Source organism: Lemur catta, chromosome 19 (assembly GCF_020740605.2).
Source record: "Lemur catta isolate mLemCat1 chromosome 19, mLemCat1.pri, whole genome shotgun sequence".
Taxonomy (NCBI): Eukaryota; Metazoa; Chordata; class Mammalia; order Primates; family Lemuridae; genus Lemur; species Lemur catta.
Genome location: NC_059146.1, coordinates 31,849,357 through 32,118,795, shown reverse-complemented (window position 1 = coordinate 32,118,795; position 269,439 = coordinate 31,849,357). Strand labels below are relative to the sequence as shown.

Here is a 269,439-nt window from a genome sequence, read left to right as displayed (position 1 = left end):
ACACATACAATCTGCAAGCCAGCAAATCTCCCACTTAGAATTTTTTCATTTTGAATGTTTTCAACATTCTCTTTATATTGACAGCCCCACGTATGGTGCTAGAAGGTGACCCAGAGCAAAGGAGCAAAGTGACTGTGCTCATCCCCTTGAAGAATTAGGTTGAATAGCTAAAGGGTCCTGTCTGCTGGTGGTTCCTTGCCTAGGAGCTTCCTTGGCTGAGTGTTTCCCTTGGCTTTGACAGACAATCAGAAAAAGGTGAAAGATGATGAGGAAAGTACTCACAATTCTGCACATACTCAGCCAAGCGGCCTCCACTGAAAAATGAATTGGGATAAAGAATAAAATAAATTGCTAAAGCTGAGCCAGAAAGCCAGACTCAGGAACTCTCCAGCAGACTGTTAAAGGCACACGGGAAAGATTAAAAGGCAATAGAGAACTCCAAACACTGAGTGATATGGAGGGTGGATGTAGAAGAGTCCACATAAGTTCACCTCCATTCCAGGGTATTTAGTGATGAAGGGAAAAGATTGCAAAAGATTGCAAGGTTTTAATCTGCAATGTTCAACTAGAAATTGTTACTGAAATTCCAACCTCAAGACTCACCCCAAACCTTTCCCTGCTGCTAACAGCCACTCCAGGCTAGTGCCAGCCCCGCACAGTGGCGAAGCTGCCTGACTCGCTCCATGCTTCAGCTCTGGCCCCCCAATCCCACCCTCCTCCCCTCAGCATCTAGAGTGGATTTTTCAAAAATAGCGACCACATGGTGTCACTCCCTTGTTTAAATCTTCCACTGCTTTTCCTTAACACTTAAAATCCAAGCTCCTTCCTACGACTGACAAGACATTGCAACCTGTGGCCACTGCCCCTTTTCCTGACTCTGTCTCATGCTTACTCATCAGAGCCTCGGTACTTGCCACTCCATCTGCTGGAACTCCCTTCTCTAGATCGGCAATGTGGGGGGCTTCTTTCCATTCTACAAATTTCAGCTTATCCCCACCTTGAGTAGCACCTACCAGCCAATCTCTGTCACATCACTCTCTGTCTTTGTAGTGTTTCTCCCTACCTGAAATTATCTTGTTTACTGATATCTTGTTTACTTCTCTTCTGTGGGATAACATAAGTTCTGTGAGGCAGGAATCTGTTCTGTCTTCTTTAATGAACAGTACCTGACACACAGTAGGTGCTTAATAGACGTTTGTTGACTGAATAAGTGAATCCTGGGGGAACTCACACACAAAGAAAAAGAAGGGTCACCCAGAAAGCAGAAATGTCCTCTACAATTTATTGTTCTCCAAAATACCAGTGGAGGGGAGATTCTGTTCCAGAGACAGAGTCATTGTGAACATTTGAGTCCAAAGGGTCTGTGGGAAGCAAGGAGAACCCACCGTCCCTGGCACTCTGAGGGAGGGAGGGGCCAGGTCATCCTGGGGGTCTCCTGGACTGTGGCGGCATCTGTCACCAGACTAAGTGGATGGAGGATGTGAAGAATATAAACAGCAGTCCCAAGACGACACTCGCAATGCCCATGGCCAAGGCCATGTGGGAATTCCTCTCTGCCCCGATTCTGTCTCCATAGGTGTTGGCATCCCGGGTCTGTGGGGGGGGGGAGGCAGGTTGGTGGGAGTGTCCTCAAGACAGGGTGCAATGGATGGAGCCGGGGCAGAGAGGGGCCCTTGGTTGGGGTAGGCTGCAGGGAAGCCAGAGGGAGTCTCCTTAGGGAGAAACCTGGGGCCAGGGGAAAAATGAGGGTAGGGACAAGGCCCACAGAACAGGGGGAGTGCCTTGGGGAGGAGGCGACAAAGGGCATAGTGAAATAAAAATGAGGTACTGGGGAAGAAGCAGGGTGGTGTAATGTGGGGGTGCAGGGTAGGTTTCTGGGGAGAAGGGCAAACGGAGAGGTGTCCCTCATGGAGTCTCAGAGTGTGATGGAAGGAAGGAGCAAAGTGGCCCCTGGGGAGAAGGCTGGGACTTGGGCAGAAAAGGGAGAAGCGGGGGAAAGAAAGGGGTTAGAGGTGGGAGGAATACCCCTGGGCTGGAGGACAGGACAAAGGCATCCATCCCTTAGAGGGGTGGCGCCTCACCCTGATGGAGAAAACAAGGGCTAGAACCCCAAAGGGGAAACAGCAGAGGAGGGACACGATGGACAGAGGCAGGAAGTCCTCCACAGGAGGGTCCACAGGAAGCTGCACAGACATCATCAGGTGGCCTCAAAAGGCCTGCAGAGCCCGGGGGGCTGCAGCTATGTGCTTCAGGCAGGTAGCGCAGAGGCCAGCAGAGACAGGTCTGCAGACAGCAAGGGGGAGAGGGACAGCTGAGGAGGAATGCCATGGACTGAAGTGACCCCAAGAAGAGACCTGGAAGCAGAGCCTGGCCCATCAGCAGAAGTCACACCGACTCCAGTAATGAAGCTCCCCAGAACCCGTAAACGCCTGCTGTCCCAGCTCCTCCTTTCTGCACCATTTAACTCTCTCCCTAATGTCCTGTAACGCCCACTGCCTTCCTAAGGCCCCTTGCCGCTGCCAGTAACCTCTACACCTTGTACCACATAACTTTCTCCTCGTGCCCCTTAACTCTCTGTCCCCATAACCCCCTTCCTTTCCTGGCAACCTCATCCCTGTCCCAACCCCATCCAGATTGCCCACTAAACCCTCCCAGTCTTCCCACAACCCCCTTGCAATCCTCCCATAATTGTCTTCTCGTGCTGCACAACTCCCTCCGGGTCCCCATAACCCACTCCTTGTCGGGTAACCTCCCTCCCACCCCCCACAATCCACTCCCCATCCCCGTAGTATCCTCCCTGTGCTCCATAACCCCTTCCCCCATATCCCCTTCCAGTCTGCCACGCTCTCCTCCCTGTCGCCTATGAGCCCCATATTTGTGCCCTCATAAGCCTCATCCTATCCTGCTAGAATGCTCTTCTCGGCCTCCCCTGTAACACCCCGCAGTCTCCTGTTAGCCAACCAACTCGTTTGTGGTCGCGAACCATCTCTAGGTTGCCAAGGAATGACGTCACCGAGGCACTGCCTCTCTAGTCGTCCACTCTGCCTTTGACTCCGCTTTCCCTTCGGCATTGTGATTGGCTCCTTTTAGGGGGGGCGGAGTTCCAAGGCTTTTCTTCTACTCTGGGCTTCTGATTGGTTCAATAAAAAAGGAGGTGTTTTCTGGGCATGCCTCCTTCCTCTTGATTGGCTTGATGAATACAGGAGGTAGGAATTCAGATCCTTGCTTTTCCTTTCTCAAAGTGAGCTCTGTATTCCCGTAGGTATAAAGTGGTCAGTCCTCTGAAACTGGCTGGTATTTCCCAGTCTGGCCTACAGAAGAGTTTCTAAGTGCTAATGGTGGAATTTACTAATTCATTCCATGTAGATTTATTTGGCACCTACTTTGTGTCTGGCCTTGTGCTGGGCTCTGGGAACCAAGAAGTGCCCAAGAACAGACAAAGCCATGGCTCTAGTGGAACTCACAGTCCCCGGGGAAGACAGAAGATAAACATTCGTATGAATAAACGAGATAATTTCCAGACGGTAGTGAGTGCTCTGGAAGGAAAGAAATAGAAGAATGCAGTAAAGAAGGCTCTAGGAAGGCCAGTTGCCATGAGTGGAGGGGGAAGAGGGGACATCTGAGCTGAGACCTGAAGGCTAAGAAGGATCCAGCCATGGAAAGATTTGATGGAAAGGGCTCCATGTGGGGAGAACAGCAAGTGCAAAGGTCCCGGGAAGGGAAGGAGGTTGGTGTGGCTGAAAGACAGAAGCAAGGGCAGTGTGGCTGCAGTGTGATAAGGGAGGGGCAGGAGGCAGGAGGTGAGGAAGAAGAGGAGAGCAAGGTCTGCACACCTAGGTGTAGACTTTGGCTTTGATTCTAAGAGTTGCGGGAGTGTTATGAAGGGTTTGAGCCAGGAGAAGTGCAATGATTTAGGCTTTAAAGATGCTCTGAACTGAGGCTTGATGAATAGAGTGGGGACAGTAGGTTCCTACCTTTCCTGAGGGTTCACAGGAAAAAGAACAGGGTCCATGCATGGGCTAGGGATAGCTGGTATACAGAAGTCCCCAGGGAAAATCAACCCAGGGAGGAGCGAAGCAGCATGACCTGGGAACAGAAAAGCCCCTCCCTCCTGGATTCCTGGTTGGCTCCAGTGTCCACAGCCCTGCGATTTTCATTACTCTGGCCAGCTCCCATCCCTTCCCTTGAATGTTAATTCTTATTCATTTAATTCCTATTCATCAAGCCTCAGCTCAGAGCATCTCAACAATAGACTAGATCAAGCAGAAGAAAGAATTTCTGAATTTGAAGACAGGTCTTTAGAAATAACACAGTCACACAACAAAAGAAAAGAGAATGAACATAATCTATGCGACATATGGAGGACCATGAAGAGACTAAGGTTTCTAATTTTCAGTCTCCAGAAGGCAGAGAAAAAATGAAAAGGATAGAAAACTTATTTAACAAAATAATAGCAGGACACTTCCCAAGTCTAGCAACATATGGGAAGCTCAGAGATCCTGAAATAGATACAATTCAAAAGGTATGAATGACAAATTATAGTCAAATTGTCAAAAGTCAAAAGCAAGAGAGAATTCTAAAAACAGCTAGAGAAAAGCGTCTAGTCATTTATTTTAAAAAAGAAAGAAAGAACCCATCAGACCAACAGTGGATTTCTCAGGAGAAACCTCACACCTTACAGGCTAGAAGAGAATGGGATGATATATTCAAAGTGCTAAGATAAAGCAACAACAACAACAAAATTGTCAGTCAACAATACCATACCCAGCAAAGTTATCCTTCATAAATGAAGGAGAAATAAAGTCTTTTCCAGACAAGCAAAAATTGAGCGAATTTATCACCACTAGACCAGCCCTATAAGAAGTGCTTAAGGGAGTCCTACATCTAGAAGCAAAAAGACGATATCTACCACCATGAAAACAAAAAATTATAAAACCCACCGGTAATACAGAAGAGAAAGGAATCAAATGTTCACACTACAGAAAAGCACCAAACCGCAATGATAAACCATAAGAGAGAAAGAAACAAATGTTATACAAAACAATGAGAATTGAATTAATAAAATAACAAGAATAAGCTCTCACATATCAATAATAATCTTGAATGTAAATGGATTAAACTTTCCATTTAATGTATATTTTTTAAATGACCTAATTATATGCTGTCCAGAAAAAATTCATCTCATCTGTAAAGACACATAGACTGAAAGTGAAGGGATGGGAAAAGATATTCCACCAAAAAAACCCAAAAGTGAGCAGGAGTAGCTATATTTATATCAGATAAAACAGACTTTTAAGTAAAAAACTGTAAAAAGAGACAAAGAAGTTCATTATATAATGATAAAAGGATCAATTCAGCAAGAGGATATAACAGTTCTACTTTTTTTTTTCAAAGCAAGAAAGCTTTGAATATAACAATTCTAAATATATGTGCAGGCCGCAGTGGCTCACGCCTGTAATCCTAGCACTCTGGGAGGCGGAGGCAGGAGGATTGCTTGAGGTCAGTTCGAGACCAGCCTGAGCAAGAGCGAGATCCCGTCTCTACTGAAAATAGAAAAAAAGTAGCCAGGCATGGTGTTGTGTGCCTGTAGTCCCAGCTACTCGGGAGGCTGAGACAGGAGGATCGCTTAAGCCCAGGAGTTTGAGGTTGCTGTGAGCTAGGCTGATGCCACAGCACTCTAGCCCCAGGTGGCAAAGCAAGACTCTGTCTAAAAAAAAAAAAAATACATATGCACCCAACACTGCACCATCCAGTGTTAAAATGTTAGATCTAACAGGAGAAATAGACTCCAAAACAATAATATTTGAGGACTTCAACACCCCACGCTCAGCACTGGACAGATCAAACATTCTCCAGAATAGACTATATGTTAGGACACAAAACAAGCCTCAACACATTTTAAAACATCCTATCTTCTCAGATCACAATGGAATAAAACTAGAAATTAGCAACAAGAGGAACTTTGGAAACTGCACTGGGAAAACTGGATATCTACATTTATCAGATGACATTCTACGTTAAGAAAACCTTCCCCTTTTCACCTTCTTTACTCTTTCTTTCTGTCAGTATAGACTAAAGAATCTCTTTTTAATTCAATACTTTATAATCCATTACTCATTTTACCTCCCTCTGTAAATCTCTAGTTTTCCTACTGGGCTGTCTACTTCCTCTCTCCCGCAGCTCTTGGGAGACCATCCTGGTCCTGCCCATCCGCCCTGGCTGCAGATAGGGGTCTGCAAGGAGGAGGAAGAGTCTTTTTTTTTTCTTTTTCGGACACCGTTCTTTCAAGTGAAGTATTGCAAGAATGGAAAACAAACACTGCAAGTACTCAATACTAAATTGGAACTAACTGATCAACACTTGTGTGCACATATGGAACACTTACAATTTTGACTCAAACTGTACAAAAGCAAATTATGTAACCAAAACGTGTGTCCCCCCGTAATATCTTGAAATTTAAAAAATGTAAAATATAAAAAAAGAGGAAGAGCCAAGATCCGACACCTGCGGCTTCCACCCAATCCCTATCAGGGTGGGTGGAGTCAATGTCCAGGCAGAGGGTGGAGCCTGGCCCCAAGCTGAATCCTGGAGTGGCTGAGAGCAGCAGGACCACGCCCCCTTATGAAGACAGCCAATCAGGACTTGAGGTGCTGGTTTCTCCATTGTGAAGAACCAGCCTTTGATGATCTGGGTCTTGGGGTTCTGGTTAGAACAAGGGGAGGCTTAGTGGGTCTGGCTCTCCGTCTGCACTGCACTCTGGGTGTGTCTTTGGTTGAGTAGAAAGATCATGGCCCCGAAACCACCTGCCCCAGCTGCCCCACCTGCCCCAGGAGCCCCAGAACAAGCGCCCAAAGCGCCGGAGCCTACACAGACGCCGGAAGAACTAGCATTTTACGCCCCAAATTACTTATGTTTGACCATCTTTGCTGTAATTTTTTTCCCTCCCTTGGGAATTGCAGCTGTCTACTACAGTGTCCAGGTAAAACAATGCCCATGCCGTACCCCATCCTGTCCTCTACTTGCCCCCTGCGTCTGCTCCTGTCCTGGGACCTGGGTAGGGGCTTTCCTTCAGTGGCAGCGGGTCTCCAACCCTTCTCCCAAGGGTTTCTGGACTCAGAAACTCATATCTGTGCTTCTGCCCCTATAGACCACAAAGGCTAACCAGAACAGCGAGTGGGAAGAGGCTTACAGCAACTCAGCCGTAACTGGTTGGCTGGATGCATTTGCCATAATCATCGGTTTAGGCCTCATTTTCGTTTATGCCCTATTTCTGTGAAGGCCAAGCCCAGCAGCCCAGGGGTCAACTCCCCAACAGAGCCACCCACCAAAACACTGACCAGCCAAGTCAGCCACCGTGCAAGAAACTCCACGGCTGAGACATCCCCTAGCCAAGAAACCCACCAACCAAGGAACTCAACGTTTAAGCAACCAACTAGTCCAGGAACACTCAGACCACCTGCCTGTACTACTTCAGCTCACTCAGCCTCCAGAGCTATCTTCATCCACCTTAGGGGTCTGCGCTTCATGCTTTAGATCCCTTTAGCTCCTTGACACTGGGCTGCTCTTTCAGAGAAATATTTATTTAAACCAATAAAATTGAATGGAATATTCCAGATTCTCATGTGTGTTTGGTATGTGGTGTGTGGGTTCACACATGTGTGTGTTTTCTGGGTATCTGTGTTTCGCTGGGGCTATGTGTTTCCTAGACTGTGTGAAAATCACAATGTCCTCATAGTGAAACTCAGGTACATGGGGATCAGGCAGAGTGGGCTTATATCCATCTTTGACACTTTTAGAACAAAACTTAGGAGAAAATCTTCCTGACCCTGGGTTAAGCAAAGAATTCTTAGACATGATACCAAAAGCACATCCATAAAAGAAAAAACAATTGCCCTGAAAATTACACTGTTAGAAAATAAAAAGATAAGCTACAGACCAGGAGAAAATATTTGCAAGTCACTTATCTTGTGAAGGACTTGTATCCAGAATATATAAAGGACCCTCAAAACTGAACTATAACAAAAACCAATTTTTTTAAATGGGCGAAAGGCTCAAACAGACACTTCACAAATGTCAAATAAGCACCTTGCAAATTCACCCTCCAGTGCTGAAGAACCTGACTCCAGGTTGTTAAATGACTATGCTCAAGGGTGCCTGAGGCAGCTTGTGATACCGTAAAATATATATTTGGTCTTCAACCCGTTTCCTGATGTACCTCTCCCAAAATCCTTGGAATCTCCAAAGTGATATCTTTTTGTATGCTAGTAAGTTGACTGATGGCTAGCAGCCCCTACCCTGAGGTAGCTGATGGAGGCTGGTCACTGGACAAACTAAGTAATGATTAGAAGGTTGGAATTTTCAGTCCCATCCCCAACCTCCAGGGAGGAGAGAAGGGCTGAAGGTTAAGTTGATCACCAATGGCCAATGGTCAATGGTTCAATCAATCATGCTTAGGTAATGAAGCCTCCATAAAAACCCAAAAGGACAAGGTTTGAGGAGCTTCCAGATAGCTGAACACATGGAGGTTCCTGAAAGGTGGCCACCCAAGAAGGGCATGGAAGCTCCGTGTCCCTTCCCCCATACCTAGCCCTGCCTATCTCCTCATCTGTATCCTCTGCAGCATCCTTTATAATAAACCAGTAAGCGTAAGTGTTTCCCTGAGTTTTGTGAACTGCTCTAGCAAATTAACCTAACCTAAAGAGGGAGCTGTGGCAGACCCAACTTGAAGCCAACTGGTCAGAAGCTCCAAAGGCCTGAACTTGCAACTGGTGTCTGAAGGGGGAGGGGCACTCTTGTGTGACTAAGCCCTCAACCTGTGGGATCTCACACTATCTCCAGGCAGCTAGTGTCAGAATTGACTTGAAGGACAGCTAGCAGGTGTCTGCTGCAGAATTAATGACTTGCTTGGGATATGGGGAAAACCCCACACACATTTGGACACAGAAGTCTTCTGTGTTGATTGTCCTGGTGTAAGAGCAGAGGAAAAACACTGCATTTTTCCTCAGACAATACAACACTCCCAGGCCCACATCACTCTTGCCCCAAGTAGTGATTTTCCACCAAGATGCTCAGGGATTCCCAAATGACCAATCAACTTAAAGAATGGGAAGGGTGGGAACCCCATCACACCAATCAGTAGCCAGGTAGTTGTTTCCACCTTATTACACACAATATCCAATCAGCCAATAGAGGGAGAAATTCAGGCTAGGAGGCGGGGCCTGCCTGGCCTCCATGGTAATCCCTGGTGTTTTGTGACCAAGGAAGAGCTTCCATGTAGCACAGGCAGTGCCAGGCCCAGGTACCCTACTGGGAATGTTTGAGGGGGACAGGGAGTAGGAGGAAGAGGGTTAGAGAGGGTAGAGGGGAGGTGATGGGAGCAGAGAGGGTATCATAAGTTGGCAGAGAGGGTGTTATAAGAGGACAGAGAAGTATTTAGAGGGGGCATGGGTTTAGGAGAGCAGGGAGGATATTATAAGTGGATAGCGAGGAGTTCAAAGGGTCAGGAAGCTGGTTTCGGAGGTTGGAAGGAGGATATTACAAAGGACACAAAGGATACAAATGAAGAGATGCATAGGGTGAGGCTTGTGGGAAGGGGCATGAAGCTTCCATGCCCTCTCCGGGTGCGCCACCTTCCAGGCACCTCCACATGTTCAGCTGTCCGGAAGCTCTCCAGGCCCTGTGCATTTATGGAGGCTTCATTGCATAGGCATGATTGACCAAACCACTGGCCATTGGTGATTAACTTAACCTTCAGCCCCTGTCCACTCCCTGGAGGCTGGGGAATGAAGCTGAAGACCCCAACCCTCTAATCATGCCTTGGTCTTTAGCAGACAGAACTTTATAAGGGGACAGAGAAGAGGTTACAGGTGGACGGGGAGAGGAGTTAATAGGTGGTCAAGAAGGTTTGAAAGGAGCTGGGGGTGGGGTTTATGGGAGTAAAGGGATATAGCAGGACCATGAAGGATTAATGGGGCAAAGTGAGAGGTGTTATAAAAGGGACAGTGAGAGAGCTATGAAAAGTTTTATAGAGTAAGAGTTTTATAAGGGGACAATGAATTCATAATGAAGTTTTCACAGATGAAAAGTGAGAATGTTAAAATGAGTACCTTATTAGTAGAGTGTTTTATAGGGGCGAAGAGAAGGCTGCTTTGGGGACGATGATGATGTTACAAGAACAAAGTGTTTCAGAGGGTCCATTGAGTTTTTAGGGAGGCCAAGTGAGAGTCATCGGAGCCAGGGGTTTTGTGGGGGACAGTAGAAGGGGCCAAGTCAGAGATGCTGCCGGGGACCTATGAAGTAGTTGTCAAGGACAGGGAGGAGGTTAGAGGACACGGGAAAAGAGCTACCAGGAAAGAGTTAGAGGGATTATAGGACATGGAGATCAGGGAGTTCTAAGAGACAGGGAGGCATTAAAAGGGATAGAGGGAGGTTAGAGGGCACATGGTGGGAGTTAGAGGGAGTCAGTGAGAATTTTAAAGAGGGTCAATGAAGATTTTATAGCTGCCAAAGGCAGATGCATTAGGGTAAATAGGGAGAGAGTCAGAAGGGATGGTAGAGTTCAGAAGCCATACTGAGTCACAATCCATTTTCTGCCCCCAGGTGTATGAACTGGTGATGTCCGACAAGCCCAAAGACTACCTTTTGCTGTCCATCTTAGGCCTCTTTTGTTGCATTCCCCTAGCCATTCCAGCTGTGATCTTTTCTTTTGAGGTGGGAATGTGCACCATGCCAATCCTCATCCTCCCTCTCCATCCTGGCCCTGACCCTGACTCAACTTCTCCCTTGTTCTCCCTCGTGTGCTAGGAGCCTGAGCAGCGCCAGCACTCACTGTGGGTTCAGACCTCCACCCTGGGTCCTTATAGTCCCACAGACCAGCAGGGGAGGAAGAGGCAGTATGCAATAGCCCTTCTAACCTCTCTTTCCCCATTGTTCCTCTCCCCTGAAACTCAGACAAAGAGCTACAACAGATCACATGACTATGACCTGGCAGCAAAGACCTCCAAACAAGCCTTGTGCTGGGCCATCTTGAGCATTTCTGTGGGACTCTTAAGCCCTCTCATAATTTTCTTCATAATGTACTTACTGATGTTGTAACCTTCTTCCTAGCCCATGAACAAACCACCAAATACACACAACAGTGCAACTGACCCTGGCTCTAAGTATCTATCAGGGCTAAAAGGGACATGTGCTCCTCAGTGTCTGGAGTGCCAAGGTATTTGAAATGAAGAAAAACACACAAAGTGTTCTTCCTACTCTCACACACCACTCAACATAACACTTCCAACACCAGATGTGAAGCGGGGAGAGTTTCCCCACACACCAACCAACTGTGACACCAGAATCTCCCGCAGACACCAGTTGGGTGTCCTATAATTTAATCTACCTGGAGATGGCATCAGATCACACAAGTTGAGAGCTCAGTCCCACAAGACTGCCCTCCACATCAGATGCTAGTCACAAGTAGTAGGTTGTCAACTACATTTCTGACACAGTATCTATCAATCAGGGTTCCCATGACCCCCTCCTCAGGTTCCATTAGTTTGTTAGAGTGGCTCACAGAACTCAGGAAAACAAACACATACTGACCTTTACCCATTTATTATAAAGGATATTACAAAGCTTGCAGATGAACAGCTGGGAAAAGATGCATTGGGTGAGGCTTATGGGAAGGGGCACAGAGCTTCCATGCCCTCCCCAGGTGTGACGCCCTCCAGGTACCTCCACGGGTTCCGCTATCTGTAGCCTCACTGAATCCAGTCCTTTTGGGTTTTTATGAAAGCTTCATTACATAGGCATGATTGATTACGTCATTGGCCACTAGTGATCAACCTACCCTTAAGCCCCTCTCCCCTCCCCAGAGGTTGGGGGGTGGAGCTGAAAGTCCCAACTCTCTATTCATGCCTTGATCTTTCTAGTGACCAGCCCCCATCCTGAAGCTGTCTAGGGGGTAGTCAGCCACCAGTTGTCTCACCAGCATGCAAAAGACACTCTTAACACTCCAGAGATTCCGTGGGTTTTCAAAGCTCTGGGCCATGAAATGAGACCAAGACCAAATATATATTTCACAATATCACACAAGTGTTGCCAGCCTGAGTCAGTAACTTGAGGGAAAGGAAATGGTAGCTCAGCCAGCCCATTGGACCAGAAGTCAAAACCAACTCTAGGACCCTGCCAAGGGGGTGGGGCCATGGGACAGACAGTAGGGCACTGTTTCTTGAGGGCAGTCTGCCCACATTCATGCATCCACACCACAAATCTATTTATGTCTACCGAGGGCCTTGACCCTGCTGCCTGGCTCTGGGAACATAGCAGTGACCAGTGGAAATCCAACCCCACCCCCTGAGAACTTATAAACCGGGGTGAGACACAGACATGCCACCAGAAAGTGACAATCCAGAGTGGTCCAATCTATAACGAGAGAAAACTGGGGAGGGGGTGTTAAAGAAAAAATTCTTCGATGACAGTTGTTAAAGCATGGCAAGGCAGACCTTCATCAGGAAATCTCGGTAAGTGTAGGGACCACTGCAACAGAGGCTCACAGTGGGAGAAGAAATCAGACTCAACTCCAAATATAGGATGAGCAAGTGGGACTTTACAGCCAAGGAGCAGGGTGGGGATCAGTGGATTGAAAATTACTAAGAGGAAACATCAGGGCTAAGGGGGATTCTGGCTGAAATGACCTAAAAGGATTCTAGCTGAAGACAGGCCGGGTGACCAGACATCACCTGGGGGATGGCGGAGGATGAGGAAAAGTAAGTACCATTATTGTCCCCAGTTCGTAAATGAAACTGAGGCCACAGAGATCGATAGACCTGCCCAGGCTCATCCAGCATGTGAGTGGTAAAGTCAGGGTTCAGACCCAGGCGGTCGGGCCGCAGAGGCTTTGGTGGTAACCACTGCCTTCTGAGCTGCTGGATCACACATCACCTGAACCAGCACAGTCTGGACTGGTACACAGTTTGTACTCATGTGAGCCAAGATATTTCTTGTTTGGGAGAAAAAAAAAATACTTTGACATGGGTTTGGGAGGCATTTGTCACCAAAAAGAATCTTAAATGTAAGAGGTCAGAGGAGATGATCCAGCCAACCTAGGGGATCAGAGAAGGCTTTCCTGGGAGGGCACATTTGAGCTGAGCCCTAAAGGAAGAGGTAACCATCAAAGAGGAGGAAGAAGGGTGACCCAGGTAGGGGCACAGCTGGAACAAAAGCCCAGATGGGAGAGGGAGGGAGCTCTGACAGGCACTGCCCCAGTGAGAACGCCGCTTTCATCCCTGTGAAGGTCTCACCTGGGGAGAAGTTCCCCCAACTCAGCCACATTCCCCCAGCTATGGGGCAGCCCTGTCATCACCTGCCCAGGTTCCCTGCCCTGGCCTCAGTCTCCCCCTCTGATCCACCCTCCACAGAACAACCAGAATGTTCAAGCCAGGAACAGAAAGTTAAACACCACATGTTCTCACTCTTATGTGGAAGCTAAAAAAGGTTGATTTCATAGAATTAAAAAGTGGAACAGAGGACACTAGAGGCTGGGAAGAGCAGGGGGAAGCAGACAACAGGGAGAAGTTTGTTAAAGGTTACAAAATTACAGCTAGTTAGAAGGAATAAGTTCTAGTATTCTAGGGCACCGTAGGCTGACTATAGTCAACAATAATATATAGTTTCAAATAGCTAAAAGGAGGATATTGAATGTTTCCAACACAAAGAAATGATAAATGTTCAAGATGATGGATATGCTAATTACCCTAATCTGATCACTATCCATTGTATGTATTGAAACATCACTATGGACCCTGTAAATATGTGCAATCATTATATGTCAATTAAATAAAATAAAAAATATTGCATTTGTTAATGTACTTAAAGAAATGTTCCAAATCTACAGACAGTACAGAAAAGAGATCCAACAAATCCCCAAGTACTATCAAGAATTAAAAGATGTAAATGTTTTCTTATATTTGTATCAGATCTCTTCTTATCAGAAATAAAATTGTATAGATATGTATTATTCTCCTTCCCCTCTCCTTCTCTGTTCTGTCCTTCCCTCTCTCCCTCGTTTCCAGGAAAAAAAACCCTGAACTTCATGTTGCTGTCAATCCACCTGTGTGTTTTTACACTTTTACTAAATACATGTGTGTACAATGACACAAAGTCATTGTTTTAGGGGTGTCGTGGTGCTTAGTGACTTCTAACAAATCTTCTCGGCTCTCCACCTTCCAGGCCTCACCCAGACACCTCCTAACAATACGACTGTGGAATTCAGGCTCCTCCAGACTGAAATACAGGCATGTGCAACATGACAACATTTAGTCAAAGGGAGTCTGCATAAATGACAGTGGTCTCATAAGATTATAGTGCCATATTTTTACTGTATCTTTTCTATGTTTAGATATATAAATAACATCATAGTGTTATAACTGCCTACAGTATTCGGTACAGTAACATGCTGGACAGGTTTGTAGCGTATGAGCAACAGGCCACACCATATCGCTTAGGTATGTAGCAGGCGATGCCGTCTAGGTCTGTGCAAGTACATTCTATGATGTTCGCACAATGATGAAATCACCTAACAGTGCATTTCCCAGAATGTGTCCCCATCATTAAGTGATGCATGACTGCAGATGATGTGAAAGTTGTCAGAAATCAAAATGGAGTCACTTGTGTTAAAAAATAAATAAATAGGCCAGGCGCGGTGGCTCACGCCTGTAATCCTAGCACTCTGGGAGGCCGAGGCAGGTGGATCGTTTGAGCTCAGGAGTTCGAGACCAGCCTGAGCAAAAGCAAGACCCCGTCTCTACTAAAAAAATAAAAAGAAATTATATGGACAACTAAAAATATATACAGAAAAAATTAGCCAGGCATGGTGGCACATGCCTGTAGTCCCAGCTACTCGTGAGGCTGAGGCAGGAGGATCGCTTGAGCCCAGGAGTTTGAGGTTGCTGTGAGCTAGGCTGATGCAACAGAGTGAGACTTTGTCCCAAATAAATAAATAAATAAACCCTAATAAATAGAGCCAGAGAAGCCCATGAAGAGACGGTTCTCACACTTACATGCCTAATAACAAAACTATCACAAAAAACTCTACAAAAACCACAACATTGCCCAAAGGCCATTGCACCCTTACACACCAAAAAAATAGTTCTGTGAGAACATCTGCCCAGCAACTTCCTGTCCACCCTTGGACTGGCATTGTCCTTGTTATTGCTCTCTTTGTAGCCAAGGATAGTTACCTCGAAACAGTTATGTAATCCTCCTCATTTTTCCTTTAAAGACCTTGGTCTTCCTTTACATTCCTGAATACGCACATGGTTTGCTATGGCATACATATTCCCATTGCAATGCCCTTTTCCTGAATAAATATCATTTGCTTTTAGAGAGTCTCTGTTTGTTCTTTGGGTTGACATAAATGGCGTCCAAAGTGGGACCTGGAGCAAGATGACTGTCAGAAGGAATTGGCGATTCTTGGAAACTCTATGCAGTACTCACTTGAACCCTTTGAGCTCTCTGCTTCCACGGGTCACTTTTTCTGCCCTGGGGAGTCTTTTCTCAGGCCATGCCTCCCTCCTTTTGGTAGCAGCTTTTTTATATTATTCAAGATTTGGTATGGTTACAAGGCTACCTTAAATAAGAGTTCACATTCTTCCTGGAAGGCTAAAAGACTTTTTGTCTTTTCTGGAAAGTCTTTTCTGGTATAAAAACAAGTGTCTTTCTGGTTTGAGTGCTGTGGTTTCTACAGAATTTACATTCTGTGTCTGAGGCATGTCTTTTCTGGTGAATTCACTCTTGATCTGTGTGCCTAGTTTAGTATTTTGTTTGATCTGCATGCCTGGGTTAAAATCTTGGTGAACACTCTTATTGTGGTTTCTCTTGATTTGGTTATGTCTGTAAATGATTTGGCTCTTTTCCCTTGCTTGTTTCTGCAAATCAGCCAAGTGCAAAATAAACATTCTAAATGCTGGATGCAGGATGACTAATTAAAAGCCAGTAGGAAAAAGGGCTTCTGTCCTGAGTGGCACATGTAGGGCAACGCGACTGCTCTTCACACAGAAACTTTTCTTTTCTTTTTTTTTTTTTTTGAGACAGAGTCTCACTCTGTTGCCCAGGCTGGAGTGTGGTGGCATCAGCCTAGCTCACAGCAACCTCAAACTCCTGGGCTCAAGCGACCCTCCTGCCTCAGCCCTCCAAGTAGCTGGGACTACAGTCATGCACCACCACACCACGTCCGGCTAATTTTTTCTATTATTAGTAGAGACAGAGTCTCGCTCTTGCTCAGTCTGGTCTTGAACTCCTGGCTCCTGACTTCAAGCGATCCTCCCACCTCGGCCTCCCAGAGTGCTAGGATTACAGGTGTGAGCCACCATGCCTGGCCAATAATTCTTTATATGTTCTGGATACAAATCCTTTACAAGGTATGTGTTTTGCAAATATTTTCTCCTAGTCTGTGACTTGTCTTTTCATTCGCTTAACAGCCAATACATTTTAAAGGTCTCAAACATGTTCAAAGGCTCCTGAAAATCTCATAGACATGGTGTCTAATTGATTTTTTTTTAAATAGCAAAACACTCCACACAGTGTAGAAGGGTGAAGATGTTTGGGGAAAATGGCAGCTGTTGCAAAATCAGACATCAAGGAGTTACAGTTGCCAATCTTTCCTCCAGGAAGCCCACCTAGATTACATCAGCACTTGGCACTGTCTTCTACCTCTCAATCCTTGAGAAGCATTTGAAGCTGGCCTCAGCTTTTACCCCCAAATCTGCTATCTCAGTGGTGATCATGGTCCCTTGTTCTTCCGCCAGAGACCTGAGCCTCCCTTTGGCTGTTGCTCTGGCTCCTTATACCCGTAGAGTCCCACACTGTCCTCAGCATCTCCCTCAAAGCTGCTCTTTCTCTCAGGCCGCCTTTCCAAAGTCTGTCCCATCCAATCACCAGGCCAGAGCCTGAACCCTCCCAAGTCCCTCAACTCCATGACCCATTTACCTAGCCTCTGCTCCCTGCCCCACAGCCTCACCCTGGCCCCGCACTGTCCTCGCTCCGCCCCGCTCATCCTGCTCCAGCCTCCTCCCTGAGTCCCCAGCTTTAGTCTCCCCCCACTACCTTCCCCCGTATTTGTTCATTCAACAACGTTGAGAGAGCCAAGCTCTGTCCTGAACACTGAGGACAGAGTGGTGACCCAGGCACGCACGTTGAAGGAAAGGTCCCTAAATGGTGCCATTTCTCAGGGCCTGTCTCAGACAGTTTTCCTCCCACAGCGCATCCAGATCTCCGGCCTGGCCCCGGAGGCTCCAGAACTCCACCCCTAGTGCTTTCTGGGGCGCCCCACAGACCTCGCAGGCGCCGGGACGGCTGGTAGCGAGCGGGAGAACGAGGGAAGGTGAGCGGGCGCCACCGTCTCTCTACACCTTTTTGTCTTTTACTCAGTGACTCATCCCGGAGGCGCCCGAGCCGCCAGACCCAACCGGACAAGCACTTTGCAGCGCCGGGGCCAGCTGTCTGCCCGGCAACCGGTGACGTCACCGCTGGCGCACTCGTGTCGTCACAGGCAGGCGCCACACTTGAAGTGGGTACGGGAGGCGGCTGCAGCGGCCGCTTTGCTGTCATGGAGCTAGCGCTGGAAGCGCGGGAACTGGGTCGCTGGGCGGCCGAAGAGATGGGGGCAGCCCGGGCCCCGGAATCGGCACTGCGCAGGTGAGGGCCACTCCGGAGTGAGGACTCGGTCCCCCATTCTGAATGACCCGAGTTACTGAGGGCTCCCCCCCTCGGGACACTGGCGAGTTAGCAGTGACCGCCCACTGGGGACTGAGTCTGTAGGAGTGACCCACATCTGGTCATGAGAGAGCACTTCCTGGCAGTACACCCACCACCCCCAACCTCTGGAGCTGACTGGAGATGACGCTGTCGCAGGACAAAGGGAGCACCTCACCAGGGGATGAGACTACCCCCACACCTAGCGAGAAGCTCACCTCTCGGTGACTAAGAACTCCCCAGGAGGGAATATCTAACCCCTAAAAGTATGGGCCTTTCCTCCCAGAGAAGTGAGCCCCTGGTAGACTTTACCTATCACCATCACCCTGGGAGTGAGGATCCTCCGCCCCGTGTGCTGCCCCAGGCACACCCTTACACACTGTCCCCACAGGCTGTGTCTGGGCCAGGGAGCTGACATCTGGGCCTACATCTTGCAGCATGTGCACAGTCAGAGGTGAGCTGGGCTGGGGCAGGGGAGGGGAGGGGACCCAGGTGAGGGCACAGTAACTCCTCTTCCTTCTACTTCTCCACTCTAGGACTGTCAAGAAGATCCGTGGAAACCTGCTGTGGTAATAACCCATCTCCTCCTATCTTCCCTGTTCCAATCTAGCCCTGTTCCCACCCCCAGCTTCCCACTTCCCCCTGGGAGCCCCAGTCACCCCTGACTTTGGCCTCATTTCCTTAGGTATGGCCACCAGGACAGTCCAGAGGTGAGAAGCATGTGCTACAAGATTCTCTTTTATCCAAAAAAGACTTGCAGATCTTCTGCCCTAAGCCCAGCCTAGTGCTAGGTGATGCTGGGGACACTGGGTCACAAGACAGCCCTGATCGCTGCACTCGCAGAGCTTACAGTCCAGGGGGAAACAGACATAAGTTGTGTGGGAGATGGGGGACATGGATACGATAGATATGTGGCATCAAAGCTGGTGAGGAGAGATGGGGGAAAGGACAGGATTGGAAAAGATGCTGAGGCAAGTGTGGGACCCAGTAAGTTTAAGGGGCCCAGATGACATCTAAGGGGAGGCCTTGGGACTCCTAGATGTGGGGCTTGAGGAAGAGATCAGGGCTGGGACAGAGGTGTGGGTATCACTGATGCAGACAGGAATCAGACTGGGAGGGTAAGTGAGGCAATCCCAGGAGGAAGGAGGGGGCCAGGATAGTACCTTAGTGCTTCTGTGTCAGACATAGAAACTGCTTAGGTAAAACCCTCTGCCACCCCCTGGGCAGGTGGGGAGCCTGGTGCCCCATAAAAGGCAGTCAGGCCAGGCTGAGCCCTGATCAGACCACGCATCTTACCCTGTACCTGATCCTACCAGGTCCGTCGGAAGTTGGAGCTGGAAGCCACTGTGGCCCGCCTGCGGGCAGAGATCCAGGAGTTAGACCAGAGCCTGGAGCTGGTGGAGCGAGAGACTGAGGCTCAGGGTGACCCATGGGGCCGGGAAGATGGTCAGTGGAACATGTGGTGGGGAAGGTGCTGACAGCCACCCCTGTTCCTCCCACAGACATGGCCATGGAGCAGGCACTGCAGAGCATGCAAGACACTCAGCGTCGTGCTCTCCTCCTTCGGGCCCAAGCTGGGGCCATGCGAAAACAGCAGCATAGGCTCCGAGATCCCACGCAGCAGCTGCAGAATCAGCTCAGGCGCCTGCAGGACATAGAGAGGTAGGTCTCAGGGACCAGCCCTCACCAGGCTCGGTGGCCAGACATTCTCCTTAGGGACCCTGGTGCTCCGCCTTGATCCCTTCTGGGGTTCCACAATTCTGAGCTCCTACCCATAGGATTTAAAACCAGGAGGTTTTATCATCTCAGCCACCTGTATTTCCAGTGCCTGGAATGGTGCCAAATGTATATCTTGAACACCAGCTCTGGGGAAACAGCAGTAAACAAAGGACAAGTCCGTGCCCTCCTAAAGCTTACATTCTGACGCACAGAAGACAGATCGTAAACTAGGAAACAAACAGACCCTACAATTTCAGGTAGAGATGAGTGCCATGAAGAAAGGTGACGAGATAGAAAGGGTAGTCAAGGAAGGCCCTTGAGGAGGTATCATTTGAGTTGGGGGAGGACTTTCCATGGAGAGGGACTAGCGAGAGCAGAAGCCCTGAGCTCGGTGTGCAGGAAGAACCTGCCAGAAGGCCAGTTCAGCGGATTTTTCACAGGCAAGAGGGAGAACATGAGGAGCTGAGGCTGCAGAAGTGGACAGAGCGCCATGGAGGCATTGGAATTTTACTCTGAGACTGGGTTCCTGCCCTGCCTTGGCCACTTACAACTGTGTGACCTTGGGCAAAATATTGAACTTCACTATGCCTCAGTTTCTAAGATCTATGGAATGGGGACAATACTGATACCAACCTTATAGGGGAGGTGTGATAAGTAGGTGAGTTAAATCATGTAAAGTGCTTACAAGAGTACCTACTAACCACTGCTGTTATTCTAAATGTGATGGGAAAACATCAGTCACATGGTTTTGGAGGGTTTTGAGCAGGGACATGATCTTCCTTAGGTTTTAACAGGATCATTGCCTGCGGAGTAGAGAATAGAATGCAGGGGGCAAAAGCACGGAGACCAGTGAGGAGGCTAATGCAATAGTCCAGCTGGGAGGTGACAGTGGCCTAATCTTGGAGGTGGCCCCCAGAATCCTGGCTCAGTGGTCCCTGTGACTGGCCTTGCTGGCAGTGAGAGGGGATGGGGCACAGACCTCTGTTCTCCCAGTTCCCTCCTCCCAGGGACCCCAGCCCCAACTGCACTGCTCCCTCCAGGAAGGCCAAAGTGGATGTGACCTTTGGACCCCTGACATCAGCAGCCCTGGGCCTGGAGCCTGTGGTCCTGGTAAGAGTCCTGGACCCTGAGAGAAGGGGTAGGAGTCCAGGATCAGGCAGACACTTGGGTCCCCCTCATTCCCCATCCTCTTCTCCCTAGCGTGATATCCGAACAGCCTACACCCTCCGCGCCCAGTTCCTGCAGAACCTCCTGATTCCCCAGGCCAAGACAGGGAGCACCCCGTGAGTGTCCTCCAGCCCCCAAAGACCCTGCAAAGAACCTGAGCTTTAGGGGTGTGGGGGAGCTGCTTGTTTGTTAATTCCTCAGACACTGAGCTTCTGGGCTATGTCAGTCTCAGGCCCTGCTCCGCCAGGGTTTCCAGGCTGGGATGAAGAGGAGACAGACCCGTCACAGACAGTGACAACCAGCTGGACAGGGCTGGTGGGAGGTGGGGAAGCCTAAAAAGCTCTGGACACCCAGAGCAGGTGCCTCTCCCAGCTGAGAAGGCAAGGAGGGGAGGGGCTAAGCTAGGGTGGGGGGTCAAGAGAGTGTCCCAGGTAAACAGCACATGTAAGGGCCCCAAGGCCAGCAAGTTGGTGTAATCAGGGAACTCAAGTCCAGCAGGCATAGAGGAGGTTTCCTCATCTGCAAAGTCGGGACAGTGACAGCCCATACCTTATAGGGCAGGGCGGTGGTGATAATTAGAGGGATAATTGGTGTGTCTTATAACATTCTCTGTTCCCTTACCCAACCCCACAGGATCCCTAGTGATGACCACTTTGGAATTTCCTACCAGCAGTGGCTTAGCTCAGTGGAGGTAAGAGGGCAGGGCCCTCAGCAAAGGCCACACCCTCCAGTCCCACGATCAAACCTCAGGGTGCCAGCACCTAAGTCTTGATCCCCACCCCCTTCCCGTGGGGCCTCAGCTCGCAGCCCTGCCCCAGTCCTGCCCTGACTTCATCCCTGCCCCCATCAGACGCTGCTGACAAACCACCCCCCGGGCCACATCCTGGCTGCCTTGGAGCACCTGGCTGCAGAGCGAGAGGCAGAAATTCGGTCTCTGTGCAATGGGGACGGGCTTGGAGATACAGCGCTACCCAGGTGTGGAGTGGAGTGTTCCTACAGTCTGGGCGGAGCAGTTGGGTGGGTGAGCTGGGCACAGCCACCTGCTGATGGGGCAGAACTGAACCCAGTGCCCATTGTGGTAGGCAGACAGATACTGGCTACCCTCAAGCGCTAAGGCAAGGCACAGGGCTGCTCCCTCACCAGCTTTGCCCCCATCCCAGGCCCCAGGCACTGGACAAGTCGGACTCCGGCCAGGCCCTGCCGTCTATGGTGCATCTCATCCAGGTGACCCCAGGACCCTCCCCAGAGCTCCACTCCCTCCCATTCCGAGACCCAGTCAGTCCCCTCACCCCATGGACCATGCCTACCCTGACTTTGTACACCTGCTCCAGGAGGGCTGGCAGACTGTGGGTGCACTGCTCACCCAACGGGGCACCGTCCTGAAGGAACGGCACGTCCTGGCCCGGCGCCTGGAGGGCCTGCTGGAGGAGGTGGAGAGTTGTACTCTGGGATCCAGCGAGAGGTGAAGGGGCTCCCTCGCCAGGGGCCTTCGGGCCATCCCTCCCCCAGGTGTCTCAGGATGTTGGACTTTTCCTGCCCTGTGGCTTCCGTCTCTGCCCCCCTTTCCTCGAAGTTTGTCTCCCTGGTTTGTGGTCCCCTGTGCATCCCTGCAGATCTCATCTCCCTCCCCGACTGAGTCTCAGTCGCCTTCCTGTCTTTTGCTCTCTTCTGCTTGTCCCCCAGGCAGGTGCTGATGCTGGGGCTTCGGGACTGTGGCCTATGGGCAGAGCTCAAGGCCCTGCGTGCCCAGAGCCTGGAGCTGGAGGACGCAGCTGGGCACCGGCAGCTTCTGCTGAGGGAGCTTCAGGCCAAACAGCAGCGGATCCTGTGCTGGCGCCAGCTGGTGGTGAGAGGCTGGGCCCGGGCAGAAGCGGCAGGGCCTGGTGAAGAGCCACAGTGGAGGCTTTGAACGGCCTCCTTTTGGTGTAAATGATCCAAAGTAAAAAAAGAAAAACAGAAAAATTAAGAACGGCCTCCTGTTGGGAGAGGCCCAGGGTGAATCTCCCAGGAGGAAGCAGGACCCGTGCAAATGGGGTGACCCTGGGTTGGGAGGTGGGAAGGAGCTAGTCTCTCGGTGGCCTCCTGGTTCCTCAGGAGGAGACCCAGGAACAGGTCCGCCTGCTCATCAAGGGGAACTCAGCCAGCAAGACCCGCCTGCGCCGGAGCCCTGGGGAGGTGAGAGGGCGCTGGGGTGAGGTGTGGTTAGGGCAGGATCTGCCGGGCTGGGCTGGGTGGACTAGGCTGCCCCACCCATCCCTCTGCTTCCCCCCGAGGTGCTGGTGCTGGCTCAGCGAAAGGTGGTCCCCACGTCTGAGGCGGTGGCACCACAGATCCAGGAGCTGTGTCGCCGTCGGGAGGAGAAAATCCAGCATCTGCCCCACGTTCTACTGGGCACCCTGCTGCGGCACAGTCCCAGAGAGTGAGCCTGGGGCCGCCCCCATGTTCCCTGCCATGGGTGACTGTCACTCCCTGAACTCCCTCCAAAAACATAACTCAGACCCCCAGTGTTCCCAGGTTGCCAGACCTCACCCTCAGGTCACCAGCCCCAGTCAGGCTTCCTAGTCCCCAGACCCACCTCCGCGTTCCTGGTTCCCCGGAGCCTCTAGAACCCAAGTCCCCCTCTCAGTGCCCCACCCAACCTAGACTGCCCCCCACAGGTTGAAAGCCCTGCCCACGGTCCTGCCGTCCATCCACCAGCTGCACTCCATGTCCCCAAGGGGCTCCAGCTTCATAGCGCTGAGCCACACGCTGGGGCTGCCCCCAGGAAAGGTGAGTACCTGTCCCCTGTGACTTGTCTGTCCACTCCTGCCCAAGGTAACTATCCTTCCCCCTCCCTCCAGGCTCCAGAGCTGCTTCTGCCGGTGGCTGCCTCTCTTCGCCAGGACTTCTTGTTCCTCCAGGACCAGCGGGATCTCCGGTGCTGGGATCTGCTCTACATGAAAGACAGCCTGCCACCAGGCCCTTCCATCCCGGGTAGGCCTGCCCTGCTTCCCCCATCCAGCACCCTTGCCCCTTCCCAGTCCGCCTCCAGAAGGAACACCCAACGGCGCCCTTGGCTTACTCACTGTGCGCGGGTGTTAAACATGCTCACTAGTTTGGTAAGCGTGCTGTGCTCCCCATTGCAGAGAGGGGCACTGAGATTCAGGGGACGTAGTAGGTGTCCCAGATAGCAGAGCTGGGATGTGAACCCAGGCAGTCTGGCTGGTCAGTGCTCCTAACCACTGAGTACACTGCCCGTCGGATTGCCAGGTATTCGTTTCTCACCATCACGTAGTAGCCTTCAGTAGTTAAAAGCTGGGCTGTGGAGTAAACTACCTGGATTCTCCTCTCAGCCTTGTCTCTTCCTGGCTATGTGATCCCCTGTGCCTCAGTTTCCTCCTCAGTAGAGTAAGCATAACATTAGTGTCTTACAGAGTTGCTAGGAAGATTCAGGCAGGTGACCCAAACAGGGGTCAGTAAGCACCCTGGGTTTCCAATGCGATTACAGTAATTGCGCACACACAGTCTCTTTGGGGCCTTACCATGAGGGAAGGGAGTAAGACTCCCGGTTCACAGATGAGGACACGGAAACTCGGAGAAGTCGTGCATTCCAGGATTCACTCAGCAAACACTTGCTGGGTATCTGCCCACCACTGGCCCACATAGCTTAAAGGGAAGTGAGGAGAGAGCTCTCCAGACCCCCAGATTTCCCCACAGCAGAAGCAAAATCAGAGAATAAAGAGATGGAAGAGGTGAATTGAGGGTACCGTCATCAAAGTAGGAAAGACTGTTTTCAGGCCTTTGAGTGTGCGGCTCCCTGCCTTCCACCGGTCCACGAGGGGAGGGCGCAGCGTGCAGGAGTGACAAGACATGGTACAGCATCTCCCCACCCGTGGGGCATCTTCAACTTTAACGTATCTATAATGGAACTCTTGGTTCTGTCTTTACTCCAAAAAGCAATTTTGTTCTTCTTCTTCTTGGTTTCCTTCCTAAATAAATTATCCCACCCTCCTCATTCAGGTGCTGCAGCCAGAAACCCAGGAATCATCCTTAATACCCCCCAGCTCCCTAACCCTCCACCTTCAACCTGTCAGCAAGCCCTGTGGGTCCCTTCTCCAGAGTTCATCGATCTATCTGCCCCCTGCCCCGCTGTCCTACACCTCAAATAATTCCACCTGACAGCAGATGTAGCTAAAGAAAGAGCAAATGTCAGGATCGAGGTCACAGGGCAAGGATGGGATGGAGTCAGGATTCAGGCCCAAGAGGTCTGACCACACTGCTAATCTGCACTTGCTCTGGGCTGGGCCCTGTTCTGGGCACACGAAGAAGGACTAGACCCAGTCCCAGTCCCAGAGGGAAACACTGCTTGAGTGAAGGGCTAGAGCAGACTAAGGAGGAAGCCTTGGCATGAGCAATGCTGGGATGGGCTTCCAGGAGGAAAGATGGTTTCTCGTGCAGGCCCTGGGGATAAGTCAGGTTTTTCCCAAGAGTAGTAAGCAGATGCCACATAATGCAAACTCTCAAATACCAGGCTGAGGGGCCTGGACTCTGCCTTGGGGGCACTAGGGAGCCTTGGAGGGTTCTAAACAGGGGAAGAAGAGGATCAAGTTTAAGCTTCAGGAAGATCGTGGCTGACTGCCATGTAGAGGGTGGACCCAAGTGGGAGACAGGCCTGCAGCCTAGGAGGGAGGGTGAGGGGAGAGTAGGGAAGTGGGGAGGAGCAAACTCAGGAAGCTGGGGGGATGGTCCATGGAGACTGATGGGCTGTCGGGGGAGGGAGGGAGGCATCCAGGATGAGGCCTGGGGGTGGTGGGGTTGCCCTTAGGATGAGGACCTGGGAGAAGGGACAGGTTTGGGAGAGATGCTTAGGTCAAGGCTAGGTGGAGACTTGGTGACGCATTGGCTGCAAGGCCCCAGAGAGCCAGAGGACTCAGTGCTGCCTTCCGGGGTTTCTCACCCTCAGAGCTGCTGCAGAGCCAGGCGTCCCAGGAAGAGGAGCAGAAAGAGAATGTGGGGCAGGCTCTGAAGAAGCTGGAGAACCTGCTGAAACAGGCGCTGGAGCGAATCCCTGAGCTGCACGGGGTTGTGGGGGACTGGTGAGAAGGGGACATGATGGGGTTGGGGAACTGAGCTGGGTGGAAAGTCAGGACTCAGGCCGGGGGCTGGTGAGGAGCAGGCTGTGGTGTGGGGGGAGGCCAGTGAGGGTCTGGAGGGCCAAGCCTTCCCTCTGATGCCATCCCTTCCCCAGGTGGGAGCAGCCAGGCCAAGCTGCCCTCTCTGGGGAGCTCTGCCAGGGCCTGTCCCTGGCCCAGTGGCAGCTGCGCTGGGTTCAGGCCCAGGGGGCCCTGCAGAAGCTGTGCACATGAAGAGGGGGCTCGAATAGGAGTCAAGAACTTCACATTTGTTCACCCGGACACCTTACCTCTCTCAATACGATATTCGGAAGAAGCATCGCCAGGATTTATCAGCCCATTGCCCCCACCCATGCCTGCATCCCCCCTCCCACGCTGTTCTGCTTCTCTCGATTCCCCTGCCCCTGTTCTTACATCCTGCCAAAACCCAGAGTACTCTGGACTGCCCCCAGATACCCCTAAAACTCCATCACATTTACCCTCAGTGAAAAGTAAGGGAGCACCTCTTCTAGGCACTGGGGATTCAGCACTGAACAAAACAGACAGAAGTCCCTGCCTTCAGAAGGGTGATGTTCTAGGGCAGGGAGATAGACAGTTGACAAAATAAGTAAAATATATCGTATGTTGGAAGGTGACAGCTACGGAGAAAGTAAAACAGGGTGTAGGAGGTGTGATTTAAATAGAGGGCTACACTGCAGAGGTCACAGTCCACAGAGGTAGGGAGCAGGAGCCACCCGGGTGTCTGAGGAAGAGCCTGCGGTGGCAGCTACAGCACGTGTAAAGGTCCTGACCTGGAATGTGCTGGCGTGAGGGCCATAGGGGAGGCCAGTGTATTGGGGGCAGGGGGAGTTGGAGGGTGCAGGTGGTGGTAAAAGATGAGATTGTCTTCTAGTTTTTATACGTTTAAATCTGAGCCATTTGGAATTTATCCTAGCAAATAGATCCAATTTTGTCTTATTTTACATATATCCCAACAGCACTTATTAAAATTCCCAGTCCGAGCAGCAGTTGCTGCGATCAGCTGAGGAGGAGACAGGGAAGCTTTCCAGGGTGATGGGAATGTATTATGTGTTGAGAGTGGTAGAGGTTACACAGGTACAGAGATTTGTCCCAACTAATCTAGCAGTATTCTTAAGGCCTGTGCATTTCACTGTGTGGATTATTCTTCAATTTATAAAGTAAAACTTTACCCACCAGTTTGAGATGTCACTTTTTCATTCACTAAATTTCCATGTCTAATTGGGCTATATCTGGGTACTCTTCAGACCTGTTGAGTATCTAACTCTCTGTGTCCCATTCCCATGGTGTTTTGATTACAAAGGCTTTGTAATATGTTATCATATCTGAAATGGCTGGTTGCTTATTTTTCAAGGTTTCCCTGTCTCTTCTTGCTATTTTTTTCTCCCAAATGAAGTGAACTTAACTTGCCTGGTTCCAGAAGAAAAATAAATACAGAGTTAATGTCAACATCAGATAAATCTCAAATGAGAAACATTCCAGATACCTAACCAGTACTCTTTCAAAACTGACAAGGTCATCAAAAACAAGAAAAGTGTGAAAAACCGTCACAGGCAAGAGAAGCCCAAGGAGATGTGACAACCAAATGTAATGTGGTATCCTAGATGAGAAGCTGGAGCAGAAAAGGGATTAGGTAAACACTAAGGAAATCTCAATAAAGTATGGACTTCAGTTAATAATAATGTTTTTTAAAAAAGCTTTTAATTCTCTCTTTATCGCATGTCTAGCACAAGAGCAAACAAAAGCCAGTGGTTTAACAGAGCATTCATTGGTGCAGATTCAAATAGAGACTTCAAAAACCAAGGTAGTCAATAAAATTAAGTTTTGACAGAAAAAAAAAAACCCAACCAGCCAAATGCAATGCATAATTGGATCTTGATTTTACAATACTATTGTATAAAGACATTTTTGAGATGGAAAATTAAACATGGTCTGAGTGTCAGATGTACTAAGAAATTAATTTGATGGTATTAATAATGGCATAATGAATGGCATGTTTTAAAAAATAGTTATCTGTTAGACATACTGATGCATCCGTGAGTAAATTGATGTCTAGAATTTGCTTTAACATATTTCAGCAAAAAATATAAGTATAGATGAAACCAGAAGTGCAGAATATTGGTAGTGTTTCAGAGTATTAATACTATTTCCTCTAATGTTGTGCATGTTTGAAAACATAATAAAACGATTTGAGGGCTACAAAAAAGGGGAGAGGTCAACTGTGTCCCAAGAAAGGACACAGAGTCCAAACCCACACACATGTCCCTCTGAGTAGATGCACTGGACTATTGTCTCTGGGCCTTGGCATAAGCTGTTCTACCCAGAACATCTCTCCTCGTTTTCTTTAGCAAATGTCTTCAGATGTCACATCATCCAGGAAGCCTGGGTCAGGCGCTTCCTCTGAGTTTCCTTCATGACGTCTCTAGTCTTTCTGGGAATCACAGGTAGGGTGTCTGTCTACCCCATAGTAGGACCCCCCCGGGGCCCCGGCCCCCAGCTAGGTCCCTAGACACGCCCAACCCTGGGGTTGACGCGGACTTCAGCGTGTTTAAAAACTTCCGGCGCGGGCTTTGAGGTAGCACGGGAGGGGCCTCCGAACTTTCCTGCGTTCTCAAAGGTCCAGATACCACATTAGGGATGGGACCAACAGACTTTGCTTCGCTCTCATTAGCCCGTGTCCCTCCACGAAGGCGTGGCCGCCCTTCATCGCCGCGCTCTCATAGATCCAGGTTCTTCCCTTAGTTCGTCTATCCGGGGCTCTGATTGGCCAATATTGCTTCTTGAGGGTGTGGCCAAGTCTCATTGGCCCTCATCCCGGGGGGCGTATGGCGTCATGCGGCGGCGCCGTCGCTTTCGCTGTACGTCATCCGCGGGCGCCCACTCTGACGGAGCCAGAGAGTAGACAGCAGCAGAGTCGGCGGAGGCGGCTGAGCTGAGTCTGTAGTAACGGCAACAGCGACGGCGGCAGCGATGGCCGGGGCGGGGCCGGCCCCGGGACTCCCGGGTGCAGGAGGGCCCGTGGTCCCGGGCCCTGGTGCCGGCATCCCGGGGAAAAGCGGCGAGGAACGCTTGAAGGAAATGGAGGCGGAGATGGCCCTGTAAGGCCCTCAGCAAGGCGTAATAAAAGCTATCTCAGAGCCAGACTCAGTGAATCCTGAGCGTCCAGCCCTCGATAGCCCGGAGGCTGTAACATGGGGAAGTGGAACTTTCGGGATTGTGAGGGCGGGGATAGGAAAGGAGTTGTCAGGGTTGAAAGCGCTGTCTCGATATACCCTGCGTTCCAGCATTGCTATGAGGTCCTGAGCTGTGGTATCTGTCCTGCCCCACCAGGTTTGAACAGGAAGTTCTGGGGGCTCCAGTTACCGGAATTCCAACTGCTGTTCCTGCGGTGCCCACGGTTCCCACGGTAGAAGCGATGCAGGTCCCAGCGGCTCCTGTGATCCGCCCGATTATCGCGACCAACACATACCAACAGGTATGGCTGAGCTAAGGCATATAAGTCAGGGAACATAATGCCTCAAACACAGTATGTGTTTGTATACAGAGAGCTATTGACGTTTTGACTGGTTGACCAATTAGCATGACATATTTTATGTGCCGGGCACTGAGAACACAGTAATGACTAAGGCAGATAATATTTCTGCCCTTTGGGAGCTTATATTCTAGAGCATGTTGTACAGTAGCGCTTTCTGCGATGAAGACAAGAATGTTCCATATCTATTTAAAATTTATATTTACACTAAATAGCTTCTCATTCTTCACATTTCAAGTGCTCAATAGCCACCTATGTATGACTAGGAGAGATAGGAGAGAGAGAAACACTATTAAAATGAAAATAAGTAAATGAAACTTGTTCATTCTGTCAACAAGTAGTTATTGGGTACCTTGTATGCACCAGGGACTTACTCTAGGCATTAGGCATGTAACAGAACAAAACAAAGAATCACTGCCTTTTGGGAGTTTACATTTTACTAGGGAGAGACAGGTCAAGGTATGTTAAGAAGGGCAGAGGTTTATTAGTACATTCAGGGCAGGCCTTTCTGAAGAGCTGACATTTAAGCAAAGACATGAAGATATCTGGGGGAAGAACATTCCCAGCAGAGAACTGCCAGGGGTGCATACCTGTCACGTGCAAGGAACAGCAGGGAGATTGGTGGCTGGAGTGGAGTGAGCAAAGAGGAACGTGGGCAGAGATAAGGTCAGAGAGATCCTATAAAGCTGCGGTCCCCAACCCCTGGGCTGCAGACTGGCACCAGTCCATGGCCTGTTGGGAACTGGGCCACACAGCAGGAGGTGAGCAGCGGGCAGGCGAGTGAGTGAAACTTCATCTGTCTTTATAGCCGCTCCCCATTGCTCACCATCCCCCACCCCATGGAAAGATTGTCTTCCGTGAAACCGATCCCTGGTGCCAAAAAACTTGGGACCACTGCTGTAGAGCCTTATGGGCCACCGTAAGGACCTTGGCTTTTACTCTGAGATGGGGAACTATTGGAGGATTTTGAGCAGAAGAGTGCTATGGTCCAACTTAGAGATTAACAGGGTCTCTCTGGCTGTGTTTAGAGAATAGACTGTAAGGGGCAAGGGCAGAATCAAGAGAATTTACTACTGAGAGGCTAAGGAGAGCTTTATCTAGTGTGATCCCAAAAGCTTCCCTGAGAAGTAGCATTTTAGCTGAGACTTAAAGGTTGATAGCCAGCCCCACACCAAGCACAAAGGATAAAACTTTGAGCCTCTTGGAGTGAGCCAGCCACAGCCGATTGGGGACACTGAGTCAGGCCCTTCACCCCCGCCTCTTCTCCAACAGGTCCAGCAGACTTTGGAGGCCCGGGCAGCAGCTGCAGCCACAGTAGTTCCTCCCATGGTGGGTGGCCCTCCTTTTGTGGGCCCAGGTAAGTAAGGAGTGGCAAGGTGAGGGGGTCAAAGCAATCAGACAGGGTGGTAAAAAGGGATGCCTGAGACTCTTCTCCCACCATCCTCGTCTCTCTCTTCCCAACAGTTGGCTTTGGCCCTGGTGATCGGAGTCACCTAGACAGTCCAGAGGCTCGAGAAGCCATGTTCCTGCGGCGAGCAGGTAGGTGTGGGGCCAAGGACCCCTATATTTTACCAGCCACTCTTATTTCAACAACTTAAGCTTCTTGCCTAAATCACTGCTCTAAATCACCTTCTCCATTTCATCCCTACCCTGTTGTCATCTTCCAACAGTACAAAGCTGATCAGTACTTCCCTGACTTTCCTATTCTTTCAAGCCAATTTGGCTTTAACTTGATCACTGGAAACCAACCTCCTACTGTCAGTCCTAATCCTAAACCTTTGCTGTGTTTTCCCACAGCACTTAACACCTTATAACAGGCTATACAATTTACTTATTTAGTATGAGTATCACTTTTTTTTTTTTGAGACAAAGTCTTGCTCTGTTGCCTTGTCTAGAGTGCCTTGGTGTCAGCCTAGCTCACAGCAACCTCAAACTACTGGGCTCAAGTGATCCACCTGCCTTAGCCTCCCAGGAGCTGGGACTACAGGCATGTGCTACCACACCCAGCTAAATTTTTTTATTTTTAGTAGAGACGGGGTGTCACTCTTGCTCAGGCTGGTCCCGAACTCCTGACCTCAAGTGATCCTCCCGCCTCAGCCTCCCAGAATGCTGGGATTACAGGCATGAGCCACCGCACCCGGCCAGTTGTCACCTTTTGCGTCCCCTAAAATAAGAACTCCATGAAGGGCAGAAGTGTTTCTACCTACCACATAGTAAGCGTCACATACTGTCTGTTGATGGGATGGACAGACCATCCAAACAAGCTCCAAACTCCCCACCTGGCACTCCAGACCCTATATGACCTGGCTTGCAGAGAGAGATGCCCACAGCCTCCTCAGGAGCCCCAAACATTGCTGGGATGTGCCAGCAATACTCCTGTTGAGGTTCCTTCTCTTCCCTGCTCATCGTTACCCCACTATAATCTTCCAGCCTATCCTCTCCACAGACCATTCTCCACATTCCACCTTTTGTTGTTCAGGTAACCTTTACACACGCTGTCAATTTTCGTGATGTTACTTTCTTATATGTATGAAATGGATGTGTGTTCTCATTTGGATGTAAATGAGATCCCTATTAAACCCAACTTGTTAATTATGTTACCTAAATCCTGGTACACTTTTTTATCTAAAGATGTCTGAGAAGTTTTAACATCTTTTACTCTTTAGTATGGTTTTGATCAAAATGCAAACCTGACCTACCCTCCGTGCCCAGCTTCCCACCCTGCTGTGGCTCCTCAGTACCTCAGGAAGACATCCACAGCTCAGCCAAGAAGGCTGTGCTTGAATGCCTGCTGACCTCTCAACGCTTCTCGTGATGCTCTCTAACCCCCACTTCCTCTATTACAGTTACCCTAAACTGAAAGGGAAAAAGATTTTGCTTATAAATGTTCTCCCTGCCAGTAATATTTCCACTCACCCTTTGCCTGACTAACTCTTCATTATCCTTCGAGTCTCAGCTCGCAGGTCCCTTTCTCCAGGAAGCCTTCTCTAGTCCTCTGACTAGGTCAGAGGACTCCTCTGGGTTCCAACAGCTCCCTGCACTTCCCCCCCCCCGCCCCCCAGCACTGATCGCTCTGCCTGGGCTTTTCCCCTGTCCAGCCCTGATCGCTCTGGGCTGCCATTCTTTTGTGAGGAGTCTGTTCCCTCCTGCTTGTACCAGGAGTTCCCTAAGAACCGCTGTTCTGTTGGTGTGTCCCCAGTGTTGCTCACCACAGGGCTGGGCCCAGAGGAGTTCCTCAGTGGTAAATTTTTGCTGAATGAACCAGTGGAAAGAGCCCACATCTCCCAGAAGGCTCCCCAAACTCTTCTCCAGGATTTTTTGGATACTGAGAATACACCCACACACACCTTGCCCCAAGTGCACCTGTCCCCCATGACACACACCCCCATCTCTCTCTCCCACAGCTGTGGCCCCCCAGAGGGCCCCTATCCTGCGTCCGGCCTTCGTCCCCCATGTGCTACAGAGAGCAGGTGAGGTGGCCAGGGTCATCATCCCTGCCACATAACTCCCCACCTAAGCCCTCCGACTACCCCACTAACACCCTGACAGATTCTGCTCTCTCTTCTGCAGCAGGTGGTCCCCGCGCTATGGCCCTGCGGCCCCCTCACCAGGCCCTCGTGGGCCCCCCTCTGCCTGGGCCCCCTGGACCACCCATGATGCTGCCACCAATGGCTCGGGCCCCAGGGCCCCCCCTGGGCTCCATGGCTGCTCTGAGGCCTCCCCTGGTGAGTATGGACAGGGAACTAATGGTCAGAGGTGCGGTGGGCGGGGAGGTCCTCAATCCTGGCCCGGAGCGCTGTGTCTCTGTCTGCCCCTGCCCTGGCATTTGTTCCCCTGCCTTCTCAGTCTCTGACTCTTTCTGTGCCCATCTGTCCCTGTTTCTTTCTGTGGCCAAATCTGTTTTTCCTGCCTTTTGTGAAAAGAATATGGAGAGAAACACATGCTGTTGGTGTATTTCTATCTCTGTATCTCTATTTTTCCTTTGATTGTCTCTGTTTTTGTCTTGATGTTATTTGTCCCTGTGTCTGTCTGTCTCTCTTTGCCTGTGTTTCTCTGTGTGTGAGTCTGACTAGAGACTTCTTTCTTTGCCTAGGTGTCCCTTGCCTGCTCCCTGACTCCTAGGCCCTTGCTTTGTTGTACGGGATGGGGATGAAAGTAAGGTGTGAGTCTGTGACCCGGCCCCTCGTGCTCTCCTTACCCACAGGAAGAGCCAGCAGCGCCCCGAGAGCTGGGCCTGGGCCTCGGGTTGGGCCTGAAAGAGAAGGAAGAGGCCGTGGTGGCAGCGGCGGCTGGGCTGGAGGAGGCTAGTGCAGCGGTGGCCGTGGGAGCAGGAGGGGCCCCCACAGGCCCTGCAGTCATTGGGCCCAGCCTGCCACTGGCCCTGGCCATGCCATTGCCTGAGCCTGAGCCACTGCCCCTCCCGTTGGAGGTAGTACGTGGCCTACTGCCCCCACTGCGCATTCCCGAGCTCCTGTCCCTGCGTCCTCGGCCCCGGCCCCCTCGGCCTGAGCCACCCCCTGGCCTCATGGCTCTTGAGGTAAGCAAGGGAGCATGGCACTGAGGGGACAGAAGGGGCTTGGAGGGCAGGCAGGAGCCCATGAGCTTCCACACACAGAAACACATGGGGTCTTTTGTCCAGATGGTGGGAGGACTTGGGGAGTCCACATGCAAAAGCACATCCAGTCCTTACTGTGGAGGCAGGAGGCCTGGGAGCAAAGGAGAGTGGGAAGCTCCAACACCAAGCCCTTTGTACCCCTCCCCTTCCCTCCTCAGGTCCCAGAGCCCCTGGGTGAAGACAAGAAGAAGGGGAAGCCAGAAAAATTGAAACGCTGCATTCGCACTGCAGCTGGGAGCAGCTGGGAGGACCCCAGCCTGCTGGAATGGGATGCTGGTAAGTGGGCTGAAGTGTAAGGTCAGGCGTTGCTCAGCTAAGGCCAGGCCGCCCTCCGTGGGGCTACAGACAGGGAAGGTGAACCAGGTGACTCCACACCTTTCCGCAGGGCAGGCACTGTTGTTAGCCCACGTCATGGAGGAGAGACTACAGCTCTGAGGGGCAGGTCCCTCATCCAGCCATGGGCCAGAACTTGGTGGGGGTGATTAGTACCTAGGGCTTTCTGACTCATCGTACTCATGAGGGGCCTGGCTTGCTGGAGGTCAAGGAGTATTCTTTCTTCTCGAGACTTCTTATGAAAGGTTTTAAACACAGAATGGCATAGTGACCAGTCATTTATCCACACCTAGATGCAGCAATTAACATTTTGCTTGTTTATTCCTCTGTGCGTATATGTATGTAGGTTATTTTGGGTTTTTCAGTCATTTGAAGCAAGTTGTAAAGTGAAGTCATTACTTCTAAATATCTCACTATTCGACTCCTGAGAAAAGAGACATTTCTTTCATATCATGCCATTAAGACATCTAAGAAAATCAACTATAATTCTATGGTATCTTCAGTTTATATTCAAATTTCCCCAGTTGTCCTGAAATTCTACTTTAGCTATTTTTGCCCCAAACTAGACTGTATGCAGTGTTATGTCTCTAGATGTTTTTATTGTTTTTTGTTTTTTTATGAGACAGGGTCTTGCTCTGTCTCCTGGGCTGGAGTGCAGTGACAGAATGGTAGGTCACTGCCACCTCAAACTCCTGGACTTGAGCGATTCTGCTGCTTCAGCTTCCTGAGTAGCAAGGACTACAGGCACATGCCCCATACTCAGCTAATTTTTTTGTCTTTTTGTAAAGATGGGGTCTCACTATGTTGCCCAGGCTGGTCTCAAACTCCTGGTCTCAAGCGATCCTCAGCCTCCACCTCGCAAAGTGCTGGGGTTACAGGCATGGCCTAGATTATCTTTTAAAGTGTCCAGGCCAGTTGTCTTGTAGAAGACAAGGTTCTACCCTCTGAGTTTGTCAGATTGTTTCCTCCTGGGGTAGCCCAGTGTGTTCTCAAAGAGTGTCCGTAATCACCACAGAAGCCATGGGAAGCCACAGCAATATCTGAGAAAGGAAACACACCCACCTCCCACCCCAGTCCTTGACTTCTGCCTCCTCTACTGGGACCTTCTACTGCCCCAAGTGAGGGCCAGACAGGACAGTGCAGGCTTGAGACCCTAGTTCTGTGACCTTGGGCAAGTTACTTAGCCTTTCAAGCCTCATTTTCCTCATTGCCAAACAGGAAATAATAGCATGAGCCTCACGGGGATAGGGCTTCACTGGGACTGAGCATGCTCAGTAGGGGCACGGCCCGACCCAGAGGGTATGGCTGAGAATGGCAGCTGAGCTCAGCGTTGGAGAAGGATCAGGCAGTGTGTCCAGGATTCAAGGGGGAATCAGAGTGGGCTTGGCAAAGGAAGCAAGGCTGAGGGAAGATGAAGCCTGTGTTACTAAGGTGCCATGATGGGAGGCAAGTGGGTGTTAGGGGCCCAAGGGATGTCCATGGGAAAGTGTCCAGGACACCAAGGGGTGCCAGGGGCTCAGTGGAAAGGCCGGGGCTGGAACAGAGTGAGGGGCTGCATCATGGGAATGCATGAGATGGCCCGGGGTGGGGAAGGGCAGTACAGGTAGAGGTTAAAGTAAGGACTCTGGAGGCAGATGCCTGAGCTCTTGTCGCAGCCTTGCCACTTCCTGGTTGGGAACTTCGGATAGATGATTTGACCTCTCTATGCCTTAGTGTAAAAGGGTTGTTGAGCGTGCCAGGTGCATACAGATCTCTCCAGGTGCTTAGCAGAGCCTCCAGAGAAAGTGGGGCATTCACACAAAGTGGACTCTGGCCAGGAATCTGCATCCTCTGACCCTTTCTGTCTCCCATCCCCAGATGACTTCCGGATCTTCTGTGGGGATCTGGGCAATGAAGTGAACGATGACATCCTGGCACGCGCCTTCAGCCGCTTCCCATCCTTCCTTAAGGCTAAGGTGATCCGAGACAAGCGCACAGGCAAGACCAAGGGCTACGGTTTTGTCAGCTTCAAGGACCCCAGCGATTATGTGCGCGCCATGCGTGAGATGAATGGTGGGTGAGGCCTCCCCTAGGGACAGTGGCTGTGGCAGGCATCTGACCTAGGCCTGACCCCAAGCCTGACTAGAACCCTCCGTTTCTGCAGGGAAGTATGTGGGCTCCCGCCCCATCAAGCTCCGCAAGAGCATGTGGAAGGACCGGAATCTGGACGTGGTCCGCAAGAAGCAGAAGGAAAAGAAGAAGCTGGGCCTGAGATAGGGTCTGTGGCTGGGCACCCGCTCCTATCCGGCCGGGCGCTGGCTCCTCCCCCAGCTGTCTTTGCAAAACCCCCACCTATCCACTCACCTGCCTCAAAACCAGTTTCAATAAATTTATGTTCATTTCCATCCTTGGCTGGGCTTGAAAGCATTCTGGGGAGTGGGGGTTGGCATCCCCCACTTGAAAATTGTGGGGAGGCTTGAAAGTTTACCTGGACAGCAGGTGAGCACTCTGGAGCCCCTACTATGCACCCATTACCTCTGCTTCAACTCTGTCAAGTGCACAAGGAGCACAGCCCATTCCGGAGGAGAAGGGCGGGGTCATGGCAGGTCTGACTCCATCCTGTGTTCTCAGCACCAAGTAGGGGGTCTTCTAGGCCCACCCTTCTGGAGCTCACAGCCTTCTAGACTTTCAGCAAACTCGCAAATGCTGGCGACACAATAGAGACTGAAACAGTCCCGGGCCCTGCTCCTCGCAGCTCATGGTCCAGTGGCAGAAGAAAGGCTGACGCCACACACAGCCCAGAGCGATCAGGGTAGGGCTGGGGGAGCCCAGGGTGCAGATCTGTGGATCAGAAAGGGCTTCCTGAAGGAACTGTCATTCTTAGCACTTCTGAGACTTGTTTTCTTCTGGAAATCTTACTCTCTGGGTCTGGTCTCTCAGACTGTTTTCCAGTTTTTTCACTCTGCCAAATCCCAGCTGACTTACGATGTTGCTATATGTCTTTGTATGGCTATCTCTGAGTGTCTCTAAGAGTCTGTATCTCTCTGAGTCTCTCTTTTCTCTGTATCTGTGGGTGTCTCCCCCTCTCTTCCCAGCTCCAGGCTGGCCTCTGCCTGTCCAAAGAGGTGCAGAACCTGGAATGCCAGGCTAAGAGCTTAGACTTTATCCTGAAGGCTGGAGCAAGCAGGGGGCTGGCATCACAGATCTGTGCTTTCGAGAGAGCACTGAGACCACCACTGTGGGCTGGGGGTCTGGAGGGAGGCTAGGGTAGGGACCAGGCCGTGCAGGGCTTGACTGTGGGAAGGAGATGAAGGCCTGCCAGGACACAGCCATCAGAACCTGCATTAGGAGGGGGCACGCTGGGAAGGACTTAGCTGCACAAAAAGGGTGGGAGTGAGAGGAGACAATACCAAGGCCTCAGGGAAGGAGGTCACCCAGGAGAGGTGTCAAATTTCTTCTGTTCCTGTCTTCCATCCTTACTGCCCCCTCTCTGACGTCACATTTTCCAGTCTGGTCAGAGGGGTAAGGGCTTCCTTCCCTGGTAGGAAGTGCCCTTCACCCCCTGCCACCTGGGCTAGACCACCCAGCCCCAGGCCCTCAAACCCCCTTCCCCTCATCACTAGCCCTTCCTACCCGATCCCCTTCTGCTCACTGCAACCATAGGGGCAAGCAGGAAAGGAGGGTTTTAAAAGTACACACAAGTCTTCCTGAGGACAGGAAGAGGCAGACAGGGACACAGAGAAGGGAGACTCAGAGGTGCAGAGATGAGAACTATCAGAGACAGTGCAGTGGGAAGGAAGACGGGGAGAAAACCCACAGAGAGAGACAGATGGAGACAGACAAGAAGAAAGGAACACTCAGAGATGAGAAGGGACAGAGACTTGTTAAAAGAGACTGGGTGACAAGGCCTCACAGAATGAAGCCGGGTGCAACAGAGATCCAGAGCTGGGGACACCAACCTGAACAGGGCAGAGAGACATGGAGAGACAGAGGTCAGCTTCAGGGAAGGCAGGCCTGGACTCCCTTCTGGCCCCAGGGCTGAGTGGATGGAGGGGCCAGTCATGCCCCAGGGCTGGGTGGCTCAACCAACACTGGATCCAATCCTAGCCCCACCCTGGTTCCATGTGACCTTGATAAAGTGACTCTCCCTCTTGAAGCCCAGTTTCCCTTCTGTAAAATGGACAGAAGAGCAGTGCCTCCCCTCCTCTCACCCTCCAGAATGGCAAGTGGTTAATAATCAAGAAGCTAGGTGAATACTGGAAAATGTCCATATTAAAAAGTTATTTTTAATGGTAAATATTTACTTATTAATATAGCAGGATGGGCACAAGCATAGTCTCTGAAGCCAGGTTACCTGGGTTAAGGGTTGCCAGATTTAGCAAACAAAAATATAGGACATCAACTTGTTGAATTTCAGGTAAACAACAAATAATTTTTTAGTTGTATATGTCCAAACATTAGGTATGTCCCAAATGTTGTATGTATGTATTAATGTTACATGCATGAATTTTTTTTTGTTTTTTGCTGAGTTATTTGAAGCAAGTTACAGACATTGTATAACACCTCATCCCTAAATATCTGTGTTCATTTCAGAATAGAGACATCTTTCATATCATAAGACCATTATCACATCTAAGAAAGTAATTATATGGTATCTCATATTCAGTTTATACTCAAATTTCCCCAATTGTTGCGAACTATTATAGCATGCAAGGGCATGGGCTCTGGAGAGGAAGAGCAGTGGGGGGAAGCCTATCTCAATTTCCCCCTTCATAAAATGCGAATGGGAATAGTACCTACCTCCTAAAAGGATTAAAAGAAGGTCTATGGCACAGTTGGCGCAATGATCCCTCATTTAATGTCAGCTGTCATTACTATTGGTATATTGTTGATGTTGTTGTTGTTATGATTGACACCCCTGGGAGGCAGCCCCAGGATGCCCTGAGTTGGGGGTTCTGGTCGGCCTCTCCCACCCCCACACCACCACCCCTACCCCGCAGTCACTCTGCCGATTGTGACGTCGGCTGACGCTAGGCGGGTGGGGGTATCTGGCCGGAAATCCCTCTTCCTGTTACAGATAAGCCTGGTGCAGCCCAGCTGACCCCAGATCCTCCTCCCTCACCACCCTCCATGTCGCAGGACCAAGTCCCCAAGACCGAGAACCTGTTCCCCAAGCCCCCTGCCCCGCCCCATCACCCCGTAAACACCCCCAGCCCCCGCCCCCCCGTCTCGCCCAGCCCGCTGTTCCCCAAGTCCCCATCCGAGCAACCCTAAATCATCCCTGCAGCAGGGCAGCCCCAGAGGCGAGTGTCCGTCCCTGAGGCGGGGGCGCTGCTCGGCCCCGCCCCCGCCCCTGCAACTTGACCCGGGCCGCGACCCCCTGCTCTGACGTCTCGGAAAATTCCCCCCTGCCCAGGCCCTCGAGGGAGGGGGTGCATGGTATGAAATGGGGCTGAGACCCCCGGCTGGGGGCAGAGGAACCCGCCAGAGGTGAGCCGCGAACTGAGGACTGGACGCCTGGGAGACCCGGGGGCTAGACTCCCAAGAAGTGGGGGGGGGGGGAGGCCTGGACTCCCGGGTTTAAGAGAGGAAGAGGGCTGAGGTCCCTCACGCCTGGGCTGAGAGAAAGGGGACTGTAGGCCAAGATGCCTACAAGGTTCCCGGGGAAGGCAGGAACAGAGGCCTGGACTCCTGGGTCTCAGGGAAGCAAGGGCTGGGACCCAGACTCTGGGGTCTCTAAGTGTCACAGCTTCACCCAGTGCCATTTGGACTTTTCCCGACTCAGAACATTCCCAAAGCACATCCATGGACTTGTGGAACTGGGACGAAGCATCACCACAGGAAGTGCCTCGGGGGAGCAAGCTGACAGGGCTGGGTAGGCTGCCTGGGCTGAGACACCGTGTGTGGGGAGGGTGCCCAGGTGGGGACCTCTGCTAAGCCCCCACCGGCCCTAACCTCCTCATTCGTTGCCCGCAGAAGGAGCTGAATTCGGCTTCTATTTCCCTGATCTAGCGCTCCAAGGGGACATGCCAACAGCAGAGACTAGCTGGAAAGGTTGCTGCGGGCTGGGAACCTGGGTGCTGGGGTGGGAGGGGAGGCTGGGCTCCCAGGTCGAAGGGAGGAGTGGGGCGTGCCGGGACCTCTGGGGCTGAGCGGGGAGGGCCCGCCTGCTTGGACTCCAGAGGTTGAAGGAGGGGTCCCCGGGTCCGGAGTGAACAGGGGCTGGGGGTAGTAACTCCCAGTCCCTGACAAATAGACTCCGGGTGGGTGACTGAGGGCGGCCTCTAGGTCATCGCTCGCACTCCTCTCTCGCGCAGGGTTCCCGCAGCTGGACTGGGACTCCGCCTTACTGCACCCAGAAGCTCCATGGGGGGCGGGTGAGTGTGTTGGGAGGCGGTAGGAAGCGTGGACTGGGGTCCTCAGGCACTGGGGCTGGAGGTTTAGATTCCCCAATTTTGCCGCGAAACGGGGCTAGGACTAGGGACACCTGCTTTCTCAAGGTGGCATGGCCTGGATAGCGGAGCCCCGGGCCCCAAGCGCTATGGCTGAGAGCTAAGACCCCTGGAACTCCCGAGGGGCTGGGGAACCTGGGGTCCCCTCACTTGGGTCCGTTCCTCCTCACAGAGCCCGCCCCTCAGGCTCTTCCGTGCTCCGGGGACTGGACAAACCTGGCGTGCGCCGCCTCGGACCCTTGGAGCCGCGTCTGCCAGACCCTGGACCCCGCCCCTCCCTGCCCGGGCCCCGCCCCGCTCGCCGGTTCTGGAGGGACGGCGGGCCAGAACTGTGCCACCTCGCTGGGAGGGGCCACCTCGTGGACGCGCGCCCAGGCGGCCAGGAGCGCCACCCGCTGGGACTGTTCGGTCGGCCCCGACGGCGCCACCTACTGGGGCAATGGCCGGGGCGGAGAACCGCGCGCGGACTACACCATTTCGTGGGGCGGGCCTGCGGGCCCGGACTGCACCGCCTCCTGGAACCCGGGGCTGCGTACGGATTGCACCTCTGAGAAGGCGTACCAGGGTGCAGCTCTCACCAGTTCCTCCGAACCGAGCCAGCAGTCGGACCGTGCCGCTTTGGCTCCTTACCCCAAAACTAACCAGCGAGGTGAGAGGTCAGCGAAGTCTGTGGAGGGAGCAAGGCCGCAGTCCTGACGCCTAGGCACCTAAGGGGGCGGGACCCGGGAAACTGGCAGTGAGGGAAGAGGCTTAGGGATCTAAGCGTTCCAGAGAGGAGGGGACTGTGGCCCTCACGCCTGAGTCCTTGGGAAGGAGAGGAATAGACACTAATAGTCTTCGAGGGACCAAGGGGACAAGGACCCAGGCTCCTGGATTATGTGGGAAGAAAGAGATGAGGGTCTAGACCCTCATCGAGTCACCGAGGTGGGGAGGCTAAATTCCTAAATCTCCAAGGTGGGGGATCTGAGCCCTGAGTCCCCGAGGCTGACTCTTTGGTCCCCTGTACGGGTCCCCGAGGAGGAGGGGATCTGGACTCATGGGTCCCGAGTTGGGAGGACCTGGACCCTTGGGCCTTCGAGGTGACAGAGCCTGGTCATTGATCTGGGGCCGAGAAGACTGGGGATTCACCTGCCTCCACCCTGCAGGTCCCATTCAGCTGTGGCAGTTCCTCCTGGAGCTGCTCCACGACGGGGAGCGTAGCAACTGCATCCGCTGGACAGGCAACAGCCGCGAGTTCCAGCTGTGCGACCCCAAAGAGGTGGGTCAGCTCCCTTGCCCCGCCAAGCCCCGCCCGGTCTCCTCTGGCTCAACCTAGTCCTGCCATTCACCGTGCCTAATTCTTGGCCCCGCCCCAGCCCAGCCCCTATTCTCAAGGCCCCGCCCAGCCTTTCTCCGGCTTAACGCCGGCACCACGCCCGGGTCCCGCCCACCATGGCTAAGCCCCGCCCCTCCCCCCTCTGCCCCAGGTGGCTCGGCTGTGGGGCGAGCGCAAGAGGAAGCCGGGCATGAATTACGAGAAGCTGAGCCGAGGCTTGCGCTACTACTACCGCCGCGACATCGTGCGCAAGAGCGGTGGGCGCAAGTACACGTACCGCTTCGGGGGCCGAGTGCCCGGTCTAGCCCACGCGGACTGCGGGGGAGGCGGACAGGGAGCAGCGACACAATAAAAATATCCGGATAAACCTCGTCGCGCGTGCTTGTCTGCATCCTTCCCACGGACACTGACCAGACCTCTGTGGGGAGCCTAAGTGTGCACCCCCACATTTAGGAGTTGGGCGTCTGGGCCCTCATCTCTTTCCTCGCACATAATCCAGGAGCCTGGGTCTTCGCCCCTTGGTCCCTAGAAAACTAGCAGTATTTTAGTCCTCTCCTCCCCAAGGACCACAGGTGTGAGGGAGGAGTGAGGGCCACAGGACCCTCCTCTCTGGAGCTCTGAGATCCCTAAGCCCCGCCCCCCCTCTGCCAGTTTCCCGGTCCCGGCCCCTTAGGTGCCTAGGCCTCACTACTCTGGCTTTGCTTCCTCCGTATAGTCTTTGCGGACCTCTCAACTCGGTGGTTAGTTTGGGGGTAACGAGCTACCCACCTCCAGTGCTGGGCAATGACCAGACCCCTAAGGAGCCTACTATGTGCCCCCCCTGTGATGAGACATACAAAGAAATCTAACCCAGTGCCCATAGGGTCTACGGTGCGCCCGCCCTGTATCAGGACTTTTAAAGGAATCAGACCCAATCACGAAAGTTTATCTGCTGTGTCCCCCTTGAAGAGAAGACTTGGACTCCGGAAAGATATTACTGTGTGCCCTCCCAGTGCTAGGGATGGATGGTCAAGGAATTAAACCTAGTCCTTGCCCCTCAACACCACCTACTCGGTTTCCTCACTCCAAGCTGGACACAGAAACTTCCTGGAGAAGGAGGCAACTGATTTAAGAAGTTAGGCAGGCGAAGAATGTTTCAGGCAGAAGGAACAGCAAGAGCAAAGGCTGAAGGTGGAAGATCACACAGCACTGTTCAAACATACCGCTGTGGCCAGGGTGGGAACATGGGCCAGTTCACAAAGGATCTGTGGGTCATGGTGAGGAACCTAGACTTTGTCCCCAGAGCACTAGGGAGCCATCGAGGGGTTTAAGCTGGGAAGGGATTTGGATTTTAGGAAGATCTCATCGAAGGGGAAGAATGTAGGCATGTAAACAGGTAATTCCATAAATAGTTACAATGTTGATGGACACAGAATCTGTAAGAAGAAGCTCCTGACCCTGTTAGACCTGGACATCCCACCCAAGACAGTATGTGGGAGGCTTTGGAGGCCAGACTAAGAAAAGGGAGAAAAGCAGTTCTCTCTCACAGCTCCCTCTCCTAGTCCCCAGATGGCACTCTTCATTTACATAAGAAATTCATTCATTCAACAAATATTTACAGAGCACCTCCTATGTGCCAGGCACTGTTTTAGATTCAATGGTGAATGAAACAGACAATTATTCCTTTATGATGCTTCTTGTCTATGGAGGGAGACAAAAAGAGGTAAACATAATTTAAAAGAATGGATATAGTATGTGAGAAGTAAGTGCTATGGAGAAATAAAGTAGGGGTAGGGGAATAGAGTCTGACAAGATGTGAATTTTAAATATTTGGTTGAGAAGGACTCACCCAGAAGGTGACATCTGAGCAAAGACCTGAAGGAAGTGAGAGAGGGAGCTATGCACAGGAAGAGCATTCCCAGCTAAGGGAACAGCAAGCACAAAGCTCTTTAGTGGGAGCCAGCCTCCGTGTTTAAGGAACTGCTAGGGAGTCAGTGTGGCTAGAGCAGTGGGAGTGAAGAGAGGGATCAGAGATGAAGGTATAAAGGGGGCCAAATTGTGTAAGTCATTTGTAAGGACCTTGGCTTTAGACTAGAAGCATCATTTCTAACCAATAGAATACAGCAAAAGAAAGAAAAAGATAAAAATAGAATATAAGAGTCAGACCAGAAGCCAGGAAAGAGTTCTGGGCCGAGGAAGGGATGTGCTGTGATCTGACTGGGGTGTTTACAAGTGTCCTTCTGGCTGAGTGGGCACAGAGGGCACCTGGGAAGCTGGAAGGCCTGGGAATGGAGGACTGCAACAGTCCAGGCTGAAAGCCATGGTGGCTTGATGCAGATGTGGCAGAGGAAGATTCTGGATATATTTTTAAAGCAGAACCAACAGAATTTCTTAATAGATCAGCTATGATGTGTGAGAGAAAGGTAGGAGTCAAGGACAATTTTGTGACCAGAAAGATAGCGTTGTCATTTTCCCAGATGGAACAATTTCTACCAGATCCTTCACAGACCTAAGCTTGAACTCCTAACTCCACGTCCCTGTGATGCGAGACTTTGGTTTTTGAGTACTCAGCCACTCAAAACTTTGTTATTTTGTGCCTTCCGGGCTTTGAGGAAAGATGGTAATGAGCAGGGAGGTGGAGTCTGAGTATTCCTCATATCGTGACGAGTGACACCCGGGACGAGATTGGTTTGTTTTCAATCCCCTAACAATTGACCCCGTAATGATTATAAGAGTGGCGATTTTTGTGTTTTGTGCAGCGATGTATTCTCAGCCCTTGTAGAAGTGCCTGACACAGAATAAAAGCTCAATAAATATTTCTTGCATGAATAAAAGTACTTTCGCTGGGACATTTTCCCCACGCCCATCCTTCAGCCAGTCCCAGGATCTATAACTCTTTCCTCGGGTAAAGATACGGAGGAGACGAGAAGCTGTCACCACAGGCGTCTTGAGCCCCAGCTCAGAGCCATTTGAAGTGCCGCGCCTGCACACGATTGGGCCGGGAGTGATGATGAACAAGCATTCGGCCCAATAGCAGGTCGGAGTCCTGTTGATGGGCGTGCCCTGGATAGCTTCGGTGCCCTCCTCCCCGTGGGCGCTCTAGCCCCGCGGAAGCCTCCCTATTCCCCGCCTCTCCCCGCTTCCGGCCGGCCTGAATTCCGCTTCCTGCCCGACGCTGGCGTCTTTGCCGAGGGTCACATTGAGCTACGAGGTGCGTCGGGGGTGTCTGTAGGTGAGTGTGGAGGGATCTGGAACCTGGGACCTTACCCTAGCGGGCTGTGGAACCCTGTCGTCCCCGAGAACGGGGTGAGGCTTCCGGCCGGCGGTGTCCGGCCGCCCTGGGCCCTGGGCCCCTGTTGTTCTGGTAGTAGGAATAGCTGACGACTATATAGTTCTTCCTTAATGCCACACAACTTGTAAGTGTATTGTACTCATTTAACCCTCCCACCAGCCCTGTGAGGTAGGGCGTGTGGTTATCCCCTTTTGACAGTGAGGAAACTGAGGCTCGGAGATACTAAGCGACTTAACCGAGGCAACACCGCGACCAGAATATGGACCCAGTAGTTTGGGGGACAGTGTTCTTAGTCACCAGTCCACAGGCATGGCCTCCCGCGGCTTGCCTGGGCCGCAGCCTAGCTCCCTGGTGCCTGGTGCATCCTCCCTCTTTCTTGGACGGTGGAGGGGCCGCAGTGTCATCTCCGATCCACCCTTACCCTCAAATGTGGGATCAAAATCTCGCCCATAACTACTCTTCGGACTGCATCTGTGTCCCAGCAACTGGTGCTTTACATTTCCCCTCCCCACTTCTCCCTGCCACCCCCCCCCCAGATTATTCCAGTGCTCCAGACCTCCACCATTACCTCGGACCTCTTGAATTTGACATTGCCCTGTGCACGTCTGTATAACCCCACGACTCCTTGGATTCTCCCGAATACAGGCACTTTCTCCCAGATTCCTTGACGAAAACTGTGTCACCTTTTCAGAGACATTTTATTAGGGGGTTTTAACCCTGGGTCTGCAGAGCTGATAGAATTCAAGGAGTGACAGTATTAATACTTGAACGGGGGTGGAGGAATTAAATCCATATTTTTACAAACCTCTAATTGAAAGGTAGCATTTCGTGCAGTTAGAAATTGATTCAACCATCTCAGTAGCATTAACAACTGTAACTTTGTTAGCAATCAAAATCACACATATTCTTGCATCATATTATAGTTGCAAATGTCAGAAAGTACCATATCACTCATGATTACTTCAAAATTGTGTTACTTAATAAACCCTCAGCTAGATATAACTAATTTTCTTTGTGATCATTGGCAGTTTTTTAATGCATTGAAACATATTCTTACAAAGAGGTTTATGGGATTCTTCAGACCCTTGAGGAGTTTGTAGCACCAAAAAGATTTAGAACCTTTGCAATGTAGGTTATGCCAGTGATCGAGGCAGCCCACCATTTGTATGCTGGATGACCTTGGGAAGTCACTTAGACACCCTGTCCCTTCCTTGTCTGTGCAATGGGGATAGTAATAGTTTTAGAGTGGCTGTAGGAGTGAAGTGTGTATGTAGCACAGCACCTTGGCATGTAGTAAGCACTCAGTGAGTGTGGCTGGTATTATTTTGGAGCCAGGCAACTAAAGAGGTTGCCCCCAACCCTGCTGTGATGCTCACACTCAGGTGTATGGGTTGGCCCTGCCCCTCATCTCTGCATGTATGTTAAGAGGGAGGACATGGTAGTTTGTTCACACCCCGCACTTTCTGCTGTGTCTGGGCTTCCCTCCTTGCGCCTGGGCTGATCTGACATCCCCATTCTCAGGCTCCCTGGAACCCCTGTCAACACCCACTCCTTTTGCCTTCAGGAGTCAGCACCATGGCAGAAGACATCAAGACCAAAATCAAGAACTACAAGACTGCCCCTTTTGACAGCCGTTTCCCCAACCAGAACCAGACCAGGAACTGCTGGCAGAACTACCTAGGTAAGCAGCACATGGTGATGGGGGAATGCACACCCTCCCCGCCCCCACACCTCAAGACACTCACCTTTGCCTCCTCCTAGGGGACCCATCCATCCCAGTCTCCTCCCTTTTAGTCTGGACATCCCACCTCTGGAGGGCCCATGCCCCTCATCACCACCTGTGTTCAGGTCTAGGCCAGGGTCACAAACTTTGGTTCCTACAATGATTTTTTTTAAAAAGATGTATGTGTGCAACGTAACAGACATAAAGGAAGTACATAAAACATATACAGCTCAATAAGTAATTCTAAAGTGAACCCTGCATGCAACCTGTAACTCATACAGAAAAATAGATCTTGGCCGGGCGAGGTGGCTCACGCCTGTAATCCTAGCCCTCTGGGAGGCCGAGGCGGGTGGATCGCTCAAGGTCAGGAGTTCAAGACCAGCCTGAGCAAGACCCCATCTCTACTAAAAATAGAAATAAAAATTATCTGGACAACTAAAAATATATAGAGAAAAAAATTAGCCGGGCATGGTGGCGCATGCCTGTAGTCCCAGCTACTCGGGAGGCTGAGGCAGTAGGATCGCTTAAGCCCAGGAGTTTGAGGTTGCTGTGAGCTAGGCTGACGCCACAACACTCTAGCCTGGGCAACAAAGTGAGACTCTGTCTCAAAAAAAAAAAAAAGAAAAGAAAAATAGATCTTGCCAGCACTCTGATCTCTCCTGCCTGCTTCGTGCCCTGTCTTGAACACAACACCCTGCTGTCTCCACTAGAGATGTGACCCCACCGACTTAGGGTGATCACATTTTTGCCTCACCGAGTTTAGGTTTGCCTCTTTGTGTGAACTTCATAAATACTGTGTGTATTCTTTTGTATTTGGATTTCTTCAACATTTTTTCAGATTCATCTATGCTGTGGCGGATAGTTTGCTCATTTTCATTGTTGTGCAGGTTTCCACAATTTATTCATGGACACTCAGTGCAATTCCCATTTTGGGATTCTTAAGAATGGTGCTGCTATAAATATTCTTATAAATGTAATTTTATGTCCATGTGCATGCTTTTGGCATTCTAAGGAATGTGCCCAGGAGTGGAATACCTGAAGCAATTTTTTTTTAATGGTGTACTTTCTTTTTTTTTTTTTCTGAGACAGGGTCTTACTCTGGCCCTTGGGGCTAGAGTGCAGTGATGTCATTGTAGCTCACCGCAACCTCAAATGCTTGGGCTCAAGCAATCCTCCTGCCTCAGCCTCCCAAGTAGCTGCCACTATAGGCCCTCCACCACACCCGGCTAATTTTGCTATTTTTAGTAGAGACTGGGTCTCGCTCTTGCTCAGGCTGGTCTCGAACTCCTGAGCTCAAGTGATCCTCCCACATCAACCTCCCAGAGTGCTAGGGTTACAGGCGTGAGCCACCGCTCCTGGCATTCACTGTGTACTTTTAAAAACCAGATTATCCCCTTCCTGCCGTCCTCTTTAGGACTCAGCATCTTAGCATCGAGACCATCCTCCCTTCCCCCGGTTCTGAATTTCTGTGACCCCCACATGTGCCCCTTGTGTTTTCCCACCAGTCCTGATGCCAGAATTTTCCAATTGCACAGCAGTTTTCTAGGGGGTTGCAGAATCCATTTAGTGAGGTGTGTTAGCCCTTGTTAGGACACTTGTGAACTTTGGTTTCCTGTGTGTGTACATATTAATATATGAGTATATGTAACTGAACATGAAGTCAAAAGTGTTTCTCACTGAGTTTTGATCAAAAATGTGTTCCAGCCATTGGTCTGGGCTGACCGTGAACCCCTTTATTTACAGACTTTCACCGCTGCGAGAAGGCGATGACCGCTAAAGGGGGTGATGTCTCTGTGTGTGAATGGTACCAGCGTGTGTACAAGTCCCTCTGCCCTGTATCCTGGGTATGTGCACCACTGGGGCCCTTGGGGTGTTGGGGTGGGGTCTTAGCAGAGGGGCACGTGGTGGGAGCTCATCTCTGAGGGGCAGAGGGAGAACAAGGCATCACATTGTCCATGGATTCAGGCCTTTTCTCCTTCCTAGAATTGCCTTTCGTCCTCCTTCCACCGGTACCTCTCAGCCAGGCAGGGCTCTCAGCCCGGGTGACCAGGGTCATCTCATGGACTCTACAAATATATACTCAGTGCCTCGTCCCTGTCCCTGTGGAGCTCACGATCTTGTGCAATCCTGTCCCTTTTTATTCTGAACATTTTCAGGTATACATAAAAGTAGAGAATAATTCAGCGACCCCAAATACATCCATCACCCACATTGAATAGTTATTAAGATTTTTCCACATTTTCTTCATGTGTTCCTTTTCTTTTTCTTCTTTCCTTTGCTAAAGTATTCTAAAGCAAATCCCAGACATATCATTTCACCCCTATCTACTTCAGTAGGCACCTTTAAATAACAAGAGCACAGTAAGGTAGTCCTTTTAGCCCTGTTGGGATCAGACCATTTGTCAGTATTTAATATTCTTGGCTATGCATTCTTTTTTTAATAAAGTATTTATGTTTAGCGTTACCCTATTTCATCAAATCAGTAAGACATATTGAGAGATCTTTGAATATTTTAAAAAATTGTTGACAATGGAATAAACATGCTAATTTCAGAGATACTAGAATGAAAAACCATGTGTCTTAATCAAAGTATGATACTGTTGTGAAAGTAATAGTGCTCATTTACAAAAACTAAACAAACGTGAACTGTACAGTAAAATAGAAAGTGGAAGCCCTCTGTGCTCCCCAGTCCCCTCCCCTGAGATAATTGGTGTTCACTGATTACATTTTTCTCTGTATAAATTTATCATACACAAGCGTGTGGAACTTTCAGTGTAAGAATGGTTTATACTGTGTATTCTGTTCTGTGACTTGCTTTAATTGAGTGTTTCTTGGAGCCTTTTTTTTTTTTTGAGACAGTCTCTCCCTCTGTCACCCCCAGCCAGAGTGCAGTGGTGTGATCATAGCTCACTGTAACCTCAAACTCCTGGGCTCAAGAGATCCTCCTGCCTCAGCCTCTCGAGTAGCTGGGACTACAGGCACATGCCACCTTGCCTGGCTAATTTTTCTATTTTTTGTAGAGATGGGGTCTCACTCTTGCTCAAGTTGTTGTCAAACTCCTGACCTCAAACAATCTTCCTGCCTTGGCCTCCCAAAGTGCTGGGATTACAGGCATGAGCCACTGCCTATAAAAATTGGTCCAGTCACTTTTGAGGTCAAATTTAGCAGGCTTTTTCAAAATGAGAAAAATTATGTTCCTTTGACCTGGCAGTTCCACATCAAGGCATTCTACAAAACTCTTCACGCACAAGGATGCCCACTGCAGAGCTGTTTGTAGTGGGGAACACTCAGAAACAACCCAAGTTAAGAAAATTATGATAAACCTTTATGGAGAATGTGTTGATCTATGTGACAGAATACAGAAAGAACTCTTAAAGACATTTGGGAAAAAGCAAGTTGTAGGACATTTATATAGTATGACTCAATTTGTATTTTTTTTAAACAGTACAAAGTATTTATGGTGTGGGGGTGTGTGTATGTAAATAAAATGGGCATATACGTGGGTGGCACTTACTATCACATAAGGTCAGATATGCTAAAACAGCCATGTGAAGTAGGTATTATTGTCAGTGTCCTCATTTTACAGAATTGTAAACTGAGGCCGAGAAAGTTTGAGTAACTTGCCTGAGGTCACACAGCTAGGAAGTGCTGTGGTTGGGGGTTCAGACTCAGTCTCCATTGCCCATGCTGTTATGTACTGCTTCTAACATATGGCACGTAAATGTTGAGTATGTGTGTGTATAAAAATATTTCATACGGAGCCTTCCCCTCCCACCTTTTTTTTTTTTTTTTTTTTTGAGAGAGGGTCTTGCCCTGTCACCCAGGCTAGAGAGCAGTGATGTCATCATAACTCATTGCAACCTCAAACTCCTGGGTTGAAGCAATTCTCCTGCCTCAGCCTCCAAGTAACTAGGACTAGAGGCATGTGCCACCATGCCTGGATAATTTTTTTAGTTTTTTTTAGAGATGAGGTCACACTCTTGCTCAGGCTGGTCTCAAACTCCTTGCCTCCAGCAGTCTTCCCACTTTGGCCTCTCAAAGTGCTAGGATTACAGGCGTGAGCCACCACGCCCAGCATCCCTTCATTTCTTATACTGTGCATACATGTGCGATCAACAGTGCCATCGAGACTTGTATCCTTTGCCACCTTTTTGCACTTGGCTGTATATAGATCAGTCTCATTGTTTCACAGCTGCTTAGAAGTCCATCTTTCTCCTGTTCTGACAGATGGCGTAGTGTTGACTCTGGGGTTCCTGAGGCAGGGCACAGCTGCACTCTTGAAGCTGTCTGCAGTGAGCCTGGGATTTTTCTGCCCAGTACTGTCCTCCCCAGTGTGTCAGCTCATTCAAGGCAGTGATTTTTGTCTTTCTGAGTCACTGCTGATTTCCTGGCTCCTGGAATAGTGCTTGACACATGGCAGGTACCTGTGGTTATTTGTTGACTGGACAGGTTGGCAAAGCGAGAAAGAGAAATGCATCCGGTCACCCCACAGAGAGGGGAGTAACACTGTCTGTCTTTCCACAGGTCTCAGCTTGGGATGACCGCCGGGCAGAAGGCACGTTTCCTGGGAAGATCTGAACTGCACCCCACCTCTGTCTTTCTCCCAGGGTAGCAAAGGGAGACTTGGGTACATGGTGATTCCCCCCACCTCGGGGACCCTGAATCATGACTTAACTACTAATAAAAACTCGTTGGAACAGTGTAAGACAATGTGTGTGTAAGAGCGGGATGGTTGGGCAAGTAGCTAGGGGTGGAATCAGTACCCTAACCAAAAATGGGGCTCAGAGTGATTATCTTTTCTGTTTTGGTTTTGCTTATTTAATTTAATTTTATTGAACTTTGACCACCTCCTCTGTGCCGGTCAGTAGAGTGGGTGATTATATGAAATAGCCTCAAGTCTCTGTGCCAAAATTGATCTGTTTTCTTGCCCTTATCATCTGTATGTTTTTTTCACTTACGTGTAATTTTTGAACCATATGAAAATAGCATAATTAACAACTCCTGTGTACCCACCACCTAGCTTCAACAGTTATCAACAAAGGACTAATCCGTTTCATTTCTAACTACCACTCTCCCCCACAGATAATTTTAAAGCAAATCCTAGAGATTATATTTTGTCTCTTACAGATACAGATCTTTTCATACATAATTGCACTACCATTATTACACCTAAGAAATTAACAATAAATTCTTAATGCCTAAAAAGCAATCTCCTGCACAATGTGTAATTTCTCCCTGTGTTCTGGGAGAAATTACAAACTTCATGTCAATCGTGATGATGGTTGGAAGTCACTTGAAGAATGCTAGATTAAGAACTGTTCTTTCACGACAAAGGAAATTACAATTTCCTTTGCAATTCCCCAAAGGAATTGCCACACAATAACAGTCTAGAATATCACCCACCAAACTTGTCAGCAGGGGACTGAGAGCACGACCAGCTGAAGCACCATCTTGTGGCTGAATTGGTGTGTTCTCAAGACTTCTCAGATGGTTGTGTGACAGACTGGTGAGCAGAGATGATTACTTTGTTGAGGAAGACGGCCTTAGGGAGGGATCTTCTGAAACAGCTGTCCGTAAGGAGGAGGGCCTGCAAACAGGGGACTCGTGCATGCATGGGGACCGTGAGGGACTGTAGAAGCTTATGGCATGCGTTGCAACACAGTGAAAATTTCAAATGAAAAAGTAGGATGTCCAATGAAAAGTCAAGGTGTAGGACTCCCCTGACTCCAGCTGCCTGGAAGCTGCCACCAGTAGCAGTTTCCTGCATGTTCCTCCAGAGATAGTCCATACATCTGGAAGTATTTATAGATATTTTTATTTGATTTGATAAAGATTTGCTGTGGCTCCCCAATTTCCTCTCTGATCGACCACTTCTGTTTGCTCACTGGCCTCTTCATCATCGCAGGAACTATGTGAGCAGATGAGACTTTCCAACACACCCGGCTGCCTCCAACCTCAAGTCCTTTGCACTTGCTGTTTGCCTGGTCTGAAGGTTTTCCCACCAGCTTTCCACACGCTCAGTCCCTTACCAGGCTCAGGCCTTCACTCAACTGTAACTCAGCAAGGCCTCCCGGACCACATGACCTACGACTTCGACTATCCCCGCCCACCATTACCACTAATTTTAATTCTTTTTTTTTTTTTTATTTTGAGACAGAGTCTCACTCTTGCCCAGGCTAGAGTGCCGTGGCGTCAGCCTAGCTCACAGCAACCTCAAACTTCTGGACTCAAGCCATCTTCCTGCCTCAGCCTCCCGAGTAGCTGGGACTACAGGCATGCACCACCATGCCCGACTAATTTTTCTATATATATATTTTAGCTGTCCATATAATTTCTTTCTATTTTTAGTAGAGATGGGGTCTCTTGCTCAGGCTGGTGTCGAACTCCTGAGCTCAAACAATCCGCCTGCCTCGGCCTCCCAGAGTGCTAGGATTACAGGCGTGAGCCACCACGCCTGGCCACCACTAACTTTTTACTTATCCTCGATCATTGCCGTCTACTGGAATGTAATTTCCATGAGGGCAGGGATTTCTTAACATATATATAACTTCCCATGGAATTTAAGAGGCCAGATGAGCTGTCTTACAGAATGTATCCCAGTCTGGATTTGCCCTTTCGTTTCCTCCTGGTGTCATTTAGCTTCCTCCACCATCCTCTGTAGTTCTTATAAACTGGAAGTTAGTTCTAAAGCTTGATTAGATGCAGGTTAACTAGTTTTTGCAAGAATCCTTCTAGTGTGTGTCCATATTGCTGATGCCAGGTTGCTTCTGTTAGGGGCAGCCAAGTCTAATCCTGGGAAAGTTGGTGGCCAATAGCTATCTCCTCCAGAAAGTTGTTTTCCCTGTTTGCCATTGGCAAACGACCTATGGGGTGATACTGTGGCAAGCAGTTCTGCCACGGCACCCTAACAACCTTGCACGTATCCATGAAAGCCACATAGAAAAGACTTAACTGTGGTCTGACCCAAACCTTGACAGAGTGTCCTGTGATTCCTCCTGATACAAAGGGGGATGAACAGTCTTGTTTCCGCTTCCCTCTTGCAGGAGACTGCACAAGACTGTTTCTCATGTCTCCCTCGTTTCAGTTGAGCACAGGACTTCCCACGCCATTCCTCCTTAGGGTATAGCTGCAGGCTGTACAACTGCCATGCTGAGCACCTTACCTGCATTAGCTCAGGCCCTCCGACAATCTGATGAGCAATGTATTAGTATGACCCCTATTTGACAAGTGACCAAAACTGCATGGTACTGACATAGAAACAGACACATAGACCAGTGGAACAGAGTAGAGAACCCGGAAGTAAATCTACATGTCTATAGTGAACTTATCTTTGACAAAGGTGCCGAGAACATACAGTAGGGAAAAGACAGTCTCTTCAATAAATGGTGCCGGGAAAACTGGATATCCATATTAGAAGAATGAAACTAGATGTTTATCTCTTGCCATATACAAAAATCAAATCAAAATGGATTAAAGACTTAAATCTAAGACATGAAACTGCTAAAAGAAAACATTGGGGAAATGCTTCAGGACATTGGTCTGGGCAAAGACTTCTTGAGTAATATCCCCAAAGCACAGGCAACCAAAGGAAAATTGGACAAATGAAATCACATCAAGCTAAAGAGCTTCTACAATGCAACAGAAACAACAAAGTGAAGAGATAACAAGAAAAAATCAAATGAGCCAATTAAAAAATGGGCAAAGGATCTGAATAGACATTTCTCAAAAGAAGACACACGAATGGCCAACAGGTCTGTGAAAAAAGGCTCAACATCATTAGTCATCAGAGAAATGCAAATCAAAACTACAAGATATCATCTCACCCCAGGAAAACAACCTAGCACATACCTATCCATGACCTAGCAATTCTGCTGAGAGAGAGACATACAGGTCTCTAAGGCACCAGACATTCAGGGCTCACTGCAGCATTATTTACAGTGGTAGTGGAGGTGGGGAGGGTTGGAAGTAGCCTGAGCGTCCTCCTTTGGAAGAGACAGTAAACTATGAAGAAATGTTCTGCAGGGGTGTCCTAAGCAGCTGTCTGAAACCATGAATTCAATGTACCTAGAGCAGCATGGGTGGATCTTAAAATTGTAGTGTTGAGTGAGAAAAGCAAGAATAGCCTGAGGTATTTAACACAAAAATGGATATGTAAATTAGGAAATACATGCACGGGAAACAATGTTAATCACATTCATTCATTCATTCAGAGTCTCACTCTGTTGCCCGGGCTAGAGTGCAGTGGCGTCATAATAGCTCACTGCAACATCCAACTCCTGGGCTCAAGCGATCCTCCTGCCTCAGCTTCCCAAGTAGCTGGGACTACAGGTTTGTGCCACCATGCCCAGCTAATTTTTTCTACTTTTAGTAGAGATGGGGGTCTCGGCCGGGCGCGGTGGCTCACGCCTGTAATCCTAGCCCTCTGGGAGGCCGAGGCGGGTGAATCGCTCGAGGTCAGGAGTTCGAGACCAGCCTGAGCAAGAGCGAGACCCCGTCTCTACTAAAAATAGAAAGAAATTATCTGGCCAACTAAAAATATATATAGAAAAAATTAGCCGGGCATGGTTGCGCATGCCTGTAGTTCCAGCTACTGGGGAAGCTGAGGCAGGAGGATCGCTTAAGCCCAGGAGTTTGAGGTTGCTGTGAGCTAGGCTGACGCCATGGCACTCACTCTAGCCGGGCAACAGAGCGAGACTCTGTCTCAAAAAAAAAAAAAAAAGAGATGGGGGTCTCACTCTTGCTCAGGCTGACCTCAACTCCTGACCTCAAGTGATTCTCCGGCCTCAGCCTCCCAGAGAGCTAAGATTACAGTCGTGAGCCACCACTCCTGGCCGGTACTTATTTTATAAGAACACACACAATAAATTCATTGTGGTCCTCATTTCACAATCAAATGTCCAATCATCACATTGTATGCCTTAAATGTACAAAATTTTTGTTTGTCAATTATACTTCAGTAAAGCTAGGTAAGAGATATATGAACATACTAGAATGTTTGCCAGTAGGGGGCACTGAAAGATAGTGGGATGTGGGTATTTAAGGTATTCAATTACATTTAAAACAAGAGGTGTCTGTGGGGCATAATGAGCCATAAACCGAGTGTGTGGGATTAACCCAACCCGTGACACCTGAGATCTAAAAAGACAGGTGGCATGGAGGATGATGAATCCCGAATTTAGTGGCAAAGTTATCTCTGGGGTGGTATCAGCTGGTTTCAAACACATCTGCAAAGTAGGCTTCTTTAAAAAAAAAGAAAACAATCTGCAGTGAATATAGAAAAAAATACTTAGATTTGACACAGTTGGGTGGTGAGTGTGTGGGTGTTTGTTACAATATTGTCTGTATTTTTCTACAGTTAAGCTATTTTTTATTTTAAAAACTTAAGAAAACTTTCCTTTGATCACTGAACATAGGAAACAAAACAACTTGTCTTAAAAATAAATACAATGAAAATATGTCATTAAAGTCTAGTTAGACACGGAGACCCACTGAGGCCTGCTCTAAGCAAGGCAAGAAAGGTATTAAGGGGCAGGGCACGGTGGCTCATGCCTGTAATCCTAGCACTCTAGGAGGCCGAGGCAGGAGGATTGCTTGAGGCCAGGAGTTTGAGGCCAGGCTGAGCAAGAGTGAGACCCTGTCTCTACTAAAAATAGAAAGAAATTAGCTGGACAACTAAAAATATATAGAAAAAATTAACCAGGCATGGTGGCTCATGCCTGTAGTCCCAGCTACTCGGGAGGCTGAGGCAGGAGGATTGCTTGAGCCCAGGAGTTTGAGGTTGCTGTGAGCTAGGCTGATGCCACAGCACTCTAGCCCAGGCAACAGAGTGAGACTCTGTCTCCAAAAAAAAAAAAGAGAGAGAGAGAGAGAGGTGTTAAGGAAACAGTAGCATCAAACTGAGCCTTTCTCTATGGCACCATCAGAAAGGCTGGATTAGAACTGGATAAGTTGGTTTTTTGTTTGTTTGTTTGTTTGTTTTGAGACAGGGTCTTGTTCTGTCTCCTGGGCTAGAGTGCAGTGGTGTCGTGTTAGCTCACTGCAACCTCAGACTCCTAGGCTCAATTGAGCCTCCTGCCTCAACCTCCCAAGTACCTGGGATTATAGGTGTGCACCACCACACACAGCTAAGTTTTCTATTTTTTGTAGAGACAGGTTTTGCTCTTGCTCAGACTGGTCTCAAACTCCTGCCCTCAAGCAATCCTCTTGCCTCAGTCTCCCTGAGTGCTAGGATCACAGGCATGAGCCACTGAGCCCAGCCAGAACTGGATAGCTTTCTCAGGCAAGGATCTACCCTCGTTAGAAGGCGCTGTCAATTTTGCAAACCACACACACAGAAAAGTACACTTATTATGAGGATACGGCTTGATGAATTTTCACAATCTGAGCACCCCACATAACCAGTATCCAAATCAAGAAAGAGAAGTCCCCTGTATGTCCCCTGCAGTCACAATTCCCCCACGGGTAACCACTACCCTGACTGTTATCACCCCAGATTGGTGTTGCTTGTTCTAGAACGTCATATCTAGAATCATACAATTGTAATCTTTTGAGTGTGGCTTTTTTCCATTTGCATAATGCTTTTGAGATCCATCCTTGCAGTTGTGTATATCAATAGTTCATTTTCTTTTACTGCTGAATATTATCTAGTATGTGCAGGTACCATAATGTACTGATCCACTCCACTGTTGAGGAGCATTTGGGTGGTTTCCAGTTTGGGGCTACCATGAATCTCATTCATAGCATTTGGTAGATGGAAGTGAGGGAATTCCAGGGACAAATGGCTGGGGCACAAGGTGGGCATATGTCCAGCATTAGGAAATACTGCATTGTAATTTTTTAAGGAAGTAATTAGCACTTCAACATTTATTGTTTTGAAGACTGACTTATGTAACAGTAAGAAATAGTGAAAATTAGAGTTTAACATCAAAGCACATGTTTTTATGTTTCAGAACAAAATGGATTCCTTTTATGACTGGTGGCATATTAATGCCACGTTGATTTTTTTGCTTTCATTGGACATTTTATATTTCAATAACTTGCAAATACTAGCAGGTACCAACTGAAAATAACAATGTTTCAATTATTGGCATGTCCCTATTATTTCACGAAATTATTGAAGCTAACACTTATAAAATGTACTTAGTTCATGTACGTTGTTTAAATTTTCTTATTAGTCCTTAATATAAATGTAACTCAAAAGAGAAAAATGATTTTAAATCTAAAGTGAGTTCACTAAAACCAAAGTAACCATTTTTTTTTTTTTTTTTTTTTTTTTTTGAGACAGAGTCTCGCTTTGTTGCCAGGGCTAGAGTGAGTGCCCTGGCGTCAGCCTAGCTCACAGCAACCTCAAACTCCTGGGCTCAAGCCATCCTCCTGACTCAGCCTCCCGAGTAGCTGGGACTACAGGCATGCGCCACCATGCCCGGCTAATTTTTTTTTCTATATATATTTTAGTTGGCCAGATAATTTCTTTCTATTTTTAGTAGAGACGGGGTCTCGCTCTTGCTGGTCTCGAACTCCTGACCCCGAGCTATCCACCCGCCTCGGCCTCCCAGAGGGCTAGGATTAGAGGCGAGAGCCACCGCTCCCGGCCTAAAGTAACCATTTTAATTGCAAAATATTTCATGTGTCTTATTACCAAGCCAGGGTCTTGACAATGGGATTTTAAGTGCCATTTGTTTGCCCAGTTTGCATACAGCGGGAAAGCCACACGCTCGGAGAGAAAACGCTGTAAACACCTCGCCCTTGGGGTGGGGAAGTTCTGGGGGCACCATTTTCGCCTGTAGAATCAGCCCCGTGCCACCAGGGGGCGCCATCGACGAGGCCCTCGCTCAGGTCCCACCGCCCACCGCCGCCGGGGAAAGAGACCGGGTTTTGTAGATGAGCAAGCGCACAAGCCAAGCTGTGTCACGCAGAAGAGGCGGAACTGGGATTTGAACCTAGGTTTCTGTGATTCTGCAGCCTGAAGGAATTTCCAGCCATGGCTTTCTCCGTGTGTGAGGGGTACTTTTCTTCAACCAATCCCACTCCGTGTGCCCCCTCCCATGTTCTAGCACCCTCCTCTCCCGCCTGGGGGTACACTCACCTCCCAAGCTCCCCTTGCACCCCTGTCTCACGTGTCATCCTTTCCCCGTAGCCCACCACCCACGTAATCAGACTGCTGAGCATCCCCTGCACCTGTCCCCTCATCTCCTCCCCAGCGTCCTGTCTGGGCCCAGCCCTGTCCTCGCCTGCCTGCCCAGGTCCCTGCCCGGGCTTCCCCTGGGCTCCCAGCCTTGGAGAGGTAGAGCCACCTGCCCGAGTTCACACACCGCGGAAGAGGCAGTGCTGAGACAGGACTCATATGTGGGTCCAGGTGGGTCTTGCTCCTGCTCCCAGGAAGGCCCACCCACGTTCCAGGGAGAGAGACATCAGACGGTGCACTCACCCCGGCCCCAACCCCACCCTCCACCACCATCGAAGCCTGGGAACCAGATGCCGTGGGCACATCCCCCTGCCCACTTGGCCAGATATTAGCACAATCTGGAATTTCAGGTCTATAAATCACTTCGTGGCAGGGAGCTCATAAAAGCTGCTGTCCCATCCTGGTCTACCTGCTTGGCCTCTTGTCCCCTCCTCTGGACACCGCCCCCTTCCTTGGAGGGGCCGTGCAAATATAGGGAGCCAGTGCGAGTGGGGCTGGCCAGAGAGGCTTCGGGCGGGAAGGTGAGGAGGGGACTATCTGAGTCAGGATGCAGCAGGGAGGCTGGGGGTCCGAGGCTCAGGGAGGGCCAGTGCTGCGTTCTGGCTGGTGACTAGCCTGTCTGAGCCCAGCTTTCCCCTCCTGTAAACGGCTCCCCACCAGGGTGGTGGGCACGCTGGTACCAGCCTGGGCCCAGCAGAGAGCCGGAGGAGCCCCCAGCAGCTGGGGTGTGGAGTGGAGATGGTGGGGGTTCCAGCTGGGGCCTGCCTCCCCCCCTCCCCTGCCCCAGCCTCTGCCTGGCCTCATCCCTGCTGCCGTGTCCCAGGCAGGACTATGGCTCCGGCAACAGCAGAGGCAGAGAAGGGCTCTCCGGTGGTGGTGGGGCTGCTGGTCGTGGGCAACATCGTCATTCTGGTGAGACGTGCCGCAGTGCCGGGGTGTGGGGGACAGTCCGCAGCGCGGGGCGGGGGTGAGGGCCCAGAACTCCCTAGCAGGCCAGTGCCACAGACTCTCAAATCAGCGCAGCCCGGGTTTAAACCCCAGCTCTGCCTCTCCCCGGCTGTGTGATCTTAGCAAGCGACTTGACTTCTCTGAGCCTCATTTTCCTCATCTATAGATTGCGACGTCGTGGTGTGAAATGCCATGTGGATTAATCTATGCATAGCCCTCAGCTCAGACGTGCTTGACAAATGCTATCGTCGTCAACCTCACTGTGGACATAAAGTGCCGGCCAGGCACACAGGAGGCCATAATAATGAATAACAACAATGGCTTTCCATTAGTGTCGGGTTTTGTTTTGTAAATATGTGATTCCTGCACATGGCCTGATTTCCGGCAGTGGAATTGCTGGGTCGATGCATTTGTGATTTTTATGGCCGTGACCGTAAATAAATCCCCCTCCTCAGGGCATAACAGCACCGTCAAGGGCGGGCAGGTAGACCAGGCATCTCCTCTGTGCCAGTCACGCGCTCCAGGCATTGCATGGGGCATCTCCTTTTACCCTTGAAGCAGCTGGGCTGTGGGGGGGGTGGTCTGGCTGGGCCCTCCTTTCCCTCCTGGCCTCTGCCCAGCCTCATCCCTGCTCGTGGAGGGCGAGGTCTTGACCGCTTGTGCCGCTTTACTGAGAGGGCAGGGGAAGCTCAGACGGGGAAGCAACTTGCTCGCGGGGACTAATGGGGCCAGGGCTGCTGGCCCTGAGCAGACCTTCCCACCCGGCTGCTCTGTCCAGCTGTCAGGCCTGGCCCTGTTCGCCGAGACGGTGTGGGTGACAGCCGACCAGTACCGCGTGTACCCGCTGATGGGCGTCTCAGGCAAGGACGACGTCTTCGCTGGCGCCTGGATCGCCATCTTCTGCGGCTTCTCCTTCTTCGTGGTGGCCAGCTTCGGCGTGGGCGCAGCACTCTGCCGCCGCCGGTCCATGATCCTCACGGTGAGGCCCCAGGGGGAGGGTGTATGGGACGGGTGGCCACGGAGATCATTGTCACAGAGTCATAATAACTGTCGTGGATTCCATGTGGCACCACACTCAGGGCCTCGTGGGCGTCATTTCATTTCGTCTTCCTGTAGCCCAATCATCAGGCCCTGCTGATATCCCCATTGTGCAAAAAGACGGGGGCACAGGGAAGGGAGGAAGCTCTGCACAGCAGGACGACTGGAGTAGCGGGGCTGGGATTTGAACCCCAGCTAGTTGGTCTAGAGTCTGTGCTCGTGAGCTCTGCCAATGACAATGATGACAAAAATGATGACAGCACAGCTACCATTTAATGAGTGATCACTACATGCCAGGAGCTATTCTAAGTGATTTACATGGATCAGTTCATTTATTTCTCACAGCCAACCATGAGATACTATCATCATCATCATCATGACCCTGTTTGACAGAGATTGAAACACAGGCTCAGAGAGGTGAAGTAATTTATCTGGGGTCACACAGCAAGTGAATGGTAGAGCCGGTTTAAACCCAAGCAGTTCAGCTCTTGAGCCTGTGCTCTTAATCTCTCTCCACCGCCAACAACCCACGCTTCCCAGGGATCTCTTCCGTGCCTGACACTAGAGTAAGCAGTAGAGAAAATGAGTTCCCTCAGTCCTCCCAGAAGCCCTCTGAAGTCAGGGCTTTTATCTATTTACCAGGTGAGGAAACTGAGGCTCAAAGAGGCCCGCAGCCTCTCCCAGGGGAAGGAGGGGAGAGGGAAGTTGCGCCTTGTGGGACGTTAGCTTTACCCTGAGTAAGATGGAGCCCTGTCTCCTCTATTAGCTTGTCATTAACCAAGATGTAGAATTTTTTTTTTTCACTTTCTTATGGGAAATTTCAAACATCCACTAAAGTGGAGGGAAGGGCTTTCTGAGTCCAGTGAACCTGTCACCTGCCTACATTTTTTCTTCTTGGGGTATTTTGAAGCTCATTCTAGACACCAAGTCATTTGCCTGTAAATACTTGAGCACACACTTCTCGGAGTGATCAGGACGTTGTTTTGAAGCAGGTTGTGCAACATCACCCCTCTCTCAGCGGCGGAGCTGCACACCAGCGCCCGGGGTCCTGCTGCTTTACAGGCGAGGGTCGGGGGTGAAGTCGGGCAAAGAATTTTCATTAAACACCAACTATTGGGCTTTTTCCCCCCTACGCTGTTGGCACACCCCATAAAATTCACCCTAGGTCCTTCCTATCTTCCAATGCCCAATCTGTGCTCAAATGTCCCTGGTGTCTTTGTTTTTAATTTTTATAGTAGACATTAGTTTTGTTGATTCTAAGGCAATAGTTAACTTCAGGAAATACTTTATCTTTTTTTGTTGTTGATTTCATTTTCCCTTAACATTTTATTATAAACCATTGCAAACATACAGAGAAGTTGGAAGACTTGTACAGCGAACACCCGTATCCCACCATGTACACGCCAGTGTTCACACTGTCCTATATTTTTAAAAATCATCGTATTTCTAGGCACAGATCCATCCCTCTCTGGGGGGGGGTGGCATCACAGGCTTTGCCCTGACAGGCTGTCCCTCCTCTCCCCCCAGTACCTGCTGCTCATGCTTGTCGTCTACATCTTTGAGTGCGCCTCCTGCATCACGTCCTACACCCACCGCGACTACGTGAGGCGGGCAGAGAGGCCAGGGGAGGGGCTGGCCTGGGGGCAGTGGTGAGAGTCCTGGTGGGCTGGAGGCCGACCTCCCTCCCCCCCAGCCCTGCTCACCCTGCTCTTCCCGGCCCTACGCAGATGGTGTCCAACCCATCCCTGATCACCAAGCAGATGCTGACCTTCTACAGTGCAGACACCGACCAGGGCCAGGAACTCACCCGCCTCTGGGACCGCATCATGACTGAGGTGGGTGAGAGCTGAGGGGTGCGGGGAGGGCCTGGGGCTCTCTCCATGGAGGGACGTAGGGCTCCCGTAGGCCCACTGTTTGATGAGTGAGTCCTTTAAAGACATCCACTCTGGGACTCCTGTGAGGGCAGGGCTGCAGTCATCACCGCTTTCCAGATGAGTAAACAGGCCCAGAGGGGGAAGGTCTCTGGCCTGGGGCCATGCAATTGCTAAGTGGTAGGGCTGGGACTGGAACCTGCCAGTCCAGCGGAGCTCTTAACTGTTACACCTACTGCTTCTGTAGGAAGAATGACAATAGTAACAGCAACCACTTATTGAGCACTGACTTTTGTTTAGCGTTGTTCAAAGTACTTTTAAAGCTTATTCAATGCTCATGATCACCCCACAAGGGAGATCAGCTTTTTAGCGATGAGAAAACCAAGGCAAGAGATTGGACGGCTCGCGTGAGGTCACACAGCTGGTAGGTCACAGAAAAGGAAGTATTCAAACCCGGGTTCCAGAAGCCACACTCTTAATTAAATCCAACGTAATATTGCATCAGAAGAGGAAGAAATTGAGGGGTCAAGGGAAATTGAGGTCCCAGCTTGGCCCTACTCATGTAGCTGGCCAGGATTTGAACCCATGTTTGAAGGACGCCCGAGTCTATGTTTTCATCATTCGGGAGCCACAAATTAAACGCACACCAGGGCCAAGGAAAGCCAGAAATCTGCCTTTTTGTCATTTTGTCAGCATAGCTGTCGTGAGTGTGGGTTTGATCCAGATCCCCCATCAACCTTCTGGTCCTCGGACAAATAGTGTCTGATCCTTGCACACACACGCACACAGACACGCTCCCTCCCCCACTTGGAGGCCCAGGACTTGGGGACGTTGGGCCCAGCTGTGTCGAAGGCCAACCCTGCTTCTCCTCGCTGTGCCCAAGCCTGCCCGACGCCCACCTTTCTCTCCAGCAACACTGCTGCGGCACCTCTGGCCCCATGGACTGGGTGAACTTCACATCGGCCTTCCGGGCGGCCACTCCGGAGGTGGTGTTCCCCTGGCCCCCACTGTGCTGTCGCCGGACAGGAAACTTCATCCCCCTCAACGAAGAGGGCTGCCGCCTGGGCCACGTGGACTACCTGTTCACCAAGGTGTGTCCCCTTCCCCCTGCTGCGCCTGTCTGTTGATCTCTCTCTGGGCTCTGCCCCCTCTTACTCTGTCTCTGGTTCTTATACCTCCTTCTCCCTCCCACTGTCCTTCTGTCCGTCTCCTTCCCTCCCCTCCTCCCCACTCTGGCTTTCTCTTCTCTCTGTCTCTCTCTCTGTCTCTCTGTCTCTCTCTCTGTCTCTCTCTCTCTCTCTCTCTTTCTCTCTCTCTCTGTCTCTCCCAGCTCTCTCTGCAAGTTCGCAGGATGCATGCGGGATCTGTGCCATCCAACCTGGCACCTGCAACTTTTCTCAGGTTGTCTGGGACTAGGAGCGACAACAATAATAGCAGTCGCACAATGCCAATAACAGCAACGTTTATCACACCTTTACTTCATACCAGGCATTCTTCTCAGTGCTTCACGTTTTTATCTTATTTAATCCTCAGCACAATCTTAGTATGAGGTAAAGATTTTAATGACCCCATTTTGCAGATGATAAAACTGAGAGGTCACTCGCTAGCAAGGGATGGAGGTGGGATTTGATTTTAGGCGGTCGGGCCCCAATGAGGTGCTTTAGCTGCGGCAAGGCAAGCGCAGAGGCAGGGAGGGCAACCGGAAGGAGTCAGACCAAGGAGAGGAGCCTCCCGGTGGTGCCTCCAGGGGCTCTTGGCTTGTGCTAGAGCCAGTGTTAGAGCAGAGAGCGGAGCCCACGTGTCAACCGTAACCGTGATGAGACCAGGACGCCACTTCTCAAGCCCTGCCTCTGCGCACAGTGCTACGAGCGTCACCTCCTGGGATCCCCGCGACTGCTCTCAGAGGGCAGTGCCGTGCTGACCGCCACTTCTCGGCTGGGAAAACTGAAGCTCAGAGCGGGGGATGATACCGAGGCTCTGCAGACAACCAACGGCAGGGCTGCCCCAAGGCGGTCCTGCCTGCCTCCAGGGCCACACCTGCGCCTGTGCTCTGCGCTGCTTCCAGGCTGGGGCGGGGGTCTAGCGAAGCCCACGCTGCGGTGGGGCTTTTGCCCCGTCCAACCTCATCTCTAAAGGAGGAGGAGTCAGAACTGGACTAATCCTAAAGGCGTATTTCAAACCCCTGGGACTCATGGGCTGCGCAGAAAGCTGGCTCCAAACAAAATCACCCTCAGACCGTCCTAGCCACCATCAGGGCAGCACCTGCCTGTGCGGGGCCTGGGTTCCACGTCACCTCCCTGGCTCCCCAAAACCACCCTGGAAGGTAGGCACTGCCACGGCCCCCATTGCACGGGTGAGAAAACCAAGGTTCAGGAAGGAAGTGACTTTCCCGGGGGCGCACAGTGACTCTCGCCTTCAGCTGCCAGCCTCCCTGGGCGTCTTCTCAAACCCCCGCTGTCCCCCTGCCCAGGGCTGCTTTGAGCACATCGGCCATGCCATCGACAGCTACACATGGGGCATATCGTGGTTTGGGTTTGCCATCCTGATGTGGACGGTGAGCGGTGGGGACCCGTGGGCCGGGTGGGTGTGGGTGTGGGGCTGGAGCGCCCCTCATGTCTCTGCGTCCCCCCAGCTTCCAGTGATGCTGTTAGCCATGTATTTCTACACCACGCTCTGAGGAACAAGAAGGGAAGGCCATGTTCACAGCTCAGCCTCCCCCGCCTCCTGCTCAGCCAGGGCCTGGATAGCCACCTCACCTCTCCGCTTCCCTCCTGTCACCCCCAAGATCTTTTTCCAGGTTTCTGAGCCCTACTGGGCCTCCAGTGTGTCCTGAAAGCTGAGGATATTTGTGCATGGATTCTTAGCTCTGCACCTCGTTTCACTTGGCTGGTTCCTGGCCCATCTTTCAGTGTCAACTTAAAAGTCCTGTCCTCAGGGGACCCTTCCCTGATCCACCAACCCATTCACAGATGCCTCTCATGTAGCTCCCTGAGCTCCTCCCTCATGGCAGGTGCTGCCGTTGTTGCTGAATAGCTTGTGATTGTTTAAGTTTTGGTGGACTTGGATTGCCACAAGAGGAGAGACAAGTTCTGTCACGGTCACTTTACTGTCTCCATCATTGCCCAGCACAGAGCCGAGCATAGACCAGATATTCAATAAATGCTGACTGACTGAATGAATGAATTTGTTTTCCTCTGGGTCAAGGGCAAACGAACAAGAACTCTTCCAATGGAAGAGGCAGAACCCAACCAGCACTGACTGAAGCATGAAATGGAATTTCTTGGCTCATGTAACTGAGTCAGTAGGGCTGGCTTCAGGCATGTCTGGATCCAGGGGTTCAATCTAGGTTTTGAGGAGATGTGTTTCATCCTCAGAAAGGATTTCTCTGACAACACCAGACTTTCGTCTTTATAGCTAAGCAACACAGCAGTGTGAAAGGGCCTCAATCTCAATAGCTTTAGCCAAGGTGAGGAATTGAATCTCACTGCCTTGGTTTAGGTTCTAGGCCCATCCTGGGGTTGGGGAAGGGAGGGCACCTGGATTGATAATCTTGCTAAGGAGGTGTCCAGTAGTGGTGTCGGGTGGGGGGGTTGTTAATCAAAGGAAAATCAGGGTACAGGGCTGTTGAGATGTACAGGTGATAGACATCCTCCTCCTAGAAAGTTCTCTAAGGGGTCCATGACAGCAAACAATTTAAGAATCCCTCTTTTGTCCTTCCAGAAGTAGCCTCATCCTCTGGCCATTATCAGCATCTGGGCCTTGCCAGAAGTGCCTGGCTTCTTTCCCCATTAAATAAAATTTCTCTGGGTCTTCATCTCTCCCACAGGTCTGCAGGTGGTCTGCAGATGCTGAATTCACATTTCGTTTTAGCCATGCTATGTCCATGCTCTAGGATACCACACAGTAGTAAAATATGATGAGCAAGGACTCTATGCTTTAGCATGGAAACATTCCAAGAAATACAGAGCAGAAACAACTGAAAACTACGTGCAGTACATCGTGCTGAAGTGATTTCATTTTTGTAAAAATTATACACACATATTTCCCAGGAAGGACTCCTTTGAGGAGGGGAGTGGGATGGAGGGCTGAGAGGGGACATTTTCACCATGTATATTTTATCACACATATTTTTATAACGTTTGAAACAATTTTTATGGAGATCATCTATTATTTTTCAAAAACAAAAACCAATAAAGGGATTTCTAAAATACTGAACAGTATACGGTTTTACTGTTCCAGTCAGATTTTTAAAAACACCACATAGATGTGATGCACATCGTATTTTATCACACAAGAGCCCCCTCCAGATTAACCGGACTAACTGGCTCTTCAGCAAGCCCTAGAATGAAACTTTCCCCCCATCCCTGGGCACATATTTGAATGGCTTGTAAACATGTCAAGAAAAAGGAGGATTCCATCCTAATCTGCTTTTAAAGTCAGGTGTTTTCCCAAGCAAGTTCATGGTGACTTAGTCTGTGACTGGGATTCTCTGGGAGAGGCAAAAGTCAGGGCTGGGTTCTCACCACCAGACTCTTTGAGCCTCAGTGTACCCCTCTGTAAAATGGGGGTTGTAACAGTCCCTACCTCACAGCATAGGGCCACATTCCAAGAGCTCAGGAAACAAGAGACCTTTTTATTATGAATCATGGATTTTCTCAATCCAGCGTAATCAGAACAAAATGCAGAAATAAACTGCTTGCTAGGGCTGCAATTGTCTCTAGCAAATCTCAATTTCAAATGTTTGGGGCTCTATCCATCCTTGACGTACAGAAATTGATTTGCCAAAGTAAATCACATATTTGCATTTATAAAAGTAAAGTCACACTTGAAAATGCTTGGTGCTTTCTGTGAGAGATGTCCAACCCACAGGCTCAGCATATATTAGAGTTAATATGATGTTTTTGGCTGAGGGTCTTTAAAGAATGTTTGAGAAACTAATGATTGATTGATACATATTAAATCAGCTTTTTGCCTTAAAAACCACATTGCAAAAGAATATTTTATGGCATGAAATGTACTTGGGAACTTGTAAGTGAAAAAAACACATTACAATGTAGCATGCTAACTATAATTCCTTTTCTGATAAAAATATAAATACATGCATGTTTGCATTTTTCTAAAAAAAGTCTCCCAAAGGTCGACAGTAGTTATTAAAGAAGAGGAGACACTTTCGGGGATTTTTTATTTCATTCCTTGGGTATTTTGGCATTTCCAAATATTCTATGATGATTATTGCCTTTGTTCACCAATAAAAAAATCAAGAAATAAATGTTAATAAAAATGCCACTGCTGGACATGAAATGTACACTGAGAAAAGAATTATTCTGCTATACATTTTCAAACTGTATCTGAGCAATTAAGACAGACCAGGCCTTGCCAGATATGGGGGACGTAGGTCGATCTGGCCTCTGGGTGGTCAGGAGGGCGGCTCCATCTTGGTCCCAGGTCTGCAATCTCTGGCTCCATCTGGCCACATACCTGCAGAGTGTGGCTCAGCCAGACTGGCAGCAGTGTGGTTTGACCAAGGCAGGCCTCAACTGGCAGGACAAGTTTGTCTGCCCTTGTCCCCTCACTCAGAGGCCAATTTCTGTGGGTGAGAGGGGAGCAAAGAGGTCAGGGGTCCTGAGGGAAAGGCAGCCATTAGATGGCTGTTCCTACCACACCCCTACATGACCACATCCCTCTTTTGCCTCTAACCCTCTATGGCTCCCCAGTACTCTCAGCACAAAGTCCAGCTCCTCAGTCAGCACTGAGGGCCACGTGGCTTGGCCCCTTGTTGCCTCCCCAAACACATCTCTCTCTCTTGCCCCACTGAGCTCTCTCTCATGCTCTGAGATCATGGAAATAGAAACAATGAACTATAATGTTATGCAGTAGCCAAACAGGGTCCACACCTCCAACTATATCCACTTTTGCTTACACTCCTTCCATGGGGGCAAGTTGGCTTTTTCACTCAAATGTAAAACTCACATCCTGTGGCCCATCTGATTCCACCCCTGAAAAGGCTTACATTGTTGCGTAAGGTCTCCCAGAATGGGGATGTAAGTCCTGTGTACTCAAGGACTATGTTATAAAAACTGAACTCTTCAGATCCAGTGAGAACCTACCTTATGCAGACAGTATCACTGACACCTTGTTCCCCGGGGACTGGGGGCCCAGGAAGCTTTGCCGAAACGTGTTGCAGCTGCCCCTGTACTAGATGGTAAAACTGTGAATATCCTCAACTCATTCATATATTCATTCATTCAAATATTTATTGTTTGCCTAACGTGCATCAGGCACTGTTCTAGGTTCTGAGGAAACAGCGGGGAGCAAATCAGACCTCAGTCTCTCCATTTATAAAGCTTACCTTCTGGAGGGGGAGAAAGATAAAACCAGTAAGAGAAACAGGTCAGAGGATTATAACTGCTAAGGAAAAAAAAAAAAAAGAATCAAAATGCAAAACAAGAGGCAGGTGGATCGTTTGCTCTCAGGAGTTCGAGACCAGCCTGAGCAAGAGCGAGACCCCATCTCTACTAAAAATACAAAGAAATTATCTGGACAACTAAAAATATATATAGAAAAAATTAGCCGGGCATGGTGGCACATGCCTGTAGTCCCAGCTACTCGGGAGGCTGGGGCAGAAGGATCGCTTGAGTTCAGGAGTCTGAGGTTGCTGTGAGCTAGGCTGATGCCACAGCACTCCAGCCTGGGCAACAGAGTGAGACTCTGTCAAAGAAAAGGAAAGAAAGAAAGGAAGGAAGGAAGGAAGGAAGGAAGGAAGGAAGGAAGGAAGGAAGGAAGGAAGGAAGGAAGGAAGGAAAAGGAAAGGAAAGGAAAGAAAGAAAGAAAGGAAAGAAAGAAAGAAAGGAAAGAAAGGAAGAAGGAAGGAAGGAAGGAAGGAAGGAAGGAAGGAAGGAAGGAAGGAAGGAAGGAAGGAAGGAAGGAAGAAAGAAAATGCAAAACAAGAACCTAGCCAGGAAAGGCAGGGAGCTTCAGCACCCCATCTGCGTCGTGATGGATGTGTGAGCCTCCAGCAGTGGCAGGGCACCCCCCTCTAGGTTGTTTCCATTGTCCTGATCAGATGCTGTGCTATCCCATCACCATGTGTGTGGGGCAGAAAATTTCTGATTGACCATTCCTGGGGTACCCACTTGCCTTTGGAGCAGGGATGGAGTCAGCTGCATGCACAGGGCCCAGCCTGGGAGCGAGGAGGGGTTGGTTGCCCAAAGCAGGCTTAGACTCTGAGCCTGGCAAAGGGTAAATGGACCCTGGGGGCAGAAAGGACCACTAACCCCTCTCCCTTCAAGCTTCCTCCTGACGATTCTGTGATAAGTGACACAGCAAGCACTGAGAATTTAACGCTATCCATTATCATCACTGTTATTTTTATTAATAGCAGAGGCCTCCATCACCCACCTATGCCAGTTATCAATTTACTGCCTCTCTATCAGCATTTGTCAGCTGGCACAAGGTTAGGCCTTGCCAATAGGGGGCGCTGGAGGGACACTGCAGAACTTTGGGGCTTCTCTTCCTGATTCCAGTGATGTGTCCTAGCTCCTACTGGTCTGTGACCCGCAGCGGATGGCTGTTATTCTTCTCCACATGGTAGTGGGCGACCTCCAGTGCCTTCTTGGGCCTAGGTAGGGATGTGCCGCTTAACCCGACAGATCTATTGAAAACACGAAGTAGAATCATCATTTCTCACTGACTTGAGTGCTTTCTCAGATCCTCTACAAATGGAAACAGAAAAATGCAAAGCAGAGAAAGTAAAGGGACAAGAAAATGATCGTTTTGAAGAGCCACACCCTCTTGCTGGAAAAAAATAATCGAAAGAAGATCCTTGGTTTTTAAAGTTTGTTTCATAAAAATTCATTCAGAAAATTGAGAAAACAAGTCTGGAAACTGAAGAAATTTTTCAGTTTTCAAGATCTGTACCCAGAGTCAAGGCAAGTGATATTTCTTGCCTAAAAACAACTCTGGTCCAGGGCATACCAGTTAGCTTTTGTTAACAACCCCCAAATACAGTGGCTTAAATAATGATTTTTTTTAGCCCCTGATGCTGTGGGACCGTCTGCTGGACAGTTCTTCTGTTGGTCTCACCTGACTGACTCATGAAGCTGCAGTAAGCTGAGGAGTGGCCTCACACACATGTCTGGCAGCTGGGGCTGGCTGGCAGTTGGCGTCGCTGGCTGGATTGATGGCCCTGACTGGGCCATGTGTCTACAGCAGGCCAGTGTAGGCTTAATCACACGCTGGTGCTCACAGGATTCCCAAGGGCAGCAAGAGAGGACAAGTCCCAAAGTGCACAAGCAATTTTCTAGTCTCTGCTTTTGTCACATTTGCCATTGACACATTGGTCAAAGCAAGTCACATGGCTAAGCCCAGAGTTAGTGTGTGGCTTGCTTACCCGAGATTGTATTGTACTGACAATAATCCTTTATTGTCCCTCAACAATGAGAAAAAAAATTAAAAAAACAAAAAGAAAAAAAAAAGGAAGAGAATGATGGACGCCATTTTAAAAACAATTTACCAAACAGGGGATGAAGGATGATAACAAGGTGCCAACAGTCCCCATCGGAAGTCATCAAGTGCCTCCACTTGAGAGTGTTCCTCTGTTGTGATCTCCTCAAACAGAAGAGTTACCTAGTCCTTGGGCTATTCCTCCAGTGACCAAAGAGCTGTACTATGAATAGGTGCCTCTTTCAGACTTTCAGACATCATAGATTAAGAAGACAATGCTTTACCTAAATTCATGTTTCAAAACTGAAGTAGAAGATCTATTAAAGACATGAAGATTCCCCTAGATACTTTTTAGATGGTTTCTCAGATCCTTGGGTACTGAAATGGAAAGAAATAAAATAGAAAAGTAAAAGGATAAGAAAATGGTCTTTCCAGAGTGCAACTTCAGTCCTGTTGGAAACATAATTAAAAGGTCCCTAGTGTTCCAATTCCTCCTAAGTTACCTCTTAGATAAAAGAACACCTAAGATCAAATTGCCAAGGATGTCCCATCTCGCTACTCCTTCTCAACAACATACTGGAATTCCTAGATAAAGCAATAAGACAAGAAAAGGAAATAAAAGCTATACATATTGGGAAGGAAAAAATAAGACTATCTGTTCACAGATGACATGATTGTCTCTGTAGAAAATCCTAAAAAATTGACAAAAAACCTTCCTAGAAATATTAAGTGATTATAGTAAGGTTGCAGGATTCAAGGTTAACATATAAAAGATCAAATTGGTCACATCATTGCCTGATGCCAACCAAGTTACCATTAAGAGTTGCAGAGGATGGGTGCATGAGTCTAGACATAACACATGCAGTGACTAACACATATTGGAGATTTATAATCATGAGATACAAGTGCTGCTCCCTATTAGACTTTCCTGACCTTCCTCAAGAAAGTGATTACCAATCAAGCCCAAAACAAAATGAGTTTATGGCACATTTCTCAGTGAGACACTCCCAAAGGTTCTGAGGCTGTGAAATATACCTGCAATCATCTGTGGAGTAAAAGTTGGGACCAGATAAATTCATTGTAAACAAGGCTGGCTGGGTGAGATGACTTCTAAATGATCCAACCCAGGATCTACCAGACAAGTACGTCCTGGAAACAAAGTGATTCAGGGAGTGATCTCTTGGGTCAGATAGATCTGGTTCTGAATTCCAGCTCTGATTTTTCCTCAGAACCTCAGTTTCTTCATATTTCAAATAGGAAAGAGGCAGTGTGAGGTGGATTAAGAATTCAGGCTTGCATTCAGAAAGTCATGTATCATTTCACTCCTTGCTCAGCCATGGACCTACTGTGTGAGCTGAGATGAGCCGCTTCACCTCTGTGAGGCTTGGTTGTCTGTTCCAATGGATGGGTGTCATCATTCCTCTTCCTATAGTGGCTGTGAGGACTCCCCAGGACCATGTGTCCACAACCTCGACACTGTAGCTGTTAGGATGGGAGGCAGTGTACACCCATGTTTAGAAGCTTAGGCTCTGGAATCAGACTGCAACAAGCCTAGGTCAAATTCCAGCTCTAACAATTACTCCTGGTGAGACCTTAGGGAAATCAATTTTTTCTCTCAGCCTCAGTTTGTGTATCTGTAAAATGAGAATAGTAACAGTAAATTATCTGATGGAGTTTGCGAGGATTCCACCAGATGATATAGGTAAAGCAATCAACACTGGCCTGGTTCAGTGTAAGTAGCCAATAAGGGGCAAAGATATCATGAGACTGATTTTTTTTTTTTTGGAGACAGAGTCTCTCTCTGTTGCTCGGGCTAGAGTGAGTGCCGTGGCGTCAGCCTAGCTCACAGCAACCTCAAACTCCTGGGTTCAAACGATCCTTCTGCCTCAGCCTCCCGAGTAGCTGGGACTACAGGCATGCGCCACCATGCCCGGCTAATTTTTTCTATACATATTTTTAGTTGGCCAGATAATTTCTTTGTATTTTTAGTAGAGACGGGGTCTCGCTCTTGCTCAGGCTGGTCTCGAACTCCTGACCTCGAGCGATCCTCCCGCCTCGGCCTCCAAGAGTGCTAGGATTACAGGCGTGAGCCACCGCGCCGGGCCGAGACTGATTTTTTATAAATATCTTTTTCTACATGCCAATGCATTTCCCCCAAAGTTTTAAGAATTGAAAGTATGCACTGAGTGCCAAAGCCTTCAGGATCAGATTCAAGTCAAAAGAAAAACAAAACACAACACCAAAACCCCTCAGTAGCTCACATATTGGACTCTCATTAGACCAGGGTTCGAGTCCCAGCAATGCCTGTACTCATTGTGTGACCTGAGATAAATGACTTCACCTCTCGGGCCCTCAGAAGCTTACCTGGCATAGTAATTGTCTTCCTCACGGGTTATTTAGAAGGATTCATTGAGAGATGCACAGAGTGCGGTGCGCAGAAAAGGCTTGATGAGCGTGAGCTGCTCTTACTTCTCTAATACAGCTCCAGTCTTTCCTCCTTTTTGAGGGTTTTGCTTCCTGTCAGGCCGGGGGCTCGCCTCAGGTTGTCTCGGCCGCCACTTACAGCTCGGGCTGCTGTCCCAGGTTCTTTCATGGTGCTCTCTTCCCACCTGCAGCTACTCAGCAAGCCGCCAGGATGGAGGACAGAATTCTAATCGCCGCCTGAACTGTTCGGCTGGGCTCCCGTCCCCTCTGCCCTCTGATCAATCAAAAGCGAAAAAGCAAAGCCTGAGGACCAATGAGAAGCGGCAGCGGCGAGCAATGCCCGCCTCCTTAAAGCGCCCTGGCGCCTCATTGGATGAATCCGAGAGCGAACCCTAAATCGCTTAGACGAGAGGGAGCCAATCAGCGGCGCAACCGCTGCGGACCGAGTGTGAGGAGGGACCAGGCCGCCCGCCGCGGGAGACAGGGGAGGTGCGAGCTCGCAGCTGGTCTGCACCTAAGCCCTGCCTGGGCGGGCAGCCCGCTGGCCGCGCTCAGACGCTCGGGCCAACTAATGCTGGGGCAGCGCAGGGGGTCATTCTCTCTGTGGCGTGGGGGGGGGGGTGGCACGTGACGTGCTTGGGTGTCCGTGAGAATGTGGAGTGCGAGTGTCCCCCAGCCAGTCTCAGGTCAAGGCCCTGCCCCTCTTGTGTCTTCCCTGTCCCCGTAACTTCCAGGTGTGCAGGGTGAGTTGCGCAGCCCATCAACGATGATTAGGGCAAAAGGCGGGAAAAGGGAGCCGCCCACAGGCACCCGAAGCCTGGCTGGCTCCTGAGTGTGTTCCAGCCCATCAGGTGTGGTGGCAGCCTACACACCTGTACACGCTTCCCCGGATGGTAAATCTCCATATACTGTAAAGGGTTGAGAGAAGAGTGAAAGGGTTTGCAAACAAGAGTTACTCGGTGTGGCAAGATGGAAGCAAGAAAGGCCGTGGCATCTCCGAGCACTTGTGGACGGAGCCCCCGAGGATACTCTGGTGAAGGTTCCGACCCGGTCCGCGCAAAGAGAGTGGGAAAGAGCCAACGCCGCAGCCAATCAACACTGCGGACCGGAGGGCAGTCGGACGAGATCTCCTGAGAGGCCTGAAGCCTAAGTTCCCCGACCAATCAGACTCAAGGCCCTGCCCTCCACAGCCAATCAGCAGCGAGCCTGTGGCAGAAACTAGGAAGAGCCGCTGTCGGGGGTGCCCCCCAGGCTGCTCAGCGCGCTCAGCCAGTCGAGGAGTGCGGCCAGCGCTGCGGCCAATCAGTGTCCTCCTCGAGCTCTGGGCGCGAGGAGCGAGCTGTGTTCGCGCGCCTGGCCTCGCGCCACTCCCCACTTTCTAACGGCCACTGGCCACTTCGGCTTGCGCTGCCCTAAGTGTATGTGAGGTTGAATGGGGAGGAACAGGGTCTGAGCTGGTGAGTGCCATGGTTTTTATTACTCTTTTTCCGGCTTGGGCCTGGCCCAGGCCAAGCTGGGGTTTTGGAGCTTGAATGGCCGCCGTTGAGGATCAGAAAGTGCGGGTTGAGGGCTTTAGGCCCTGGGGTTTGTGTCTGCCCTGGAGAGGCTGGAAATGGAGGCTCCTGGGCACCTTTGGGCCTAGGTTGGGCAGAGGCCAAGCCAGCATGCCCTGTGAGTTGGTCAATGGTTCCTGAGGCCAGCCTGAGTTGGAAGCATGTTCTGGGGAAGTTGAAGGCTCTTGGCTCTGCATGGGGTCATCGGCCACGAGGTATGGCCTCTGGACAGTGAGAGGTTATCTGTGGTCTCTGGACTGAATCTGGATCTGGTGACTCAGAGGAGAGGCCTGTGGCTCTCTGGAGGTTATTGGGAATCATTGGCCAAGAGATGAAACTAGTGTGCATTTGGGAGGTTTTCTGGGGTATTTGAACCCAGCTTGGTCTGGAAGTGAATGTTAGTAAGGTTGAAAGCCCAGTGAGAACTGTCAAAGACCGTTGCATCCAGGCTGTGCTGGGGACGTGCAGTTGCAAGTCTTTCTGGGGTTTCTGGGCTCTGAGTTGAGATGCTCTTGGTAGATATTCCAGTATTGAATCCAGGCTGGACAATGTGACCAGGAGGTTGGCCTCTGGAAGTTCTGGACAGGAGGTCTCTGTAGCCCAGCCAAGCCATTTGTCCTGCGTGAGGTATTATTGCCCTGTGGCTCCAGATAGAACTAGGATTGGGTTGTGTCTGGGCCTTTTCAGTCTCCCTGTCCCCACTCTTCCCCATACTCTTTGCGGTCATTCCCAGAAGATGTTGGGCTGTAAGCATGGGGAAGTTGCATGGGGAAGGTGAATGTTGGACTAGACCACAGGAAGAGGTGTGCAAGATATTCTGCTCTTTAGGAAATCCAGGTTATCTGTACTGATGATCTATTTATACCCGTAGAGCAGGGTGTTGATATCTAATTTCACTTGGCTGTTCAATGCTATTAAAGCTTTCAGAGTGCTTTCATGTACACCAAGTTCTTAAACCAGGAGTGGAGGTGCAGGGGGTGATCTATGAGTGGACTTCAAAGGCTATGATCTCCTGGAAATCCTAAGAACAACTGTATGCATGTGTGCATTTGTGGGGGGCAGGAAAGGGTGAAAGGATAGATACAAGGATAAGCAAGAAGGAATAACCTGTCCAGGGATGGGCGTCAGAGCAATCTGTGAATCTCTTGTCATTTACTCGTATACAAAATGGTATGAGCATCTACAGTTTTCTAATGTAAATGGTTGGTCCCATGGTTTAGATTCTCAACTGGACGGTGACCCCCTAAGAGGGTAAGAACCATTGGAATAAAGTAGACTCTTGTCTACTTTATTTATGGGGCCTGGGCAAGACTACAAATGGAGATTTCTTCTTTTTTTTCTCACACCCGGTGTTGGCCCACCTTTCAAGGTGTCTCACATACTAGCCCGCACAACCAAGCTCAGTCTACATGCCCCCGCACACAGTCAGGGCCTAGGGTATGTACATCAGTCACCCAGTCCACTCTCATGACTATCAACCTGGGGTTGGGGCCTGTGTAGGCCCTGAAAGTGGGCTTAGAGTCATTTGGTCCAGGAAATCCAGGGTTCTAGATTCTCAGAGCATGGTCTAGATGTGAGGTAACAGGAGAGCTCACAAGTTCGAAGTAGGCACTTCCTAGATAACCTTTGGACTCCTCAGCCCATGGGAAGGGACATGATGACCAGAGGTCAGAGTAGGGCCCTCTGCCCAGGTTTAAGTCAATCCTGGTATTCAGTATTACTCTTGCAAAAGCCCCTGTGAGGAAGTTGTAGGCTCTTGGAAGAGTTAGCCTCATATGAGTGCCAAAGAAAAAGGCCATGCAATGTGAGGATGCAATGGAACCTGAGTTTTCTGACTTCTAGTCTAGTTCTTTTTCCACTTAATCCGCATATCACTTGTGCTATGATAGAGTCTCAAGAACCTAGATTCAGCTCACCTGGGTATGACTATATCTGGTTCTTGGGTTATACAGAGCATTGATTTAAGGGAAAGAAGGAACTAACTCACTCTGTGGTATCTCTTTTCTGGTATGTGTTGGATATACTTAACTAGAAAGAGTGAACATCTTAAAGTTCATGTAAGATTTGGATAATTGGTCTTCATCTATATAAAACACTACAGGGAACTGAACCTTAATTTGTGGAAAGAGATGTGTTCCTGGGAAGAGTGGCTAGTTAATAGATTTTTTCTAAATTGAATCTTGTTTTCAACTTGGCTTGGGAAGAGCCAATATTTAAAATAAGTGAGATAAAGGGAGAACATTTTTCATAAAACAAATAATCATCCCTCTAGTTGGCCTACTCTGATGGTTTGATTTTAATTCTAATATTTAAAGAGAATCAATATTTGTATTGCTGTGTTGACATTGTTACATCAAGCTGGATTGTGCCTGAAGGACCTTGTATACAAGCATTTCTGGAAAGCTCTGATTTTGCAGTCAAGGTGTGCACTGAGCCCCTCACACATTTTCCCCTTAGTGTCTCCTTAGTCAAGCCTATCAGTCAGAATAAAAAATATCAGATTTCAAACTTTATTCAGTAATAGGAGTATTAGAAAGGGTTGAGAGGCAGAAATCATACCTCCTTTTCCCACATACTCCTCTTCCAATTATGTTCTACCTAATCTCTCCTACCCACTCTACCCTCTGCCAGGATGTAGGCTTGAGTTCTCGTAATCTGTGGTTTCCTAGATCTTCCCCAGAGGGACAGCCATGGATGATTCCTTGGGAAGTGGAAGGTGGGCAAGGTTTTGAGACTAAGGATGGGAGGCCTTTCAAGAACAGCAACAATAAGCAGTGTCCCTACCCTTCCAAGTCCAGGTGCTGTTTGCTTCCACTTGTGCTACACTAAGTGCAGGATGGCTTGGGTTGTACAGTCAAAAATGTAGGGAGAGGCTAGACAAGTGCCTAGAGTGTCGCCAGCATGAGGGATACCCTTAGGTGGGGTAGACACCAAGTGGGAGGCAAGATGGGGTTTCCCATTCTTGGGGGCTTTTGTTCAATGGGGAGTCCCCTTGACCCTTGTCCTCCCTTTTAGGTTCCCTGAAAGCCCACTGATGCTCTCTGTCAACTACATTTGGCTGACAGAGAATGCTGCCTGTTGAGCAGTCTCCAATTCTCTTGATCATCAATTTGCAAACCACACCAGTGGGGGGGCTGAGTCACAGACACATGATGTAGGGCTGGGAGGTGAGGGGATCACACTCCACTGGGCGATGATGTAATCTTCCAGACCCCTGTACCTTTCCCTCTATACCTAGGGCTTCTCCCTCATGGTTTTCCCCAGTTATTCCTTATCTTTAGAGACTGTGTATTTCTCTGTTGGAGGAAGGATGTTTCCCTCTGTGAACATATATATCAGAGGGATTGCTGCTTTGTGTCTTTTATATGGGTATCTAATGTGTCCCTGGGTGTGGTAGTGTGAGGAATTAGAAAGCCCAGAAATGGAAAATATTTAACGCTCAGAGTAGCAGATGAATACAGCTTGCACATTTGCATTTTCCCTTTCACTCTGACTCATCTTCCCCTCTCCTTACCCAATTGCCCCTCCGCCAGCCTCACCCATTAACACACCCTGTCTGATCTAGGAAGGGTTAACACCTGCCTGCAGCCAAGCTAGAATGAGAAGGAAGATAGGTTAGGTCTAGAGGGAGAGAATAAGAAGCTGGTCTGAACATTTTGGAGCCAAAGGGAGAAATGGCAGCTTAAAGACACAATATTTGGGTCTTAGGAGGTGAAGACCAGGGGAAAAGACTATCCCTTGTCACCAAAGCAGCCTACCAGTACCTGATTTGTTTATCTTCCAATTATTTGTTGTGCCTATATGATATTCCAGGCGTCTATCATAAGTACTTTATCAACATTTGTTGAATGAATGAAAAATCCACTACAGGATCAGGGATAATAGCAAGAAACAGAAAAAGAAACTTGAGTCTTTCATCCCTTCCTCAGATCAAAGAGTACTAAAGTGTGAAAAGAGGGGAAACCTCCGGGGACCTTGACTCCTAGGGCAGGAAATGAAAGAAACCCCTGAGTCCTGATTTCAGAGAAATGTCATTTGTCATCGGCTCAAGAAAAAGAGGTTTTCTCTTCGAAGACCACCGCAGGCTGTTCCTGGGGTTGCCCCCTTCAGAGCTTGATGGGAGGATCTGAGTCATTCACACACCCTGTCCCCAATGGTGGCCCAGATGACAGGGGTCATTACCACAAAGTAAATGAGGCTTCCTAGTACCAAGTGAGGGAGAGGGAGGAGGCATGCTTTTGGTCCTCTCTTACCCTGTCTTTGGAATCCAGATGTTTCAGTCCTTTGTACTGCTGAGATAGTAGAAACAGCTTCCAGCTACTAGTGCTCTACTGTCACCTCTAGGAAACAAAACTAATACCATTTGATTGGTGCTAGGTACTTACAAACCACTTTCACATTCATCTTGTCATTTCATCTCCTCCAAATGAGAGATTATTCCTATTTCATGAAAGAGGTAACTGAGGCTCAGAGAGGTGACTTGCCCAAGGTCACTCAACTAGTAAATGGCAGAGATGAAGCTCAAATGCAGGTCTGATTATTCCAAAGTCCTTGTTTCGACAGATACAGTTCTTTGACTCTAGGAGTTCACAAACGAAGTAAGAGACAGGAGGTCAGGAGGCAGAATGCCTGGGTTTTGGAAGTAGAGGGGGTGGTCTCTCCTGCAGGCATAAAGCAGAGCCAGGGTTATAAAACCACACCCCTTTGGGGGACTGGGCCAGACTGATACTTGGGACATCCAATGGAGGACTGTGAGGTCATGGGCGGGGCTAGCTCTGGGGTGAGGGGGGGCCTAGAGCCCCAACAGCAGTTCAGAACATGCGGTGTCCAGGAGGAAGCTACAACGGGTGAGTGGTTGCTTCTTCCCAGCTGAAGCTTTCTTCCCACCACAGCTCTCTCTGTCCCCTCCCTGCCAACCTGTAGCCCTCTCCTTAGGTGTCCCAATAGTACCCCTCCCTCTCACAAGGTCCTTGCTCACAGCGAGCCTGCACCTAGGAACTCGCCTGCTGAGGGCTAAAACACTTAGGTTCTGTATCTGGGTTCCCAGTTCTCTTCCTCAAAGCCAATGTGGTGGTTTTTCATGTGTGATAAACTCCTGCCATGTTGGGTTCTGTCTTCCTATGCTTCACATTTTGTCTTACGAAAAACAAAATTGAACCATCTCCTTATCCTAATCTTGAGAGGAAATAGCCTCCCTCGCTACAGTCGCATTTCCCTTTCTCCTGCTTCCTTGGGGTCAATTCTGCAAAAGCTCTCTCTGTCACTGGGTCATTAGCCTCTCTCCTGTGGTTTCTGCACCTGCCTTCTGAATTCACTGGAGGGGAATCTTTGTCTTTTCTCTGAAGATGTGTTCTAGAAGCTTCAGTTTCAGAGCAATGATTGATCGATATCTTAGAGCCTGCCATCCTGCAGCCATGACCCCTGTCTTGCTGTCTTCCTGCCTTTCGGGCATGATGGGCTTGTGGGGGGAGGACCCACTAGCTTTGAAGCTCTCCCATGGAGCTGGGTCTTGCTCCATCCCTAAATGCTAGGGTTAACTGGGTTTCATGGTGATCCCTTTGTCTGGAATGCTCAGCCTGGCCTGCTCAGAGGTCTTTCCCTGCAGACGGGCTTGGAGAAGCAGAAGTATCAGTGTCTGCCATCCTTTAAATCAGAGACTGCCAGTGGGCAGGCCCTGTCTATACTTGTCTTAAATGTATTACTTGATATTTTTGTTAACTGCCCGGCCCTTGCTCTTTAAGTCCTGAATTTGGTCTAATTTCCATTCTCCTACCACCATCCCCACCCCTAGCTGCTGTTACGATTCTGGATAAGCTCAAGTCCTCTGTTGGGTTAGTTTATTTGCTCACTCAGGACAGAGGTCTCTGATCTAGAACCAGCAACTCACTGTTTCTCCCCTCACCTCCACAGGTTTGAGAATATGCTGTTCCTCCCTCACCTTTACTTCATGGACCCCACATTGTTGCCTTTCTCTTAGAGCCTCTGAGATTGGTACCCAGGCTAGGCATAATGCCCCTGCCTCCCATAAGACTGCCCAGCCCCTATGGCTCTGATCGGCTGGTACAGCTAGCAGCCAGGCTCCGGCCCGCACTATGTGATACCCTGATCACCGTGGGGAGCCAGGAGTTCCCAGTCCACAGCCTGGTGCTAGCAGGTGTAAGCCAGCAGCTGGGCCACAGGGGCCAGTGGGCTCTGGTAGAAGGCATCAGCCCTTCCACCTTTGCCCAGCTTCTACATTTTGTTTATGGAGAGAGCGTAGAGCTGCAGCCTGGGGAGCTGGGGACCCTTGAGGCTGCCGCCAGGGCCTTGGGAGTGCAGTCCCTGGAAGAGGCATGCAGAAGGGCTCGAAGGGACAGGGCTGAAGAAGAGCTGGATCCAGGGCTGAAGAAACATCAGGAGGATCCAGAGAAACCCACAAGGGATTCTGAGAGAGGACTGGGGAGGCTTGGACAGAAGCAGGAACCAGAGAAGTTTTTTAGAACTGGTGAGAGAGAACAGGAGATGTTGCACAAGCACAAGCCACCGAGAGAGAGTCCTGAGATGGCAGGGGCAATGAGGGAGGATCAGGGGGAGCAGATGAAATTAAAGGAGGAGAAACTCAGCCAATCCCCTGTTTGCCACAGGGCAGCAGACGGGAAGCAAGGAGTGGTCATGTGGGTGAGGGAGAGTCCAGGGGGCTCTGAGGAAAGTCTGCGGGAGTTCCCTGGCCCCCTTCCCCTACCAAGTTCCTTCCAAACCAGCATCATCCCCAGGCCCTGGTGGGCTGAGGCCCCTTGGTTGGGGGAGAGCCAGCCTGCCCTATGGAGCATCCTGCTGTTGCCGCCCAGATATGGCACTCCCTTCTCCCATAGCACCCCCACCACTGGAGCCTGGCAGGAGGTCTGGCCTCAGGACCAGAGGTGAGTGAAGGGCCTAGGAAAAGGCCTCCAGGCCGGGAGGGAGTGGCTCAGGAGAGGCAACTGTGATAGGTGGAAAGGCACCACATCTCTCTCTCTACTGTACATTCCTGAGCTGGGGATGGGGCAAGAATCTCCTGCCACAGGAAGCCAAAGCCTAGCCCTTGAGGACTCAGGACACCCCCTCTTCAGGAAAGGGCCAGGCTCCCAGGTTTTGCCAAGGCTATAACTCTTTCCCACCCCACCTCCAGGATCCCACTGGCTCTGAACCTCCCCAAAGGGCTCTGGAGCCAGAACCAGCTGGCCTCCTCCAGCCCCACCCCAGGTAAGCCCCTCACTGTCCTGCACACACCCTGTAACATGGCCTGTCCTCTGGGGCTGGGGTTCCAGGAGTCCAGCCTGAACCTCCCCAAAGGGCTCTGGAGCCAGAACCAGCTGGCCTCCTCCAGCCCCACCCCAGGTAAGCCCCTCACTGTCCTGCACACACCCTGTAACATGGTCTGTCCTCTGGGGCTGGGGTTCCAGGAGTCCAGCCTGAGCAGGGCCCTTGCCTCATTCTGCTTCCTCCAGGTTCCCTCTCCCAAGGCCCCACACAGCTCAGCCCTGGGGAGATGGAAGAGTCTGATCAGGGGCACACAGGTGAGCAAGGTGGGGGCACTTTTGCCTCAGCCTCACTGTAGCCCCTGATTTCTTGTCTGGGTGTTACAATGATTCACCTCTGGGATTCCTGGCCTTGCCCTCCTTTAACTTCTCTGTCCCACAGGAGCACTTGCAACCTGTGTGGGTCATGAGGGCACAGCAGGCCTCCCATCTCACCAGCACCCTCCCCCAGCCCCTTCTGCTCGGTCTCGGCCCTATGCGTGCTCTGTCTGTGGGAAGAGGTTTTCACTCAAGCATCAGATGGAGACGCACTACCGAGTCCACACAGGTATGGGCGCCGTGCCTGGTGTGAACTGCCTGCTTCCTTCTCGACTCCAGTCTGCCCAACTCCGTCGCCAATTCCCTCACCTGGTTGCCCAGTCTACCCCTAGCTTGGGCAGCCTTTGCTCCCTTCTTCCTTCCTTCACCGACCTTCCCCTCTGCCCTCCCTAGGAGAGAAGCCCTTCTCCTGTAGCCTTTGTCCTCAGCGCTCCCGGGACTTCTCTGCCATGAGCAAGCACCTGCGGACGCATGGGGCCGCTCCATATCGCTGCCCTCTGTGCAGGGCCGGCTGCCCCAGCCTGGCCTCCATGCAGGCCCACATGCGAGGCCACTCGCCCAGCCAGCTCCCGCCCGGATGGACCATTCGCTCCACCTTCCTCTACTCCTCCTCCTCCTCAAAGCCATCCCGGGCCTCAACCTCTCCCTGTTGTCCCTCCTCCTCCACCACCTGACGAGGTGTCGGTAGCTTCTTTGGGCTCAGCCAAGATTCCGAGTAAAGAATAAGAATGGGGCCGGCTTGGCTTCTGACCCGGCACTGCTGCTGCGGCAGCTTAGCAAACTCGGCCCCAGAAGCGCTTCAGGAAGGCGGCTGAGGGCTCTCTCCCGGACGACCGCGGGTCGCAGACGCCTGGGCCAGCGAGCCCCTTTAGAGTGAGGGCACTGAAGTTTACATGAGTGAAGGTTAACTGTACGGGGACCGTCGATTTCATCACCATAATAAAGAGTTTCCTGTGCTCTCCTTCCAGGACTAGAAAGCCGAGTTTAGTCTGTGCGCGGGGGTCCCCCAGCCTTGCCCCTTGTCCTGTAGCGGCCCCTTGTGGCTATGCGTCCGCCGTCCAGCGGGGTGGACACTTCCTCTGTTCCCCTGGGCGCCCCATACTCTCCCCGGGACAGCCTGCCGCAAGGGCTCGGTGTTCAAACTTCGCAGCAGGCCCCGGGATGGTGGGGGCTCTGAGGCTCCGAGTCACTCGCCCCTTCCACAGCAATCCGCGGCGCGCGAAGTCTGAGCTGGGCGGGTCCCACCAGTGGCTGGAGGGAAAGCATGCTTCCGCCCTGTTTTCGGTCACCCGCCTCCCCTCCTTGAGCACAAGGGCCCCGAGATCGCGGCCTCTCCAGCATCTTCCCTTCAAGCCGAGCAGAACAGCGGCCGGGTCGCGCTTGGAACTGAGACTACCCCTTCGCCGCCGCCCCCTCCCAGCCCACGCCTCCCGCAGTCGCGAACTGCACTTCCCAGTGTCTCCGGCGTTCCCAGGTCCGCAGCCCGCTGCAGCCTGGGAGTGGTAGTCGATGTGGGCCACTGGCTCCGACAGAAACAATAGCAGGAGTCTGGGACGAGGACCACACGTCCCGGAGGCCCTGAGAATTGGCTTTCCCGGTCCTGGTTAGGGACCCAGGGCTCGCGCCCTGCGCCCGGCGGAAGGAGCAAGGCGTCTGGACTACATTTCCCGGGGGCCCCTGCGCGTCGCCCCTCTCTGGCCGCGACGCGGGGGTCTGTGCTCTTCAGGAGCGGTCTAAGGGTGACGGCCGACCGGCTGCGGACTCCGGCTCCCGTGGTGCCCCGCGCGCGGCCGGGCCAGTCCCCGGCTCCGCCAGCCCCGCGGCGGCGCTGCTTGTTGTCGAGCGCCGCCCCGCCTCTCCCCGCCCCGCCTCTCCCTCCCCTCCCCCCGGCCCTGCGCACGGGCCGCCCCTCCCCCCGCCTCCCCGGCCCCTCTCACGGTGCCAAGATGGCGGCGGCGGCGGGCGGCGGCAGTTGCCCCGGGCCTGGCTCCGCGCGGGGCCGCTTCCCGGGCCGGCCGCGGGGCTCCGGCGGGGGCGGGGGCCGCGGCGGACGGGGCAGCGGGGCCGAAAGAGTGCGGGTAGCTCTGCGGCGCGGGAGCGGCGCGGCGGGGCCGGGCGGAGCCGAGCCCGGGGAGGACACGGCCCTGCTCCGTTTGCTGGGGCTCCGCCGGGGCCTGCGCCGGCTCCGCCGCCTGTGGGCCGGCCCGCGCGTCCAGCGGGGCCGGGGCAGGGGCCGGGGCCGGGGCTGGGGCCCCAGCCGGGGCTGTGTGCCGGAGGAGGAGAGCAGTGACGCTGAATCCGACGATGAGGTGAGGCGGTCGGAGGCGTCCCCAACGCCAGGCGGGGCGGAGGCCAGGGGCTTCCAGGGGTCTGGGTTACCCCGAGGGGTGGCGTGGGTAAGTAGGGTCCTCAGAGCTCGTGCGGTGAGAAGGGACCCTAGAAATAGGCAAGGAAGGAGGTAGGTTGCATGGAGCTTGCAGTGGAAAGGGCCTCGGAGAGCGGATAGAGAAGTCCCGGCTGCAGCTAGGCACTTGGGCCCGAGGCAGGTCCTCCTGAAGTGTCCTGGGCTGATCTTTTTCTGTCGTTGGCAAAGCTAGAGCAGGAGAGGTTTGGGTGAGGAGGCAATGTGGACTGCATGCCCGACCAGTGGTGGTTGACAGCAGCAGTGTGGTTTTAGTGGACCAAGATTAGAGCTGTCTAGGCTCTTACCTGTAGGTTGCTCTCCTGGGCCTGAAACCTCCCTGGTTTCACCAGTGCTCCAATTCCTCTTCTGATCTAAGGTAGAATGGTGGAGGGCTTCCTCTTTGGACACTGGCTGAAGAGGAATGGAATGAAAGCTGAGACTAGGCGCTCTGGCAGGTCTGAGTTCAGCTCAGACCAGGATTTATCCCCCAGCCTTTCAGAAAAAAGGCAGAAAGGTGTGGGTTGTATTACTTAGGACAGTTAGTAACCACCTGAGAGCTCAGAGTGAATCCTGATATGATAGGCCATTTGATTCCCCACCACCACCCCCCCAAACACACACACCCCACTTGGGTGTCCCTATTCCCATCTTCATTCAGGAAGAAACTGTGCCAAAATGGTGTAAATGGAGGTCCCACTTTTTTCTGAGTTGGACTATGAAGGAATCTAAATGTAGGGCCTACTGCCTTCACTGAAGAGATCCTGTTATGTTCTCTTCTGGGCCAACGAACCACTGATGGCTGTGCTGGTGTGGTCTGGCACTGGGTTTGGGGTTCAAAATGCTTTGTGCCTCCATCCCTAGGGAGAGACCCTGTTTTGTACCCCTCTTTGGCTTTTGAATCTTTTTAGTTCTTTGAATGGGTAGGGGTACATTAAGGGGAAAACTGGGGATATTCCTCGATATCTGAGTCACAGGTGAAACAAGGGTTTTGGCACTGACTGCTGTTTCTCCCCTCCACCCCGGTCCCCTAAATTAGGAGTTTCAGGGTTTTCATTCAGATGAAGATGTGGCCCCCAGTTCCCTGCGCTCTGCGCTCCGATCCCAGCGAGGTGAGTGTTGGGGGAACTCTGCCTCTATAGCTTCACAGGGGAACATTATTCTTACCCTTTGTGTCAGCTCTTCCCCATCCAACTAGTCTCCATCAGTTACCGAGTGTGTTCTGTGTTTAGAGTCCAAGCTAGGCTGGGCAGTGGGGGAAACAGACAAGTAAGACTTAGTCCTTGCCCTCCTGGAGTGTGTTCCTTAGTCTGCAGAGCCAGCTTGACCCATCTCCCCACACCTATTCTCCTTTTAGGTCGAGCCCCCCGAGGTCGGGGCCGCAAGCATAAGACGACCCCCCTTCCTCCTCCTCGCCTAGCAGATGTGGCTCCTACCCCCCCAAAGACCCCTGCCCGGAAACGGGGTGAGGAGGGCACAGAACGAATGGTGCAGGCACTGACTGAACTTCTCCGGCGGGCCCAGGCACCCCCACCCCCCCGAAGCTGGGCATGTGAGCCCTCTACCCCCCGGCGGTCTCGGGGACGGCCCCCAGGACGGCCAGCAGGCCCCTGCAGGAAGAAGCAACAAGCAGTAGTGGTGGCAGAAGCAGCTGTGACAATCCCCAAACCTGAGCCCCCACCTCCTGTGGTTCCAGTGAAACACCGAACTGGCAGCTGGAAGTGCAAGGAGGGACCTGGCCCAGGACCTGGAACCCCCAAACGTGGAGGACAGTCTGGCCGAGGAGGTCGTGGAGGCAGGGGCCGAGGCCGAGGCGGGCTTCCCCTTGTGAACAAAGTTGTTTTAAAGGCCAAAAAAGTGAAGATGGAACAATTGTCCTTGGGACTTGAATCAGGTCAGGGTCAAGGTCAACACGGGGAAAGTTGGCAGGATGCCCCCCAAAGAAGAGTTGGATCTGGACAGGGAGGGGGCCCCTGCTGGAAGAAGCAGGAGGAGAAGCTGGAGGAGGAGGGAGAGGAGAAGAAAGAAGAAGAAGAAGAAATAGAAGACGAGGAGGAGGGAGAAGAAAAGGAAGAGAGAGCTGTAGCCAGGGAGGAGATGATGCTAGCCAAGGAAAAGGAAGAGGCAAAGCTGCCGTCACCACCTCTAACTTCTCCCGCCCCGTCACCTCCTCCCCCCCTTCTACCCCCCTCAACATCTCCTCCACCTCCACTTTGCCCTCCTCCACCCCCAGTGTCTCCCCCGCCCCTACCATCTCCTCCACCACCTCCTGCCCCAGAGGAGCAGGAAGAATCCCCTCCTCCTGTGATCCCAGCCACGTGCTCCAGGAAGAGAGGCCGACCTCCCCTGACTCCCAGCCAGCGGGCAGAGCGGGAAGCTGCTCGGGCAGGGCCAGAGGGCACTTCTCCTCCCACTCCAACCCCCAGCACCACCACAGGAGGCCCTCCAGAAGACAGTCCCACCGTGGCCCCCAAAAGCACCACCTTCCTGAAGAATATCCGGCAGTTTATTATGCCTGTGGTGAGTGCCCGCTCCTCCCGTGTCATCAAGACACCCCGGCGATTTATGGATGAAGACCCCCCCAAGCCCCCAAAGGTGGAGGTCTCACCTATTCTGCGACCTCCTATCGCCACCTCCCCACTTGTCCCCCAGGAACCAGCACCAGCTCCCTCTCCACCACGTGCCCCAACTCCCCCTTCTACCCCAGTCCCACTCCCTGAGAAGAGACGGTCCATCTTAAGGGAACCCACATTTCGTTGGACCTCACTGACACGGGAGCTGCCCCCTCCTCCCCCTGCCCCTCCACCAGTCCCATCCCCTCCCCCTGCCCCTGCCACTGCCTCCCGGAGACCCCTGCTCCTTCGGGCCCCTCAGTTTACCCCAAGCGAAGCCCACCTGAAGATCTACGAATCGGTGCTTACTACTCCTCCTCTTGGGGCTCCTGAAGCCCCCGAGCCAGAGCCTCCTCCCGCTGATGACTCTCCAGCTGAGCCTGAGCCTCGGGCAGTGGGCCGCACCAACCACCTCAGCCTGCCTCGGTTTGCCCCTGTGGTCGCCACTCCTGTTAAGGCCGAGGTGCCCCCTCCTGGGGCTCCAGCTCTGAGCAATGGGCAGCAGCCTCAGGCTCAGCTACAGCAGCCCCTACAAGCCTTGCAAACCCAGCTGCCACCCCAGGCACTGCCACCACAGCAGCCACAGCTACAGCCACAATTACAGCTGCAGACACCACCATCACCACAGCAGATACCACCACTGGAAAAAGCTCGGATTGCAGGCCTGGGTTCCTTACCGCTGTCTGGGGTAGAGGAGAAAATGTTCAGCCTCCTCAAGAGAGCCAAAGTGCAGCTATTCAAGATCGACCAGCAGCAGCAGCAGAAGGTGGCATCTTCAATGCCGGTGAGCATGGTGCTTTGGCCAGGCCCCTGCACCCAGTCCATCCAGCCTCGGTTCTCTGCAGCCCCTTTATATGCTGTCTCCCCAGACACTTCACAGCATTGCAGGGAGCCCTCAGAACCAGTCCTTCCCTTATCCCCCAGGTTCCTGTTCCTTCCCTGGCTCCTTCCCTGTCCTTGTCTTTCCTCGCTTTCCGGCCCCTGACCTTGTTTATTCCCCTACCAGCCGAGCCCTGGGAGGCCAGTAGAGGAGGTCGTGGGGACTGTCAAGCAGATCTCAGACAGAAGTTCTGTGAGGTCTGAAGATGAATCGATGGAAGCTAAGAGAGAGAGACCCTCGGTATGCAGTGGCAGGAGGGCCCTGTGAAGAAGGCGGGTTGGAGGAGCAGGGCTGCGGGAGCACAGGAGCAGCTCTCCACACGTGTTCCTGGTGTCTCCTTCCCCAGGGCCCTGAGTCCCCTGTGCAAGGCCCCCGCATCAAACATGTCTGCCGTCATGCTGCTGTGGCCCTGGGTCAGGCCCGGGCCATGGTGCCCGAAGATGTCCCCCGTCTCAGTGCCCTCCCTCTCCGGGATCGGCAGGATCTCGCCACAGAGGGTAGGGGGGTGCTGTGTTGTGGGGAGACTTGACAGATGTGTCAGGTTTGGGGATGAGCAAGTGGACCGAGAGGCAAGGAGAGAGGGGGCCACGTCAGGTGCTCGGGGGTAGGTGGCAAGTGGTTGGAGTACTAAGTCTGAGGTAAAGCAGGTTGATTTAGGGGCACTTGAAACCTATTCCTTTGAGAAAGAGGGAGCCAAAGGGCAAGTGAGTGAGACCTGCGGGAGAACTGGGAAATGAAGGAGAGTGCTTGGCAGCTTTGTGGCTCCATCTCCTCCCCTCGTGTCTGCTGCAATAGATACATCATCAGCGTCTGAGACTGAGAGTGTCCCCTCACGGTCCCGGCGGGGAAAGGTGGAGTCAGCAGGGCCTGGGGGAGACTCAGAGCCTGCAGGATCTGGAGGGACCCTGGCCCATACACCTCGGCGCTCGCTGCCCTCCCACCATGGCAAGAAGATGCGAATGGCTCGGTGTGGACAATGTCGGGGCTGCTTACGTGTGCAGGACTGTGGGTCCTGTGTCAACTGTCTGGACAAGCCAAAGTTTGGGGGCCCCAATACCAAGAAGCAATGCTGTGTGTGAGTAGCAGGGGCGTGGCCTCCATTCCCCTCACGGTTGCCAGTCACCCAGACCTCCTGCCCAGCTCCTCTTCTGCCCAGCCAGAGCAGTGGGATTGGCATCCTTGTGGAGAGCTTCCTCTCTTCCCCTAGACCACCAGTCCCCTACCCTGGTGACGTGCTGCTCCCCTCCCCAGATACCGGAAGTGTGACAAGATAGAGGCTCGGAAGATGGAACGCCTGGCCAAAAAAGGTAACAGGGTTTAAGGAGTGTTTTTTCACCAAACCTTACTAAGAGTTTTGCTGTGGAGGAAACCATGTTTCTTTGCTCTCCTTCCTTGTCTTTGCAGTTTGCCACCTTTTTTTTTTCTTTTCCATCATGTGCTTTCGTGTCTCTTGTATTCATCCTCTTTTGCCCCACTTTTTGGCTTTTCTCCATCCTGATGCCCCATGTGCCTGGCTGAGCTCAAATCCTATTAAGTCCCCTGTTCCCACAGGCCGGACGATAGTGAAGACGCTGTTGCCCTGGGATTCCGATGAATCTCCTGAGGCCTCCCCTGGTCCTCCAGGCCCACGCCGGGGGGCGGGAGCTGGGGGGCCCCGGGAGGAGGTGGTGGCCGCCCCAGGGCCCGAGGAGCAGGACTCCCTCCTACTGCAGCGCAAGTCAGCCCGGCGCTGCGTCAAACAGCGACCCTCCTATGATATCTTCGAGGACTCGGATGACTCAGAGCCCGGGGGTCCCCCTGCTCCCCGGCGTCGGACCCCCCGAGAAAATGGTGCGAACCATTTGACGCTTTACCCTGTGTCTTTTGTGTGGAAGGGACAATGCTTCCAGACCCAGGGTTCTGTCAGTCTGATAGAGAAGGTGGCTGAGGGGAGAGGAGGAGGCAGTTTAGGTGGACAAGCAGCACTGGGGTATGAGGTTCTGGGTGAGCATAATGAGCAAGGCTGAAGAGCCATGCTAGTGGGTCTTGGTTAGTTAAAGAAGCCTTGGGAACCCCAGTAACATTTTGGCATTGTAGAAGCACAGGGACGGTGGGACATGGAAGGGGAGGGACCTCACTGCTCGTGTGTCCTGCCTAGAGCTACCAGTGCCAGAACTTGAGGAGCAGAGCCGGCCCCGCAAGCCCACCCTGCAGCCTGTATTGCAGCTCAAGGCCCGAAGGCGCCTGGACAAGGTTAGCACAGCCCACTTTGAGAACCTCAAGCCCTGTGGCAGGCATGGTTCCTAGCTTCCAGGAGCTACCTGGCAAGTCAGAGTGCCCGGCATACCTGAGTATAGTGGTGTGTCTGCACCAGAGGACAGCACCTGAGGGCTGAGGCAGGTCTTGTCTGTCTGGAGAACAAAATGGGGTCTGGGTGAAAGGCAAGGTCTGCTAGGCTAGGGGAAGGGCAGTGAGGAGAGGAGTCTGGGTGGGGCTGGCAACCTGTGACCACCAGCACCATCCCTCCCTAGGATGCTTTGGCCCCTGGCCCCTTTGCTTCTTTTCCCAATGGCTGGACTGGAAAACAGAAGTCCCCTGATGGTGTGCACCGAGTCCGTGTGGATTTTAAGGTAAGACATTGAGTGGGGCAGGTTGGAAAAAACTTTTTGATTATGTCAGAGAAGCCAGGGCTTTAAGGATGGATCTGACTTGTGTTCCTGGCTGCTCTTCAATCTTGTGTCCTCTCTTCTCCCAGGAGGATTGTGACCTGGAGAACGTGTGGCTGATGGGTGGCCTGAGCGTGCTCACTTCCGTGCCAGGGGGGCCACCGATGGTGTGCTTACTGTGTGCCAGCAAAGGACTGCATGAGGTTGGATCTCTGCCTTTTTTCGCAGACCCCCAAGTCTTTGTTGGCCCTTACTACCTGCTGTCTTAGGCCCCCCCGGCTGGGTCTCATCTCCTGGCCTTCTGGCCTCACGCTGTGCCCATCATTCACTCTCCCCCACACCCACCCTCAGCTGGTGTTCTGCCAAGTCTGCTGCGACCCTTTCCACCCATTCTGCCTGGAGGAGGCAGAGCGGCCCCTGCCCCAGCATCATGACACCTGGTGCTGCCGTCGCTGCAAGTTCTGCCATGTCTGTGGACGGAAGGGCCGGGGATCTAAGGTTTGGGACCAGGGGCCAGCCTTGGGTGGGTGGAGGCAAGGTGGAGCGGGTATCCCTATGCCAGTAGGTTTTCCCATCTCTGTCTTTCTCCCACATCCAACAGCACCTCTTGGAGTGTGAGCGCTGCCGCCATGCTTACCACCCAGCCTGCCTAGGGCCTAGCTACCCAACCCGGGCCACACGCAAACGGCGCCACTGGGTGAGATGAGGCCCATGCCCCTTGCTTTGGTGTTCTAATTAATAACACCATCACCCCCAGACTTGCTCTAGGCCAGGCTTTCGGGGGGAGTGGGGGTTGGGGATACTTTTGGGAATCTGATAAACAACAATTCCTCTTCAAAAACTTCACATAGACGTTTTATATGCAGATCTGTACATAATGGTTTCAGGAGTTCATGGATTCTATATTCCCAGGCTCAGAGTTTCCTGCTCCAGCCTGATATCCGCTCTGCCCCACTTTTTCTCATCTCCCTCCTCCATCCTCCTTCCTCCTGTCTCTCCAGCATGTCTCTCCTCCTCTTACCTGTCCTTCCTTAACCTGTCCTGCATACCTTCCCCTCCTCCTTGCCCTTCGGCCCCCTCATATTGCTCCAGCCCAGTGTCTGACTTCCCTGTAACATGGCCCTGCTCCCCCAGATCTGTTCAGCCTGCGTGCGCTGTAAGAGCTGTGGGGCAACTCCAGGCAAGAATTGGGACGTCGAGTGGTCTGGAGATTACAGCCTCTGCCCCAGGTGCACCCAGCTCTTTGAGAAAGGTGGGGACCTGGCAGGGGAACTGGGCCCTGGGGGGCCAGAGGGGAATGGGCCAGGCTCCTAGGCAGGCAGTTAGAATGGATACTTGTGGCTCTCCACTTTCTAGCCACAGAACTTTTTCTTCAGGGTACTGTTTCACAGGACTCCGTCCTATGTGTGAAATGGAGGGACGCAGAGGCCCTCTGAGGGGAGTGGGAATAGAGGGCCTGGGACCCCACCATCTTAGTCCCTGTGGAACCTCCTGAAACCTCAAGTCTTCACCGAGCAGTTCGAAAACCTGGGCTTTCCTCATTTATTCAGGCAGCCCATTTAGTAAAGCCTCGTGTTTTGTGAGGTGTTGGGGCTGCAGAGTTAGAAAAGAGGTTTCTTTCTCAACCAGCTTTTTGGGAATGGTAGGGACCTAAGATGCATAATGGAGGCAGCCCATGGAGTAGTCAAGGTACGGTTGGCCCCTGAACAAGGACGCTGAGGGGTAGGTAGTAACCCCAGCCCCTCTGACTCTCCCTCTTCCTTTTTCCTCCAGGAAACTACTGTCCAATCTGTACACGCTGCTATGAAGACAACGACTATGAAAGCAAGATGATGCAGTGCGCACAGTGTGACCACTGGGTGCACGCCAAGTGCGAGGGGCTCTCAGGTGAGCAGGCAGTGTATGTGGGCTGCAGCCTTAGCCCTGTGAGGATCCTAGCCCCACCACAGGCCAGTAGAGCAGCAGTCCCCAACCTTTTTGGAACCAGGGACCAATTTCATGGACTGGGATGTGGGGTGGGTGATCCAGAGCTCAGGCAGTCATGGGCAGCCTATTTCCTAACAGGCCGTGTCCCAGGGGTTGGGGACCACAGCTGTGGAGGACAGGTGGCCTAAATGTCCTTGGTGGCCTAGGGGCTACTGGGAGCCCCCACATCCTCCCAAACCGTTTTCTCCTTTCCTGCCTTGGCTGTTCCTAGATGAAGACTATGAGATCCTTTCAGGACTGCCGGATTCGGTGCTGTACACCTGTGGACCGTGTGCTGGGACAACACAGCCCCGCTGGCGTGAGGCCCTCAGTGGGGCCCTCCAGGGGGGCTTGCGCCAGGTGCTCCAGGGCCTGCTGAGCTCCAAGGCAGCAGGCCCACTGCTGCTGTGCACCCAGGTCTGGACGGCCCGGGAGGCAGGATAGGGTGGGGCCGGGCCCAGCACTAGCCCTGCTGACTTCCCCTCTTCGCAGTGTGGGCAGGATGGGAAGCAGCTGCACCCAGGACCCTGTGGTCTACAAGCTGTGAGCCAGCGCTTCGAGGAAGGCCACTACAAGTCTGTGGTGAGTGGGACACCAGGGGGTACAGGTGGGTACCAGGAGGAGAGGCCTAGGGTTGAAGGGGGCTCAGATCCTGACAAAGCCCCTTACAGCACAGCTTCATGGAGGACATGGTTGGCATCCTAATGAGGCACTCAGAAGAAGGAGAGACCCCAGAGCGCCGGGCTGGAGGCCAGATGAAGGGGCTCCTACTGAAGGTGAGTTCCCTCGGGGCTGCCTGTCGGTGGTTTGAATGGTAGTAGTGGGGGAGTGGGTTCTTCAGACCCTATCCCTGCTGACTCTCCTGGGGAAGCCAGTTTTTCTCATCCTGTTAACCCACTCCCCAGCTGCTAGAGTCTGCGTTCGGCTGGTTCGACGCCCACGACCCCAAGTACTGGCGACGGAGTACCCGGCTGCCGAAGTGAGCAAGGCTGGGTAGCAGGAGGGGCGCCAGGGAGTGAGCGCAAAGGCAAGGGCACATGGGAATCCAGGGGTCAAGCTGGGCTGAGAGTAGCTGAGAGCAGAGTTAGGGTCTGGAGCTGGAGAGGAGGTAGTGGAAGCAGTGGGAGATTTCCCAGTGGTTCTAGGCTAGCAAAGCTTCTGCCTTGTTCAAGGCAATGTTGGGGACAGAGCAGTGAGCAAGTAAGATTAGAAGGGCTGGGCAAACTTTGATGTCCCAGATGGTCAGGGCCGTGATGGGGAATCCTGGGGGACTGTGGGAGCCCAAAGGAGGCATCTGGTAGCGCCTAGGTATCAGGGAAGGCTTCCTGGAAGAGGTGACACCTGAGCTGAGATGTGGAGGAAGAGTATTCCAGGCCTGAGGAACAGCATTTTTTATGTCAAAGGTGGCACAAGAGGGCCTGGCTTTGGGGGGACTGAGAGAACTTCCATGTGGAGAGAGGACAAAGGGTATCTAGCCACCTTTGTTAGATGTGTCAGATGTTCACCTGCCTGTCCACAGCGGAGTCCTTCCCAACGCGGTGTTGCCCCCATCCCTGGACCATGTCTATGCTCAGTGGAGACAGCAGGAACCAGAGACCCCAGAATCAGGGCAGCCTCCAGGGGATCCCTCAGCAGGTACTGGGAAGTGGGGGCTGGAAGCCAGGGCCGCTACTTGGGTGCGCCAGGCTCCAGAGCCTGATTCTTGGATCTCCCTCCTCACGTCCTGCCCAGCTTTCCAAGGCAAGGATCCAGCTGCTTTCTCACACCTGGAGGACCCCCGTCAGTGTGCGCTCTGCCTCAAATACGGGGATGCCGACTCCAAGGTGAGGGCTGCTGTGTGAAGCCCTCGGTTGGGGCCTGGTCCCTAGAGCCCCCCGTCACGCCACTCCTCTTCTGCCCCCAGGAGGCAGGGCGGCTCCTGTACATCGGGCAGAATGAGTGGACACATGTCAATTGTGCCATTTGGTCAGCTGAGGTGTTTGAGGAAAACGACGGCTCCCTCAAGAACGTGCATGCTGCCGTGGCGCGAGGGAGGCAGATGGTGAGGGCGTGGTCTGGACACGGGCGGCCTCGGGTCGTGCAGGGCCCTTGTCCCATGGAGACAATCTTACTTCACGTTCGCTACCAGGGCATGTCCTTTCACTGCTGATCCTAGACACCTTTTTTAGTTGTCCCAGGACTCTGGTGCTCATAGCCGCTTTTTTCTCATTTGTGCCCTCTGGCCATAATCCGGGCCTGAAAGCTGGGAGGCTGGAAGTTAGAAGTCCTCTTTTCAGTTGAGCCTGTGCTGGAGGCTTTCCATATAGCATGGCCTTTAGCTCTTACTGTGTCTCTGTGAAGGGAGGTGCTGCCTGGGTTAGAATTCCTGCGCTCACCGGTGTGGGACCTGCGCCGGCACTGGAGAATGCCCCAGGCCCTCTGTTGGGAATTGGGGTGACAGAGAGAACTGCAGGGGCAGTCGTGTGGATTGAATACAGTAATGCAGGTTCTGCATTAGAACTGTGTGAGAAAGATGGCGAGTGGCGTTCAGTGAACGTTAGCTGTTACTGTCTTTCTTCCTACTCCCTGCTTCAAAGAATCTGAAAGGCTTTTGTGTGCCCCTGGCCCTGGATGCCGTTGGGGAAGAGGTTATGTTTGGGGAGTGCTTCTGCTGTGTGAGGTTCTGGGCCAGACAGGGATCTGCGCGGGCTCTCAGAGCCAGTGGTGCTCAGTATCACACCCTGTCCTGTCGCTGGCAGCCCCCCTGAGCAGCCCCTCCCCCCACAGCGCTGCGAGCTCTGCCTGAAGCCTGGAGCCACGGTGGGCTGCTGCCTCTCCTCTTGCCTCAGCAACTTCCACTTCATGTGTGCCCGGGCCAGCTACTGCATCTTCCAGGATGACAAGAAAGTTTTTTGCCAGAAACACACGGACCTCCTTGATGGCAAGGTGGGCCAGAACTGGGGGGATGGTCCCCATTGTTCTCTCTTCCCCTTCCACTCAGGGACCCCATGGCCCCCGAGGCCTGGCCCCTCCTGCTTTTCAGTGTCTCCTCCTCTGTTCTCCCAGTGTCCTTTAGGCCAAGCCCCTGACTGTTCAGAGCTTGCCTACAGAGCCTTTCCCTGGCATCTCCCTTGCCACCATGCCAATCCAGCAACCCTCATTTGTCACCCACCTCCCAGGAGATCGTGACCCCTGATGGTTTTGATGTTCTCCGCCGAGTCTATGTGGACTTTGAGGGCATCAACTTCAAGCGCAAGTTCTTGACGGGGCTTGAACCCGATGCCATCAATGTGCTCATCGGTAAGCCACTCGCTTTCTACCTCGGCTCCCTGACCTCTCCTAGCCTGCCCCTCCTGACCTCACCTTTTCGCCACAGGCTCCATCCGAATTGACTCCCTGGGCACTCTGTCTGATCTCTCGGACTGCGAGGGACGGCTCTTCCCCGTTGGCTACCAGTGAGCAGTCCAGGGGTGATCAGTAGGGTTGGGGGACTCCAGGGCTGGATCTCATTTCCCAAATTGTCTTAACCCTCTTGTCCCACACGTCCACCTGCCAGGTGCTCTCGTCTGTACTGGAGCACAGTAGATGCTCGGAGGCGCTGCTGGTATCGGTGCCGAATTCTGGAGTATCGACCGTGGGGGCCTCGGGAAGAGCCTGTTCACCTGGAGGCAGCAGAGGAGAACCAGACCATCGTGCACAGCCCTGCCCCTTCCTCAGGTATGGCCTTGGTGCTACTTTGTTTTCTTCCCTGCATGCTGCCCTCCCTGAACCTCCTTGGTTACCCACCAATGCCTGTTTCCCTCTCCCCTCAAGAAACTCCAGGATGCTTGCTGTTCTTTGGTTCATGGTACCGGTAATAACAGATAACTTTTTGGCTGTACGTTACGTGCCAGGGGCCGTGCTCGGCATTTCACAGGAAGTGAGGAGGGGAGAGCACTGCTACCTGCTTGAGGGGGTTAGTGACTTGTGGACAACTGACAGGAGCAGAGTGTTTACGGCTCCCTAACTTGGAGCTCCATGCTCACGTAATGCTCCCCAGCCCTCTGATGAAGGTACAAACTCCTGGTGCTGCACCTCGAGGGGGGACAGATGCTGTCCATGGTAATTTAGTAGTGGAACTGGGATTTGAGCCTGGGTCTGCTCAGTTTTCAAGCTGGCACCCTTGTAGCCACGCTGGCAGTGAGGACTGTAGCTGAGAGCTGGATGGCAAAGAGGGAAGAACGGGCTTGGAGATTAGTAGAGAGGGAGAGGTCATCGTGGGCAGAACATGAGGCGGAAGAGATTTGGATTATGGTTGCGGATAAGGGATTTATTCCAGGTTGGAGCATGACAAGGAGTGAAGAGGGGAGGAGGGTGCACCCCTCCTGGCTGGAAACAAGGGAGTGTTGGGAGGAGGAGGCAGAGATCAGCTCGCAAAGATTGGGTGGAGCCAGGTAATGGAGAGCCCCGAGCGCCAGGACAGGTTGGCCGCGTTTGATGTGGTAGGGATGCACAGAGCAGGTAGGAAAGTAGTAGGACTGGCTGAGCTGGGGAGAGGGCACTGCCCTCCCAGCGTGTGGGCCCTGGAGCACAGAGAGGACAGTAGGCACCCAGGAAGGGGGAAGAGAGCAAAGGACAGACAAGGAGAATTCCTGAAGGGATCCCCACCCAGGTGTGTGTAGAGGTGTTGCAGGTGCCATGGGTGGGGTTTGGGGCCTGGTAACTGGAAACCAGTGCATATTGTGACCGCATCTGGGGCCTAGGAAGGCACAGTTGGCTTAAAACAAGGGAGAACGTGTGATGAGATGCTCTGCTGAAGAGCCCCTGCCACCCCGGTGCAGCTTGCTTTCTTGCCTCTTCAGAGCCCCTAGATCATGAGGACCCCCCACCAGATTCAGATGCCCTTATCCCTGGAGCTCCTGAGCACCATTCGCCCGTTCAGAACCTGGACCCCCCACTTCGGCCAGATTCAAGCAATGCCCCTCCTCCAGCCCCCCGCTCCTTCTCAGGGGCTCGAATCAAAGTGCCCAACTACTCGCCATCCCGGAGGCCCTTGGGGGGTGTCTCCTTTGGCCCCCTGCCCTCCCCTGGTGAGCACCCGGGAGCGCCTGGGGAGGGTGGGGCAAGGGAAGCCGGAGCTGCTGGCTGACTCTGACCCTCTCCCCACAGGAAGTCCATCTTCTCTGACCCACCACATCCCTACAGTGGGAGACCCGGACTTCCCAGCTCCCCCAAGACGCTCCCGTCGTCCCAGCCCCCTGGCCCCGAGGCTGCCACCATCACGGCGGGCCTCCCCTCCTCTCAGAACTTCCCCTCAGCTCAGGGTGCCCCCTCCTACCTCAGTCATTACAGCCCTCACACCTACCTCAGGGGAGCTGGCTCCCCCCGGCCCAGCCCCATCTCCACCGCCCCCTGAAGACCTGGGCCCAGACTTTGAGGACATGGAGGTGGTGTCAGGACTGAGTGCTGCCGACCTGGACTTTGCAGCCAGCCTGCTGGGGACTGAGCCCTTCCAGGAAGAGATTGTGGCTGCTGGGGCAGTGGGGAGCAGCCATGGGGGCCCAGGGGACAGCTCAGAGGAGGAGGCCAGCCCCACCACCCGCTACATCCACTTCCCTGTGACTGTGGTGTCTGGCCCTACCCTGTCCCCCGGCGCTCTCCCTGGAGCCCCCCGTATCGAACAGCTGGACGGAGTGGATGATGGCACAGACAGTGAGGCTGAGGCAGTCCAGCAGCCTCGGGGCCAGGGGACTCCTCCTTCAGGGCCAGGAGCAGGCCGAGCTGGGGTCCTTGGGGCTGCAGGGGACAGGGCCCGACCTCCTGAGGACCTGCCTTCGGAAATTGTAGATTTTGTGTTGAAGAACCTAGGGGGCCCTGGGGAGGGAGGTGCTGGTCCCAGAGAGGAGTCACTCCCCCCAACACCTCCCCTGGCTAATGGCAGCCAGCCCACCCAGGGCCTGTCCCCTAGCCCAGCTGACCCCACTCGGACATTTGCCTGGCTCCCTGGGGCCCCAGGGGTCCGGGTATTGAGCCTGGGCCCTGCCCCTGAGCCCCCCAAACCTGCCACATCCAAAATCATCCTTGTCAACAAGCTAGGGCAAGTATTTGTGAAGATGGCTGGGGAGGGTGAACCTGTCCCACCCCCAGTAAAGCAACCACCTCTGCCCCCTACCATTCCCCCCACACCCCCCACCTCCTGGACTCTGCCCCCAGGACCCCTGCTTGGTGTGTTGCCAGTGGTAGGGGTAGTCCGCCCCACCCCACCCCCACCCCCCCCTCCACTGACACTGGTGTTGAGCAGTGGGCCTGCCAGCCCACCCCGACAGGCCATCCGCGTCAAGAGGGTGTCCACTTTCTCTGGCCGGTCCCCACCAGCACCTCCCCCAAACAAAACCGCCCGGCTAGATGAAGATGGAGAGTCCCTGGAAGATACCCCACAAGTTCCAGGACTCGGTAGCAGCGGGTAAGCATGGTGTAAAGGCTGGAGAAGCAGGCAAGGGAGGTGGGTGGGTGGAAGAAAGCGGCTCAATCTTGCAGTTCCTCGCCACCAGGTTTAGCCGAGTGAGGATGAAAACGCCCACGGTGCGTGGAGTTCTCGACCTGGATCACCCTGGGGAGCCCACTGAAGAGGAGAGCCCTCGGTGAGAGGCCGGGCCCCTTTCCCTGCAGGCTCTGGGACCTCTGTCCCTTCCCCCTCCTGACAGGTCTTTCCTCACAGGTCCCTCCAGGAACGGTCACCTCTGCTGCCACTGCCAGAAGGTGGTCCTCCTCGGGCCCCGGATGGTCCCCCAGACCTGCTTGAGTCCCAGTGGCATCACTATTCAGGTAGGGACCCGCCTTTCCCTCTCACTGCTTCTCCCTGTGCTCGGCTCAGCTGGGTGACAGACAGATGTAGAATTGGTCCACTTCAGAAAATACCGCATGCCCAAGACCAGGCAGTAGAGTTACAGGGATGCTGTGTCTGCCAGGGTCAGAAGGCTAGATGTACCTGGTAAAGCCAAAGATGAAGTTCTGGGATGGTTCAGAGAAGATGGAGCCCACCTAGGACCCCGATAAGGGTCAGGAACAGTGGAAAGATCAGAAGAGTGTGTCCCAGAGGCCAGGAGAAGGGAGTAGTCAGCAGTCCCAGCTGCCACAGAGAGTGGGTAGGGAGGATGTTGTGTCAGAGTCCAGAATTGAAGACAGTGGTTAAGGAAGCCAAAACAACCCCAGGCACCTCACCAAAAAGTTCAGCTTAAGGATCAGGAGGAGGTGGGGCAGCAGGTTAGAGATGTTTGGTGTGAGGGCTGAGACAGCAGAGCTAAAGATGAGGGGGAAGGGTGGTCGTGGGTGGCAAAGGAGGCAGGAGGAGACATGGTGGTGGGTGGTTTTCAATAGGTGACCCTGAGACAGAGGGAAAGAGTTGAGTTAGGTGCATATGCGGAGACCTTAATACACAGGGTGAGGGCACTCGGAGTAGTTTGGGCTGATGGACTCAGCGAAGCTGGGAGTGAAGTTCTCTGTTGGTCACTGAGGACAGTGGGAGAGCGAGTGAGCTACGGCCAGGTAAGTTAGTAGTCGAGCAGCCTGAGGCTCAGAATTTGTTGTGGCCCAATCCTGTCCAGATGTTTGGGATTTTCTTATTACATAGAGTTTAGCAGCTGAGTGTGGAAATGGAGTGAGGTGCTTTTGGGGTCAGAGATGGCATATGGATGTGGCAGTGGCCGTGGCAGACAGGTTGCTGCCCTGAGGGACGATACCACACTTTAGGAGGGGAAATAGACACGTGCATTAGCAAGTGCACAGCAGATTAGGGTGAGCTCTGTGAGAAGGCAAAGAGCAGTGAGAGTGCCTGGGCAAGGTGGCTGTCGTCAGTCCTGCTGTGTTCAGAGTGGAGGTGAGGGTGGGAAGAGGGGTAAGAGAAGAGGAAGAAGTTGATAGAGGTGAACTCTGGGGCCCTGAGGCCTGGAGATGATGTGAGTCGCACAGCAAGAGTCCAATTTCGAGGATCACTGGGGAGGGTGTGTGAACAGGTTGACTCAGAGAAGTGATGTGGGGAAAGTGTGGCCATGTGAGTCCTGTCTGTCCTAAAGCATGTTCCACTCAGACTTTTGTGCCCCTCCCCCACCAAATACAATGGCGGTCCTCAGCCTACTGAGCCAGCAGCAGCCTTTGGTACAGCGGATCCCTCTCTCCCTCGAAGCACTTTCTTCCCTGGCTTCCAGGACTCCACATTCTCCTCTCACCTCTCTGGTCATGGTGCCTCATTGTCCCAGCCTGTCAATTTTGATGTGTCCCAGGGCCCTGGCCTTGACTTCTCTATCTACACTCCCTTCCAGATGCTCTCTTCTAGCTTCGCGGCTCCAAATCCCATATGTGTTCCAGTAGTCTCCACAGTGCTCTTCCCAGCCTCCCCGTCCTGCTGCCTGCTCACCCTCTCTACCAGCATGCTGCAGGGGGAGGTTTTCTGAGAGTCATCTCAAAGTCAGCATGCCCTCGCCTTCACTCCAAACTCGTTCTTCCCTTGCGCTCACCATCTCAGTCAGTGGCAGTATAATCCTTCCAGTTGTTCAGAGCCCAAACCTCAGAGTTGTCCCTGACCAACCCCCCACCTTTCTCTCGCATCTATTACATACACATCAGCAAGTCCTGTCTGCTATGTCTTTAAAATCTATTAACCCCTGAGAAATCCCTTAAATAGCTCATAAGGTACAGTGTACTTGGCTCTGTGCATATGAGCCTGTAAAATATATATGTAATACCTAACAGAAATTTGCTACATATCAAAAAACATGTATAAAATATAATTCTCAAGTATTTTTAATTTTGGATGAGAAACAGAATAATGATGGGTAGATGGGCATTTATGGTAGACTGGGTTTGAGTGAGCCATAGGTGTGTCCTGCAGAGCCAGAACACCCCAAGCCTCCGTGGAGTGCTCTTCCTGCCAAGAAGTCCTGCAGAAAAGGAACTGCAGGCCCCTTAGAAAAAATAATGTCCATTCTGCCGGACTCACTGGGCAATTGGTGCAGGAGGAGGCCATTAGATCCCAGTGCCTGTGCCTGCGGGGAGAGTGGTGTCTGCTGGCAGGACAGTGGGGGACAGGGGGCTTTTGAGTCCAGGAAGGGTGATCTCTTACTCTGCCCTTGGGGACCAGGTGAGGCTTCAAGCTCTGAGGAAGACCCTCCATCCCCGGAGGATAAAGAGAACCAGGCCCCAAAACGGGCTGGCCCACATCTGCGCTTCGAGATCAGCAGTGAGGATGGGTTCAGCGTGGAGGCAGAGAGCTTGGAAGGTAAGTTGGAAGTAGTGGAGGCAGGGAGAGAAAGTGTCCGTAAAACAACATCCTGACTGTGCTCTGGCCCTGCCCTCTCCCAGGGGCGTGGAGAACGCTGATTGAGAAGGTGCAGGAGGCCCGAGGGCATGCCCGGCTCAGACACCTCTCCTTCAGTGGTAAGTGACGGGTCCACAGGGATGCTGGGGGGCTGGGATGGCTCCCCAGGGGCAAGATGGGCCTTCCACGTGACTTGTGTGTCCTCGTGTTCTCTCCTCAGGAATGAGTGGGGCAAGGCTCCTGGGCATCCACCATGATGCGGTCATCTTCCTGGCAGAGCAGCTACCTGGGGCCCAGCGCTGTCAGCACTATAAGTTCCGCTACCACCAGCAGGGAGAGGGCCAGGAGGAACCACCCCTGAATCCCCATGGGGCTGCCCGCGCCGAGGTCTATCTCCGGTGAGAGGTCTGGGGTGTGATGCCTAGGTCAGGAGAGCCCCATGGCAGGTCTCAAGGATGGGAATTAGGTCTGTACAGATTGGAAGCTGAGGCTTGGGAAGGAGACACTAGGCCACTCCAAGAATTATTGCTAGAGTTTACATCAGAGGAATGAACCCCACCCATTTCCCCTTTTGCTGTGTCCTCAATAGCATATTCCTCCTACCCTCCCGCAGCAGGCCCAGGTCAAAGAATGGGTAGGCAGCATCTCCTTGAAGGAATGGCAGTGAACCTCCCTCCCTTCTTCCCCCCGCCCGCAGGAAATGCACCTTTGACATGTTCAACTTCCTGGCCTCTCAGCACCGGGTGCTCCCTGAGGGGGCCACCTGTGATGAGGAAGAAGATGAGGTGCAGCTCAGGTCAACCAGGTATGGTGAGGCAAGCTGGGGTGCTGGGGGTGGTCTGGAAGGGTCCTAAGGAGGGTGACCAGGGGTGAGAAGGGTCATTCTTGGGGTACTAGCCTGTGTGACACTCCTGTTCCTCACCAGACGTGCCACCAGCCTGGAGCTGCCCATGGCCATGCGCTTTCGTCACCTCAAGAAGACGTCCAAAGAGGCTGTGGGTGTCTACAGGTTAGTGGGGTTGGGGGGAGGATGCCCCTTGGGTGGATGGATAAGTACACTGGTGGGGGGCTGCCTGGTTTCTGCCCCCCTACCCCCTGAGATTCCCCCTTGTTCATCTTACCCTGCAGATCAGCCATCCATGGGCGAGGCCTGTTTTGTAAGCGCAACATCGATGCTGGCGAGATGGTCATTGAATACTCTGGTATTGTTATTCGCTCTGTGCTGACTGACAAACGGGAGAAGTTCTACGATGGGAAGGTGGGCTCGCAATGGGAATGAGGTGGGTGAAGCGGGGCCAGCCTATGGGGACAGAGCCCCTGATGCCTCCCACCCTACCCCTGTAGGGTATCGGGTGCTACATGTTTCGCATGGATGACTTTGACGTGGTGGATGCCACAATGCATGGCAATGCGGCCCGCTTCATCAACCACTCATGTGAGCCCAACTGCTTCTCTCGTGTCATCCATGTGGAGGGCCAGAAACACATTGTCATCTTTGCCCTACGCCGCATCCTGCGTGGTGAGGAGCTCACCTATGACTACAAGTTCCCCATCGAGGATGCCAGCAACAAGCTGCCCTGCAACTGTGGCGCCAAGCGCTGCCGTCGATTCCTTAACTGAGGCCGTGGCCGCCCACCACGACCCCTCACACCTGCTGCCATCTTGCCCCAGCCTGGGGATTCCCTAGTCCTTCCCAAAGCATCTCACTCCCATCCTCATGTTCAGGGTGAATGTGGGCATGCAGGTGGCAAGGGCCCTGCCTCCACCCTCTCCAGCCCACCCAGCAATCGCCCCCTTCCTGCCCTGGGGGCCCAGATGTAGATATTGTACAAAGGTTTCTAAATCCCTTCTTTTCTATGCACTTTTTTATTTAAGAGGGTGGGGTCCCAGGTGGGAACCCCCCACAATAAAGTCTGTCAATGTTTGGAGAGGTTGTCTTCCCATTTGTAGGGTGCTGGGGGCAAGTAGGAACTCTCACTTCTCCATACTCCACACCCATCCTGAACCAAGGACGTTTGTTAGCCTCAGCAGGTAGGTGAGAGGCCATCCAGAATTATAAGTAAATTGTGGGGACTGTTAAGGCTTCAAAACAATAAATGTTATACATTTTCCAACTTAGAACACAGCTGAGTGCCTGTGAATGTGCTCTCTCAGGGTTAGCAGGGCTGTTTCTCAGAGCAGACTCTGGTTGCTCAGAGGCATCTAGGGCCAACTCTCCCACATGTCAGGTGTGTATGTTGGAATGGGCCCTTCTGGGAGGAAGGGGAATGAGAATGTCTTTGGGGCCCAATTAAGATTATACTTGGTGTGGTGGCTTACACCTGTAATCCTTGCACTTTGGGAGGCCAATGTTGGAGGATTGCTTGAGGCCAGGAGTTGGACACTAGCCTGGGCAACACAGCAAGACCCCATCTCTACCAAAAAATTTAAAAATTAGCTGGGTGTGGTGGCACATGCCTGTAGTCCTAGCTTCTTGGGAAGCTGAGGAGGGAGGCTCCCTTGAGCCCAGGATTTCCAGGTTATAGTGAGCTATGATGCTATGATCGTGCTGCTGCACTCCAGAGGGGCTACAGAGCGAGACCTTGTCTCAAAAAAAAAAAAAAGAAGAAAAGAAGATACTTCAAGGCCCTTTAATGAGGACCAGAGACAGGCATTTATTTCAAAAGAAATGTTATTGAGTACTAGGCTTAGCAAACCCCAGTTCAGCCAAGTTTGGACAGCACCTGCAGCGCATCTGCCCGCCCCAGCTGGGCTAGGTGTATGCCAAGCTGGCCGAGAGAGGCAGAAGGCTCCCTTGCCACCACCATCTCAATCAGAGCCCGCAGCGGTGAGCGACTTGGCCGTAGTGAGTAGGTGAAGGTGGACCAGGTAGCAGGCATCCCATATCTTGCAGCCAGGTGTCGAGTAGTGCCACAGGACATGCCCCCACCTGGCCCAGGCTCAGGGTCCAGCAGTACAATCAGTTCCTCCAGCACCTCCAGCTCATCCAGGAGGCGCGACAGGGGCTGTGACGCCAGGCTGGGCAGCTCTGGGAGATGGAGGGATGAGTAAACGGGGGAGAAGACGGGCTTCCAGTCCACCTCCCCCTTCTGGGTGCCTCCCTGACTAACCCTTGCTCAAGAGTGGAAGCAGAGAGACCTCCTTCCCTGCCTTCCCCGTCTCCAACGCCTCCAGGGCGCCTGGGGAAGAGTGCAAGGAGACGGTGTGGGTGTTGGGGCCTCCACAAACCAAGCCAAGAGGGGGAAACGGGACAGCTTTACCCTTGGGTCGGCAGAGGTGCGTCCGCAGAGCCAGCAGGGGGATCACTGTCACTGCCCAGCTCAGGAGCAGGACCAGGACCAAGGGCAGGACAAAATTCGGCAAGGCCTCCTGAGAGACGTCGCGCTCGGATGTCTGCGAGGAACTGGAACTCGCTGGGGAGCTAGGGGCGCTCGGTTTTCCAGGTGTCAGCGGGCAGTACCCCTTGGTAGGGACCGGCCTCTGGGAATAGGAGGTCGGAGTAAGACGGGAGGCCAAGCTCCACTCCTTCCCCCTCAGCGCAAACCTCTCATCCCTTATATACTTCGATGGGGCCACGTGCCATGCCTGATCCAGGCCCCAGCCCCAACTCCTTAAGGTTCGCCACCTGATACTGCTATGGCCCACCCCTATCCTCTTAAATGGGGCTACACCCTATCCCTGGATCCAGACCCCGCCCCTCCGATCTCAAACCACGCCCTCCCATCCCCGCCCCGCCCCCCCCTCCGGCCAACCGGCACCTCTCTGCAGCGCGACCGGCTGCCACCCCGGCTCAAGGCGGGAGTGGCTGGAGTCGAGGCCGTGGTTCCGCCGCCGCAGGGGCCACATAGTTCCGCGCCGTCGGGGTTGCACCGCCCAGGAGAACACTCTTGGAACGGGTGCGTTATGAGATCGCCGTAGTCACTGAACCCGCAGTTTTCCGCAAACTCGTAATCTAGTGGCAGACCTGGGCTCCAGTGTGGCCTCTGCCCATCCCAGCGGGCCCCGCCCATCCCAGCGGGCCCCGCCCCTTCGTGCTCGCCCGGCCTGTCAGCGCACGCCCCGCCCCTCTCCGCACCGGCCCCGCCCCTCTCACCACACTTCGCCGGTTCGCCCTTTTTATTCCCCTCGCGTTCTGCGCCACGCTCCGCCCGCGCCCGGATTTACCCGCATAAAGCCCACTCTTTCCTTGCGGCCCCTATCCCGCCTCTCAGGCCACGTCCTTTCGTTATTGCCCTATCGTAACCCACGCTGTGCCCTTCCGGACAGGCTCAGCCGCCGTCTGCGTCTTACCTGCACAAGGCCCACCGACCCCACCCCCGCGCAAGCCTCACTGGCGCGTCCCCCACACACCTCGCCGTTCCCTGGCTCCCTGTCACCCACTCGCTCCTCCCCGACTTAAGCGTACACCCAGCCCCGGCTTCTCACCCGGGCAGGGGGGCGGCCCGAAGCGCTGCAGGCAGCTGCTGCAGCACTTGTTATCCGGGTTCCAGTATTCAAGGCGGCCGCAGTACTCGGAGGCTTCCGGCGGCGCCTCCCGGGCCAGTAGCAGCACGGCTGTCAGGAGGAGGCGCCCGGGCCCCATGTGGCTGGGAATTGAAGCCTAGCGGACCTTGGTGGCGGGACTTGCAACCACAGCGCCTCTGTCGCACTTTTCTAGGGAGCCTGGGCAGAAGGACGCAGTGTATGTGGGGTAACAGGATTCCCAGGCCGCTCTGGCACTGTGGAGAATTAGAACCGTTATTAGAAGTTACCAGGCACAGTAGCTGGTGCCTGTAATCCTAGCTACTGGAGGCTGAGATGGGAAGATCGCTTGAACCCAGGAGTTGGAGGCTACAGTGAGCTATGCTTAATTACGCCACTGCTCTCTAACCTGGGTGACATAACGAGACTCTGTCTCTAAAAAAAAAACAAACAAAAATAGTAAAGCACTTTGCTGGATGCGCTGGTGAGGCTGAGGCGGGAGGATGGCTTTAGCCCAGGAGTTCAAGGCCAGCCTAAGCAACATAGCGAGACCTCGCATCAAAAAAAAGTAAAACGGGCCAGGGGCGGTGGCTCTCGCCTGTAATCCTAGCACTCTGGGAGGCAGAGGTGGGTGGATCGTTTGAGCTCAGGAGTTTGAGACCAGCCTGAGCAAGAGCGAGACCCCTTCTCTACTAAAAATAGAAAGAAATTAGCCAAACAACTAAAAATAGAAAAAAAAAATAAGCCGGGCATGGTGGCACATGCCTGTAGTCCCAGCTACCTGGGAGGCTGAGGCAGGAGGATCGCTTGAGCCCAGGAGTTTGAGGTTGCTGTGAGCTAGGCTGATGCCACAGCACTCACTCTAGCCCGGGCAACAAAGCGAGACTCTGTCTCAAAAAAAAAAAAAAAAAGTAAAACGCTTAGTACAGTACCTGACATAAGGTAAACTCAATTTAAGGGTTAGGTACTATTATACTCATTCCCATCTCAGGGCAATGGGCATCAAAAACCTAGCCCCTTACTCCCTGGAGATTCCCTCCCAACTCCCAGCCACCTCCCTTAGCTCGTAACCCTAATCTCTGGGCTAGGACTCCTCCAACCTGCCACAACCAGGCATCTTCCCCTTGAAGAAGCCTCAGGGAGGTACTGAGGTTTCCAGCACAAATATGTCCCGACCCCAGCTGCGGCATTAGGGCCCGAGGTTCCGACCCCTTCTCCCACCTGTTCGAAGTTCCTCATCGGAAGTTATGGCTGAAAGTCAGCCCACTTCCCCTTTCGTCATTGTGGGTGGAAGGAAACTCCAGCAAGTTAAAAACAAAGCTCTAAACCACCAATACAGAACTTTATTAGGGCAGGGGTGGTAGGAGGTCTCTGTTCAACAGTCTACGTTATAGAGCCCCAGAACCTGGGGATGGTAGAGCTGGAGAGTGAAGAGGGCTTTGAGGAATGGTCCTGGCCAGAACATCTGTGCCTGTCAGGAGTGAAGGGAAAGGGGCCAGAGTATCAGAAGTGATCTGGGGAATGCCGTTGGTTCCTTTCTTGGGGTCGGTGGTCAGTACAGGACCTCGGGGGTGACCTGGGAATAGGAGTGGAAAGAGTTGGGTTAGAGCTGTGAGGAGTGGTGCAAAGGGCCCCCAGGCCTGCTTCTGTGCTCTGGGATGGGGCAGGATAGGTGCTTAAATAACCAGAGTTCTAGGAAGTGGTCTCAGGTAGGTACGCAGCAGCTAATATCAGGGGTTGGAGACCCAGGCTGGTTTTGGGGTTGGGACACAGGTGATCTCCAGATGGGGCTCAGGACTATTCTTAGGGTATAAGAGTCTTGGGACACTGTTACTGTGGCTTAGGGTAGGCTCATCTCAGGGTATAGGGGCCTTAGCGTATGAGGAGTCTTGGCAGGCTGGTCCTGAGGTACCTGCGGCTGGGTTACCGCCCGTACAGCTGTTGCCAGAGGTTGCAGGAAATGAGTCACAGGTGCATGAAGTTGCAGAAGGCACCGCGGGTACATTCCCTGGGTAGACGGCAGACAGATGGAGGAGGTAATTGTCATTGGCAGTCCCCACCACACACTCAAGAGTCTGGGGGTTAAAGTGCTCATCCCATCCTTGCACCACCATACCCCGTCTCGTACTGCCGACAGCATGACTCCCGGAAGTCAGTGACAGGAGACAGCCCAGCATGCACAGCCTGCCCCTTGAACCAGCGATTATTGAGTTCAGCCACTGCCCGCTCTGCATCCTCCTCCCGTTGGAACTGAAGAGAAAGTCCGTCAGGGTCAGCAGCAGAACTCGGAGATCTTCAGGGAACTAGTTTGCAGCTCTGAGGATGGACTGGATTTAGTGATGAACCTCTCAAGCTGTGAGGCTTCAGCGGCGGCCATGAGGCATTAAAAGCCTCCACCTCTGGCCTCTAGGGAGGGACAGCAAGCACCTTGACATAGACATTGCCCATGAGGTGGTCCCCCAGGTTGTCGCACACATTCATGTCTTCAATCTCCCCATACTTCTGCAGTTCCGTGAACACCTCCTGTGGAAGACGGGGAGGAACTCAGCTGAGCCCATAAGTCCAACCGACCCCTGCCAACTCTCACCTTGAAGAAGTTATCACGGTGTTCCTGCACCTCCACGTCGCTCACGTGACCTGGAGGAGGCGAGGAGAGTGGCATGGCGGGTGGCCTGCTGGGGCTGTCTGCCCTGGCCCTAGGCCTGGTTCCTTACTCACAGTGTGATCCGTCTGCAGTTTGGGCTGTGTTCTGTGGATTCCGGTACAGGTTGGGCAGCAATATGGTCTGAACAGAATTTAAATGCAAAGGGCGGGGCCTGAGCTCAGAGAGCTGGGCTGCATGCAAAAAAAGCCGGGCATGAGGTTGGGCGTGGGACCTTGCACCGGAGAAGGAGACTAGGCATCGTGAGTGCACTAGCGATGCCTGCCCCTAAGAAACCAGAAGGGGCTGGGGGACACCTCGCCATGATGTGCAGCCCACGACTGTCGTCAGTACAAACGGGGGCGTGGCCAAGCGCCTGGGAGAAGGGCCTGAAGGTTGGGGAGGAACCGGCAGAGGGAGGCCTGACCGGAAAAAAGCCGGGCGGTAAGGAGAGCTTTAGGAACCCGGAAAAGGCGGGACCTCGTGACGACAGACAGCAGAAGGGGAGGGCTGGCGGGGCGTTAACCCTCAGGGCTCCGTGCCGGGTCTCACCTGGCTGAAGGTCGGTTTGTTGTGAAGCCGGGGGCATCGGTCCCCGTGCCGGCAGTCCCCAATCTTAAAGTAAAAAGAGCAGTTAACCCTGGAAGAGATGCAAAGACAGAAGTGAACTGAAGGCTAGACACCCCAGAAAAACCGCCTCGAGCCGCCCACCCACGAGGGACCCAAATGTCCCGGCCCCAGCCCCCGAGAGGACATTCTCTGCGCCCGTTCTCACTTGTCCTTCTCAGTCCCGAATATCGAAGCTAAATTTTCAGCCATTTTTACCCGAACCCTGCAAGTCTGTCTGCTTTTTACGTCACTTCCGTTGCGTAGGAGCTGTGGGAAGTGTACTTCGTTGCTGCTCTAGACGCCCGTCACGCGCTCGGGCGCTCTCTAGTGCGCTTGCGTGTTGGAGGACCGCGCCCTCCCTGCAAAATTACCAACGGGCGTTCTCGAAGGCGCATGCGTGCAGCGTTGCTTCATTTAAAAAAAAAAAAAAAAAAAAAAGCCAACAAACTACAAACTCCAGAGAAACCTTGGGCATCTCGAGCAAACGTCCGTAGTTGAGAGTAGCCAAGGCATCCCAGCCGGAGGAAGTAAGCTCCACTGGTGAGTTGGGGGTCGTTTCGCGCACCCCAATAAACATAAAAAGCTTATCAACACAGCCAGCCGGTGGGGGCGGGGGTGCCCTTGTTTCAGCAAACCCACCCTTACATTTGTTTCGATTTGTCGTAATAGGGGCGTGGTTGTTCGTGATCCTCGCATCTGTCACTTAGGGTCAAGGCTTGGGTCTCTCCACTCAGACCCCTGGGACGACCCAGCTGCGGCGCAGCTATGAACTTGGAGCGGGTGTCCAATGAGGAGAAGTTGAACCTGTGCCGGAAATACTACCTGGGTAAAGGCCAATCCTTTAGGGTCCCTGAAGAAGAAAGGAACCTGGACTAGAGCGCCTGAGGGAAGAGGCGTAGGGTCTGGATTCTTGGGTCTACGAGATGAGGCAGCTGGGAACACTGATTCCTGGGTCTGAGCAAATGGAGGGCCCAGGTCCTGAGGAAGGAGGAAGCTGTGGCCTTAACTTCTGCGTCCCAAGAGAGGAGCAAGGTTGGGGGACGGACTCCTGGATCCTGAGAAAAAGTGGTTGAGGAAGCAGATTTCTGGATCCCAGGGAAGAGCCAGAATTCCGGAGCCCCTGACAGCAGAGAGCTCCATTTTAACTTGGGTGTGGGAGAGTTTTCTCCAAATAGATCTTCTAGGTGGGAGTCGGGGAAGATCCTCATTGCCTTAGGACCCAGTGTGTTTTTTTTCTCCCTAGGTGGGTTTGCTTTCCTGCCTTTTCTCTGGTTGGTTAACATCTTTTGGTTCTTCCGAGAGGCCTTCCTTGTCCCAGCCTACACAGAGCAGAGCCAAATCAAAGGCTGTGAGTCTAGGGTGCAGATTAAGGGTGGCCAGTGGGTGGGGAGAGGGGGAAGCAGGGACCCTTGAGGGGGAGGGGCGGGGATGATGGTGGCTCCAGAATTCTGGGGCTCCATGGGAGAGAAGAGAGGGCCAGTCTGGGGGAGTCCAGAGAGCAGCTGGAGGCCACCCCTACTCACTCCTGTTCCCCATTACAGATGTCTGGCGCTCAGCTGTGGGCTTCCTCTTCTGGGTCATTGTGCTCACCACCTGGATCACCATCTTCCAGATCTACAGGCCCCGCTGGGGTGCCCTAGGGGACTACCTCTCCTTCACCATACCACTGGGCATCCCCTGACAACTTCTGCACAGACTGGGGACCTTCCCATTCTCCCAGAATAGGCTCCTTTGCCCTAAGACTTGTTCCCATGTCTTATGTTTTCTGCTGACATCCCCCAATAAAGGACCCTAACTTTCGATATTGACTTCCTGGGATCTTTTGGAGGTTGAAGCATAAAATGATTAACATTCAGAAATATTTATTGAGTGCTTACTTTGTGCTACACATTTTGTGCATTTTTTCCATTGAATACTACTCATACTCCTCTAAAATAGAAGCTTTCCTGCTCAGGAACCCTATTTTATAAATGAGGAACCAAGCAAGGAGTAGTGCTTCCATTTCTAGGCGCTGTTATCCTGCACTGGTAGTTGTGAATCGGGAAACATGACTTCCGACTCTGGGCCTCAGTACTCTCATCAGAGACACAGATCATGATGCCACCTCCTAGGATTTATCTGGCCAGGACATATGTGGTAAATGGAAGTTTCCCCATTCTCTGCAGAAATAAAAATACTCGAGAGCTTGCTCAGAGAATCCTTCCTTGGCCATCCTATTTAAAATTCAGACCCCATCTTGACACTCCTTATGTCTCTTTCAGGCTATATTCTTTTCCTATCACATTTCACTTAAAATGTTTACTGTTTATCTTTCCTTCCTCTAAAAGATAAGATCCATTAGAGCAAAGATTTTTGTCCGTTCTGCTCCTGGCAGTGTCCCCAGTGCCTGGAAGAGTGCCTGGCACACTAACAAATATTCACTAAATGAAGGAGATTGTACCTTAAAAGAGATTGCCAGGTAGATGGCACCTAGAGAGTGGTCAGTAAGAGGGGACCCAGTCTAACTCCCGACTGGTCTCCGTAGCTAAATTGGTGTCATTCAAACATTCTAACACTACAAGTCCCGAGAAGCCTCTCGATTCCCGATTCTTCGCCGCCCACCGTGCCCCGCGCGGCGCAGGCGCCGTTGCTCCGGGTGGGTCTCGGGACCCAGAACTACACCTCCCAGGAAGCGGGACGGTTGTCGGTTTGTTTCCGGAAACGGAGCCCCAGGAAGGTGGGAGGTAAAGCCGGAGCCGCCTGCGGCAGCTGTCAGTTGGTCAGAGTGTAAGATTGACGGCTGCGGTAACTAATGGGGACAAGCTACTGCCCAGGGGGCCTGTCCGCAGAAGTAGAAGGGAGGCGGCGGTGGCGGTCGCGGTCGCGGCTGGACACTGCTCTAGGCGGAGCATCGGCCTCACGCGACGCTTACCTCTGATCTCCCCGCCCGCCTTCGGCCTTGATTGGAGCTGGCTAGACCCCGGACCCACACCATGTTCCCGGTGAAGGTGAAAGTGGAGAAATCAGGTGAGGACCCCGAGGTCGGGGACCTGTAGGGGTACACCCGGGTGTTCAGGGTTTGGGAGTCCCGAGGAACAGGATTATCGCGAAAAGGGGACTCCGGGACTGCTCCCTGCAGCCCACCTGACTTCGCTGGATCAGACACCTAGAGTTTGCTGCCACCTTCATACGCTCCCGGTCTGTGCTCGAAGTAGCTTTGAGGTTGGACGGTGGGGGCGCGGGCAGTGTGGCACGGTAAGACGCGGGGATCCCGAGCCGGTAACTCCGAGAAGGGCTCTTGTCTTGGCTCCACATCGGTTTCCCCATTTCCACCAGTGGTCATGGTCAGGCGTTGTGCCGTGAGCCTGAAGTACAGGGACTCTTAATCTTCGCAGTCACTATGTTTCAGTAATCCTGGCAAGTGGGAATTGTAGTAGATAGGGAACCTGAACTCAGAAGGAGGAGGTCATCTTGGGCTGGGGCAGAGCTGATGGGATGCCATGCCTGGCATGGGAAGGGCAGTGGGAAGGGCACAGAACCCAGACAGAAAAGATAATAGTAAAGCTATGTAGAATGTTTGATGGCATAGGTGTTATTAAAATAAAATAAAACAGAAGCTGTGGCTATCAGGAAGGGGACAGGTGAGGGAGAGCCATGCGGATAGGTGAGGGAACAGCTTGGAAAAGTCCCCGAGGGTGGAAGCCTTGTCTGGCATGTTCAGGGAACAGCAGGAGGCCAGTGTGGTTGGAGCAGAGTGACTGAGGTGGGCAGTGTGAGAAGACTGAGGCAAAGATGTGATAGGGGTAGGGGACAGATCTTGTGGGCCCAGGTGAGGACTCTGCCAAGGGAGGCTTTTGAACTGAGGAGTGAGTTAATAAAGGTGCCCCCCCAAATGCCAAAAGGGATTGTGGGTAGAAGAGTGACCTGAAAAGGGACTGATCACAATTGATGGTGAGGGGAAGAGCTAGGCCTGTGAACACCAGGCTGGGGAGTGAGTGCAGATGCTGCCCCTGGGCACTGCGGACTCATGAAGGGTTCTAGCAGGGAAAGATCAGGGTCAGATTTGGTTTTATTGTAAAAAGTCCCCTGGCCACCTAGGGAGGGTGGATCAGAAGGGGAGACTGAGGCAGGGAGCCCAGGGAGAGGAAAGGTCAGGACCAGAGTGGGCAAGGTAGGAAGGGAGTGTGTGGCAGAGGGACTCAGGAGGCCGAGGGGGCAGGCCATGGGGTTGGTGGGCTGGGGTATGGGAAGGAGAGTGGTATCTATGGCAGGGTGCAGGGAGGGACTGGGGGACAGTGGAGCCACCCTGGAGGGGCGGTTAAGGAAGAGGGTTAAGTTTAGAGAGACACTGAGGCCAGCGTGGGAGCCAGTGAGTAGAAAGAACCTGGGGGATGTCCAAGGAGAAGATTCTAAGGAGCGGTGTCCAGGAGGCCATGGGATCCCCAAGTCTGGGCTTCAGGAGAGAAGCTGGGCCTGAGGACAGAGCTATGGATATTATCCATACCCTTGGCACCTGCCCAAGGCTCCTTGCTACCATCTCAGTGGCCCCATCCTCCACCTTCACCCTGTCTCTCCTCTGAGCCATGTTGGGAATCCCTGTGTCTCCTGGTCTCCTCAGGAAGTCCCAGGACTGGCAAGGCATGTCCCCAAGTACCCCTCCAGGCTCTGAGCAGTGGGGCCACAGCTCCTGCCAGTCGGAAGGAGTGAGCAAAGGTGAGAGGACAACATCCGCAACATCACCGCTTCCTTAAGTTCTGTGTTGAAGGGAGGCAAACCCACAGGCTGACAGGGCCAGTTAGAGTCTGTGACATGCAGGAAGGTGAGCCTAGACCTCATTTCTGAGAAAGAAAAAGCCAAAAAAGGATATTTTAGGGAAATCTCCCAATTTCTAAATGCCGTCAGCTCATTCAGATTTAAAATAACACCACTGCCTCAGCCTAACAAAGCAGGCTCTTGGGGAGCAGATTCTGTCCCCAGTTGGAGCCTCTGCCTTATAACTTCAGCTTTGGAGCCAGACAGCCAGGGTTTAAATCCTCAGCTGAGCAATTTCTTCACCCTGTCACTTTGGGCAAATAGCCTAACATCTCTGTGCCTCAGTTTCATCATCTGTAAAATGGGAATAAAAATCGTAATCTACTTCCAAGGGTTATTGTGAGACTTCAGTGGGTTAATACGTGTGGTGTGCTTGAAACAATGCCTGGCACATAGTGAGCACTTTGTGCACATTACTTGCTATTTCTCCATCCTATTAAGAGGTTCATATACAACATGAGCTTATTTAAACCTTGCAGCAGTCCTAGCAGGTAGGTATCATTGCGTAGACCTATTTTCAAGATGAGGAAACAGGCTTGGTAAGGTAAGGTATTTGCTTTGGTGGTCACGTGGGACAGCCCTGGAACTCAGCTTGTGCTCATCACTTCGGTGTCTCTGCCTGCTGTGCCCTTTCAGCGTGCCTGATCCTGGCAGTAGGATTGGCCAGGGTGGAGGATATGCATGCCCTGGGACCTGGGAACTAACTCCTGCTTGGTACCCTCCTCACCTAGAGCTGGAGATGGCCAAGGCCCGGAACCAGCTGGATGCCGTTCTACAGTGTCTGCTGGAGAAGAGTCACTTGGACAGGTTGGGACCTGGTCCAGCGCCGGGTCATGGGGCTGGGGGCCCTGCAGGTTGGACTCTCTGATCCTGGGTGGGACCTCAGAGGCTGCCCTGGGGAGGAAGGTGCCCACTGGGGAGGCCACACGATGCCTTCCCACTTTGGGCCCTGGGAGCCCTGAGCCAACGGTTCTCTTTTGCTACCAGAGAGCGTCTGGATGAAGAAGCTGGGAAAACCCCCTCAGACACCCACAATAAGTAAGTCTTTGTGATTGGATCTGGATCGGAGAGTTTGCGGTGGGTAACTGCCTCCCACATCCAAGCCCTGACCCCTCTGCCCTGTGCTTCCTCTGTCACGGTCCTAACCACTCTACATATGCAAAGACCCTGTGGCAGAAGCAGCTTAGGTCTCCTCATGGTTGACACCTAGAGACCTAGGGGTGTAGGTGGGACAAGGTCTAAGGAGTAGGTGATTCTTGTGAATATCTGAGGCTTGATCCCAGGATTCCCCGGGTGCCCTTTGGGGGGTTTGAGCAGGCGTTTGCAAGGGTCAGCCTGCTTACGCCCTGTCTCTGCCCACAGGGATTGCTCCATCGCAGCCACTGGCAAAAGGTAAGGCAGCAGGGACCCTGGCCAGCAGACCAGAGGTTCCCACCCCCACCCTGGTGCTGATACTCCCCCTCCCCACACAGGCCATCTGCCCGCTTCCCCCACCAGCGGAGGAAGAAGAGGAGGGAGATGGATGATGGGCTGGCCGAGGGAGGGCCACAGAGATCCAGTGAGTAGACAGTGGCCCTAGAGGGTGAGCAAGAGCCAGGGGGTTACATGAAGATACTCACATACCTCCCACCCCACCACCCCAGACACATATGTGATCAAGCTGTTTGACCGGAGCGTGGACTTGGCCCAGTTCAGCGAGAACACACCACTGTATCCGATCTGCCGCGCCTGGATGCGCAACAGCCCCACAGTGCGAGAGCGTGAATGCTCACCCAGCTCACCGCTGCCCCCACTGCCTGAGGATGAGGAGGTGGGATGAGTGCTGGGCCCTAGCCCAGCAGCCAGAGGAGGCAATGGGACAGGCTCAAGGGACCCCCCCCCAAACTAGTGGGGTAGCGTAGACAGGCACAGGTCTCTGTGTCCCTCAGATGAATCCTGGATCAGAGGAAGCACACAGATGTGCACTCTTAGGCTGAGGATATGGGTGGAGGTACCTAGGGCAGACTTACATGGCTACCTAGCCTTGGGAGAGAGGGAGCAGGGGTGCCCTTTGCAGACAGGCTGACTTCCAAGATCAGGGGTCCTTGGTGTAGACAATTGTGGCCACCTGGTTGGGGGAGCAGATGGAGACCCCCTGGGTTGGACAGGGGATCTGTAAGCCATCTGGCCTGAGAGGGTAGACAAGGGTCCCCAGGACAGACATATATGATTCTTTGAACTATGAAGAGTGGACAGGGGTCCCGAGGTGACACAGATGGGACCTCCTAGACAGGATTCCCTGAGACAAGCAGACATGACTCCCTGGGCAGGTGTAGATGAGGAAGCCTGGGCTGGACAGGAGAAGACAGGCTTACCAGACCTGCCCCCGGGCTGGTTAAGGTGTCTGCCCTTCAGACTTGACTCCTCTAAACACAGGTTCCTTGGCAAGACCCTCAAGTCTTTTGTTGCTGGGAAAGGCAGGGGGGATGAAATTTGTACTATTCCCAGCCCTCTGCTCTAACTCTTTTGGGCCTGGTGTCTCTAGGGTTCAGAGGTCACTAACAGCAAGAGTCGTGATGTATACAAGCTGCCTCCACCCACAGCTCCCGGGCCACCTGGAGATGCCTGCAGATCCCGAATTCCATCCCCACTACAGCCCGAGACCCACGGCACCCCCAATGATGAGGTGGGTATGCAAGGCTGGCCTGGGGTTGCGGGCATATGTCATGGGGCTTGGGTGTGGGCACTCAGCCTGGCCTCTCTGTCCACGCAGCCCTCCGAGCCCGAGCCTTCACCCTCCACACTCATCTATCGAAACATGCAGCGTTGGAAACGCATCCGCCAGAGGTGAGCGTCCCCCAACCTGCTTACCCTCCACCCCTTGCCCCCCCACCCCGCCCCGCGGACTCTTGAAATTGCTGAGTCTTCCCTCTACCTCCCCAGGTGGAAGGAGGCGTCTCATCGGAACCAGCTTCGTTACTCAGAAAGCATGAAGATTCTACGGGAGATGTACGAGCGACAATGATGCTCCCAGGGTCCCCCCATCCCAATAAACATCCCCTGACTCCACACTGGCCTCTGCTCCAGCCTCATACTTCCCGGCCCAGACATAAAGCAGTTGGCACAGCTCTAGCACATTTATTGGGGGAGTGAGCCTAGGTAAGAGTGGGGGGGATGTGGTGGCAGGGAATTCAGAGAGGGAGACAGGTTGTGGGGAACCAAAGAGTGGTTGCTAGGTTGGGTCTTGGAGGGTAAGAGGAGTGTGGAAGGTGGGTTGCCACGGATGTCTGATTGGAGACTTGGTCAGGACAAAGGGACTGGGGGGTTCTGCTTAGAGTTGGGGAGGGGGCCTAGGACATCTGTGCAGAGTTGGGGGGTAATAGGAGGGTATCTGTACACTTTGAGGCTGGGGGTTCTAGTTGACCTGGGATAGGTGTCCAAGGGTGGGGGGTCAGAAAGGGTTCAAGAGTCTGGGGTGGCTGGCTAGGGTTTCAAGTCAGAAAATGGGCTGGGGGAAGTGGATTGTCTGGTTGCAGGGGAAGGACCCAGAGTCTTGGGAACCAGGCATGGATGGTCTGGAGTGGGAGGTCTGTATAGTCCAGGACATTTGGGTGTGGGGGGATTATGCCTGATTGGCCTAGGGTTGGGGCAGGGCTGTCTGCACCATAATCTGGTGTCAAAGTGGGGAAGGGATGGAAATGGTGTGTGGGGATGTCCTCATACAGAAGTCGGAAGTAGAGGAGGTATTCTCGGGTGGGGACATATGCCAAGAAAGTAGGGTCGGCAGCGATGAGAGACTGACTGTAAGCTGAGTGAGGGTTAGGGTAGTGCTTGTAGGGTCTGGAAGCTTGGGAGGGGTCGGGGTGGGGTCTGAAGACTGGAAGGGGTGTGCAAGCAGGGGTGTCTGTGGAAGGGTAGGTTATCAAGGCAGGGTCTAGGGTGGAGGGGTCAGGGCACTATCCGGCCTTGGGTGGGAGGAAGGCGTTGGCGCGCTCGGGACGTCTGGCTGGGTGGAGTCAGATCGGCTCTAAAAGAGGGAGCCCAGGGCGGCTCCCAGGATTCAGGAGCTCCCAAACCCCTACTTGGCGGCAGCCGGTGGCGGCTGTGGGGCCTGGGCGGACGCCGGTGCGGCCTGGATGGACAGGACGCCCTCGGGGGACAGCGCGGACGTTACGGCAGCCGGATCCACGCCGGGCGGCAGGCGGTAGCGGCGGTGGAACTCTCGCGCTATGAATCCGTGCTCATCCTGCGGGCGAGAGGCGTGAGCGGCCCCGCCCCTTTCCGTGGCGCCCCGCCCCTCCGGCCTGCGCGTCGCGCGGGCCCGGCCCGGCCCCGCCCCCACCTGCTGGCTCACCGGGCGCTCCTCGTGGCGCGCATGCACTTCCACGTGTTCGCCAACCACCTTGACAGCTATTTCCTCTGGGGAGAAGTGCTTCACGTCCAGCAGCACGGAGAAATGCCCCGGGTCGGTCGGCACCTGCGCACAGCCCGCGCGGGGCGGGACTGTCATCTGGCGGGTTAAGGCTCCTGGGACCCAGGAAGACCCCACCCCTGTCGGTTCCGGTGCTGAGTCCTCTTTCCTACTCGATGTCACCGAAGACCTCTTCGCCAAAATAACTGGGATCCTCCTCTCACCCAGAGTGATGAGGCTCCCTTCCCCTGCAAGGTCAGGGACCTCCGCCCCACAGGGTGAGGAGGCCTGTCCACTCCCTCCTCCAGCGTCAAGGACTCCACAGTCACTGTGCCACTAGGAGGACACTGAGGCGTTCCCCAGCTCCATTCCCCTCTGAGCCCCTGGGGCCCTTATCCCCAGCCCCCGCCAGAAATCGCCAAGTTGCTCCCCCCAGTCTATAGAACCAATCCTCCTTTTACCCTCCCACTCGTGTCCCGGGACCTCCTGCGCTCTCAGCAGTTGCCAGTACCCTGCCTCCACTTCAGAGTAGCCAGGCGGCCTTCCTCAAGTCGCAGGACCCTTCCCGCTCTCTACCACTCCGGGAGGCTCACCACGAGTAGTCTCCTATCTCTCCTCCAAGACAAACAACGTTGCAACCCCACCACCTTTTTCAAAATTCCCTGGGTCACCAACCTCCTTCAGAGTCACCAAGACTTACCCTTAGAGTGACCACCCCCACCCTATCAATGACTCAGCCCTTCTACCCGCCCCCCCCTCAGCTAATAAGACACCCACCCAACCCAACCCACCCCCCGCCAGCGCGACGGGGACTTCCCACCCGCTTCAGTCACCCAGCCTCTGAGATTCCAAACTCAGGAATTCCGCAAGCCCCTCTACGTGGCCGGACTGTCCACCCTGCTGAAAGTCAACGGACATTCCCTCACCCCCCTCAGGCGACCCCGACCCCCAGCACTGGAAGCGGTCGAGTTAGCACCTCCCCCCAGGCCTGGCACCTGGGCGACCGGCAGCGCCACGCTGGGTGCGCGCAGGTAGTAGGGGGCGAGAGAGGTGGGGCAGAGCGCAGCCAGCTCGGCCTCGAGCAGCCCCTCGCCAAAGCGCTGGTCAAAGAGGCGTCCGGGCGCCGAAACTCCGGGCACCGGGGCGGAGGCTCGGCGCAGCCAGGACGGCTGTACAGGCACCGGGATCTCCATCGCTCCGCCGCTGCGGTCCTGGGCGCTGCAGTGCCCCTGCCTGCGCAGACGCCGATTTATAGTGCGCCCTGTGCCGGCCCCTGGGGGGGCCGCCCGGGGACACTGGGACGGTGGCCAGACCCGGCCATTAAGAGAGCCTTATATAGAAACCCCAACAATGACTTGGCCATTTATTAAGCGCCTGCTGGATGCGTGGCAAAGTCTGCCAGGAAGGTGTCGTTAAGATTCCCCGGTTTCCTGAAGGGGAAACGAAGGTTGAGGGGGCAGAGTCATGCGGGTGTGGGGAGCACAGCGCGGCAGCTGGGCCCCAGGGCCTCAGAGCCCCACTGAAGAATTTCCAGGCCCTTTAATCCACTCCCGCCCCTCTGGCAGCTCTGAGGATGACGCAGATGGAGGGCTTAGGAGCAGATTCCTGGAAAATGCAGTGGCCAGGCCAGGCTGTCAGCAGGACACAAAACAGACCCTATGCTCGTCCTCCGCCAGGCCTTGGGCCCAGGGCCCCGGCAGCCGGGCCTAATTCTGTGCCTCTGACTCAGCCTCGGGGGCGCAGCGGCCAGGGGGCGCGAGCACGAACAGTCCAGGCTGCCCCCGTGGGCCGCACTGGAGCCCGAAATAGCTTATTTTGATCCTGCTACCTGGGCCAGGAGCCCAGGCTTGGCAACCGACGCAACCAGCTGCTCTGCAGCAAGAGGGAAGGGGCTGTTAGATGACCGTCGGGACGGCTGACAGGCCCGGCGATGGCGGAATGGCGGCTCCGGAGGGGATGGACTCCCCCGTCGTCCGCACACCAGAAAGGATGGTAGTTCGATGGAGCCGGGAAGAAACCACCGCAGCAAGAGGGAGAGCCCTTGGAAAGCGAGACTGAAGGAAAGCGAGGGTGCTTCAGTCACCTCCAGACCGCGGGCCCAGCCTCGGATCCTTCCCATTGGTCCGCGGTCTTGCCAATCATGGCTGCAGGTTCTCCAGCCAACACGCTCTGTCCGGCAGGCAGGCGTTACCGCCAGTCGTGAGACACCTCCTTTTGGTCACTTTCCAGTTACTTTTATTTTCCCTTCTGTCATTGGTCACCTTGGCCCGCGCCCTCTTTCGCGGGCACGCCCAGATAGGGGCGGGCCGACAGGGCATTGCTAGGCGACAAGGATGCGCGCGGGGTCTGTCCGGTGAAGGAGCGGAGCAGGCGGAAGTGCCCGGGCGGCTGCGGATGGACCCAAGGTGAGGCCGCTCCCGCTTTCAGGGACCACCGGCGGCCCGGGGAGGCCCAAGGGTGAGAGCAGCACAGCCTAGGGCCGAGTTTGCTCCAGTCCGGAGTCTCTCGGGCTCAACTGCTCTGGAACTACAACTCCCAAGATGCCCCACGGGCTGTGGCCGCTCCAGTCTTCAAAATTCACCATCCCAGGGTACCGTGAGCGTCTTAAGTTCCGCTCTGAGTGGCTCCAAGGGATCCTTTCCTCTAAAGATGTCCAAGGGCAAGTTGGGAATTGCCCCCAGACACCCATGGGTGTTGTCTGAACTTTCTTGCTTAGGCGGAGTCCAGGGAATCATGTGGCTTGTAATCCATCTGAACTTCTAGCGTCCCCAAGGGTGTATGGGAAGCGTACGGTAATAGAGTCTAGTCGCGGTTCTTGAGCTCCACTTCCGAATCACCTGGGACGCTAGGAAAGATACGGAGGTCTAGCCCCGCTTCCAGATATTCTGATTCTGTTGGTCTGCGGTGGGAGCCACGCACCTGTAACTTTAAAATACCCCTCCTAGACTGGATTCAGGGTTGAGAATCACCGGCTACCAGTTCCTGGGTTCTCCACTGTTAAGACTGCTCCAACAGCTCACGGGAATCACATTTCCACCACCATTGTCTTGAATGTGCAGCGGGGGCTTCATGGGGAGCCACGGGAATTGTCTGATTCTGCCCTCCTTTCCTGTCCCCTTCCCCAGGGTTGTAGTGATCATGCTCTGCCTGCCCGCCCCGTTTTCCCCTTGCAGCCTGCCAGTTTTCTCCATCCCAGACAGTCCCTTTGGAGATGCTCCCCTGGGTGGAAGCCACAGCTGGTGCTCCAAGGTGAGGACATCACACAGAGAGTGCTAAGCATCAGCCGGGTAGCAAGGGAGTGGCCACTAAAGGGTAAGAAGACGTGATCTGAGAGATGGGGATGAGAGATTGAGAGATAGTCCCTCCTCCCCTCTCACGGCCTTGCCCTTGTCGGATCTCTACCGCCTGGCTTCCCGTCACAGCTCCACTCACTCTAGATTGTTACCATCGTGGAATGTGTTTACTTTTCTCTGGACTGAGGCTTCACATGTGTCTTCGTTCCCCAACAGGGATGACCCCTCAGACCTCACTTTTTCTTGTGCTCTCCCCTGTCCTAGACCCTGAGCCCATCTAGGTCCCAGAGATCCAGGCTCCCACAAGCTCCCAAGGCTCTAGCTGCAGATCCTAACTCCCCTGAGCTGTTTGAGGAGTCCTGGCCATCCAGTTCAGGGACCCCTTCCCCACCCAGTACCACTGAAGGACACATGGGGGCCTCCCCACAACCCACTCTGATTGACAGCGGGGACTCCGTGGTGGCCAAGTAAGTACCAGTAGCTCTGGGGGGAAAGGAGAGTTTGGGTTAGAGGGAAGGAGAAGGCGTGCCGTAATAATTATCCCAGGCAGAGCTGTTTGTGCAGCGCTCTTTTAGGACCAGGCACTTCATGTGTGCTACTAAGAGCTCTGGAGCTACACTGCCCGAGTTCAAATTCCAGCTCTGCTACTTACTCTCTGTATGCTCTTGGCCTCAGTTTCTTTATCTCTAAGTTGAGGATATTAATAGCACATATCCCCTAGGGCTGTTTTGAACTTTCACTGAATTACTATTCGTAATGATCTCTAACAATACCTCTCACATAGTGAGCCCTTGGATTTGTAGGATACAGGCTCAGCTGCTGTAACCAAGAGTCCCATATTAATTACGGCTTAAACAAGATAGCATTTATTTCTCCCTCACTTATAGTGCAGGCAGAAGCAACCAGGGCTCATATGGGAGCCTCTAGTTGAGGTGTCAGGGGCACAGGTTCCTTCTGTCTTGTTGCAGTCCCATCCTTAGGTGTTGTCCTTTCCTTCGTGGACCAAAATGGCTCCCAACCACATCAATTTTCCAGAATCACATCTCCTCACACCCTGTTTGTCAAGAACCTAGTCATATGGCCACAAGCCCCCAGGGCACCTCGTAAATGTAGTCTATAGAAGAGTGGCTATGAACCCAGCTAAAATTTACATTACTGTATAAGAAAGGAAAACAACTTGAAGGACAGCTACAAGCTCTGCTGTGGTGCTTGATAAACATTGCCTATTGTGATTATTATCCTTATTATTTGTGTCTTCTCACTCCACTGACCTCCCATCCCCTGATGTTCACAGGTACATAAACAGGTTCCGCCAGGCTCAGCCCACCAGCCGAGAGGAACGTCAGCCTGCAGGCCCAACTCTAGCTGACTTCTGGTGGCTGCGGCCTGAGTCTCCAGACCCCAGCAGTCAACTTGCAGCAGGTACCTCCTTCAGTCCCCACCCCACCCCCTTCCAGCCTAAAACCTTTCCTAATCAATGCCCCCAGCAACCACTCCTCCTGGCCCTCATAACTCAATTGGGCTTCTCAGCAGAAGCCAAGGAACCAGAAGGAAGACACCGTACAGCAGTCCCAAATCCTGCCAAGATGGCCAGTGTATCTGAGGCTGTAGCTCCCCTTCAGGAAATAAAGCAGGTGACATCCCCAAAACACTCCCTCCATTGTGTGCACTAGCCCTGCAATAGAATTAGAGCTGATCCCCAATTCAAGGAAGCTTAAATAGAAAAGGAGGATTTGTTAGCTAATGTAACTGAGAAATCCAGAAGTGGATGCTTTCAGGCATGGCTAGATCCAGGTGTTTGAACATTGTTGGGAGAAACCCAACTCTCTTGGCTCTGTGTTCCTCTTTGCTGGGCTCAATCCAGGCAGGCTTTCCCCTCACAGTAGCCAAGATGACTCCCAGTGGCTCTAGGCTCCCATGATACTAACTCAGCTACTCCAGAGGAAAGTGGGGGCTTTTCCAATAGCTCCATCCAAAGTCCCAGGGCTCACTCTCATTCACTCATCCTTGAGCCAGTCATTATGAACCAGAGGATAGAACTTTTGATTAGTCAGCTCTGGTTAGGAAGGTGGGATCGATCCTTCTCCAACAACAGTGAATTGCACATAAAAGGTGCTTCTGAAGAGGAAAACTAGGTCTCTTCGCTGAGGAGGAGGAGCAGATTCTAAGCTGGCATGTGAGGGTACCAGGTAGGGTACAGACCTGCACTCCAGGCCCTCTGTCCAGAGCCCCTTTCCCAGCAGTCTTTGCAGTGGGGGCTGGCCTCTGACCCTCTCACCCTGCAGAAGCTCAACACGTGGAACTCATCTCTGCTGGACCTGGAGACGCTGAGCCTACAGAGCAGAGCTGCCAGGCTGCTGAAACGCAGGTGCCTCCACTCCGTCATCCTGCCCACTCCTATAGCTCTGGGTGGCCCACTGCCCTTGGGACCTCCACTGCCTCACTTCTGCCTTCTCCCTGCAGCAAGGCCTCCATCTCCTCCTCCTCCCTCAGCCCCAGCGACGCCAGCACCTCTTCATTCCCCGTCAGCTCAGATGGCCTCTCTCCTTTCTCCAAGAGCTTCACCCCTGACTCTGGCAAGGGCTCTGGCTCCACGGCACCTGGTAAGTGCTGGGAGGCAAGTGTTGAGGGCAGCTCTGTCACCTACCAGCTGAGTGACTTTGGGCCTCTCTAGGCTTTGCTTCTCCAACAGTAATACAGAGTTAATAATTGTATTCCTCTCCTGTGGGTGTTGTGAGGATTAAATGAGTCAGTGAATACATGGACGGCACCTAGCACAGGTCTATTAACAGTAGCTGTCATGAGTATGACAAGTCTCCCATCCTCTCTGCAATTCTGAACACGAAGCTTTAGACTCAGGAGGTTTTTGCAAGTTTGGCATCACCCCGATTTGACAGCAAAATCTGACCTAAAGAACATGAGGCTATTTGTAATATACACTGATCTCATTTAGGGTGAATATTCATACTTTTTGCCATGTATATATTATGTTGAACCATATGAAATTTTTGGTTCTGTAAGTGAAAAATGGTCCAGTTTTGAAAGTTTCATATGGTTCAACTAAATATCAATGTGTTTGAGTCTGATGTGCTGCCCAGACCCATGTGGATGCTGTACATACCATGTGACTTTGCTAAAACATACAAACTATTGAACTCTCAAGATTTCAGAGACAGGGGTAAGGACCTGGGTTATTGTTACTGCTGTCGTTACTATTACTCTGTGGCCAGGTCCTGGGCTGCAGTGGCACACAAGACAGATGCTATCCAGCATCACAGGGCGCCCATGAGTGAGGACAGGCAAGCACAAGTAAACAGAGAGGTGTCCACATTGTGTGATCTGCCCGAGGACTCCCCTGTCTGATGCTTCACTCTTTCCAAGCTTCACCTTTATTCACCTCTGCCTCCTGAGCCTCAGTTTTCCAGTTGGTAAAGTGGTGATAAAACTAGGTCATGGGTTGTTCAGAAGTTAAATTTTGTCTTTCTTTCTTTCTTTCCCTTCTTTCTTTCTTCCTTCCCTCCTTCCTTCTCTTCCTCTCTTCCTCCCTCCTTCCATCTCCCTTCCCCTCTTTCTTTCTTTCATTCTTTTTTTTCTTTTCTTTCTTTCCTTTTTTAAATAGTGATAGTGTCACTCTGTCACCCAGGCTGGAGTTCAGTGGCCCAATCATAGATCACTGTAGCCCAAAACTCCTGGGCCCAAGTGATCCTCCAATCTCAGTCTTCTGAGTAGCTAGGACTATAGGCACTCATCACCATGCCTGGCTAATGTTTTTTATTTTTTGTAGAAAGAGGGTCTTGCTATGTTGCCCAGACTGTTCTTGAACTCCTGGCTTCAAGCAATCCTCCTGCCTCAGCCTCCCAAAGTGGCGGTGGCTCACGCCTATAATCCTAGCACTCTGGAAGGCCAAGGTGAGTGGATTGTTTGAGCTCAGGAGTTCAAGACCAGCCTGAGCAAGAACAAGACCCCGTCTCTACTAAAAATAGAAGGAAATTATATGGACAACTAAAAATATACACAACAAATTAGCCGGGCATGGTGGCGCATGCCTGTAGTCCCAGCTACTCGGGAGGCTGAGGCAGGAGGATTGCTTGAACCCAGGAGTTTGAGGTTGCTGTGAGCTAGGCTGACACCATGGCACTCTAGCCTGGGCAACAGAGTGAGACTCAAAAAAAAAAAAAAATTTCATTCATTCATTTACCAAACATTGAGTCCTACAGTTTATGAGGCCCTGTGAGCAGGACTGGGGATTCCACAGCATACCAAGCCACTCCCACTGCTTCACTTGACCAGCCTTTAAAAAAAAAAGAAAGAAAGAAAGAAAGTGGTAATTGCTAGGAGAAGAAGGAAACAGACAGAGAATAATAGGACTGGGGACTGTTGCCATTTTGAATAGGGTAGCCAGGGAAGGCCTCACTAACCAGGTGACATTTGGGCAAGTCTGAAGGATGTGAGAGAATGCACCTTGTGATACACGAGGGAAGAGCGTTCCAGGCAGAGGGGACCACAAGGGCCTTTTGCCGAGAGAGAGGTGCAGCCAGGGAGGGATTCTCACCCCGAGGGCCCTGATCTGGCTCAGGTTCCCTCTGGCTGAGAGTAGGGAACAGATTGGGAGGACAGGAGAACAGGGAAACCAGGAAGGAGGCTCCGGTGGGGTGAGTGGGGCTGGAGCAGGGTGAGGGCCGTGGGGGCGGGAGTGGGCAGATTCTTGAGCCTCCATCTTGTTCATTGCTGTAACCCCAATGTCCAGAACAGTGCCTGGCACCTAGTAAGAGCTCCATAAACGTTTGTTCAACGAATGAAGAATTGAATGACAACAGGTCGAGAAGCCCAGGAGTGCCTTCTCCTTTGACTTTGTCCCCTTCCCCACTTCCCACTCCAGACAGGAGTTGGCATGTTGTCTGAAGAGCCTGTCTGGGAAACCCTCTGGTAGAGTGCAGGGGTGTGTGTGCAGGCTGATCACCCCACCCCTGCCTCACCCTCTCCCCTCAACTTCCCCTACAGCAGCCCCGGCCCCAGCCCCGGCCCCCACCCCTGCTCCAGCCCCAGCCTCCTCCCGGGCACCCCTTCGGCCAGAGGATGACATCCTCTACCAGTGGCGGCAGCGGCGGAAGCTTGAACAGGCTCGAGCAGGCGAGGGTGATGGAAGCTGGGTGCCATCCCGGACCCCTGCCCTCGCCACTCGGGTGAGTCAGGAGAGAGGAGCCTGAGGGGAGTTGGAGGAAGCAGGTGTCTGAGGTGGACTGAGGACCCTCTACCCACTTTCTCTCCCTCTCAGATCTCTCCTCCTATCTGTCCACAGACTTCCTATGCCCCTGTGGAGACCCTTGGTTCTCTGGGAACTCAGCCGAACTGCGTCCCACTGTGGGGCGGTGTAGCCCGGCCTGGTCCCCCAGAGGCCTTCTACATGGAGAGGCCTCCTTTCCCCCCAGTGTCTTCTCCATACTTCTGGGCTCCCAGCCCCCACGGATTCTTCTGGACCCCACAGTCCAGTCCCTGGGAATCTCTTGGGGCTGTATCTCCCACACAGCCAGCCTCCACCCCGGCTCTCTCGGCCTCCGCCCCGGCGCCCCCGGCCTCCACCCCGGCGCCCCCCGCCTCCGCCTCACCTCCCTTGGCCTCTATCCTCACACCCCCTGCCGCCCTCCAGGGCCCACCCACCCCTGAGCCAAGCAGCTCTGCCCAGCCCAAGGGACTGGTCCCCAAGCCTCGGAGGGCCTGGCCAGAGGCTGCTGAGCAAGTCGCCACAGCTGGTGACAGGCCTGGCCCGCAGCTCAGGGGCGCTCTGGGCCAGGTAGTGACAGCTCGGCTGTTCCCTGACAGCCTGGAAGACACGCCCCCTCGCCTGGAGGGCCCACTTCTACCTAAGGCTAAACCTCAGAGAGCCAAGGCCATACACCCCCAAACTAATGTTATGCCTCCTCGATCAGAGGTCATGCCCCCTCTATCTGAATCACAGTGTCACTCTAAAGCCAAGGCTGTGTCACCCCCAGCGGTGTCAGTGCTTTGGAAGAGTAAAGGCACTCCTTCCCCTGAAGCCAGGTATCTGCAGCCCAAGGCCCCACCCCACCAAGCTGAGGAGGCGTCCACAGTGACTAAGGCCACGCCCCCTCAAGCTGAGAAGGCGTCCACAGTGACTAAGGCCACGCCCCCTCAAGCTGAGAAGGCGTCCACAGTGACTAAGGCCACGCCCCCTCAAGCTGAGGAGGCGTCCACAGTGACTAAGGCTACGCCCCCTCAAGCTGAGGAGGCGTCCACGGTGGCTAAGGCCACGCCCTTGCCTGCTGCTGGCCACGCCCCCTCGGAGGATTTGCTGTCCCAGGCCACCCGACTTCTGGAGGCTGCTGAAGGTAAGCCACATGCTCCAGCCTTTCCCAATCTCGGTAGCGGTCCCACTTCCTAAGAGTTCGGCCACCTTAAGCTCGTTCATTTCTCCCTAGACTCTGATGGCAGTGAGTTCCAGGACGACCCTGTGCTGCAGGTGCTAAGGGCCCAGAGGGCAGAGCTGCGTCAGGAGAAAAGGTGACCCTTCATCATGAGGATCTACCATACTGGGCCCCTGAATCCTCTGAGACACTGGTTACGTGCCCACCCCTCCTGAGCCCCTTCCCCAGAACCCTGTCCACAGCTCTAGACCCTAATTCTGAGCACATACCTCAGCCTCTGCTCTCCGACTTTTCTCCAGGAAAGTGGATGCCCGATTATCCTTCCTGTTGAACCCTGTGGAAGACCCGGGATCTCGGTCCCCTTCAGCCAGGTCACCCCCTAGGTCCCCAAGGAGGCTGCTGCAAAGGGAAGGAGCCTCCCTTGAGGCCAGACGACTTTCAACTGTATAAACTCTCTTTTATCCGATGAAACATTTTTTTCAGGTTACAGGTTATCTCTGAGAAAAGGTCTGTTCTGGAAAGGCCAAGGGTCATGCCAATTTAAGGAATTCCTCCCCTCCCCCCTGTGGCTCTTTCCTGACCACTGAAGAAAAATTTCTTTTCTGATCTCATCCTCCTTGGGGGCGGGGAGAGTTAAGGGTTCCAGGCAAGACTTCAAGCAAGACTAGGACTCACCTTCCCTGACTCTGAACTCTGGAATCCTGTCTCAGATGGGACCAAAGGAACTGTCCTCTGGGCCTGAAGCTACTAGAATCATCAGAGTGTGAGACAATGGTCAGTCCACATCCTATTTGTGCCAGCAGTAACATTTGGTGCAGGTGATCTGTCTCTCTTTGAAGCACTTTCTTCTCCTGCTTCCAGAACACCTCTCCCTACCTCTTTGGTGATTGCCCCAGCATGTCAACTGTCACCTATGCCAAGGCCCTGGTTTTGACTTCTCTATCTACACACACGCCCAGGTGCTCTTGTCTGTCTTAATGACTCTGAATCTTATCTCTCTTCTGATAGAGCCCAAATTTCTATCTCTAGCCTAGACCTGGCCATTAAACCTTGGGCTCCCACATGATCACCATCTCCACCCAAAAGTCTAAGAGATGTACCAAATTCTATAGGTCCTAAACTGAGCTCCCAATCTTCCCCACTAAACTTTCTCCTCCCCACTTTCTTCAGCTCCATCCTTTGCTGCTCAGCCAAAAGCCTTAGGGTTGTCTTTGACTTCTGTCTTCCCTCCCACCCACAGTCAGTTGACCAGTGAATCCTGCTGTCTCTACCTTTACATCTGTCCAGAATTCAACTCTTTCTCCCACCTCCACTGCCCTCACCTTGGTCTAGGCTATCACCACCTCCCATCTGGACTATTGAAAAATTCACTGTTTCTATAAACGTATCTGCATACTCTTTAATACCATCAAAAGGAAGAGGCTATGTCCTTTCCTCTTGAAACTGGGCCCCTCAGCAAATAGAATGCAGAAGACATTGTACAGCGTAATTTCCGAAGTTCAGTTAGAAAAGATGATACAGTCTATCTGGTTTCCTCTCTCTCTCTCTCTCTCTCTCTCTCTCTCTCTCTCTCTGACACTTGCTTTAGAGTCTATGCAAAAAAAGAAAAGCAGTTGCCATGCTGGGGAGGGGTTTGGGTTACAAAGGTATATTGATTTATCAAACTCAGTGAAATTTGTATGTAAGGTTTACCTCAAAAGAGAAATAAATATTGAACTCTAATTAAAGATATGTACACTGAAATATTTAGAGGACAGCATATTAATGGCTGCAGTTTATGTTGAAATGCACCCAAGATTAGTTGGTTGATGGATGAATAGAGTAATAGGTATGGGTGAGATAAAGCTAATATAGTAAAATGTTAATGGTGGGGTCTAAGTGGTGGATATATGGGTGTCTATTGTAAAATTTTTTAACTTTGCTGTAGCTAGAAACTTTTCATAATAAATGATGGCAAATATATGATCAGGATTGTTTTGATATCTGTATTTATAAAAAAGAGGGGATAGGATAGGTTTTTAGCTCCTGTATGGTACAAATATGGTAAATATTTGTTTTCAGCCTTTTTAAACAAACCATACATTTAAATGAAATCCACAAGAAGGAAATAGCTGTTTAGATATAAGGAGAAATGAAAGATGTTTATAATAACAAAACCTGACCTAGTTGGGGCATGGGTGGGGTCTAGAAGGATTCCTGAGGAAGTTACACTTAAGCTGGGACAGGAGAAATTATCTAGTTGACAAGGGGCCATCCTAATTACTATTACTGGGTAACAAACTACCTCCAAAACTTAGTGGCATAAAAGAATCATTTTATTATGCTTATGAATTCTGTGAGTCAGAGTTCTCACTTGATGCCTCATGGCTCTATAGCTAGTCATTCCAGTGGGCAAGAAGAACTTTGGACAAGAAGCTACATTGCCTTTTATCACCTAGCCTTGGAAATCACATATTGTCAATTCTACTATTCTCTATTGGTTGAATCCTGCCCAGATTAATGGGAAGCAGGCATAGACTTCACCTCTTGATGAGAGAAGTGTCAAAAAATTTGCAGCCACGTTTTAAAACCACCGCAGGGGGTGATGGGGGAAATACTCCAGGCAGAGGGAACATTATGTGGGAAATCCCTGCGATGGGACTGGGGTCAGCAGGTTCAATAAGTTGAAATAAGTAACTGTACATTTACCACTGCCCCAGCACTCCCTTTCCCCAATCCCTGCTTAATTTTTCTCCATAGAGCTGATCACTTTCCAATATTCTATATTTTTAAATATGCATTTTGTTCATTGTCTGTCTTCTCCCCATAGCTTTTGGGCTCCATTGAGAGTGGGGCATATTTTTCCCTGTTTTGGTTATTGATGTATCCACAAATTAAGTGATCAGAGTTTTTGAATGAATGAATGAACCAAGGGCATAGGTACTCTCTGAGGTGAGGGCCTTGTTGAGGGTATGACCAATGAAGAGAGTCTTTTTGGAAAGGGCGTTGTTACGGTATTTTCTGGGCATGCTCAGTCAGTGCCAGGACGATTTTTGGATTGGCTTTATGCGAAACATGGCAATGTTCTGGCATTGTGGGCTAAACCTTTCCCTAGGAAAAAAGAGTCAAGACTGGAGGCCGGGTGGCTCACGCCTGTAATCCTAACACTCTGGGAGGCCAAGGCGGCTGGATCGTTTGAGCTCAGGAGTTCGACACCAGCCTGAGCAAGGGCGAGACCCTGTCTCTACTAAAAATAGGAAGAAATTATATGGACAACTAAAAATATATATACAAAAAATTAGCTGGGCATGGTGGCACATGCCTGTAGTCCCAGCTACTCGGGAGGCTGAGGCAGGAGGATTGCTTGAACCCAGGAGTTGGAGGTTGCAGTGAGCTATGGTGACACCACTGCACTCTAGTCAGGGCACCAGAATGAGACCCTGTCTCAAAAAAAGAAAAGAAAGAAAAAGTAAAGTTCCAATGGGTAGGGCCAGGCCGAGTTGCAGAGTCTAGGGCTATGTCCCAGGCAGGGTGTCTGAGGCAATGAACAAACGTCCATGGGGAGCACATCCTCAGGATTCTGTGGGTAGGGTCAGGGTCAGAAATAAGGTGAGACTAGAGGACAGGGACTTTGAAAAGCTGCTTGAGGAATAGAGCAAAGCCCCGAGGCCGTGGGAGAAACCAATTAAGAATGTCAGAGGAGCGGTCACTGAGAGTGAACTAAGGGAAGGGTCCATTGCTCAGTGTTAGGAGTGTTGGAGGCAAAGCATAAAGAACCCGGGGGTGTGTCTCAGGAAGGGAATGACAGCCAATGAAAAGCAGGCATGGGCGTGGCGCTGTCAAACTTCAGGGGGCGGGACCGAAGAGACACAGCCAGGGATGGGGCCCAAGCAGAAGCCAATGAAAAGCCGCCAGTGGGCGGGGCGTCCTCCTACGGCCAAGGGTGGAGCCAATGAGAAGCGGCGCCGCGTCCCCGATACTCTCCACCCCAGTGGGGCGCGCGCCGGAGACACGGGCAGCCGTTAGGGGCGGGGCCTGCAGCCGCCCGCGCGCGGCTCGCGCCCTCCCCTTTGTGTCGCCATGGCGGCGGCAGCGGCGACGACAAGGATGTTGAGCGAGGGGTCGAACGCGGCCGGGGCCTGAGGAGGCTACGCGACCATGGTGGTGAGGGACCCATGCGGCCGTCAGTCCGTCTGTCCGCGTGTCAGTCTGTCCGCGCGCGGCCCCGCCCCGCGCGCCCCGCCCCCGGCCCCGCCCGAGCTCGAGGCCTGTGCAGCCCCCTCACCCTTCGTCGCGGTCCTTGTACCCTGGCCAGGTCCTGGGTCGGAGCCCATACGTCGACCCCGCCCCCTCAGCGTGCATCCCCTTCCACGCCCGGAATGGGGATGACAGTGGCCGAGGACCCGGGCTTGGGAGAAGGCGGGGCTGGTCCAGGGAAAGACCCGCGCCACCCGAGTGGCCCCTCAGGGGCCTGCTGGGGCTCCCTGAGTCCTTCACCAGCCCCCATCCCAGCGTCTTCCTCGGCATCCTTATCTCAGCCCTCACCCCTCCCTGGTCTAGCCCCCTCCTCCTCCCAACAGCCCCTTTCTTATTCCTGAGCCCCACCCCCACCTGGCTCCATCCTCAGCCTGACCCTTTTCTTCTCCTGCTCCCTCGTTTTCACCCCATCCTAGTCCCTCTCAATCCCCCCGCCCCCGAGTCAGTCTGAACCTTTACCTCAATCTCTCCAGCCACTCCCCTCCTTACTCTACCCCAACAAATCAGCACTGTATCCTGCTTGATTCTCGGGTCCTCTCCATCTTCTTGTCCTCATCCCCTTCCCCCGCCATCTCCCTCTCCCACCATACTGCTACCGCTCATTCATCCATTCATTCCCTCATTCCCTCACTTAATAGACATTCACTGAGACCTCCTCTGTGCAGGCTCCATGCTCCAGGCACAGAGAGAGTCAGATCCCATCCTGCCTTGGGGAGCTTCATGGGCTGGAGGGGAACAGACCCTGAGGGTGAGACCTAAGAGTGAACTTGGGCTTGCAGGGATATAGAGGAGGGAGAAGCTAGAGCCCAGTCTGGTGAATCCTTGTCTGGCAGCTGGTTAATTTATTCATCAGATTTTACTCAGCCCCTGCTGTGTGACGAGGCTGGCCCCGGGAATTGGGGACCCAGAGAGGAATCAGGCACAATCCTATTTATGAAGCTCACAGACTATGTACCCAGCTCTGTGCTGGACATGCTGGGGGTCTCAGCCTGGGGCCCTGCTTATGGGGAGATCACAGTTCCATGGGGGAAATGAACTTGTCACCAGACAGTGGCATCTCAGAGTGCTCAGGACTGTGAACGGGGAAGCTCAGGCAGAGATGTGGAGCCTGAGACTGGGGAGCCTCAGGAGGATGGAAAGAGTCCAGAAGAGATACCTGGCACAGCCTGAAGGGTCAGGGAGAACTTCCTGGAGGGGGGCACAAGTGAGTTGAGACCCGAGAAGTGAGGATGAATGAACATAGTGAAAGGGTGGGGACGTGTGCTTCAGGCCAAGGAAGGAGCCTTTGCAAAGGCCTAGAAGGAAATGAAAAGATGGTGTTTTCTTGGACTCTTAGAAGTTCAAGAGCTCTATGTTCTGATTATCAGCTAGAAAGAAAAGAAAAAAAGAAAAAAAAAATAAGTTCAAGAGCTCTGAGAGCGGGTGTTAGGGGGAGAGATGGGACCAGGGAGGTAAACAGAAACCAGCTCAGGGAAGCCTTGATCATCAGACCAGAGAATTCAGACTTTATCTTGAAGACAACAGGGAGCCACTGAAGGTCCAGGATCTATGGAAAAGCAGGGCCAAATTTGTGTTTTGTGAAAATGATTCTGCCTCTTGTGAAGAAGCTAGCTGGTGGGAGGGGAGAGGTTGGAATCAGGAAGCTGATGAGATGGGAGCTGTGATTGTCCAGACAGCGGTAGGAGGTAGCTGTACTCTGCAGGGGCTACAGAAGGGTTTTAAACAGGAGAGATGGCACCAGAATGCTCTCTTTCTTGTCGCCTGCCTCGCCCTTGGCCCCTGCTCCTCCAGTCCCCCACCCCAGACCACACATGAAGAAGCAGGCCTATCCTCAGCCCAGCCCTCACCTCTCTCTGACCTACTCTCCTACTCCGTGCTCAGGGCCATGTGTGGAGCAACCGGGGCCTCTAGTCCCAGGCTGGCAGATAACAATGCTCTCGTTGTCTCTTTGCTGCCGTCTCTGGGGGCCTCTGATTCTTTTCTCTGCTCTACAGGCTCGCAGCACTGACAGCCTGGATGGCCCCGGAGAGGGCTCAGTGCAGCCCTTGCCCCCCACTGGGGGGCCCAATGTGAAGGGGAAGCCTGGGAAGAGGTGAGTGAGGGGTGAGGGAGGGAAAGACTCAGCTTGGCGGGGGGATGGGCCTTGAGGAGCCACTGGTAATGTGTCACCTGTCTCCCAGGCTCTCAGCTCCTCGAGGTCCCTTCCCCCGGCTGGCCGACTGTGCCCATTTCCACTACGAGAATGTTGACTTTGGCCACATTCAGGTATGGGGGCTTTGTACCCAGGTGGGAAGGCGAGATCCTGCCCACTCCTGCAACACTGGCAGATGCTTTACCCCGGAAACCTATCCCTGTGCCTGGCTGTTCACCCATCTGAGCAGTCAGCAGCAGCAGTTGCAGGGGCCAAGGCACATGGGGAGAGCACATTCATTCATCCATTTGTTCTTTTATTCATTCAACAACTTTTAGTTAGGTGTCTGCTCTATGCCAGAGTCCTGTACTCAGACCAACATATCACCAGCCCCATTCCTGGGGGCACTCCAGGAAGGGGACCCAAACTCATCCTTAGATAGTGCCAGCCTAGAAAGGTGAGGACTGGGACAAAAGTGAGGCTCTTACCTAGGCCTTTGTTTCCTTCTGCAGCTCCTGCTGTCTCCAGACCGTGAAGGTCCCAGCTTCTCTGGAGAGAACGAGCTGGTATTTGGCGTACAGGTGACCTGTCAGGTGAGGCTACCCCTGCCTCTCATCTAGCCTGAGTGACTGGCCACCATAGTCCTCAGCTCACTATAATGGGACCACTGCTCCTTTCCGTCTCTCCTGCTCCCTCAGGGCCGTTCCTGGCCGGTTCTCCGTAGTTATGATGACTTCCGTTCCCTGGACGCTCACCTCCACCGGTGCATCTTTGACCGGAGGTTTTCCTGCCTTCCAGAGCTCCCTCCGCCCCCAGAGGGTGCTAGGGCTGCCCAGGTAACCTGCTTGTTGTCTCAGCCTCTGCCTCAGCCGTCAGAGTGTCCTCATCAGCAATGTGTGAGACCATCACGGCAGAGACGATAGATAAATATTTAAACACTAGTATGGCCCAAGTCCCAACCAATCCGAATGGAGAAGCCTTAGAAATATAGCAGGGTTCTGCTACATTTAGCTTCCTTTAGTTTTAGGATCATCAGGAGGTCCCAGGGGTCCCATGGGAGGGTCAGCCTGCTGCTGGGTCACTCAGGAGCTTGGCACAGACTATTTGCCAGTTGGCATGCCAGCATTTCAGTACTAATGGCTAAGCAGCACCCAGGCATTCAGGCTGAATTTCAGCCCTGCCCAGAGACAAGCTAGAGCAGTGCGGGAGGGCAGTGGGCTGTCTCAGGGTCCACTCACAGGAGCCCACCTTGACAACCTGCCCCCAGATGCTGGTACCACTGCTGCTGCAGTACCTGGAGACCCTGTCAGGACTGGTGGACAGTAACCTCAACTGTGGGCCTGTGCTCACCTGGATGGAGGTGGGCCTGGGCAGGGCGCTTGGAGTTCAGAGTGGGCGAGAACTAGCCTGGGAGTGTGTGTGGGCCCAGAAACGAAAGGAGCCAGAGCAGAGGAGGCACTGACGTTCTAGTGTCTGCGTGGGCGCATGCCTGTGAGGGAAGGTGGCGGGGGATGGGGGTGTTAGCGGGTGTCGGGCTGTAGGGACATAAGGATTTAAAGGTGCATCAGTTAGAATTGGGTTTGGCTGTAACTCACAGAACACCTGGCTATGGAGGGACTTAAGCCAGAGAGTTTTTAGACAGCAAACATGCAGCGTCTGCTGTGGAAGATGAAGGTGCAGGGTGGATGGGAAGACTTGGGGGCAGGAGAGTCCTGGGACATGTGAGGGGAAGAAAGGGTTTGTTTTAGAGGGGGCAGGAATTTAGGTGTCTGACCAATAGCTCTGAGTGACAGAGACTCTTAGGTGAGGGACAGGCAGTAGCTTCCCTGGGCGTGGAAGAGCCTTGTCCGCCTTTATTAACACCCCCGCCCCCGCCTCTCTTTGCACGTCCCGCTTCCCCTCCAGCTGGACAATCATGGCCGGCGACTCCTTCTCAGTGAGGAAGCCTCACTCAACATCCCTGCTGTGGCCGCTGCCCACGTCGTCAAGCGGTACACAGCCCAGGCACCAGACGAGCTGTCCTTCGAGGTGAGGCTGTGGGGGAGCAGACTCTACTGGGCTCCCCATTTCCTCCACCCCTCTGACCCCCTCCTCCCACCTACCCACAACCAGGTGGGAGACATCGTCTCAGTGATCGACATGCCACCCACGGAGGATCGGAGCTGGTGGCGGGGCAAGCGAGGCTTCCAGGTGAGCCTGGCTTGGGGTAGACAGGCGGGGCTAGGGCGCTGTGCCAACTAGGGTGGCCCAGCCACTGACCATGACCCTTCCTCAGGTCGGTTTCTTCCCCAGTGAGTGTGTGGAACTCTTCACTGAGCGGCCAGGTCCAGGCCTGAAGGCTGGTAAGTGCCACGCACAGCGTGGGAGGCCCTCCTGTTCCCCCTGCCTACCATCCATCCTTTCCACCCATTGTTCACCCCACAGATGCCGACGGTCCCCCCTGTGGCATCCCGACTCCCCAGGGCATCTCATCTCTGACCTCAGGTAATGGAAACAAGGGGTCAGGTCCTCGCACACCTGCCCCACCAGGCCTATGGCTGCGCTGACCCCGTGTGGCCTGTCTTCGCCCCCACAGCTGTGCCCCGGCCACGTGGGAAGCTGGCCGGCCTCCTCCGCACCTTCATGCGCTCCCGCCCTTCTCGGCAGCGGCTGCGGCAGCGCGGAATCCTGCGGCAGAGGGTGTTTGGCTGCGACCTTGGCGAGCACCTCAGCAACTCAGGCCAGGATGGTGAGGCCCGGCCCACCTGCACACCCCACCCCGCCCACCTAGGATGTGAGCTGCCCAGCCCTGACCCTGCGACTCTCTCCCAGTGCCCCAGGTGCTGCGCTGCTGCTCAGAGTTTATCGAGGCCCACGGGGTGGTAGATGGAATCTACCGGCTCTCAGGCGTGTCTTCCAACATCCAGAGGCTGCGGTGAGGGCCCTCCACCAACCCCTTCTTTCCACAGCATCTCCTGGGCACCGTCTATCCCAGCTGTGTGCCACATGCCAGGGATACGGTTGTCGAGAATAGGAGGGCAGAGAGGGGGTGGACCAAGACTGGGGTCAGGGGCTTCCTTGGGGAGGTGATACCCCAGCTAAGACCTGAAAGGTGAGAACAGAGTTAGCATTCTAAGCGGAGGGATCAGCCTTCACTGAGCACATGCCACGTGCCAAGCACTATTCTAGGCACTGGGGACACAGCAGTGAATGGGACAACCAGAGCCCCCTGCCCTCACGGGGCTCGAGTGCTAGAGGAAGAGACAAACAAGGGATGATAGTCTACTAGAAGACGGCAAGTGCTGTGAGAAAAATAGGTGGGGGAAGGAGGATCGCAGCAGTGAGCCAGGAAGGAGCTGCAGTTCTAAGCGTGGGCAGGGGCCTGTGGGGGAGAGCCCTGCAGGAGGGGAGGCAGCAGGCCACGTGGGAATCCTGGGAAAAGCTGTCACAGTTGGGGGAGCAGCCAGGGCAAAGGGGAAAGTGGCAGGAGATGATATCGGAGAAGTCATCAGGGCAGCACCTGCAAGGCCTTTTCATTAGGACTGCGGCTTTCACTCTGAGTGAGGGGGACCGTGGGAGGGCTCTGAGCCGGGAGGGGCAGTCTGGAGGTGGGAAGGAAGGAGGCAAGAGCGAGGGGCTGACAGGAGAGCGCGACGCCTGGGGGAGCAGTGGGAGCAGTGCGAGGCATGAGGCTGTGGTGGGCGGGAGCTTTCTCTGCGAGCAGTGGGGCCCCGCCAGAGAGCTGTGAGCAGGGCAATGCTGGGATTTTATCCACGTCGTCTAGTGACCTCTTAAAGCCAGGTGAATGATACAACTTCATGGCAGGAGCATGGTCACTCTCTGGAGTCAGGGTAGCTACAGGCAGAGCCGTCTCCCACCTGAGCCTCAGTGTCCTCTTCTCGTCTGTGCCACACAGGGTTGTTGGGGAGTTCAGTAAGGTTCTGCCTCTGAAGAGCCCAGCACAGGACCTGGGGAAGAGGCTGCACCCATCTGTGGGCGCTGGAGGGTGGGACAGGAGGAACGTGGCTGGGTGAGCCAGCTGACCTGACTCTTCCTCCTCCTTGACACGGTGGTCTCAGGCATGAGTTTGACAGCGAGAGGATCCCTGAGCTGTCTGGCCCCGCCTTCCTGCAGGACATCCACAGCGTGTCCTCCCTCTGCAAGCTCTACTTCCGAGAGCTGCCGAACCCCTTGCTCACCTACCAGCTCTATGGGAAGTTCAGCGTGAGTCAGGGAGCTGGCAAGGGGGGAGGGCGCTGGCGTGCATCTAGTGCGGTCCTCATCATGCCTGTCCACGATCTCAGGAGGCCATGTCAGTGCCTGGGGAGGAGGAACGTCTGGTGCGGGTCCACGACGTCATCCAGCAGCTGCCCCCGCCACATTATAGGTAAACCAGGAGGGGCAAGCAAGGGCTGTGGTGGGGTTCCAAGGGAGGTAAGGCTCAAGTGTCCCCCTCTGCTCACACCGTCCAGGACCCTGGAGTACCTGCTGAGGCACCTGGCTCGCATGGCAAGACACAGTGCCAACACCAGCATGCATGCCCGCAACCTGGCCATCGTCTGGGCACCCAACCTGCTACGGTAAGCTGGCCGCTCACCAGCCTACACCCTCAGCTCCCTCCCACCGGGTGGGCCTCAGGTCTCCCCCACAAAACCTCCCCAGGAACCTGCCCAACTTTTGTTCTCTTGTTCATTCATTTAATACATATTTGTCAAGCACCTCCCATGTGCCCAGCACTGGGGATGCAGAGTGAGGGACACATCCTCCTGGGGCCACATTCTCGTGGAGGAAATGCACAAGGAACCATCAACAAGAAAAACACAGCATAATAATGTCTGATGGTGATGAGCGCCAAGGAGGAAGATAGGAAGCAGGGAGGGAGGTGCACAGGATCGTGGAGTTTGAAGTTTTTAGCTAGAGTGGCAGGGAAGCCTTCAGTACATCTTTCTATGGCCAGCAGCAGGGTAAGCCCTAGGGGATTTGATGGTGACCAAGACAGGCGTGTTCTCTGTCCTGGAGGAGTTCACATTCTTCCGGGGATACAGATACATAAATAAGCAAAATAGGTGGTACGTCAGAGGGTGGGCATAAGAAGTATGGGGGGAAATAGAAAAGAAAGACCTGGGGTACACAGAAAGAGGTTCACAATTGTAAATACGGTGGATGAGGAAGACCACTGAGAAGGTACATTTGAGTCAAGACCTGCGGGGGTGGGGGAGGAACCCACGTGCACACGTGGGGAGGCGTGGCCAGTGCACAAGTCCAGGGCTGACTCAGTGCCTGGAGTGTCGAAGGAACTTCAGGGAGGCCCGTGTGGCTGGAACTGAATGAGCAGGTGGGTGAGGCTTGGAGAGGAGATGATGAGGTCATAGAGGTGATGGGGGACCAGACAGAGCAGTGACATGGGTCCAGCTGAGGACTTTGCTATTACCTGGAGCAAGGTGCAGCCCAGGCAGGGCTCTGAGCCAGGAGGGCCCTGACCTGACTCAGGTGTTCCCAGGCCCCTCTGGCTGCGGGTGAGGAGCAGACCGTGGGGGCAGGGACAGAGCAGGAGACCAGGGAGGAGGCTGCTGGGGTGTCCTGGCGGGAGGGGATGGAGGCCGGGCCAGGGTGGGGGCAGTGGAGGGGAGAAGAGTTTAGATTCTGGAGGGATTTGGGAGGTGAAGCCCACGGTGTTTACTGACAGATTGAATGTAGGTGTGAAGGAAAGAGAAGGCTCCAGGACAGCCCCAGGGTGTTTGGCCTGAGCCACAGAAGAACTGCACTGACTGCGGTGGGGAAGGTGGGGAAGGAGCAGATTCAGGGAAAGGTTGAGAACCTAGTTCCAGGTGTGGTCAACTGGAGAAAGTCAGAGGTGTTGAATAGACAGTCCTTGCCTCCATTGGCTTCCGATTTGGCCTAGCCGGAACCTGCTGGCCGGGGCTCAAGGCACCTGGCCTCCCTCTCCTCCCATCAGGTCCATGGAGCTGGAGTCAGTGGGGCTGGGCGGGGCGGCAGCCTTCCGGGAAGTTCGGGTGCAGTCAGTGGTGGTAGAATTTCTGCTTACCCATGTGGACGTCCTGTTCAGTGACACCTTCACCTCTGCTGGTCTTGACCCTGCAGGTATGCCCATCACCCCCCCTGGCGTCCTGGCTATTGTCCCCTCGTTGTCAGGGCTGCAGTGGGAGGGCAGGTGGGCTCCCATCCCTGTCCCAGCCCCACTGAGGCTGGACTTCCCTCCCGACTCCTTGAGGACCCTGCCCCGCCTATCCCTCCCCGCGCCCCCCTCCTTCTCATTTCAGCTCCTACGCTCAGGATTCCCACTTCTCGGCCCGGACACCGTTCTTCCTTCACCCCTTGTAGCTCCTGGGGGCGCTTGGGGCCATGGGTCCACCTGGGAGGAGGTGGGAGGTCCCCAGACTTGACCCCACCCCAGCCCTGCCCAGACTCCCCGCCCTGCCCCGGACCCCAGCCCAGTCAGGATCCAGCACGTCGGAGGGCCCCCTGGCCCGAGGTAACAAGCCAGAGCCTCTGCCCTCCCTGGCTGCTGGGAGCCGCCTCCTCATCAGCTCATTCCACCTCACCTCTCCTCACCTGCCTGCTGCCCGCCTGTTCCCGCCTGATCCACTCTGGCTCCCTGCCTTGCCAGCCCGGGTGGGCACGCTGCGGGCCGGGGCTTGGGCTGTAGCGCTTGGCTTTGCCTGTGGCCTTGGGTGGCCCCAGAGCTGACACCTCCCTCCTTTCCAAACTCCCCAGGCCGCTGCCTCCTCCCCAGGCCCAAGTCCCTTGCGGGCAGCAGTCCCTCCACTCGCCTGCTGACGCTGGAAGAAGCCCAGGCTCGCACCCAGGGCCGGCTGGGGACACCCACTGAGCCCACAGCTCCCAAGGCCCCGGCCTCACCTTCAGAAAGGTGAGTGGGGTGCTGGGGGATGGGAGAGGGCAGGCTGCAGGCCCTGGTTCCTCAGACTGCCTCCTGTTTCTCACCCACACCCCAGGAGGAAAGGGGAGAGAGGGGAGAAACAGCGCAAGCCAGGCGGTAGCAGCTGGAGGACATTCTTTGCACTGGGCCGGGGCCCCAGCGTCCCTCGAAAGAAGCCCCTGCCCTGGCTGGGAGGCACCCGCGCCCCACCACAACCTTCAGGTCAGAGGCCCTGCAGCTGGCATGGCAGGGTGGAGGTGGTCTGTGGCATGTCCTCCTTCCTCTCCTACCCCTCCTATGTTTCCTCGCAGGCAGCAGACCTGACACGGTCACACTGAGATCTGCCAAGAGTGAGGAGTCCCTGTCATCGCAGGCCAGCGGGGCTGGTGAGCACAGGGCGGGCCCTACTTGTGCTCAAGCAGAGCTGGGAGGAGCTGGGGCCCTGGTTTGGCTTTCAAATGTTGTACTTCATACTTGGGGTTCTGGGGTTTTTAAAAATTTTAATCTGGACTTTAGGTACAATGAGTTACAGTATCACCTTTGGTTCATTACACACCACATGCGGTTCATGCAGGGTCCTTTAAAGCAGTCTTTTATTTATTCATTTCTTTTGAAAATAATTTTAGATAATATTTATTATGAACACCCAGGAACCCCCTAGCCAGAACCAGAGGCACCCCAATACCTTACCTGGGAGCTCCTCTCCTCGTCCAGCTGCTGTCTCCTCACCAGAGGCATCCCTGAATTTGATCCCCTCATTCCCTTGCTGGTAGGGTTTTATCAGCTACAGGTGTACATGTAAATAACATAGCGCTCAGTTCTAGTCATTTTTGCAACTTTATTTAAAGGATATCCTTAAGAAAGGGGGTTTCACACTGTATGTGGAACCTGACCTTTCTACTCATCCCTACGTTACAAACTCCCATCCGCCCACGTTGCTGGCTGTAGCTCAGGTTCGTCCTTCTCCGTGGCTTCTGGTGTTCCGTGCATGGAGACCCCATGGGAGTGCTGATCCAGCCTCGGACCGACGGGCGGGGGCTCTTATAGGAAATCCCTGCCATCCTCACACTCCTGAAGATAGCTCTGCCACACTCCCAGGAGTGAAGGTGCTGTCCTGTAGGCTATGCACAAGTTCAGCTGTGTAGGACTAGGCCCAGTTGTTTTCTAAAAGTGGCTATCCCGTTTGCACCGATTGTGTTGGTCTCGTGCTCACAGCCTGTGGGTTGCCAGACTCCATTCTTGCTGTTGCCTCATCACCCACACACCCGAACAGCTCTTCCCTGATTCACAGCCAGCGTGGGCTCTCCAGGAAAGCGCCTCTTCATGTTATTTCCCCAACTTGCTGTTGAGCTGTGTGCCCGGTTCTCACTGATGTGTGTGTATGTAAAGTTCTGACCCCGACCCCTAACTACCCCCACCTCCTCCCTTCCAGGCCTCCAGAGGCTGCACAGGCTGCGGCGACCCCACTCCAGCAGTGATGCTTTCCCCGTGGGCCCAGCACCTGCCGGCTCCTGTGAGAGCCTGTCCTCATCCTCCTCCTCCTCGTCGTCCTCATCCTCGGCCTCCTCCTCATCCTCCTCATCCTCAGCAGCTGGGCTGGGGGCACTCTCCGGGTCCCCCTCGCACCGTACCTCAGCCTGGCTAGATGATGGCGATGAGCTGGACTTCAGCCCACCCCGCTGCCTGGAGGGACTCCGGGGGCTCGACTTTGATCCCCTTACCTTTCGCTGCAGCAGCCCCACCCCAGGGGATCCCGCACCTCCTGCGAGCCCGGCACCCCCTGCCCCTGCCTCTGCCTTCCCACCCAGGGCAACCCCACAGGCCCTCTCACCCCGTGAGCCCACCAGTCCTGCTTCACCCACTGCCCTGGACATCTCAGAGCCCCTTGCTGTATCAGTGCCACCCGCTGTCCTAGAACTGCTGGGGGCTGGGGGAGCACCTGCCTCAGTCTCCCCAACACCAGCTCTCAGCCCCGGCCCGAGCCTGCGCCCTCATCTCATCCCCCTGCTGCTGCGCGGAGCCGAGGCTCAGCTGAGTGACCACTGCCAACAGGAAATCTGCAGCAAGCTGGCAGTGCCAGGTCCCCGGGGAGCCCTGAGCCAGCATGGTGAGTCCTGCTCAGCCCGCCCTGCATTCTCACAGACCCTGAGGCCGCCCGAGGACCCAGCTGAGCCCTTTCCGTTCCCTTCTGTGTAGGTCCTGGTATGGATTCACCGTTGCTGCCCCCACCCCTGACCCTCCTGCGCCCTGGGGGTGCCCCACCCCCACCCCCCAAGAACCCAGCACGCCTCATGGCCCTGGCCCTGGCTGAGCGGGCTCAGCAGGTGGCCGAGCGACAGAGCCAACAGGAGCATGGGGGCACCCCACCTGCTCCCCACTCCCCTTTCCGCCGCTCACTGTCCCTGGAGGTGGGTGGGGAGCCCCTGGGGACCTCAGGGAGTGGGCCACCCCCCCACTCCCTAGCCCAGCAGGGTGCCTGGGCCCTGGGTCCCCCATCCTACTTACCGAGGCAGCAAAGTGATGGGAGCCTGATGAAGGGCCAGCGGCCCATGGGGACCTCAAGGAGGGGACTCAGAGGCCCCGCCCAGGTCAGTGCCCAGCTCAGGGCAGGTGGTGGGTGCAGGGATATGCCAGAGACAGCAGCCCAGTCCCCATGTTCTGTCCCCTCACAGGTTCCTACCCCTGGTTTCTCCCCAGCTCCTAGGGAGTGCCTGCCACCCTTCCTTGGGGTCCCCAAACCAGGCTTATACCCCATGGGTCCCCCATCCTTCCAGCCTGGCTCCCCAGCCCCAGTCTGGAGGAGCTCTCTGGGCCCTCCTGCACCACTCGACAGGGGAGAGAACCTGTACTATGAGATTGGGGCAGGTGAAGGGTCCCCCTATTCTGGCCCCACCCGGTCCTGGAGTCCCTTTCGCTCTATGCCCCCTGATAGGCTCAATGCCTCATATGGCATGGTTGGCCAATCGCCACCACTCCACAGGTCCCCCAACTTCCTGCTCAACTACCCACCACCCCCCTCCTGCTTTCCCCCTGACCACCTTGGCTACTCAGCCCCTCAGCACCCTGCCCGGCGCCTCACCCAGCCTGAGCCCCTCTATGTCAACCTATCCCTAGGGCCCAGGGGTCCCTCACCTGCCTCTTCCTCCTCCTCTTCCCCTCCTGCCCACCCCCGAAGCCGTTCAGATCCCGGCCCCCCAGCCCCCCGCCTCCCTCAGAAACAGCGGGCACCCTGGGGCCCCCGCACCCCTCACAGGGTACCTGCGCCCTGGGGGCCTCCCGAGCCACTCCTGGTCTACAGGGCAGCCCCACCAGCCTATGGGAGGGGGGGCGAGCTCCACCGAGGGTCCTTGTACAGAAATGGAGGGCAAAGAGGGGAGGGGGCTGGTCCCCCACCCCCTTACCCGACTCCCAGCTGGTCCCTCCACTCTGAGGGCCAGACCCGAAGCTACTGCTGAGTTACAGCTGGGAGGCCCTTCCTCCCTTCCCTCCACCCTCACTGGGTCTTGCCCCAAACCAATCCCTTTTTTGTATTTTCTTGCATTCCCGACGCCTACCCCAAGTTTCTAACTTTGTAACTTGCTTCTCATGTGGGTCCCTAACCAATAATCTTAGCTTCCCTACCCTGGCTGAGGGCTATACCCATCCCCCCACCACCCTCCATCCTGGGAGCCCTCGCACAAATCTGAGGGAGGGCTAGGCTGACACCTCATCCTCCCTTTCCCTCCAGGAGCCCCCACCATGTCCTGACCTGTGCACAGGGGCTGGGGGCACAGCTCCTGCCCTTCTCTCCCCACATACCCTACTAAACCATCTGACAAAATTAATGAATAAAAATCGTGCAAATGTGGCCGCTGGTGTCGTGCTGGGCTGGACTTAGTGACTGAATAAACAGACAGAAGGTGGCTTTATCATTTTATTTCCTTTGGGGCAGGCACTGGGTGGGGAGTTGCTCCTGGAAGGCTCTGCGGGACGGCATCTGCAGAGAGGGTGCCAAGCGCACCCAAGGAATCTGGGTCAGCAGCGGGGCGGAGGCTGGGCTTGTCTCTGAGCTGGCATCTACTCTGAAGCTCTGCTGTGATCTCCTCCAGCAGATCCATCCTGGGGAGTAGCGGGGAATGGGTAGACCTAGGGTTACCTCAGGGATGAGGAAGGGGCCGGGGGTCCCCCCTAGGGCCCCATTTCTCACTTCTGAAGGCTGGAGAAGAGACTTCCTCCAGTCAGCTCAGTGCTGGGGGCCTGCAGGAGAAAAAGGCTGGAGCTGTCACCTGGTAGCCATGAAGCTCCAATGGGAGCTCCAGTGGGCCTGGGATGGGGCCCAGGATGGGCTCGGGGACCTCTGCTTAGCCTGCCCTCGTGGCCTTCCCTGCCAGCAGCCTCCCAGGGTGTGGGAAGCCTCCGAGGGTCAGCAGGCAGGGGGTGGGCTCACAGGGCTGGGGGTCCAGCGGGGTAACCCTGTGTGTGTGCTGCTGCAGCCCCTGCAGAGTTTGGATCTTGGCTGAAAACTTCCTCTCAAACTGCGCCACAGAGCTCTGGATCCCCAGCAGGGAGGCTGAGTCCTGAAGGCTGGAGTGCAGGGCAGGGCCCTGGGGAAGCAGGGTTGGTCAGGGGTCACAGGTCAGGGGACAGTTGGGAGTCCTTGGGGGTCCCGGTTAGAAGGTAGGCAGCCAGGGAACTTGGGTTGATGACTACTGGGGGGCAGGGATCCCAGGTTAGCGATGGTCCCGCAGGGCTCTGGGGTATCCATACTGTTGATCCGGGCTGCAGACAGCAGTGCAGGCCGACCCTGGCTGTGGGGCTGTGGCTGGGGCCGGGGCAAAGGCGGGGGCTGTGACTTGGGCTGCTGTCTAGAGTCAAGCTGCTGCATGAGCTCCAGGCTGTGCCACTCTGGACCCTGCTGTGGCCCGTGACCTCAGGAGTCTTCAGGGCCTGCAGAGAGTGATGGCAGAGAGTTGACTTAGGTTGCCCAGGTGCCCATGGCTCTCTTGGTCCCCTACATCCCCGTCCTGACTCCTACCTGGGATGGGATGGGGCCACGGGACATCACAGGCGGCACAGGCCTGGGTGTGGTCTTGGCTCTGGGAGCCACTTCATAGTATAGTTTCTCTAAGGGGACAGACCAGTTGGTTGGACTGAGGGAGGCACAGCTCAGCTGTGCCCAGCACCCACCATCATCCCCCTCCTTGCTCTCTAACCTGGTGGGGAGCCCTGGAGTGCAGAGGACAGTGTGGTCCACTTGGTCAGGGAGCTCACCTCAGGAGCTGAGTCCTATGGAAGGGAGGCTGAATATGGTGACATGGGCCCCACCTGGGGTTCCATGGCTCCATCCACCCCCTGATGACCTGTGCTATACCTGGGCCATGGCCTCCCGTAGCTGATACCGAGTACTCCGCAGGCTGCCCCAGCGGTCAGCGGGCCTCAGGCCCAGCCCAGCCTGAATCAGGGCCTGGTAGGGGGCTGGTACTAGGGGGTCTAGGGCCGGGCTCTCACCTGCCTCCAGCTTGGCCTTCACCTCAGGCCCCTCTCTTCCAGCCCAGGGCAGCTCTCCTGTGAGGAAGCACGATTAGGGGACCCAAACAGGTGGGGTGCCTCAGTGGGGCAGGGTATACGATCACTCACTGACCAGTGAGGACCTCCTGGGCCAGGATGCAGAAGCTGTAGAGGTCTGAGGTGGTGGCAGGCATGTCACCGCAGATCAGCTCAAGTGGCAGCCAGGGATACAGTTCAGGGGGTGGGGGCAACCCTGGGCCTGGGCCTCCCCAGGGGTAGCCCTGCTGCAGCCTGTGGAGCCCAAGGAGACTGGTGAGCCCATGGCAGCTGGGCAGGGACGAGGGGCAGGCAGGGAGGCAGGCACTCACCTGGGCCACAGCCAGCGCTGGTGCAGCGAACGCCCGTGCTCCAGGCTGCCCACCTTAGCCAGCCCCGGCCGCACCAGCTGCACAGCATGGGAGCTGAGGCCACCGTGGGCACGGCAGCGGGCCTGCAGGAACAGCAGGGCCTCTAGCACCTGCAGCAGCAGCTGGCCCGGCAGCAGGCCTGGCACGGTCTGGGGCCCCTCCTCACGCGGTCCCCGAAGGTGCAGCATCACATGCAGGGAGCCCAGCCACACAGGCTCAAAGAGCAGGCACAGCCCTGACAGGTCCGCTGAGGGGCTCAGTGCCATCAGCAGCAGCAGGCTGGGGTGGTGCAGGGTGCTGGCAGAAGGCGAGCAGGCCACTCACAAGCAGGCCCCAAACCACATAGGGTAGGAGCTGCTCCTGGGCACAGACCACCCACCGCGGGCCAGGGGCAGACGATCTGTACCAGCCTCCAAAGGAAAAACTGAGAGGCCAGGTCACAGAGCCCAGCAGTGGTAGAGCCAGCACCCACTTCATACCCCATCCGTGCTACCCCTCCCATGCCACCTCCTCTCTGGGGCCTACAGGACACTGCACACAGAACTGGGTCCCCACTTTCCAGTGGGGCGGGGATCACCCCAGCAGGAGGGCTCTATGCCAGGTGCTGGCCCCGAAGTGAAGACTCTAACCGTGGCTATTGCCATACTTCCTGGTCGTCTGTTTTATGAAACACTTGAGTTGGGAGGGCAGGCAGGAGACGCGCCAGGGGACCGGGCTTGGTGACTACCTGCAGTGCTGAAGGTCAGCCAGCAGCACATCAGGCTGGGCGCCAGGGGCCCTCAGCTGCCGCACGGTCACGGGGTGGCCCCTCCACAGGAGGCTGGAGAATGGGGAGGGGGAGAAAGCACCGCTCTGAGACCAGGGGGGCTTTCCTCGTGAGGGGACTCTGCAAGGGCATAAGAGAGGGCTCTCACTTGGCCATGAGGGTGTGGGAGCTGCTCTCGTAGGTGCGGTCGGGTTCACCCTGGGCTGGCAGCAGCTCCTTGGGGTCCGCGAGGGGTATGCTCGTTACTAGCCCCAGTGGCCACAGGCTGCTCAGCTGGGGTGGGGGGCAGACCATGAGGCACAAAAATGACAGGGGTAGTTCCCACTCCCCCAACCTCTCCCGCTTACCTGACCGAACCCCACGGCCGGGACCCCGGGGGATCTCCTGACCTGCTCTAGCCTCTGCGCCCTGGGCAAAGGGCAAGCTGAGGGTAAGTCTGGGGTAGGTGGGCATGGTGGGGGGGTGGGAGGGCTTCAGGATGTGGACAGTTACCTGTCTGCCTGCCACAGTGAGGACAGGGAGCCAGGTAGGCTGTTCCCAGATCTGGCCTGCAACTGGCCCAAAGATGCCGTGAGTGCCAGTTCACTGCCATGCACTAATGCTGATATGCAGGCACGGCAGAGCTGTAACAGCTCCAGCACCTGGATGGGGGCAGGTGGGGTGAGGCCGGGTGGGGGTGCTGGCCCTGATGCTCCCACCTCCACCTGGGCCACTGCTCACCTCCCAGCTCTGCTTGGCACCACCCTGCTCAGCCCAGTCCCGTGCTGTGCGACCCTGCTGGTCATGCAGACGCAAGTCGCCCCCTGCCTGCAGCAGGTGCAGCATCACTGGGCCGCAGCCCGAGAAGGCGCCCGCGTGCACTGGTGTGCTGCCGTCACGGCAGCGGCTACGGCGGAAAAATGAGGGTCGGAACTGATCAGGAAAGGGATGGAACAGGCCCCAAAAGTGGCAAGATCGGGCCCTGAGGGAAGGGAGGAATCACTGTGAACATGGGAGGTGGGAATCAGGATGGGAGGGGGTCACCTGAGGACACAATGGGGTCTCTGAAGGGATGAGAGGATCGTGGTGAGCAGGGGTGGCAGCAGAATGGGAGTGGTCACTGGGGAATGAGAAGGGGTTAATGGGGAGGACAAGCAGGGTCACCAAGAATGGGAAAGGAGTCACCAGGGAGAGGCCTCAGGGGAAGAGAACCCTGGGAGTGTGGGGGCAACACCGCCTGTCCACTCACTGGTTGGGGTTGGCACCAAAGGCCAGCAGGAGCTGCACCGCAGTGGTGTGGCCCAGCAGTGCCGAGAGGAAGAGCCCCGTCTGCCCAGCAGAGTTCTCAGCATCTACCTGCACAACTGAGGGGTGGTGAGGCTTAGGACGGTCCCAGCTCCATCCTTCAGGGACAGGGGTCCTGACGGCCACTAAGCAAACACCCTTGCCAATTCCCAGCCTCTACAGTCCCTCCTGGACTGGGTGACCCTTGACCCCAGTTTCCATCTCTGTCCTGGAACCCCTACCCTCCAGCTGCTGAGGACTCTAACTCAGACTCTGTCTCAACACAGTGCCCCAGAAGTCACCATTAAGTCCACAGAGCTAGAACAAGGGGTGACATCTACCTGCCCTGCAAACATCCGTCCCCCATTCCAAAGGTGTCAAAATCATACAAAGGTCCCCAGGGGCCAAGAGGAAGAGGATGCATAGGCACTGTGGCTTACAGGAACCTTGTGCACTGTCCAGGCTAGTCAGCCTCCACCCAGTGCTAAACTCAGTGTGGTACACACAAGTCCCACACGCCAGCATCCAATTCTTCAAGGAAGGCAAACTCTCTGAATTTTATCAGGAAATATCTCAAATTTATTTTTGAACACTGCATCTAAGAGCTAAATCCAGGCAGCAACCCCCTCTGCACCCCCAACTCTATGCCTGTGCCCCTCTCCACACCATCACCCTGCTCAGATTCCCCTCCCAACCACTCACCCCCTGCCCCAACCCCTGTATCTCCCCACCCATCATTCCCAAGTTCTTCTTCCTCCAGCCCCTATTCTAGGAAGGTCAAATGCATGATGTCCTCGTCCTTGCACTCCTATGTCCTTTGCAGACATGGCTAATCAATCATGTACTTCATCTAAGACAGCTTGGTCTCTGCCATGAAATCCCTCCAAATGCAGTCCCTCAAGAACCTCTGAATACCATGTCCACTGCATCACATTGTATTCAGCCAATCATCTTTTTTTCCCCCTCGTCCTAAAGTCCAAAGGCATCACCGTCTTTTGCAATGGCACACTAACTGGCTTTCTGCACTCATCTTGCCCCACGGAGGTCTCCTCTTAAAACACAAATCATTTTAAAGACTAGATAATCTTGTACAAGTTGTTCCCCCAAAAGAAAAAGAGAGCAAGGCTCCTTTTGAATGACCTTAATTCCAAAACCAGATGAGAGCCAGAAAATAAGATTAGATATCAATTCAATTTACAATCATATATGCAAAACCCTAAATAAAATAAAATTGATGATTCAACGTAAGAAAATTTATCAGTGTAACAAAATTCATTCATATTGGAGTAAAGGACAAAAATCACATGTTTAACTCAGTAGATACAGAAAAAGTGCTTGATAAAATTCAATACTTACTTATAATTAGGAAAAAACACCTTAGAAAACTCAGATAGGAACTCTCTCACTTGCTAAAAATTATAAACCAAAAAACAACAGGAAGCATGACACTTAATTCAAAAACAGACTAATTCCCCTTAATATCAAGAACAAGGAAACAGATGTCCTCTGACAACGTGGTTTAGAAGTTCTGGCCAATACCTTAAGTCAAGAAAAACAAATTAGAGTTTAAATACCGCGGGGCTGAAACCAAACTGCCACCATCTGCAAATAACAAAACAAAAAAAAAACCTACAAGAATCAACAATTATAACTATTAAGCAAGTTCAGAAAGTGGCCGGATATATAATCAACTTTAAAAAAATCAACGGAAATTGTTAATGTAATGTTATTTGTCATGTTAATTTCCTGCTTACAACACCAATGGTTTGCCATCACACACACAACAAAATCCAATAAAATTCGCACCCCTTCAGCCTCAGTCCTCTCCCTGAGTCCTGCCGCTACTCACACATGCGCAGTTCATCATGACTCCAGGGCCCTTCGCACAGGCTATTCCATCTTCCAAGAGTCTGTCCCTTCCCTCCTCCTTTTGCTTGACTGGCTCTTATGCTGTGGGACGCAAGTATCACCCCACTTGAACAGCCATCCTGTCTAACGCGTCTCACCCTCATCCTCAGCCTATTACATTTCATTCACAACGATCTAGAGGTCATGTTCACCCTCAAATCCCCATCATGGACCACAGAGCCTGGCACGCAGAAGGTTCCCAGGACAAAACTGCTGGCTGGCCACACCCTCCACACTGTGCCTTAATCCTGCCCCTACGGGCGGGCGGTCCCAGCAGCCAGGCCCTCACCTCTCCGCAGGAGCCTGGTCAGGCCCCAACCTGGGCCCCCAGCCACAGCCAGGCGATGCAGACGGCCCACCTGGGTGTCCGGATCCCGCACGGAGCCCAGCTCCACGGGGAAGCGAGAGGACAGCGAGGGCATCCGCGGGCTGCAGCCTCAGTCAGTTCCTGGGCAGGGGCCAGCTAGGGGGGTCTCATGAGGGCAGGAGGAAGCGAAGGGCCGGGCCTCTGGCAATAAAGCAGTAAAAACAGAGCTGGCTGGGAGTCCGGGGTGCAGTCTAGACGGGGAGGGGATTCAGAAGGGGTCTGATGGGACGGGAGGCCTCCGAATGAGGATTCGGGTGGGGCCTGGGAGAGCTACATACCCGCAGGTCAGGGGTCTAAGGGAGTCCGAGGGCCGGGGTGGGGCGTGCAAGGGTAGTAACAAGCGCGGCGAGGGCAGGGTCCCAGCCTGGGAAAGGAGTCCGAGGGCGCAGGAGGCGGCTCTGAAGATTACCGGTTGGAGGAAGAGGGGCCTGTGGTTTAGGATCTGAGGGGGGCCCAAGGGAGGGCGCTCTAAGGACAGGATCCGAGGACTGGGAAAGGGGTCTGAGTCCAGCAGGAGGTCGGGGGACGAAAGGCAGAATCGTGGGTCTGCGGGGGTGGGGGCGGGGACTGGGGTCCAGGGGAGCGTCCGCGTGTTGGGGGTGCGGCCTGCAGGCGGGGGCAGGGGCTGAGGGAAACGGGGGTCTGAGGGCGGAGTCTGAGCGCCGGGGGAGGAGCCTGGTGGAGACCTGAAGGCCTCGAAAGCTCTAGTTCTCAGTCCAGACCTCTATCCTGGTGGCTTTGACCCTACCGTTGGGCTCCATAGTGGTCAGCATGTGACTGTCACGTGACCCCTGCGCGCTAGGCTGTATGAGCGGGAATCCCAAGCACATGCGCATCAGTGACCTCCTGCCACGCTTGCGCAGTAGCCTTAGCCTCCCGGAGAGGTGTCCCCTTGGCCCGGGAGTGACCCCTGCGAAAAGTCAGTCGTGTTCGACCCGGAGCTGTGCTCTGCACCTTCCTCACTGCTTGCCGACCCACAGGACTTCTTTGCGACGCGGGCGCTACTTGATCCCTGTCCTTGACTGTCTTCGTCCCATGCTTCTTACCCACCCCCGAGGAGTTTCCTCTCTGTAGCTGCCCCCGCCTCTCCCCTGAGCCCCAGGACTGGAAGTCCCTCCGGATGCCTATCCCTGGACGTCCCCTGGGACCTGTCACACGAAGCGGGTCCCACACTGGCCTCAAAACTGTGTTTTCTCCCTGCCCTCATCTAGAGTTGGCCCAACTGTCCCCCTTTGCAAACCAGAGCCCTGGGACTCACCTCTCCACCTGGCCCGTCAGCCCCATAACCCATCCTCTTAGCCACCTGACTGTCCTTTCTACCACCCCCCACCTGCCCTCCCCGCGGCCCGGCCCTGTCCCAGCCTCCCCTGGGCTCCCAGCCTGTCTCCAATCTCTGGTCCCCCCTCTGCATGGCAGCCAGGGGGATCTTTCTGACCCTTTCCTTCCCCTGTCTGAAACCCTCCTGACTCCCTAGTGCCCCTGGGACAGAGTCCAAGCCCTGCAGTCTGGCATCATCTGGCCCTGCCCACCCTCCATCCTCGTCTGTCCACTCCCTGATCTGTGTCACACACACTGTGTCACATGCACTTGCCTTTGAATGCGCTCCTCAGTCTTCACCGGCTGATCTTATGAATTCTCTGGGATGCCCCCTTGATCACCCCCAGTGTGCGTCAGGGGCTTCCCTGGCCTCCCACAGCCCCCTGGGCTTCCCCAGCACAGCCCTGACTACTGTGCCTGGGCTTCCCCCATCATAGCCCTGGGCACTCTGCGCTGTCACTGTCTGAAGATGGGTGTGTCTACCCCCACTGGACTAAGAGCCCTGTGAGGCAGGGCCTGGGATTGTCTTTGTCACTGTTGTGTCCCCAGCATTGTTCACCTCAGAACCTAGCCCAGAATGGGCCTCATTCAATGTGATTAACTGAGGGGTGGTTTTGCTCTTCCTTCTGTCCCTCCCTGGACATGTGGCCTTGGCCGAGCCTCCTGATTTTCATGGCTCAGTGTCTGCTCTTCATCTGGGCATCCGCTGGGGTGGCCAAAAGTTCGTGCGTGAGTCACTGACCGGGCCATCTCAGGACAAGCTGTCTCGGAGTTGAGGGGAGGCTTCATTAGTCCTCAATCAATGCCCTTGCTCTGCCCTAGGGTCATCTGAAGATCTCTGAGCTGCAGAGTCTCCTAGCTTGGGCTGGCTGCGGTCAAGAGTCCTTCCTCAAGGTGGTGGCTTCAATGCAGGACAGCAGCCTGGGCGATAGCTTGGGACCTTTATTGACCACATGCCCCCAGGGGTGCTAATGGCGTACCCTCAGGCCTCCCCCCAGCAGCCTCCGCCGCAGTTCTTGGCGGAGCAGCGCCTCTTCCCGGCGAGCACCCTGAAGCACACTCCGGTTCTCCTGGGCCCTCCGGATCAGGTAGGGGATCACCTCCTCCAGGGAGCCGTAGGGGATGGACTTATACACTGCATAGCCAGCCTGCCCTGGGGGGAGAGCGTTGGCAGCGCATGGGCTCGGATGTGGGGAGAGGCTCCCCAGTCCCCATCTGGAGCAGAGACACTGGGTGCGCTGGACAATATTTCTCACTGAACAAACGAAAAATCCTGGAGCAAATGTTTTTTAAAATATTCTTAAAGTTATTAAAATGCCAAGTGAGTAAGAAATTTATTACTCCAAAAATGAAGAGAAAGTGAAAACCCACAGAGGGGAGGGACACATAGGAAGCCACTTCTGCCCCAAATGCAAAATTGAGCTGCTATCTGATGACTTTATCCAGTTGCAGGGGTCAGTTGAGGGTCAGGCTCAAAGCCTGACTGAGGTGAGAGTTATAAAGGAGAATGTCCCCAAATTAATCTGGAACCCAGAAAAGCTATGCCCTCAGAGTAAGAGTTAACAAGAAGCCAACCCTCCCACCTTCCCTCACACCCAGAGAACTGCCTTGGCCATAATAAGCACATCAGGGAAGATGTAGCCCCCTCACATATTTGCAGCCCAAATTTGCATCACTGGGATGTCTCAAGAAACATCAAGCTGGAAATTTAGGATAAAGTGGTTTTGTACCCCCTAGCACGTAGCAGAAGAAAACATAAATCATCTGGTGGCAGGCCCTGGGGAGCAGTGTAGTACAGCTAACAAAGCACAAGGAAACGAGACACCACGATCAAGAACCAGCAAAACAACAGACAGCAGACACAGAGACACAGCCCATACTGCCCGCAGGTGTTGGAGTAACGCATCTGTCTGGAAAGGTCTGGAGGCCAGGCTAGCTACAGGCTCCAGGTGGGAGCCTGGCCAGGCCTTGGGTGAAAAGGGTAGAAGGATCTGGCTGGGAGGGAGTGAGGCCTGGGGCTGTGGGGTGGGGGCCGGGGGGAGGGGGAAAGGGCCATTCACATACCCAATGCCAGGGAGACATGGTCACACATGCCCAGAAGTTGTCCAAAACAGACAGGCCCATCGAGAGGGATGCCCAGCTCCCACATGCTACAGAAAAGGCCACATTATCAGTCCAGACCCTGGCTGGATCTAGAACTGCAAGTCAGCTGTTACACACATGTATGGCTGTTCCAGTAATTCAAATATTGAAGTATTTCCAAACTCGGTGATAAATAACTACCTTCTGAGTCCCTTGAAGGCCGCCCAGTGAGTTCCAGTCACTTCCCTGGAACCCTCAGACCTCCCCATGCCCTAGAAAATAAGGGGCAATGCTTTGTCCATCTGGGGCCTACAGCCCTTACAGGCATAGCAGGGGTTAAAGATCTGTAATATCCTCCCCAGAACACCTAATTGCTCCTCCTTTTGTCACACATCCACTGCCCTCTGCCCGTATGTGGCACATGAGCAAAGGAGAGGAAGGGAGGGAGTCTTCTTTTGGTCCCTGTTTCCCATCCCCCACCTCATACCGCTTGGTTGCCTGGCGAACTGATTCCTCATTGTGGGAAGCCACCATGAGGTGGCACATGGGGCCATGGCGGGACACCTGGGTCAGCATCAGCTCCAGACAGCGGCTGTAACTAAAGCGGGATACTCTGTTCAGCTCACCTGCTCAGTGAGGGTCAGGGCTCCGGGACTTGGGGTGGGTTGTGCCTAAGTGCCTCCGTTCCATCTGCACCCGCTGCAAGGGACATCCCTTCTCTGAGCCACTTTTCTCTCTTGTAACAGTGTGAGTTCACCAACCAGTACTGCTGGGAGGATGGAGTGAGATGAGGGTGTGTATAAAGTCTTAGGCACAATGGCAGTCTCGCAGCAAGGGGTAACATCACATGCACAGGGTGACAGGTACCCGAGGCTGTTCACTGCAGCATTGTCAATAGAACCTGATCAGCAACAATGCAAAAGTCCGTAAGTGGGGAGCTGGTTAAGTGGCACGGAGAGGAGAGTGAAGTATCACGCAGCTGTGAGAAAGAACCAGGGCGCCGTCAGGGCACTGATGTGCACAGGTCAGAAGACTGGCCAGTGCTTTCCAAGCTCGCTGCAGGCCCTGTGCCACCCTGGGAACGTCTCGTGCTATGCTGGGTATACTCAACTGCCCCCAGATCTGCTCTCTGCCCCTCAGGAAGTCGGCTGCGATGTCCTGCATCACCCGTGGAGCTGCGTGCAGGAGAGCGGAAGGTGGGAGGAGAGAGAGCGGGTATTTCGCCCCCGGCCCCTCCCTTGCTCTCCCTGGCTGTGTTCTCCAGGTGGCCTCAGCGCTGCTAGGGTGGCCTCCCTCTCTCAGCCACAGCGCAGGGGTGGAAACAGCTTCCTGCTCTTATGAGTTCCTGGTGCCTCACATTCCTTGTGGGGAACCACCCCCCAACCTTGTCCACACTTCTGTAAGTGGTCCCCACACTCGGGTTTCCTCTAGTGAACACCTTCACGTGCAGTGCTGGGATTTTCTTACCTCTGGGAAAATCTAGTCGCTCATGGAATTCTCTAGTCAACTCTGTGTGCTAGATGTTCTCATTATCCCCATTTTACAGAGGAGACTGAAACTGAGAAGGGTTATGTCACTTGTCCCCAGATCACACAGTTAGATGTGGCCAAGTGGGGACAGCACCCAGGCTCATTAGCACTGGACTGTTCCGCCTTTGAGGTACACAGTCGAGTGGAAAAGCAGGGAGCAGTGTGCAGGTGTGACGCCTTTGGTGCAAAACTAACTGAATAAATAAATAAGAAAATACTGTTGTATTTGCCTGTGTATCCATCCAGAAACTCAGGAAACGCACGTAAGAAACTAAGAAAAATAGTTCCCTGTGAGGGGCAGGGAGACTCCATGGCCAGATGGGGATGTGGATGGAAGTGAAATATGTCAGTGTATTCATTTTCATGTCAGTTGGAGTTTTGAACCACAGGAATTTATTATGTACTCAAAATCTATACTGAAACAATAATGGTGCCATGTTGGAAAGGATGTGGAGAAAGTAAAACACCTATATGTTGACGGTGTGAGTATGAAATGATGCAGCCACTTTGGAAAGTCAGCTGGCAGCTCCTCAGGAAGTTAAACGTTAGAGTTATCGTCTGATGGAACTTCCAATCCCAGGTCGACACCCAAGAGAATTGAAAATGTGGGTTAACACAAAAATGTTAAAACATGAATGTTTCTAGCAGTATTAGCCAAAAAGTGGAAACGATCCCAATGTCCATCAACTGCTAAATGGATAAACAAAGTGTGGTATGGCCACATAATGGGACATTATTTGGCCATGAGAAGGGGTGACTACATGCTACAACATGCATGAGCCTTGCAAGCGTTAAATGAGAGAAGCCAAATACACAGGCCATATATTTATAAATTCATTTATATGAAATGTCTAGAATGTCTATGAAATGTCTAGACAGAAAGTAGATTAGTGGTTGCCAGGGGCTGAGGAGAGGAGGGAATGGAAGGTGACAGCCAATGGGTATGAGGTTTCTTTTTGGAGTGATGAAAATGTTCTGGAATCAGATAGTGGTGATAGTTGCACAACCTTGTGAATACTGTAAATTCCACTGAATTGTACATGTTAAAATGATGAATTTTGTAGTATATGAATTATATCTCAATTTAAAAGTAGTGCAAATTATTAATTTTTAATTTTTTTTACAGATGAACTCTCGCTATGTTGCCCAGACTGGATTTGAACTCCTGGGCTCAAGTGAGCCTCCCACCTCAGCCTCCCGAGTAGCTGGGACTACGGGTGTGTGCCACTGAACTTGGGTCGGTGCCAGTTATTAAGCCTGTGGCACACGCATGTGCCCAGGAGCCCCCGCAGGTCTTGGATATCAGCCTAGATTCCAACCACGGCTTGGCCACTCGCCCTGTGACCTTTGTAAGTCCCTGTGGCCACCTGACAAGGTACCAAGGAGTGAAGACCTAAGGAGGTGAGGGGTTGGGCCATGCAGGTGTCTGGAGGAAGAATGTTCTAGGCAGTGGGAACGGGAAGTGCAAAGGCCCTGGGCAACATCAAAGAGGCCAGGGTGGCTGGAGTGAAGTGAGAGGAAGAGTGAGAGGAGATGAAGTTAGAGAAGTGACAGGGGCCAATGATGGGGGCCTGTGGGCCACTGGGAGGATTTGGAGTTTATGGAGAGCGCGAGAGTGAGAAAGGAGTTTAAACTGCCAGGGAGCAGGATCTGACTCAGGTATGAACAGGCTCCCTCTGGCCGCAAGTGGGGAACAGACTGGGGGGGAGGGGACAATGGAGAGGGCAGGAAGAGTGGAAAGTGCCGGCAGCAGGGAGAGGGAGTGCAGCTTAGACACCGGGAAGCTCAGCGCAGAGCTCTGACTGCAGGGTAGGTGGTGTTATTTCAACGCAGGCCGGCTGGCCCAGGCCTACCTCCAATTGGTGGCCTCGTAGTCAGGCTGAGTGGGATCTTCTGTCCCTTGGAGTTGGGCCACCGCTCTCTCCTTGTCCAGATACGCGCCTCGGACCAGCTTCACCCCAAAGGCCAGGCCAGCCCTGTGTGCAGCCTCAGCGTCCCGGCCCAGCCGCTCATGTGTGTCCTGCAGGCCGGTTTGGGTAGGTCAGGGCGCTGGGACCCCAGCCAGCATCCCCCGGAGCGCACCACGCACCTTCAGATAGGCCTGGTAAGTGTTCCACACCCAGGGCCCGCCTTCCCTGGGGCTGTTCCAGCGCGTGGCCAGCGCGGCCACCAGCAGAGAGAGCGCGGGGTTCAGCGAGGTGTACTCGGCGTCCACCAGGAGCCTCACGTGTTGGGCCCGGGCGTGCTGAGGGCGACACAGCCTGCGGTCAGGGCCCGGGGTGTCCGGTGGGGGGCAGCAGACCCAGACCACAGCAGGAGGAGTTACCTGCGCCACCCGGTGCAAGCGGCTCAGGGTGGCCTGGAGGTGCTGGTTCTGCTCAGCGTTGAGGCAGGAGACCTGGAGGTTCTGGGGGCAGCAGGGGAGGTGAGAAGAGCTCAGGACTGCTGGACGCTTCCAGGGCCTAAGCCTCCTCTCCCCCCCCACCAGGAAGGGGGGAAACGTTTAGAAGTTACTAGAAATCTGAAAAGTAGCGATATCAGATAGATACTATTTATCGAGGTGGTTATAAGCCCACAATCAGGGTTTGAATCCTGGCTCCACCACCTACTGTGTGACCTTGGGCAAGTCTATAACCTCTCTGGGGCTCAGTTTTCTCCTCTGTAAAATGAAGATAATAGTATCTACCTCTTGGAGTTGTGTGCATACAGTGGGATCGTATGTGAGATGTGCCTGGACATCGTTAGGACAGAACAATGCCAGCACATGTCACACACACAATCCATGTTCATAACTAGAAGACGATTTCATATACTGTTGTTTGTTTGTTTTTCAAGAGACGGTCTCCCTGTTTTGCCCAGGCTGGGGTGCACTGGCACAATTATAGCTCACTGCAACCTCGAACTGTTGGGTTCGAGAAATCCTCCCATCTCAGCCTCTGAAGTAGCTGGGACTATAGGCACATGCTACCCTGCCCAGCCCCATTTTGGAGACAGAGTCTCTCTCTGTCGCCCAGGCTGGAATGCAGTGGCGTCACCATAGCTTGCTGCAACCTCAAACTCCTGGGCTCAAGTGATCCTCCTGCCTCAGCCTCCCGAGTAGCTGGGACTACAGGCACGCACCACTACGCCCAGCTAATTTTTCTATTTTTAGTAGACACGCGCATGATAGTTCACACCTGTAATCCTAGCACTCTGGGAGGCTGAGGCCGGAGGATCGCTTGAGCTCAGGAGTTCGAGACCAGCCTGAGCAAGAGCAAGACCCCATCTCTAATAAAAATAGAAAAATTAGCCAGGCGTGGTGGCATGTGCCTGTAGTTGCAGCTACTAGGGAGGCTGAGGCAGGAGGATCACTTCAGCCCAAGAGTTGGAGGTTGCAGTGAGCAATGATGACACCACTGCACTCCACACAGGGCAACAGAGCAAGACTCTGTCTCAAAAAAAAAAGAAAGAAACAAACATCGGCATGTCCACCACAGCATTGGAGACCTGGAGATCACCCAGGTGTCCACCCTGGAGAGGTAAATGACACAGTTAAAAGCGATGGGTTAGAAATACACAGACACATGGGTGGGTCTTAAAATCACAGTGCTCAGCGGGAAAAGTGAGAAACAGAGTGAGAAAGCTGACATAATGCTGTCTGTGTAAATTTAAATCCTGCCCCCTGACCAATGGAGGGAACTTCTAAGCGATGGAAATGTTCTGCGTCCTGAGAGGGGCTTGGATTGCTCAGGTGCGTGTGTCTGTCAATGTTCACCAAGGGTACACACTTACAATTTGTAGAGTTGCTTGTAAGTTTCACCTCAAGTGAAAAAAAAATAGTACTGCAAATAATTATTGAGTTCTAATTAATAATTCACAGCCTGAAGCATTTAGGGGGAAAGTGTACTGATGTCTGCAACTTTGAAATGCTCAAAAAATAAGCTGGATTGATGGAAGGAAAGAGGGATAGATATAGGGATGGCTGTGATTTAAAGCAAATATAGTTAAATCTTAAAGCTGGCGAGCATACAGGTGTTCACTGTGCAATTCTTTTGACCTCTCTGTATGTTTGAAACTTTTCGTAAAATGTTGGGGAAAATTTGCCCTCCAAACTTAGCAAAACAAAACCACAGGAACAGAAAGATACACATTATACAAGGTGGAGTCGCAGTTGCCATTGGCAACTTTATGAAGATAAAAAGGAAAGAACGAATTAATTAATTAAAATTCTGTTGGTCTAATCAGAACTTACATGCAGCCAGCGCACATCAGTATGACAGTGGTGACTGATAACACATCAATGTACTTTCTTCTGGTTGATAAAGAGCTGCTATCCCAAAGCCACCTCTGAGAGCCCCCGGCCCCAGCCCATCCCTTAGAGCCCCCAGATGACCCTGTTCCATTCATTTCAACCATGCCTCCGAGCTACAGCCACATTTATGCTGATGGTTCTAAGCCTGGGAAGTAGTAGAAGTTAAACACTTTGAACATCCTGCGTGTAGAGCCTGCTACATCCCGGTGCAGGGGACCCACACGCCCCCCTGGGGTCCTTACCCGCCCAGAGTCCATGGCTTCTGCCAGCCTCTCAGGGCTCAGCTCCAAGGAGGCCCCGGGCCTTCTGACCCACGAGGTTAGCTCCTTCTGCAATAGGGTGGTGGGTGGGGTGATGAGGGGACCTTGGTGGGCAGTGCGCCCTCCCCCCACCCCAGTCTCGCCTGCCCCTTACACAGAGCCGAGTGCTGGTCAGCGCCGTCACCCTCAGCTGCATGAAGTTGTTCCTGGCAGGGCCAGGGGTCTCCAGGAGGCTTCGTGACAGGTCCACACACCGCAGCATAGCACTGAGGTTCCCCTCGTACCAGGCCTCACTGCTCAGCCGGCAGGCGTCAGGGCCTGGAGGCAGCAAAGCCCCTTCCTACCATCCTCCCAGCCTCCCTGGGCCCGGGCCCCTACTCACCCAGTCTTGGCAGCTGAGTCTGGCTCCTCCTCAATGGGCACTGCCAACAGGGGCCGGAGGCCTAGGGTCTGGAGCTGCTGGACGCAGCCTCTCACCTCCTCTGCCGTCTCACCAGCCACGAACTGCCCATAGATGGATGCTCGGAGAAGCGCACCCGAGATCCGGGAGCCTAGGAGTCGCTGAGACCAGGCCTGGAGCTGGGTGACAGGGAGCGAGAGCTCAGCGCTGGGCCATGGAGAGCCTCTAGGCCAGTCCTTGGGGGTCACTGCTCACCGCCAGCCCATGGGTGACCAGAGGGGGCCAGGCACATAGCCGTAGCACCAGCAAAGCCCTTGTCAGTTCTCCTGTGCCTTTGAGGTGGAAGGCACCCCCATCAAAGTTCAGGGGCTGCCAGCTGCCTACGGAGGGGCTGGCTTGGGAGTAGAGCACTCGACAGGTCCGGAGCATCATGGATCCCTTGCCACCTTTGCGCCAGGGTGAGGGACTTTGGAGGCAGCAGGTTCACCAACTGTGCCTGGCTGAGCCAGGGGCCAGTGACTGATTAACCAGACAAATCTTTAGGGTCACAGGCTCCTTGGGGGGGCAGTTAATTATTAATTGATGGGGACACAGTTCAGAGTAACGGTACAGGAGAGGAGCCCCCCACTAACAGCCCCCAACAATCCTCAGCACAACAGCTCACACTTACTAGGTGCCCAACATGTGCCAGGGGTGCCAAGTGAGAGCCTGGGCTCTGGAGCAAGGATCCCTGGGTTCAAAGCCGTTTGGCTTTGTGATCTCGGGCAAGGTACCTAACCGCTCTCGCTGCAATCGCTTCATCTTAGAATTGGAAGCAGTGCAGTCTCATTGAATAAATTTGAAAATATGGATTACCTATAACCCAGCTGTTCCATGCTAAGCACATATGCCAGAAACCTTGAACATGGGCTTTAGGAAACATGTACAGGAAAGGACGTTCAGAGGAGCACTGTTTGTAATCACCCCGAATGGAAACCACCCACATTTCCATCAACAGGAAAATGGAACACGTAGTATATTCATGCAACAGAATACTATATAGTAATGGAAAAGGGTGAGCTACTAATACATTCAAGCACAAGGCTAAATCTCCCAATATTAGGGAAAGAAGCTAGACACCAAGCAGGACAAGCCGTATTATTCTGTTCAATACATATGAAAGCAAGAAAGTGAAGCTAAAATAAAATGTTGGGGATACATATGTGAGTGGTCAAACTATGAAGATAAGAAAAGCAAGGAAATGATTATCACAAAAGTCAGAGAAGGCTACCTCCGGGGATGGGAGGAGTTGTAACTGGGTAGAGGCGTAGAGGGCTTCTGTGTCTTGTTTTCTTCACATAGTTGATGATTCACAGCTGTTCACGTTATAAATATTTTTTAAAGCTATAATCTATGCTTTATACATTCCCAAATGTACAATACATTTCATAGTAAAGGAAAAGTAAAAAATTAATCATAGTATCAGCCTCCTAGGGTTGGTATGAGGATCCAATTAATGGACACACACAACCTGGTACACACGATGGGCTCCGTAGGTACTGGCTGGATTGTTAGTGCTGTGTACACGATCTCACTGATGCCCGTCTCCATTGATAAGTTATATGCCATTAATTGCCCCTGTGTTTGGAGGTCTCCAAGACCACCTCAGGTTCAACGATTCTTTAGAAGGACTCATAGAACTCAGAAAAGCCATTGTACTCATGGTTATGGTTTATTACAGTGAAAGGATGCAGATTAAAGTTAGCAAAGAGAAGAGGTGCATAGGGCCCAGGAAACACCAGGAGCAAGCTTCTAGTTGTCCTCTCCCAGTGGAGGCAAGAGAACAGTGCGCAATTTTCCCAGTAATGTTGTATAACAATGTGCATAGAGAGTTCCAATAACCAGGGAAGCTCACCAGAGCCTCGATGTCCAGAGTTTTCATTGGGGGTCAGTCATGTAGACATGGCTGGCCACCTGCATGACTGACCTTGTCTGGAGCCCCTTCAGTGGTCACGCTGATACTGCATGTCTCAAGCTCCCCAGGGCCACAAAGATGCTCTCACCATGCAGGATTGGAGCTGAGCAAGGTTCATTCTTTACTGTGCAACCCCTAATTTGCAGATTTTAAAAGTAGAGGATTGGAGAGGTGGAGATACCTGCCTGAAGTCACACAACCAGCTGACGGCCACTTGCAGCTTTAATGCCCCTGTCCCCCATATCCCAGGCCTCGAGATTTTAACTTCCTCTTTCTGCTGTCTTGTCTTCAGTGTGCAATTCATAGAGCTCAGTGACAAGAGACAGATTAGACATCCAGCAAAGCCTGAGCTAAAAAAAAAAAAGTCTTTAAACTTTTTTATTACATGTGCAGCTCATATAAAAATTAATACAAAGGAGGGCAGAGTAAAAAATCAGTCTTTCTTCTACTCCTGAATTTCCTTTCTCTAAGGCAGTGAGATATCCTTGCAGAGATAGAACTAACATTTGATCCAGCAATCCCATTACTGGGTATCTACCCAAAGGAAAAAAGTCATTCTATAATAAAGACATCTGCACTCGAATGTTTATAGCAGCACCACTGACAATTGCAAAGATGTGGAAACAACCCAAGTGCCCATGAATACATGAATGAATTAATAAAATGTAGTATATGTATACCATGGACTACTACTCAGCCATAAAAATAATGGTGATCTAGCACCTCTTGTATTATCCTGGATAGAGCTGGAGCCCATTCTTCAAAGTGAAGTATCACAAGAATGGAAAAACAAGCACCACATGTACTCACCATCATATTGGTACTAACTGAGAAACACTGACGTGCACACATGGAAGTAATATTCATCAGGTGCCAGGCAGGTGGGAGGTGGGTAGAGGGGATGGGTAAATTTACAACTAATGGGTGTGGAGCGCACTATCTGGGAGATGGACACACTTGTAGCCCTGGCTTGGGTGGTGCAAAGACAACATATGTAGCCAAAATGTTTGTACTCCCATAATAGTCTGAAATTTAAAAGTAAAGAAAAGTAAGTATGAAAAGAAACTTTCAAATTCCTAGAAAAAAAAGTATGAAAAAAATAAAATGATAGATGAAATGTCTAGAGATGAAAAAATATAACCAATGTAATTTCCAAAATGAAAATGAAAACTCAGTGGATTAGACATAGCTGAAGACAGAACAATTGAAACTAGAAGATACATCAGAGCTCCATACCCCCAAATATATCAAATTATACAACGAAGAGAGACAAAGAGATCGATATATTAAAAAATGATTAAAATACATCGGATATCTAATAAAAGTGTCAAAACTAGAAATTAGAGAGAATGGAGGAGATGAAATCTTTGAAGAAATAATGGCTGAGAATTTTCCAGGGCTGATGAAAAACATGAATTCACAAAAAGCAAGCATATCCTAAGCTAGAGAAATAAGAAGAGCTCCAGCCAGGCACGGTGGCATGTGCCTGTATCCCAGCTACTCTGGAGGATGGCTTGAGCCCAAGAGTCTGAGGCTGCCATAAGTTATGATCACTGCACTCCAGCCTGGGTAGCACAGTGAGACCCTTTCTGTAAAAAAAAGAAAAAGAAAAAACAAAGAAACAAAAGAAACAAAACAAAAAGCAACCCATGCCTAAATATTAATCTATCATACTGAAATTGCAGAACATTGAAGATAATGTGATCCATTATTTATCTATGCATCCTCCAGGGTATAGCATGAACTAGAGATGCTCTGCAAATTCTATTCGATCAAGAGAGTGGGTATCCCACGTCAAGATCACAAACACATCGAAGGCAAGGAGGTAGAAACAAATACTGCTCATAGGGAAGAAAAGTATTTTTCTGACCTACCCAAAGCGCAAAACTAGGATTGGGGGAAAGTGAAGTTGAAAATGAGGGTGTGAGAGGGGAAGAGGCTAGGTGAGTAGTCTTGAGTGCCTTGCAGAACACAGTGGGCTGTGCAAGGGCAGGAAGGTCCCAGATGGTCCTTGTGTGGGTGATCACCCATTCTGTGGCGACAGGGAAAGGGGTTTTAATACTAGCACAGAGGCAGAGCCCTAAGTGGGAGAGTCCTCACCCCATTTGTTCTGACTGGGTCACCTGATGACTCCGATACCCATCCTTGGGGTTGAAGAATAAGATAATCTGGCCCGCCCCAGGGACATGCTAATCCTGGAGCCTCAAGTAGAACGTGCTCATCCAATGCACAAAGCCTACCGGGAGTCGGAGACTGGGCACTGCTGCTTTCTGAGAGAATACTCTGCATTGTCACTGGCAAAAAGGTGAATGGACACTGGATGACGAAAACGGGACTCACGAGTGATTCTGATGGTTTCAGGAGATAATATATATAAAGAACTTAGGATATGGACTGACATGTTGAAACAGTTCATAAATGCCATCTGTTATTTTTGTTGTTGCAACTATTGCCCACAGAATAAAGCACAAACCCCATAAGATGACCTTCGGGTTTATCCTTGCACATCTCACTAGCCTTAATTCCTACCACTCCCTGCCTTGACCGCTTCTCTTCAGCAACAATTTTAGGAAAATCCCTTCCCACGTTGTGCTCCTGGAGTCCTCTCTGCCTCGATGGCTGCCACAGCTACTTACCCTTTAATATTGGGGTTTGGTGGCCACTTACATGCAAAGGACTCTACCCGGCCAGTTTTAATCTCTAGCGCAGACCTTTCTCCTGAGCTCCAGAACCCAATATACACACGCTGCTTCAGATAGTAGGCTACATTGGTTCTTCTTAAAAGGGGCAGTACCGGCCCCTGGTGGGAGTTTTGGAAATTTTCACAAACGTTTTTGGCTGAGACATTGGTTGGAGGGCGCTGTAGGCATTACAGGTCTACTTTTAGGAATGAAATCATCTTTTAATTAAAGGGAAATCATTTGAATGCTAATGTGTTTTTGTATTCAAATGTTGTGGTGTAAAACTTTATTTTAGTCTGGGCTGATAAAAAATAATATATTGACAAACACTTGAACTAAAGTTGTGATAATATGGTTAATCAAAGAGAAGTGGAGGTTTAAAGAAAGATCATACTTAACTACATATGCTCTATTCTTCATGGAAATAGGCAGATTTCTCATTTATCCTGCTATTCAATATAAAAACTAAGGATTCTCTTACTGGGTTGCTTCATTATGGAGTCGGTTTTTAAAATCACCTTTATTGAGGTACAATGTATGTACAATGAAATGCGCCCATTTTAAGTGTACAGTTCAATGAGTTATGACAAATCTGTGCATCTGCTTAACCACCACAGTCATCATATAGAATATTTCCATCAAGTTTCCTCCTGCCTTCTTGCAGTCAGTCCCCCTGCCATGGCCCCAGGCAACCACTGATCTCTGTCACCATAGATTAGTTTTGCCTGTTGTAGAGTTTCTATAAATGATAGCATATAGTGTGTGTTCTTTTGCATGTAGCTCTTTCAATAGTCCGTTTATTTTATTTACTATGGAGTCTATTTATGTTTACATGTGTGTCATAGTTTACACATTCTGTTTTAGATAACTATAAAAAATCATAAAACAAGAATAGATAGGATATAGCAAAGGTTCATAAATTCCACTTATTAGCTGTTTCAGATGTAATTGAACTGAAAATAATGGAGTTTTTAGTATGTCTTTTCCCGCTTCTAAAAAATTTACTTCAAAAAGCATAAAGACCCTCAGAGTAGCTTTTCACTTTTGAGATGTCATTTACAATTCACTCTGTCTTGTTGGAGAAGGTTAGTTTCTAAAGCCAACCCCAGGAAGAGCCTTGTGTGTACTTTGACACCAGCTTGAATCATCTTCTGTCACTTACCCACATCTATGTCCTCTCTTGAATAAGTCTAGCCCCTTTGCATCTTATGAAGCTCACTTGACAAGCTCAGCCCAAGCTGGCATGAAAAGGACCATTGGAGTATTATGTCCCGTGGGAGCAGGAAAAGGGTGTTGAGCCAGTTCTCACACCAGATGTCCCCTCAGCTCAAAGGGTAGAGAATCAGGTTCCATAGTGTCCAGGTCTCCTGCCACCTGATCATAGATTCCTCTTGGATCCTCATACTTCTCCTCCAGCCAGTGGAGGTCTCTGGGGCCCTAACAGGCAAAAAGTGGCATTAGAACCATGGAGAGAAGCCCTGTGGGACATCATCACAGATCTGGGGGATGCACAGCCCTGCTCAACTTCCCAGAAAAAAAGGTGTTTCAGATTTTAATTATGGAAAAAACCCAACATATACAAAGAGAAGAGCAATTATAATGAACTCCCAACATGAATCCCCACATGCCCACTACCTAACTTCAACAACTCAACCCTTGGTCAATTGATTTATCTATGTCTCTATCTTCTTATTCCCCACCCCACCCACTGTACTATTTTGAAGCAAGTCCAAGACATCCCACGATTTCATGTCAGGGAAATCAGTTAAGTGTCTGAAATATAAAAGTCTGTGATATAAGCTATGGCAATTGTGGAATGTGAGTCATGATTCTGTTAGTGTGTGAATTTCCAAAGCATTTCCCCCATCAAAATAGAAGAGAAAAAAGACCATGAAGGGTGGTCCTTACTGGGGATGTGCTTTGTCCTAAAGCTGAGAGAAATTGGTTGTTTTAGCTCAGCAAGCTTTAGAGAAGATTGGCCCATGATCCAGATATGGCCTGCCACTTACTTTTGTACTGCCTGAGAGCTAAGAATGGTTTTACATTTTTAAATTGTTGGGGAAAAAAATCAAAAGGATAATATTTGTGACAAAGGAAAACTATATGAAATTCAAATTTCAGTGTCCAAAAATAAGGTTTTATTAGAACATAGCCACACGTTCATCTATGTGTCATCTGTGGCTGCTTTTACCCTACAATGGCAGTGTTGAGCCATTTCTCTTTTCTTTTTCTCAATTTTTAATCATTATGTATACACAATAGTTGCACAGTTTTGAGGAAGACTGTATGTCCCACAAAGCCCAAAATATTTACTGTCTGGCCCTTCGCAGAAAAAGTCAGCAGACGCCATCTGTGTTTAGAGGGCGCGTCTGGGCCAGCACCATGGACAGCGTGTTGTGCACGTTCTTTCCATGCGGGCGGCGAGCTTCCGTCTGAGAACCGAGTCCCATATGGGATCTTGTCACAGAGGGAAATCCTTGGCCCAGAAGTGCCAGAGCACTGGCCAAGACCACACAGAAAGTCAGGGGTTCTGTCCCACCTCCCTTATTGTGAGACAGGGTGGGGCTGGGGGTCTGGTGGTCAATGTGCCTGTCTGTTGTTTTGCCTGCCTAGCCACCATCTCCACTTCCCTCTGGGCTCTCTGTCCCTCTCCCACTCTCTGTCCAGTGAATTGAGTGGGGCTGGGCCCTACTCCCTGATTCTGTGGTGGGCACTGATCCAGGCCTGTCCAGTTAGCGTATTCCATCCCCTGCCTCTGTGATCGGTTCAGCAGTGACCAATGACCCAAGCTAGAGCAATAAGTGTCAGCATTGGGCATTTGAAGCTATTGAAAAAGAGCTAGTCTCTTTCTCTGGAGATTTCTTTTTTTTCTTTTCTCTTTTTTTTTTTTTTTTTGAGACAGAGTCTCTCTCTGTTGCCCGGGCTAGAGTGCCGTGGTGTCAAGCTCACAGCAACCTCAAACTCCGGGGCTCAAGCAATCTTTCTGCCTCAGCCTCCCAAGTAGCTGGGACTACAGGCTTGTGCCACCATGCCAGGCTAATTTTTTTCTATATATATTTTTAGCTGTCCAGATCATTTCTTTCTATTTTTAGTAGAGACGGGGTCTCGCTCTTGCTCAGGCTGGTCTCAAACTCCTGACCTGGAGTGATCCTCCCGCTTCGGCTTCCCAGAGTGCTAGGATTACAGAGATTTTTAATCTAATAGGATACAAACCTGGGCTTGCTAGGGATATTTTTAGGAAGGAAAGTCTGAGTCTGCCTGGGCCTGAAGACAATTCTGTCCCTTGACTTTTCGATAGAGTGGGCCAAAAAATTCTTTCTCTTCCTGCTTAACCAGCATAGGGGAGACGATTAATTACCCAAGGAAATGTACACCTTCTTTCTTCCACAGTAACAGAATTGCAGTGAGGCTAAGCCAGACTACACTTCAGAGCCTCCTTTGCAGTTAGATGTGGCCATGTGACCATGTCCTCACCAGCAGAAGGAGAGAATGGTGTGTACCATTTCTGGGCCTGGGCCATAAGGTAGGGTTGTGCCTCCACCACACTCTCTTTGTCCCTTTCCCACTGGCTGAAACTCCAGTGAACTGGGGCGAACTGGCCCACCCACACAGACTCAGATGGGGTGCTGGGAGACGGCAGGGGAACACAGTGTGGAAAGAACTTGGGTTTCAGAATAACCATGTCCAACTGGGCCACTCACCTGTGACCATGAGAAAGAAATAAACTGTTTTCTTTAGGCCACTAAATTATGGCCAGGCCTCTTTGTCACAGCAGCTAGCTTACCCTAACTAACACAAGCAGTAGGACGTGGACTTCCAGCACTACCCAGGAAAGACTTCCAATGACACAAATCTCCTCACCATCTGCACTTCATCGTAGAGGGGTCCCCAGGCCCCAGGTGGGGCAGACATTCTTTCCACCTCATCATACAGGTGCCCAGGAAAGGCCATACCCTCATCTTCAAACCCTGTGAAACCTGGAGTCAGAGCGGAAAGAAAGGATAATCAAGGCACCCTGCTCGGATGTCAGGGGTCTTTCTGGGTAGGGGAGTCCCCATGTGGTCATGGCTCACCCTGGAAATAAGACGCCTCCTCTGGCATCGGAGGCAGCTGGGGGATGAAGCCCCTCACGGAGTGGTAATGTGGCTCTGCTTCTGTGGTGCTAACCTGTCACACACACGCACACACAAAACAGATGCAGTCCTTTCTGTCCTCTGACACCACAGTTCCTGGACAGAGCGATGATTAGCTTGAAGCTAACAGTGGCATTTTAGTCACTGCCAGCTCCCTGTCAGGGGGCTGTCCTGGCCACACTACTCACGGTGGAGCTTCCAGTGTCCTGGTCCCCAGTCCACTGGCTCTCCGCATACTCGTTCCTGACGCGGTCCTCCTCTGACCTTCCAAGAGGGAGGTGTGGAGAGCAGCTGGGCATCGACCCTCTGCCACCTGTCACCCCGAACCTCCTCCCTCTGAGTCTCCTTTACAGAAAAATATCCCCACTTACCCTGCCTCCGTCTTCTCTGAGATGCCTGAGGGAATAGGAAAAAGGGGTCAGAGGCCCCCATTCAAGCCAGCCTGGCCCTGAGAAGGCCTTCAACATACAGAAACCCCAGGGGTCCCCGTCACCCTTATGTCTCCATCCTCGCAGGCATGGGGGGGTCTTTCCTCACCCTTGGCAAGACGCTTCAGTCTCTGCTGCCAGAGGAATCCCCCAACACAGGAGGCATTGGAAAGCAGCAGAAGACCCCCGACAGCAAACAGCACAGGCAGCAGGGGCAGCCCCAAGGGTCCTGGGGACAGAAGATACCCCTTAGTGAGCCCAAAACAACTGGCTCTAGGCCCAAGGTGGGCCTCTCTGACCAAGCAGAGTCCCTCTTCCAAGGTCAGAGAAGCAGATGGGCAGGGGTCCTCCCTCCCACCCCTTCTTTCCACCCAAGGACAGGTGGCCTTTTCTCAAATCAAGCCATTAGCAGCAGGTCCTACCTTTGCCTGAACCCTATCTGTGGATTTAGGAGGGAGCTTCAGCTCCTTAGCTGGGCATCTAAGAACTTCTGTGATCTAGCCTCTTCCCGTATCTCCATCCTTTGTCCACCAGCCATAGACCCTGGTATTGGACCTTCCAGCCACACAAACTAACCACTGGCTGTTTCCAGAATCACTGAAGCAAATTCACACCTCTAAACTTTGGAACAGTCAAGTGTCTGTCCTTAAATGTCTTTTCTTCTCAAGCAAACTTCTACTTACCCTTCAAATTCTATCTCAAATGACTTCTTTCCACTCATTCCATCCCAGCCAGTATCAGGCTGATTCCTCTGCCCTATCCCTGAGGACAAGGCTGAGCCCCTCTGAGTAAACATCTCTCAGCATCCATTTTCCCATCTTCTACTGACACTTGTTTTTCTTTTGGAGAAACAGCCACTCCCCAGCTCTCAGCCTACAGGGCTCAGGCCAGGCTCCATGGTGGGCACATGGCCCAACCTGGACGGGAAGAGCTCCCCCACCCTTTGTACAGTCATGGGAAAGGGACATGTATTTGACCTAAGGCAACTTTTTGCCAGAACATTTAGGACAATTCTGCTGGCTGCCAAGAAGTGGAACCAAAGCTGGAGGCAGGGGAGGGCTTCTTCACCCTCTTCATGGAAGAACCTGAACAGGAAGCCAGCAAAGACACAGGTAAAGTTGAGAAAGGGTGAGACGCTGCTTGCTGGTGGAATTTCTGAGCACCTGAATCCAGCCACACTTAGACTTTTCAATTTCACAAGCCAAGCAATTCATTCAGTGCCAACAACAGCTGGACTTCTGTCACTGGCAACCTTCTTCTCAGGCTCCGATGGGGACTGTTTGCCATTCGGTTATAATCCCCTCCTGTTGCACCCACACTCTTAACCACTCCCCTTCCACGCTGACTCTGCATTGAGCCGTATCACTGGCTCTGGCCAAGGAGACACCAGCAACTGTGACAGAATCAGAAACTTGCAAAATGCTAGTAAATGGGAACTTGCCCTCTCTTGCTGCTCTTGGGACCCCTGTGAAAAAGCCAAGCAGAGACACACGGCCCAGTTATCTCCTTGGTCCCAACCAAGAGCCAGATGACTGCCAGACACGTGAGGAGGCACCATCCTCACGGCTGGCTGCAGAGATGGTTCGAGTCTGCCCAGCCCAGAACCGTTCAGCCAGAATCATAGAATCATGAGAAATAAGTCTGTTGCCATAGCACCCATGTTTGGGGTGGCAAAAGCAAATGGATACAGGCTCCTTACAGGACACAGAGCTAGCTAGTTCTTTCAGAATTAAACTAAATCAGAAAGAGAGAAAACCTATCACTCCAGGCAGGAGGAAGGGCTAAGAAAGGACTTGGTGGGAGTTTGCAGGGATGGAGCTAAGTCTTAAGGAGCTGTGACTACCAAGCAGCAGAGGTGGGGTCAGAGACCAGGAAGTTCCATCTCAGGGGAGGGTGGGGCGGATTCAGGGGATGGAGGACTTGCCTGCAGGCGGCTGCTCTGTGGGCAACTGGTCATCAGATTCTCCGGAAGTCTGGTCCAGGCCTGGGGGGTGGATACAGAGATTGTAAATGAACATCAAGAATCTGAGCTATAAGCCTTAAACGTTTCTCAGCCTCAAATATTTCTCAGCCTCTTTTTGAGATTTTCAGATGCATGAGAACTGTTATACAGCTTCTTAATATTACAAAGAGAGCTAGAAATTGCTGATCATAATGACAATACTATTAATAGCAATTCTAATGTTAGTAACAATAATAATTAATTATTGGTGAGTGCTTTATGGTGTGCAAGATTCTTTTCACCTGGATTATCAATTTGTTGAGTTAACCAAAAAAGACTCTGGGCCCCCCTGTCTCTTAATAGAGCTATAAGTTCTAGAGCCAAGGAGGTGAGTGCAGCACTTTATGTTTTAGTGCTCAAAGAGAAGACTAACAGGGTGAGGAGGGCAGATTGTAGGGGCGGGAAAAGGTCCTTACTTCCATGGAGAAAAAGGCTGCTCTGTCAGCAAGGGGAAGACAGAAAGAGGGAGATTTCGTGGGGCAAAATAAACAGAGAGTCAACAAGGGCCATTTCTTTAAATGAATATTTAGATAGTACTTACTTTGTTCTGGGCTCTGTTCTAAGCACTTTCAATATATTAACTTATTTGGTCCTCACAACTGTGTGAGATGGACCTTTCAGAAATTAAACACGAATAGAAACCGAACTAACCCAAGGTCACACAACCAGGAAGTGGCAGAGGGAAAACTTGAACCCAGACTTGTCTGAGCCAAGCTCTGTGGGCGTAACCACTACACTATAGGACTGTCAGCATCACAGTGCCCTCATTAGTCATAGTCAAGGGATTTGTCCATTTCGTCAAAGTTGCTGAATTTATTGACATAAAGTTACCCCTAATATTCCCTCGTTGTCCTCTGAATGTCTGTGGGATCAGCTGTAATGGCCCTTTTTCATTTCTGATATTGGTAAGTTGTGTTTTCTCTCTTTTGTCTCGAACAGCTTTATAAATATTATTGATTTTTTTCCCCGAAGAATCAGCTTTCAGTTTCATTGATTTTCTCTATTGTTTTTCTGGTTTCTGGTTCATTAATTTCTTTTCTTACCTTCATTGTTTCCTTCCTTTTGTTTACTTTAGGTTTAATTTGTTCTTTTTTTCCTTTCTTAAGATGAAAATTTAGAATATGCATTTGACACACATTTTTCTCTTTTAAACAAATCTAATATAAGCACTTAAAGCTATAAATTTCACTCTAAAGCACTGCTTTAGCTGCAACCCCAAATTTTTATGTTTCATTTTCCTTTAAATTTCTTTCTTTCTTTTCTCTTTTTTCTTTTTCTTTTTTTTTTTTTTTTTTTGAGACAGGGTCTTACTCTGTCCTGAGGCTAGAGTACAGTAGTGAATCACAGCTCATTGCAACCTCAAATTACTGGGCTCCAGTGATCCTCCTACCTCAGCCTCCCAAGTAGCTTGGACCACAGGTGCCTGCCACCATGCCCAGCTGATTTTCCTTTTTTTTGTAGAGACAGTGTCTCATTCTTGCTCAGGCTGGTCTTGAACTCCTGACCTCAAGCAATCCTCCCACCTTGCCTCCCAAAGTGCTGGAATTATAGGCATGAGCCACTGTGCCCGGCCTCATTTTCACTGAATTCAAACTATTTTCTAATTTCCTTTGGTTGCTAATCATATTCAGACATTATAGATCAAAGGTAAAAGGCTGGTCTCTGGTTTTCATCTGTCTGAGTTTCAATCTCATTTTTACCTCTTCCTAGCTGTGTGACCCTGAACAATTTGCTTAACTGCTCTCGGCCTCAATTTCTTCATCTGTAAAAGGGGAATAATAACAGTATCCACTACACTATACCACCCTATAAGTCCACTGAAGAACGTTCCAACCTGCCCAAGACTGTCCCTTCCCACCTGGGGTAGTGACAGGGAGCTGGGTCCCCTTGTCAGCTAGTCCACTGTCCCCCAGGGCATTGCTGGCCAGCAGCCAGACTCTGTATCGTGTAGAAGGCTGTAGCCCAGTCAGTGTGAAGGAGGTGGCCTGGGGTGGTAGCACATCCACGTAGTGGAACCCTGGAGTCCCCAGGGCCTCATACCTGCATGACAGGGAGGACAGTCAGTTCAGGAATGTGCCCCAGTCCCATCTGCTGCCACCGCTTCCTGCCTTGGCAGGGACCCACCTGATGCGGAACCTCTGTGGCAAGCCCCCGTCAAAGCCAGGCTTCCACTCCAGCCCCACTGAGTCTGGAGTCATGCTCACAACCTTTAATCCTGATGGAGGGTCAGGGCGGCCTATGGGGAAAAGGATGGAGGAAGTAGAGGATTCAGAAGAATTCTAGATGGTTCCTTCCAGCTTTTACCTAAGAGTGATTTTAAATATGCAGTTAATTCTCATTATTCATGGTAGTCCTGTTCTATAAAGTCACTGTAAACATTGAATTAGCAAAGACCAAACCCTTGCTTCTAGGGGAGATACAGGGCTAGGTTTCTTCGAACCTCTCATCACAGCGTTTCATCAGCCAATCAATACGTGATCTTGTTTTATGTGTATTTCTGTTTAAAGACACCTATTTAATATATATCATTGAACTCATGGCTAACAGCACTACAATTCATGCCTGAACAAAGCTTATTCAACACAAGAATTTTCTCTGTAAGGTACAACACAGCTTAGGAACGCTGAACAGCATTTCAGCACTGTGCTGGGGGCCAAGTTAAACAGCAAAATCTCTAGCAAAAAGCACAAAAGATGCAAAAAATCATAGCACTAAATAAACCACAGAAAGGACACATTTACAGTATAAGAGCAGAAACAAGAAGGCCTTGCTCAGTCTAAGCTACGAATATGCACATCAGGTGACTCAAATTATTTGCCTCTCTGTACATGTCTCCAAATGACCACAAAAGCACCACGAGTATTGATTTTGGCATCACAGATAAATAAGTAAGTATTACTAAGTGAATTTTCAAATAATGAGGATTGACTGCAAATAATGAGGATACAAGGCACACACACAGACATATACATTCCTTATAGTGGATTTTTTGTGCCGATCTTACATCCATTCCCCTCATTTCTTCTGGTTTCAACACCCTAAATTTCCTTTGCAGAACCACCCTCCCACATTCTCAGGCCACACGCTTCTGATGGAAGTGACTCCATTCCTAGTGGGAGGGATATGTGACCAGGTCTGGCCAATGACAGCATTGCCTTCCCCTGACTACATGATTGGTTCAGAGATGAGCTGGAAGCCAAGTAGAGCCAATGAAATATAACTCCAGTATTTTCATACCACTGTCAGGAAAAGAAAGAATTCTATGTCCTCTGCAAATTTTAACAGACCCTTCTGAGGAGCCTTAGAATAAAGCCAACACATAGAAAAACAGACCTGGGAGATGGAGAGTTCTTAACAACAGCTGAACCTGGATCCAGCAACCCCTGAAAATCTACTTTTCAGTTACTTGAGCCAATAAGTACCTGCCCCCCATCTTGTGTGTGTGTGTGTGTGTGTGTGTGTGTGTGTGTGTGTGTGCGCGCGCACGCGCACGCACACGCTTTTGTTGTGGGTTTCCTTGAAAATCCAGTCCCCATTAGGATTTTCAGGGCAGGCAAAAACTCCATCCTCACATAAACAGGTCTCAAGTTTCAGGAACACTGGCAGTCTGGGGCCAACCAGGGACTTGGGAATTGACCCAGGGAGCAGGCCCCTAACACCCTCACAGACCCCTCCCACCATACTGATGCTGACGAGTTGAATGTTGGTGTGGTCTGAGCCGAGCGGGTTGGTGGCTGTGCACGTGAAGAGGGCGTAATCCTGGGCTGCAGACACGTTGGCGATGGTCAGGAGACTGCTGTGGACTCCACCCTGGTGGTATGTGTGCTCTGTGTACCTGAGAGAAGGTGGGGTGGGACTCAGGGAGGCTAACTGGGGCTGGGGTGCAGAGTTGGGGCCAGAGTGCTGCCTGGCTCTGCCCGGGCTCACCTGGGATCCTGGAGATCCAGAGGGACCCCATTTTTGGTCCAAGTGAAGACAATGTTGGGGACACCTCGGGCACGGCAATGGAGGGTGGCAGAACTGGTGCTGTCTCCCGCTGCAGCCACTTTAGTTAGTGGAGTGGGATGCTCCACCTGGGGGGCAACTAGGAGGGGTTGAGGTATGTGAGAGGACGTGAGAGCTGTGGGCATAGTGGCAGGACTTGAAGTCAGGTACTTGGGTGTTACCCACATCTGACAACAAGACGGACCAGCCCTCGGGCTGGAGGTGCCACCCCATTGTCCACGATGCACTGGTAAGCGCCAGCCTGGGCCAGTTCAGCATGGTGGATCCGCAGACGCCCTGTGGCTCCCTTTGACATCTTCTCCATGCCGTCCAGGCTCTGGTCCTCCTCCTCTTCCCCCTGGAGGCCCAAGACTCAGGAGTTGGCCCCCTTGTCTAACCCCAGATCTATCACTCCCAAAACTGTGTCCCTTCAGTAGCCTCATTCTCCCAGCCACAATCACCCTCCACAGAGCTATCACAGAAAATTTTCTCATGTCATCCATCTATCCATTTGTCCAATCCATCCTTTCATCCACCAGTCCAAGCAACCACGTACCCATCCATTTATCCAACCACTCACGTTTGGAGCCATCAATCCATCCATTGATGCATCCATTCATTTAACCATCCACCTATATGTACATTCATCCATTTATCCTTCCATCCATTCATTCACCTACTCATTCAATCAACCATTTGTCTTCTTTCTATGCACCCATCTATCCACCCTTGTAACTCTCCATCCATTCAGCCCATGTATTCACTCACACACACACACACTCATAAATACATGCATCTGTTCAGCTACCTAGTTTATCCATCTCTCCATTGATATATCCACCCACCCATCCATCCATCAATTTATCCACCATCCTTCCACAGACATCTTTCCACTGATAGTGTGTCCATCCATCCATCTACTCCCCAATCTTTCTATCCACTCATTTTTCTCATGCAATCATCTAGCCATCCACCCACCTATCCATTTATCCATTCTTTCACTCATCCATCTGCTCTTCCATCCACTCCTTCATCCATCTACCTGTTCATCCACCCACCTACCTATTGACCCATATATCCTTCCACCCACCCACTCCCCTGGCTATCCAGCCACTCATCCACCCATTCATTGCCATTCAACAAACGGTTATTAGTTCTTGGGGCATGCCGTGACAAGTATATAGCTATACGGGGTCATATACATGTTGTCCCCACTCACAAGGAGCTCACAGTCAAGAAATCACACCCCACAACTCCACCTCCATTCACCACAGGCTGGGTCCTCACCAGCCTCTCCCAGTTGAACATGTCTGGGAGTATGGGATTGGCATCAACGGTGCAGACTATGTCCACAGAGCCCCCAACGTTCACCTCAGTGGGGTCCTGGAGGGCGCGGATGGTGGGAGCATCTGGTGGGAGGCAGAGGCTTGGGGAAGGCATTTGGGCCCAGACAAGGCATGGTGGGAGAGGGCCTGAGATGTGGGGGTGTCTTAGAGGTGTCCAGGAAAGTTATGAGTGTGAATATACCCTGCCCTCTACGCAGAGCACTTGGAGGACAGTTCTCAGGGTTAATGTGGTTGTCCCCACCCTCTACTATGCTTGTGTGATAATTAGGTTGGGCAAGCCTCCAGATTTGTGTGGGGGTGGAGCTTCCACAGTGGGCTCAGCTTCCGGACTGGAGCAGCTCCCACGTAGGTGGACCCCTCTCTAGACGGATTCCACACTGGGTCTCTCTAGTGGGAGCGATTCCACAGTGAGCGTGGTTACATCACGGTTGCAGCCTCCAGAATGGGTGGCTATCCCTGGTGGGTGGAGCTCCCACACTAAGGAGACTCCACAGGGGGCAAGGTCCCTTGGGTGGGCGTGGTGTCCATGTGGGCGGGGCTCCCAGAGCTCCCGGGTTCCTAGAATGCGGAGGGGAGCTCACAGTGCACGTCCAGACGCACTAGCGCCTCGGCGGTGCCCTCGGAGTTCTGGCAGTGCAGCTGGTAGAGGCCGTCATCGGCCCGGGTCACGTTCCACAGCTGCAGAGCTCCGCCAGACAGGATCCGATGCCGGGGGCCGCCAGCTGGGGAAGGCCAGGGTAAGGGACCTGGCGGGACCCTTCATCCCAGGGACCTGCACCCCTCCCATACCCACTTCCCGCACCTGGACTGAGGCGATAGCCGCGGAAGGTCCAGTTGAAGGCCTCGGGGGCGGGATTAGCCGACACCGACACCGGCAGCAGTGCCTCGCCCTGCTCCGCCGCGGTCACCACCAGCACCTGCTCCCCCAGGAACTCTGGAGGGTCTTCAGAGGGGCCGCGGCAGGGAGTCAGGATTGTTGTTAAGGTCGGGGTCCGGGACAGATTTGAGATCAGGCATAGGTTCGAGTGTTAAAGTTAGGGTCACGGCTGGGTTTGGGTTTACGGACAAGGTACCAGCTAAGTTCAGAGCTGAGCTCAGGGGCAAGGTTCAGGATGAAGTTAGGATCCAGTGTAGGAAAAGTGTAGACGCCAGGGTCAGGTTTAAGGGTGAAGAGAGGGGACAGGATAGAGGACAAAAGCAAGATGGGGGTTGGGCAGGATAGGAGTTGGTGCAGGGCCAGGGGTCAGGATAGAAGTCAGGAAAGTTTAAAGTTTCAGGATAGGTGTCAAGGACAGTGTCGAAATGACAACCGAGTAGTTTAGGGTCAGGAGAGGGTCAAGAGGGGTTCCAAGCCCAGGCACATACACAGCACGTTGAGGCGGTAGAAGGAGCTCACGGTCTCGCAGAGCTCGGCGCTGTGGGCGCTGCAGGTCACACGGTGGCCGTGGTCGCGGGATGACACTCGTAAAAGGACGCTCTTGGTCGCAGCAGAGCCTTTGAATGGGGCGCTTCTGGGCGGTGCGGTGATGCCCTCCAGCCTGTGTACCCGGCAGAGGGTTCAGGGGTCAGGCCAGGGCTGGCGCAGGGGTCGGGGTCGGACAAGAGCCGGGGCAGGAGAGCTCCTGGGCAGGACAGTAAGTCGGGCAGGGGTGGGACAGGGGTGCAGGGAAGTGTGGCCAGAACCAGAGAGGGACGGGCCTCCCCGCACCCTCACCTACCTCTCTCCTTCCTTGTCCCAGGACAAGTTGACCGGCGGGTTGCTGCTGATGCTGACGCACGTCAAGTTTAAAGCGTCCCCAGGGCGCAGCGCAGACGCATTGGCCAGGATCGTCAAGTTAGTCGGGGGAACTTAGAGGGTGGGTTGGAGGAGCGAGGCTCAGGATGGTGGGCGGCCTGGTCTGCTTCGCCCCACCTGGACCCGGGGCCTCGCCCTGGTGCTGGCTTTGCCGCACCCCTGCCCCCACCCGGCTCTGGCTCCCTCCCCCCCCAGCCCCGCCCCGCGCCCGCCAAGCCCGGCCACCCGCCCTGGCCACGTGCGCCCTGCGCCCTCACACTGCACCACGAGACTCGTGGACGCGCTGAGCTGGCCCGCCTTGCACGTGAACTTGGCCCGGTTGTCCGATGGACCTGTGACCAGCACCAGCTCTCGGGAGAAGGTGTTCCCGGACTTCTCCAGACTTCCCAGCTGCACGCGCCGTGGCTCCTGGGGCAGCCGCGGCTCCGTCACGGTGCGCGAATCCTGGGGGCCGGGAATGACTGCGGACCGCGGGTAGCCCTGCCCTTCCCACCCAGCCCGGAGACGCCCGCACTGTGTTGGTGGCCGCCAGCCCAGACAGGGCCTTTCTGTGAAAAGGAAAAGGTACCCCCACTGGCGGGCACCCGGCTAGGGTGGACGGGTTGGGAGTGGAATTGAGGATCCCCCGCCACCCACCTCCCGAAGTCTCTCCCACCTGACCCGCCACCTGCAGAACCTCAGCCCCACTCCCCCAAATCCATTCCTGCTGTATTTACCAAACGCCATGTGCCAGGAAACTCCCTTGAAATTCCCAAGCCTTTCCCAGAATGCCTTTGTTTTTTTCCTATCCTCAGTTATTTTTCTTAAAATGCCCATTTTCCCCAAAGATTTCGTTTGACCTTTTCCTTAATTCCAGTATCTTTCCATAGATTTCGGAATCCTTCCTGACATTCCCTTATGATCCTAGTCTTTTACTGGATTCCTTTGTATTGTACAAATTCTCGGTGATTCACCAGTATTCCATCCAATTAAAATGGAATCCCGTTGTCATTCCTGTAATTCCTAGTCTCTCCCCAGAATTTCCCCTGGTTCCCTTAACTTCCCAGGATTTTTGCAGAATTCTGTCAGAATTTCTTTTCATTTTAATGGGATTTCATTTGCTACCTCCAAATCCCAAAAATTCAATTGAATATTAATGAATTCTCAATGTTCTGTGGAATTGCTAGTCTTTCTCCAAAATTTCTAGCCTTTGCTCAGAATATTATTGTCTTTTTTCCTGGAATTTCTAGTCTTTTCCTAAAATTCCCAACATATCCCCTGAATTCTGAGATTTTCACCAGAATTTCCTCTAATTTTAATGGAATTAATTACCTTTACTCTAGAATTCCCAACTCTGATTCCAAATTCCAATTTTTGTCATAGAACTCTCAGTTTCCCCAGAATTCCCAGAATATTCCTGGGATTCTGTTTAATTCTCATGGCATTTGTGTCTTTTCTGGTCTTCTGCCAAAACACAGAATCTCCAGTATTTTTAAAGAAATTCGGTTTTTTGCCAAGATTTCCCAAGATTCTGAAGGAGAGAGAAGGGGCCTCGTCATTCCTGGCCACCCCACAGCCCTTTCTTGGCACCAACCTTGTACCAGGTGAGGGAGGGGTCTGGGTTGCCTCCAATGGCCAAACACATCAGTCTCACCCGGGTCCCAGCCCGGTGGCTCTGCCCCTCTGGGGGTCCCTCAATCCATAGCTTCTGGGCAGGATCTGGGGGGAGAGGCAGGAAGATTGACTTTTTTCTCTGGGCCAGGTCCTGAGAGTAGTGTCTCTGAGGTCTGGGGTCATTCCTGGGCCAGGGTAGGGGCTCACACTTCACGTTCAGAGTGAGTGACTTCTTGAAGGTCTCCTTGGTGAAGGCCTCACTGAAGGCCTCACACGTGAGGGTCAGACCGTTGTCCTCCCGCCGCACTGGGAACGTCAGATTGGACATGGTGATGTGGCCGCCATGCAGACCCTGACAGAAGAGAGCTTCAGGCTTGGGGACTACAGCACCCTCCTCCATGCTGCCAGGGGCCTGGGTCCACCCCAGACCCCAGCAGAGACTCATGCAGCATCCCCATTCGCTCCTCTGTCGGTCCAGGAGTCGGGGGTGCCAGTCCATGCTCCCCAAAGACCAAGGCCTCCAGGCTGCAGACCCCTCTCCTCCCAGCTCCACGAGCCACGCCCTCAGCCCCCTTGTCCCTCAGCCTCAGCAGCCTGGCCCCGCCTCACTTCCGTGACTGTCTCCTCTGTAGGCAGCAGCTGCCGCCAGCCCAGCCACCATCGCAGCAGGACCCGTGGGCGACTGGACTTGGTGACACAGGAGAGCGTCACATTCTTGTTCTCAGACTGGGATGGAGATCCCAGGATAGTAATGGCACTGGGGGGAACTGCAGGGACAAATGGACAGAGGACAGACACTAGCCTGGGCTGGATTCCTCACAAACCAGCCCAGACAGACTGACAGGGGACAGGGGACAGGGATGGATGATGAGGTCTTTGTGTCATATAGGCATAATTTGGGGGCACAAACAGATGGTTCTCGGGGCCATGCACTGACAGATGGGCAGCTGGCACCAGGACTCACAGGTGACCTGCAGCGTGATGCTGCGTTCCTGGGTTGCTTTAGACACGCTGTTGTGGGCCTCACAGCTGAGCCGTGCCCCATGGTCTTCCGGCCTCACGATCATCATCAGCACACTGCGGGCCACTGCCTGGGTGTGCTCTGTGCCCCACGCTGTGGACACAGGCTGGCCATTCTGAAGACAGATTCAGGCTTGGGCCAGCTCAGGGCCAGCTCCTGCCCCCGCCCTCCCCCAACCGCCATGCTTTCCTCTGCCCTCACCTTCAGCCACTGCAGCGTGGCCAAGGGATTCCCACCTCGGGCCACGCAGGGCAGCTCCAAGCTCTGTCCTGCCCGCACATGCCCCTCCTCCAGGCCTGGCCACTCAATGACAGGGGGTCCTGGGGGGACTGGGGAGCAGTGGTTACTCAGTGGGCCTGGGGAGCCCATCCAGTCTTTCCAGACTCCGTAACCCGCCTCTGAACTCCCACGTTTCTCCTTTGAGTGGCTGAATTTTCCATAATCCCTGTGACATCCCAGGACCCCTAATTCCTGCTCCCCATCCTCAGTGCCCATAACTGGCTCTGTTCTTCACTTACACAGAACATTCATGGTGACTGAGACCTTGATGGGGGTGTCCAAAGCTGGGCTGGATCCCTCACAGACCAGCAAATGCCCATTATCCGAGCTCTGCGGTGTCACCCTGGGATGGGAAGTTGGGATTCTAGAGTCAGAGTCATCATCTGAAATTTGGGGAGTCAGGGTGAAAAGGTGGGGATCCCAGGTCCCCACACGTGGTCCAAGTCCCCATGCTGATTTCCTCTGGGCCCCGGAGTTCAATGGGAGAGATTTTGGGGGATCAGTAGTGAAAATTGGGGTCCCCAGAGGCCCACACCTGGCCAAAATCTTTGTGCTTGGTACCCTGGAACTGGGGTCCCATGAAGAAGTTTTGAGGGTCACGGTGAAGAATTGGTCTCAAATAGTCATACCTAACCCAAGTTTCCGTGCTTGAATCCCTGTGATATGAGGCTCTCATGGGGAAACTTGGGGGTCAGGGTGGGGAGGAGCACCCCAACTTCCAAACCTGGCTGTGGCCTCTGTGGTGAAGAGTTTCTCCTGGGACCCCTCATTCACGTTGGCAGAGATGTCAGATATTGTTTGTCCACCTGGGGGCAAAAAGAGGGCTAGAGTGGTGCCGAGGTCCCCCCAGGGTAGATTCTGGGGAGCGTGGCTTGGAAGTCCTCAGGGTAGGCATGATGCCCCCTCCCTCTTGGGCACCAGCTCCATCTCCCGCACATTGAGGACTCCCTGATCACTGGAGTCCTCAGGGCTGGACATCTCCTCACCTCCTTTATGGGTCCCATCATGCACCCATCACCCCAACTTCTCATTTCTGCGCCGATGCTGCAGCCCATATCTCTGTCTGAGCCTCAACCTCACCCTTGAGTCCCAGGCCAGCAGCCCTGCTGTCTCCCGGTGGCCTCCCCAGGAATGTGCCCTCCCCTCAGGTCCCACGCCGGCCTCACCAATTCACCAGCACTCACTCTGGAGGAAGGTGATGTCAGGTGCTGGCTTTGCATCTCCAGACACACAGGTGACTTCGTACTCTTGCCCAGCTACCCAGGTGACTGTGCTCCCTGCCTCAGGGGTCAGCTGAAGCACCTTGGGGGGGACTGATGAGAAAGGAGGTGAGGATTTGGGCTTTGAGTCTCCTTGCTCATGAAATGAGTCCTGTACCCAGAGTCTGAGGGAGAAGCCATTGGGGGCTTGGACTCCTGGGTCCTGGTGCAGGAGAAGACTTGTGGGTGCTGGGAATCTCTCACCCATACCCAGGATGGACAGGATCACTCTGGGAGACACGAGTTCAGGGCCCATCTCCGAGCGGCCAACCTGGCACTCATACTCCGCATCATCACTGAGGTCACACGCTTCGATGTGCAGGTGGAATTCACCTGCAGGTGGGGCCTGAGGTCAGGGCCACAGCCTCTGCTGGTGGCTCAGGGTCTCAGGCTCTGATCACTTACCTCTAGTAGGGTCCCCTTCCAAGTGGTACCTCGGGAAGCCCGGGATCCTAGGGTCGGGGCCCAGGAGTAGCCCGTCTTTGGCCCATTGCACCACACTGCCAGGGGCGCTGACCCCGCACTGCAGCTCCACTGAGGCCCCCTCCACAACCGTCAGGTTTTTGGACAGGGCCCAGAAGCCTCGAGGGGCTGAAGCAGGAATTGGCAACAGGGCCAGGCCTGGGGACACAAGGGAGTCACCAGAAAGGGGCAGGGGGTCTGACTAGGGAGCCAGGTAGGAAATGAGGGCCACTTGGCACCGAGTACAAGGCCAGGGTCCCACTCACCTATGGTCAGCAGTCCCAAGAGCAGCAGAGGAGCCCTGGTGGGGGGCCTCAGGGCCATCCCAGGTCCTCTGGCGGTGGCTCCAACAGTGCCCACTGCCTGCCACCCGCGTCTGCCTCTGGCTCTCTGGTCCCTCTCTGCGGGTGTCTGCTTCTTGTTTCTCTTTCTGTCTCTCTTGTCCTGTCTTTTTCACTCTTGTTCTGTTTTCCTCTCCCAATCTTGCCCAAGTCTCCGTCTCTGTCTCTTTCTCTTTCTGTCTTTCTCTCCCTGTCTACAGGCTCTTTCTCTCCGAGTCCCCCATCCCACCCCACACCACCCTGGTCTCTCTCTCTCTCTTATCTTTGTCCTGCCACCCCTGCCCCTGCTCCCCTGCTCCCAGCACTCACAGCCCCCAGGGAGCACCAGCTGCTCAGAGTCCTGCCGGCCCTATGAGCTCACGAGGCTGATGTGGTCAGTGGCAGAGTTCGTCCCCGTTCTCTAACCCAGCCTGAGCCCGTCCTCACGCGGTTGCCTCCCCCAAGTGCCCTACCCTGTCCCCAGCTCTGGCCCCTGGCCAGCAGGCTCCTCCCAGCCCAGCTGGGGCCCAAAATCCCCCGTCAGCACATGCCAAGAACATTCCTCAGTGCCCGGTGCCTCCCAGCCCCATGACCCCAAGGGCCTGGCTTAGGCTGGGAGTATGAAAGAGGTCAGACCTGGGCGGTCTCCCAGCTCATTGTGGGGAGCAGAGAGCTGGGCTCTCCAGCTCTCCCCTGCCCTCCTGCATGACGTGGGCATGTCCCTTCCTTCCCCGAGTAGACACCAGCACCTCAGTGATGTCAGGGATCTCTGCTGGGGAGCTGCAAGAGTGCGTGTGAACTGTGATCTGCAGTAAGCATGTGGAGAGCGTGTGAGTGTGTAAAGTGTCTTAGGTGGGCATGTGCCAGGCGTGGGCAGAGTGGGTGGGAGGGGAAGAGAGGGTCGCAGTCCTCTAGCCCTTGGCGTAGGGGTAGCAGTGAGCCCCGCGTGGGTGCCCTTTGGCAAGGGCTGCATGAGCTTCCTTCTGTCCGTATTTTACCATCTCCCCCGTCTTTCTTCCTTCGTGTTTCTTTCTCTCCCTCCCTCTACCCATCTTGATGTATCTTTGTATCACACTCCATCTCCTTGAAACTCCTCTCTGGCTCTCTCTCTGCATGAAGTGGTTAAATTGCAGCCATCCTTTAACTATTTCTCTTTCTCTCTGTCTCTATGCCTCTACATGTCTCTGTTTTTCTGTCTTTCTGCCCCTGTTCTGGTCTCTGTACCCCCTACCCCACCCCGCACTCTGTTTCTCACACACTCCAGGAGTTCAATAAATATTTGTTCTCAGTCAACCTCTGGCTGTGCCTCTTTCTCCTTGTTTCATCTGTCTCTGAGTCCCCTAACTGCCACCTCCCAGCATTTTCTAAGCGTGTGCTAGTTGGCCGGCCCTCTCCCCAGTGAGCATGCGCACACTCACATGGGGTGAGCTCCTGCTTGATTATCTCCTGCGGGAATGGGAACTGCTCGGTTTCTCCCGGCCCGGCAACCCCTATTTGTCCTCCTCCAAGCAGACAAGGCATCCGGCCCACGCCCCCACAGCTCCATCCTGGGTGCCCTCTCTCATCTCTCTTCTTCCTTCTCATTATTGACTCCTGCCCTCCTGCCACATTGCCTCTCCCAACTGCGCCCACACCTCCTGGGAAATGGGCTGGATGCTGAGCTGAGGTGGGGGCAGGGCTGGGGTCTGTCGTAGGGGCCCTCGCCAGATGGTGTCCCTGGGTGCCAGAGCGTAGAGCTGGCAGTCGCTGGACCTTTAATTAGCACAAACCTTCCACCCTCCACCTTGGCTGTTTTCCTTCTCCACATGCTCCTGGGACTATGGGCTCAACATCTTTCCATGCCCGTGGCCCCAGAGGGCCAGGAAAGGGAAGAAATATCAGGTGTCTGAAAAAAACAGGCCTCACTACCTGACTTCCTCCCCAAGACTCAGGAGTCCTGGCTCCAAGCCCAACCTATTTCCAAATCCAGGCACTGGATCTGCAATACAGAAGCCAGGAGTTGAGGCTCCCCAGCACGAGGGATCCGGAACCCCAGGACCCTCCCGGCTCACACCCAGGGATCTCAGCCCCTTCTCACCAAGGACCCGGCAGTTCAGGCCTCCAATCCTCCCCCCACTACTCCACATATGCATGACTTAGGACAGATGTTCACTGTCCATTTCCAAATCCTCCTGGGCCGTGTGGGGGCGGGGAGAGATTGGTGGTTAAATCCACTGACTCTAAGACTTAAGACCAGATATCCTGATTCCCTGTCATCCTCTCCCAAGCACAGCCTGCTGCAGTCAGGGGATCTAGGAGTCGAGTCTCTAACCCCTCAAGGAACCCAGAGATCAGACTATCAGCTTCTCAGCCACAAAGGTCTGAAACACCTGTCCCCTACAATCCTGGAGATCCAACCCCCATCCCCTCACCCCTCCTGGCCATTTAGAAACGCAAGAGCCTGAGCCTGAGAGTAAGTGAGCGCCTGTTTCCGGCCAATCTTGAGTGAACAACTGCGAACCTGAATGTGGACTCCCAGTTCCTACAGGCCCAGGAATGTCAGACGGAGGGTCCCAGCCCCCAGCCCTCCTTCGGGTGGCTCAGGGTCCCTCCCACCTGCTGGCCAGCTGCGCAGCGTGGGAACGCCCCAGCTGGGCTGCATGGAGCCGTCATCACAAGCTGCGCGGTTCCCAGCCTCCCGCTCGCCCCAGCCCCGCGCCGCCGCCTCCCAGCCGTCGCCCAGCAACCGGGCCGAGGGGCCCGGCCGGCCGAGCAGGGAGAGGGGTCCTGGGAAATGGGGGCTGGCGGCCTGGATTTCCGGGTTTAGAACGTGCTGTGCTTTGCAGTGGTAACGAGGCAGCAGAGGGATATTTGGGGTGAGGGAGGTTCAGGTGGAGGAAGCTAAGCTCCCTTCTTAGGGTCCCAATTGCCCCGCAGGCACCCGAGTGCCCTCTTCCCGACCCCCAGGCCCAGGGGAGTCCCAGACCCCGCGTCCCCAGGGCGCGGAAACTGACGAGGCCCCCAGGGCTCCCATTTATAGCTCCGTTTCCACTCAGCGCAGTCCCTCCAGGACCTGGGCTGAGCAAGTTCCTTCCACTCCCTCCCTTTTCTCTTCGTCACCCCCATGCCGCCCCCTCCACCCCGGCAGGGCACAGGTGTCCAACCCGGCCGAGACCCCCTCCTGGGACCCAGGTGTTTCGGCTCCCAGACTCCAACTGGGCTGGGGGGCCCGCCCCCGGAGAACCCGGCCCGGCGAGCCCGATTCACGCGCGCCTCGGCCCGGAGTTTCTCAATGGAAGGGGCGGGTCCCCCGGGGCGGCGGGGCGGGGCGAGCGGGATCCGGCCCCCAGCCCAGCCGCTCCGAGACCGAGGGCGCGCAATGGGCAGGCGTTTCAGAGCGTCTGGGGCTGCGGGCAAGCAGACTTGGGGGGCTCCCGGAGTCTTCTAGCCTGGCGCCGACGGGAGTGCTAAGGGGGCTCCGGGCCGGGGTGGTGGGAGGCGTGCTTCCGAGGAAGAAGTTGGCAGGAAAGCCAGCGCAACTGCAAATTTCGTGGACCTTGGGGGACAGGCACTCGGGATGCTGGTCCCTGCCCTGCTTGTCCTCTTCTTCTGCATCAGAGGGCGCGCAGGTACCGCAAAGGGGAGAGAATGAATGGGGGCGGGGAGGGGGGTGTTGGCCGGCTGTCACTTTACTAGGGAAAATGGGGGATCCTGGGTCTGGGGGAGAACTCTGGAGGCCCGGGCTTCTGAGCATGAGGGAAAAGGGGGCTGGAAACTGGACTCCTGGGCCTTGAACGAGGGGGTTCTTGCATGTGTTAAGCTCGGCTCTGCTGCCCCCATTCTCCTAGGCACGTCGCCCCATTTCCTGCAACAGCCTGAGGACCTAGTGGTGCTGCTGGGGGAGGAGGCCCGGCTGCCTTGCGCTCTGGGCGCGTACGGGGGACTGGTTCAGTGGACCAAGGACGGGCTGGCTCTAGGGGGTGAAAGGGACCTGCCAGGTGAGGCTGTTCTCTCTACTCAGGGAGGGGCTGGCCCTTGGGTGGCGCTGCTGGGCTTGAGCTGTATCTGAAGTTTCTATTTTGACATTTCCAAGTTTGAGAAACTGATGGGCTTGGGTAAACATTTAGAAGTCCTGACTTTTGAGCTGCTTCTTTGGAGGTGTCCCATAGAGTTTGGGATTATTTTATTGTAAAATAGTATGTAAACGCAGAAAGGTGCAGTAAACATAAATGGAAGATTTGCCACATTAAGTAGACACCTATGCAGCTAATAACCAGGTCCATTGCCAGCCCTCCCACAAGCCCTCTTTATTTCCTTCCCGGGTCACAGCCCTCCTCTCCTCACCCCAGAGGTAGCATGTCACCTAACTTCTATGGCAATCGTCTTCCTGCTTTCCTTTCTGACTTCATCACCCCCACATTTGAGTGACTCTGTATTGGGAGGGAGTAAGAGTCTCTCTGGGCCCAGGACACACTTTTTAATAATGTCTTACCAACAAGTGTGTAGGCCAGTTTCTGGTGTGGGATGTCTGGGGATGGAGGGCTGAGGCCAGGAACTCAAAACCACGATGTGACTGCATCTTTCCTGACTCCAGGGTGGTCCCGGTACTGGATATCAGGGAATGCAGCCAGCGGCCATCATGATCTCCACATTAGGCCTGTGGAGCTAGAGGATGAAGCATCGTATGAATGTCAGGCTACACAAGCAGGACTCCGCTCTCGACCAGCCCAATTACACATACTGGGTGAGGACCCAGCCTACTTGTCCCCTGAGAGCCCAGGGGGGCAGCCAATGCTAGCTGGGAGTATCAGGAGTTCAGGGAGCGCAGGGGAGCGGTCAATTGGAACTGAGAAGATTAGTGTCTCAGCCCAGGATCCAGCTCTGATCCCAGATCCACCCTGCAGTGCCCCCAGAAGCCCCCCTGGTCCTGGGAGGCCCCTCTGTGTCTCTGGTTGCTGGAGTTCCTGCGAACCTGACCTGTCGAAGCCGTGGGGATGCCCGCCCCACCCCTGAGCTGCTGTGGTTCCGAGATGGGATCCAGTTGGATGGGGCCACCTTCCACCAGGTCAGGTCCAAATCCCTGTGCAAGCCCTTGCTCATTTAGGAAAACTTGGGGCCCTCTCTGACCACAGACTCATCCAGAAGAGAAGAGGGCATGGGAGGCCAGGGGTTCAAGGGTTGGGCCCCCTTGGAATATGATTCTGGGTAAAGACTCTAGGGCCAGACTACCTGGGTTCAAATCAATGCTCAGCCACTTGCTAGTTGATTGTTCTTGAGTAAATTATTTAACCTCCCTGTCCCTCAGTTTCCTTATCTGTACAATGAGGACAATAGTAGTATGCACCTGATAGGGTAATTGTGAGGATTAAAGAAAGTAATACCTATAAATGGCTAGAAGAGTGCCTGACATATAGTAAGCGCTCTGTAAGTGCACATAAACTCACTGTTGTTATCCACACCTCCAGACTATGCTGAAGGAAGGGACCCCTGGGTCAATGGAGAGCACCTTATCCTTAACCCCTTCCAGACGTGATGATGGAGCCACCTTGGTCTGCCGAGCTCAGAGCCAGGCCCTACCTGTGGGGAGGGACACAGCTATTACGCTGAGTCTGCAGTGTGAGTGCAGCCGCCCTGGGACAGAGGGGTGTGGGGCCAGGACTTCTGGGTCTAAGGAAGGAGGGGACTGTGGCCCTTGGGGAAAGAGGAAGCTGGGGCCTGGACTCCTGGATCTGAGAGAGCAGGAGAGGACAGAAGGCTGGCACATGGGGCACCTGGGGGAACTGGAAAGTGGAAGCCCAGACTCCTGGCTCAAAGGAAAGAAGGCACTAGGGACCCAGACTCCTAGAACAGAGGGACTAGGGACTGGGTGCCTAGGACAGCAATGCAGGTGTTCGTGGTCCTTGCCCCACTGACCATTGTCCCACTCCAAAAGATCCCCCAGAGGTGACTCTGTCTGCTGAGCCACAGACTGTGCAGGAAGGAGAGAAAGTCACTTTCCTGTGCCAGGCCACGGCCCAGCCTCCTGTCACCGGCTACAGGTGAGGACAAAGATCAGCTCTCAGCAGGCTTAGGGAGGGCTGGGACCTGGGTGTGTGTGCCAGGAAGCGGAGACAACGCTAACAGCACCACCACCTCCTCAGATGGGCAAAGGGGGGCTCCCCGGTGCTCGGGGCCAGAGGGCCAATGTTGGAGGTCCTGGCAGATGCCTCGTTCCTGACTGAGCCGGTGTCCTGCGAGGTCAGCAACGCCGTGGGTAGCGCCAACCGCAGCACCGCGCTGGATGTGCTGTGTGAGCTGGGGCGGGGCCGTGGGTGCGGCCACACTGGGGCGGGGCTGCGGTGGGCCGGGAGGGAAACGTGGGGCCCGGGCGGGGCCTAGGCGTGCGGGTGTGCCCTAGACAACTAGTAGGGGAGTGCTGTGGACTTGGGCCTTTGAGGATGCAGTGCTTCCCAGGGGCTGATCCCGGGTCAGGGGCTTCATTCTGTCCCGTTCATGTGACCCCTCCTCTCCCTCCTCCAGTTGGGCCGATTCTGCTGGCAAAGCCAGAGCCAGTGTCGGTGGACGTGGGGGGAGACGCCGCCTTCAGCTGCGCCTGGCGCGGGAACCCGCTCCCACGGGTAACCTGGACCCGCCGCGGTGGCTCGCAGGTGAAGCCCGATCAGTGGCAGTGGCTGGCGGTGGGCCGGGCTTCCTCTCAAAGTCCCGGCCCTGATGTCCTTTCCCTGTCCCAGGTGCTGGGCTCCGGGCCCACGCTGCGTCTTCCGTCGGTAGGGTCGGAGGACGCAGGCGACTATGTGTGCAGGGCTGCGCCGGGGCTCTCGGGCCTGGGCGGTGGCGCCGCGGAAGCGAGGTTGACTGTGAACGGTGAGAAAGTAGGCTTTCCGGGGGACCTGGCGGGTCCTGGGATGGGGAGTGGACGGAGGGGGCGAGGTCTGGTGGAAGTGGGAGTGGCCCTGAAGGAGCTTAGTACCTGGCGGGGCCTGGCGATCGGAGCCCGACCTCCTGCGGGCGAGGCTTTGGGGAATCGGAGATTGTTGAGGGGCGTGGCCCTGTCGGGTGGGGTCAGCCGCGAGTGCCCAGGCCCGGTCCCGCTTTGGTGAGAATGGCCTTGGGGGAGGGCGAGACCTCTCCTCTAGGTGACCCACCGTGTCCGTCCCAGCTCCGCCAGTAGTGACGGCCCTGCCCTCCGCGCCTGCCTTCCTGAGCGGCCCCGCCCGCCTCCAGTGTCTAGTTTTCGCCTCTCCCGCCCCAGAAGCCGTGGTAAGGAGATGTCGCCCCTACCGTGACCCATCGTCCAGCCGTGATCCCTGGCCTCTCACCCGGACCTCCGAACTGCTGTGACCATCTCTGACTTTCCCAACATCCCCCCCCCCTCAATTCTCCCCTCCGTCCCCAGTCTCCTCAATGCCCTCCCTCGTTGTGCCCCCAGGTCTGGTCTTGGGATGAGGGCTTGATGGCGGAGGGGTCTCAGGGACGATTCCTGGTGGAGACATTCCCGGCCCCGGAGGCCCGCAGGGGACCGGGTCCAGGCCTGATCTCTGTGCTACACATTTCGGGGACCCAGGAGTCCGACTTTAGCAGGGGCTTTAACTGCAGTGCCCGGAACCGGCTTGGTGAGGGAGGCACCAGAGTCAGCCTGGACCGTAGAGGTGAGACCCAATTGGAACACCCCAAATCTGGGGATTCCAAATCCCGCATACATAGGGATCCCCAAACCCTGTGCTGCCAAACCTCCCGCCTGCAAATGCATAAACTCCCAAACCTTGGGAGCTTCGAAACTATGGGTTCATTGAATCCCAAGACCCCAAAACAATAAATTCCCTCAGGTACAGAATCCTAAACTGAGAGACCCCTCACAGCTAGGGGCCCCAAGAAAGGGAACTGGGAAATTGCAAAGTACAAACTCAAACTCTAAGACTCCCAGACAGGGAGTTTAAACTCAGTACTCTCAAACTTGTGGGACCCCAAATTCATGGCCCTTAAACCCTGAGTGAGGGGACTACAAACCTTGGGAATCCTCAAACTTGGTGAACCCAGGGATCCCCAAAGCCAAGCCCTGAGCCCCCACCCCGCAATTCCTTCTCGGGATGCCCCCTCTACTCCCTGCAGACTTGCTGCCCACTGTGCGAATTGTGGCTGGAGTGGCCACAGCAGCCACAACTCTCCTTATGGTCATCACCGGGGTGGCCCTCTGCTGCTGGCGCTATGGCAAGGGTCAGTGCCTGTGCCCCATCCCAGCCCTGCAAATCCCCAAACCCCCACCCCCCCACACACACCCTCCCCAGTGTCTGGGTCTGGCTCTGGGACCTGGCCCCTGTCCCATCTCTAGCCCTGTGCAGGGCCTGGCTCACCTTCAGGCTCTGGGTCTCCTCGGGGCCATCTCCTCACCCTCCGCCCCCAGCCCCACCCCCATCCTCTCTCCTCCCACTTATTGCTCTGCACAAGCTGAGACCCCATCGTCTTCCTCTGCCCCTCTCTGTCCTGGCCTCAGGCTCTTTCTCAGAGCAAAAGAACATGGTGCGAATCCCCGGCAGCAGCGACGGCTCCAGTTCTCGGGCCCCCGAGGAGGAGACAGGCAGCTGTGAGGACCAGGTAGGGTGCCAGACCTGACAGTGCCTCCAGATCCAAATTATAACCCAGTCCCAAGTGGGCCGGCAAACTCAAATAGGGCCCTGGTCCTAACAGACACCCCAGACCCAAATGCCCCATGTCCAACTGTGCCCTGACCCAGTTATTCCCTAGGCCCACTATGTCCCCAGGGTCCTCTTGCTGTGCTGAGTCTGGTCCCCAGGCCCCAGGTGCTCTCAGTCCCTCCTGCCTCTAGTGGTGGACTGAAGGTCCTTGGGGCCTGGCTCTGGCACAAAAGGATACTCTGACCACTCCGTCTCGCTGTGATCCCCATCCCAGGGCCCCATTGTGCAGACGGACCACAGTGACCTGGTTCTGGATGAGGAAGGAGCTCTGGAGACCAAGGTGAGTGCTGTGCAGAGGGGAGGAGCCCCCTTCACTGTGTCTCCAGCTCTCTCCCACTTCTGTCCCCTCATTTTTCCTTCTCTGGACTCAGACCCCTCTAGTCTCCTCCTCCTGCCTCCAGGGCCATCTCTCCCTGCTCCACAGCCTCAGTTCTCACTTCTGCTGCCTATGCCTGAGTGTCTATCCCAGTCTTGCTCCTCTGCCTTGAGCTCCAAACCCGGGTTCACTCCACCTGTGCCTTCCCCATCGCGGTCACATTTCAGGTCTTCTAGATGCTTCTTCCTGATTGCCCTCTCACAGACCCCTTCCACCTACCATGTTCTACACTGGCCGCACAGCTCCCCCAACCTGTCCTGCCTTTGGGGTCCCATCTTGAGACAGCCCCATTGACTCCAGCCCCAGCCCCCAGGCCAGAGTCCTCTCTCTCCTCTGGCCTGAAACACTCCCACTTTCCTTCCCACATCAACCCAACATCCCCCTTTGTTCCTCCACTCTCAGCTCAGACAGTCCTTGTTCCCAGAAGCCCGTGCTTCTCTCATCACTGCCTGGTCATTCTGCCTGTGCTTTCCCCACTCGCAGCCTTGATGCCTCTGGGCTCTGTCTGGCGATTTGTCATTTTGTCCTTGGCCTGGGGTCTCCACGAGGACAGAGTCCAGGTCTTTCCTGGTGACATGTCTCTAGCAGCAGCACAGGGCATGCCACAAGATCAAAGTCTAGGGGCTGCTGGGCAAAGGAATGACTCTCTCCTGTCATCTCTGCATCTTCTGCCACACTGCCACCCCTTAGCAGGCCTATATCTCTCCGTCTCTGTCTCTGCCTGTCTCCTTCTGTCCCTTGGTCTCTTGTCACTGTTCTTTGTCTCACGTTGTCTCTCTGCTGGTCTATGTATCTGTCTCTTTGTCTCTGTGTCTCTGCCAGCTCCTGTTCCTTTCTGGCTCTCTCTCAGTCTGGCTCTATCTCAGCGTGTCTCTTCATCAGTGACCCTCATGCCCCTGTACCCTCGTATACCTTACCAAGTCTTATTTGTCCCTGCAGGATCCAACCAATGGTTACTACAAGGTCCGAGGGGTCAGTGTGAGCTTGAGCCTTGGTGAAGCCCCTGGAGGAGGCCTCTTCCTGCCACCCCCATCCCCCCTTGGGCCCCCAGGGACCCCTACCTTCTATGACTTAAACCCGCACCTGGGCATGGTCCCCCCCTGCAGACTGTACCGAGTCCGGGCAGGCTATCTCACCACACCTCATCCTCGAGCTTTCACCAGCTACATCAAACCCACATCCTTTGGGCCCCCAGATCTGGCCCCTGGGACTCCCCCCTTCCCATATGCTGCCTTCCCCACACCCAGCCACCAGCGTCTGCAGACTCATGTGTGACATCTCTCCAACAGAAGAGTCCTGGGATCTTCAACTTGCCATAATGGGTTGTCCTGATTTCTGACGAACCAGAACAAGTTGACGACCTTACACCTCCAAAATTGAACACTGGGGGAGGGAAACACCATTACAATTGTCAGGATCATTGATGTACAGTCAGCTCGGCCAAAGAGGATGCCCCAAGTGGGAGCAAGATAGCCACTGTGCCCACCATTCCCCTGTAAGAGAGATTCAAGATGGCAGATAGGCCCTTTGTAAGGGATGGGCCAGTGGGTGACGGGAGTTAGGGGCAGGGATGGAAGTTCTTTCTAGCCACTGAAAAAAGATATTTCAAGATAACCACTTGCATTGAGAATAAAGGTACCACAGGGCAGATCAAGACAGAGGGCAGACCCCACCCTGCCCTGGTGCTGATTCCTGAGGGGCACTTTGCTTGGCCAATGGAAGTGCAGCCAAAATGGCCGTTCACTCCCTGGGAACCCAAGATGGCCACCATCTTGATTCCTTCTGCTTTTCTTAAAGAATTGGACCCAAGGAGTGCGAATAGGGTGAGGACTGTCACTGAGGAGGTGAAGGGGAACCTAGGAACAACAATATTTATGTTTAATAAAAAAAGTCAAAGAGGCAAATGTGCCTTAGGGATTCTCCTGGCAATATTACCCTCCATCAAGGAAGGGGTCCATCAAATGTGTCTCAAGGTCCTTCCTTTACCCTACCTATGAGGTGGCTATAGGAACAAAACCATGATCCACCGCTCAGCCTTTGCTACCTGTTTAGCACTCTAGGCTGTTTTAATATACATCTACGCAAACACACATAGATGCATACAGAGTTGTAAACAGAAGCAGCCATAGACACACGCATGGGCATGTACACACAGACAGACACACATATAGTTGCGTACACACAGTAGGGCTGCCCCAGTTGGCTTGTGGAATACAGAATTCTGCACTCTCATTTGAGGAGACAAACCAGTGAGCTCTGAAGGGGAGGTGGTGGGGAGAGACTAGGGGTGAGAAAATAGAAATCCCCTGGTCCTTAGAGCAAGGGTGGAGGTCCAGACACTTGTCCTGAGGTGCTGGGTCCTAGGTGTGCCCCTCAGGACCTGACTCAGGTCATCCTTAAAGAAAGGGCCTGGGGGCTTTGGTTTATGGACTCTTGAGCTAGGAGTTAAAGGTCCAGACCCCTGGGAGCTTTAGGAAGCAGGGAGACCGAACTCCCGGGCCTGAGGGAGAAGGGGCGTGGGGCCCAGACTCCCTGATCTGAAAGAGGAGGGGACTGAAGGCGGGGGCAGTCTGTAGTACTGGAGACCCTAGACTAGGACAAAGCGCAAAGCTGATCGTGGGTGTCTGGGTCTGAGGGAGAAGAGAGCTGGGGGGGAGAGTGCTGAGGGAGGACTCCAAATCCACAGCGGTGAAGCCCATGACCCAGACTCCTGGCTCGGCGCTTCAATGGGTGGGACGCCTGGGATCTCAAGGGGCGGGAGCCCGGCGCAGGCTCCCACCCGAGGTTCCCGAGCTGCTCCACTCTGCGCAGAGCCGCCACGCTATTGTCCTGGCCAGGAAGGCGGGGCCGGCGCGGGGCGGGGCTGGCGGCGCCGGCGCAGCCCGGGGGCGGCGGGAGGAGGAGGAGGCGGCGGCGGTGGCGCTGGAAGCTCCTGTCACCGCTGGGGCCGGGCCGGGCGGGAGTGCAGGGGACGTGAGGGCGCGAGGGCCGGGATATGGGGCCCGCCAGCCCAGCCGCGCGCGGTCTGGGTCGCCGCCCGGGCCAGCCGCCGCTGCCGCTGTTGCTGCCGCTGTTGCTGCTGCTTCTGCGCGCGCAGCTCGCCGTCGCGAGCCTGGCCAGCGGGAGCCCCGGCGCCGCCGAGGTGAGGCCCAGCCGGGTCCTGGGGGTGGGGGAAGGGGCGGGACCGGGCCTCGGGCCCCGACGCGGACTTGTCCAGGGTAGAAAGCTCGATCTTTCCAGCCAGGTGGCCAGCCCGCAGGCGCCCCTAACGGCACTAGGCATTCACGAACCCAGAATTCCAGGCCCCAGCTCCCCGACCATCTGAAGTCCCAGCCCTCTCCCACCCCCAGGATACCAACTGCCTTTTCCAGAAGCCCTGGTCCCAGAAGTCCAGCCCCACCTCCAGACCCTCTTACCCTAGGTGACTCGGCCCTAGCCCCTTCCCACCCGAACACGGTACCCACCAGGCACCAAGGCATTTGGACGTAAGAATCCAGGCCCCTTGCATCCTCTGCACCCATATGAGAGCCCTCGCAGGCTCCCAGGACCCAGGAGTGCATGCCTCCAGACACTACCAACCCCAACCAGGATGTAGCTCTCCAGTCCTCAAGGACCTGGTGTCAAGGCCTGCAGGGCCCTGAAACCAGGCCTTGTCGTCTTTACACCCTGCAATGGGAGCCGGTGCTAGGGATGGAGGGAGGAGGGGCCAGAACGCCTGGGTTCGGGCGGCCTCCTCCGCGATTCAGGTTTAACCCCTTCGGGCTCCAGCACCTCTACGCTGGAGTGTGGGCGGAGCCTGTTTCCGCAGCAACAAGGCCGAGAGAATGGGGCGGGGGGGGTGCACCAAGGTTGCCATAGCAACAGGAGAGCTGGGGCGCCCCCGCCCTATGGGAGCTGTTTCCCAGGGAACGGTGCCTCCACGGGGGCGGGGGCACGGTCCTTGGGGGAGGGGACCAGTGCTGGGGGTCTGAACATCTGGGTCCTAGGGAGCCATAGACCAGAGAACCCTCATGCCAACGTCCCCCGTGCCCTCACTGTCCCCTCCACCTCCACCTCCAGGCCCCGGGGTCGGCCCAGGTGGCTGGACTATGCGGGCGCGTAGCCCTTCACCGGGACCTGCGCACCGGCCGCTGGGAACCAGACCCGCAGCGCTCGCGGCGCTGTCTCCGGGACCCGCAGCGCGCGCTGGAGTACTGCAGACAGGTGGGCGGGGCCCAGAAGAAGGGGCGTGGTCAGAGGGTCCAAAGTGGGGCGGGGTCGGCCATTGACAGGACACTTGCAAAAGGCGTGGTCCAGGGCGAAGAGGGAGCTAAGAAAGCGAGGAGGCTAGGGGGCGTGGCCAACGAAGAGGGGAAGCTAGGCTAGGGCCCGACCTCTTTTGAGAAACTGAGTCAGGAAAGGCGGAGAACCGCGCTAAGGAAGATAGCCAGAGAAGAGGCGGGGTTTAGCAATCTGGTGGGCTTTGCAAGGAGTAGAGGCATAGGTGGGCGTGGCCAAAGGAGTGGCGGGGCTAAGGCAAAAAGATACTTTATGGACCCCCATAGGGGTGGAGCCCAATGAGAGCGTGGGTAGCTAGGAGACATGGCTATGAAACGCGACAGAAGGGACACTTACCGAGAGGCCAAACAGAGAAGGAGGCGGGGCTTAGAGGAGGGTGAGACCTATGGGAAGACGAACCTGATGGGGGAGGGGGTCGAGGTGGGTTTAGAGGCTTGAGTTTATGGGCAGGTGAAGGGCCTTCATAAAGAAAGTAGACAGGAAAAGAGAGAGGGCCCAAGGATGGCGGGATTTAAGGGAGAGCTACTAGGAGGCGTGGCCAATGGGCACGAGGATCTTAGATAGCTAAGGCTGGTTCTAGGGAGAAGCAGGGCCTAGGGAGATGTTCTTATGAATAACCAGAGACTTGGAAAGAGCCATGGCCAACGGAGAGGGGTAGTTGGCAGGGCCGGGGCAGTGGGTTGATTGCTCCCACCCGTGCCCCCAGATGTATCCGGAGCTGCAGATTGCACGTGTGGAGCAGGCTGCGCAGGCCATCCCCGTGGAGCGCTGGTGTGGGGGTTCCCGGGGCGGCCACTGTGCCCACTCCCACCACCAGATTGTGCCCTTCCGCTGCCTGCGTGAGTCACAGGCTGAGAGGAGGGAAATGAGGAGGGAATCTCACGGGGGGGGGGCGGGGGCGAGGGGAGCATGCCTCAGGCCCACATTAGGGGGCTGGGTACCTGGATCCCAAGCTGGGCAGAGAAGCTTCTGAGGATAAAAACATCTGCATTCTGAGGAGAGTGGGGTTGGTGGCTGTGGGAGGGTCTCAGCCTGCTGTCCCCCATTTCCCAGCTGGTGAGTTTGTGAGCGAGGCCCTGCTGGTGCCTGAAGGCTGCCGGTTCTTGCACCAGGAACGCATGGACCAGTGCGAGAGTTCAACCCGGAGGCATCAGGAGGCACAGGAGGTCAGAACCTTGGCCCACCCCTCCCCACCCCTCCCAAACCCAGGAGTCCAGGCCTTTAACACCCTCCTCCACTGGAACTGAAGAGTCTGGGCCTTCGGCCCCCTCTTCCCACTGGGACCTAGGAATTCCGTGTCCTAACCCCTTCCTCCAGAACCAGGAATCCAGGCTCCCAGCCTCATCCTTCCCCAAGATCCAGTTTTCCAGATGCCCCATCTACCCCTTCCTGATTCACAATCCTGGCATCTGGGTCCACTCTTCCCACAGGCCTGCAGCTCCCAGGGCCTCATCCTGCATGGCTCTGGCATGCTTTTGCCCTGTGGCTCAGATCGGTTCCGAGGTGTGGAGTATGTGTGCTGTCCTCCTCCAGTGACCTCCGACCCATCTGGGACAGCAGTTGGGTGAGTGGAAGGGAACCCTCTGTGCCCATCCTAAGGCTCCTGAGGCAGGGGATGGAAACCTGAGGGCCTGAGCCTGGGTTCTTACTGCCTGGGTCTTCTCCTGCTCCCTCAGTGACCCCTCCACCCGGTCATGGCCCCTGGGGGGAAGAGTAGAGGGGGGTGAGGACGAGGAAGAGGAGGAATCCTTCCTACAGCCAGTAGACGATTACTTCGTGGAGCCCCCACAGGCTGAAGAAGAAGAGGAGGAGGAAAGAGTCCCGCCCCCAAGCTCCCATGCCCCAGCAGTGGTCAGCAAAGGTGAGGCAGTCTCTGAACCCCCAAGCCTCTCCACCATGGAGGGAAAATGATTTGGGGGAGCCTTGCTACGGGGCAACTTTGGGAGGGACCCATGGGAGAGAAGCCCAACCGGAGGGAATAGAAGAGATGGGAGTGGCTTTGGATGCAGCAGAGGTGGCAGGACTCACCTGTGAAGAATGCAAAAGGACAGGGTGGTTTGGGGGTGCTTGTAAGTGGAGGGGCCACTTGGTATGTCCTCAGGGTCATTTGGGGAAAGCTTAGCAGATGGTGTAATGGGTTCTTGAGGTTTTCAAGAACAGCTTGGTGCAGAATCATATCTCCCATGATGCCAGGCGGCAGCTATGGTTAAACTGCGTGCACTATGATCTCCAGCGTGCTCCAGGAAATGTAGCTCTCCGGGTAGAAAAGGTGACCTGAAGGTGGGCTGCGTGCTGACCTCCTGATCCCTGGTTTTGCAGTCACTCCCACCCCGAGGCCCACAGATGGTGTGGATGTTTACTTCGGCATGCCTGGGGAAATCAGCGAGCATGAGGGGTTCCTGAGGGCCAAGATGGACCTGGAGGAGCGGAGGATGCGCCAGATTAATGAGGTGATGATACGGGGGACCCTAGGACCCCCCCATATCGCAGAGCTCCCTGAATGTCAGGAGACTCCTCAGAGACACTTTAAAACTACCTCCAAAGCTTCCCCAAGCCTCCTTCAACCCTGAGCCCTCAACACCATCCACTAAGATGACCAGGATCCCTGACCCACCTAGAATCCCACCAAGATGCCACCAGACTCTATGGAAGCTCTGATCCATGGTACTCTTCCTCTTTAAACTCTTTCTGGGTCTTCCCTCTTGGGAACCCAGGAGCCAATGTGTCTTACGGGATCTGGAGGCTCCAAAGTCTTGAAGAGGGATTGGGGTACTTGCCAGGGGGATCAGGGTGAATGCTGGGATCCTGAAGCTCCCCTCCCTGCCAGGTGATGCGTGAATGGGCCATGGCGGACAACCAGTCCAAGAACCTGCCCAAAGCCGACAGACAGGCCCTGAATGAGGTAGGACAATCACCAGCAGGTCCTACTCGAGACTTTCTGCCACCTGGGGCACTCATGGCTTCAGCCTGGCTCTGGGCACATCCCGCCCCACCCATTTCCACCCCTTCCTACTTATCTCTGCCTCTTTTGGCCTCACCCCTACATTGACTCTGCCGCTCTTGGCTGCGTCTGACCTGACATTGCTCTCCGCTCACATAGGCCAGGTTTAGCCCTGTCTTCACCTGACCACCTTGAGGGCTGGCTCTGGAGTCCTCTCCCAAGCTGGGCCCTCTGCAGATGTAGCCAGGTTCCTTTCAGTCTCGCTTTGGTGCATTCATGTCCCTGTTGGCCCAGATGACCCTCTGTCTGTCTGGTCCTCCCCTCAAATCTCACCTTTCTCAGCCTCACCTTGGTGCAGCCCTACCTCGTGGAGATCCCGCTCAGGTTGGCCCCCATCCCAATTCTTGGTCCCACCCCTACTGGTCCCATTTAGGTGCAGTTTGACCCTGCCCAGGAAGGGAGCCATCCCTTCCCTACAAGCTTTGGTCCCTTTCACCTTAAAATGGCCAGTTCTGTTCCCAGATTGTTCTCACCCAATCTGACAGTTTACACCCTCAGATTGGCTCCTCGGCCACCCCCCCCCCACTCCACCTGGCCCTGTGGCCCACCCCTTCCAGTCAGCCTCCTTTGACCCAGATTGGCTCTGCCCAGGCCTGGGCCCATTGGACCCCACCCCAGGAGGCCCTATAGCCCTGCCTTTCCAGACTACCTTTGCCCCAGGCTTTGACCCATCTTCCCCTCTCCTGATCCTGTGCCCACCCTCCTGCCAGCACTTCCAGTCAATTCTGCAGACCCTGGAGGAGCAGGTGTCTGGTGAGCGGCAGCGCCTCGTGGAGACCCACGCCACTCGCGTCATCGCCCTTATCAACGACCAGCGCAGAGCCGCCCTGGAGGGCTTCCTGGCGGCGCTGCAGGGGGATCCGCCTCAGGTGTGGGGGCTGTAGAGGTAGAGAACAGGGGGTGAGAGGGCCGGGGCGGGCCTGGGCAGCCTTTGTCCCTTCCACAGGCAGAGCGCGTCCTGCTGGCCCTGCGGCGCTACCTGCGCGCGGAGCAGAAGGAGCAGAGGCACGCGTTGCGGCACTACCAGCACGTGGCCGCCGTGGATCCCGAGAAGGCCCAGCAGATGCGCTTCCAGGTGCCCGATGCCTGGCTGCTCCTCGCGACCCAGCCCCTCGGCTGCTCGTGCTCCTCGGGCTCTCGTCTTGTCTCTTGGACCCCCTCTCTATCGCGGGAACACCCCCTTCTCTGCCGCAAGACCCTTTCCAGTCCTTCAACTCTACTTCTTCCCCTTGGGTCCTTATTTTCTGCCCCTGGAATGTCACCCTATACGGGGCCTTTGACCCCCTTTCTTGTTCCTTGAATTCCTACCGCCTGTCCCTTGGTCCTGGCTTCTGTCCGTTGGAGTTCTTCCTCGTTTCCCAGAATCCCCTTCCTGTGCCTTGAACCCTGTTCTTATCCCTCAGTCCTCCCTTCTCCCAAACCCCACTTGTTCTCCCTGTTCTGTGCCCTCAGATTCTAATTCCTGTTTCTTGGATGTTTTCTCCCTGCCCATGAATACTCTGTTCTGTGCTCTTGAACTCCAAATCTTGTCGCTGAACTGTGTCATTTCTATATGACCCTCCAATCCCACTCCCTGTCTTGGTAACCCCCTCAGATCCCACTTTCTGGTCCTCAGACCTTACTTCCTGCCACTCCTGCCCCCCTTGTCCCTACTTCCCGTCATCTGTCCCATATTCCTGTGTCCTATACTTACCTTGTCCCCCAACCCTGCTTTTCCTAATGTCCACTTCTTTTCCTCAGACCCTATTGAATTCCTCCTACATCCTGCCTCAGTTTCCCCATCTCCAGCCCACACTGCCCAGTTCATCCCTCATCCCCGCTCCCCGCCAGGTGCAGACCCATCTGCGAGTGATTGAGGAGAGGATGAACCAGAGCCTGGGCCTGCTGGACCAGAACCCCCACCTGGCTCAGGAGCTGCGGCCCCAGATTCGTGAGTGCCCATCTCCCCGGACCCCATTCCAGACCTCCGAGGGAAGATCTTGACTCCCCAGTGTCAATCCTCCCAACTTCAATTATCTATCTCTGTGTAACAAACCACCCCAAAACTTGGTGGTTTAAATGAACAACCATTTTTCTTTGTTCACAATTCTGCCATCTGGTCTGGGTTCAGCTGAGTGGTTCTTCTGGTGGTCTTGCCAGAAGTCGGGTGTGCAGCTGTGTTTAGCCAGAAGGTCATCTGGGGGCTGGAGCTCCAGCACACCTGGGCCTCTCTCCCTGTCCAAGTAGGCTCAGGGCCTCTCTTCTCCACGGAATCACTCCATGTGGTCTTACCAGTGGGATAGCTGGACTTCCTACGTGGTGATTCATGCTCCCCAAAATGCCAGGTCTTCTGAAGGCTTGGGCTCACATTTTATTGGTTAAAGCAAGATATAAACCCAGTCCAGATTCAAGCAGAGGTGCCTAACATGAATACCAGAAAGTGTGACCTACCACAGCCTAGATCTATGGTGACTTCCTCCCGGCTATCCCACACCTAACCTGAATTCTCCTGACACTCAAGGATGCCATAGTCTTGAAATTCAAACTCCATCCAGCTCCCCACTCTCCACTTTGCCAGGTCACACTTACAGCTGCCCCACACTTGGGGCTGACTCTGCCGTCTGTCTGGTCTCCTAATAACTGCTGTGAAGATGCCCCTTCACTCCCCCGCTGTGTTTTGCGGTGTCCCTATGCTCACCCCCTCAGGCACCTTTCTGCGTGTTCCCCTCAGAGGAGCTCCTCCACTCTGAACACCTGGGTCCCAGCGACTTGGAAGCCCCCGCCCCTGCGGGCAGCAGTGAGGACAAGGCTAGGCCACAGCCTCCAGATTCCAAGGACGGTGAGTGAGCTGGACTTGGGGGAGAAGCCCCAAACCTCATTTCTAATCTCCTGAAGTGTGAGGGTGTCTCAGCCACCACAGTGAGTGGCAGGATGGGGAGGAATGTCTAAGGCTGGGAGAGGCTCTGTAGGATCCCTGCTGTTCCTTCTTGGTCCCTGGGAGGGCGTTTCTCCACCCTTCCATTGATGATGCTCTCCTCTCTTCACTGCTCCACCTGCCCTGCCGCCTCTGGCTGCCAGCAGACACCCCCATGACCCTTCCAAAAGGTGAGTGTCTCACATAGTAGACTGTAGCCACCAAATCCCACTGAGTCCTTGAACCCAGAATGGAAAAGGGTCCAAACACTGGGGACCCAAGACCTGCTGGGGTGGAGTCCGGTGTGCTTTCTGGCCCCCTCCCCAAGGGGATAGCACCCCTCTGGACCTCAAGAATGAGGTAGGACTTGTGGGGTGGGGTCCACAGAACAAGATGCTGCACCCCCGGGGAAAGAGAAGATCTCCCCACTGGAGCAGTATGAACGAAAGGTAAGTTAGTCGGACCTGTGGGCTCCTACAGGTGGACAAGAGCAGGGCCTAGGGGAGGAGGGTGCTGCGGGTTTGGACTCCTTGGCCTGGGGGGAGAGGGGGACAAGGACATGGACTCTGGGGTTCTAGGAGAGAAAAAGGCTGGGGGATGCCTTCTTGAGCCCCTGGGGAGGAGGCTGGAGCCCAGACCCCTGGGTTGCTGACACCTCCTGTTCCCCCAGGTGAATGCATCTGTTCCAAGGGGTTTTCCTTTCCACTCATCAGAGATTCAGAGAGATGAGCTGGTAAGAGGGTGAATTTCCCAGGTACCAGGGGGGAAAGGTCAGAGGTCAGCAGCTAGGCTGTGACTCCCAAAGCCACACAGGACCCTGGTGAGCCTGAAAGATGCCTTCTGTCCCATGTCCTTTCCCTGCAGGCACCAGCCGGAACAGGCGTGTCCCGTGAGGCTGTGTCTGGTCTGCTGATCATGGGAGCAGGTGGGGGCTCCCTGATCGTCCTCTCCATGCTGCTCCTGCGCAGGAAGAAGCCCTACGGGGCCATCAGCCACGGAGTGGTGGAGGTGAGACTCCAAGACAGGGTTCCAGAGCCTGGGCATGGGTGGGCTGTGAGATCTGCAGGAGGTCCCGGTGCCCCACTGTCCTTCTCCTGCCCTGGTTGTAGGTGGACCCCATGCTGAGCCTGGAGGAGCAGCAGCTGCGGGAACTGCAGCGTCATGGCTATGAGAACCCCACCTACCGCTTCCTGGAGGAAAGACCCTGAACTGGCCCCTTCATGCCTTCAGCTGAGCCCAGACCTTCCCTCTTCCTGAAGCCCCAGAACCCCAACTCCCAGCCTCGCGTGGGGGAGGGACTCTTGAAAAGTTCATTTCACACCCTTTGTGAGGGGGCTGGAAATTCTTATTTCCCCTTTCCATTTCCAAATTCATTCCATCCCTAAGAAGCCCCCAGATATTCCCAGCTGCCTCCCTACGTGGGACCTCCTCACCTTAATTTATTTTGCAAGTTAATTTATTGCTCCTTAAGGTGACCGGCATCTTGGTCCCAGTGTCTGTTGTTCCCTGGAATTCACCCTTCCACGTTTTCCCCACTAATGTCCCAATAAAGTCCTTTGCCCCACCAGACCATCCTGTGTTCTATGGGAGAATGGGGGAATTAGTGTGTAATCACAGCTGGATGTGGGTGTCCATCCTGCCCAGACCTCCTTCTCCTCTTTAAGCCGGATGCGGAAGCTTTGAATCTGGGCGGGGCCTGCAGGACCGGCTGGTGCGCAGGGCGGGAGGCCCAGGAACCCTGGGTAGGCTCTCGGCGCTTACACAGGAGCTTTCCGTGGTGCTGAAGGGCTGCGACGTCTCGCCCCCCATCTCCTGGTCACCTGCGTGGACCCCAGGGAGGCTGGGCTCTGGCAAATTTCTGCTGCCCTCTGCTCGCCCTCACACACAACCACACACAGTGTCCGCCCCAACCCACGAGCCCTGCGAGGGACTGGGAATCTTGAAGGACCCTTCTCATCCCCAGAAGTCTTCAGGCCTTCTTAGGGAGTCTGCAGGAATCGCCCTGGGGCATGAAAATTCCAGTCCTGTGTCCCATAGAGGGCTATATGATGTTTGCAAGTGCCTGTTGGAATTTATACCCTCACTTGTCCCATTTTGTGACATGCTGGAGTTAGCCCTCTACAGATGCTGTTACCTGTCCCAAGAGCGTAGCTGTAAGGATGAGACGGGTCAGTGCTTGTGGAGATGTTAGAATTGTGCCTGCCACTTAGCAAGTGTTTGTTAAATACATTTTGAAACATTGTAGCAGCAAACACTCCTGTAGTGTTCACCCTGGGCCAGGAACTACTCAAGGGCTTTCCATGAATTGGTGCCCTTAATCATTACTTGCATCCCACGGAGCAGACACTATGACCATCCCTATCTATAGATTAGGAAATGGAGAGACAGAGAAGTTACATCACGTGTCCAAGGTCACCATCTAGGAAGGGTCGAGGCTAGGAATCAACTCAGGAAGCCTGGCTCCAGCACCCACACCCTTGGCTACTCTGCTAACCTGCTGTCTTTAGTAATTCAAGGCTGTCCCATATGGTGTTCAGATTGTGCACTGGAAATTCCAGGTGATACCATTCCTAGACATTGTAGATTTGCTTTTTTACCACAACTTCCCAGCAGATGGCAGTGATGTGTTGTGTGTGTGTGTGTGTGTGTGTGTGTGTGTGTGTGTGTGTTATAATGTCAGTTGTGCTATAATGTCAGCATATCACACAATTTTTCTGACATGACTTGGGGAAGGGAGCACCTATTTCTAATTCTCCCAAAAGGCCTAGGAGGTAGCAGTGTCTCTTCACAATATATACATGTAAACACAGGTCATGTATATTAAATATACACCTGGTAGGTGTTGGGAGGAAGAGGGCTTCATGATGCAAGTTGGATACAATGCCACAGCTTCGTTAGAGAACTCAGTTTGCACCACCATTCTGATACAGGTTATACCTTCAGTTATACTCAGACGAGCCCAGCAGAAATCTGTCGCTAACACCGCAAGCAGGGGAAAAGCTGCCTTTGTGTTTTCACAACCAAGAGTGATCAACAGGCTAACAATAGGTAATTTATACACAGCCAAAGGGCACTGCTTTAAGCCTTAAGTTTTGGGGTGGAGACACTGGCATGTGCCCTGAAGTGTGCTAAAATACGCTTAGTTTGTTGTCCACAAGAGGATCCGAGTAGGGGAGCGATGAGGGCTTTCTGGAGTGGGGGCTCTTTGGGTGATTAGATCTGGATGGAGGCAGAGCAGAGGCTGCGTGCAGGTACGAGGAGGGGAGCATCGTGCAGGTCCTCTGTCTGAGTGTGGTTTTCTTCAGAAGCAGACGCCAAGGCAGGGGGTTGAGGGCCAGTTTATTGGGAAGGAATGGGGAACACCTGTAGAGGAGGTGGAAAAAGACTCCAAGAAGGGAAAGCAGCCAGTAAAGGCTATTTTATCACGCCCACACCACTGCGGGGAACTGGAGCTCCATTCTGCTGGGCAACGTGCACTTGTGAGTTATCCCAACGGAGAGGGGAGGGGCCTGGCATATTTATGCACCATCAGTCCGGGCGAGAGCTGCTGGAGCAGGAAGCGGGCATGAACTCCCTGGCTTGCCACTCGTAGGCAGAGCAGAGCGGCACCAGAGGTCTGACCATGCCTGCAGGCAGATACAGGTGCTGGTACAGGCAGACAGGGCCTGTGTGTCCACAGGGTGAGGGTGAGGGGATGTAGACCTGGCACCCACAGTGGCTGCTGCATGCCCCACCCAGCCACATGCATCAAACGCGAGTCCTCTGTGGGGTATCCCGGCCATTCCCCTGCACTAATGCCCCCAGAGAGCAGATGACAGCAGTTCTAGTCCAAATCAAGTTTAATAGAAGTTTCAGGGATGCTCATTCAGATTAGGGGAGGGACTCGCTGCGAATGTGGAGGTCTGGGACAGAGCCCAGCTGCGTTCTGAACTAGAAAGCAGCAGGACCTGAGGAGCTCTAATCTGAGCGGGTCCTTCCTATGTCTCTGGCTTAGAACTCCAGGGGTGTGGGTGCTGGGGAGGGTCAGGGGCTATCTTAGGAGCCCCAAGTACCAAGTAAGGGGATAACATCTGGGTTTTAGGGTATGAAGAGCTGAGTTAGGCGAGAGAACCCCAAAGGTCTCAGTGAGGACAGGGTTAGGGGCCCAGGGTGTTTCACAGAAACAATCAAGGGGCCTCGATTTCACAGAAATCATCAAGAGGGCTCCTCCAAATATTGGGGACTGTTCACCCCCCAGCAGCCATTTTGGGGTTTTAATGTAAGACCCTAATGGCAGGATATTCCACATACATTATCATGGATTTGCACATTAGCATACGCTGGCTGTCCCACAGGACGGTGGGGACTGGAAAATCAGTCCAGGTTCTGGGTTTGAGTCCTAAGAGGACAGGCCTGGGGGCGCCACACGGCTCCTCTTCAACAGCTGCCGGAGCTGTGGACAAGGCAAGGCAGAGTGAGCGGCCTGGGAGGTGGGAAGGCGCCGTGTGGGGCGGGGCTGGGCAGGAGAAGCTGAGTGGGGTCAGAGGGATGTGACACTCAGGGGTCCAGAGTCAATTCTGGGCTGGAGGTGAAGGTCTGGGTCACAGCGAATCAGAACTGTGGGCGAAGGGAAAGGTGCTCTGGCTGGGGGTTCCCACCCTGGGGGTAGCACCGAGGGGAGTCGAAGGGAAGAAATGAAGGGTCAGAAGTCACATTTGAGGTCAGGACCCAGGGTTAGGGGTGGGGACCAGGGGTCATACTTGGGAATCAAAGGTCACGCCTTGAGGTCAAGATTCAGGGTTGGGAATACAGGTCATACCTTGAGGTCAGGGTTGGGGTAGGGGTCAGAGGAGTCACCATACTGGGGTAAAGGACCAAACACGGAAGTCAAAGGTCACATTTTGAAGTCAGGGTTGAATCAGGGTTGAGGTCACCTTCTGAGATTAGAAGTCACCCTCTAAAGTCAGGGTTGGATGGAGTCGGGGAGGGGCACCCTGTTAGCTCAGAGGCCACTCTGCAGTGTGCTTACCCCCTCAGGGCCCGGCCCGGGCCGCAGCAGGTGGACAGGCTGCTCATTCTCCAGGTTGCGCAGCGTCGGGTCCGCCCCAGCTGCCAACAGGCGCCGCACGATGGCCTCCTGGGCTGGCCCCGGGGGCAGGGCGGCCGCCATGTGGAGGGCAGTGTTCCCGTGGGCCTGGAACAATGACGGGAGGGCTGATCAGGATCTTGACTCAGCTGGCCTAGGCCCTCCAACGACATTTCATATTCTGCCACGTCTACATCCTACACTTGCCCCCCCTTCATAGCCCTTTGAGCCACACTCCACACGTCCCTCTGTGTCCAGGTTCTACACACCTCCCTGCAGTCTACGTCTACCTCCTACACACTCCCTTCAGATCCCACACATTGTCCCCCCATGTCCACAGTCCACAGGACCCCCAACATCTCACTGCCCCTCTGCGCCAAATCTCACACAACCTGCGCCTCCCAGCCTCGGCCCCCACCTTCATGTTGACAAAGGCCCGCAGGTCTCCCCGCGGCAGCTCCAGCAGCAGCTGAACCAGGGTGGGGTTGGCAGCCTGCACGGCCAAGTGCAGAACTGTCTTGTTGCTCTTGATCTCCTGTGGGGAGAGGAACAGCAGAGGTAGGATCAATCCTCACACCCAGGCCCCTCCCACTGTACCCAGGGGCCTTTAGCTACCCTGGCCCTCCATCGCCAAGCCCCACCAGGAGCGCCTTAGTCAGTTGTATGTGTTGTGCACTACACAGTACTATGTCTAAGGGGTTCTCATGCACACCAAATACCTCACAGAATTATACATTTATCCCCCCCACCCCAGCCCAGCCACAGCCACAGGCCAATTGTGAGCAAAGAACTATACATTTATTATGACAATTTTCCTACCCAGTGTCTTTGAGAAAGAGACTCTTTTTCCAATCCCTCAGAGGAGCTCTCTGGGCTGGCCCTGGCCACCCCACATTCTATTTAACACATTAAAATGCATCCTGTCCTAAGTGGACTGTACGTTATCTAGAAGGACAGGAGTTAGGCAGCATTAATCAGTAGACTAGCTCATATCGTAATACCACACCGCAACATTCAGCTGTTCTCTTCATATTTGGGGAAAAATAAAAGACATTTGCTAAAATGAAACTTACATTATGTGCCTTTAAGGAGTTTGTAATAATAATGAACATCACAAACTTTATGTGCTTGTATGAGGCAAAGCAACCTAGTTTGCTCACCAAATAAATCATGGAGAGAACCAAGCACTAGAGATTAAGAGTGGCTTTAAAACACAAATCATCATAATACATGGGCTTTATTTGGATCTTGATTTTTTTTTTAATGAAAAAAAAAATTGTCACCTTAGAGCCCAAAGGAAATTTGAAGGCAGCCAGGATATTTGATATTATGAGATTATCATTCATTTTTTTAGGGCAGAATGATGGTATTGAGGTTAAAAGACATACAAATATTTGGGGAGAGGAACATCAGAGGCCAGACCAATCCTCACATCCAGGCCCCATCCCACGTATCGGTATTTCCATACAAATGTTTATAGAAAAAATTATATTCTTGAATTTGCTTAAAAATAACCCAGGAAAGTGGGGGAGTAGATGGGGCAGGATGGGCCATGAGTTGCTGTGATTGATGTTGGATCCATGGGATTCACTTTCTGTACTTTTCTATATTTGAAATTCTTTCACTAAAAACCATGTGTGTGTGGCCGTTTCATTCTCTAGCCAGCCTGCGAAGGAACTACTGTCACAGGAGAGGAGGACAACATCATTAAGAGCTGAGTTCTAAGGTCAGACTACCTGGGTTCTAATCCCTTATCTGACACTTATAAGCTATAAGATTTTTGTATTATTGTTTTGGTTTTTGTGTTTTGTTTATTTGGTTTTTGAGACAGAGTCTCACTCTGTTGCCCAGCTAGATAGAGTGCAGTGGTGTCATCATAGCTCACAGCAACCTCCAACTCCTGCGCTCAAGCCATCCTCCTGCCTCAGCCTCCCAAGTAGCTGGGACTACAGGTGCACGCCACCACACCTGGCTAATTTTCTATTTTTTGTAGAGACAGGGTCTCACTCTTGCTCAGGCTGGTCTTGCACTCCTGAGCTCAAGCAGTCTTCCTGCCTCGGCCTCCCAGAGTGCTAGGATTACAGGCATCAGCCATGGTGCTTGGCCACAAGCTATAAGATTCTTGACCCTCCGTGCCTCTCAGTTTCCTTATCAGTAAAATAGAGAAAGTAATAACAGTACATGTGTCAAAGGGTGTTTGTGAGGCTTCAACAAGCTAATTCATGAAACCCAGTGCTTGATGACTAGTGAGTGCTTGACAAATACATGCCAAGATCAGTAATATTATTCCCAGTTGACAACTAGGGCACAAGGATGCGAAACAACATGCCCAAGGTCACACAGCTAGGAAGAGGCAAAGTCGGCATTTGTTTGGAGTCCCCCTAGACATCCAGGTGGCCCCATCCCACACACCCTCCCCAGGGCTGGCCACCCCACCCCCAGCTCACCTGGCTGGTGTGATCAGCACCCATGTACAGCAACATCTGGACACAAGCCAGCCTCTCTTGGGCTTGGGCACTCAGCATCCGGGGACAGAGGTCAGGTGGGCGCATAGCGACATTGAGAGCCAGGATGGCTGTGTGGAGTGGGGTGAGGCCTGTAGGACAGACAGTGAGAGACCTGCATCTGGATCACCTGCCCTGCCCAGTGTCACCCACTGCAACAGCCCTGCCCGAACCCAACTTACCCTCGAAGTCTCTGGCTTCAAGGTCAACCTGAACCCTTGAGTTAAACACAGCCTGGGAGGAAGAGAAGTGCTGGGTAAGGGTCTCCCCAGGCCTCCTAACCCTGTTAATCAGCCCACCCCAAATACCCCACCTGCCCGCTGGCCATACCGAGAGGACTCCCGGAAGCCCATAGGTGGCGGCCACATGCAAGACAGAACGTCCCTGATGGTCGGTGGCATTGGGCTCTGCTCCCAGGCTCAGCAGATCCTCCACAATCAGGGGCTGATTGGCAGCAGCAGCCACCAGGAGAGGGGTCTGCAGGTCACAGGAAAGGTCAGTCTGGGCCCCCAGCACCCTCCCCTCTGAAAACCAGGAATCCAGGCTCCCAGGCCCCTCTGCCCTCAGACCCGGGAGTTCAGGTCCCCAGTGCCCTCTTCTCTAGGATCCTGGAGTCTCTGCCCCCAGCTCTCTCTTCCCCAAGCCCAGAGTCTGGGCCCAGCCCTCACCTTGCCCTTGTGCTCACGAATGTCGAGATGTTGGTACACCTGGAGCACCTCAGCTGCAGCGTATGCCGCCCATCGCAGCCCCCGAGCCGCAAACAGGTGCAGGAGCCTGAGAACAGGTGGGGGACAGCAGTGAGAACAGCCCCCAGGCGAATCGAGAGTCTGCAGATGATCCCATTCCCCTATACTCACGTGTCCCCCTCCTCATCCTGGGCTAGCAGCTGTTGTGGCCCCAAAGCCAGCATGTGAGCTCGGGCTGTATCCAGGGATGGCCCAGTGACCACAGCAGGCAACTGTGGGGGTCCTGGGGGGAGCCCAGAAAGTCTCCAGGATCCTGCCTGTGACACGGAAGATTCTGCATAGAGCCGAGTCTCCGGGGGTTCCTGAAGAGTGCGGGAGGTGGGGGGAGCCAGTCAGCTGAGAATTCCCGCTTTCCAACCCACCACACACACAGTACGGAGCCCCTCAAGGGCAGCCATCAGGTGGCTGCCTATCCCATCTGTGCCAAGTGACCTTGGACCTTTAGGCATCGGTTTTGCCCATTGGAGAAATGGGATCTTAACCCAGCCGTAGTCATCTGAGAATACTGCATGAGGACAACTGGGAATTGTTAGGGACCCTTCAGCATCCTGTCCCCACTCTGTGTCTCACCTCCATCCCCAGGGGTAATGGGCACTGCTGCCCTGGGTCCGAGGGTGGGTAGAAGTCAGGAATCAGGAAACTTTCAGCAGCAGAAGTGGGGTAGGAGTAGAGACTGTCTGTGTAGGCGGCATGCGTGTTGGGGTCCCAGTCTGGAAAGCCCATAGGGGGGGCCAAGCTGCCAAGTCCAGAGCCCACAGTCTCCTGTTGTGCTGGGAAGTGAGGATGGCCTGCGTGTAAGAGGAGGGGCAGGGGCAGGTCTGGTTACCGGAGTTGGGGAAGTCACAGCAGGGTTGGAGGGCCTGGAGTCTCCCAAGGTGCTAAGAGCTGGTATTAATATCTCTGGGACACCAAGGGCTGGGACCTGGACTCCTGGGACACAAGCCTGGGGCCCCTGGGACTCTGAAGGACGATGTGCATAGACTACTGGGCTCAGAGAATCTGGGAGCTCAAACGGCTACTGAGACCCAGGAAGAATGAGGGCCTGACTCCCAGTGGCCCAGAGTTCTGAGAGTCTGAGTCCCTGCGGGAAGCTGGGACAGGGAGCTGACAGAAGCAGGTGAGGGTCCAGACTTACCAGCCTCAGCCTCACTCACAGATGGGGTCAGGGGCTGTGACAGTGGAGACGGGAACTGTCCCTGTAGAGGCATAAGCAAGAAGCAACGAAGGTGAATGTATCTGGCAGATTCCTCAGGGCCTGTTCCTGACTCACAGGGCATCGGAGTCAGGACTGCATCTCTCATCAGCGCTGAGAGCCCAGCAAGCCCGTAGTCCCCGCGGGACAGCACAGGTCTCACCTGCACCCCACTAGCGTCAGGCTGCTGCTGGCGGCGCCTCTGCTCTTCCAAGAGCTTCTTCACTGTCTGTGTCGGGCAGTGGCCGCGCTCATTCCGACTCACTGTGGGGGCAGGAGGGAGGGCAGACATCAGGGGTCCTTAAGTCACCTAAATGCACGGGGGCGGGGTGGATTTGGGCGCCCTCCTCGTCCTCCCGCGCGGAAAAACTGGCACATTGCTGCCGCCTGACTCCTCCAAAGCCATTAGAAGATTTTGGGTGGGGCGTCCGCCTCCGCCTCTGCCGTTTCCTTCCCTTTGCTCCGCACTTTCCCTCTGACCCAACTTTCCACCAGCGTGGTGGAAACTGAGGAAGGGGGGAGGAGAGCGCCCCTCTGCAGCACCCCCAACTTCCGTAAAAAAGTCCCACCCCCAGATCTCCCAGTCCTAAAGCCTCGGGGGTCGCTGGGTATCACTCCCTGGAGACTCATATCCAGGTTCCCAATATCTCTCTGCCCTGGTGGCTGACCTGCTACTCTTGCCCCGAGAGACCCCCTCCCAGAGGAACCACGAGTCAGTAGTACCCGGGTCGTCTGGGATCCACAGGTCCAGATCCCCCACCAGCACCCCCACCCCTGCAGACTCGGCAGTCCCAGAACCCAGCACGCTCTTCCCCAGGTCCCAGGAGCCCGGCGCTCAGCCCCCTCCTCTCTAGAGCCAGGGGGTCCCGGATCCCGCACTCCTTCTCATGACCCCGGAAGGCAGGACCCTCAACCCTCACCCTCCCGAGCCCGGGCTCCGGAGGAGGAAGGGTTAAACGAGGGCGGGCAGACTCGGAAACAGCCCAGAGGCGACGCGCCGACGTCACGGCGCGCACGCAAGGGAATCTTCCACCTCCCGTTCCCCTGCGCTCTTGCGCCGCAGGTGTCCGGCCGGGCGGCCGGCGCGCGGCGGAGCGTGGCGCTCGCGGAATCCCCGCGCTGGGGGAATTCCTGCCGGCCCCGCACGGTGGCGATCCGGGGAATCCCGGGGCGGGCCGGGGTCGGCCGGTGTGGACCACGCTCCAGAGCGCTCAGCGCAGCCGCTCCTCTAGGGGAAGGGGTCTCGGCCGCCGGCCCGCGTCCCCCACAGGACCAGCCTCCCACCGTTCACCCCCGAGACCCCTGATTCTGCATCCCAGCCCCTCCTCCGCCACGACCTGGGGGTCCCAGTCCCCCGTCCCCTCCAAACACCGGGACCCTCACTCTTTGCACCCAGGACTCGACGCTCCAGCGCCGTCCCTCGGGGACTCCGGTGTCGGATCCCCAGCCCCCCACTCTCTCGAGGAGCTGAGCGCGTCCCCCACTCCCCAGCCCATTACCTCGAGGGTTCCGGGGCGCGGATTGCGGGCCCCCAGGGCCGCGGCCTCGGCGCTGCGCCAGCCTCGCTGTTTCCCCGCGGAGCCGCCGCCGGGTCCCCGATCTTGGATCGGGGCCCCCGCGAGTTTTTAAACTGGGGTTCTGGCACCACCCAATCCTGGGCAGGGCCCGCCCACAGGCCCGGGAGTCCCCGCGTCGCGTCGCGCTCCAGCAAACCCCGTCTCCGCGTGGGCGGGGCTGAGCCGAGGGCCGGACTCCGGAGTCCCGGGGGGCGGGGGGTTCAGGTCTGCGGACTGAGGGGCCTAGTGTGTCGGACTCCCGAAGGAGGGCGACACTGGAGCCTGGACTTCTGGGTCTCTGTCCAAGGGAGTGCTGGAGGCTTTGACTGCTGGGCCCTGGCCGGCGGGGGTTGGGGGGGGCAGCATTACAGGGTCCTGGGGAGGGAGGGGACTGGGGTCCGGACTCCCGGATCCCCAGGGAGGCAAGGTCGGTGGGTCAGGGTAATACAGGTACGCTCAAGTTTCTCCCTCTTCCCCACGTCATCCTCCTTTTTCAGAGGGGAGGTTTGTGTCTGCATCCAACATTTGAAATAATGTACTGATTTGCTGGGTGCTGTGGCCGAGCTGTGAGCTGAGCAGGCAGGAATTCCCGGCCCTCGGCTGACTGGCATTCCAGTGGGAGGCTGTTCTCAGTTCCCACCTGGTGACCAGCCCGGCAGTGACCGTGCTGACCACACTTCTCCCCTGCTTTCAGGACCCCGTGCTCTCCTGGGCCTCCTCCCTTACTCGCTCCTCCTCCTCGGCTTTCCTGGCCAGTTCCCCCTCTTCTCCCGTTCGGTGGGGGGCGGCGGATTCTCCGTCTGTACTCACTTCCTTGGTGATCTCATCCAGTCCCGTGGCTCTAAATACCATCCAGAAGCTGTCAACCCCCAGATTTACATCTCCAGACCAGACTTAGCCCCTGAACTCATAAATGCAGCTGTGGTCGCTCACCACCTCCACAGGGAGACTATCAAGGGCATTTCCAGCTCCCTGGGCCTGAACCTTGACACTTTCCCCTCGAACCCACTTCCCCCCAGTTCTCCATCTCTGCACATAGACACTCCATCTTTTCAGTTTTCCAGGCCAGAAGCCTTGGCCATACTGGACCTCTCTCATACACACCCACATCCATTTCATCAGCAAATTCTGTTGGCTCTACCTCCAAAATATTTCCAGATCTCCCCAGCACCCACACCCTGGTCCCCCTGTCACTCCTACTTGGACCATCACAGCAGCCTTCCGGGTCTCTCTCGCCCTCCCCCCAGGTTGTTCCCCAAAGGCAGTAACAGAGACAGCACACACACACACACACAGGAAGCAGATGGTCTTGCCACCAGCAGTGTGACATCCGCTATTGCTACTTCTCTACTTCCCCACTGTTCTTCAGGACCTCTCTGGACCACAGTCCTTTGCCAGACCCTTCCAGACCCCAGCCCACCATGGTCCCTCCAGGCCACATCCTGCTCCTGTTTTTGCTCCCAGGTGAAGCCAGCGGTTATGGGGATGGCAGGCAGAGCATTCCTGAGAAGGGTGGCTTGGGTGACATCTGAAGGGAGGGGCACTGAGGATGGGGTCCTTCTCCCTGTGCCCCTTCCCTTCCTGGAGATCCATTTGGCTTCAGGCCTGGCTCCCTGGGGGGAGTGGCAGGCGAGGCAGGGAGTTGTGGAGTGGCTGCTGCCTGTCCACCTCCCCTTCTCACTGCCGGATCTCTACTGCTACTTCCAACTTTCTGTCTGTCCCTGGGAGCTCCCCTTCCCATTTGCTCCCCTTTCCCATCCTGTCTCTCCAGCATGGAGATGACGTCTCTGCATATCACCTTTCCCTGCACCCTGTTTTGGAAGTCACCTCTCCCCACTCATCCACCTTCTCTTTCCACAGTGGCTGGAGCTCAGACAACCGCAGGTGAGAAATCACTCCCCCACCTTTACCCTGGCATCAGGTACCACTTCTATCCCAAAAGCTTGGCCTGAGGGTCCCAGAACACCCCAGCGACTCTCCAGGAGTCACTCCAGTGACTCTCACCCAGTTCTCCTCTCTCATCCTCAAATTGGAGCACCCCCAAGGATCTGCAGCCTTCTCGGGGCCCCATCTGGCCTTCTCCATCACCAACTCAAAGCCCCAGGCAATCGGTGACCCCCAGCCTCTCTTTGGAAGTACCCCATGTGCCCAGTGCACAGCCCCGAGGGTCCAGGGACACCTGGCCTCTCTGGGTCTCCATCCCCCCTTCCATTCCCCACGTGCAAGGGAATCTGGGCTCTGCCTCCCTCACAGGGGACTTCCTCCTCTCCCTATGAGCGAAGCTCAGCCCCAGGATCCAGAACCCGCCAGAGCTGCCTTCTGTCTCGGCCCGCTCTCCAGGTGCCTGCGCCGGATGTGGGCCCCTCTCCCTGCCGCTCCTGGCAGGCTTGGTTGCCGCTGACGCGGTCATATCGCTGCTAATTGTGGGGGCGGTGTTCCTGTGTGCTCGCCTAGGCCACAGGCCCACCCAAGGTGAGGGCAGGGAAGGGGTGGGGCCTGGAGGGTGGGTGGTATCCCTAGGGAGGGGGTCCCATGGAGGGGACCCCTGGGGAAGCCCTGGAGGAGGTGCTGGGGAAACCCTGGGGGAGGTGCCTGGGGGAACCCCTGAGGAAACCCCTGAGGCAGGGGGTCCCCAGGGAGGTGGAGATGTGGGGCGGGTGGTGGGTGGTCAGGCTTCATGCTTTCTCTCCCCCACCCCCAGAAGATGGCAGAGTCTACATCAACATGCCTGGCAGGGGCTGACCCCTGTACCTTCGACCTTTGACCCCTGACCCTCTCATACTAGATGGTGTGTGGTGGCCCAGGAATACCCTCCTCCCTTTGGGGTTGGAATAAAGCAATTGAAGTACCTGTAATCTTATTCTTCCTCAGAGAACTCCAGGGTTCCAAGGGCTCCCTCCCATTTGTTTAGCTATTCAGGGTCCAAGACCCCCTCAGGACCCCACCTATCGACATCCTCGGGCCCAGGGATCTGGCATAACTCAACAATGTTTTTGTGCTTCATGTTTATTTGGGAGCAGCAGTGGGGAGAGGCGTGATATCTCAGGGAGGGCACTCTGTGGGTCTGTATCTTGGTAGGCGTAGGAATGAGGTACTGGGTGGGCATCAGGAATGGCTGGATCCAGGCATCAGGTTGTTGACCGGCATGGTTTGGGTTCATTTGTAATATTGCCTCTGTGTGTTGAGGTCACTATAGACGTCTGACCTCTGACCCTGGAGCTCCTAAAGGAATGGAGCCATCGGTGGAAGGGGTCCACCAAATAGACTTAAAACAAAACCCAGCCTCCTTCCAGTGGCCTGCAAGGCCCCTGGCAGCTTCTTCAACCTCGTAGCCACAGAAGAGAGCTGGATTTTATTCAAGTGTGTTCCGTGTTCCCCTTGTCCCTCTGCCTCATCGTTATGCCCCAGCCTCAGAACCTTGGCACACGCAGGTCCCTCTGCCTGGAACACTGGTCCCTCACTCTTTGGTCTCCTTCGCCTTCAAGTCTCAGCTCACGTCACCTCATCAGAGAGGCATTTCTCAAAGTCCCCGTCTGTAGTTTCTTCCCCCCACACCCAAGTCACTGTTACAACAGCCCGCTTTAGTTCCTCCGCAGTGCCTCCCAAAATGATTTCACTGGTTAATTTGCTTTGAGTCTTCCCAACTAGATGTAAACTCTGCTGCAGTATCTAGCACGTATATGTGCTCCACACATCCCCTGAAGGGGTGAATAAATTGGAGCTTTGCCCTAAAATTTCACTGCCCTCAGTAACTGGAAAGCTCCCTCGGTCTTCTGGACCTCACAGAACCAAACTCGAGATTCTCATACAAATGACTAGTCTGGGGGTCCATTTTCCTAGGAAGGGTCTCCAAGGGTCTTGTGACCCCCTAAAGGGTTAAGAAGGAGCACTGACAGACGGGAGAGATGCCCTGTCTGCATCATGGTTTGTAGGAAGGGCTTCAAGGACACTCGCACCGCCCCTAGATTATATGCACAATTGTGTATTTTTTGCATGGATTTTTCTGAGGAGCCCCTAGCTTTTATCAGCTTCCCAAAGGGATGAAGGAGCCTCCCCCCCCACCCCCCACCCCCACCAAAAATTCTAGGACTCCTCTCTTTAGAGTTATCAAACTCAAGCTGAATTATATCCTCTGCCCTGTTGAGAGCTTCTCCCAGAAATCCGCCTGTCCTAGGGCCGGACTTTTTCCAGAACAATTCGGGGCCTGCCTGCTGGTGAGGCCTGCACCTGCCCTTACAGAGGCAAGGCCTCTCCTTTATTTCCTCTGCACACATTTTAAGCTGAGCATAAGGTTGTGGTTGATAATTTAACACAATTTTGGACAGATACCCCATTTGCCTTCAGGGTTTTGGGGAGCTGCTGGGAAAGTGGCCTTAGGGTCCCCAGGAGGGATGGGCGGGTATTTAGGACAGACACCACAGGGCAGGTGTGAGAGATGAGAAACAGAGGTTGGTTTCCTCACCTGATAAGGCGACTCAGTCTCGGTCATACGCTGCTGTTTCCGGGTCACTGCTGGAGGGTGGCGCATGGTGCAAAGACAGACAGGGACGTGATTGGGACTATTTTGTTGTTTCAAAATCAGCCCCTCCATTACCGTCCCTTTGGGTGTTTGTGACATGGAGCTTACCCACCCCCACCCAGGCAAGTCCTCCAGTGTCCCAGGCTGGCCCCTGCCAGGCCCACTCACCCTCCACAGCCCCTCGGCCCCGAGGCACCAGGCGGCCCAGAGAGTACACAGCCAGGGCAATGAGCAGGGTGAGCACCAGGTCCCCCAGCACGATCCCTGCCAGCACGCCGGGGCTCACTGATGCGCAGTTGCATTCTGGGAACATGGTACAGGGGTCAGGGAGGTCAGTGTGGGGTGGGAATTAGGGGGAGGGTGTCACCTTTGGAAAGATCGGGGAAGGGCCAGAGTTGGGGAGGTGTTTGGGAGGTAGGGAGAGGGATTGCAGGGTCTAGGCCTACCGCTCTGGGCCTGGACAGGACTGAGACCTGAGGAGGGAAAAAGAAGGTAGACTGAGGCACAGAGTTATGACGGGGGGTGGTGTAGAAGTTGGCGAGGGTGGGTCCTGACAGCCAGGAGGCAAGGGTGGACAGCAGCATCTGGCAGGACTTGGTGGGCTGGCGTCTAAGGCTTTTGGACTGTGTTACTTCCACAGCGACTTGTCCTACCTATTGCGACACCCTTAAGTGTCCCCTCCCTCTGCTTCTACTGGAGGCTACATCTTGGGGGCCCAGGCTCTGGGAGGGATCCACATGCTCTGAGGGACTGGGGACCTGCTCATGTCCCAACCCTCTCCTTGGTTCTCTCCTTCCGCCCAGCTCCCTGCCGTGCCCCCAGCTGAGCCCAGGGACTCAGCAGGCACAGCTGCAGAAGCCCCCAACTCACCACCGACAGTCAGGAGGAGGGGCAGGAACAGCAGCCTGATGGAGGGTTCAAGGCCCCCCATGATGCCAGGACACCAGTGGACACCACAGTCCGAGGGCCGGTGGTCTGTGGTGTAGCGTCCAACTAAGTGAAGGAGGAAGTCTGGGGTGGGTGGTGGCAGGAGGGAGGAGGAGACAATAGGGGAGGAGGGACAGAGAAAGACAACACCAGAAAGAACCGGGCCCAGACACCCCAAGGGCCATGCCACCACCCCTAACGGCTGGACATGAAGTGCAAAAGGTTGAGATGCACTTCAACCCCTGACCTCCATCCCCAACCAGGGGTCAGACATCATTGTAACAGGAGGGTCAGTGGCTCTGGTTGATTGAAGCCAGCTCTGCTTCCTTCCGGCTGGGCAACCTTGAGCAAGTCGCTCAACCTCTCTGGGCCTCAGTTTCTTCATCTGTAAAATTGGGAGTACAATATTACCTACTTTGTAGGGTCATTACAGGACTTAAGTGAATTAATGTTCCTAGAACAGGGCCTGACACTTATCAGCTTTTTAATAAGCATCAGCTATAATTAGTATTATTTGATAATCGGAAGCTTGTGATAGTCATAGGACATTAAAAGAGCTATCAGCACGTGGGCTCTGAGGGCAGACAGGCTCTCCACCCGAGCGTTAAATCGGTTCCCCCCACCACACTCTCTTATCACCCCCACTTTACAGAGAGGTGAAGACATTTGTCCAGGGTCACCCAGCAAATAAAGGTAGGTGGAACCCAGGACCTAAAGACAGATTTTTGACTCTTAGAGAGAAAGAAAAAAAAAAAGATGAAAGATGGGGAAGGAGAAAAGGACGGCAAAGCCGAGGAAGAGGGTGAGGGTTAGAGAGCAGCGCGGCGCGGGTGCACGTGGGGCAGGTGCATGCGGCCGGGGGACAGGACTGGCGGCTCAGGCTGGCAGGTGGCTGGGCTGGCCACCTGAATGAGGAAGTGGCTGGAAGCAAGGACTGAGGGAGGCCACCTCGGTAGGAGGAGACAAGGACTTCTAGCCTCCAGCAGGAGCCTAAGTTGAAACTGGGGAAGGAGGAACCTGAGGTCAGGGTGCTGGGGTTGCGCCAGCTGCAGAAAGTCCCACCCCCCACCCCCCTCCACCCCCCCCACCCCCCGGCCCCAACGGCTCCATCGTACCCACCGCCCCAGGCCTGGGCTCGGGACAGAAAAGGTTAGTCAAGGTACCAACGCTGAATGGCTGGTGGGGGAAGGGAGGGGAGGGCATTTGGAGTCTGGAGGAGGGTCCAGGCCCAGCAGGGGCGACACTGACTGCAAATGGCCACCATTGCTCAGGCCCGGTCGAGTCCTGTCCCTAAAGAACCCAAACCTTTCCCATTACTAGGACTAGAGCGAGCACGGAGGGGACAGTTCCTGTAGGCCCTCCCGGGCACACCAGGCCTCTCAAGGTGCTAGAGCAGGTAAGCGAGGGGCAATCAGAGACCTGGGCAGGGCTGTCAGTCGGGAGGGCCTCGATCTCACTCGAGTGTTCGCAGGTTCCCTGCCGCCCTCAGCTTCAGCCTCCTGATCTCCGGCCAGGCCTGCGATGTCCACAAAGACATTCAGTCTAACAGCCAGTACACCCAGGCGCTATCCCACCAGATGTGGCCATAGCACCGGGCCAGGGTCCTAGGCTCCCCCGCTTTAGTTGCTGAGATGTGGAGAAGTCTAAGGGCTCCCATGAGGACGGACGGGGGTGGTGGCAGACATTTGAGGGTCATGTGGGTTCTTTACTAACCAGAAGTGAAGTATTTCAGTGTTTTAGAGATGTTACAACTGTGCCGGTGCAGGCCCGAGACTGCAGCCTGCGCTGGTCTCCCGGCCAGAGGGGCGGTGATGCCTCCACTTGGGGTGAAGGAAGAGGCTGAGATGGAGGGCTCCCAGCTGACGGGGCGCTGCCCCGTGACGGTGCCCGACTCCAGGAAGTGGGGCTGAGGGCCTCCGCACAAGCCCTGTGAAGTGTCTCAATCTCTCCTGGCAGCAGGCCAAGAGCTGGGGAAGGCCAAAGCTGACTTCCCCAAAGAGCAGGCAGCGTGTGGAGCCTCTGACCAGCTCGCCTCTGTGCAAGCCACAGCCCCTCCCCACTCGCCCGGCTTCCACTTTTGCCCCCTAAGCTCATCCTCCCCCAGCAGCCAGAAGAAGTTTTTGAAAAAAATCCAACAAATAACCTAATTCTGTAAATGGCCAAAAGATTTGAACAGACAGTTCACGAAAGAAGAGACGTGAATGGCCACGAAGCGTGGGGACAAGTGCTCAAACTCAGTCATTAGGGTAATACAAATCAAAACCACAGTGAAAGACTAGCACACACCCATTGGAATGACTAGAATTAAAAAGACTGACCCTATCAAGTGTCAGCAGAAACGTGGAGCAGTTGGAAATCTCAGACACTGCTGGTGGGAACGTAAAATACAACAACCACTTTGGAAAACAGTATGGTAGTTTCTTACAAAGTTTGACATTCACCTACCCAGCGATCCAGCAGTCCCATTACGGGTTATCTACCCAAGAGAAATGAAACGTACATTCACATATAGACATGTGAGGCCCGCAAGATCTCCCCCTGCCACCTCCCAGTCCTCCCCTCCTCCCTCTCTGTCCCTCACTGCACTACTCACTGGTTCTCTCACCACATTGTTCTCCTTGCTGTTTCTTGAATAAGTCGCACTCATTCTCACCTCAGGGCCTTAACTGGCCCCTTCTCATCCTCCAGGTCTCAGCTGAAATGTCACACCCTCACCAAGGCCTCCCCTGACCGCCACGGCAAAGTCACCCTCACCGCCCCCGCCACCGGTTTCATTTTCTTCCTGGTATTTGTCATACCTGAAATTCTCTGACTTGTGTGTTCTCATTTTTACTATCTGCCATTTCCTCGAGAATGGGAACTCCATGAGCACAGGGACCCTTCTGTCTCGCTCACTGTTGTATCCCCAGCACACATAGTAGGTGCTCAATAAACATCCTTGGAATATTGGACTAAATGACTACCAGTGGTAACAGGTTCAATTAGACCTAGCTCCTCTCTCTGAGGAGGTTTAAGGGGTATCTCAGACATGTACAATACATCATCTTGAAGGAATTGCTTGATAGATGAGAATGCTAGCATCCCAGATACTGTCTGATTCCACTTACATGAGGTACTTAGAGCAGTCAAATTCAGAGGCAGAAAGTACCATGGCTGCCAGGCTAGAGGGGAGGAGGGCACAGGGAGGTAGCATTGAGCGGGTATCGAGTTTCAGTTTTACAGGTGAAGAGTTATGGAGATGAGTGGTGGTGACGGTTGCATAACACAATGACTGGATTTAATACCACTGAACTGTACACTTAAAAATGGTTAAGATGGTAAATTTTATGTTATGTATATTTTACCACAATAAAAACAAACAAAAAAAGATTGCCGCCATCCCCCGATCCTCTTGCCCCTTCTTCCACGGAATTTTTAGCAGAGCATATGGCCACCACCAAAGACCACATTTCCCAGCTTCATTTGCATTCAAGTGGTATGGTGTTATGACACATATTAATATATTGGGTTTCGTCCCGGTTCCTGGCTCCCACAGCCCTTGTTACAGCCTTTTGTTATAATGTTGGGCTAACATAGCCGGCCTCAGGAAACACAATGTCTCTGACCTCCTCCTTCCCCTGTCCTCTCTCGTCTGCCCAAGGCAGGACCATAATCCTGCTCCCCACCCCACCCACCTTTCCGATTGTGGATCCTAAGTCCTTCATTCCAGAGAGGGTCCCACCCCATATCCTGGAAGTTAATCACATTTGAGACAGTTGTCCATAAAAACCCCAGACGATGCGTTTGGAGAGCTTCCAGATAGTTGAACTCGTGGGGCTTCCTTGAGTTCCAGAGAGGGCATGGAAGCTCCGTGCCCTTCCCATAAACCTGGACCTGTGTGTCCCTTCGTCTGTAGCCTTTGTAATATCCTTTGTGATAGACCAGTAAACATTTAAGTAAATGTTTCCCTGAGTTCTGTGAGCTGCTCCAGGAAATTAACTGAACCCAAAATGGGGGTCCTGGGAACCCCAGTTTGAAGCCAGTGGGTCAGAAGCTCCGGAGGCCCAGACTTGCAACTGGTGTCTGAGGTGGTGAAGTCTTGGAGACTGAGCCCTCAACCTGTGGGATCTGCTGCTGTCTCCAGGTAGTGTCAGAATTGAATTGGAGGACACCCAGCTGGTGTCAGGGGCAGAACTGAGTGCTTGCTTGGTGATGGGGAGAAACCCCGTCACACACACATATTTGGTCACAGAAATCTTCTTCTGTGTTCATGATTGTTGTGGTGTGAGAGCAGAGGAAAAACATGCTTTGAGGTTTTTCCAAAAAGGTGGCTACGTGGCTTCATCCTGGTCCACGGGCGGTGTGGGAGCTGAGTGGGCAAATGTATAGGTCACAGCCCTTGTGGAAGGGTGTCTGGGACTCAACTCCACTTCTTTGATTTTCCCACTCACTGGAATTTGAATGTGCAAGGGGTCATCTTTGAACAAGTGGATGGGGACAACCCCGTGAGGATGAAAGAGCAGCAAAACAGAAGGAGTTCCAGGCCACGGCAGCCCTAGACTGCTACATGAGAGAGAAACTGCTACCTTGCTTAAGCCACTTGTGGTAAGTAATCTCCAAAGAAGGTCACCAGGAATTCATCCCTCCCGATGTACATGTCATCCCTCTCACCAAGAGGTAGAGAGTCTATTTTCCCTGCCCTTGAATCTGAGGTGGCCCCATGACTTGCTTTGACCAAGAGAGCAGTGGAAGTGATGTTGTGCTGGTTCTGAGCCTGGGCCTTAAGAGACCTCACAGTTTACACTTTTACTTTCTTGGAACCCGACTGCCATGCTGTAAGGAAGCCCAAGCTCCCCTCCCGGAGAGGGAGGCTACAAACAGAGGCCCTAGAGGATGAGACGCTATGTGGAGAGAGAGACCACATGAAGAACAAAGACACCCCAGCCAAGGTGCCCCAAAGAGGTGACAGAAGTCATCCTGGATCTTTCGTGCCAACTCATCCACCAGCCAAATGCAGCCACTTGAGTGGCCCCAGTCAGTACCATGTGGAGCATCCCCCAGATTCAGGAGAAATAAGAAGTTATTGTTTTAGGCCACTACACTGGGGCAGGGGGTTCTGTTCCAAAGCCATAGACATTGCAACAGCGCTGATATTTTGGAGACTTTGTTACTGCAGCCAGACCTACATCTTACCTGACAGCTGGCTGCAAATGCCCAAATGCCCTGCTTGAACTAGCTGAGTTAAGACGGTGATGTGTGTGAAGATCTAAGGTTACAACATACCCCTAAGGGAAGGCTGAGCATGCAAACAGCAGAGCAAAGGGAGTAGCAGAACTTCCGACAGATCCAGACTGCCTCCAGGGCCGTGCGCCCTAGCTTGCCTCTGCTCCTCTCTGTGCCAGCCTTGCTCTTCCTCACTGCAGCCCCTCTTTGCTCCTTATGGAATAGCAGAGTTTCTGCCATCGATAGCTCACTTTTCTTGGTACCAAATCATAGCGCTGACCTGAGGAAGGGCTGTGATTGGCTCAGAATGAGTCATCTGACCAGCCCCAAACCAATCACCTGTGGCTGGGGGGTGGGGGGCAAAGTCTGTAAGAAAATGACAGCGTCCATGAGAACACCGAGATGGAGTGGGAGGGAGGAACAGTCCCCCTAGAGGAATCGTACAGTGGATGCTGTTGGCACCTCACCCATGCGCCCTCAGCGCTGGCCGTTTCCAAGCGCGCTACCTGACTTCCAACTGCCTGCACGCTGGCCCTCCGCTCCCGGGCTCTTTCTGACTAGAACCCATTCCGCCCAAGGCGGGGCATACTGGAAGGGCCAGGGAATTAACGCTCCTGAGGGGATCCCTCAACCAGTAACTGATGGGAGTGTGTGGACAAATACCCCAGCTCCTTCACCCCTTGAATGGGCAACACTAGGGTGCATAGTCTACAGTGTACCCCAGAAATCTCCAGCGAGATTAAGCTCCAATTGCCCGAGACGACACACCTTTCACTGACTTGCCCTCCCCTGTCTTTCTTCCCTACTCCCCACCGGGTCTTCTCTGAACGCCCCTAAGTAAATGACTCGCTTTGAATCCTCTTCTCAGTGTTTGTTTCCCAGGAGAACCCACACTAAGGCACAGGAAGTGGAATTCCCAGAAGGAAGGAGTGGTCCTGGGCCATCAGTACAATAGATGCCCATGACATCTCCCCGTCCCCACCCCCTTCTCAAAGAACCTGCTGCTTCCACAGTTTGAAAGTAGGACAGTTTGTGCCCAAGCCCTGCTGGGGCTGAGTAAGCCAGGGTTTACACCTGACCCAAATGTAGCAGTCAGGGTTCTTAGTTGCATATAACAGAAGCCACTGTAACCAGTTTAAAAAGAAAAAATGGATGTGTTCAAGGATATGAGGGGGCCGGGCACGGTGGCTCACGCCTGTAATCCTAGCACTCTGGGAGGCCGAGGCAGTAGGATCGCTTGAGCCCAGGAGTTTGAGGTTGCTGTGAGCTAGGCTGACGCCACAGCACTCGGCACTCTAGCCCGGGCAACAAAGTGAGACTCTGTCTAAAAAAAAGGATATGAGGGACCCCACCTAATCTCTAGGAGGGCCAGGAAATCAGTCCCGGGGCTACCCAGATCCTACTGCTGCCATGGGGAACAAACACCACAGCTCCACTGCTAGTGCCACCAGGATTTTCTGCTAAGGCATCCATCATTTGCATTAGGCACTTGGGGAAAGTTTGGCAGTTTCTCAGAAAATTAAACATAGACTTACCAAATGACCTAACAATCCCAATCCCAGGTATTTACCCAAGAGAAGTGAAAATGTAAGTTCACACAAAAACCAGTACAATATGTGAATAGTGGCTTTATTCATAATTGCCCCAAACTGGAAACAACCCAAGTGTTTTTCAAGAGATGAATGGATGAACAAACTGTGGTATGTCCATGCAATGGAATACCACACACACAGCAATAAAAAAGAATGAACTATTTTTTTTTTCAGAGTCTTGCTCTGTTGCCCAGCTAGAGTGCCATGGTGTCAGCCTAGCTCACAGCAACCTCAAACTCCTGGGCTCAAGCAATCCTTCTGCCTCAGCCTCCTGAGTAGCTGGGACTATAGGCATGTGCCACCATGACCGGCTAATTTTTTTTATATATATATTTTTAGCTGTCCAGATCATTTCTTTCTATTTTTTGGTAGAGATGGGGTCTTGCTCTTGCTCAAGCTGGTCTCAAACTCCTGGCCTTGAGCGATCCTCCCACCTCGGCCTCCCAGAGTTCTAGGATTACAGGTGTGAGCCACCATGCCCGGCCAAGAATGAACTATTGATACATACAACAACAGCAATAAAAAATGAATGAACTATAAACATAACAACATAGACCAATCTGAAAGGCAGCACACTAAGTGAAAGACGCTAGACGCAAAAGGCTACATACTATATGACTTCATTTATATTAATATGACACTCTAGAAAGGCAACGCTATAAAGACAGAAATCACATCAGTGGTTGCCGGGGACTGGAGGTGGAAGAAGTGGTTGACTAAAAAGGGAAACAAGGGAACATTTTAGGGTAATAGAATTCTTCTGTATTTTTATTGTGGGGGTGATTACATGGTTTATGCATTTGTCAAAACTCATAAAATTGTACATTAAAGTGGATGAATTTTATTCTATGCAAATTATACCTGAATTCTAAAAATTGTTTTAATGAAATGGACATTGTAAGTGCCAAAGAAACTGGTAAAGAGGTTTCACACTCTCTTTCCTTCCTATCAGTTGCAATGTTGATGACTAAACAGATGTTTCCCACCCTAGCTGGTTGAAAAGTACCAGAAAATGTTGGCTTGCTAGCAGGTGACGGAGGTAGAACTCCAGTGGCCCACCAATATTCTTTGTTTCCCTTCTTCTATTGAAACAGAATTTGTAACTGGACGTGAGGTTCCCTAGCCAGGACTGTTTCTCAACCTCTTTGGAGCCAGGTGAGGCCATGGAATTCTTTTCTGGCCAATGCAATGTGGGAAAAATGATGTAGGCAACTTCCAGGTTGTGTCCCTAAAGCCAAAGTTGTGTTCCTTTTCCCATCCTTCCTCTTGGCTGGAAGGTGGCCCTGACACTGGCAGTGGGCAGCCATCTTAGACCATAACAGCTGCTTTCTATTTGTAAAATGAAGGCTTTTTAAATATAATTCGAGGCCGGGCGCGGTGGCTCACGCCTGTAATCCTAGCACTCTGGGAGGCTGAGGCAGGTGGATTGTTTGAGCTCAGGAGTTCGAGACCAGCCTGAGCAAGAGCGAGACCCCGTCTCTACTAAAAATAGAAAGAAATTATCTGGCCAACTAAAATATATACAGAAAAAATTAGCCGGGCATGGTGGTGCATGCCTGTAGTCCCAGCTACTCGGGAGGCTGAGGCAGTAGGATCACTTAAGCCCAGGAGTTTGAGTTGCTGTGAGCTAGGCTGACGCCACGGCATTCACTCTAGCCCAGGCAACAAAGCGAGACTCTGTCTCAAAATAAATAAATAAATAAATATAATTCGAGTGATGCTTGATGACTTCATCCACTGTGGTTCATCCGTATCATCAATGCAGCCATTACAAATAGATTAGAACTCCACAAGCTGATGTGAAGGAATTTTAATTGAGAAAAGCCAGCTGCAGGGACGCGAATATGGTACAATTCAAAATAATGAGCAAAAAGAACCCTTTATAAATATGTGTATATGTGTTTACATATTAACATTTGAGTGATGGTGGAGAAAGCTATGGAAAGATACACCTTAGGCTGCTAACTGCTAATACTGGTGACCTGGGTCAGGGTAGGAGCTAGGGACAGGCAAGAGCAGGAAATACTACCCAAAATCCAGAATAAAACAAGAGAAGAGCCCAAACCCAAATGCCCTCACTTTGTTCTGAAGGCATTTTCCAATCCAGGAAAAATTTGTGACTAAGTGGGACAAAAGTAAAGACCCAGGCCCATGCCTACTGGACAGCCTGAAAATCAGTCAGCATTGTGAGATGGGAGCTGAAATCTTTACCCTCAAGGTAAAAGTGAACCAGAAGTCACGGAGCCCTCACTTGAACTTACAGCTTACCTTTGTATCCCTTGAGTGAGTTAGATAAACCCAGGTCTTGTCCTGGATTAATGGTGTCCCCAGGTAACTGACGGAGGCAAGCAAATGTCCCCTCCGGAGTAAGATACCACCATAGTAGTCCTTTAGGTTCTTCCTACAAATCTAAGACATCAGGAATGAGAACTACAAGAACCAACAGATTTGAGAACATAGTCACAAACTCTTAAAGATACTGGAATCATCATATACAAACTATTACTATTTTACAGCTACACGTATTTGCAAGAAAACAAAATACAAGTTTGAAAATCTTATCAGGAAACTGGAAACCATAAAAACTGAAACAGCATATTAGAACACAACACAAAGGCCGGGAGCGGTGGCTCACGCCTGTAATCCTAGCACTCTGGGAGGCCGAGGCGGGTGGATCGCTCGAGGTCAGGAGTTCGAGACCAGCCTGAGCAAAAGCGAGACCCCGTCTCTACTAAAAATAGAAAGAAATTATCTGGCCAACTAAAAATCTATATAGAAAAAATTAGCCGGGCATGGTGGCGCATGCCTGTAGTCCCAGCTACTGGGGAGGCTGAGGCAGTAGGATCACTGAAGCCCAGGAGTTTGAGGTTGCTGTGAGCTAGGCTGACGCCACGGCACTCACTCTAGCCCGGGCAACAAAGCGAGACTCTGTCACAAAAAAAAAAAAAAAGAAAGAAAGAATACAACACAAAAAGCAAATCTAGAACTAGAAATACAATCACTGAAATTAAAAACTCAGTGGATTCCTTCACTGCCTTTTCTTTTTTTTTTTTTTTTTTTTTGACAGAGTCTTGCTCTGTGGCTTGGGCTAGAGTGCTGTGGCATCAGGCTAGCTCATAGCAACTTCAAACTCCTGGGCTCAAGCAATCCTTCTGCCTCAGCCTCCTATGTAGCTAGGACTACAGGCATGCGCCACCATGCCCAGCTAATTTTTTCTATATATTTTTAGTTGTCCAGCTAATTTCTTTCTATTTTTAATAGAGATGGGGGGTCTCAGTCCTGCTCAGCCTGGTCTTGAACTCCTGACTTTGAGCAATCCTCCCACCTCGGCCTCCCAGAGTGCTAGGATTACAGGGGTGAGCCACCACGCGGGGCCTCTTCACTGCCTTTTGAGTTAAGAAAAAAACAAAAACAAACTCAATGGATATTTTTTTTCTTTTTCTTTTTCATAATTTTTTTTTTTTTTTTGAGACAGAATCTCACTCTGTTGCCCGGGCTAGAGTGCCGTGGCATCAGCCTAGCTCACAGCAACCTCAAACTCCTGGGCTCAAGCAATCCTCCTGCCTCAACCTCCCGAGTAGCTGGGACTACAGGCATGTGCCACCATGCCTGGCTAATTTTTCTATATATGTATTTCTAGCTGTCCATATAATTTCTTTCTATTTTTAGTAGAGACAGGGTCTTGCTCTTGCTCAGGCTGACCTCAAACTCCTGAGCTCAAACAATCCACCCACCTCAGCCTCCCAGAGTGCTAGGATTACAGGCATGAGCCACTGCGCCCGGCCTCAATGGATATTTTAACAGAGATTAGAGCTCAAAAAAAGAAGCTAGGTCAGAAGAAACTATCCTGAATTCAGTAAAGACCAAAAGATGGAAAATATAAAACATTAGGATAAAAGAGAATTTATAGCTTATTTTATTATAGTCCCAGAAGAATGGGATAGAGGTAATATTTGAATAGATCAATGTTATAGTTATAGCAAGAATGCAAGGTTGGTTAAATATTAGAAAATCAATTAATGTAAGCCATCACATTCACAGGTTAAAGGTGGAAGCAAATGATTACCTCAACAGATGCAAAAAAAAAGTATTTGATGGAATTCAACATCAACTCATGATTAAAACTCTCAGCAAACTAGGAATAGAAGTGAATTTTTAAATTTGATGAACAGCACTACCAAAACCTACAGCTAACATCATTTACAGCTAAGTATTAAAACCTTTAATGGTTAAATATTAAAAGCTTTCCTTCTGGCATTTGGAGTGAGACAAAGGTGCTGTCTGTCACCACTTCTGTTCATTTTGTCCTGGAGACCTTAACCCTGCAGTAAAAAAGGGAAATAAAAGTTATTGATATCATTATTAATAAATGATATGATTGTGGTTATAGAAAATTTACAAGGCTCCATAGACTAATTTATTAGAATTCATAACAGAATTTAGCTAGGTTGCTGGATATAAAACCAATAAAGAAACATCAAATTTATTGCTACATACCAGAGACAAACCGAACCAAAGTAGAGAAAAATAATCATTTATATTATAATAAATGGTGAGGTACCTAGTAATAAATCTAACAAACTAGATGAAAAACACGTACATGGAAACTTTATAAAAGACTTTTTTTAATCTAAATAAATGGTATGATATGTTATTGGATCATATGTCAGTTTCCCTATTAATTTACTTATATATTCAATGTATTTTTAATCCAAGTTCTGGTACATTTTTACTGTGGAACTGGCAGGTGGATCCTAAATTTTATACAGAAATGTAAAGAGTTAAATATAACAAAAGATGCTCTTAAAGAAAAACCAGGTGGAGGTCTCACACTACCTGGTATCAGGACTTGTAAAGCTACAGGAATTATCACAGTGATTGGTGAACTAGAACAGAACAGAGTCCAAAAATACACCCACGTATATATGCCCATCTGATTTGCGATAGCGGTTTTATTGCAAAGCAGTAGGGGAAAAGGTGGTCTTTTCAATAAATAGACTAAGGTAGTTTGCTATCCAAATGGATAAAAATGAAGTCCAGTGCGGTGGCATGTGACTGTAGTCCCAGCTACTTGGGAGGCTAAGGTGGGAGGATTGCTTTAGCCCAGAAGTCTGAGGCTGTAGTGCACAATGATTGCACCTATAAATAGCCACTGCGCTCCAGGCAGGGCAACATAGCAAAATCCCATCTAAAAAAAAAAAAAAAAAAGACATTAGACTCCAACCTCACACCAAACACAAAAATCAACTCTAGATAGATTATGAACTGAGATGTGAAAGGCAAAACAAAAATTTTTAAAAGATAATTTAGGAAAATAAATTCATAACCTCAAGGAAGGGAAAGCATTCTTAATCAAGACTCCAAAAAGCACTAACTATAAAGAAAAGACCAATATAGTTTATGAATTAAGATTAAGAATTTGTATTCACCAAAAGGTACCTTAGAGTGATGTAGCTCTATAGATTTATATTTTAAAAGGTCATTATTTCTTAGAGATACCCACTTACTAAAAAAGTTTTGGATAAAATAATAAAGACATCTGGAATTTGTTTAAAATAATCCAAGGGGGAAGAAGTAGGTTCAGGCAGAGGAAATAAGATTGGCCATAAATGGACAGTTATTGAAGCTGGTGAGAAGTCTGTGAGAATTCATTATACTGTTCTCTCCACTTTTGCGTATGTTTGAGATTTTCCATTAAAAAAAAGGTTACCATTAGAAAGCGGTCACAGGCTGGGCACGGTGGTTCACGCCTGTAATCTTAGCACTCTGGGAGGCTGAGGCGGGTGGATTGTTTGAGCTCAGGAGTTCAAGACCAGCCTGAGCAAGGGCAAGACCCGTCTCTACTAAAAATAGAAAGAAATTATATGGACAACTAAAAATATATATATAAAAAATTAGCCAGGCATGGTGGCACATGCTTGTAGTCCCAGCTACTCGGGAGGCTGAGGCAGGAGGATCGCTTAAGCCCAGGAGTTTGAGGTTGCTGTGAGCTAGGCTGACGCCACGGCACTCACTCTAGCCCGGGCAACAGAGTGAAACTCTGTCTCAAAAAAAAAAAAAAAAGAAAGAAAGAAAGTGGTCACAGCGTGGGAGAAGACCTTTGTGATACATAATACCATAATACAGGCAAGGGATTTGAGTCCTGCATATATAAAGCACTCTTTAAAAACAAATAGCGAACCCCAAAAGAAAAATGAGCAAACTCTCAAGCCGGCACTTTACAAAAGAGGAAATCCAAATGGCAACAAAGGTATGAAAAGGTGCCCAACCTCGGAGGGGAAATGCCAAAATCACTCCGTACCTACTTTCCCCTCCATCCCCTAGAAATGCCCAAATTTTCAAAATCTGCCAATGTCAGGTATGTGGAGCAACAGAAAATCTCACACACTGCTGAAGGAGAGGAAGTGGTTAAACCACTTTGGAAAACAGTTTGACATTGTCTTTCCCAGAGACCCAGTGACTCATTCAAGGGAAACAACCCAAATGCCCATCACAGGAGAACAGATACATACACTGAAGCTGGACCACACAATGGAATACAATGTAATCATGAGAATAAATACCCTAGATCTATTTGCCACAACAGGGATTTATCTCTCAAAGATAATGTTGGCTGAAAGAAGAAAGAAGACGTGTACAAAAAAGTACATACAATGTGGTTCTCATTTACATAAAGTTAAAAATAATCCGAATAGACAAGGGTGTTTAGAAAGCACGCATAGGTGGCAAAATGCAGCTGCCATTGGTCTTCACAGAAATTCCCGCCAAAGGGGTGGAACTTATTTCCCACTCTTGGAATCTGAACAGGTTGAGACCTGATTGAGCTAAAAGAACAAGCAGAGTGGCAGTTGCCGGCAACAGCTCCTTGACCAAACTCAGACATTATTAATGCCTAGGAGGTCCCTTCTTGTACAGTTATCACGGACTCAGCATGTTAATGAAAACTCCTGCAACAAACAGCTCATCTAACTTCATTGAAGCCAGTATTTGCCACATTTTGCTAAACAAGGAGCCCCTTTATCTTCAAATGCCTATTAACATCTCATGGGTCTTTGTGAAATGCTGGTAGGATGCGTGATTAATTCCAGTTGGGTTTTGGTCTGGGTTTTTTGGTTTTTGGTCGGTTGGGTTTTTTTTTTTATTGTTGTTGCTATTATTAAAAAATAGTGTCATAAAAATTCTTGTAGTAAAATCTTTTCCCACTTCCTGGATTATTTCCAGGAACTAAATTCTAAAAGTATAAATGGTAGATCAACAGAATTGCACATTTTCAGGCTTTGGACTCAGGCTGCCCAATCCTTCTTCAGAAGGGTCATTCCCATTTACACTCCAACCATGGTGACTGACCTATAAAATTGGAGGGAAAATAAAATGGTTGGTTTGAGCTACTTAATTTGGGGATAATTTGTTATGCAGCAATAGATAACTGAAACACTGAGATTGCAAACTCAACTCTAACTAACTGTACAGGGGCCAGACATGTCATGTAAACCAGTGAGCTGGTCCCAGTGTGGGATGACAGGTGTGGCAGGAGCCCTGGGGCACTGGGGAACCCATGCTGTGCTGCCCTCAGATCTAGCCCTCCCCTTCCTGCCTGCATCCCGGGCTGCAGTTGCCAGTGTCCCCCATCATATGGATTCAGCTGGGATGCAGCCAGTGGGAAGCACAGGCAGGAGACTGGGGGGCAGGAGCCAGAGGCCGGGAAATTCTTCTCCTCCAAGTTCATTCCCCTCTTTCTCCTCCACAGCTCCAGTCCTGCCAGCCACACAATTCCACTGTGTTTCCAGCTTCTACTAGGTGTCCCTATCTCTGGGCTCTGGTGACACCACCTCCTCCCTTTGTTCCTCCAGTCGACAGGGGCAGCAGCTTCCCTCTGCTAATTTCCAGTTGTTTCACTGGCTCCGTTTGGGCCCCTCAGCTCCTCCAACCCCTGCACACTCACCTCCAAGTACTAATGTCCCTCTGTTTTAATATGGGAGTGATTTCTGTGTTCTTGTCAGGACTTCACAGTGTTATAGTAAGTCTTTACAACAGGTACAGGGCTTCCAGCCCACTGGGCCCAAGTAGGAAAGTGGGCTCCATGTTGTCAGATATCCCAGGATGGCAGAAGCCAGAAATCAGGATTGTCATGGGAAATATTCCAATAGCCAATCACTGTGACTCTGACTTCCAGGGAGGTGGAGACAGCCAAAGAGACTAAAGAGGAGCAGCCAGGGCAGCTCCCACACCAGGACAGTGAATAGACCTTTGTTGAGTCCCTAGTATGTGCAGGCACTGTGTGAGGAGCTGGGGACACAGCAGTGAGCAAGAGAGCTGAGTCCTGGCCCTTGCATGCTCACGTCACAGTGGGGAAGATGGGCAAATGACAAGAATGACTACCATTAGGTGCGTACCATGCAGAGAATGAAAGGTGGGTGCTGCTGTGTGAACGTGGGTGCAGGGGATCAGGCTTTAGCTGGGGTAGCACAATGGCAGCTCCGAGACAGAGCCATGAAGGGAGCCAGCCCTGCAAAGACCTAGAAGAGCCATATTCCTGGAAGAGGGAATGGCCATCACTAAGGCCTTGAGGCAGAGGCAGGCACGCAGAGAAGGCTGGCATGGCTGGGACAGAAAGAGCAAAGAGGAGCATGAGGGGATGATGGGAGGATGGAAGGGCTGCAGTGGCCACAGGATGGTGGCCATGGGGACCATCAGCAGGGGTCTGGATTTTACAAGCAATGAGAAGCCATTGAGAGGTTTTATGCAGTGAAGTAATGTGATATGATTAATGTTTTTGAAAGATCCCTTTAACTGTGGTGTGAGGACTACAAGTAGGGAACAAGATTAGAGGCAGGGAAAGCAATTTGTAAGCTACTGTGGTGGCCCAGGTGGGAGCAAACGGTGCTTGGACCAGGGTGTTCACAGTGAAGCGGTGAGAAGTGGGTGGGTTTGGGATAGCACTGAGTCACAGAAACCACCAGGGCAGCTTTAAGACAGGAATAGCCTGGAGGGCTTGTTAAAATGCAGACTGCTGGGTCCCCTCCCTAGAGATTCTGGTTCAGTAGGTCTAGGGCAACGGAGAATTTGCATTTCTAGCACATTGTCATGTGATGCTGATGCTGCTGGCAGGAATCACACCTTGGAAACCACTGGTCTAGAATAACACTTTCTAATAGAAATACAAGGAAAGCCACAGCTGCGATTTTAAAGTTTCTAATAGCTACATTAACAAGTAAAAAGAGACAAGTAACAGTAATTTAATAAAATATCTCACTCATATTTATTTGATAATTAATAAATAGCTAATATTTATTATTAGCATATCTAAAATAGCATCATCTCAACATGTTATCGATCTTTTATAAATGATTAATGAGATCTTTTACATTCTTTTTATCATACTAAGTCTTTGAAATCCCAGTGTGAATTTTATACTTACAGCACATCTCAATTAGGACTAATCAAGTCTTCAATAGCCACCTGAGTGGCTGGCTAGTGGCTACCACACTGGACAGCATAGGACAGGCTGGAATGTCAGCTACTGTTGCAGGAACAGTGAGTTGAGGGTGGAAACTTGCCTCTTGAATTTAGCAACAAGGATGAGCTTTAGCAACAAAAAGTTTCATTTATATGAAGCAGAGAGAGAGGAATGGAGAGGGGGTATGTAAACACTTCCCAAAATTCTGCTGTGGTTTTATTATATAATGAGCAGGCTGACAAAACTCAAAACCAACATTGGATATTAACATCACAAAAAAAGACAACCAGGTATCACGGTCCTCCTGAGGAAGAATTCAGCACCACTCTTGAAATATACTTACCTCCAAATGGAACCTGAATCTGACCCAGCCTTTAAGTTTGCAAGACACACAAGGGACAGAAGACCATATTAAAGGACACCAGGAGGTGCAACCAGCCAAATCAGACCGTGAGAATGAGGGAGGGGGAAGTAACAGGTGCAGTGCATGGACCCTGTTTAGATTCTAATTTGAACAAGCCAAAAGTTATAAGACATTTGTAAGACAATTAGGAAAAATTGGAGACAGGTCGGATATTATTAATAGATACTATTAAGGAATTATTGCTAATATTTTAGGTGTGATAAAGATGTTAGCTATGTATTTTTAAGAACCTGATATTTTAGAAATACGTATTTATGGATGAAAAAATCATATGATATCTGGAATTTGCTTTAAACTAATTCGAGGGGAGGTGGAATATAAAACAAGATTGGCCATATGTTGATAATTGTTGAAGCTGGGTGATGGGTACTTGGAGGATCATTATTCTATTTTTGTGTGTGATTGAACATTACCATAAAAGGGGGGTTTTTGAGGGGGCCGGGTGGCTGTGAAGAAAAGGAAAGAAAAGATAGGAAAAAGGATCTGCTTTTTCTTTAAAGACCGGGGCGCCACGAACAGGCTGGACAGCTGACAAGGACGGCTGAGATGCAACAGAGCGAGAAGGCGGCTGGGCAGAATCCAGGACATATGCAGGCGAGGAGGGTGTGGGTCTCGCGCTTGCTCGAATAAGGGACCACGACGCCGCCCCTGGCTGCCTTTTCTTCAGCGCTGGCGGGCGCAGCTCCCAGATCGCGACGTTCGCCGTTACCCACCCGCTAAGGTCCAGCGGCTCAGCAGGCCTTCTGCGCCTGCGCAGCACCGCCCATCTACGGGCGCGGAGCCCAGTCCCTATACCCCATAATCCCCTGCGCTGCTCTGGAGGCGTGCTCTGAGCGGGCGAGGTCTCAGCCTCCAGACTTGAGCAAGGTGAGGCAGAGGGTGTCGCTTGGCCTTCTGGGAAATGTAGTTCACGTTCCAGGCAGAAACCACTACTTAACCAGACCGTGAGACTACGCGCCCCACAATGCATAGCGCGCAGCGCTTGAACGATGGGTTGCTGCCCCCACGTGGCGGCTGAGAGGCTATTCCCCAGTCTGGGAACGGTGCCGAGAGGGTTGGGGCGGAGGCGGTGTCGGGGACACGGAGGATCGCCCTGGGAACCTGTGGAAAGACTTTCAAGAGGGAAAGGCCCCGGGACCTGGGCCAAGAAAGGGTGGTAGTAATGAAGAAATTGGAGGTAGGGCCCGCTATGAGGATTAAATGAAATCAGGGCAGTAACTGTTGGCTGCATATTATGGTTATTATTACACCCGGTACTTACAGAGTAAGCACTTTTCATATGTCAAGCACTGCTCCCAGCGCTTTCCATGTATTAGCTTATTTAATCCTCCCAACAACCATGCGAGGTATTATCAGCCCCCCCTTTACAGGAATGAAGCTGAGACCAGAGAAATGAATAACTTGCTCGAAGTCATTCAGCTGGTCAGTGACTGGTCAGCAAACCAGGCTGTTGGGCTTCAAAGTCTGTGCTCCTCTTCGCTATGAATATCTTACCACTCTCATATCGCCCCTATTAAATTATGCTAAAATTGTAGTTAGCACATGAATCAACTCAAGGTGGCCATTAAGTATGTGAATTTCTTTGAGTTGGAGATTATCTGTGCTTATTCCTGCCCAAATTTGTGATTTGGCCCTGCTCTGGGACGAAGTTTACAATCAACATAGATTTATAATAAGCATATGAGTTAGCACAGGTTTCAGTTCACAAGGATCATATTTCTGATTAACACTTGAATCAGCACTGGTTTGTGTTAGGAGCTGGAGTCATTAGGTTTCTGATTTGCACAGGGATTATGTTCTTGCCTAGAAAGGTCTATTCCTTTTTGGTCCAGGTAACCGCCTCCTCAAATGTTGCTCCCATCCCTTCCCTGAAGCTCACCACCACCATCACCAACAGGCAGGCTTGGTGATTTTCTTGCCCCTCCTGTCTCCCTCATCTTATTCTTAATGTAATGTCATGGTGACAATCCCCCTGTTCACAAATTATCTGTTGTCTTTCTGCCTTATAAGAAGAAACAATTCCAAAACACGGATTGTGTCTGATTCATGGGCATGTTCCCAGCATCAGACCTGGCACACAGTGATGGCTCGATAAATGTTGGGAGAAAGAGTGTCGGACACTCACTATCATCCTCTGTGCTGACTTAAAGACTTAGCAAATCAAACCAGGTTCACCTTGCCTTCAAAGGGATCAAATTTGTGGTTACTCACTCCAAAGGCAGCAGACCAGAATAGGTGGGTGGATGGTCAGGATGGGACTGGGGACTTCTCCGTGGAGCAGGATTTGGTGTAGTGGGTGAGAGGAGCACCCCCGCCTCTTTCTGCTGCCTCCCCCTGAGGTTATGGATTGATGGTGGTTAATGCTGGGAATGCTGAGGCCATAATAATTCATACTCCTTTTGCACAGCTGTAGCTGGGAAGGAGCTGTCCAGCCTGGGAATATGTATTATTAGGCTCCCTTGTATCCATTGTGTAAACTAAAAATAAAAGTTCTAAGCCTCCCACCAACTGAACAGACCCCCTTTTGGCCAAAAGGACCCTGAGTTCTCAGGCACACCTCATTATACCCTCTCCCTTTTGGAATTTAGACATAATAATTGACCAGCATTGATGCTAAAATAGAGATCATAAAACTAACAAAGACAAAACATACTTTGTGACAATAAGATACCAAATTATAAACAAGACCTAAGGCCATGCCAGGCAAGGGTTAAGTCATGCCTTTCAATCCATAGAATCTAGTTGTACAGGTCTTTTTCTTTTTCTTTCTTTCTTTTTTTTTTTTTTTTTTTGCTGCCAGGGTATCACATGACAGATAAATTATCTTAATTTAGGCATTCCTTCTTGCTGACTACAAATTTTTAGACAAAGCATAACTCTCTCAACAAATTGCCAATTAAAGAATCTCTAAATCCACCTATGACTTCTAAGCCCCCGCTTCAAGATATCCCACCTTTTGGGGCTGAACCACTGTATACCTTCCATGTACTGATTTATGATTTTACCTGCAATTCCTTTCTCCCTAAAATGTGTAAAACCAGACTCTAATCTGACCACCCAGGGACCCCTTACTCAAGGCTTCTTGGGTTTATGTATCCCCCAGCCAAAGTCACTCATATTGGCTCAGAATAAACCTCTTTAAATTAGTTTACAAAGTTTAGTTTATTTGGTTAACAAGGGGAATCATGTGACTAGTTCTTTTCAATAAAATATGGGCAGGAGGGAAGTTTGTAGGTCACTTCTGTGCCAGGCTTTTAAAGAAGCTGGTGAACCTTCTCCATTCTGTCTCCTCTCATTTGCTAAATGGGTGCAGATAATTCTAAGCCCCAGGAAATAATGGAGTCACAAGATTAACAAGTCTGGTGTGTGAATCGCCAGATGGAGGACAGCTGTCAACCAACCAGGATACCTATGAACAAGAAATAAAATATTGTACGAAGTCACTGGCATCCAGGAGGTTGTTTGTTACAGCAGCTGGTGTTACAGTAACTAATACACTCATCCTTCCTCTCTGGGTCCCTGATGTCAGCATAGCTTGAGCACCAGTCATTCTGGAAAATGAGCCTCTAATCCCCAATTCTGGTGTTCAGGCTTTCACGTAGCAGGTCTATATAGTGGCCCAAAGTCTCTGCTAGTTAGAAGTTACCAATATGTTTCCCTTCGTTCTTGGCACAAATGTAAACTTTTCTCCATGTTCTTGTGAAAGTTTTTGTCCATGCTGACAGCCAGGAGTCATTAAAGCAGACCAGAAATCTGTGCTTAAGTCTTCCAGGATTGTCAAACAGAACCTCATCCATAGGGTCTTTGTGGTTGCCCTGCAGAAATTGATGCTTTCCTGGGACCCATTAGCCTGATTTAGGGTGGTTATTGTGGGGTGTTGGGAAGGGATGTGCTCATCTCCTGCCCCTCTCTTTTGGCCCTACCATGTGGAGATGCACCTTCAGGCCTGATCTTTAAAGTGAGTCCCTAGTCCTCAATACCAATTCGTGTGCTGATTACAAAGCCGAACTAATTCCAGTGAGCCCCACGGGCTGGACTTGGGTTGGCAGGTGCTAGTTGAGGAACAGGAAGATACCACCTCCATCCCTTTTGCTCTGACACCCCCCCTGACTTAAATAGTGCCCACGTCCCTTTATAAAGTGACCCTTTCTTGGCAGACTGGCTGACTTCATTAATTTAAGTGTGCATGTATGTGCATGATGTGCGTGTGTGTGTGTGTACCCATCCCTTGTGGGTGTTTGATCTGTTTCTTGTGTGTATATGTAGGTGTGTGGCTTGCACATGTGTGCAAGAGATACTCTGTGTGCAGTGTTGTTGCTACACACATGACCTCTCATATGCCTGGTTGGAGGCTATGTGTGTGTTTTGGAGGTGTGTCTCTAAGTGTGTGCCTGTATTTGAACATGAGTCCAGGTGTATGTGTGTTCCGTGTGCCTGCATGTGTATATTCTAGGGAGCCTCAGAGCACATGATGTGCATGTGTGAGTATAGGTGTGTCCCCGCGTGTGTCTGTTTAGGTATAGTCTGTGAGCATCGGATTGTGTGTGGACACAAGCAGTTCCCTTCCCCTCGAGGCCTCCTTAGTGCTTGGGCAGCTTAACCTCATTCTCTCTGCTGTGGCTGTTTCTGTTCCTTTGTCCCTTTCTCCAGATGCTGCAATTAAGCAAATGCAGCAATTAAGCAGAGTCCCCCAAACAACCATCGCAGCAGGACCCCCTTCCAGGAGCTAATGAGGGCTGCGGCATATGTAGACACACACACGGTGCCAGCCAGGCACCTCGGGACCCCCAGCTGCACAGCTATGGCACGAAGTCACAGGCAAGTGCACACAAACAGCCCACCTTCCTCCCTGTACTGCTCCTTCAAGTCTTAGCATAGCACTCCCCTGTCCCAAGAAGCCCCCCAGGCTCAGGGTGGGGGCAGGGATGGCGCTCTGCCTATGGGGCCCCGAACCCCTCTGCTTCCCCCCATCAGAGCCTTGACCACCCTGGCCTGTGCTTTGTCACGGCAGCCCTCAGTATTTCACCCTGCGCTTCCCCTGTCACAACCCTGGGCTTCCTTCATGACCGTCCGATCTTTCTAGCCTGAGTTTCTCCCCTCCCAGCCCTGACCACACTGGGATGTTGAAGATGTGACTTTCTCCCTTTTGAAATGTGAGTTCATTAAAAGCAGGACCTGGGCTCTCTCGGTCACCGGTCACCGCTTTTACTGTACTGTCATCTAGCACACAGCATGCCCAGAAACCCGCAGTAAATATTGAACTAATGATAGCATCTTTGCCTCTGTCTCTCTGTTTCTAAACCCCTCTTCATGTCTCTAAATATGTTGGTATCTTTGGCACACATTTGGGGTACTACATCCCCTCAACTCAGCAGGTTTTAGCACAGCTGTGGTGGACAGTTCCACAGACATTGCGGATGTTCCTGGTTTAGCCCAGTGGTTCTCAAAAGTGTGATCCCTGAGCCAGCAGCATTGGCATCACCTGGGAACTTGCCCCCTGGTGATCCTGACAGGCTACTCTGTGAGGACCACCCGTCCCGCTCCTGCAAGGCGTCCCTGTCACTTTCCTTTCTCAGCTGTCACATAGCTCTCAGTACTACTCCTTCCCCCCAGGGACAACCATCACCCCAACAGGTTAAGAATTGGCAGATGAATGCCCCAGCCTCTCTGAACTTTGCTGTGGGAGCAGGGAGACAATTCTGATGTGTTCTACAGGGTTCCCTAAAGTTCTCCAGCAGAACTGAGCCCAGTGGCCCAGTGATGTACCCTGGTCCTCATCAATGCGTCCTCTATCACCTTGCTCTCCCCCGCCTCACTCTTCCCTCTCTCCTGCCCCTCTGTCTTGGCTTCACCCCCCAAATCCACCAGTTCCACTGAATTCTAATCCCAGTCCTGCTCTTAGGATCACCACCGCGTCTTTCCCTCTGTCTCCCCTACCTCCATCGCCTCTGGAGCATTGCTGAAGGTTCTGCATCCTTTTACTGAGTGTCTGAGTGACCACTATCTGCCACGCTGGGCCGGGAGCACTGATGAACTTTGCTAATGATCTGGAAAGGCAGGCCGTAGGGCTGAGTTAATTTTAGCTGCAATTTTTCAATACACATAAGTGGAAGGAGCCAAAAGTCTACTCTGAAAGCTTCAGCAGAGCTGGAGATGTCAGAGTGGATGTGTATCCACACCCCTGCCCTGGAAGGTCACTTTACTCCTCCACTCAGATAGGGGCTCCTGGGAGTGGTTTCCAGGTTCCCAGGAGTAGGGCCATGTCCCCCTCAGACCACCCAGGCCATGGAGCAGGGCTCCTGAAAGAGCAGTTCTCCCCACTTTGCTATAACCAAGTTCCCAGGCCAGGCTTGTAGACTGTCACCCATACCCCTCTTCCTGTGACACCATCTGCCAGGAAAGTGTGGGACCCCCTCCCCCTAACCTTCCCTCCTCTGTTCTCTCACAAGCATCAAGACAGGCAGACACCATTCCTGGTGAGTCATGCGTTGATATAATTCTATTCAGGGTCTTCCGTGGGTCTTCTGTGAGTGAGGAGGAGGGAAAGAGAGTGGACACACTTCTCTGGGTCAACCTGGCCAACCCCCTGCCTCTGTTCTTTTCCTATCTTCTCCCTCCTCCCTGGGATATTTGGTCAGTGTGCCTTAAGATCTATACCTAATCCAGGAGGGCACAGGGCTTGCAGTCGCCCTTGCAGCCAGCGAAAGGAGCCTTGGGAAGGAGCCCCTCTGGCCTGTTGCTGGGCAGGGCCCAGGTAGGGACACTTCACCTGTGGAAAGGACATCCCAGGGAGGTGGTGCTGAGATGGAGGGGCAGAAGGAGACTGGTTTGGGGGGCCGGTGGCTCTGGGCTAGAGGGCTACATTCAAGGATATGAATGAGCACCCGACACACAGGCACACAGAGCCACCCCCACAGCTCAGGGGCTGCATGTCACGGCCTCTGTGTGTGGGTGTGCACGCGTGTCTCTACTGCTGGCTCTCTCTGGTTCTTTCCCTGACTTGTCCTTGTCTCTTGTCTCTCTATCTCTCTCTGAGTCTCTCACTGTCTCTGCGTCTTTCCGTCTCTCCTTGAATATGTGTGTGGGTTTCTATCTCTGTCTCCGCCTCTCTCATTCTACTCCTCTCTGTCCCTCAGTCTAAGTCCGCCCATCTTTTTGTCTCTGTCTCTTTCTCTGTGTCTCTGCCTTCGTCTCTGTGTGTCTCTGTCTCAATCTCTCTGTATCCAGAGATTCTCATTCCCAGCATCGCCAGGGCGACTCCATGAGAGGTGGGGCCAGGGCGCGCCTTTGAGAGACAGGGGCTGCCTACGCCTTTAAGCGCGGGGGCGCGCGGGGCCTGCGCCTTTAAGCGCGGGCGCGCGCGCGGTCCCGGGTTCCCGGCGAGGAGGCCGCGGGAGCGCCCGGACCCGGCCCGCCTGCCCGGCCCCCGCCCGGCCCCCGCCCCGGCCCCGGCGGGGGAGGGGTCTCTGAGCGCGGCCCCTCCCCCTTGCGCCCCCGCCTGCGCTGCGGTGCCCCCATTCCGCGTGTCTCTGCCTGTCTGTCCGTCTGCGCCCAGGCCTCGCCCCACCCGGCCCGGGGGCTGCCCGGCCGCCCCTCTACCCACCGCAGCCGACCCCCTCCTTCCCGGCCAGCCCCCGCCGCAGCCCAGGAAACCAGCCGGGACGCCGCCGCCCCAGACCCAGGGCCCTCGCCTGGACCTCGGGGGGCCTGCACTCCAAGATTGAATCAAGAGATCCGGAAACCCCGAGCCTGGGACTCTCATCTGGGGCCAGCACCCCGAGATCCAGCCGTGGAACCCCAAGACCTGGAGCTCGAACCCCAATATCTGGGGCTGGAATGCCAACATCGGTTGCTGGGACCCCAAGATTTTGAGACCAAACCCCATAATTTGGAACATAGACACCAGGATTTAGAGTGGAACCCCAAATTTTGGCATCTAAGACCCCAAATCTGGAGCTGAACTCTGAATTCTGTGCCTGGGACCTTGAAATCTGGGACTGGATTCCCAAATCAATACCCTGCAACCCACCATTTGGGACCTGAACTCTGGAATTCAGGCCTCAGTTTCCAAGATCTGAACCAGGGGATTCCAAGGGGCCTGAACCTGTTTGGGCCTGAAGTCCTTGCTGCAGACCTGAATGCTGAAATCTGGGGCTAGAGACCTCCAAATCTTGACTCAGCACCCCAGTATCTGAATGCAGAACCACCAGTGTCGGATCCCAGGACCGGGCTTGGAACTCACACCCTAAACTCCCCCATTTGGCTGTTTAGCAGCCCACAGCTGTTTGGAATCCCAAGACCGTGGGATACCCTGTCCCTGAACTACCCAAACTGGGGCCAGGGTCTCTAAAACTGGACCCTAGAGGCCCAATATTTTGGGGTCTGAGACCTCAAGTATTAAGGTCTGGACACTCCATTACCACAGATGTGAGCACAGACACGGCAGACAGTCCCTGTACAGAAGTCTTGGGGACAGGGAAGGCATGACCAGACGCCTCCTCCAGAGCTCTGACCTCTGACCCCCTTGGAGCCTGAGGACCCTGCTCCCGGGGGTGGTTTCCAGCTCAGGTAAGTCAACTGAGAGACCTCATGGTCGGGAGGGAGTTTGGAGGAGCTCTGTGGCTGGGGGTGGAGGTAGGTGACAGCCAGGTCCCTTTGGCACTCTTGGGGTTTCCCCAGGAAAAAGACATTCCCCGTGGGTCTGTGCAAACACTGTCTGAACATTGGCCAGCCCTGCCCCTCTCTGACCTCCCCATCCCCAGGTGATGGCATCCCCAGGTCTCTGACCCCCACCCTTCCAGCTTCTCACTGTCTGTCCTGTCTGACCATCTCTGCTGCCTCTCTCGTCCACGCGGCTCCCCCTGGTCTCCTCCCTCTCCCTCTCCCTCAGTGACCATCTCTGCTCCCCTCTCCTCTCTCTGATCATCTCTGAAACCCCCGTCCACAGCTCCTCTCTCCAGCACCTCTGTCTGCTGCTTCTCTCAGTGACCATCACGTCTCTGTCCACAGCGCTGTCTCTAATCATCTTGCACCGGCTCTCTTGCCCTTTGTCCACCCTGACTCTAAGCCTTGGTCTGTGACCGTCTCCAACCATCTTTGACATCTGTCTACCACTCTTCTCTCCAGCCGCCTCTGTGCATCTCTGCTCTCTGCCGCCTGTGTCCACCTTGCCCTGTCTCCGACCATCCTTCACCCTCTCTCTTGCCTCCTCCCACCCCTGACCCTAACTCCCAGGCTACAGCATCAGACTGTCTCTGGCCTTTTCTGGCCACGTCTTCTCCCTCTCTCTCTCTCTCTCTCTCTCTCTCTCTCTCTCTCTCTCTCTCTCTCTCTCTCTCTCTCGTAGTTGCTCTCTGATCATTTCTGTCCTCTCTGGCTGCCTTCCCTCTCTCTGATGACCTCTCCCCACACCCATACTCCTGATCAGCCGTCCTGGTCTCCGTCTGACTCTGCACGCCTGTCCTTCCTCCTCTCGCTCACCTCCTTGCTGCCTTTGGACCATTGCTGACCACTTCTCACTCTGACCACCTTCAACCGTCTCTCCTGGACCTGAGCACCCCCGAGCCCCTCCCTCTCTTTGTCCACCTCTCCTCTTCGTGACCACCTCTGACCACCTCTCCTCTCTGCTCGTGTCTGACCACTTCTCATCACCCCTGTCCCCTGCCCACCTCTTCTCTGACCCTGTCTTTCTGACATGTCTAATGACCTCTGGCTTACCTGCTGCCCACCCTGGCCAACTCTCCTCTTCTCTGACATCTTGGACCCTTTCTAACCACCTCCCTTCCCGCTGACCACCTCTGTTTGTTCTGCCCTCTGCCCCGCCGTGACACATCTCTGAGTCTTGGACCATCTCCTCTGGCTTCTGACCATGTCTGACCACTCCTCTCTCTGACCACCTCCAACCGGCTCATTTGCTTTCAGCCCACGGTGACCCTCTCTCCTGGTCTCAGACCACCGGGACGCCCCGTGGGGCCCCTCTTCTGGCCTCAGCCTCCCTAATGCCTCCCCTCTTCCCCGCAGGCCGCCCCGCCCGCGATGGCCGTCCTCCCGTTGCTCCTTTGCCTGCTGCCGCTGGCCCCTGCCTCGTCTCCACCCCAGCCAGCCACACCCAGCCCGTGTCCCCGCCGCTGCCGCTGCCAGACGCAGTCACTGCCCCTAAGCGTGTTGTGCCCAGGGGCAGGCCTCCTGTTTGTGCCACCCTCGCTGGACCGCCGGGCAGCCGAGCTGAGGCTGGCAGACAACTTCATCGCAGCCGTGCGCCGCCGAGACCTGGCCAACATGACGGGCCTGCTGCATCTGAGCTTGTCGCGCAACACCATCCGCCACGTGGCCGCCGGCGCCTTTGCTGACCTACGTGCCCTGCGCGCCCTGCACCTAGATGGCAATCGGCTGACCTCGCTGGGCGAGGGTCAGCTGCGTGGCCTGGTCAACTTGCGTCACCTCATCCTGAGCAACAACCAGCTGGCAGCCCTGGCAGCCGGTGCCCTGGACGACTGTGCCGAGACGCTCGAGGACCTCGACCTCTCCTACAACAACCTCGAGCAGCTGCCCTGGGAGGCTTTGGGCCGCCTGGGAAACGTCAACACGTTGGGCCTTGACCACAACTTGCTGGCGTCCGTGCCCGCTGGCGCCTTTTCCCGCCTGCACAAGCTGGCGCGGCTGGACATGACCTCCAACCGCCTGACCACCATCCCGCCCGACCCGCTCTTCTCCCGCCTGCCCCTGCTCGCCAGGCCGCGGGGCTCACCCGCCTCCGCCCTGGTGCTGGCCTTTGGCGGGAACCCTCTGCACTGCAACTGCGAGCTGGTGTGGCTGCGGCGCCTGGCACGGGAGGACGACCTCGAGGCCTGCGCCTCGCCGCCTGCTCTGGGCGGCCGCTACTTCTGGGCTGTGGGCGAGGAGGAGTTTGTGTGCGAGCCACCAGTGGTGACTCACCGCTCGCCGCCCCTGGCCGTGCCGGCAGGTCGGCCGGCTGCCCTGCGCTGCCGGGCGGTGGGGGACCCAGAGCCTCGTGTGCGCTGGGTGTCACCCCAAGGCCGGCTGCTGGGCAACTCGAGCCGCGCTCGCGCCTTCCCTAATGGGACCCTGGAGCTGCTGGTCACTGAGCCCGGCGATGGCGGCATTTTCACCTGCATTGCAGCCAATGCAGCTGGTGAGGCCACAGCTGCCGTGGAGCTGACCGTGGGCCCCCCACCGCCTCCCCAGCTAGCCAATAGCACCAGCTGTGACCCCCCGCGGGACGGGGATCCTGATGCCCTCACCCCGCCCTCGGCCGCATCTGCCTCTGCCAAAGCGGCTGACACCGGGCCCCCTACCGACCGTGGCGTCCAGGTGACTGAGCATGGGGCCACCGCTGCTCTCGTCCAGTGGCCAGATCAGCGGCCTATCCCAGGCATCCGCATGTACCAGATCCAGTACAACAGCTCAGCTGATGACATCCTCGTCTACAGGTGCAGGGTCCAGGCTGTGGAGTAGCTTGGGTGGGGGAGTGAGGGGGGCTGGCTCGGGGTACACCTACTAATACACCAGACTGAAGCACAGCTAAGAAATGCTATAAGGTTATAAATGAATCGTACAGCAAAGGTAAAAAACCAGGCAGCAAGGATAACAAGAATTAGACGGTAAGGGTAAAAGACATCTGACAGTAGTGGTGAAAATAAATCAGACAGTAGCCAGGCACAGTGGCTCATGCCTATAATTCTAGCACTGTCGGAGGCCAAGGCAGGAGGATCGCGTGAGCCCAGGTATTCGAAACCAGCCTGGACAACACAGTGAGATCCCGTCTGTACAAAAAAGTAAGAAAAATTAGCCAGGCATGGTGGCACATATAGTCCTAGCTACTCAGGAGGCTGAGGCAGGAGGATCCCTTGAGCCCAGGAATTTGAGGTTGCAGTGGGTACTCTAGTCTAGGTAACAAAGCAAAACCCTGTCTCAAAAAAAAAAAAAAAAGACAGCAAATGTTAAAATAAATCAGGCCACAGGGTTGAAAAATATCAAACAATAATGATAAATTCCCAAGCACGGTGGTTCACGCCTGTAATACCAGCACTTTGGGCGGCTGAGGCAGGAGGATTTCTGGAGACCAGGATTTCCAGACCAGCCTGGGCAACATAGCGAGACCCTATCTCTACCAAAAAATTTCTTAGTTACCTGGGTGTGGTGGAGCACACCTGTAGTCCCAGCTACTCGAGAGGCTGAGGCAGGAGGATCGTTTGAGCCCAGGAGTTTGAGATTGCAGTGAACTATGATCACACCACTGCATCCAGCCTGGGCAACAGAGCGAGATCCTGTCTCTAATGATGATGATGATAATGGTAATGATAAAAGAAATCAGGCTGCAAGCATCAATAGTAACAAACATAAAAAGGAAATCAGGCAGCAAGAGTACAAAGTAATCAGGCCAGAAGAGAAGTTAATGTGGGGAGGGAGGTAAAAACAAATTGAAGCAGTAAAAAGAGAAAAACCAGGTTTTCCAGATGACGGGACTAGATCCAAGCCAGGCTGCAGGGAGAAGAGGAGATCGAGCAGGAAGGCACAGGGATCCCAGGAAAAATGGAGTGAGGCTGCCCCGCCACAAAGGAAATCAGCCCAGAGATTAAAAGGAAAATTGTGGGGAGGAGGTGGAATAGAGAGACTGGCCTTCAGGTTTGTGCAGTGTGAACTGCTGCACATGTTTAGAGTTCTAATATGATGACATCTAAATTTTTGATTTTCTAAATCAAATTGAACCTTATTCCAGCTCCACTTGCCAGGTGAACAGGAATATCAGGTTTGCCAACACTTGGGGCTTCCTTTCTCTCTTCCATTGTTGCCAACACAAAACCTGGAGTTTACAGACTCCAAGAGATGGGCCACAGAGCACTTGGTACATCTGCTGTGACCACATGTGGTCAGCAGTCGTGATAACCAAAGTCACCAAAGTCCAAGCTTGCGTGGATGCCTGTGGATGACTCCTTGTCCTCACTGCCATGCTGGGCACAGTCCCAAGGCCTGGGAGTCTCAAGGACTGGAGTCTGTACCTTGGGAACCTCGTACCTGGATCCCCTTTCCCTCCCCTGGGGTCCACACCTCCAGAGATGGCCACTTCACTTTCTTTTCAATCCTGGAAACCCAGTGAGCTCATTCCACTCCTTTTCTCAGAACATTATTACTCAGTAGATTCCATGGAGGGCCGACCCCTGAAAATCACACAAATCATGGCCACCTTGCCTGGTGGGGGATGGGACGGACACTCTCCAAGAGAGTCACCCTCCCACAGGTGATCACGGAGCTCCCCGTACCTCTCCCATTAAAGCAGTTCAGGAATAAAACAGACTATACCACAAGGTAAATCTCCAACAGGGTGCCCCGCCACAAAAGGAAATAGAGTGGAATTGGGTGGGAAGGATAAAAGGACATGGGAAAGGAAAAGATAAATAGAAACCAGGCAACAGAGATAAAAGGGAACCAGCTGACCAAGCTGGAAAGAAATAAGGCAACAGGGAGGGAAAGAAGCAGTGGTGACGGAGGCACATTCATCTAATGAAAGGGGACTCGGATGACAGCCCCACTGGAAAGCAGGCTGTAGATAGAATATTAATAATAATGCAGGGGGGTCTGGGGGAACTTACCGACAGGTTAGAAGGAAATCAGGCAGCGTGGGGCCAGGGAAATCGGGGTGGTTAGATGAGAGAGGATTCTAGTTGTTCTCTAGAGGAAAAGCAGGCAGCTGGAGAAGGGAAATTTGGGGGAGGCTGGAGGGAAGTCGGGGACCAGAGGGAAGTTGGGTGAGGGAACGGAGGGAGATGGGGAGGGAAGATCAAGGGAAATTGGGTGGGGGCCGTAAGGCAAAGGGTTCAGGTTAGAGGGAAATCAGGCAGGGTTAGAGCAACACTGGGCAGTAGACTGGAGAGGGGACTGGTGGCAGGGCCACAGGGAACTTGGGTGGTGGGACCAGGGAGAAATCAGGCAGAGGGTTAGGGCAAGGTTGGGCAGGGCAGCTGGAGGGAAACTGGGGGGCCGCGCAAGAGGGGAGCCAGGCAGCTGGGTGTGGAATGAAATGGGACTGGGAGAGCTCAAGTGGGGGCTACGGAGAAAGTGGGCAGCGGACTAGAGAGAATCACGCTGGGGGGTTGGGGACAGGCTGTGGGGGAGCGAGGAGGGGCTGGAGTGAAACTGGCTAACAGACTGCAGGGATGTCAGCTGGGGCTGCAGGGGTGTCGGATAGCACGGGACAGGTGCTGGCAGCCAGAGACTGACCCCTGCCTGCCTGCCCCTCCAGGATGATCCCGGCGGACAGCCACTCTTTCCTGTTGACCGACCTGGCATCAGGCCGTACCTATGACCTGTGCGTGCTGGCTGTGTACGAGGATGGTGCCACGGGGCTGACAGCCACGCGACCCGTGGGCTGCGCCCACTTCTCCACGGAGCCGGCGCTGCGGCCGTGCGGAGCCCCGCATGCACCCTTCCTGGGAGGCACCATGATCATCGCGCTGGGTGGTGTCATCGTGGCCTCGGTGCTCATCTTCATCTTCGTGCTGCTTATGCGCTACAAGGTGCATGGCGGCCAGCCCCCCGGCAAGGCCAAGACACCCGCGCCCGTCAGCAGTGTTTGCTCCCAGACCAACGGCGCCCTGGGCCCCACGCTGGCTCCGCCGGCCCCTGAGCCCGCTGCACCCCGGGCCCACACCGTGGTCCAGCTGGACTGCGAGTCCTGGGGGCCCAGCCACGAACCTGTGGGACCCTAGCCAGGTGCCCCCCTCTAAGGCTCCTCCAGCCTCAGGAGCAGAAGGACCCGGACACCCCGAGGGACCTGGGCTCAGACTCACCAAATTGCTCACGGTTTTTAAAACTCTGATGGGAAGGGTGTCGGGGACACCAGGGCACAACAAGAAAGTCCTATTTTTCTAAGCTTGGGCCTGGACCCTTGCCCTTGTCTCTGTCTGTGGGTGTGGGGCATCGTGCATGGGGCTGGAGCTGGGGAAGCCTCCTCTGGGCAGAGACCCCCACTCCGTTTGGTCTGAGGTTCCCGAAGGAGGCTGAGGACGGCCATCCATTCAGTCAAAAGATATTCGTTGAGCACCCACTCTGGGCATGCCCTGTGCTGGGTGATGATATGGTGACCCGGACAGCCCTAAGCCCTGCCCAGGGTCCAGTGGGAGCCACATGTGTCTCCAGACAGTGATAGAGTGACCAGGGATGTGGCAATGAGGGAGGCCTAGGGAATTGTGATCTCCCAGAAGAGGGGCCTGACTCAGCCTAGGGTGTGGTCAGGAAGGGCTTCCCAGAGGAGGTGGCATGATTTGAGAATGACATCTGAAGGAAATAATTGGGCAAAGAGCAGAAGGAAAGCTGTTGCAGGCAGAGAGCACAGCACAAGCAAGGGCTTAGTGAATACCAGGCACTGGGGTGCTATGGTAGAAGTGGGGCGGGAAGGGTGAGCAGGGTCCAGGACCTCCAGGCCAAGAAGCTCAGACTCTGCCCCGATGGTGCTGGGGAGCCATGGAGGATTCTATGCAAGGGAGGGATAGGGAGAGATTGCGGATATGAGGGGGGCAGACCAGAGGGGGCGACTAAAGCTAGGAGCCCAGGGGGAAGCCAGGGCAGTGACCTGGATGGGTGAGGGCAAGGGTGCACCAGGGCAGCACTGGGGGAAAGGAGAAGGGAGTTGGTTGACTGGGACACTGAGGAAGCTGAGTGGATGGTGATGGAGCTGAAGACCCACGGGGGAAGGAAGGGCCCGGGCAAGGCCCTGGGCCTGGCCAGGGGAGGGAGAGGGTAGGGCTGCCCTGACACAGGACAGGGAGCAGGGGCAGGCTTGGGAACGATGGTATGTCCAGTGTGGGACGCTGTGGATGTGGTGGGCATGGAGGATGTCCAGGGGGTGGCATCCAGGAGGCTGTAGGACCCCTGGCCTGAGGTTGGAGCTGAGGACAGAAACGAGGGCTTTGTCAGCAGAGATGGGGAACCGAGGCCACTGAGGGCGAGATGACCTCTGGGAGGGGTCCCAAGTGCCAGCCACTGGGACTTTGCGTACTTCAAGGCGAGGCAAAGAAAAACCTAGCAAAGACTAAACAGGAGCAGCAGGCAGAGGGGCAAAGGGAAGAAAACCAGGCCATTCAGGCCCACACCACTGTTGTGTTTAATGATATAATTAAAGGCTGTGGTGACCCCAGGGACAGCAGTGTTAGGGGTCAGTTGGGGCAGATGCCAGCTGCAGCCGACCCGAGAGGAGGAGGTAAGAAGCGTGGACAGGGAGAGTAGACCCTGTGATTCTGTGGGCCTAGCCTGGTTCCCGTTGATGTGGAACTTTCGGCCCCATGTCTCCCCAGGTCTGGTCCTCACTCTGTCTCAGCCTAGGCCCCCCTCAGACACCAGGCCTGGAGGTTTGTAGGACCAAACCCTGGACCTAGGAAATGTCCGGCCTTGTTGGAGACCCAGGAGTGGAGTTGGCGGTAAAAGGAACAGAGCTCCCTGGACTCGGGGCTTCTCTAATAACAGGTCCAGAGGCAGGACCGTGGACAGAGCTGGGGTCCTGCCAGCCCTCTGGAGTGATGCTGCTGGGAGGGGCATGAGAAGAGGGCCCAAGGCTGGACTGGCCATTGTCATGACCTGGTGCACATTGTACATGACCTTGTCCTCAGGGGATGACAAATCCTAGATTCCGTCACAGCTTTTTTGGTGGGTCTAGGTCTAGGCCATCAGCCAGTCCCAGGGACCCGATCCGACTCCCCAGCCCCCAGCAGCATCGAGAGGTCCTTCCTCTGTTGCTTGTTAGCCTTGGGTGGCTGAGGTCAGGTGAGGTCATCAGGGATCCTGAGTGCTGGGGAAAGGGCCTAGGGATGAGGTGCCTGGGGCCAGCTACCAAATACCAGGCGCTGCCGGGAGAGGGAGCCAGAGCGCACTGTTCCTAAACCTTTTTTTTTTTTTTTTTTTTTTTTTGAGACAGAGTCTCCCTCTATTGCCCGGGCTAGAGTGAGTGCCCTGGCATCAGCCTAGCTCACAGCAACCTCAAACTCCTGGGCTCAAGCAATCCTCCTGCCTCAGCCTCCCGAGTAGCTGGGACTACAGGCATGCGCCACCATGCCCGGCCAATTTTTCTATATGTATATTTTTAGCTGTCCATATAATTTCTTTCTATTTTTAGTAGAGACAGGGTCTCGCTCTTGCTCAGGCTGGTCTCGAACTCCTGACCTCAAGTGATCCTCCCACATCGGCCTCCCAGAGTGCTGGGATTACAGGCGTGAGCCACCGCGCCTGGCCAACCCTCATTTCTAAATGTGAACAATCCCTACCGTGTGCCGTAGCGTGCCGGGGACTCAGTGCTGAACAAATGCAGGCACAGGTGCTGCCTCATGTAGCTCACCCACTGATGGGGACACGAATGTTAAATAATCACGCAAGCAAGTGTAAAGCGTCTGTGGGGACGAGGGGGTACCATGCAGGAGACATGTATGGAACTCTGAGACCCTGTAACCAGGTGACCTGACCGAGCAAGAGAGGTTGAGGAAGGGGGGCCTCGGCTGAGATGAGGATGCTCAGGTTGGAGCTAACTACGCAGGGGGTGCAGAGGGTGTCCCGTGTGCTGAGGGACGCATGGTGAGTAAAGGGGCTGGAGAAGGCTGGGGTGCTGCAGTGGAGGGACAGAGGGGGTGACCTAGTGTCCAGTCTGGAGAGCAAAGGCTGTGGCTGCTCCAGGGGGATATAGACACAGGAAACCGAGGGCCAGAAAGGGGACACACAGCCAGTGGCAGCTTATACAAGTTTGGAAGCAGGGAGGGTGGGAAGAGGACAGGCTGGTCCCTGTAGCATGGCCCCCCATGCTCCCCGACAGCGCGCCTGGACCATCTCCACCACGTGCAGAAACAATCGCATGTGTCTGGGATTTAAAGTTCAAATTTAGCTTGTGCAACACTGCCCAGGTGAGTGCACCCATTTCCTGAGCCCAGGCAGTAAGTACTTCTGTCAGTTCCTGTCTGGCTGTGGCCCTGCACATCTTTGAGACCAAAGCTCCAGACTACTGGGGCATATGCTTGAAGTGACTGCAGTCCTGATCCCAGGACTGTCCCCGTGTCTGGGTGTGACTAAGTCTGACAGGGGCCCTGAGTGCTGGGAAACCTGTCCCCTGCAAGGCCTCAACCGATGCCAGCCGCTGCAGCTCTCACCTGGGCACACACGGGGAGAGCCAGATAAAGGGGCGTTCCCAAAGAGGACGTTTCTGTCCTGGGTGAACCTGGGCCTGCCTCCTGCCTTTGGTTCCTCCCTCTCACACCTCCCAAAAGTGAGGAAAGGTGTCAGTGCTTGGTGTTGCCCTGACCTGTGCGGACCCACCCTGGGAACACAGCGGTGACCAGCACAGCCCCAGCTCCTGCCCTCAAGAGTTCTAGTTCTAGTGCAGGAAATAGATACCAAACAGTGGCATCCCAGAGTGGTCAGGTCTGGGATGGGCACAGCACAGGCAAGAATGAGCAGGACCTGCTTTTGCAGAAGCCCAGGGGACTTCGGGAGCCCCAAGGGGGCTCCTAACTGGGCCTGGGAGGAGAGTTGGGGAAGAGTCCAAGATTCCCTGAAGGTAGGGCCAGCTTTAGGGCAGCGTGACCTGTGGAATGGCAGAGCGCCCCGTGCTTAGAAGGTCGCTATACTTGATTTAATGCCCCTCTGTGACTAACTTGAAATTCTTAATGAGTTTTTAACAAGGGGCTCCACATTTTCATTTTGCACTGGGCCCTGCAAATCATGTGGCCAGTCCTGCCTGAGGGAGAGAACATTTGACGGATATAAAAAGAGAGCCAGGGACAGAGGGTCTTCGCGTACAAGCATAGCATCGTGTACAAAAGCCAAGAAAGCAAGAGAGGATGGTGCACTGGAAGACCTGGTGGGAGTTCATTGCGGCTGGCGCGCAGAGTGGGAGAAGGTGACACGAGAGCTCTAGGAGTGGGGGAGCCGACTCCACCCCACCCCAAGGCACTGTGGAGCCCTGGGGGTGATGAGCAGTGGGGGGCCAGGGTCAGGTTTGCACTTTAGGAAGATCCATGTGGCCACCATGGGAAGGGTGGGCAAGGACGAGGTGGGGACTCGGCTGCCTGTGGAGGGGGCTGCAAGTGTCTGTGACCCTGAGGAGGGTGGGGAGGAGAGCCAGTGTGGGCAGGCTTATGAAGAACCTCCAATGCTTGGGTGACAAACACCCCAACATGCCAGGAGACCCCTGGGGGAACCCAAAGCCACAGATGAACCCAGAGCTTCATTTTCACTTGAAACTTTTCACCGTGGAGGGTGGGTGCAGAGAAGGGTAGGTTACAGAATGCCACTGGTAAGTACTTGAAATCTTTTTATAAGGGAACTCGCATGGGTGGACGGACGGAGGCGAATGCAAAACTGGCGGAATTAAGAGTATAAAATGTGAGACTTCAAAGGACTTTATTCTGGGTATGTTCTGGCTTCAACTCTGTGGACCCCCTGGGGTGCACCTCTCTCTCTGTCTCTCTCTCTCTCTCCCTCTCCCCCGCCCCCAGCCCTCTGGATAAAACAGCAGTTCTGTGGGGACTTCCTCTTCCGCGTCCCCCTAAACGCTGCAGCCCCAGGGCTGGGCACTGACCCCCTTTTTGCTTCTCTCCTCAGCTCCTTCTGAGGTGTCCACCTCAGTTTTCCTTCTCTGCTGACGACGTCCGCATTTCATTCCCCAACCCCAGCATCTCTCCTCAACCCCACACCTGTCTTTCCTCGGCTTCTTGGGCCCTGTTCCTGGACATCCCCAGGCCTCCCATACCCACCGGGCCCCACGCTGGCCTCGGCTTCTTCCCAGACCTGCCCCTCACCCAGGTCCCATCTCAGGGCAACCCCCCTCCCTGCTGAGTGCTCCCCCCTCCTGCCCCTCCTCCCTCCTCTGCCCCATCCTAGTCTAGCTCTGGCCGCACCCCCTTGGGTCCCTGCACCGGCCTCCCTCTGAGATCCTGGCTTCAGTCTCCCTTTCTGGTCCAAGATCTGCCTAAAGACAAAACTGATGGTCCTCTGCATAGAAGCTTCCATGGCTCCCCACGGTTCTTGGGACAGTCTGGGCTCCTCAGCCTGGGTCCCCCAGGCCTTCCCCCACCGTCTCCTCCCCCAGCTGCAGCTCCAGCGCATATGTCTGCTCCCACCTCAGGCTGGAAGGAAACACCACTCCCTGAAAGGCCCACACTCTACTTCCACGCTTTCCCTCACGCTGTTCCCTCACGCTGTTCCCTGTGCCCTCAGGGGAGCCTGCCCTCCTTCCTCTGCCTGTGCCAAGAGCTGGGGAAGGATCTTAAGCAAGTGACAAAGGAAGCTGTTGAAAGGAAGCTGGTTCTTTCCTGAATTCTCCCCTACTCCCCCCACCAAAGGCAAGGGTTCTGGGGGAAAGGGGGGCGGGGTGCAGGCTTCTAGCATGGGGGAGAAGGCAGTTGGAAACTGCATCCGGGTCCCTCCCTTCTCCCTCTCTGGAGACCCAGCCTTGCCTTCCCCTCCCGGGTGTGACTCCATTGTTCTCCCACTCAGGTCGCTCTGGGAGGATGGGAGTGATGTGGAGGCCATTGTCTTCCCTGGGGAGGCTCTGCCCCAAATCCTCCAGACCACCTCATCCGGTCCCCTCCCACCTCTGTCTCCAGTCACTTCATGACCCAGGAGCCTGGTCCTCCAGCCCTCTCCTTCCCCCAACTCAGGAGTTCAAGCCCCCAGTCCCCTCCTCCCTGAGAGACACACAAGCCCAGTCTCCACCTCCTTCCTCAGAATCCGGCTCCTGCCCCTCCTCCCCAGAACCCTCAGGTTTCCCAGCAGGCTCAGGAGTCCTATCTCCCCTCCCCCTCCTTTTTTTTTTGAGATGGGGTCTTGCTATGTTGCCCAGGCTGAAGTGTAGTGGCTATTCCCAGGCACATGACAGCCTCGAACTCCTGGGCTCAAGCAATCCTCCTGCCTCAGCCTCCTGGGACTACAGGCGTGTGCTGCTGCCACACCTGGCTCTGCCCGTCTTTCCCCAGGATGGTCTTCAGGCCCCGGCTTCGCTGCCCTGCCCTTCAGTCTGCCTGAGAAACTAAACCCCTCACCCTCTCCGAACACATCACGTCCACGTACTCAGTGGCCCTGCCCCGGGGAAGCATCTTTCCTGTCTCTCTTTTGGTCTCAGCGTCCCCCCCACCCATTCCTTATACTGTCTGTCCCCCTCCCCACGTCCACCTCTCTGTCCCACTGCAGTTCTCCTGTCCCTTTCTTCTCCCTCTTTCGGTGTCAGTGCTCACCTGTCTCTCACCTCATCAAGATCAATGGCACCAGGTCAGGCTGGAGTCAGTTCCAATGGGGACACGTGTGTTCTGACCCAGGGAGGGTGCTGAGGGCCAGGCCTGGGCATCTAGGACCATAAATGCCCCTGCAATGTGCCCGGCCTCAGCCCCTAGCCTGGCTTTTTCCTGGGCTCCGAGGCCCCAGCCCTTCTGGGGTTCCCCTTGTGTCCTCTACTTATGCTGCGGTGGGAGGACAGGAGGGAAGACTGGCGGGAGGGACTGCACTGACTAATCCACCTCCTGCCTCCCCTACCCTCCAGGGCTGCTGTCACCCCGGCCCTGCTGTGCCTTGGTGCCCTGGGTCTCCTTTTACAGATGCGGCAACTGAGGCCCAAAGAAGCGAGGTGCCTTGCCCAGCCACGCGGACGTGGCTAGACAGTGGCAGAGTCAGAATTAGAGCCTGATTGTTCTCTCCCTCCTCTGCTCACCCGCGTCCCTCAAGCCCAGACGGCTACGTAAGTGACTTCCAGGGCTGCTGCTTCATCACGGTTTTCTTGGGAAACGGGGCGCCTGGGAAGCTTGACTTCCAGCTGTACCTGTCGCCGTCGCCCACGGTCCCCCTGATGGCGGTGCTGGTGACAGCGCCCCGGGTGTGGGCGCCAGGTGGGAACGATCCTGGTGAACGGGCATGGGCGCGCCGCCTGCTGGGGACTCGCTACTTGGTGGCCACGTCGTTGCTCAGCCAGGCGACCCGCACAAGGAGTTTCTCGTGGTGGGGGCGCTCAGTCCACGCCCCCGCGCCCCACGCCCCCTGTGCCCGTGGCGCCGGACCGCGTAGAACACCCTGCCCGCCCCCTTCGTCTCGCACCCGAACCCTTTCAGACGCTGCGGTTGCGGAGCGCGGGCGGCCTGTCCATCACCCGCGTCGTGGCCACTCATCCAGTTGCTCTGTTGGCGAGAAACAAGGCCTGTGGCCACGTGTCCGACAACTGCTGCCCCAGGGTCGCCCGTGCGGCTTCGAGGCGGTGCGCGGGTTCCCGCGGCCGCGTGTCCGTGGCAGGCAGCGCCCAGGCAGGCTGCGCTCCCGGCTGGTGCTGCGCTCTGCTGTGGACCGGCCCACCCGCTAGCCTTGCGCTTTTTCCAGCATGCAGGTGCTTTTCTGGCCCCTGACAATGTCACCTACAATCCCTTGGCGCTGATGCCCCCAGTGGGCACGTTCACCGGACTTTTCCAGCGTGGCCACTGCTGGCGGAGCTTGTGCCTGCCCGGGTGCTCCTGCACTGGTGGCTGTTCCCCAGCCTGGGCTGGCACCTCCTCTTTGCTGGCCCCGAGCTGCGTCAGGGGCAGCATTCTAGCCAAAGGCTGGTCCCAGCTCAGGGCTTCACCTGGACCCAGGTGGCCTACGGAGGCAGGCGGGCGCAGTGCACCACCTGGAGACTCACTGGGCACCCATGCTCACCCAGGCCTTGGGGCAGCCGGCAGCAGATGAGCAGCCCTGGGGCCCAAGGGCTTTGGGAGGTGAACTGTCAGTGGACTCCCCGGGATCAGGGTTGGGGAAAATCATGACACTACATTCCATTGCTCACACAGCAGCCAGAGAGACAGTTTTAAAATACAAGTCTTGACCCTCCTCCACTCAAAATCCTCCCACGCGGTCACCACACCTCCCAGCAAAAGCAGTCCTCGCAGTGGTCTACGAGCCCCTACACATCTGCTCCCACTACCTCTCTTCATCTCATCACGTCCTACTGCGTCTCAGTCCCCTTTGTGTTGCTATAAAGCAATACTTCAGACTGGGCTATTATTTATTGATTTGTTTATTCATTTATTTATAAGACGGGGTCTCATTCTGTCATCCAGCCTGGAGTGCAGTGGCATGATCATAGCTCACTGCAACCTTGAACTCCTGGGCTCCTCCTGCCTCAGTCTTCCCAGTAGCTGGGACTACAGGCATGCTCCACCACACCTGGCTAAGTTTTTTGCAGAGATGGGGGTCATGGCAGGGCAATTTATAAAGAAACGAGGTTTATTTGGCTGCTGGCTCTGCAGGCTGCACAAGAAGCGTGGCGCCAGCATCTGCTTGGGGAGATCCTCAGGCTGCTTCTACTGATGGCTGGAGACAAAGCAGAGCCCTATGTGCAGAGAGCACATGGCAAGAAGGAAGGGGCCAGGCTCTTTTAATGGCCAGTTCTGGGGGAACTAAGAGTGAGAACTCACTCGCTATGCTCATCACCGGAAGGACTGCACCAAGCCATTCGTGAGGGATCCACCCCCATGACCTAAACACCTCACATTAGGCAACACCTCCAATGCTGGGGATCAAACCGTATGACTCCTTCCCTCGATTCCTGCCTCATTGGCCACCTTACTTTCTTCATCCTGCCCCAGGGCCTTTGCACTGGCTGTCCCCATGATATCCCTATAGCTCACTCATCTCCTTCAAGTCTTTCCTCAAATGTCACCGGCTTACTGAGGCCATTCTCACTACCCAACCTAAATTGCAATCCTCCACCACCTACATTCTGTAGCCATTTCTCCAATTTTTTCACAGCACATACCACTTTCTATATACTTATTCAATTATCTCTCTCTGCCACACATAAATTCCTTGATGGTAATGATTTTTTAATTGTTTAAGTGAGCTTGAAAATACACAGTTAATTACATATTTTTAAGTGTCCAGCCTGAATGAATTTTTACATATACGTTCACCCATGTAGCCATCACTTAAATAAAGCTATTTCCATCAACCCAGATAGCTCCATGTGGTCAGATTTTTACATGAATGTTTTGTTCACCGATGAATCACCACACCTATGACAGCACCCAGCACTCAGTAAATATTTGTGGAATAAATAATATTATAATAGTTATAATTTGTTGACTGTGCACCACATCATATGCCAGGCCCTGGGCTCAGAGAGGAAATTATAGCCCAAGGTCACACTTTGTCTTTATTACAGTGTAAAGTGTGGACAATGGGCTGAGGGAAGGGATACAATAATAATGGCTAGTGTCAAGTGCATGACCCTATGCATTATTTCTTCTTACCCTCCAGCTAGTTTTTGAGGCCAACTCTAATAATATTGTAATGATTCCTTTTTCCTGGGGATAGCGGAAAGAGCCAGAGCTCAAGTCTTTTGCCAAGTTCACGCAACTAGAAAGTGGCAGAGTCAGGATTTGAACCCAGAGTGCAAGATTTTGGGGTTGGTTGTTTTTAAGACAGAGTCTCACTCTGTTGCCCAGGCTAGAGTGCAGTGACATCATCACAGCCCCCTGCAACCTCAAACTCCTGGGCTCAAATGATCCTCCTGCATCAGCCTCTTGAGTAGCTGGAACTACGGCCATGTGCGACCACACCGGGCTAATTTTCCTATTTTTGGTAGAGATGGGGTCTCATTATGTTGCTCAGACTGCTCTCAAACTCCTGGCCTCAAGCGATCCTCCCACCTTGGCCTTCCAAAGTGCTGGGATTACAGGTGTGGGCCATGGCACCTGGCCAGAGTGCAAGTTTTTACCCACCGATTTGGTTGTGGGTTTTTTGTTTTGTTTTGTCTTTGTATTGCCTCACAAAGATTTATAAATAGTCCGGGTGTATAGGCTAAGTGGTAAGTGCTTTTATATACAGTGTATACACATTATAAAACGTATTCCTCACAGTCACCCTGGAGGCAGGTCTTTTTATTTATCCCCATTTTATAGAGAACACAGTTGAAGGTTGAAGGCTTGAAATCACCGCCCAAGGCCACACACTGGGGTTCCTGGGAAAGAAGTGTGTTTCTGAGGCGAGGCACTCGGTGCTGACTCAGTGAGACAGGACGCTGACCATGGTCCTGAATACGCTATGCTTGGGCTTTTCCTGTTAGCCCAGAATCAAGGGGCTCCCACTCAACCTCTTCCAGTCCTGAAAAACAGCAGGAGACCAGGGAGATGAGAGAAAAGTGAGGGAATGCTCAGAAAGAGAGGCTGGGGTTTCTTAGGAACGAAGATGTGGACTGCAATTAATTTATTCATAATGGCTCAGGACTGGACTCTGGAGCCAAGAGTCCTGGATTCAAATTCTGCTCCAAGCTATGTGATCTGACACAAGTCACTTCACCTCTCTGAGCATCTATTTCCCCCTCTGTGAATGTGGATAATAATATCCACATCATAAGGTTGTTGTAGCAGTTTTGAAAATGTTAATAGAACAGTGCTTAGTGTGGAGTAAATATTTGCTATTATTAATTTTCAACAATTTTTTTTTTTTTTGAGACAGAGTCTCACTTTGTTGCCCGGGCTAGAGTGAGTGCTGTGGCGTCAGCCTAGCTCACAGCAACCTCAAACTCCTGCTGGGCTTAAGTGATCCTACTGCCTCAGCCTCCCGAGTAGCTGGGACTACAGGCATGCGCCACCATGGCCGGCTAATTTTTTCTATATATACTTTTAGTTGTCCAGATAATTTATTTCTATTTTTAGTAGAGACGGGGGTCTCACTCAGGCTGGTCTCGAACTCCTGACCTCAAGCGATCCACCTGCCTCGGCCTCCCAGAGGGCTAGGATTACAGGCGTGAGCTACCGCGCCCGGCCTCAACAATTTTTTTTAGCATTTACCTCAGGCCAGTCCTGCTCCAGGCACTGAAGATGCAACAGTTAACAACATGGCAACATCCCTACCCCAGGGTAGTGGACACTCTGGCTCACATTCTAATTCAGACCAAAACTCTGCATTCCATCTTTTGTTTTTCCTGTATTCCATCTGGATAGAAAATATGCAAAGCTCTACAGAACAAACAAGATTATCTTTTAAAAGTTCATTTTGTAGGTGGCTAATTTCATGCACCAACAGCTATGAACAAGGAAGAAGGAAGGAAGGAATATATGTCTCCAATTCCTACCCACCCCCCCAGCGTACACACACACACACACACACACACACACACACACACACACAGGCTATTCTCAAGTCTGCTTAATGTGGCAAGCTGAAGTCCTCACTGGCCAAAATAAGCCCACAGATGTGTTGGGACTGACTGGCACAGAGATTTTTAAATAATCAAATCTGGCTCTCTGTGGACAGAGCCTGTGCTCTCTAGCTCACCACAGACCTAGTCCACACCGAGGCCGTGCTGATCATTTTGTCCCTCAGTTCCACCCTCCTCTTTCTTCTCATACAAACAAGTCCGCTTCACTTTAAATCAGGGACCCTGCTAGCTCCTGAATGTCGAGTCTCCAATACCAGGGACCTTGGAGGCCTAAGGTGTGGAGGCAAGTCGGGGGCCAGGCTAACTACCAGGATCCAATTGTGTCGCATGCTCTCCTCATCTCATCTCCAGACATTCTGACTGAGGAGGAACTGAACCTTTCCATGGAATCCTAGAGATTTCCCTGGTGTTGCCACTCCAGTTCCAAGCCTCCTGTAAGGACCATGCATGCTCTGATGGGACCACATATCACCTTATGAAGCACAAACCTAAATCTGTGCCCAGCACCCAGGCCACATCTGGTTCTAAGGTCACATCCAGTTCCAAGATGGTATTTCTGAAGGACTCCAAAACAGTGTCCATCTCCAGCTCCAAGACTATGGCAATGGCTGAACCACGATCAAAGAGCACACCTGAAGCTTAACCATGGCTTGTCCCTGTGGTCATGGCTCATCCAGGGCTTGCACAGTGACTGTGAATGAACTTGGGCCTGAACATGTGGCTGTGGCTGAACCAGCACCTGTACCTATACTGCCACCCAAGCCCATAGCTGAAACAGTATCTATAACCATGTCCAAAACCAAGATAGTGCCTGTGTCTGGGTCAGAAACTATCTCACGGCCAAGCTGGGGCTCAAGGTGGTGGCAGTGACTGAACGAGGCTCAGAGGCTGTGGCTGTGGCAAAACCAGAACTTGAAACTGTGTTTGCATCCAAATTGGTGTCTGTGGTCAAATCAGAGATAGTGGCTTTCTCTAGCAAGGGGCAGAGGGCACAGGGGGTACTTGCTGGGCCTCTAGGCTACCATACTCAACACTTCTCATGGCCACTTGTTCCCATGCCTGAGGGTTGCACTTAAGGTGCTGAGCCGATGTCCCCAGGCCCTACCCAGCAGCCTCCCTGCCTTCCACCTGCGGGCTGCCTGCTCTGGAGGGAGGCAGCCCATGCACTTTGTCACAATGTGCTCCTTTGGTATTACCGTCACTGCTGTCAAGCATGAGTTTGACTTCATCTGGACAAGAAGTATAATGTATGGAACCTTGAGAAACCCCATCCTTCTCTGTCCATCATTTTTGTCATCTCTAAAATGGAGGCAATTATACAGGTCCAAAGGCCCTTCTCTAAAATGCTTGGAGCCAGGTGAATTTTGGATTTGGAAATTTAGAATGGTCGCACCATGTGAATGCCACATATTACATAACATCCCCAGTGTGTGTTACATAATCACAAACAATATCTCTGCAGCGAAATGTCTGAATATTCACACTAAGTGAGATAAATTAAGACTATAGCAACCACACATGAGTTCAGGTCAGTTTTTGTTGTCAGTTGAGTTTTGACATCAAACACACAAAACACCCTTCTGTCTTCAGGCCTTTTTGCACATCTGGGGATCGTAGATAAGGGACGTGGCTCTCTAGCACCTACCTCCTCAGGTTCCAGCAAGGTGGGAATGAGTTAATGTATGAAAAGCACTTGAAATAGAGCCCAGCTTATGGTTAATGGTTAAATGTCATAGGTGGAGTGTTTGTTGTTTATTGTCACTAGCATCTGGAACCTCCCAATTCTCTGAGCTTTAAACATATCTTAGGACCACACGCAGCCACTGTCATGTCCCAAATTTCTCCTGAGGGAAGGCTCAGGGGCATTGCTCTGATTAGAAGCTTGTGGGGTGCTAGCCAGGCATGCACATGCATGTCTGTAGTCCCAGCTACTCGGGAGGCTGAGTTGGGAGGATCATTTGAGCCGAGGAGCTTGAGTACAGGCTGGGCAATATAACAAGAACTCCAAAAAGAAGGTTGTAGGGGCAAGAGTATGTTTAACTGGCAGTGCTGGGTTGGGGGTACCTGATGGTGGTTATGATGTACTAAGCTACCCCTTAGCACCACTATATAGAGACCATGGACTCTGGAGCCAGATGACCTAGGTTCGAATCCCAGCTTGGCCACTCGTTATCTGCGTGACCTTGGGAAAATTATTTAACCTCAGTTTCTTCATATGTGAAATACAAATGATAAAAAAAAAAACCTCATTCACAGGATTGTAGTGAGGATTAAATGAGTTAATATGTAGAAATCTCAGAAAATATGTGGTGCTAGGACCTGACACATGGGCCTGTGATGCTCCCCTCCACGCCTCCTGGGAAGTCACCCTGTCTCTCAGGAGTCAGGCAGGAGCTCCCCAAATGCCCTCACGCTCCCCAGCACCCAGCAGCCTCCACCCCCGGTATCCAGAACATTTAAATTCTCAGGGCTGCAGATTTATACGCTTGCCAACATGAGCCCTCATTTCCCAGGGCCCTGACACTCCCGAGTGCCATCCTCAATTAAGGAATGTTTTATTAGTATATGCCAAGCCTTGTTCAAGGCACTGAGGTCACAGCAGTGACCAAGACAGATAAAAATCCTTGTTGTCTTGGTGTTTGGGTTCTAGCAGAGAGAGATACACAGTAAATATAAGTTAATTACATAGCATGTTAGAAGGTAACGCATGCTACTTAGGAAAAAATAGAGCTGGGAAAGTGGGATCAGAATTCCTGAGAGTGCAGTTTTAAATAGGAGGGCCTTGCCGAGAAGATGGAACTTAAGCCAAGTCTTAAAGGAAATGAGGGAGAGAGCTGTGTGGATATCTGGGAAAAGAGCATTCCAGGCAGAGAAAATAGCAAGTGCCTAGGGTAGGAATCTGCCAGGAGCAGCGAGAAGCCCCACGTGGCTGATGCAGACGGATCATGGTGAGGAGTAGAGGGAGAGAGAGAATAAGGTCACATTGTGTAGGGTCATGTGAGCTCTTGCAACAACTTTGTCTTTTTTTTTTTTTTTTGAGACAGAGTCTTGCTCTGTTGCCCGGGCTAGAGTGCTGTAGCGTCAGCCTAGCTCACAGCAACCTCAAACTCCTGGGCTTAAGCGATCCTCCTGCCTCAGCCTCCTGAGTAGCTGGGACTACAGGCATGCGCCACCATGCCCGGCTAATTCTTTCTTTCTTTTTTTTTAGATAGAATTGCACTCTGTGGTCCTGGGTAGAGTGCAGTGGCGTCATCGTAACTCACTGCAACCTTAAACTCCTGGGCTCAAGTGATCCTCTTGCCTCAGCCTCAGTCCTTGGACTTCAGGCCAAGGAGGCTGACTTAAGAAATCACAAGGTCCAGGGAGCAATGGGGCAGCACCTGGACTGCAGAGTTGGAGAGTGAGACTTGAGCAAATGAAGACAGCTGGCACAGACACCTCTCTTGATGAGCCGTCCATGCAGAAAGAGGAAAATAAAGATCACCCAGGAAGACAGCCGGGCACGGTGGCTCATGCCTGTAATCCCAGTGACTCGAGAGACTAAAGTGGGAGCATCGCTTGAGGCTAAGAGTTTGAGACCAGCTTGGACACAACATAGTGAGATCCTATCTCTGAAAAAATGGAAAAAAATTAGCCAAGTGTGGTAGCATGTGCCTGTAGTCCCACCAACTCCGGAGGCTGAGGCAGAAGGATTGCTTGAGCCCAGGAGTTCAAGGCTACAGCGAGCTATGATCATGCCACTGTACTCTAGCCTGGGCAACAGAGCACGACTCTCATCTCTAAAAAAGAAAAAAAAAAAATCAGCCAGGAAGAGGGAGGGGCTATCTTAAAATGAGGATTTATTATTATGATTTTGAGATGGGAGAGACTCAAGGATGTTTATTTTTTATTTTTTTGAGACAGAGTCTCACTCTGTTGCCCAGGCTAGAGTGCCGTGGCATCAGCCTAGCTCACAGCAACCTCAAACTCCTAGGCTCAAGCAATCCTCCTCCCTCAGCCTCCTGAGTAGCTGGGACCACAGGCATGCGCCACCATGCCCAGCTAATTTTTTTTGCTATATATATTTTTAGCTGTCCAGATCATTTCTTTCTATTTTTTTTAGTAGAGACGGGGTCTCGCTCTTGCTCAGGCTGGTCTCAAACTCCTGACCTCGAGCTATCCTTCTGCCTCAGCTCCCAAAGTGCTAGCATTACAGGCATGAGCCATCGCACCCAGCCTCAGGGATGTTTAAATGCTGGTGGGAAGAGGCCAGACAGGGAGAAGTTGGAAATCCAGTGGAGATGCCAAAGTGGAAGACACGTGCTCCCCAAGGAATGTGAAAGCAAGACGGCAGCAGGAGAAGTGGAATGTGAGCAGGCAAAATGGATGCTACTTATATATAATAAGTAAGGGGGAAAAAATCTGAAATCCTGTGCTGAGAAATAGAATCTAACTATGCAGTTCCAGGCTAACAGCAGGACAGGATGGGCCAGTGCGAGAATAGCTGGGGTATCTGGCACAACCTGGCAGGTAAGCTGAGGAAGAGCCATCGGTTAAAGGGTCAAGAGACCTTGTGTCTCTTAAACTTCTATTATAACCTTGCCAACTGACTCAACCTCTCTCTACACCTGTTTGCTCGTCCACAGAAAGTGGAGATGAGAGTAGGACCCACCACATAGGGTCGCTATGAGGATACATGTAAAGTGTTTGGCATATACAACGTGCTCAATAAGTGTAAGCTGTGATTGTTCTCACAGCTACTTTTATATTATCATTGGAAAGGTGGTATATATAGCAGCATGGTTGAGAACATGGGTCCTGAAGTCAGAACCCCTGAGTTCAAAGCCTGGCTCTGCCACTTACCAGCTGTATGAACCTGGGCAAGCTATGTTACTTCTCTGGGTCACAATTTCCTAATCAGTAAGAGGCAAATAGTAC

The 269,439-nt window shown here is 53.2% G+C and overlaps 22 protein-coding genes and 1 long non-coding RNA gene across 50 annotated transcripts; 16 read left to right on the top strand and 7 right to left on the bottom strand.

Moving 5' to 3' along the window:
• The first annotated feature begins 17,532 nt into the window (after positions 1–17,532).
• HAUS5 (HAUS augmin like complex subunit 5) lies at positions 17,533–26,929 on the top strand. Of its 2 annotated transcripts, none has more exons than XM_045532319.1 (19): positions 17,533–17,679; positions 18,128–18,190; positions 18,273–18,305; positions 18,422–18,446; positions 19,053–19,158; positions 19,239–19,398; positions 20,496–20,565; positions 20,656–20,738; positions 21,256–21,313; positions 21,473–21,597; positions 21,783–21,846; positions 21,954–22,084; positions 22,306–22,468; positions 22,717–22,797; positions 22,896–23,041; positions 23,280–23,391; positions 23,463–23,595; positions 25,565–25,697; positions 25,850–26,929. In XM_045532319.1, exons 1-19 carry the CDS (start codon positions 17,591–17,593, stop codon positions 25,965–25,967), a joined length of 1,893 nt encoding a protein of 630 aa, XP_045388275.1. In that variant the 5' UTR covers positions 17,533–17,590; the 3' UTR covers positions 25,968–26,929. The 2 variants fall into 2 exon arrangements, with proteins under 2 accessions (XP_045388275.1, XP_045388276.1); XM_045532320.1 differs by lacking the exon at positions 17,533–17,679 and adding an exon at positions 17,700–17,960.
• A 1,652-nt stretch (positions 26,930–28,581) lies between these two features.
• On the top strand, positions 28,582–36,615 carry RBM42 (RNA binding motif protein 42). 2 transcript variants are annotated; one of them, XM_045532317.1, is made up of 10 exons: positions 28,582–28,849; positions 29,082–29,226; positions 30,556–30,640; positions 30,748–30,822; positions 32,688–32,753; positions 32,833–33,008; positions 33,488–33,820; positions 34,057–34,174; positions 36,089–36,283; positions 36,375–36,615. In XM_045532317.1, the coding sequence occupies exons 1-10, from the start codon at positions 28,722–28,724 to the stop codon at positions 36,485–36,487; spliced, it is 1,434 nt and encodes a 477-aa protein (XP_045388273.1). In that variant the 5' UTR covers positions 28,582–28,721; the 3' UTR covers positions 36,488–36,615. The 2 variants fall into 2 exon arrangements, with proteins under 2 accessions (XP_045388273.1, XP_045388274.1); XM_045532318.1 differs by lacking the exon at positions 32,688–32,753 and having other exon boundaries at positions 32,854–33,008.
• Positions 36,616–39,999: 3,384 nt separating this feature from the next.
• On the top strand, positions 40,000–42,348 carry ETV2 (ETS variant transcription factor 2). Its single transcript, XM_045532316.1, is given in 6 exon segments — positions 40,000–40,174; positions 40,177–40,274; positions 40,517–40,587; positions 40,835–41,311; positions 41,808–41,920; positions 42,129–42,348. Coding segments are annotated over 6 exon segments (1,119 nt in total). The 5' UTR covers positions 40,000–40,015; the 3' UTR covers positions 42,330–42,348.
• A 2,724-nt stretch (positions 42,349–45,072) lies between these two features.
• On the top strand, positions 45,073–51,675 carry LOC123624466 (cytochrome c oxidase subunit 6B1). 3 transcript variants are annotated; one of them, XM_045532315.1, is made up of 4 exons: positions 45,073–45,167; positions 46,813–46,929; positions 48,715–48,815; positions 51,495–51,675. In XM_045532315.1, the coding sequence occupies exons 2-4, from the start codon at positions 46,824–46,826 to the stop codon at positions 51,546–51,548; spliced, it is 261 nt and encodes an 86-aa protein (XP_045388271.1). In that variant the 5' UTR covers positions 45,073–45,167; positions 46,813–46,823; the 3' UTR covers positions 51,549–51,675. The 3 variants fall into 3 exon arrangements, with proteins under 3 accessions (XP_045388271.1, XP_045388269.1, XP_045388270.1); XM_045532313.1 differs by having other exon boundaries at positions 45,081–45,188; XM_045532314.1 differs by having other exon boundaries at positions 45,090–45,188; positions 46,770–46,929.
• An 8,306-nt stretch (positions 51,676–59,981) lies between these two features.
• On the top strand, positions 59,982–65,796 carry UPK1A (uroplakin 1A). Its single transcript, XM_045532311.1, has 7 exons — positions 59,982–60,066; positions 60,881–61,081; positions 62,668–62,742; positions 62,868–62,975; positions 63,923–64,102; positions 65,482–65,565; positions 65,644–65,796. The coding sequence occupies exons 1-7, from the start codon at positions 59,986–59,988 to the stop codon at positions 65,686–65,688; spliced, it is 774 nt and encodes a 257-aa protein (XP_045388267.1). The 5' UTR covers positions 59,982–59,985; the 3' UTR covers positions 65,689–65,796.
• A 14,465-nt stretch (positions 65,797–80,261) lies between these two features.
• On the top strand, positions 80,262–83,994 carry ZBTB32 (zinc finger and BTB domain containing 32). Its single transcript, XM_045532310.1, has 6 exons — positions 80,262–80,277; positions 81,341–82,329; positions 82,578–82,651; positions 82,897–82,965; positions 83,090–83,254; positions 83,419–83,994. The coding sequence occupies exons 2-6, from the start codon at positions 81,440–81,442 to the stop codon at positions 83,697–83,699; spliced, it is 1,479 nt and encodes a 492-aa protein (XP_045388266.1). The 5' UTR covers positions 80,262–80,277; positions 81,341–81,439; the 3' UTR covers positions 83,700–83,994.
• Positions 83,995–84,955: 961 nt separating this feature from the next.
• Positions 84,956–104,727, top strand: KMT2B (lysine methyltransferase 2B). Its single transcript, XM_045532300.1, has 37 exons — positions 84,956–85,334; positions 86,466–86,538; positions 86,784–88,822; positions 89,045–89,158; positions 89,265–89,415; positions 89,714–89,993; positions 90,170–90,225; positions 90,470–90,748; positions 91,056–91,150; positions 91,429–91,527; positions 91,653–91,766; positions 91,915–92,061; positions 92,165–92,260; positions 92,698–92,815; positions 93,337–93,450; positions 93,761–93,945; positions 94,021–94,110; positions 94,200–94,304; positions 94,434–94,507; positions 95,048–95,163; positions 95,260–95,351; positions 95,432–95,569; positions 96,295–96,453; positions 96,687–96,807; positions 96,884–96,962; positions 97,064–97,224; positions 98,349–98,576; positions 98,656–99,949; positions 100,038–100,127; positions 100,205–100,311; positions 102,623–102,760; positions 102,844–102,918; positions 103,020–103,197; positions 103,497–103,604; positions 103,725–103,808; positions 103,928–104,057; positions 104,144–104,727. The coding sequence occupies exons 1-37, from the start codon at positions 84,972–84,974 to the stop codon at positions 104,417–104,419; spliced, it is 8,166 nt and encodes a 2,721-aa protein (XP_045388256.1). The 5' UTR covers positions 84,956–84,971; the 3' UTR covers positions 104,420–104,727.
• Positions 104,728–105,415: 688 nt separating this feature from the next.
• Positions 105,416–108,529, bottom strand: IGFLR1 (IGF like family receptor 1). 5 transcript variants are annotated; one of them, XM_045532305.1, is made up of 6 exons: positions 108,361–108,463; positions 107,225–107,517; positions 106,558–106,751; positions 106,060–106,279; positions 105,910–105,978; positions 105,416–105,827 (listed from the first exon to the last, which is right to left on the bottom strand). In XM_045532305.1, exons 2-6 carry the CDS (start codon positions 107,379–107,381, stop codon positions 105,502–105,504), a joined length of 966 nt encoding a protein of 321 aa, XP_045388261.1. In that variant the 5' UTR covers positions 107,382–107,517; positions 108,361–108,463; the 3' UTR covers positions 105,416–105,501. The 5 variants fall into 5 exon arrangements, with proteins under 5 accessions (XP_045388261.1, XP_045388258.1, XP_045388257.1 ...); XM_045532302.1 differs by lacking the exon at positions 108,361–108,463 and adding an exon at positions 108,482–108,529 and having other exon boundaries at positions 105,910–106,279; XM_045532301.1 differs by having other exon boundaries at positions 105,910–106,279.
• A 54-nt stretch (positions 108,530–108,583) lies between these two features.
• Positions 108,584–110,797, bottom strand: U2AF1L4 (U2 small nuclear RNA auxiliary factor 1 like 4). Its single transcript, XM_045532307.1, has 8 exons — positions 110,677–110,797; positions 110,454–110,541; positions 109,979–110,045; positions 109,848–109,897; positions 109,688–109,783; positions 109,377–109,510; positions 109,173–109,268; positions 108,584–108,836 (listed from the first exon to the last, which is right to left on the bottom strand). The coding sequence occupies exons 1-7, from the start codon at positions 110,718–110,720 to the stop codon at positions 109,226–109,228; spliced, it is 522 nt and encodes a 173-aa protein (XP_045388263.1). The 5' UTR covers positions 110,721–110,797; the 3' UTR covers positions 108,584–108,836; positions 109,173–109,225.
• Positions 110,798–110,924: 127 nt separating this feature from the next.
• PSENEN (presenilin enhancer, gamma-secretase subunit) lies at positions 110,925–112,310 on the top strand. 2 transcript variants are annotated; one of them, XM_045532309.1, is made up of 4 exons: positions 110,925–111,050; positions 111,180–111,336; positions 111,754–111,858; positions 112,052–112,310. In XM_045532309.1, exons 2-4 carry the CDS (start codon positions 111,276–111,278, stop codon positions 112,189–112,191), a joined length of 306 nt encoding a protein of 101 aa, XP_045388265.1. In that variant the 5' UTR covers positions 110,925–111,050; positions 111,180–111,275; the 3' UTR covers positions 112,192–112,310. The 2 variants fall into 2 exon arrangements, with proteins under 2 accessions (XP_045388265.1, XP_045388264.1); XM_045532308.1 differs by lacking the exons at positions 110,925–111,050; positions 111,180–111,336 and adding an exon at positions 111,343–111,542.
• A 907-nt stretch (positions 112,311–113,217) lies between these two features.
• Positions 113,218–118,349, top strand: LIN37 (lin-37 DREAM MuvB core complex component). Of its 4 annotated transcripts, XM_045532294.1 has the most exons (10): positions 113,219–113,516; positions 115,108–115,202; positions 116,033–116,108; positions 116,289–116,339; positions 116,664–116,693; positions 116,774–116,859; positions 116,945–117,111; positions 117,826–117,966; positions 118,054–118,127; positions 118,224–118,349. In XM_045532294.1, exons 2-10 carry the CDS (start codon positions 115,130–115,132, stop codon positions 118,303–118,305), a joined length of 780 nt encoding a protein of 259 aa, XP_045388250.1. In that variant the 5' UTR covers positions 113,219–113,516; positions 115,108–115,129; the 3' UTR covers positions 118,306–118,349. The 4 variants fall into 4 exon arrangements, with proteins under 4 accessions (XP_045388251.1, XP_045388250.1, XP_045388252.1 ...); XM_045532295.1 differs by lacking the exon at positions 115,108–115,202 and having other exon boundaries at positions 113,218–113,516; XM_045532296.1 differs by lacking the exon at positions 115,108–115,202 and having other exon boundaries at positions 113,220–113,516; positions 115,938–116,108.
• Positions 118,350–119,036: 687 nt separating this feature from the next.
• Positions 119,037–121,767, bottom strand: HSPB6 (heat shock protein family B (small) member 6). 2 transcript variants are annotated; one of them, XM_045532299.1, is made up of 3 exons: positions 120,687–120,943; positions 119,635–119,757; positions 119,037–119,526 (listed from the first exon to the last, which is right to left on the bottom strand). In XM_045532299.1, the coding sequence occupies exons 1-3, from the start codon at positions 120,882–120,884 to the stop codon at positions 119,359–119,361; spliced, it is 489 nt and encodes a 162-aa protein (XP_045388255.1). In that variant the 5' UTR covers positions 120,885–120,943; the 3' UTR covers positions 119,037–119,358. The 2 variants fall into 2 exon arrangements, with proteins under 2 accessions (XP_045388255.1, XP_045388253.1); XM_045532297.1 differs by having other exon boundaries at positions 119,131–119,526; positions 119,623–119,757; positions 120,687–121,767.
• Positions 121,768–122,004: 237 nt separating this feature from the next.
• On the top strand, positions 122,005–131,094 carry PROSER3 (proline and serine rich 3). Of its 6 annotated transcripts, none has more exons than XM_045532292.1 (11): positions 122,005–122,096; positions 122,865–122,940; positions 123,249–123,451; positions 124,279–124,406; positions 124,515–124,618; positions 125,270–125,352; positions 125,448–125,587; positions 127,986–128,167; positions 128,284–129,331; positions 129,422–129,503; positions 129,667–131,094. In XM_045532292.1, the coding sequence occupies exons 1-11, from the start codon at positions 122,086–122,088 to the stop codon at positions 129,815–129,817; spliced, it is 2,208 nt and encodes a 735-aa protein (XP_045388248.1). In that variant the 5' UTR covers positions 122,005–122,085; the 3' UTR covers positions 129,818–131,094. The 6 variants fall into 6 exon arrangements, with proteins under 6 accessions (XP_045388248.1, XP_045388247.1, XP_045388246.1 ...); XM_045532291.1 differs by having other exon boundaries at positions 122,046–122,281; XM_045532290.1 differs by lacking the exon at positions 122,005–122,096 and having other exon boundaries at positions 122,520–122,940; positions 124,518–124,618; positions 125,478–125,587.
• Positions 131,095–133,361: 2,267 nt separating this feature from the next.
• On the top strand, positions 133,362–146,458 carry ARHGAP33 (Rho GTPase activating protein 33). The gene is made up of 21 exons (XM_045532285.1): positions 133,362–133,510; positions 135,598–135,695; positions 135,784–135,868; positions 136,247–136,327; positions 136,433–136,570; positions 137,002–137,094; positions 137,640–137,762; positions 137,847–137,924; positions 138,010–138,076; positions 138,159–138,218; positions 138,310–138,462; positions 138,546–138,648; positions 139,793–139,937; positions 140,018–140,100; positions 140,186–140,293; positions 141,670–141,815; positions 142,449–142,602; positions 142,688–142,833; positions 142,923–142,997; positions 144,044–144,718; positions 144,808–146,458. The coding sequence occupies exons 1-21, from the start codon at positions 133,505–133,507 to the stop codon at positions 146,064–146,066; spliced, it is 3,876 nt and encodes a 1,291-aa protein (XP_045388241.1). The 5' UTR covers positions 133,362–133,504; the 3' UTR covers positions 146,067–146,458.
• An 8,595-nt stretch (positions 146,459–155,053) lies between these two features.
• PRODH2 (proline dehydrogenase 2) lies at positions 155,054–163,147 on the bottom strand. Of its 2 annotated transcripts, none has more exons than XM_045532283.1 (10): positions 162,944–163,147; positions 162,671–162,867; positions 162,443–162,581; positions 162,271–162,357; positions 160,064–160,144; positions 159,827–159,982; positions 159,591–159,757; positions 156,696–156,806; positions 156,191–156,276; positions 155,054–155,279 (listed from the first exon to the last, which is right to left on the bottom strand). In XM_045532283.1, exons 1-10 carry the CDS (start codon positions 163,118–163,120, stop codon positions 155,095–155,097), a joined length of 1,386 nt encoding a protein of 461 aa, XP_045388239.1. In that variant the 5' UTR covers positions 163,121–163,147; the 3' UTR covers positions 155,054–155,094. The 2 variants fall into 2 exon arrangements, with proteins under 2 accessions (XP_045388239.1, XP_045388240.1); XM_045532284.1 differs by lacking the exon at positions 155,054–155,279 and adding an exon at positions 156,410–156,480 and having other exon boundaries at positions 156,222–156,276; positions 162,944–163,140.
• Positions 163,148–167,832: 4,685 nt separating this feature from the next.
• On the bottom strand, positions 167,833–186,375 carry NPHS1 (NPHS1 adhesion molecule, nephrin). 3 transcript variants are annotated; one of them, XM_045532279.1, is made up of 29 exons: positions 185,892–186,375; positions 185,569–185,784; positions 185,374–185,496; positions 185,089–185,217; positions 184,629–184,710; positions 184,144–184,247; positions 183,827–183,954; positions 183,569–183,740; positions 183,214–183,371; positions 182,812–182,956; positions 182,585–182,709; positions 181,269–181,455; positions 180,935–181,064; positions 180,582–180,754; positions 180,019–180,159; positions 179,798–179,938; positions 179,158–179,279; positions 178,057–178,228; positions 177,814–177,970; positions 177,570–177,721; positions 176,011–176,122; positions 175,745–175,926; positions 173,809–173,868; positions 171,994–172,113; positions 171,828–171,852; positions 171,645–171,720; positions 171,397–171,490; positions 171,185–171,300; positions 167,833–168,760 (listed from the first exon to the last, which is right to left on the bottom strand). In XM_045532279.1, the coding sequence occupies exons 1-29, from the start codon at positions 185,947–185,949 to the stop codon at positions 168,629–168,631; spliced, it is 3,732 nt and encodes a 1,243-aa protein (XP_045388235.1). In that variant the 5' UTR covers positions 185,950–186,375; the 3' UTR covers positions 167,833–168,628. The 3 variants fall into 3 exon arrangements, with proteins under 3 accessions (XP_045388235.1, XP_045388237.1, XP_045388238.1); XM_045532281.1 differs by having other exon boundaries at positions 171,185–171,291; XM_045532282.1 differs by lacking the exons at positions 167,833–168,760; positions 171,185–171,300 and having other exon boundaries at positions 171,401–171,490; positions 171,645–171,715.
• A 3,126-nt stretch (positions 186,376–189,501) lies between these two features.
• On the top strand, positions 189,502–196,268 carry KIRREL2 (kirre like nephrin family adhesion molecule 2). Its single transcript, XM_045531865.1, has 15 exons — positions 189,502–189,553; positions 189,773–189,922; positions 190,519–190,668; positions 190,829–190,989; positions 191,390–191,540; positions 191,857–191,962; positions 192,065–192,213; positions 192,444–192,571; positions 192,656–192,788; positions 193,084–193,184; positions 193,354–193,573; positions 194,034–194,144; positions 194,416–194,516; positions 194,832–194,897; positions 195,933–196,268. The coding sequence occupies exons 1-15, from the start codon at positions 189,502–189,504 to the stop codon at positions 196,266–196,268; spliced, it is 2,115 nt and encodes a 704-aa protein (XP_045387821.1).
• Positions 196,269–197,844: 1,576 nt separating this feature from the next.
• APLP1 (amyloid beta precursor like protein 1) lies at positions 197,845–206,732 on the top strand. 2 transcript variants are annotated; one of them, XM_045532277.1, is made up of 17 exons: positions 197,845–198,135; positions 199,053–199,196; positions 199,978–200,110; positions 200,325–200,437; positions 200,702–200,835; positions 200,948–201,132; positions 201,591–201,721; positions 202,099–202,173; positions 202,983–203,141; positions 203,219–203,347; positions 204,103–204,202; positions 204,983–205,090; positions 205,330–205,356; positions 205,553–205,614; positions 205,836–205,898; positions 206,030–206,173; positions 206,275–206,732. In XM_045532277.1, exons 1-17 carry the CDS (start codon positions 197,989–197,991, stop codon positions 206,371–206,373), a joined length of 1,953 nt encoding a protein of 650 aa, XP_045388233.1. In that variant the 5' UTR covers positions 197,845–197,988; the 3' UTR covers positions 206,374–206,732. The 2 variants fall into 2 exon arrangements, with proteins under 2 accessions (XP_045388233.1, XP_045388234.1); XM_045532278.1 differs by having other exon boundaries at positions 197,856–198,135; positions 205,333–205,356.
• A 2,254-nt stretch (positions 206,733–208,986) lies between these two features.
• NFKBID (NFKB inhibitor delta) lies at positions 208,987–217,084 on the bottom strand. 2 transcript variants are annotated; one of them, XM_045532270.1, is made up of 12 exons: positions 217,039–217,084; positions 214,836–214,936; positions 214,616–214,676; positions 214,051–214,268; positions 213,592–213,782; positions 213,403–213,508; positions 213,065–213,211; positions 212,917–212,968; positions 212,678–212,826; positions 210,649–210,765; positions 210,174–210,338; positions 208,987–209,597 (listed from the first exon to the last, which is right to left on the bottom strand). In XM_045532270.1, coding segments are annotated over exons 1-12 (1,362 nt in total). In that variant the 5' UTR covers positions 217,040–217,084; the 3' UTR covers positions 208,987–209,543. The 2 variants fall into 2 exon arrangements, with proteins under 2 accessions (XP_045388226.1, XP_045388225.1); XM_045532269.1 differs by lacking the exon at positions 217,039–217,084 and having other exon boundaries at positions 214,836–215,607.
• HCST (hematopoietic cell signal transducer) lies at positions 216,623–219,083 on the top strand. Of its 2 annotated transcripts, none has more exons than XM_045532276.1 (4): positions 216,623–217,692; positions 218,089–218,112; positions 218,569–218,700; positions 218,933–219,083. In XM_045532276.1, exons 1-4 carry the CDS (start codon positions 217,650–217,652, stop codon positions 218,968–218,970), a joined length of 237 nt encoding a protein of 78 aa, XP_045388232.1. In that variant the 5' UTR covers positions 216,623–217,649; the 3' UTR covers positions 218,971–219,083. The 2 variants fall into 2 exon arrangements, with proteins under 2 accessions (XP_045388232.1, XP_045388231.1); XM_045532275.1 differs by having other exon boundaries at positions 216,630–217,692; positions 218,930–219,083.
• A 133-nt stretch (positions 219,084–219,216) lies between these two features.
• LOC123624448 (transmembrane immune signaling adaptor TYROBP) lies at positions 219,217–221,944 on the bottom strand. Of its 4 annotated transcripts, none has more exons than XM_045532272.1 (5): positions 221,618–221,908; positions 221,194–221,220; positions 220,916–221,050; positions 220,691–220,737; positions 219,217–219,450 (listed from the first exon to the last, which is right to left on the bottom strand). In XM_045532272.1, the coding sequence occupies exons 1-5, from the start codon at positions 221,676–221,678 to the stop codon at positions 219,385–219,387; spliced, it is 336 nt and encodes a 111-aa protein (XP_045388228.1). In that variant the 5' UTR covers positions 221,679–221,908; the 3' UTR covers positions 219,217–219,384. The 4 variants fall into 4 exon arrangements, with proteins under 4 accessions (XP_045388228.1, XP_045388227.1, XP_045388230.1 ...); XM_045532271.1 differs by having other exon boundaries at positions 220,691–220,740; positions 221,618–221,888; XM_045532274.1 differs by lacking the exon at positions 221,194–221,220 and having other exon boundaries at positions 221,618–221,944.
• An 831-nt stretch (positions 221,945–222,775) lies between these two features.
• On the top strand, positions 222,776–224,984 carry LOC123624451. Its single transcript, XR_006730132.1, has 3 exons — positions 222,776–222,823; positions 222,995–223,070; positions 224,363–224,984. It is a non-coding gene; the product is annotated as an uncharacterized LOC123624451 (long non-coding RNA).
• Positions 224,985–245,798: 20,814 nt separating this feature from the next.
• On the top strand, positions 245,799–253,238 carry LRFN3 (leucine rich repeat and fibronectin type III domain containing 3). Its single transcript, XM_045532267.1, has 3 exons — positions 245,799–246,917; positions 248,370–249,799; positions 252,610–253,238. Exons 2-3 carry the CDS (start codon positions 248,385–248,387, stop codon positions 253,073–253,075), a joined length of 1,881 nt encoding a protein of 626 aa, XP_045388223.1. The 5' UTR covers positions 245,799–246,917; positions 248,370–248,384; the 3' UTR covers positions 253,076–253,238.
• Positions 253,239–269,439: the final 16,201 nt, after the last annotated feature.

Coding starts and splice junctions, on each gene's coding strand:
- HAUS5 (XM_045532319.1), top strand. CDS start 17,591: ATGGAGCTAGCGCTGGAAGCGCGGGAACTGGGTCGCTGGGCGGCCGAA. Junction 23,042..23,279: donor CTGCGGCACAGTCCCAGAGA/GTGAGCCTGGGG, acceptor TGCCCCCCACAG/GTTGAAAGCCCTGCCCACGG. Junction 23,392..23,462: donor TGGGGCTGCCCCCAGGAAAG/GTGAGTACCTGT, acceptor CCCTCCCTCCAG/GCTCCAGAGCTGCTTCTGCC.
- RBM42 (XM_045532317.1), top strand. CDS start 28,722: ATGGCCGGGGCGGGGCCGGCCCCGGGACTCCCGGGTGCAGGAGGGCCC. Junction 28,850..29,081: donor ATGGAGGCGGAGATGGCCCT/GTAAGGCCCTCA, acceptor CTGCCCCACCAG/GTTTGAACAGGAAGTTCTGG. Junction 32,754..32,832: donor CCATGTGCTACAGAGAGCAG/GTGAGGTGGCCA, acceptor ACACCCTGACAG/ATTCTGCTCTCTCTTCTGCA.
- LOC123624466 (XM_045532315.1), top strand. CDS start 46,824: ATGGCAGAAGACATCAAGACCAAAATCAAGAACTACAAGACTGCCCCT. Junction 46,930..48,714: donor CTGCTGGCAGAACTACCTAG/GTAAGCAGCACA, acceptor CTTTATTTACAG/ACTTTCACCGCTGCGAGAAG. Junction 48,816..51,494: donor CCCTCTGCCCTGTATCCTGG/GTATGTGCACCA, acceptor GTCTTTCCACAG/GTCTCAGCTTGGGATGACCG.
- UPK1A (XM_045532311.1), top strand. CDS start 59,986: ATGGCTCCGGCAACAGCAGAGGCAGAGAAGGGCTCTCCGGTGGTGGTG. Junction 61,082..62,667: donor GCCGGTCCATGATCCTCACG/GTGAGGCCCCAG, acceptor CTCTCCCCCCAG/TACCTGCTGCTCATGCTTGT. Junction 62,743..62,867: donor CCTACACCCACCGCGACTAC/GTGAGGCGGGCA, acceptor GGCCCTACGCAG/ATGGTGTCCAACCCATCCCT.
- ZBTB32 (XM_045532310.1), top strand. CDS start 81,440: ATGCCCCTGCCTCCCATAAGACTGCCCAGCCCCTATGGCTCTGATCGG. Junction 82,966..83,089: donor GTCTGATCAGGGGCACACAG/GTGAGCAAGGTG, acceptor TCTGTCCCACAG/GAGCACTTGCAACCTGTGTG. Junction 83,255..83,418: donor GCACTACCGAGTCCACACAG/GTATGGGCGCCG, acceptor TGCCCTCCCTAG/GAGAGAAGCCCTTCTCCTGT.
- KMT2B (XM_045532300.1), top strand. CDS start 84,972: ATGGCGGCGGCGGCGGGCGGCGGCAGTTGCCCCGGGCCTGGCTCCGCG. Junction 90,226..90,469: donor GGAACGCCTGGCCAAAAAAG/GTAACAGGGTTT, acceptor CTGTTCCCACAG/GCCGGACGATAGTGAAGACG. Junction 95,570..96,294: donor TGGCGCGAGGGAGGCAGATG/GTGAGGGCGTGG, acceptor CTCCCCCCACAG/CGCTGCGAGCTCTGCCTGAA.
- IGFLR1 (XM_045532302.1), bottom strand. CDS start 107,381: ATGGGGCCCGGGCGCCTCCTCCTGACAGCCGTGCTGCTACTGGCCCGG. Junction 106,752..107,224: donor CGGGCCGCCCCCCTGCCCGG/GTGAGAAGCCGG, acceptor GTCTGCCACTAG/ATTACGAGTTTGCGGAAAAC. Junction 106,280..106,557: donor GCCGGTCGCGCTGCAGAGAG/GTGCCGGTTGGC, acceptor TCCTATTCCCAG/AGGCCGGTCCCTACCAAGGG.
- U2AF1L4 (XM_045532307.1), bottom strand. CDS start 110,720: ATGGCTGAAAATTTAGCTTCGATATTCGGGACTGAGAAGGACAA. Junction 110,542..110,676: donor TTCGGGACTGAGAAGGACAA/GTGAGAACGGGC, acceptor CATCTCTTCCAG/GGTTAACTGCTCTTTTTACT. Junction 109,784..109,847: donor ACCGTGATAACTTCTTCAAG/GTGAGAGTTGGC, acceptor CGTCTTCCACAG/GAGGTGTTCACGGAACTGCA.
- PSENEN (XM_045532308.1), top strand. CDS start 111,434: ATGAGGCAGCTGGGAACACTGATTCCTGGGTCTGAGCAAATGGAGGGC. Junction 111,543..111,753: donor CGTCCCAAGAGAGGAGCAAG/GTTGGGGGACGG, acceptor TTTTCTCCCTAG/GTGGGTTTGCTTTCCTGCCT. Junction 111,859..112,051: donor GCAGAGCCAAATCAAAGGCT/GTGAGTCTAGGG, acceptor TCCCCATTACAG/ATGTCTGGCGCTCAGCTGTG.
- LIN37 (XM_045532293.1), top strand. CDS start 115,073: ATGTTGGGAATCCCTGTGTCTCCTGGTCTCCTCAGGAAGTCCCAGGAC. Junction 116,694..116,773: donor ATCGCAGCCACTGGCAAAAG/GTAAGGCAGCAG, acceptor CTCCCCACACAG/GCCATCTGCCCGCTTCCCCC. Junction 116,860..116,944: donor GGGAGGGCCACAGAGATCCA/GTGAGTAGACAG, acceptor CCACCACCCCAG/ACACATATGTGATCAAGCTG.
- HSPB6 (XM_045532297.1), bottom strand. CDS start 120,884: ATGGAGATCCCGGTGCCTGTACAGCCGTCCTGGCTGCGCCGAGCCTCC. Junction 119,758..120,686: donor TGGCGCTGCCGGTCGCCCAG/GTGCCAGGCCTG, acceptor GGCTGTGCGCAG/GTGCCGACCGACCCGGGGCA. Junction 119,527..119,622: donor AGCGCCCGGTGAGCCAGCAG/GTGGGGGCGGGG, acceptor TCTCGCCCGCAG/GATGAGCACGGATTCATAGC.
- PROSER3 (XM_045532286.1), top strand. CDS start 122,743: ATGTGCAGCGGGGGCTTCATGGGGAGCCACGGGAATTGTCTGATTCTG. Junction 122,941..123,248: donor GCCACAGCTGGTGCTCCAAG/GTGAGGACATCA, acceptor CCCCTGTCCTAG/ACCCTGAGCCCATCTAGGTC. Junction 129,332..129,421: donor ACTTCTGGAGGCTGCTGAAG/GTAAGCCACATG, acceptor ATTTCTCCCTAG/ACTCTGATGGCAGTGAGTTC.
- ARHGAP33 (XM_045532285.1), top strand. Junction 136,571..137,001: donor AGGGTGCTAGGGCTGCCCAG/GTAACCTGCTTG, acceptor ACCTGCCCCCAG/ATGCTGGTACCACTGCTGCT. Junction 139,938..140,017: donor AGCTCTATGGGAAGTTCAGC/GTGAGTCAGGGA, acceptor CCACGATCTCAG/GAGGCCATGTCAGTGCCTGG.
- PRODH2 (XM_045532283.1), bottom strand. CDS start 163,120: ATGATGCTCCGGACCTGTCGAGTGCTCTACTCCCAAGCCAGCCCCTCC. Junction 160,145..162,270: donor AAGCCATGGACTCTGGGCGG/GTAAGGACCCCA, acceptor TGCTGCCCCCAG/AACCTCCAGGTCTCCTGCCT. Junction 159,983..160,063: donor GCTTGCACCGGGTGGCGCAG/GTAACTCCTCCT, acceptor TGTCGCCCTCAG/CACGCCCGGGCCCAACACGT.
- NPHS1 (XM_045532279.1), bottom strand. CDS start 185,949: ATGGCCCTGAGGCCCCCCACCAGGGCTCCTCTGCTGCTCTTGGGACTG. Junction 173,869..175,744: donor GCTCCCTGTCACTACCCCAG/GTGGGAAGGGAC, acceptor TCCACCCCCCAG/GCCTGGACCAGACTTCCGGA. Junction 171,301..171,396: donor GGAGGCGTCTTATTTCCAGG/GTGAGCCATGAC, acceptor CTCTGACTCCAG/GTTTCACAGGGTTTGAAGAT.
- KIRREL2 (XM_045531865.1), top strand. CDS start 189,502: ATGCTGGTCCCTGCCCTGCTTGTCCTCTTCTTCTGCATCAGAGGGCGC. Junction 191,963..192,064: donor CCTCCTGTCACCGGCTACAG/GTGAGGACAAAG, acceptor CCACCTCCTCAG/ATGGGCAAAGGGGGGCTCCC. Junction 194,145..194,415: donor GCGCTATGGCAAGGGTCAGT/GCCTGTGCCCCA, acceptor TCCTGGCCTCAG/GCTCTTTCTCAGAGCAAAAG.
- APLP1 (XM_045532277.1), top strand. CDS start 197,989: ATGGGGCCCGCCAGCCCAGCCGCGCGCGGTCTGGGTCGCCGCCCGGGC. Junction 200,438..200,701: donor GGCATCAGGAGGCACAGGAG/GTCAGAACCTTG, acceptor CTCTTCCCACAG/GCCTGCAGCTCCCAGGGCCT. Junction 201,722..202,098: donor GGATGCGCCAGATTAATGAG/GTGATGATACGG, acceptor CCTCCCTGCCAG/GTGATGCGTGAATGGGCCAT.
- NFKBID (XM_045532269.1), bottom strand. CDS start 214,964: ATGTCTGCCCTCCCTCCTGCCCCCACAGTGAGTCGGAATGAGCGCGGC. Junction 214,269..214,615: donor TGTGAGTGAGGCTGAGGCTG/GTAAGTCTGGAC, acceptor TCTTACACGCAG/GCCATCCTCACTTCCCAGCA. Junction 213,509..213,591: donor CAGGATGAGGAGGGGGACAC/GTGAGTATAGGG, acceptor ACCTGTTCTCAG/GCTCCTGCACCTGTTTGCGG.
- HCST (XM_045532275.1), top strand. CDS start 217,650: ATGGTCCCTCCAGGCCACATCCTGCTCCTGTTTTTGCTCCCAG. Junction 217,693..218,088: donor GCTCCTGTTTTTGCTCCCAG/GTGAAGCCAGCG, acceptor CTCTTTCCACAG/TGGCTGGAGCTCAGACAACC. Junction 218,701..218,929: donor AGGCCACAGGCCCACCCAAG/GTGAGGGCAGGG, acceptor CCCCACCCCCAG/AAGATGGCAGAGTCTACATC.
- LOC123624448 (XM_045532271.1), bottom strand. CDS start 221,678: ATGGGGGGCCTTGAACCCTCCATCAGGCTGCTGTTCCTGCCCCTCCTC. Junction 221,221..221,617: donor CCTCCTCCTGACTGTCGGTG/GTGAGTTGGGGG, acceptor TTCCCTCCTCAG/GTCTCAGTCCTGTCCAGGCC. Junction 220,741..220,915: donor GGGCCGAGGGGCTGTGGAGG/GTGAGTGGGCCT, acceptor GCCACCCTCCAG/CAGTGACCCGGAAACAGCAG.
- LRFN3 (XM_045532267.1), top strand. CDS start 248,385: ATGGCCGTCCTCCCGTTGCTCCTTTGCCTGCTGCCGCTGGCCCCTGCC. Junction 249,800..252,609: donor GATGACATCCTCGTCTACAG/GTGCAGGGTCCA, acceptor CTGCCCCTCCAG/GATGATCCCGGCGGACAGCC.